At 46.6% G+C, this 237,711-nt stretch overlaps 38 protein-coding genes across 38 annotated transcripts; 14 read left to right on the top strand and 24 right to left on the bottom strand.

The window, feature by feature from the left end:
* Positions 1 to 72,187: 72,187 nt before the first annotated feature.
* Positions 72,188 to 75,654, bottom strand: HRG_00834 (ankyrin repeats (3 copies) domain-containing protein; the record flags this gene model as incomplete). The annotated part of the gene is made up of 5 exons (XM_044859305.1): positions 72,188 to 72,639; positions 72,708 to 72,866; positions 73,055 to 73,169; positions 73,237 to 74,831; positions 74,886 to 75,654. 5 exons carry the CDS (start codon positions 75,652 to 75,654, stop codon positions 72,188 to 72,190), a joined length of 3,090 nt encoding a protein of 1,029 aa, XP_044725705.1.
* A 969-nt stretch (positions 75,655 to 76,623) lies between these two features.
* HRG_00835 (uncharacterized protein) lies at positions 76,624 to 77,713 on the bottom strand (the record flags this gene model as incomplete). Its single annotated transcript, XM_044859306.1, has 2 exons — positions 76,624 to 77,506; positions 77,589 to 77,713. The coding sequence occupies 2 exons, from the start codon at positions 77,711 to 77,713 to the stop codon at positions 76,624 to 76,626; spliced, it is 1,008 nt and encodes a 335-aa protein (XP_044725706.1).
* A 942-nt stretch (positions 77,714 to 78,655) lies between these two features.
* On the top strand, positions 78,656 to 80,955 carry HRG_00836 (Hsp70 family chaperone; the record flags this gene model as incomplete). The annotated part of the gene is made up of 6 exons (XM_044859307.1): positions 78,656 to 78,770; positions 78,858 to 79,821; positions 79,886 to 79,988; positions 80,068 to 80,406; positions 80,462 to 80,603; positions 80,693 to 80,955. 6 exons carry the CDS (start codon positions 78,656 to 78,658, stop codon positions 80,953 to 80,955), a joined length of 1,926 nt encoding a protein of 641 aa, XP_044725707.1.
* Positions 80,956 to 82,139: 1,184 nt separating this feature from the next.
* On the bottom strand, positions 82,140 to 84,517 carry HRG_00837 (uncharacterized protein; the record flags this gene model as incomplete). Its single annotated transcript, XM_044859308.1, has 2 exons — positions 82,140 to 82,509; positions 84,489 to 84,517. 2 exons carry the CDS (start codon positions 84,515 to 84,517, stop codon positions 82,140 to 82,142), a joined length of 399 nt encoding a protein of 132 aa, XP_044725708.1.
* Positions 84,518 to 120,522: 36,005 nt separating this feature from the next.
* Positions 120,523 to 121,695, top strand: HRG_00838 (uncharacterized protein; the record flags this gene model as incomplete). Its single annotated transcript, XM_044859309.1, has 1 exon — positions 120,523 to 121,695. One exon carries the CDS (start codon positions 120,523 to 120,525, stop codon positions 121,693 to 121,695), a length of 1,173 nt encoding a protein of 390 aa, XP_044725709.1.
* A 2,590-nt stretch (positions 121,696 to 124,285) lies between these two features.
* Positions 124,286 to 126,911, top strand: HRG_00839 (uncharacterized protein; the record flags this gene model as incomplete). The annotated part of the gene is made up of 3 exons (XM_044859310.1): positions 124,286 to 124,567; positions 124,626 to 125,458; positions 125,501 to 126,911. The coding sequence occupies 3 exons, from the start codon at positions 124,286 to 124,288 to the stop codon at positions 126,909 to 126,911; spliced, it is 2,526 nt and encodes an 841-aa protein (XP_044725710.1).
* Positions 126,912 to 127,404: 493 nt separating this feature from the next.
* Positions 127,405 to 127,791, bottom strand: HRG_00840 (lytic transglycosylase domain-containing protein; the record flags this gene model as incomplete). The annotated part of the gene is made up of 1 exon (XM_044859311.1): positions 127,405 to 127,791. The coding sequence occupies one exon, from the start codon at positions 127,789 to 127,791 to the stop codon at positions 127,405 to 127,407; it is 387 nt and encodes a 128-aa protein (XP_044725711.1).
* Positions 127,792 to 130,173: 2,382 nt separating this feature from the next.
* HRG_00841 (uncharacterized protein) lies at positions 130,174 to 130,736 on the bottom strand (the record flags this gene model as incomplete). The annotated part of the gene is made up of 2 exons (XM_044859312.1): positions 130,174 to 130,452; positions 130,533 to 130,736. 2 exons carry the CDS (start codon positions 130,734 to 130,736, stop codon positions 130,174 to 130,176), a joined length of 483 nt encoding a protein of 160 aa, XP_044725712.1.
* An 852-nt stretch (positions 130,737 to 131,588) lies between these two features.
* On the bottom strand, positions 131,589 to 132,320 carry HRG_00842 (uncharacterized protein; the record flags this gene model as incomplete). Its single annotated transcript, XM_044859313.1, has 1 exon — positions 131,589 to 132,320. The coding sequence occupies one exon, from the start codon at positions 132,318 to 132,320 to the stop codon at positions 131,589 to 131,591; it is 732 nt and encodes a 243-aa protein (XP_044725713.1).
* A 644-nt stretch (positions 132,321 to 132,964) lies between these two features.
* Positions 132,965 to 133,885, bottom strand: HRG_00843 (tat pathway signal sequence; the record flags this gene model as incomplete). Its single annotated transcript, XM_044859314.1, has 3 exons — positions 132,965 to 133,407; positions 133,479 to 133,601; positions 133,660 to 133,885. The coding sequence occupies 3 exons, from the start codon at positions 133,883 to 133,885 to the stop codon at positions 132,965 to 132,967; spliced, it is 792 nt and encodes a 263-aa protein (XP_044725714.1).
* A 1,187-nt stretch (positions 133,886 to 135,072) lies between these two features.
* HRG_00844 (uncharacterized protein) lies at positions 135,073 to 135,327 on the top strand (the record flags this gene model as incomplete). Its single annotated transcript, XM_044859315.1, has 1 exon — positions 135,073 to 135,327. One exon carries the CDS (start codon positions 135,073 to 135,075, stop codon positions 135,325 to 135,327), a length of 255 nt encoding a protein of 84 aa, XP_044725715.1.
* Positions 135,328 to 135,960: 633 nt separating this feature from the next.
* On the bottom strand, positions 135,961 to 136,377 carry HRG_00845 (uncharacterized protein; the record flags this gene model as incomplete). The annotated part of the gene is made up of 1 exon (XM_044859316.1): positions 135,961 to 136,377. One exon carries the CDS (start codon positions 136,375 to 136,377, stop codon positions 135,961 to 135,963), a length of 417 nt encoding a protein of 138 aa, XP_044725716.1.
* A 1,733-nt stretch (positions 136,378 to 138,110) lies between these two features.
* Positions 138,111 to 139,975, top strand: HRG_00846 (major facilitator superfamily domain-containing protein; the record flags this gene model as incomplete). Its single annotated transcript, XM_044859317.1, has 6 exons — positions 138,111 to 138,386; positions 138,474 to 138,694; positions 138,765 to 138,949; positions 139,004 to 139,388; positions 139,468 to 139,642; positions 139,721 to 139,975. 6 exons carry the CDS (start codon positions 138,111 to 138,113, stop codon positions 139,973 to 139,975), a joined length of 1,497 nt encoding a protein of 498 aa, XP_044725717.1.
* Positions 139,976 to 140,356: 381 nt separating this feature from the next.
* HRG_00847 (uncharacterized protein) lies at positions 140,357 to 140,841 on the bottom strand (the record flags this gene model as incomplete). Its single annotated transcript, XM_044859318.1, has 2 exons — positions 140,357 to 140,469; positions 140,562 to 140,841. The coding sequence occupies 2 exons, from the start codon at positions 140,839 to 140,841 to the stop codon at positions 140,357 to 140,359; spliced, it is 393 nt and encodes a 130-aa protein (XP_044725718.1).
* Positions 140,842 to 142,896: 2,055 nt separating this feature from the next.
* On the bottom strand, positions 142,897 to 143,715 carry HRG_00848 (uncharacterized protein; the record flags this gene model as incomplete). Its single annotated transcript, XM_044859319.1, has 2 exons — positions 142,897 to 143,347; positions 143,486 to 143,715. The coding sequence occupies 2 exons, from the start codon at positions 143,713 to 143,715 to the stop codon at positions 142,897 to 142,899; spliced, it is 681 nt and encodes a 226-aa protein (XP_044725719.1).
* Positions 143,716 to 145,582: 1,867 nt separating this feature from the next.
* Positions 145,583 to 147,610, top strand: HRG_00849 (amino acid permease domain-containing protein; the record flags this gene model as incomplete). The annotated part of the gene is made up of 3 exons (XM_044859320.1): positions 145,583 to 147,236; positions 147,304 to 147,415; positions 147,475 to 147,610. 3 exons carry the CDS (start codon positions 145,583 to 145,585, stop codon positions 147,608 to 147,610), a joined length of 1,902 nt encoding a protein of 633 aa, XP_044725720.1.
* A 359-nt stretch (positions 147,611 to 147,969) lies between these two features.
* On the bottom strand, positions 147,970 to 151,683 carry HRG_00850 (uncharacterized protein; the record flags this gene model as incomplete). The annotated part of the gene is made up of 2 exons (XM_044859321.1): positions 147,970 to 150,539; positions 150,621 to 151,683. The coding sequence occupies 2 exons, from the start codon at positions 151,681 to 151,683 to the stop codon at positions 147,970 to 147,972; spliced, it is 3,633 nt and encodes a 1,210-aa protein (XP_044725721.1).
* Positions 151,684 to 156,046: 4,363 nt separating this feature from the next.
* HRG_00851 (uncharacterized protein) lies at positions 156,047 to 157,852 on the top strand (the record flags this gene model as incomplete). The annotated part of the gene is made up of 1 exon (XM_044859322.1): positions 156,047 to 157,852. One exon carries the CDS (start codon positions 156,047 to 156,049, stop codon positions 157,850 to 157,852), a length of 1,806 nt encoding a protein of 601 aa, XP_044725722.1.
* Positions 157,853 to 158,624: 772 nt separating this feature from the next.
* HRG_00852 (dip2/Utp12 family domain-containing protein) lies at positions 158,625 to 159,839 on the bottom strand (the record flags this gene model as incomplete). The annotated part of the gene is made up of 1 exon (XM_044859323.1): positions 158,625 to 159,839. One exon carries the CDS (start codon positions 159,837 to 159,839, stop codon positions 158,625 to 158,627), a length of 1,215 nt encoding a protein of 404 aa, XP_044725723.1.
* A 2,776-nt stretch (positions 159,840 to 162,615) lies between these two features.
* Positions 162,616 to 165,706, top strand: HRG_00853 (bromodomain-containing protein; the record flags this gene model as incomplete). The annotated part of the gene is made up of 3 exons (XM_044859324.1): positions 162,616 to 162,704; positions 162,773 to 165,281; positions 165,344 to 165,706. 3 exons carry the CDS (start codon positions 162,616 to 162,618, stop codon positions 165,704 to 165,706), a joined length of 2,961 nt encoding a protein of 986 aa, XP_044725724.1.
* Positions 165,707 to 167,603: 1,897 nt separating this feature from the next.
* On the top strand, positions 167,604 to 168,997 carry HRG_00854 (beta-lactamase domain-containing protein; the record flags this gene model as incomplete). The annotated part of the gene is made up of 4 exons (XM_044859325.1): positions 167,604 to 167,703; positions 167,765 to 168,029; positions 168,102 to 168,798; positions 168,860 to 168,997. 4 exons carry the CDS (start codon positions 167,604 to 167,606, stop codon positions 168,995 to 168,997), a joined length of 1,200 nt encoding a protein of 399 aa, XP_044725725.1.
* A 62-nt stretch (positions 168,998 to 169,059) lies between these two features.
* HRG_00855 (uncharacterized protein) lies at positions 169,060 to 170,484 on the bottom strand (the record flags this gene model as incomplete). Its single annotated transcript, XM_044859326.1, has 1 exon — positions 169,060 to 170,484. The coding sequence occupies one exon, from the start codon at positions 170,482 to 170,484 to the stop codon at positions 169,060 to 169,062; it is 1,425 nt and encodes a 474-aa protein (XP_044725726.1).
* An 858-nt stretch (positions 170,485 to 171,342) lies between these two features.
* HRG_00856 (uncharacterized protein) lies at positions 171,343 to 173,572 on the bottom strand (the record flags this gene model as incomplete). The annotated part of the gene is made up of 12 exons (XM_044859327.1): positions 171,343 to 171,704; positions 171,774 to 171,840; positions 171,902 to 171,985; positions 172,046 to 172,134; positions 172,196 to 172,256; positions 172,307 to 172,388; positions 172,453 to 172,692; positions 172,753 to 172,834; positions 172,897 to 173,029; positions 173,085 to 173,181; positions 173,238 to 173,369; positions 173,454 to 173,572. The coding sequence occupies 12 exons, from the start codon at positions 173,570 to 173,572 to the stop codon at positions 171,343 to 171,345; spliced, it is 1,548 nt and encodes a 515-aa protein (XP_044725727.1).
* A 1,094-nt stretch (positions 173,573 to 174,666) lies between these two features.
* Positions 174,667 to 175,134, top strand: HRG_00857 (aegerolysin domain-containing protein; the record flags this gene model as incomplete). The annotated part of the gene is made up of 2 exons (XM_044859328.1): positions 174,667 to 174,749; positions 174,804 to 175,134. 2 exons carry the CDS (start codon positions 174,667 to 174,669, stop codon positions 175,132 to 175,134), a joined length of 414 nt encoding a protein of 137 aa, XP_044725728.1.
* A 3,758-nt stretch (positions 175,135 to 178,892) lies between these two features.
* Positions 178,893 to 181,257, bottom strand: HRG_00858 (uncharacterized protein; the record flags this gene model as incomplete). The annotated part of the gene is made up of 7 exons (XM_044859329.1): positions 178,893 to 179,225; positions 179,303 to 179,831; positions 179,893 to 180,144; positions 180,212 to 180,386; positions 180,456 to 180,648; positions 180,727 to 180,811; positions 181,025 to 181,257. 7 exons carry the CDS (start codon positions 181,255 to 181,257, stop codon positions 178,893 to 178,895), a joined length of 1,800 nt encoding a protein of 599 aa, XP_044725729.1.
* A 1,840-nt stretch (positions 181,258 to 183,097) lies between these two features.
* Positions 183,098 to 185,498, bottom strand: HRG_00859 (kinase; the record flags this gene model as incomplete). The annotated part of the gene is made up of 3 exons (XM_044859330.1): positions 183,098 to 183,526; positions 183,593 to 185,278; positions 185,334 to 185,498. 3 exons carry the CDS (start codon positions 185,496 to 185,498, stop codon positions 183,098 to 183,100), a joined length of 2,280 nt encoding a protein of 759 aa, XP_044725730.1.
* An 8,881-nt stretch (positions 185,499 to 194,379) lies between these two features.
* Positions 194,380 to 195,729, top strand: HRG_00860 (stc1 domain-containing protein; the record flags this gene model as incomplete). The annotated part of the gene is made up of 5 exons (XM_044859331.1): positions 194,380 to 194,414; positions 194,534 to 194,560; positions 194,611 to 194,842; positions 194,896 to 195,054; positions 195,112 to 195,729. The coding sequence occupies 5 exons, from the start codon at positions 194,380 to 194,382 to the stop codon at positions 195,727 to 195,729; spliced, it is 1,071 nt and encodes a 356-aa protein (XP_044725731.1).
* A 1,182-nt stretch (positions 195,730 to 196,911) lies between these two features.
* HRG_00861 (mitochondrial branched-chain alpha-ketoacid dehydrogenase kinase) lies at positions 196,912 to 198,472 on the bottom strand (the record flags this gene model as incomplete). The annotated part of the gene is made up of 4 exons (XM_044859332.1): positions 196,912 to 196,975; positions 197,055 to 198,058; positions 198,139 to 198,287; positions 198,358 to 198,472. 4 exons carry the CDS (start codon positions 198,470 to 198,472, stop codon positions 196,912 to 196,914), a joined length of 1,332 nt encoding a protein of 443 aa, XP_044725732.1.
* Positions 198,473 to 200,328: 1,856 nt separating this feature from the next.
* Positions 200,329 to 201,574, top strand: HRG_00862 (cytochrome P450; the record flags this gene model as incomplete). Its single annotated transcript, XM_044859333.1, has 3 exons — positions 200,329 to 201,081; positions 201,162 to 201,241; positions 201,355 to 201,574. 3 exons carry the CDS (start codon positions 200,329 to 200,331, stop codon positions 201,572 to 201,574), a joined length of 1,053 nt encoding a protein of 350 aa, XP_044725733.1.
* A 953-nt stretch (positions 201,575 to 202,527) lies between these two features.
* On the bottom strand, positions 202,528 to 204,473 carry HRG_00863 (hydroxyproline-rich glycoprotein DZ-HRGP; the record flags this gene model as incomplete). Its single annotated transcript, XM_044859334.1, has 5 exons — positions 202,528 to 202,726; positions 202,772 to 203,513; positions 203,595 to 203,697; positions 203,755 to 204,296; positions 204,353 to 204,473. The coding sequence occupies 5 exons, from the start codon at positions 204,471 to 204,473 to the stop codon at positions 202,528 to 202,530; spliced, it is 1,707 nt and encodes a 568-aa protein (XP_044725734.1).
* Positions 204,474 to 207,019: 2,546 nt separating this feature from the next.
* Positions 207,020 to 208,979, bottom strand: HRG_00864 (pyridoxal-dependent decarboxylase conserved domain-containing protein; the record flags this gene model as incomplete). The annotated part of the gene is made up of 3 exons (XM_044859335.1): positions 207,020 to 208,013; positions 208,087 to 208,692; positions 208,897 to 208,979. 3 exons carry the CDS (start codon positions 208,977 to 208,979, stop codon positions 207,020 to 207,022), a joined length of 1,683 nt encoding a protein of 560 aa, XP_044725735.1.
* Positions 208,980 to 212,779: 3,800 nt separating this feature from the next.
* Positions 212,780 to 212,926, bottom strand: HRG_00865 (PT repeat domain-containing protein; the record flags this gene model as incomplete). The annotated part of the gene is made up of 1 exon (XM_044859336.1): positions 212,780 to 212,926. One exon carries the CDS (start codon positions 212,924 to 212,926, stop codon positions 212,780 to 212,782), a length of 147 nt encoding a protein of 48 aa, XP_044725736.1.
* A 1,347-nt stretch (positions 212,927 to 214,273) lies between these two features.
* Positions 214,274 to 215,328, bottom strand: HRG_00866 (galactosyl transferase GMA12/MNN10 family domain-containing protein; the record flags this gene model as incomplete). Its single annotated transcript, XM_044859337.1, has 3 exons — positions 214,274 to 214,492; positions 214,551 to 214,978; positions 215,034 to 215,328. 3 exons carry the CDS (start codon positions 215,326 to 215,328, stop codon positions 214,274 to 214,276), a joined length of 942 nt encoding a protein of 313 aa, XP_044725737.1.
* A 2,197-nt stretch (positions 215,329 to 217,525) lies between these two features.
* Positions 217,526 to 218,518, bottom strand: HRG_00867 (RING-variant domain-containing protein; the record flags this gene model as incomplete). Its single annotated transcript, XM_044859338.1, has 2 exons — positions 217,526 to 218,369; positions 218,436 to 218,518. 2 exons carry the CDS (start codon positions 218,516 to 218,518, stop codon positions 217,526 to 217,528), a joined length of 927 nt encoding a protein of 308 aa, XP_044725738.1.
* A 581-nt stretch (positions 218,519 to 219,099) lies between these two features.
* HRG_00868 (proteasome subunit domain-containing protein) lies at positions 219,100 to 220,202 on the top strand (the record flags this gene model as incomplete). Its single annotated transcript, XM_044859339.1, has 5 exons — positions 219,100 to 219,143; positions 219,202 to 219,221; positions 219,323 to 219,373; positions 219,430 to 220,026; positions 220,084 to 220,202. The coding sequence occupies 5 exons, from the start codon at positions 219,100 to 219,102 to the stop codon at positions 220,200 to 220,202; spliced, it is 831 nt and encodes a 276-aa protein (XP_044725739.1).
* A 119-nt stretch (positions 220,203 to 220,321) lies between these two features.
* Positions 220,322 to 221,430, bottom strand: HRG_00869 (regulator of chromosome condensation (RCC1) repeat domain-containing protein; the record flags this gene model as incomplete). The annotated part of the gene is made up of 3 exons (XM_044859340.1): positions 220,322 to 220,766; positions 220,827 to 221,187; positions 221,247 to 221,430. 3 exons carry the CDS (start codon positions 221,428 to 221,430, stop codon positions 220,322 to 220,324), a joined length of 990 nt encoding a protein of 329 aa, XP_044725740.1.
* Positions 221,431 to 222,414: 984 nt separating this feature from the next.
* Positions 222,415 to 226,973, top strand: HRG_00870 (ribonuclease III domain-containing protein; the record flags this gene model as incomplete). Its single annotated transcript, XM_044859341.1, has 7 exons — positions 222,415 to 222,663; positions 222,719 to 222,747; positions 222,820 to 222,868; positions 222,927 to 223,176; positions 223,231 to 223,519; positions 223,571 to 225,684; positions 225,736 to 226,973. 7 exons carry the CDS (start codon positions 222,415 to 222,417, stop codon positions 226,971 to 226,973), a joined length of 4,218 nt encoding a protein of 1,405 aa, XP_044725741.1.
* A 177-nt stretch (positions 226,974 to 227,150) lies between these two features.
* HRG_00871 (AAA domain-containing protein) lies at positions 227,151 to 228,132 on the bottom strand (the record flags this gene model as incomplete). Its single annotated transcript, XM_044859342.1, has 3 exons — positions 227,151 to 227,660; positions 227,718 to 227,823; positions 227,984 to 228,132. The coding sequence occupies 3 exons, from the start codon at positions 228,130 to 228,132 to the stop codon at positions 227,151 to 227,153; spliced, it is 765 nt and encodes a 254-aa protein (XP_044725742.1).
* Between the last annotated feature and the right edge of the window lie 9,579 nt (positions 228,133 to 237,711).

The following is a 237,711-nucleotide window of genomic DNA, read 5'->3' on the forward strand; positions in this document are numbered from 1 at the left end:
AGGTAGTCGCGTAGCGTTTATAGTTGCTTTTCGTTTAGGTTATAAATCTTATAAAACGTCGGCGTTATTCTATCCTTAAGATAAATTTCGTGGTCCTATTAGCTATATTTAGGTAACCCTATCTTAAGTTCTTCCTTAAAGAGTTTATTATATTTCCGGTATTCCTAGGGGATATTCTCTATTCTATCCTATAGGCTTTATTCTTTCTTTTAAGAGCTGGTTTCTCTTAACTTAAGCTCTTTATTAATTTATTTAAGGTCCTTTCTTAGAGTAGTAATAACTCTTTAGATCTTCGTATTATATCCTTTATTCTATTTATATCGGATGCTAGGTTATATAGCCGTATTAGTTAGTATATAGGTCTTATTAATCGATTTTATTATATCTATTAGTTCGGTTACTATTTTCGTTTATATCGCTAAAGCCTATAATAATTTACTTAAATAGTTATCCTTTTTATCCTATTTAGTAGCTAAATTATCGTAAAATTTTACTTTCTCCTAAATTTACTAGTCCTAGAAACTTATGTCTTCGTTTTAATATAGCTAGCTAGTTTTCTAGTTAATTAGTAGGTTGCTCTCCTATAGCTATAGAAGCCTTAATATAAGGTCGTGTTCTTTAATATCTATAATATCGAAGTTAACTCGTTCGTCGTAGCCTTAGATATTAATATCGAGGTAATTAATCTCTATATTAATAATTCCGTTATTATAGTTAAAGGCCTCTCCTTCGATATTCGTAAGTTTATATAGATCTTTCTTATATCTCTATATAAGTCGGTAATAATTAACGACTTTAGGTAAAACGTAATTACCTATCGCGCCGTAGTTTAAAAGTATATACGCGTAATATCCCGCGATTTAGATATCTAATACTATTTAGTTACTATAGCTTACCGTTACTATATATAGGGTCCTTAGATCTTATTATATCGTGCTAGTCTATAGCCCTTTTATAGATAGTATACCTCGTTTTTTACTTAGTCCTTATTTATTTTATTTAGGTATTCTTCTTCGATTTATTATTAATATTATTTCTTTATATTTTCGTCGCGTAGTATTATATCGGGGCTTAAGAGACTAATTTCTTATAGCTAATCGAAGATTTCTTATTTCTCGACGCTATATCGTTTATATTATACTACTTCGTAGTTAATTATATACTATGCTTCGTAATTCTATTTATTTTCGTACTAAAGGTCGAGTTTTCGTTCTATATCTTTCTATTTCGCACGTAGTATTTTTATATCGATTCTCCCTTAGTCGAATACGGCCTATAGCCTTTATATATATTACTAATAATCTTTTAGTATACCGTTATATCGTTTATACTATGCTTATGCTTTTTTATATTTATAAACTTTATAGTTTAGGTATATATATTTATTATAATCTTCCTCGTTATATTTAACTTATTACGTAAGTCTTTAGAAGATTAAAGGTTCGGATGCCTTAGAGCGAGTAGCGTTATACTATTCTTTTATTTTAGCGTATTTATAGATTTTATATATCTCTAAAAGATATCTCGTTAATAAACCGTAATTATCGCGGTATTTAAGTAGTATACTATAATCGGGTTCTAATAATATAACTTAGTCGTTTAGGTAGCGTTAATCGATTTTCTAGTAGTCTAGTTCTATACTTAGGTAGGGTTTCGAAAGTACTTATCCTTTAAACCTAACCGGGAAAGCGTCGTATTATACCTTTATCTAGAAGTATATTATATAATCTAGGTAGACGTATAATATCTATAAAATATACTTATAGTGCTTATAAGTAAGTAGTATTTATAGATCGTCTCTAAATTCTCCTTATAGTTACTATTCTCGTTATAGAGCTATAAAGGTATTAACTACGGCGATAGCTATAGCGTAGTCTCTTTTATATAGTGCCGGTTAATATCGAATTAATATAGCTTATTAGTTTTCTATAAGAATTTAAGGCGTTTATTAGGTTCTAATTTTAATTATTTCTTTAAATTCTTTAAAGTATAGAGCGTGTTCTCTAATCGTAGTATTCTCCCTTAGTAGCGAGGGTAGTAGTATAAGTTCGTTCTTATCTTCTATTTCTCTAAGTATTTCTTATTCTTTAGAGCTTATATCGTCGATACTTCGTTATTCCTCCTTAGGTTATTATCCGAGTTTTATAAGTATAAGGGCTACGTCTATATCTTCTTTATTATATTATTTATAGACTGCCTATTATTATTATTAATTTTTATTTCGTATATCTTCCTAGAATCGTTTACCGTTCTTCTTAATCTAGTCTTAGGAGACTCCTTTAAGATAGGGGTATTCCGGTTCTATAAATTTAACTTATTTCTATATTTTAAGATCCCTTCGTTATATTATTATAAGGGTTTTCTTTAATAGCTTTAGGAACTATCTAGTACCGTTCTTATTACTTAGGTATACCGTATATTCGTTATTATAGTATATAGTCTAACTAAGGAGTTTATACTTTAGTTCCTATTTATTAGTAGCGTTTAGGTGTTTCTTACCTTCTAGGGCTAGTGCTTAGTAGGTTTTCTTCTCCTTATAAGGTTATCTATATTCTTTAGAGTAATGTCTAGGTTTCCTATAGTTAAAATACTTTCCTTTACTTTTTTATATTATATCTAGATCTATCCTACCTAGGTTAGTTATATAGGCGTAGGTAATAGGAGTTTTACGCTTCTTTTTATAGTTAGCGCGTTAGTTAAAGTTATTCCTATAGGAAGGGTTCTAGTTTCCTCTTCCTTATTTCTTTTTTTAGCGTCGCGTATACTATTTATCGTCGATTTATACTATTATAGCAATATAGTCTAAGAGGTTATTAGGTCGATTTTCCTTATAAAGCTCGTCCTTAACTTCTTCTTTAAGCCCGTTATAAAATCGTAATATAAGGGGTTCGTCGTCTTAATTAAGCTTTAAGGTAACTTAACGGAACTTCGTAGTATAATCCGATACTAAGATCCTTTATTAGAGTTCTCGGAGTTTCTATTTAGCTTCTCGTTCCTCGTTAGTTATTCTAAATACTTTCGTAATAGCTTCTTCGAATCCTTAGAAACTAGCAAAGACTTCGTCTATCTCGTTATCTCGTCGCGCTAGTTAGTTATCGAGAAAGTCCCTTATAATAGGCCTAAACTAAGCGAGTGCCGTTCTAGATAAATAATTTCCTACGTAGAGTACCTATTCGACTAGGTCCGAGAGTTTAGTAGGGTAAAACCGGTAATAGGCCTTAAGTTAGGTAAGAAAGTCTCGAAGCGTGCTATAAGTACCGTCGAATAGTCCTAGCTATTTTAGTTTAACTACTTCTCTAAGGTCCCTAACTTATCTATTGCCTCCTCCGTTCCTAAGTAACTATACCTTATATTAAAGGGCGATAATTTCGCGTATTATATCCTAAGGCGATATAGTAGCTCTAGAGTTAGTTAATCTAGCTTACTATATAGGCATATTAATAGTTATAATATTACTTAGAGTAACGCGGTATTATACTAAATAAGAGCTTTTAACGTATAACGACCGGTGTTATTCTTAAGGGATAAACCTATCGAGGGGTTTATATTAGCAGATATAATAGGGCGTAGTCTAAGTAATAATAAGTATATTACGTTAGTAATAAGTCGGAGGTCGTAGACTATAAACTATAACTAAGTAATTAGAATTAAAGATAGAATCGTAATAAAGATCTATATTAAAAGCTAGAGAGCTATCTATCTAAAGGAGTAAAAGTAGGTAGCTATATATACCCGTAGAGACTGTCCTTAGATTATAGGCCTAGCTATAATCCCTAACGTTAGATCGTATAGAGCGTAGTAATCCTATTAATCCTAGATTACTTAGATCTCTGCGATCCCCTCGATCTTATATCTATTAGATAGTTATGCCGACTATTTATCCGTTAGACCGTGTTACGTACTTAACGCGGTCGACCGTTAGCGGCCTAGTAGCTATAGTCGTAATAATAGGTAGTCTAAAGAGTACGATCGTTATCTTAGTAGATAATATAAATATAAAGGTTCTATTAGCGTTAAATTATAGCCTTATAGTTCTTTAGAGCTATTATAACGGATTCTTAGCTCGCGTTATTTAGAAGGTAGATAAAAATAATACTTATAAATTTATCTTTAATAAGAAGAATAGCTCCTTTACCGTTAAATAAGGTGTTTATAGAGAAGATATCGATATAAATTCTCTAGAAGGGTTATAGTAACTTATTTTAAGAAGGTTAGCGTAAAATAACCTTCTTTCCCTTTATAAGGGAATAGGCCTTATAGTTAATAGTAACTAGGCCTTTAATTTTTAATCCTATTATATTTATAATAAGATATTCGAGAGCTTAAGCGTTAAGGTACCTAAGACGCTTACACTAAAGTATAGCGTTAGCGGTTTAAATCGGTCGTAGAGATAACGAAGTAAAGTTAGAAAAGTATATTTCTTCCTTAATAGGGTTATACTTAATAACCGGTTATTAGTATTAGCGAATAGTATAAAATACTTCCTAATCGTCCTTAGAAATATAACCGGATAATAGATTCTAGTTATATCCCTTTATAAGAAAGCGGTTAAGAGATATAATATTAGTATAGAAGTTTAGTATAAAAGTAACGTCGTTAAGTTAAAAGAGTCTATCTTTAAGTCTTATATAGACTATATTATAGCTAATAATTTAAAGTCGACTATCGCCTATAAATAGCTCTTCTAGCTCTATAAGTATAGTATAGTTAAGAAAGCGTAATCTATTATTATAGATATATATATTAGATCTAGAGTCAAGGATAAAGGAGTCCTATAAAGGGTAGATAGCCTTTCCTATATAGAAACTTATAGATAGTCTAGGAACTAATAGATACTCCGTTACTATTACGGTAACGCTAGTAAAAGTACCTCCTTTAATAAGAGAAGTATTTATATCCTTTAATAGTTATAGTTTTTCTTACTAGTTGCCTTTTTAGATAGATTCGATCTTAGTATATAACTATAAATTTAAACTTAAGGCTTCGTTAATTTTCTTCTAAACCTTTTAATTAAGAGCCTATCCGTTAGGTCGCTATGTCTTATTAAGGTAGAAGTAGTCGGAGTAGCGATAAAATCTTCTATAGATATATTTAGGGATGCCTTATTTATTTTACTTAGCTCTTAATAAGCCCTTATTTTTATCTTTTCCCTCCCTTTCTCCCTTACCTTAGAAGGAGGCTCTAAAGGCTCCCTTTATATTAGAAGTTTTAATATAGTAAGCTCGCTTAAAGATTTTACTAATCTTAATACTATTTAGGAAGTCTAGTTACTAATAGGGCTTTCTAAAGGCAGCTTTATCTTCTATCTTATTAATTTAATAGTCCGTAAATAAAGCGTTAATAGACGAAATAGCTTATAGGAAGTCTTAGGTAGGTCGTAGGTCCTAAATATTAGGAAGTCTTAGTTATCTTACCTTAGTAAGGACTTTCTGCTATTAGGTAATCTAAGCTTCGATCTTAGTTTAGTTAGGCGATTAGAGAGTTAAACGATAACGCTAAAGAACTTCCCTCTTAAGTGCCTAGTCTATAAGAGCGACTTATACTTAAAGTAAGGATAATTGCTTCGTAACGTCGTATTCTTTAGCAATAGTACTATAGTAGTTACTAATAGTCTTAATAATATATTATTAAAGGCTAGCGAGGGCCTTTACTTAGTCTCTATATCCCTATAGCTTACTACGGTACTAGGTATATAGGAATTTAAGTTATTAGAATTCTTCCGAGGAAAGATTAGCTAGATTAGATATATCTATATTAATTAGGCGAAAGGTTAGCTTAATAGGCTTTTAAAGAACCGGCTTGCCCTAGATCGTAGGGTTAAGTACGTCCTAAAGGTTATATAAGGAGGCGAATTTCTTAATAATTAAAATCTATTATTTCTAGTTAGAAGGGCCGTTAAGGACGGTGCCCTTTAAAGAGCCGTTAAGATTAATAGCTAAGCTTATTATAGAAGCTATTTATATATAGTAGAATAAACGAGAATAAGATACCTAGTTAATAGTAGACCGGGATTATAACTATTATATAGAGGATAAGTAAGTAAGTATAAAGATTAGGGACTAAAAGACTCTTAATTCTACTATCTAAAGTAAAAGAATAATACGATCTTTATAGATAAGATAAATAAATAACTAGAAACTAATAGAAGGTTCTATAAGGAATAATAGCATAGCTAATAAAGATAATATAAGTTATAAGCTAACTATATAAATATAGGGATTAAACTATTAGAGGCTAATATACCCTATATAATACTAATACTATAGAACCCTTCTTTAAGATAATCCTAAATACTAGTAAGTCTTCCCTTTTATAATATAACGCTTATATAGTTAGGTCTAACTATATCTAGATTTTCTTACCTTATAAGCTTAATAAGCTTAGTTGGTTTTTTAAATAATATTATTAAGGTTATACTAGTAACCTATCTAGAGGTATCTAGAACTTCGACGTTAAATAGGAGGGAAAAACTAGAGTGCCTAGAGGAAAACCCTCCCCTCTTTCGTAGCTAGTCCGCCCTTATACCGGGTCGCGGTTGCAATACATAGGAATCTTACGCCGGCTATCTTAGGTATCGTTATAGTTAGTCGGAATCGTATTAGCCCCGCTATAAAGTAACCTTAGAAAGTAACTCCTTTATATACACGGGGTATATAGCGTTAATCGGTAGTATAAGCGTTTTTAGTTAACGGTTAATAGTTAATTATATAATTATCTCTAACCTTATCCTATAACGATATCTTCCCGGGCTCTGCCTTATTTTTCCGCCGTAAGGCTTAGCGGGCTATTTTTATTAATGCCGGCCTTTAGCCGGGCCGGTAGTCGGGTTATCGCACCGGCTTCGCGCCGTACTTATCGAGTTACTAGTATCGGCCCTAGGTTTTTATTTTCCCGGTCGGGGGGCCCGGACCGGGGTTAGGGGGAGGTCCTAACGAATTCGTCGCTAGGTCTAGGTAGGCGAGGTCCGGGCCGGCCTACTTATAGCGGGGCTAGACTGCTAGTATATTTATAAGCGCTTCTAGAAGCGCTAATTAGCTAATTAATAAGCAGGTTAGCGTAGTCTGCTAGTCCGACTAAAAATTAATCGTGCCCCTAGCCGGATTCGAACCGACTCTAGCGTTATAGCTAGCAGGCTTCCTAGGTATATAACTACTATACTACGAGGGTTTTTAAATAATATTAAATATCTATAAGAAGAAAAGAAGCCTAGCTATAGTTATTTATCTTACCTTACTACCTATTATATAAAGAGCTAGTCGTTACTATTACTATCGATATATATAGTTATAGGCTTTCTTAGTATAGCGCTTATACTTATAAACTAAACTATTATACTCTTAGGACTTATATCGCTATAGCTATTAGTATAAGGAGCGTTAATTATAGGTATTAACTATAAAGTAATAGCTTTAATAGTTAAGCCTATAGTAAGCGGTATTTAAAGCGCGTTTACTATATAGCTACCTACTTATACTACTCTTAATATAAGAGACTATATACTAAGAAAGCAACGAACTATAACTAACTCTTTACCTATCTTACTATAATCTTTTACCTTACTCTTTATATAGTAGGCTCGGCTTAAATACTATACTAAGGAACGGATATAGCTCCTTAATATTAGCTATGCTTTAAAAGCCTTAGTATATCTTATACGATATAATATAAACCTTTAAATAGGATTTTAGGTTATTTTTTTTTAATATATACTAGTAAGTAGCCCGCTACTAAATATATATAGTATTAATCGCGGTTAGAATATAATTACTTTATATTAAATAGTACTACTATATATATAAATACTAACCTTTACTAGACTTATACTACGCTAAATATAAAGGCTTCTTACTACTTTTTATATAAGGTATAAACTCTACTTAATTTACTACCTTTATACTAGCTTAGTAAGTTATAGTTAGATTTAGCGGCGGTAGTAAGGAGTACTTATATATATATATTACTAAGTTAAAGACGTATTTATCTTTAGTATATAGGCTAGCTTTATCCGCTATTAGTAAAATTTAGTATAAGAGATAGCTAATATATTATAGTTTAGATACTTAAGCTTAGTAAAGGGCTTAGTATAGGCGCTATAAAAATATATAGCTAGGGCTAAGGAACGTTTTAGACTTTATAGTACTTAACTATTTACTATAAAGCTAAAGCCTAAGGTAACTAAAGTATTAATAGTATACTAAAGCTAAAATATACCTTAAGGAGTAATTAAGCTAAGATAGGTATACTAAATTATATTTAATAGAAATAAGTAGATATACTATACGCGCGCTTTATACTAAATACTTCTTAACCTTAATTAATTACTAGCTATAGAGCCTTATAAGCTTTTTATAAGATAATATATAAGGACTATATCTCTTAAAGTAGCTCTTCCTTTTAAACTAAGTAGTATAAGAGTCTTTAACTATTATAGGTTATAGGCTTAGGTTATAGCCTAAGCTATATAGTTATATATAAAGGGCCGGATTATTATAGGATACCTTATAGTCGATAATCTAGGTACTTATAATAATATTAGCTTCCCTTAAGGAAGTTACCCCTAACTCTTTAAGGCTCCCTATAAAAGAAGGAACTTAAAAGCTACTAAGAAAACTCTAGGAAATTACCTAGAAATCCTAGAAATAATAACTAAGTAGATTATATAGATACTTTATAGAGATTTCCCTTAGGGATATATTATATAAGGAATATACTACGATTTCCTAAGTAATAATAGCTCCTTAGGGATTATACTAATATTTCCTTAAGAAGTTACTATAAGAATATAGTAAGGAAATTATAGAGAAATACCTATACTTACCTAGGGAAAATACTAGGAAATACCGCTAATACGCTATACTATAGTCGTATAATTATAAGGTTAAGATATTACTTAGTTAAAGCCCTAAGTAAGGTCTTATACTCGCTATAGTATATATAAAAGATAGAGAACCTACTAAATCTTAATTAAGTAAAGAAAAATATAAATAGTTATTACTACTCTTACTTTAACTTATAAGACTAGTAGCTAGTCTATATTTAACGCGCGTAATAATATATAGTAGCTAGTCTATATAATAGGTTTTATTATATATAGTAGCTAGTTTATTTAATTACCTATTAAACCTATACTAAATCTAAGTAAGCGGCTAGGTTAAAGTACTAGCTTTATATTAAGGGACTAGTATATAATAAATAGTAGTAATTTTAATTCCCTTAACTATATATTCTCTTAAGGTTTATATTTAATAGAATAGAAGATAAGGAATAAGGAAAGGGATAAGTTAACCTTAACTTATAAACCTTAATATACTCTTAGGAAGAAAGCTCTTACTCGCGTACTAATAAATACTAGCTTTTTAATCTCTTTTTATAGAAGAAATACTTAGTATTAAGGGCCGGCGTATACTTAGTATAGTAGTATAAGGCTAAATAATTATTTATCTAAAGCTAAGGAGAAAGGAGGAAAACTCTATCTTAGTCGTAATAGTTATTTATCTTCCCTAGTCCTTAGCTCGACCTATATTTAAGTATTATTCGGCCTAAGTTTAGGTCGAGCTTTACCTATATATAGGTCTACTTCGGCCCGACTTTAGTACGGTCGCTATAGTATAACCTTAGCCTTTTATAGGCATAGCCCGTAATACTACCCTTGCTCTCCCCTTCTTATTAGTAGTACTCCCGTTCCTCTCTTACCGCCTTTTTATTATCGCTATCCCCTTTTTTCTCGGCGTATATAGTCGCTTCCTTCCGCTTTACGCTCGCCCTATCCCTCTATATACCGCCCTTTTATATACCTATTCCGCTTTATCCTTCCCTCCTCTATATATATACCCCTATACCTTATTAACTATATATATACCCTACTATATATAAATACCCCTCTTTTATCCCCTTTCCCTCTTCCTTTCTTTTTCCTCCTATAAGGAACGGTGTTCCTACTATAAATAAAGTAGCTATAATATACTCTCCCGATTATATAAGCTAATAAGTAGTATATTAATTATAGATAAAATCCTATATTATAAAGTAAGAATCGCTTATTATTTTATATGTTATTATATATTAAACGGGTTGCCGGTTATTATATAATCGGGAATCGAAGAAATAGAGCTAGCTTAGAATACTAGCTAAGACCTCTTAAGAATACTAGCACGACTAACCTCCTTTAAACACGAATATTAGTAGAACTAGGACACTTCTTAATATACTCGAGGTATTACTAAATTCCTTAGTCTTAGGGCTATGCGGCAGCCTAAATCTAGTCCCGAAAGGTTCTTCCGTTTAGCTATAATTATCTATATAAGATAGTATGTCTACTAGTAGATAGAAAAAGAATTATAAACTTTAATACCTCTTCTATATACTAATATACTACTAATAAATTCTATTAAAAATCCTACCTTATACTCCTTCTTTCCCTTTATTATATAGTCTTACGTAATCTCTTAATTTCCTAAAATTCCGCTTTTACTTATATACCTTAAGAGGTTATAAGCCCGGCTTACTCCTTTTAAGCCGGGAAATTAACTTATACCTTTAAAATTCCTTTTCGAAATACCCGATTAAAATTCCTTTCGAAAATCCCCCTAACGACTTCTTCTAACTTCCTACGCTCTTAAACTCCCGTCTAGACTTCTCGATCCCTATAAACGAGATAATACCGAATTTATATAAAATAGGTAGATAGAAAGAATATAAATTCTCTAGACTTAAGGGGAATTTAAATTATACTCTTTAGATAACGAGGATAAGAGCTATCCTTACTAAGGAAAAGCTTATCGCTACCTTAGAGTAAGAAAATTATATAAAGACTATAGAAGCTTTATCCTAGATTTTTCTTTAAGTCGAAGATAGCCCTTTAATATAAATTAAGCATTTAATAAATACTAAAGCTACTTAGGATAAGCTTATAAAGCTATATAATCCGTCGTATTTCTCGTTAAATTATTTGCTTATAAAGCAGCTCTTTAATCTTAGTCCCTTAGGCTTTAATTTAAAGAAATACCTTTATAAGGTAAAGGAAATCTACGAGGATTTAAAATCCTATAATATAGAAATTCTAAAAGTTATCCTTATAGTATAGATTCTTAATTGCCTTAATAAGGAATTTAGAAGCTATATTATAAATATTACGTAGAGCCTTAGGTATAATTCTATAGCGTTTACCTTCGAATCCCTAATAGCTAGTCTTTTAAACGAAGCTAGAAGAATAAAGGATATAGATAAATCTTTAAAGAAAGCCTTCTTAATATAAAGGAAGCCTTAGAAATCCTATAGAAATTCTATAGATACTCCTTATTATAAGGAATATAAAAAAACAGGGCATTTTATAGTAAATTACTATAAATTATACCTAAATAAGGCTCCTACTTATTAGGTTTTAAATAAAGGAAAAAAGTATAATAGGACTTAAATTTCTAAGAAGAGAAATTCTTCTTCTTTATCTTCTTCTTTTAAAAAGAAATCCCCTTTTAGTAGTATTTCTACTACTAATAGAAGAAGGAAAGCTTGAATTATAGAGCTAGAGTCCGATTCGGACAATAGTAATAAGGTCTTAAATATAGCTTCGTAAGAAAATATAGACCTAGATATCGACCTTATAAACCTTTCTAAGGCTCCGACCCCTATATAAACGTCTAAGGATTTAGAGGTAATTTTAACCTCTATAAATACCCTTATAGTAGAAGCTAATAAAGACTCTCTTTTAAGACCTTTAAAAGCCTCGATTCTTAGAATAAAGGAATTAGTTTTAAAAGTAAGAGAAGGAGGATTTCCTAGTTATAAGAATAAAAGGATCTTTAATTTTATTTATAATACCGGAGCTACTAGGTATATAGTATCGAATAAGAATTTCCTTATTAACTATAAAGAAATTAAGTCTAAAGTTTACTAGAGAAAAGCTTCCTTTATATTAGTAAAAGGAAAGGGGGACTTAGTATTTAAGTTCCTATATAGTAGAAAAAGGTATATCCTTCGAGACTGCTTTTATATACTTAAATTAGGGGTAAATATACTATCCTAATCTTATTTTAATAATACCTATGCCTTAATAGGAGGAAATAAAGTCCTTCTATTAGATAATAAGGCTACGGTCCTTACTAAAGGATTTCTTAGAAATAAATTATATTATATTCCTATAAAACCTTTATTAGAAAGCTAATAGATCCTTATTACGTCTTTAAAAGCAAAGGATATAGATTTTTATACTTAGTACTTACGCTTAGGGCATATAAATAGTAGGGCTATTTTAGAAATATTAAAAAGATATAATAAGGATATAAAAATGCCTTTAGAAGAGGAAAATAAAATACGGCAATGCGAAATATATATTAGAGCTAAAGCAACGAATAAGGTTAATAAATAACCTTCGTATAAGTCTTATTCTTATTTAGAAAAAATAGTATTAGATATTTAAGGGCTAATTAAAGTGCCTACTTATAATAAATATTACTAATATATTTCTTTCCTAGACGTAGGAACCCGATATCTAGAAATATACCTTCTTCGAAAAAAGGGAGAAGCTCTAGATAGGTTCCTAGAATTTAAAAATAGGGTAGAAAATAACCCTAAAAATACTAGGATTAGAGAAGCATTTTCTAATAATACTAAAGAATTTATATATAAAATAAAGCTCTATTACGAAAAGAAGGAATTACCTTTAGTTCTAGTCCTCCTAGGACGCCGGAATCTAACGGTAGAATAGAAAGAATAAATCGTACTATATTAGAAAAAGTACGAGCTCTTTTATTTACTACTAGGCTTCCTAAATATCTATAGGGAGAAGCTGTTTTAATAGCTACCTATTTATATAACAGATCACCGGATTCTACGATAGGATTTAAAAGTCCTATAGAAAAGAGGGATAATATAATACTACCCTTCGAGACCTTAAATAAAATTAAGACCTTCGGAAGCCTTATATATTATAAGAATAAAGACCCTAAAGATAAGCTAGATAATAGAGCTTTTAAGGGAATAATAGTAGGCTATTTAGAAAATATATATAAAATCTAGGATTTTACTAAGAGAAAGATTACTATCTTTAGAGATATTACTATACTAGAAAATAAATTTATAAAAAATCTAGAAATTTCTAGTAGTAATAATACCTTTAATTTTAATTTTATTCCGAATAAAGATAAGCTAGAAAGCTATATCCCTATAGAGGAATCTATTAAAGAACCTAGAGATAAAAGTCCCTCGCCTTTTATAGAAAAAGAGTCTCTAAATAACTATCCTATTCTTACTACTAGTAAAATAGTAGTAGAATTACCTAAGAAGCTAGAAGGGTTTAATTCTAACTATATTAAATACCCTAACGTTAATTTATTTTTAAACTACGATTTTATAGAGTTAATTCTATCTAGTATAGAAAATTAGGATCTAAAAATTCTAAAGACCTATAAATAGGTAATAAATAGCCCTAAAGTAGTATTTTAAAAAGAAGCTATAATTATAAGAGTCTTTAACTATTATAGGTTATAGGCTTAGGCTATAGCCTAAGCTATATAGTTACGTATAAAGGGCCGGATCTTATATATATATATATAGGCTAGCTATATATAAAAGAGCTCTATATAGCTTATTAATATTATCCTATAAATAGTACCTACGCCTACGCCTCTACTTACTCTATAATAGTATAAGCTATTAACTAATAGATCTAATAGATATCTTTTTAAAGAGGGCGCCTCCCCCTTAAGGAAGTACTCTACCCCTCCTTAGACGGATAGGAAGTATTATAGCTATCCTAGAAGCGATTAAAAGCGCGATAGCTAGCGAGAAGGATAAGGTTCTCGCTATACTAAGGGAGCTATCTATAAGACTAGCTTTAACCCCTATAACCTCCGCAACGCCGGTTATAGCGGCGATACTACTAACATAGAAGCTACTCCCTTAGCCGACTTAAGACGGTAAGCTAGAGTCTTTTTACTTTTTCCTTAGCCGGCTATAGACGAAGTTTATAACCGACGAGAAATAGGGCCTAAATAGCTATTAAGATATAGTATAGTATTCGCTCCTTTATACGCTACTAAAGCCCTAAATATAGCGGATCTCTAGATTCTAGGATAAGGGCGGCCCTAAGAGTAAACGCGACCTATAAGACTTCTTCTAATACCTTATATATACGTTCGGTAACGTATAGGAGCGGGAGAAGGCATAAGATAAGCTATAGACCCTTAAGTAGAGAGACGGATAAACCTTTAGTAAATTCCTTCCCGATTTTAAAGAGACGCTCTTATAAGTAGTAGGGACTATAGTATAGAAAGATAGCGCGAAGCTTATATAGCTATAGAATTTAATTACGCTAGCCCTATAAGAGCTACTTATCCCTATAATTATACCTACTAACTATAGCGAGTATATAAGCCGGTTAATAAAGGTAGCTTAGGGCTATAAATAAACGCTGCGTTTTTAAAAGCTCTATAAGCGTACGCTATATAGTAGCGATAGGATTACCGCCCCCTTATAAGATAAATAACTAGCTATCGATATAGATAGGGATACCTTAATATCGGCTACTTATATAGACTAAGCTAAACGCGGTAAGAAGACGCTATCGACTACCTCTTATACCGCCCTATACTTTAAGTAGTAGGCGAAGTAGGTAACGAGCGAGGAAATTAAGAAGAAGAAAGCTAATAGCCGCTACCTATATTACGGAGTATCTATATACTTTATATTAAAATACCCCTTCCTTTTAGCTAAGCGGCCTATAGTAGTTTAAGTAGCGAAGATAGAACCGCTCCTTGCCTTAAACGATAAGGAGGACTCCGCCCCCTTAGGCTTAAAGGAAAAAGAGTAGCTTTAGAGTAAAGACGGGCTCTAGAGCCTTAATTATTAATACTAGTAAGAGAGAAGGAGGAATTATCCGCCTATATAAAAAAGGAGCCTACTTTAATATAGGTTATAATTAATAACTCCTTACTTATTATTACCCTTATAGATAAGGGCTATTAGTACTATGCTATAGTTAACGAGGCGCTTATATAAGAGATATAAGTACTAGTAGAAAAGATCGCCTTAAAGTAAGTAAAGGGCGCCTTAAGCGTAATAGAGGGTATAGTAATTAAGGGTATTATATAGCTAGCTATAGAGGTCGACGGTTACTATAAGCTTATTATAGCTTATATAATCCCTTAACTAGAATTTCCCTTAATCCTTAGGAAACCCTAGTTATTATATATAAAGTTATACTTAGTTCTATATTAAAGGAAGCTATAGTTTAGGCCTATATAATAGTAGGTCCGCTATAATAATAGTTCTATAAGTATAGGACTAAGTATATAAGCTTTATACTTAGTATAAGAAGTCCTTACCTCTATCTTTATAGGAACTATATAATAAGTAAAGCGGGGGTAAGGCCGGGCAGCGGCTAATATAGCGGTCTATATAGTTAGCTTAGCGGATATTAATAAGGCCCTCTAGATAAAGAAGCTAAAGTCGCCCTCTAAGCTATAGTAGTAGATACTAGAGCGCTTTTATAACCTCCTACCGCTATTTAAGTCCTAGGAAGCGGATAAGCTTAACCTATATAAGCTAAAGGTAGACTATAAGATCATACTTTATACTAATAAAAAGGGGTAGGAACTACCTATACTATTTAGACCGCTATATAGTATATTATACGCGGAGCTATTAGTACTAAAGAAGACGCTAAGGGACCTCTTAAATAAGGGTTTTATTTAAGTAAGTAGCTTTAAAGTAAGAGCGCCGGTCTTATTTATATATAAACTAAGGGGCGGGATATAGTTTTATTACGACTATAGGGCTTTAAATATAATTATAAGGCTAGACCGCTACCCCTTACCCTTAATCTTAGATATACTTTATAACCTTTTAAAGGTAAAGTAGTTTATAAAGCTAGATATAAAATAAGCATCCTATAAAGTATAGATCTTAGAGGGTAATAAGTAGAAGATAGCGTTCTATATACGCTATAGCTTATTTAAGTAGCTTATAACGCCCTTTAGCCTCTTAAGAGCGCCCGCTACCTTTTAGCGTTATATTAATAACGTACTTTAAGACTTCCTCGATAAGTTCGCCTTTATATATATAGATAATATCCTTATCTATATAAGCGGCTCTTATAAGGACTATATATAGAAAGTATAAAGGGTCTTAGAGCGCCTCTAACTTTATAGGCTTTACCTTAACTTAGATAAGTATAAATTTAAGGTTAAGAGGGTTAAGTACCTAGGCTTTATTATCTACGTAAGTATAGGTATATAGGTAGATCCTATAAAGATCTAAGCGATCTAAGACTAAGCGGCCCTAACTACGTAGATAGGTATATAGAGCTTCCTTAGGTTCGCGAACTATTATAGGATATTTATTAAGGGCTTCTCTTATATTATAAGTCCCTTAAATAAGATTACTAGGAAATAAACCGCCTTTTATTAAGGGCCTATATAAGAAGGAGCGTTTTATACGCTTAAGGACCTATTCTCGTAGGCCTTAGTACTACTTTAATAGGACTTCGACTAGTCTACGTTAGTTAAAGCGGACTATAACGGCTAGGTACTTAAAGGAACGCTCTCTTAGGAGGTAGATAAGCGGAAGTAACTAATAGCGTTCTACTCTTATAAGCTAACCTTAGTAAAGCGGAATTACGCTATTTATAATAAGGAGATATTAGTAATTATTAGCTACCTTAAGTAATAGTAAGCGGAGCTCTAAAGCTATAAGAGCTTTAAGGTTCTTACGGACTATAGGAATCTTAAGTACTTTATAACCCGCTAGTACCTCTTAGAATAGTAAGCCCGCTAAGTAGAGTATCTCTTATACTTTAACTTCTTAATTAAGTACTAGCTAAGGTAAGACTCCGTAGTCTTAAATACGCTTTCTTAGAGGGATTAAGGCTAGCTAATAAGAGTAGATATCGAGGCCTAGGATCTATAGCTTATCCTATAAAAAGCGCTATAGACTTATATAGGAGCTTCCTTAGTAAAGGAAGGCGCAGCGCTAATAGATAAGCCTTCCCTTATACCTTTACCTTAGCTTAGCGAGGAGGGATAGCCCGGCCTAGGGGCGTATACGGCGCGGGTATTCTAAGATAAGGTCCTCTAGCGCTTATAGGATAGGATATCGTTTCTAGACTATACTTATAAGAGCGTGCGCTATACTATTAAGTTTAGCGCTTAATGCCTTAATCTAAAGCTAAAGCTAAAGGTATAAGTAGCTAACTATTATATTAACCTATAGGGGCATCTATATTAGTAGGGGAGACTATAGGTACTAGGCGCGCTATATACTATAAAAGCTAGGGAGAAGGATAGACCGCTAGAGCTAGATAAATAAAACGAGCTCTAAGGGAAGCTAGTCTAGCTTATCTATAACTCTAGTATTATAGGCTACTTAGGTAGGTAGGGTATAGTAGTAGGCCTTATAAGGGATTTCTACTAGCCCCTCCTATAGTACTATATTCGCCGCTTCCTTTATAACTACGATATCTATAGCTATACTAAGATTTAAAGGGCGTAGCTTAAAAGGCTACTTAAGTAGCTTTTAATACCTAACTAGTTCTATATATATATATAGATAGACTTTATAATAGACCTCTTACTTATAGAGGGCGGTAACCGCTATATATAGGTAATTAAAGACTAACTTAGTAAGTCTATAGTATTAAAGCTAATACTATTTATAGATATAGAGTCCTATATAAAGCGCTTCTTATAGTACTAGGCCCGCTTATATAGCTAGCTAGCCTTTATTATAAGTAATAAGGGATCGAATTAAACTAGCTACTTTTAGTAGTACCTATACTAGCTACTTTAGATTATATAGCTACTTAGCACGGTATATTACCTATAAATTAATAAAGGGCCTAAGAGGGTTAACTAAGACGTATAAGCTTACTTATAGGCTATTATAGCCTATAACTAAGTAAACTAAGACCGTTAGCTCCCCGCGGCCTAACTTACGTTAAATAGTAAACTATATACCTTTATTAAGATAGCCCCTTTCTTTATAATATATAGCTTTAAACTACCTTTACTAGTTCCTTTTACTATAGATATAGTAGTAAAGTAGTATAGTAATTCGTTACTAGAGGGCCGTGCCTCTACGTTTATACGAAAGCTATAAGAGACTATAGATTATTACTAATCTACGATAGCCGCTATAGCGTAAAATTAAGAGCGGCACGCTAATAAGACTAAGGCCCTAGTAAATAGGTTTATAGTAAGAGATAAGGTATAGCTAGACCTCTATAACTATAGGTTAGTATAGCTAAAGAAAAAGCTTAACTAGCTATACGCGAAGTTTATAGTATAAAGGGTTATTAGCCTATAGGTTATAAAGCTTAATAGTCTCTTAATAGGGGTTTATAATAAGATTAATATAGACCTTCTTTATAAAGCCTCCTTTAACTTACTACTTAGATAAGAAGTAGTAGACGCTTAACTGCCTATAATTAAGGTAAAGGGAGAGGATAAGTTTAAGGTTAAAGAGATATAAGCTATATACTAGAAAAAGGTTAGTAAGGGGAAACGCTAAGAGGTCCTTATTAAGTAGTATAGGTATCTTAACCTTATATAAGAACCTATATATAAGTTTATAGGAACTATAGCACTTAATAAGTTTAAAGCCTTATTTAAAATAATAAATAAGAATAATAAACTAATAGACTATTAATAGTAGCTTAAGCTAGGACTATAAAGTAGGTAAAGCGGAGTAGGTAGTTATAATAACGTAAGCGTAATAATATAAGTAGAGATAAAAATAGCGTTTATTTTAAGGTAGAGCCCTTAAACTACTTAGACCTACTCCTTATCCTTATCGTTATTATTATCGTTATCCTTATCGTCCTCCTCTACCTTATTAGCGGCGGCGGCGCTCTCTAAGGTACTTAAGCGGCCTTCTAGGCCCGCGAGCTAGTTAGCGGTAGCGGCGGCTCCGGGGGCTCTAAGGGTAAGGGGGGCCCAGCTAGTAGTAGCGGCGGGGGCAGCGGCGGGCACGGCTAAGGGGACCGCTAATAGGGCGATAGAGGTAGTATTCCTAGTACTAAGAGAGTTAGTAGTAAAAGTAAAAGAGCTAAAGGAGAGGAACTTACTTAAGGATAAGGCCCTAGCGCTTAAGGGCGCGGAGATTATAGTAAGCGGCGGCGGCGGCGGTAAGGCGCTTCTTAGTAGCCCCCCGTGCCTGCCTATACGCGCTAGCCTTTTAAGCTAACGCTATAGTAAGTAAGATAGGAGGCGCCGCTTTATAAGCGCGGCCGGTACGCGCGTACTAGTAATAACTACCGCTATAGCGGCGCCCGACTTAGTCGGCGTAGGGGAGCTCCTATAACGCGTACTATATATAGGGGGCCGCGTAGGCGGCTCCGGCCTATACTTAGCGTTTATACTATAAGAAGTTAGCGGAAAATAGCTACTATACTTACTAGGTAGCGAACTTATAGGGGTAGTAGAGGCGGAGGCGGGGGTAGAGGGGCTAGGCATTACGGCCGGTAGTAGGGATAGCGTCGTTATATAGAAGGGTAATATAAGGGCGGCTAGCGTAGTAAAGGTAGAGGCGGCGGCGGTAGGCGCGATCGCGGGGGCGCGGGTAGGAGCAGCGGTAGCGGCGGAGCCGTTATCGGCCGTGCCTAGTATAGCGTCGATAAATAACTCCGTACGCTCTAAGAAGGAGGAAGTAAGGGAGGGGGAGGTAGATATATCTATCGCGGAAGTTAATATTACGGATTATAGCCTCTTACTTTATAAGGCGGAGAACTTACTAGTTAAAGTTATTATTATTAGGGCTATTATTACTACTATAGTTACTACTATAGTTACTACTATAAGTATATATTAATAAAGCGGCCTATATAGCTAAGAATAAACTAACGCCCTAAGTAAAGTAAAACTTACTTATTATTACTACTATTATATTTAAAGAAAGAGGAGAAGGAAAGGAAGAAGGAAGGGGGGAATACCGCCTTATATACCCTTAGGTAGAGGAGGCTACCTAAGGCCGAGGGGATAAGCAACCTAAGGCTTACGTAGGTCTAGGCCGGCCGCCGGCTACCTAGGGGCGTATATAATAGGTCGCGCCCCTATTTAAATAGCTAGCCGGCCGATAAGTATAGAGCCCGGTTCTAGCTACCTAAGCTAACGGGCGCGGGGATAATAAGGCTAGTAGGGCTAGCACGATTAACGGGAAAGGGTAGGGTAGAGCTAGTAGTATAGGCCTAATAGTATAGAAGCTATTAATTAAGTAATACTACGCCGCGCTTAAGGGAGGGCATTATATAAAAGTCTTTAACTATTATAGGTTATAGGCTTAGGCTATAGCCTAAGCTATATAGTTATATATAGCGGGCTAGATCCTATATATATATATATAGGCTAGCTACGTATAGGAGAGCTCTATATAGCTTATTAATATTATCTTATAAACGGTACCTATACTTATACCTTTACTTACTTTATAATAATAATTAAGGAAATTATTTAGCTAATTAAATATAAAACTTAGGAATTTTCCTACCTCCTTAGGGATAGGGAGGCTATAAGAGGCCGCTAGGTCTATACTATTAAGAAAGATAGTTAAAATAATATAATAAAATATAAAGCCCGTTTTATAATATAGGGATTTAAGTAGATCTATAGCTTAGATTTCCTAGATACCTTCTTAACTATAGCTAGACTTAAGTCTATTAGAATTCTACTTATTTTAGCTATTATCTATAAATTTAAAGCTTTATAAATAGATATAATAAATGCCTTTATATATACTAATATAGATAGTAAAGTATATATCGATCTTCTTATAGGCTACGAAGAATACGCTCTTAAAAAATATTATTTAAAATATAGATTAGCTTATAGAGCTAAAGGAATTAAATTAACTAAATTCCTAGACCTATATAAAACCGGTTAAATTAAAGTAAAGCTAAAGAAAGTATTATATAGCCTAAAATAAAGCCTTAAGCTCTAGTATAATTATTTAAAAATTATATTAAATAAACTTAGATTTCTTTCTCTTTTAATAGATAAAGGAGTATTTATAAATAAGGACTATAGTATAGCCTTAGTAATTTATATCGACGACTTTCTTATAGTAGGGCTGTCTAAATCTATAATAAAAGAAAGATTATTTAAAGAATTATCTAAATTCTTAGATTTTACTATCTTAAGAGATATAAAAGACTTCTTAGGTCTAAATATTATAATAAACTAAGAAAATAAAGAGCTATATATATCCTAAGAAGATTATACCTTAAATAAATTAAAGGAATATAATAAAGAAGGTATAGGAACTTTAAATTTACTTACTATAATAAGCTTTAAGCTTATAAAAGTAAAGGAATTACCTTCTAAGAAAAATATATTATAATTTTAGAAAGAAATAGGATCTCTATTATACCTAGCCTTATTTACTAAGCTAGATATCTTATATTCTATAGTTTGTTAGCTAGATTCGCGGCTAAGCTTAACTAAACGTATTTTAAGGCTTTAAATATAATTTAGAAATATTTAAATAAACTCCCTAGCCTAAAGATTAAATATAATTATAATATCCCTTTTATATATCTATATATAAAGGGTTTTACCGACTCTAGCTAAGCGTCGGATTTATAAAATAGAAAATCCTTTTCCGGTTACTATTTTTATATATATAATAATATAATAAGCTAGGCTTACTCTAAGTAGAAAGACGTTGCCCTTTCTACCTATAAAGTAGAGTATATTAGCCTTAGGGAGGTAAATAAAGAAGCTATTTATTTAAATATACTTTTTAAAAATATTACTAAGGATCTATCTATTAAGATTCTTAATACTATACCTCCTATTTTAACGGATAATACTACTGCTATTAAATTAGTAGAAAATCCGGAATTTTATAAAAGGTCTAAGTATATAAGATTAGCCTATTACTATACTAGAACTAGTATAAGAAAAGGGGAAATTAAAGTCTTTTATATTAAATTAAAAGATAATATAGCTAATATTTTTACGAAGGAGTTAAGACCTAGATTACTTTATAAATTTAAAGATAGTCTATGCTTAATATAAGTTCCTAAGTAATTAAAAGGGGTTTTTAAATATTTCTTATACTTTCTATATCTTTCCCTTACAAGGTGTTTCCTTTTTAAGTTTCCTAGAAAAATATTTACTAGGTTTTTATCTATTAAGATTTTCCTAGTAATAATAGGTTTTACCTTATATAAGGTTATCCTATAAATAATTATTATAACTATAGATTTTTCCTACTTTAGGTTTTTCTATTAGTATATACCTAAGGATTTTTTTCCTAAGAAAGAATAGGTTTTAATATATCCTATTAAGGTATAAAAATAGTTTTCCTAAATTAGGTTTTTACCCTATATATATACTAATATAAATAAATTAGTAAAGAGTATATAAATCTACTCTTTAAGGGAGGCTATAAGGAATAGTATTCCTATTATAAATAAAGTAGCTATAATATACTCTCCTAATTATATAAGCTAATAAGTAGTATATTAATTATAGATAAAATCCTATATTATAAAGTAAGAATCGCTCGTTATTTTATATATTACTATATATTAAATAGGTTAATAGTTATTATATAATCGGGAATTAAAGAAATAAAGCTAGCTTAGAATACTAGCTAAGACCTCTTAAGAATACTAGTACGACTAACCTCCTTTAAACACGAATATTAGTATAACTAAGACACTTCTTAATATACTCGAGGTATTACTAAATTCCTTAGTCTTAGGGCTATATAGTAGCCTAAATCTAGTCCTAAAAGGTTCTTCCGTTTAGCTATAATTATCTATATAAGATAGTATATCTACTAGTAAATAGAAAAAGAATTATAAACTTTAATACCTCTTCTATATACTAATATATTACTAATAAATTCTATTAAAATTCCTACCTTATACTCCTTCTTCCCCTTTATTATATAGTCTTATATAATTCCTTAATTTCCTAAAATTCCGCTTTTACTTATATACCTTAAGACCTCTTTTAAGCTTTACTTCTTTTACGCGCGCGCTCTTACTTTACTTAACTTTTATCGCCGCGCTACGCTATATTATAACTACTATAGGCCCTCGTACGCCCGCTAGCTTCTTTACTCTATATAGCGGTACCCCGCCTCCTAGTACGCTAAGTAACTATACTCTACTACCTTTACGCTAATTAACGCGTCCGCTTATATCTCTTAGTAAGTATAGCGCGACCTATAGTATTACTATATAGTAGCTACCCTATCTCGCTTATATAGGCTAAATAACGTCGCTAAGTATTAAGATATAATATAGTACCTATTAAAATTAAGCGTTATTATATACTTATAACTACTTTACTTACGCTTATATTAAATTATACTATTATAAGAGTCTTAAACTATTATAAGTTATAGGCTTAGGCTATAGCCTAAGCTATATAGTTATATATAGAGGGCCGGATCCTATATATATATATATAGGCTAGCCGCGTATAAGAGAGCTTTATATAGCTTATTAATATTATCCTATAGACGGTACCTATATATATACCTTTACTTACTCTATAATAGTATAAGCTATTAACTAATAGATCTAATAAATATCTCTTTAAAGAGGGTACTACTACTTTAAGGAAGTACTTTACCCCTCCTTAAATAGATAGGAAATATTATAGCTATCCTAGAAGCAATTAAAAGCGCGACGGCTAGTAAGAAGGATAAGGTTCTCGCTATACTAAGGGACCCGTTTATAAGACTAGCTTTAACCCCTATAATCTTTATACCGCTAGTTATAGTAGCGATATTATTAACGCGGAAGCCGCTCCCTTAGCTAACTTAGGATAGTAAGCTAAAGTCCTTTTACTTCTTCCTTAGCTAGCTATAGATAAAGTTTATAATTAACGAGAAATAAGGCTTAAATAGCTATCGCGATATAGCGTAGTATTCGCTCCTTTATATACTACTAGAGCCCTAAATATAGTAGATCTCTAGATTCTAAGATAAGAGCGGCCCTAAGGGTAACCGCGACCTATAAGACTTCTTTTAATACCTTATATATATATTTAGTAACGTATAGGAGTAGGAGAAAGTATAAGATAAGCTATAGACCCTTAAGTAAAAAGATAGATAAACCTTTAGCGAATTCGTCCTTAATTTTAAAGAAACGCTCTTATAAGTAGTAAGGACTATAGTATAAGAAGATAGCGTAAAGCTTATATAGCTATAGAATTCGATTATACTAGCCTTATAGGAGCTACTTATCCCTATAATTATACCTACTAACTATAGCGAGTATATAAGCCGGTTAATAAAGGTAGCTTAGGGCTATAAGTAGACGCTGCGTTTTTAAAAGCTTTATAAGCGCACGCCGTATAGTAGCGATAGGATTACCGCCCCTTTATAAGATAAATAACCGGCTATTAATATAGATAGGGATACCTTAATATTAGCTACCTATATAGACTAGGCTAAACGCGGTAAGAAGGCGCCGTCGACCACCCCTTATACCGCCCTATACTTTAAGTAGCGGGTAAATTAAGTAATAAGCAAGGAAATTAAAAAGAAGAAAGCTAACGGCCGCTACCTACGTTACGGTATATCTATATACTTTATACTAAAATGCCCCTTCTTTTTAGCTAAGCGGCTTATAGCGGTTTAAGTAGCGAAGATAGAACCGCTCCTTACCTTAGATAATAAGGAGGACTCCGCCTCCCTAGGCCTAGAGGAAAAAGAGTAGCTCTAAAGTAAAGATAGGCTCTAGAGCCTTAATTACTAGTACTAATAAAAGAAAAAGAGGAATTATCCGCCTATATAAAAGAGGAGCTTACTTTAATATAGGTTATAATTAATAACTCTTTACTTATTACTACCTTTATAAATAAGGGCTATTAGTACTACGCTATAGTTAATAAGGCGCTTATATAAGAGATATAAATACTAGTAAAGAAGATTACCTTAAGGCGAGTAAAAGGCGCCTTAGGCGCGATAAAAGGTATAGTAATTAAGGGCATTATATAGCTAGCTATAGAGGTCGATAGCTACTATAAGCTTATCGTAGCCTATATAATCCTTTAACTAAAGTTTCCCTTAATCCTTAAGAAACCTTAGTTATTATATATAGAGTTATACTCGGTTTTATATTAAAAGAAGCTATAGTTTAGGCCTATATAATAGTATATCTACTACGACGACGGTTTTATAAGTATAAGACTAAGCGTGCGAGCTTTATACTCGGCCTAAGAAGTCCTTACTTCTATCTTTATAAGAACTATATAATAAGTAAAGTAAAAGGAAGGCCGGGCAGCGGCTAATATAGCGGTCTATGTAGTTAGCTTAGCGGATATCGATAAAGCCCTTTAAATAAAGAAGCTAAAGTCGACCGCTAAGCTATAGTAGTAGATATTAAAGCGCTTTTATAACCTTCTACTACTATTTAAGTCTTAAGAAGTAAATAAGCTTAACCTATATAAGCTAAAGGTAGACTATAAAATTATACTTTATACTAATAAAGGGTAAGAACTACCTATACTATTTAGACTATTATATAGTATATTATATATAGAGCTACTAGTTTTAAAGAAGACGCTAAAGGACCTCTTAAATAAGGGTTTATTTAAGCGAGTAGCTTTAAAGTAAGAGCGCTAGTCTTATTTATACGTAAACTAAGGGGCGGGATATAGTTCTACTATAACTATAGGGCTCTAAACGTAATTATAAGGCTAGACCGCTACCCCTTACCCCTTATCTTAAATATACTTTATAACCTCTTAAAGGTAAAGTAGTTTATAAAGCTAGATATAAAATAGGCATTCTATAAGGTATAGATCTTAGAGGGTAATAAGTAGAAGATAGCGTTCTATATATACTATAGCTTATTTAAGTAGCTTATAATGCCTTTTAGCCTCTTAGGAGCGCCCGCTACCTTTTAGTATTATATTAATAATATACTTTAAGACTTCCTTAATAAGTTCGCTTTTATATATATAGATAATATCCTTATTTATATAAGCGGCTCCTATAAGCACTATATATAGAAAGTATAGAGGGTCTTAGAGCGCCTCTAACTTTATAAGCTCTACCTTAACTTAGATAAGTACGAATTTAAGGTTAAGAGGGTTAAGTACCTAGGCTTTATAATTTATATAGGCGTAGGTATATAAGTAGATCTTATAAAGATCTAAGCGATTTAGGACTAAGCGGCCCTAACTATATAAATAGGCATATAGAGCTTCCTTAGGTTCGCGAACTATTATAGGATATTTATTAAGGGCTTCTCTTATATTATAATACCTTTAAATAAGATTACTAGGAAGTAAACTACCTTTTATTAAGGGCCTATATAGGAAGGAGCGTTCTATATACTTAAGGGCTTATTCTCTTAAGCCCTAGTACTACTTTAGTAGGACTTTAACTAGTTTATATTAGTTAAAGTAAACTATAGCGGCTAGGCACTTAAAAAAACGCTCTTTTAAAAAGTAGATAAGTAGAAGTAACTAATAGCATTCTACTCTATAAGCTAACCCTAGTAAAGCGGAATTATACTATTTATAATAAAGAAATACTAATAATTATTAGCTACTTTAAATAATAGTAAGTAGAGCTCTAGAGCTATAAGAGCTTTAAGGTTCTTATAGACTATAAGAACCTTAAGTACTTTATAACTTACTAGTACCTCTTAGAGCGGTAAGCCTACTATATAGAGTATTTCTTATACTTTAACTTCTCGATTAAGTACTAGTTAAAGTAAGACTCTATAGTCTTAGATACGCTTTCTTAAAGGGATTAAGACTAGCTAATAAGAGCGAATATCGAGGCCTAGGATCTATAGCTTATCCTATAAGAGGCGCTATAGACTTATATAAGAGCTTCCTTAGTAAAGAGAGGCGCGGCGCTAATAAATAAGCCTTCTTTTATACTTTTACCTTAGTTTATTAAGGAGGGATAGACTAGCCTAAGGGCGTATATAGCATAGGTATTCTAAGATAAGGTCCTTTAACGCTTATAGGATAAGATATTATCTTTAGACTATACCTATAAAAGCGTACGCTATACTGTTAAGTCTAGCGCTTAATACCTCGATCTAAAGTTAAAGCTAAAAGTATAAGTAGCTTACTATTATATTAACCTATAAAGGCATTTACGTTAGTAGGGGAGACTATAGGTACCGGGCGTGCTATATATTATAGAAGCTAAGGAGAAGGATAGACCGCTAAAGCTAGATAAATAGAACGAGCTTTAAAGGAAGCTAGTCTAGCTCGTTTATAACTCTAGTATTATAAGCTACTTAGGTTAGTAGGGTATAGTAGTAGGCCTTATAAGGGATTTTTACTAGCCCCTCCTATAGTACTACGTTTACTACTTTCTTTATAACTACGATATCTATAGCTATACTAAGATTTAAAAGGCATAGCTTAAAGGGCTACTTAAGTAGCTTTTAATACCTAACTAGTTCTATATATATATATAGATAGACTTTATAATAGACCTCTTACTTATAAAGGGCGGCAACTACTATATATAGGGATTAAGGACCGACTTAGTAAGTTTATAATATTAAAGCTAATACTATCTATAAATATAAAGTCTTATATAAAGCGCTTCCTATAGTACTAGGCCCGCTTATATAGCTAGCTAGCTTTTATTATAAGTAATAAGGGATTAAATTAAACTAGCCGCTTTTAATAGTACTTATATTAATTACTTTAGATTATATAGCTACTTAGTATAGTATATTACTTATAGACTAATAAAAGGCCTAAGAGGGTTAACTAAAAAGTATAGGCTTACTTATAGGCTATTATAGCCTATAACTAAGTAAACTAAAACTAATAGCTCCCTACGGCCTAACTTATATTAAATAGTAAACTATATACCTCTATTAAAATAGCCCTTTTCCTTATAATATATAGCTTTAAACTACCCTTATTAGTTCCCTTTACTATAAATATAGTAGCGGAGTAGTATAGTAATTTATTATTAAAGGGCCGCGCCTTTATATTTATATAAAATCTATAAAAGACTATAGATTATTACTAATCCGCGATAGCCGCTATAGTATAAAATTAAAAGCGGCACGCTAATAAGACTAAGGCTCTAATAAATAGGTTTATAGTAAGAGATAAGGTATAGCTAGACCTCTATAACTATAAGTTAGTATAGCTAAAAAAGAAGCTTAACTAGCTATATACGAAGTTTATAATATAAAGGGTTATTAGCCTATAAGTTATAGAGCTTAATAGTCTCTTAATAAGGGTCTATAATAAGATTAATATAGACCTTCTTTATAAAGCCTCTTTTAACCCGCTACTTAGATAAGAAGTAGTAGATACTTAACCGCCTATAATTAAAGTAAAGGAAGAGGATAAGTTTAAGGTTAAAGAGATATAAGCTATACGCTAAAAAAGAGTTAGTAAGGGGAAACGCTAAGAGATCCTCGTTAAGTAGTATAGGTACCTTAACCTTATATAAGAACCTATATATAAGTTTATAAAAGCTATAGCTCTTAATAAGTTTAAGGCCTTATTTAAAGTAATAGATAAAAATAATAAATTAATAGACTACTAATAGTAGTATAGGCTAGGACTATAAAGTAAGTAAATTAAAGTAAGTAGTTATAATAATATAAGCGTAATAATATAAGTAGAGATAAAAATAATATTTATTTTAAGGTAAAGCCCTTAAACTACTTAAACCTACTCCTTATCCTTATCTTTATTATCCTCCTCTACCTTATTAGCGGCGGCAGCGCTCTCTAAGGCGCTTAGGCGGCCCTCTAGGCCCGCGAGCTAGTTAGTAGTAGCGGCGGCTTTAGGGCTTTAGGGCTAAGGGGAGCCTAGCTAGTAGTAGTAGCGGGGGCAGCGGCGGGTATAGCTAAGGGGACCGCTAATAGGGCAATAAAGGTAGTATCCTTAGTACTAAGAGAGTTAATAGCGGAAGTAAAAGAGCTAAAGGAAAGGAACTTACTTAGGGATAAGGCCCTAGCGCTTAAGGGTATAGAGATTATAGTAGGCGGCGGCGGCAGCGGTAAAGTGCTTCTTAGTAGCCTCTTATACTTACCTATATACGCTAGCCCTTTAAGCTAACGCTATAATAAGTAAGACGGGAGGCGCTATCTTATAAGCGCGGCCGGTATATATATACTAGTAATAACTACTACTATAGTAGCGCCCGACTTAGTCGGTATAAGGGAGCTCTTATAATATATACTATATATAAAGGGCCGCGTAGGTGGCTTTAGCCTATACTTAGCGTTTATACTTTAAGAAGTTAGCGGAAAATAGCTACTATACTCGCTAGGTAGTAGACTTATAGAGGTAGTAGAGGTAAAGGTAGGGGTAAAGGGGCCGGGCGTTATAGCTAGCGGTAAGGATAGCGTCGTTATTTAAAAGGGCGATATAAAGGCGGCTAGCGTAGTAAAAGTAGAGGCGGCGGCGGTAAGCGCGGTTGCGGGGGCGCGGGTAAGAGTAGCGGTAGTAATAGAGCTATCGTTAGCTATACTTAGTATAGCGTTAATAAATAACTCTATATACTCTAAGAAGGAGGAGGTAAGGGAGGGGGAGGTAGATATATCTATCGCGGAAGTTAGTATTATAGATTATAGCTTCTTACTTTATAAGGTAAGGAACTTACTAGTTAAAGTTATTATTATTAGGGCTAATATTACTCCTATAGCTATTACTATAAGTATATATTAATAAAGTAGCCTATATAGCTAGGAATAAACTAATACGTTAAGTAAAGCGGAACTTACTTATTACTACTACTACTATAGTTAGAAAAAGAAGAAAAGGAAAGAAAAAAGGAAGGAAGGGGATACCGCTTTATATACCCTTAGGTAAAGAAAGCTACTTAAGGCTAAGGGGATAGGTAACTATAAGAATATACCCTTATATTCCTATTTTACTATTATAATTATAGAGGCTTTATAATATAGTCTAAGAGAATAACCTTTAAAAGATAAAGACCTCTACTAGATATCTATACCTTCCTCTAGGAAAAGCGGGTTAGGATAAGCCTATCCTTATAAATAAGAAATATATATAAAATGCATTAGTTAATTAGGAGTAGAACGGATACCCTATTGCCTATTTTAGCCTAGCGGTTCCGAAGATATCCGCGATATAAGAATAGGTAGGGCATAGAATATTCTAATTAAATCTACTACTTATACTAGAACCTATAGTCTTACGTTAACTATTACGCTATAATTAGACTACCTACTAAGTTAGGAAGATATACTATAGATAGAGCTTTTTAAGCACTATAGAATATACTAGAAAGCTAACTAATTAGTTTACTAGTAGGCGAGCAATAGTTTATAAAAGATAAAGGATTTCCCTAGGAGTAGTAGATAGAATAAGTAAGTTTATATATATCTTTTATAACGCTATTCTTTTAATATATTATTTAGCCCCTTATATACTCGTTATAAATTCCGGATAAAATCCTACCTTATACTTCTTTAACCGATCGTTCCGCTTATATTATCGATTACCCGATTCTATACTTATTGCTTATACCTTCTTATAGTAACCTAAGGCTTATATAGGCCTAAGCCGGCTACTAGCTACCTAAGGGCGTATATAATAAGTTATACCCTTATTTAAACGGCTAGCCGGCTAATAAAGTAGAGCTTAGTTCTAGCTACCTAGGCTAATAGGTATAGGGATAATAGGGCTAGTAGGGCTAGTATAATTAATAGGAAAGGGTAAGGTAAAGCTAGTAGTATAGGCTTAATAGTATAAAAGCTATTAATTAGGTAGCGCTATACTACGCTTAAGAGAGGGTATTATATAAGAGTCTTTAACTATTATAGGTTATAGGTTTAAGCTATAGCCTAATCTATATAGTTATATATAAAGGGCCGGATCCTATATATATATATATAAGCTAGCTATATATAAGAGAGCTCTATATAGCTTATTAATATTATCTTATAAATAGTACTTATATATACGCTTTTACTTACTTTATAATAGCTACCTTTTTATTTATTACTCTCCTTTAACTTTATTTAAAAAGACGCTAATATAATAATAGTATATTAAGGATATAATCGCTACTATTAACGCCCTTTAAGACTATATATCTTAAAGGACGTTTAATAATTATTAAAGTAACCCTTATATATATACTTTATTCCCCTTTTAACCTTATCTTACTATTTATTTTTAACTATTATTTTAGTATATTAAGCTTACTTACGCTACTATATTTATATACTAAGCCTAAATATACCTTAATATCTTAAAGTAATTAAGCGGTAGTTAAAGGGCGTCTATAGTTAGTTAAAATTAAGTTAGTATCTTTAATATATCTTATTATATCTATATCTTATCTTATTATATCCTACCCTTATCCTTATCTTTATCTATTCTTTATTACTATCTATCTTATATCTATCTTTTATTTATCTTTTATTATTTCCCTTTAATACTATAGTTCTTTTTTAACCTTTTTTTATTCTTTAATAAGCGTTCTTTATTTCCTACCTTCTTTTCTTTCTCCCCTTTTTATTCTTTATTTCCCCTTTTTTATCTTCTACCCTCTTCTTAGTCCTTTTCTCTTACCCCTCTTTTATTATTCTCCTTTATATTTCCCTACTATCTCTTAAATCCCTTTAAGGCTTCCGTTTCTTAAAAGTCGTTTAGCGGGTATTATAATAGGTTTATATACCCTTACTATTTTATAAGTACTTATTACTATCTACCCCTCTCCCTCTACTTTTACTATACTTACTAAATCTCTTCGACGATATACTTAGGCTTATTATCCTCTTTAATTACTAGTAGTAGTTAGTAGTTATCGACTACCTATTTAGGTAGTAGGTTCTTTACTACTTAATAAAGAAATTCTATATAAAGCTTTTTATATACCCTCCTTAGTATATTAAGCTCTACTATATATAGGCTTACTACCTTTATTATAATATACCTTTAATATAGCTAGTCGAGCTTCTTATATAGCTAGTTAGTTATATATTTAGCTATATCTACTTATACTTTATTACTTACTTTAAACCTCTTTACTAAGGCTCTTCTTTAGTTTACTATTTCCTTTTATCTTACTTACGCTATAATAATAGCGGTTTATAGGAAGTCGGTTACCTCTTTTATCCTTTAAGTAAGCTCCCTTGCCCCTCTTACTTTTAGCGCTAGCAGCCCTTCTACCCTTACTATTTAAACTAGCTTAAAATTATATTTATATATTATAAAAAATAGGCTTATACTTATTATCGACGCTATATAGTTATTTAGTATAGCTTATATATATAGTAGCTATACTCCTTAATTATCCTAGCTATAGTAAATATATACTTAAAGGTATACTTATATTTCTTAGTTTATATACTTAGTTAACCTATCTATTTATAAGTAGTATACTAAACTTAACTTCCTTTATACTCTTATTTATTTATAAAACTCTTTTTAAAAGCTTTTTATTTAGTTTATCCCTTTATTTAATATAATTAACCTTAATATCTTATAAAAGCAAAAGTAAGCTTAAAGGAACCTTATTATATATACTACTACCCTTATTATTAGTATCGCTTTAAGCGTTACTGCTTTTACTAGCTAGTCTATAATTACTTAAAGGTACTTTATACTTTCTATCTTAGTTAGCGGTAGTTTAACTATAAAGTCTATTAATAGGTATATAAATAGTTAGGATAGCGGTAGTAAGGGCTTTAAGAGTCCCTTTTAAAGTTACCTTTATATATACCCCCTCTTATATAGTTTATAGTTAGCGACGAGCCGCCTTACTATCGCCGACTAGCTAGGCTAAAAGAATTCTTAGGCTAGTATTACTAAGGTCCCCTTTCTTCTTAGGTATCCTACTACTAAGTTATATATCTATTAAGCTATCTATATATAAAAGTATATCTTATTCCTTAGCCCTCTTTCCTTTATTATACTTTAGTTTCCCTAGTACTTAATATATCTCTTAAAAGTATAACTATTTCTTAATATTAATTATATATTTACTTAGCTATACCTTTAGTTATTATTTCGGTACTAACGATCTCTCCTTTTTATATACTACTTAAAATACCGCTTAGTATTCTTTATCTTTTCCTAGCGCTTTTATTTATTTCTTTTATAGCTCTTAGTTATTAAATACTAATATAAGATTAGCTTATTCCTAGGGTATATTTCGGCCTAAGTTTAGGTTAAGTTTTAGTTAGTTATCGCCCTTATTTACCTTCTCTTTAAGTTATTTAATAGGCCCCCTCGCTCTACTAATATATACTATTACGCTTACCCTTTCTCTACCTACTTATAGCACCGCTACTACCGCCCTATCTTAAGTTAAGCGTCCTAGTAAGTTAGTATATTAGCCCTTAGTAAGGACTAGGCGGCCCTATAAGTATACGGTCTCTAGAATTATCTAGACTACCTACCCTATCTCTTTTTTATTTATTTCGCTTACTAGCCGATCTTACTTATAGCGGGATAACGTATTAAGTACCGCCGCTAGCCTCCTTAGCTAGAACTTTAGTATAAAGTTATAGGATATAAGCTCTATTACTTATTAGCTTTATCTCTTATTTAACTTTTTTTTTATTATAAAGTACCTTAGGTTATTATAGTTAGTTAGTACTATAAAGTATATTTTAAAGTTTTACTCTTTAAAAGTCTAAGTACTATATAATTATAAGTATCTCCTTATTATAGATTAAGTAGTTATACTTTACTAGGTTTAGTCTCTTTAAAAAGAATCCTACTAAGTATTATATACTATTTAGCCTTACTTATATTAGCGCCCCCTTTATTATATATCTAAATTAGTCTACTTCTAGGTATATTTCTCTTTTTAGGTTATAGAGTTATAGTACTAAGGTATTATAAAAAGCGTTCTAGATAAACTTAAACGCTACTTAGTACTTATTTATTTACTTAAAGATCGCGCCCTACTTATAAAGGCCGTTTAAGTATACTAATACCTTTATATAGAGTAATATAAAGGCTTAGTACTAGTTCGCGAAGCTAAGGAAGCTCTAGACTCCTTTTATATTCTAAGGTGCTTACTATATCTATATTACTTAGATCTTCTTTAAGTTATATTAAACCTTACCTTTTACTTATATAATAAAACCTAGGTACTTAACCTCCTTTATTATAAAGTTATACTTCCTTAAGTTTAATATTAAGCTTATATTTTATAGCTTTTAAAGTACCCTTACTACTTTTTCTTAATAGTCTTAAAGAGACCTTAATAAGTAGATTAATATATTATCTATATACGATATAATAAACTTATATAAGTATTCCCTTAGTACCTTATTAATATATTATTAGAAAGTAGCTAGTATCCTTATTAAGCTAAATAAGTATACTTACTACTTAAATAATTTAAACCTTATTTAAAAGGCTATCTTAAACTTATAGCCCTTTATTATTTAGATCTTATAAAACGCTACTATAACGTTAAGCTTTATAAACTACTTTACCTTTATAAGTATATATAGTATCTTTATAATTAAGGGTAGCGCGTACTTATCTTTTTTTATAATTACGTTTAAGGCTTAGTAGTTATAGTAAAATTATAAGTAATTATCTAACTTTTAAGTAAAGAGTACTAAGGCTATAGCTAAGGAGCTACTTAAGCGGATTAGGTTTACCTTTATTAGCTCGCTTAAGGTCTTTCTTAGTACTAAGAGTTCCTCCCTTAATTTATTATAAAAGGGTCCTTATAGTAAGGGGGGCTCTACCCTATCTTTATTTAGTATTAAGTTAATCTTATAGTTTACCCTTAGCCTATATAGGGGTATCTTTAAAGCCTTCTTTAGTATAAAGAGGTCTAGGTATATATCTAGCGCCTACTTTAGGATATAGTCTACTAGGTTTACCGTTATCTTTAGCTAAAGTGCCCTCTTTATATCCTTTATTATAATCGCTTAGATATTAACTATCTTTTACCTTCCCTTATTATCCTTTACTACCTTCTCCCTTTAATATTCCGCCGCGAATACTACCGCGCTAATAATCTTTACCCTTTAAATCTATTCTACCTTCCTTATTACTTTTAATCTCTATAAGCTTATCTAAATCTTAGCTTTACTATACTAAATCCGATCCCCCGCTATATTATATATTACTTAGTTTTCTTTATCTATAGCTTTCTTAGGAATATATTAAAGCTTAGCCTAAGGACTATATATATAAAGGTCTACTTTATATAGCCGTTAATTTCTATCTTAAATACTATAATTCCTTTTATTTAGTAAGCTAGAGTATCTTTTAAGAATAGCCTTAGTTATCTTCTTTTTTTACTAGTAAGAGGTATTTATAGCTTCTTTACTACCCTCTTACTTACTATAGTATAATAATTATAGCTAGTATTTATAAGCGTATTAAGTCCCTTTTTTTATTAATACTTACCCTTAGTATTACTAAGCTTAGTATAAGATAGTCCCTTATTAACTTTTAAGCTTCTTACTATTTCTCTTTTACCCTTAGCGCTTAACTTTATACTAGGGTTCCTTTTTTTTAAGTTATTATTATCCTTAGTATCCTTTTCTTTCTTTATTACGCCCGCCCTTTAAGGTTCCTATCTCTTCTTTTTATAATAAAGCGCGATATATCTCTTAACTCTATAATTAAAGTATATTTAATTCTCTAGCTAGCTCTACCTCTCCTTTTATCTATCTAAGGCGTTAATACTAGTTATTAAAGTATCCTTATTTTTATCTTTCCTTTCCTAAGGGTATATATCTATTAGTTTTCTTTAGTTTAAGGGAAGTTATCTTATTTTCTAGACCCTCTTTAGCTTAGCCGCTATTTACGCTACTTAATTAATATAGGTAGTAAAGCTTAATATAAGGAGGTCGACTATAGCTAATACTTTATATAGCTAGATTCCTAGAGCCCCCTCTAAAAAGATAATCTAAACGTTATATAGCTAGGACCCGCCTCTAGCCTTAAAGAGTCTCTACTTAAACTTTAAGAGGAACGCTATAAACGTTTAACTTTCCCTTTATTTTATTATTTAAACTACTACTACCGCGCGTAACTAAATATCTATATTAAGGTAGATTAAGTTAAGGTATTTTAAGAATTCCTTTTAATTATAGCCCCTCTCTACTCTTATTTTATAGTATATAGCGACTATTTATTATAGCTTAGTATTTAAGTAGTTATAAATAAAGTAAAAGATTTCCCTTAAGCTTAAAAAGAATTCTTTATCGATCTTATACTTCTCTTATATATATTATATTTATAGGGTATAGTACTATTATTATCTATCGAATTTTCCTAGGCTTAAAAGAGGCTTCTTATAGCTATTCTTCCTTACTACCTCCCTCTTAATTATAGGCGTCGCTACCCTCCCTATCGCCCTTAAGGGCGGTATTAAACTACCTACCCTACCCCTAGCCCCCTCTTATATACCTATCTATATTAGTTTATCTATCCTTAAGTATATCCTCTTAATCTAGCCGATTAGTTCCTATATCTATAGTTAACTTTATATTACTTAATACTTTATTTCTATCTCTCTTACCTATAGTAAGAGTATTACTTACTTTATTATTAGCTAGGCGTCTAGCCCTCTTATTACTACTCCTTACTATCCTTAGGCCTATTCTCCCTCCTTTAAGTTATTAGGATATTTATATTATATCCTTTTAGTTTAATCTCTCTTTAAGCTTTATAGCTTTATCTAAAAGGAGCTTTAGATATATTAAGGGCCGGCGTATACTTAATATAATAGTATAGGGCTAAATAATTATTTATTTAAAGCTAAAGAGAAAAGAGGAAAACTCGATCTTAGTCGCGATAGTTATTTATCTTCCTTAGTCCTTAGCTTAACCTATATTTAAGTACTATTTAGCCTAAGTTCGGGTTAAGCTCTACCTATATATAGGTTTACTTTAGCCCGACTTTAGTATAGTCGCTATAATATAACCTTAGCCTTTTATAAGTAGAGCCTATAATACTTAGGGAACTTTAAATAAAGGTAGAACTTTAATATATTAAAGCTTAAGTAATATAAAGCTTTTATTAGTAGTTAAAAAGATACTTATTTCTAGGATATTTCTTATTAAGTTCCTATAAAAATAAAAGATAGCTAGATTACTTACCTTAAGAATAACGCTTAAAGGAATTAAAAGTAAAACTTCTACGATATAACTTACTAGCTTACTTAGCTAATTATTAAGGCCTATAAGAACGAATTAATAACTTAAAATACATTCTAGTAATAAGGTAATATTAGCTATAAATAATAAAGCTATATAGAAATTAGTATAGTATAGCTTCCCTTACCCTACCTTAACTACCTTTATTAAAAGGATAAAGCCTTAAAAGTTTACTAAACCCTAATAACTAAAATAAGAAAGAACCTTTAAATAATACTACCCTTAGTAGTATATTCGCGATAATAACCTTAGCGAACTAGCTAATAAGCTTAATTATAAAAGAAGCCCTTATAAGACTACTAGTAAAAGCTATAGTAAGAGAAACTAAGGATAATATTACTATAAACCCTCCTTAAGTACCCTTAGTATATATTAAACTAAAAGATATATAGAAGTTTAACCTTACTAGCCCCTTTAATATAACGCTTAATATCCTTAAAGAAACTAAGAAAATAATTATATATAGAAGCGTTAATTAATTTATTAATTCCTTAAAGCAGGTAGCTATTTATAGACTAAAATACTCTAATAAACTAGTAATACTAATCCCTAGCTTACTCTACGAAACCGCTATTAAATAGTATTCCGGCGATCTAAGTAAATCCGACTAAGCTATACTTTATACCTTAGACTAAGAATATACTGCTTAGTATACTAAACTATAAAAACGCTTTACTATCTAGCTAAAAGTAGCGTTAAGATCTTTATAAATAAAACGATTTATTACCTTAGATATTATAAATAGAGCTAACTTTTATAAATAAATATTAAAGCTCCGCTAAAAAGTAAAAGTAGCGCTATACTTAAAAGAGCACCTTATTATACTAGTCTATTAATAACTAAACGTACTACTATAAGAATTATTCTACTAACCTATTAGTCTAGAATTATTTAATACTTAGATTAATAGTTATAAGTAGCTTATCCTATAGTTAGAAACTAAGCTAATAGTTAAATCGTAGGGAAAGATAAGTAATATATTAAAAGGATATATATAAGGTAGATTACGCGAAACTAAGAATAAGACTATAGTAAACTCTACTTTATTTATAGCTAAACTAACTAATTAGAAACCCTAAGAATAAGGATAATTTTAATAGAAAGGAAATATAATAACCGCGTTAAGATAGAATAATCTATACTAGGTAAATATAGGCTTAGTACTAAACTAGTTAACTAGTCCTTAAACTAGACTATAGCCTTAGGATTCGAAACTAAAAGAAGGCTCTTAGGAAAACCTAATCGTTATTAACCTCGCTTATTAGCTTTAAGCAGTACTAACTAATAACTAGGGCGGGATATATCTTTCCTAGGAAATATAAAACTAGATCCTATTTACCTAAGATAAAGGGCTAGAAGATAGGGATACTACCGCTAACGTAAAAGAAGAAACTATAGAAATAAAAGATAAGATCTAATTTATTCTTAATATAATAAAAGTAGAACTTATAGGACTAAGTAGTTTGCCTAGAATACTAAGGAACTAGCTAACTATAAGAGCGGCGCTATAAACTAAAATATTAAATCTAATAAAGCTATCCTACTTTATAAACGCTTAGATATCTATCTTTAGAACTAAAGGCCTAAACTAACTATTAAACGTATATATAGACTCTAGTATAGCCTACTTTATAATTAAGGAAGATTAGCTTAACTACTTTAATAGTATAACCCTTAATATAACTTAGTAGGTCTTACTATTTAATATAAGGAAAAGCTAAACTAAGGGTTAAGCGACCTTAATAATTAATATCTTAGGGAAATAAGAAATAGGATTTAAGGTTAAGTAATTTACTATTAGCGCCTAGGTAGTTTAGACCTTATTTATAAGATTATTACTTAGATAAGATTTCTTAGTATTAAACGAAGTTAATATCTTAAACTTTAAAAGAATAATATTATCGCGAAGCGTAGCTTAATTTTATAGTTCTCGGAGATATCTCTTAGTATAAGGGACTAAGGAAGCTAAAAACACTTAGTATAAAAGAAGGAAGAAGAAGCTAAAAAGAGGTATAGAAAGGAGGGTAGGGGTATAAGGGGAAGTAGAAGTAGCGATAGCTTCTTATAGAGGTAGCGAGAGATAAGACGGATATGCCGGCAACGGCTAGAAAGGAAGGGAAAAACTAGCAAAAAGCTCGGTAGTTAAAAGGATATTAGTAGCTTCTTTAAGTAAGATCTTCTTTATTAATTAAGATGCTAGACGGGTATAAAGAGGGGCGTTAGATAGAGGAAAGAAGAAAAATTAAGGCAATATAATAATTACTCCCCTACCTTTATTGCTGCCCCCGTAAGAATTAAATCTCTCTGCCCTGCCTATCCGACCCCTTACTTTTAATTTTACCTTCGTATATTTTTATATACTTCTCGTATCTCTCTTCGCGAGAAATATCTATTATTATATATAGTAACCTAATAATTATAGCTCGCTTAACTTAATAGGGCTACGCGATCTATTATTAAGCTATATACTAAGCCGATATTAATATCCTTATATATAAGATAGAACGCTTACTAGTATAGATTAAAGATATACTAAGGGATCGTAACTTAGTATTTTTTCTAAGAGAACTATTATTAGCTTATAACTTAATCTAAGGTATAACTCTTATTATAGCGGTTAATACTACTACTTACCGCGTTTAATTTAAGAAAGAATAGTACTTAAGAATACTAATAGACCTTAGCTACGAAATATAGTTTTTATAAATCGACCTACCTAAGGAAACCCTAGCTAAGGTGACTATAACTAAAGAGCTAGCTAAATAAAAAACTATAAAATATAGCGAACTATACTAAGATACTAACCTATTAGTAGAAACCTTAAAGGAAAGGAGCCTTAAGTCTATTAAAAGGGAACTCCCTTTATAGATATATAAATAGACTCTAAACTATAAGATTAGGATTTTATAAGACTATAGCCTCTTAAAAATAACTATTTTAAAGGACGTTAAAATCTATAATTAAGACCCTATATTTATAGAAAAGATCTAATATATAGTTACTTTTTTCCTAACCTTATAAAAGGACTAAGGTACTATTAAGGTCTACCTAAACTACTATATATATATTCTATTAATAGAAAATTAATACTTATAAAAACTAGCTTTTAAGGCTTACTTACTTAGCTAAAAAGATAAGGCGCTAATTAACTAAACTTATAAGGACCTATACCAAAAGAGGCGTATAAAATAAGCTATAAAAGTAACCCTATTTACTTACCCTATATTTATAGTCTAGAGAACTATATATAGTAATAAAAAGAGCTAAATAATAGTAGACCTACGCGATCTTAATAGTATAGCTATCTTAAATACTTACTAAATACTACTTTAAGAAGATATAATCTAAAAGCTATAAGGGAAATACTTTATTTTTACTATAAATACTTAGTCTTTCTTTTATTAGTTCCTTATTTATAAGGAGTATTAAAAGAGGTTTATAGTAATTAACTATAAAAGCTTAAAATAACTAACGGTAGCCTTAATAAGATATAAGAACTTACTTATATATATTTAATAATTTATAGACTAAATCCTCTAAGAATATATAGAATATTCCTCTAAGTATATTAGTAATATTATAATATACTTAGATATAAAAGATAACTATATTTATTACTTTTAAGCGATCTTTTTACTCTTTATAGACTATAACCTAGCCTTAGCTAAATCGAAATTATTCTTAGGTTACTATTATAAGCTATACTTATAAAAGGCTAAGGTTATACTATAGCGACTATACTAAAGTTAAGCTAAAGTAGACCTATATATAGGTAAAGCTTGACCTAAACTTAGGCTAAATAGTACTTAAATATAGGTTATAAGGAACGGTGTTCCTACTATAAATAAAGCAGCTATAATATACTCTCTTAATTATATAAGCTAATAAGTAGTATATTAATTGTAGATAAAACCCTATCCTATAGAGTAAGAATCGCTCGTTATTTTATATGTTATTATATATTAAACGGGTTGCCGGTTATCGTATAATCGGGAATCGAAGGAACAGAGCTAGCTTAGAATACTAGCTAAGACCTCTTAAGAACCCTAGCATGACTAACCTCCTTTAAACACGAATATTAGTAGAACTAAGATACTTCTAGATTTACTTAAGGTATCACGGAATTCCTTAGTCTTAGGGCTATACAGCAGCCTAAATCTAGTCCCGAAAGGTTCTTTCGTTTAGCTATAATTATCTATATAAGATAGTATGTCCGCTAGTAAATAGAAAAAGAATTATTAACTTTAACACCTCTTTTATATACTAATATATTACTAATAAATTCTATTAAAATTCCTACCTTATACTCCTTCTTCCCTTCTATTATATAGTCTTACGTAATTCCTTAATTTCTTAAAATTCCGCTTTTACTTATATACCTTAAGATAGGTTAAGCTAGGGATTAAGGAAGATAGATAACTATTATAACTAAGATAGAGTTTTCCTCCTTTCTCCTTAGCTTTAAATAAATAATTATTTAGCCCTATACTATTATATTAAGTATACGCTAGCCCTTAATATATCTAAAGCTCCTTTTAAATAAGGCTATAAAGCCTAGAAAGAGATCGGACTAAAAGGATATAATATAGATATCCTAATAACTTAAAAGAGGGAGAATAAGCTTAAGGATAGTAAGGAGTAGCGATAAGAGGGCTAGACGCCTAGCTAATAATAAAGTAAGCGATACTCTTACTATAAGTAAGAGAGGTAAAGATTAAGTATTAAGTAATATAAAGCTAACTATAGATATAGGAACTAATTAGCTAGATTAGGAGGATATACTAAAGGATAGATAAACTAATATAAACGGGTATATAGGAGGGGGCTAAGGGCGGGGTAAGTAGTTTAATACCGCCCTTAAGAGCGATAAGGGGGGCAGCGACGCCTATAACTAAAGGGGAGATAGTAAGGAAGAATAGCTATAAGAAGCCTCTCTTAAGCCTAGGAAAATTTAACGGATAACGATAGTACTATACCCTATAAGTATAATATATATAAGAGAAGTATAAGATCGATAAAGGATTTTTCTTAAGCTTAAGGGAAATCTTTTACTTTATTTATAACTACTTAAACGCTAGGCTATAATAAACGGTTGCTATATACTATAAAATAAGAGTAAAGAAGGGCTATAATTAAAAGGAATTCTTAAAGTACCTTAACTTAATTTACCTTAATATAGATATTTAGTTATATATAGCGGCGGCGATTTAGATAATAAAATAAAGGGAAAGTTTAACGTTTATAGTATTCTTCCTAAAGTTTAAGTAAAGACTCTTTAAGGCTAGAGGTAAGTCTTAGTTATATAACGTTTAGATTATCTTCCTAGAAAGGGCTCTAGGAATCTAGCTTTATAAAGCGTTAGCTATAATTAACCTCCTTATATTAAGCTTCGCCGCTTATATTAATTAGGTAGCGTAAATAGTAGCTAAGCTAGAAAAGGTCTAATAAATAAGATACCCCCCCCTTAAACTAAAGAAAACCAATAGATATATACCCTTAGAAAAGGAAGGATAAAGATAAAGATACCTTAATAACTAATATTAATACCTTAGATAGATAAAAGGAGGGGTAGAGGTAGCTAGAGAATTAGATATACTTTAACTATAAAGTTAAAGGATATATCGCGCTCTATGAAAAAAGAAGAAATAAGAACCTTAAAAGGTAAGCGTAATAAAGAAAGAAAGGGATACTAAGGATAATATTAACTTAGAAAAAAGAGAACCTTAATATAAAGTTAGGCGCTAAGGGTAAAAGAAAAATAATAAGAAGCTTAAAAGTTAATAAGGGACTATCTTATACTAAGCCTAGTAATACTAAGGGTAAGTATTAATAAAAGAAAGGGACTTAATACGCTTATAAATACTAGCTATAATTACTATACTATAGTAAGTAAGAGGGTAGTAAAGAAGCTATAAATACCTCTCGCCGATAAAAAAAGAAGATAACTAAGGCTATTTTTAAAAGATACTCTAGCTTACTAAATAAAAGGAATTATAGTATTTAAGATAGATATTAATAGCTATATAAAGTAAACCTTTATATATATAGTCCTTAAGCTAAGCTATAATATATTCCTAGGAAGGCTATAGATAAAGAAGAACTAAGTAATATATTCTTAAGGTATATAAGTAAAAGCGGAATTTTAAGATATTAAGGAATTATATAAGACTATATAATAGAGGGGAAGAAGGAGTATAAGGTAGGATTTTTAATAGATTTTATTAGTAATATATTAGTATATAAAAAAGGTATTAAAGTTTATAATTCTTTTTCTATTTACTAGTAGATATACTATCTTATATAAATAATTATAGCTAAATAGAAGAACCTTTTAAGACTAGATTTAAGCTACTATATAGCCCTAAGACTAAGGAATTTAGTAATACCTTAAGTATATTAAGAAGTATCTTAGTTCTACTAATATTTATATTTAAAGGAGGTTAGTTATACTAGTATTCTTAAGAGGTCTTAGCTAGTATTCTAAGCTAGCTCTATTTCTTCGATTCCTAATTATATAATAACCGGTAACCCGTTTAATATATAATAATATATAAAATAATAAGCGATTCTTACTCTATAATATAGGATTTTATCTATAATTAATATACTACTTATTAGCTTATATAATTAGGAGAGTATATTATAGCTACTTTATTTATAATAGGAACACCGTTCCTTATATATATAATATAGTAAGGGATCGGATTTAGTATAGTAAGGCTAAGATCTAAATAGGCTTATAAGGATTAGAAATAGTAAAAAAGGTAGAATAGATTTAAGGGGCAAAGATTATTAGCGCGGTAGTATTTATAGCGGAATATTAAAGGGAGAAGGTAGTAAGGGATAATAAAGGAAGGTAGAGGATAGTTAATATCTAAGCGATTATAATAAAAGATATAAAAAAAGTACTTTAGCTAAAGATAGTAGTAGACTTAATAGACAATATCTTAAAGTAAGCGCTAGATATATACCTAGACCTCTTTATATTAAAGAAGGCTTTAAAGATACCCTTATATAGGCTAAGGGTAAACTATAAAATTAACTTAATACTAAATAAAGATAAGGTAAAGCCCCCCTTATTATAAGGACCTCTTTACGATATATTAAGGGAGGAACTCTTAGTACTAAGGAAGACCCTAAGTAAGCTAATAAAAGTAAACCTAATCCGCCTAAGTAGCTCCTTAGCTATAGCCTTAGTACTCTTTACTTAAAGGTTAAACGGTCGCTTATAATTTTACTATAACTACTAAGCTTTAAACGTAATTATAAAGAGAAATAGGTACGCGCTACCTTTAATTATAAAGATACTATAGATACTTATAAAGGTAAAGTAGTTTATAAAGCTTAATATTATAGTAGCGTTTTATAAGATTTAGATAGTAAAGGGCTATAAGTTTAAGATAGCCTTTTAAATAAAGTTTAGATTATTTAAGTAATAGGTATACTTATTTAACTTAATAAGGACGCTAGCTACCTTTTAATAATATATTAATAAGGTACTAAGGGAATACTTATATAAGTTTATTATAGTATATATAAATAATATCTTAATCTACTTATTAAGGTCTTTTTAAGACTATTAAGAGAAGGTATTAAAGGTACTTTAGAAGCTATAAAAGGTAAGCTTAATATTAACCTAAGGAAGTATAACTTTATAATAAAGGAGGTTAAGTACCTAGGCTTTATTATATAAATAAAAGGTAAGGTTTAATATAACTTAGAGAAGATCTAAGTAATATAGATATAATAAGTACCTTAAAATATAAAAGGAGTTTAGAGATTTCTTAGCTTCGCGAACTACTACTAAGCCTTTATATTACTTTATATAAAGGTATTAGTATACTTAAATAGCCTTTATAAAAAAAGCATAATCTTTAAGTAAATAAATAAGTATTAAGTAGCGTTTAAGTTTATTTAAAACGCTTTTTATAATACCTTAGTACTATAACTCTATAACTTAGAGAGAGAAATATACCTAGAAGTAAAGTATTCTAAATATATAATAAGGGGGGCGCTAATATAAGTAGGGCTAGATAGTATATAATACTTAGTAGGACTCTTTTTAAAGAGACTAAACTTAGTAAAGTATAACTACTTAATTTATAATAAGGAGGTACTTATAATTATATAGTACTTAGACTTCTAAGGAGTAAAACTTTAAAATATACTTACTTTTATAGTACTAACTAACTATAATAACTTAAGGTACTTTATAATAAAGAAGAAGTTAAATAAAAGATAAAGCTAATAAGTAATAAAGCTTATATCTTATAACTTTATATTAAAGTTTTAGCTAAAAAGGCTAGTAGTAGTACTTAACGCGCTATCCTACTATAAGTAAGATTAGCTAGTAGGCGAAATAAATAAAAAGGAGATAGAGTAAGTAGTCTAGATAATTCTAAAGACTATATACTTATAGGGCCGCTTAGTCCCTACTAAGGGCTAATACGCTAACTTATTAAGACGCTTAACTTAAGATAGGGCGGTAGTAGCGGTACTATAAGTAAGTAAAAGAGGGGTAGGCGTAATAGTATATATTAGCGGAGTAAGGGGGCCTACTAAATAACTTAAAGAGGAGGTAAATAAGGGTAATAACTAATTAAAACTTAACTTAAACTTAGGCCGAAATATACCCTAGGAATAAGCTAATCTTATATTAGTATTTAATAACTAAGAGCTATAAAAGAAATAAATAAAGGCGCTAAGGAAAGATAAAGAATACTAAGTAGTATTTTAAGTAGTATATAAAGGGGAGAGATCGCTAGTACCGAAATAGTAATTAAAAGTTATAAGAATATACCCTTATATTCCTATTTTACTATTATAAAGAAATAATAGGCATAGGGAGGCTTTATAAAATAAGCTAGTAAAAAGAGGCTCTATAATACAGTCTAAGGGAATAACCCTTAAAAGACAAAGACCTCTACTAGATAACTATACCTTCCTCTAGGAAAAGCGGGTCAGGATAAGCCTATCCTTACAAACAAAAATATGCATAAAATGCGTAAGTCAATTACGAGCAGAACGGATACCCTATTGCCTATTTTGGCCTAGCGGTTCCGAAGATATCCGCGATACGAGAATAGGTAGGGCATAGAACATTCTAGTTAAATCCACTACTTATGCCAGAACCCATAGTCTTACGTCAACCATCACGCCACAATCAGACCACCTACTAAGTTAGGAAGATATACTATAGATAGAGCCTTTTAAGCACTATAGAATGTGCTAGAAAGCTGACTAATTGGTCTACTAGTAGGCGAGCAATAGTCTATAAAAGACGAAGGATTTCCCTAGGAGTAGTAGATAGAAAAAGCAAGTTTACAAGCATCTTTTGCAACGCTATTCTTTTAATATATTATTCAGCCCCTTATATGCTCGTTATAAATTCCAGACGAAATCCTACCCTATACTCCTTCGACCGATCTTTCCGCTTACGTTATCGATTACCCGATTCTACGCTTATTGCTTATACCTTCTTACAAAAGTATAGCTAAGTAAATATATAATCGATATTAAGAGATAGTTATACTTTTAAGAGAAGCTATAAGTACTAGGGAAACTAAAGTATAATAAAGGAAAAGGGGCTAAGGAATAAGATATACTCTAAGTATAGATAGCTTAATAGATATATAACTTAATAGCGGTAGGATATATAAAAAGAGAAGGGACCTTAGTAATACTAGCTTAAGAATTAGCGATAGTAAGGCGGCTCGTCGCTAACTATAAACTATATAAGAGGGGGTATATATAAAGGTAACTTTAAAAAGGACTCTTAAAGCCTTTACTACCGCCGTCCTAACTATTTATATACTTATTAATAGACTTTATAGTTAAACTACTACTAACTATAAAAGTCTTTAACTATTATAGGTTATAGGCTTAGGCTATAGCTTAAGCTATATAGTTATATATAAAGGGCTAGATCCTATATATATATATATAGGCTAGCCGCGAATAAGAGAGCTTTATATAGCTTATTAATATTATCTTATAAATAGTACTTATATATATACCTTTACTTACTTTATAATAATATAAGCTATTAATTAATAGGTTTAATAGATATTTCTTTAAAAAGGGTACTATCTTTTTAAGGAAGTACTCTACCCCTCCTTAAATAGATAAGAAGTATTATAGCTATCTTAAAAGCAATTAAAAGTATAATAGCTAGCGAGAAAGATAAGGTTCTTACTATACTAAGGAAGCCGTTTAATAGACTAGCTTTAATCCCTATAACCTTTATACCGCCGGTTATAGCGGCGATACTATTAACGTAAAAGCCGCTCTCTTAGCTAACTTAGGATAGTAAGCTAGAGTCCTTTTACTTCTTTCTTAGCTAGCTATAAACGAAGTTTATAACTAATAAGAAATAAAGCTTAAATAGCTATTACGATATAGCATAGTATTTACTCCTTTATATACTACTAGAGCCCTAGATATAATAGATCTTTAGATTCTAAGATAAGGGCGGCCCTAAGGGTAAACGCAACCTATAAGACTTCTTTTAATCCCTTATATATATATTCGGTAATATATAGGAGCGGGAGAAGGTATAAGATAAGCTATAGACCCTTAAGTAAAGAGATAGATAAACCTTTAGCGAATTCCTCTTTAATTTTAAAGAGACGCTCTTATAAGTAGTAAGGACTATAGTATAAAAAGATAGCGTAAAGCTTATATAGCTATAGGATTTAATTACGCTAGTCTTATAAGAGCTACTTATCCTTATAATTATACTTAATAACTATAATAAGTATATAAGCTAGTTAATAATAGTAGTATAGGGCTATAAGTAAACGCTGCGTTTTTAAAAGCGTTATAAGCGTACGCTATATAATAGCGATAGGATTACTACCCCTTTATAAGATAAATAACTAGCCGTCGATATAGATAAAGATACCTTAATATCGGCTACTTATATAGACCGGGCTAAACGTAGTAAGAAGATACCGTCGACTACCCCCTATACCGCCCTATACTCTAAGTAGTAGGCGAAGTAGGTAATAAGTAAGGAAATTAAGAAGAGGAACGCTAAAGGCCGCTACTTATATTACGGCGTATCTATATACTTTATACTAAAATGCCCCTTCCTTTTAGCTAAGCGGCTTATAGTAGTTTAAGTAGTAAAGATAAAACTACTCTTTACCTTAGATAATAAAGAGGACTCTGCTCCCTTAGGCCTAGAAGAAAATAAGTAGCTTTAGAATAAAGATAGGCTTTAGAGCCTTAATTACTAGTACTAATAAGAGAGAAAGAAGAATTATCCGCTTATATAAAAGAAAAGCTTACTTTAATATAAGTTATAATTAATAACTCCTTACTTATTACCGCTCTTATAAATAAGGGCTACTAATACTATACTATAGTTAACGAAGCGCTTATATAAGAAATATAAGTACTAGTAAAAAAGATCGCCTTAAGGTAAGTAAAGAGCGCTTTAAGCGCGATAAAAAGTATAGTAATTAAGGGTATTATATAGCTAGCTATAAAGGTCGATAGCTACTATAAGCTTATTATAGCTTATATAATCTACTAACTAAAGTTTCCTTTAATCCTTAGGAAACCTTAGTTATTATATATAGAGTTATACTTAGTTTTTATAAGGAACGGTGTTCCTACTATAAATAAAGTAGCTATAATATACTCTCCCGATTATATAAGCTAATAAGTAGTATATTAATTATAGATAAAATTCTATCCTATAGAGTAAAATTCGCTCGTTATTTTACATATTATTATACATTAAACGGGTTGCCGGTTATCGTATAATCGGGAATTAAAGGAATAGAGCTAGCTTAGAATACTAGCTAAGACCTCTTAAGAATACTAGAACGACCAACCTCCTTTAAACACGAATATTAGTAGAACTAAGATACTTCTAGATTTACTTAAGGTATCACGGAATTCCCTAGTCTTAGGGCTATACGGTAGCCTAAATCTAGTCCTAAAAGGTTCTTCCGTTTAGCTATAATTATCTATATAAGATAGTATATCCGCTAGTAAATAGATTAAGAATTATTAACTTTAACACCTCTTCTATATACTAATAAATTCCGTTGAAAGTCCTACCTTATACTCCTTCTTCCCCTCTATTACGTAGTCTTACGTAATTCCTTAATTTCCTAAAATTCCGCTTTTACTTATATACCTTAAGAGTTTTATACTAAAAGAAGCTATAGTTTAGGCCTATATAATAGTAGGTCTACTATAAGAATAGTTCTATAAGTATAGGACTAAGTAAATAAGCTTTATACTTAGCCTAAGAAGTACTTACCTTTATCTTTATAAGAACTATATAATAGGTAGAGTAGAAGGAAGGCTAGGTAGCGGCTAATATAGCGGTCTATATAGTTAGCTTAGCGGATATTAATAAAGCCCTTTAAATAAAGAAGCTAAAGTTAACTACTAAGCTATAGTAGTAAATACTAAAGCGCTTTTACGACCTCTTACTACTATTTAAGTCCTAGGAAGTAAATAAGCTTAACCTATATAAGCTAAGGGTAAACTATAAGATCGTACTTTATATTAATAAAAAGGGGTAAGAACTACCTATACTATTTAAACCGCTATATAGTATATTATATACGGAGCTATTAATACTAAAGAATATACTAAGGGACCTCTTAAATAAGGGTTTTATTTAAGTAAGTAGCTTTAAAGCGGGAGCGCTAGTCTTATTTATATATAAACTAAGGGGCAGGATATAGTTCTATTATAACTATAGGGCTCTAAATATAATTATAAGGCTAGACCGCTACCCCTTACCCTTTATCTTAAATACGCTCTATAACCTCTTAAAGAGTAGTTTATAAAGCTAGATATAAAATAAGCGTTTTATAAGGTATAAATCTTAGAGGGTAATAAGTAAAATATAGCGTTTTATATACGCTATAGCTAATTTAAGTAGCTTATAATACCTTTTAGCTTTTTAAGAGCGCCTACTACCTTTTAGCGTTATATTAATAATATACTTTAGGACTTTCTTAATAAGTTCGCTTTTATATATATAAATAATATCCTTATCTATATAAGCGGCTCTTATAAGGAGACTATATAGAAAGTATAAAGGGTCCTAAAGCGCCTTTAACTTTATAGGCTTTACCTTAACTTAAATAAGTATAAATTTAGGGTTAAGAGGGTTAAGTACCTAAGCTTTATTATTAATATAAGTATAGGTATATAAGTAGATCCTATAAAGATCTAAGTAATTTAAGACTAAGCGGCCCTAACTATATAAATAGGTATATAAAGCTTCCTTAAGTTTATAAACTATTATAGGATATTTATTAAGGGCTTTTACTATATTATAATACCTTTAAATAAGATTACTAAGAAGTAGACTACTTTTTATTAAGGGCCTATATAAGAAGGAGCGTTCTATATACTTAAGGGCTTATTCTCTTAAGCCCTAGTACTACTTTAGTAGGACTTTAACTAGTCTATATTAATTAAAGCGGACTATAGCGGCTAAGTACTTAAAGGAACGCTCTCTTAAGAAGTAGATAGGTAGAAGTAACTAATAGCGTTCTACTCTTATAAGCTAACCTTAGCGGAGTAGAATTATACTATTTATAATAAAAAGATACTAGCGATTATTAGCTACCTTAAATAATAGTAACCGGAGCTCTAAAGCTATAAGAGCTTTAAGGTTCTTATAGATTATAGGAACCTTAAGTACTTTATAACTTACTAGTACCTCTTAGAGCGGTAAGCCTACTAAGTAGAGTATCTCTTACGCTTTAACTTCTTAATTAAGTATTAGCTAAGGTAGGACTCTATAGTCTTAAATATACTTTCTTAGAAGGATTAAGACTAGCTAATAAGAGCGGATATTAAGGCCCGGGATCTATAGCTTATCTTATAAGAGGCGCTATAGACTTATATAAGAGCTTCCCTAGTAAAGGAAAGCGTAGCGCTAATAAATAAGCCTTCCCTTATACCTTTACCTTAGTTTAGTAAGGAGGGATAGACTAGCTTAAGGGCGCGTATAGCGCGGGTGTTTTAAGATAAGGTCCTTTAACGCTTATAAAATAGGATATTATCTCTAGACTATACTTATAAGAGTATACGCCGCGCTATTAAGTTTAGCGCTTAACGCTTTAATTTAAAGCTAAAGCTAAAAGTATAAGTAGCTAACTATTATATCGACCTATAAAGGCATTTATATTAGTAGGGGAGACTATAAGTACTAAGCGCGCTATATACTATAAAAGCTAAAAAGAAAGATAGACCGCTAAAGCTAGATAAATAAAATAAGCTTTAAGGGAAGCTAGTTTAACTTATTTATAACTTTAGTATTATAAGCTACCTATAAGAGTCTTTGACTATTGTGGGTGATAGGCTTAGGCCGCGGCCTAAGCCGTGTAGTCACGTGCGGAGGGCCGGATCCCGTAAGTATAGGGGCGGGCCAGCCGCGCATAGAAGAGCTCTGCATAGCTTGTTAACATTATCCTACGGACGGCACCTACGCGCACGCCTCTGCCTACTCCGTGACAGTATAAGCTATTAATTAATGGATCTAATGGATGTCTCTCCGGAGAGGGCGCCTCCCCCTCGAGGAAGCACTCCGCCCCTCCCCGGACGGACAGGAAGTATCGCAGCCATCCTAGAAGCGATTAGAAGCGCGACGGCTAGCGAGAAGGACGAGGTTCTCGCTATACTAGGGGAGCCGTCTACGAGACCGGCTTTAACCCCTACGGCCTCCGCAACGCCGGTTGCGGCGGCGACACCACCGACGAGGAAGCCGCTCCCTTAGCCGACTTAGGACGGCAAGCCGGAGTCCTTTTACTTCTTCCTTAGCCGGCTATAGACGAAGTTTATAACCGACGAGAAATAGGGCCTAAATAGCTATCGCGATATAGCGTGGTATTCGCTCCTCTATACGCTGCCGGAGCCCTAGATACGGCGGATCTCCGGATTCTAGGATAAGGGCGGCCCTAGGGGCAGACGCGACCTATAAGACTTCTTCTAACACCTTATATATACGTTCGGCAACGTGTAGGAGCGGGAGAAGGCGTAAGATAGGCTACGGACCCTTAAGCAGAGAGACGGATAAACCTTTAGCGAATTCCTTCCCGATTTCGAAGAGACGCTCTCACGGGCAGCGGGGACTACGGTATAGGAAGATAGCGCGAAGCTTATATAGCTACGGAATTCGATCACGCCGGCCCTACGGGAGCTACTTATCCCCGTGATTATGCCTACTAACTACGGCGAGTACGTAAGCCGGTTAATGAAGGTGGCTTAGGGCTACGAGCAGACGCCGCGTTTCTAGAAGCTCCGTAAGCGCACGCCGCATAGCGGCGACGGGATCACCGCCCCTCCGTAAGATAAATAACCGGCTATCGACACGGACGGGGACACCCTAATGTCGGCTACCCGCACGGACCGGGCCAGACGCGGTAAGAAGACGCCGTCGACTACCCCCTACACCGCCCCGCACTCTAAGTAGCGGGCGAAGTAGGTAACGAGCGAGGAAATCGGGAAGAGGAAGGCTGACGGCCGCTGCCTACGTTGCGGAGCATCTACGCACTTTATATTAAAATGCCCCTTCCTTTTAGCTAAGCGGCCTATGGCGGTTCGAGTAGCGAAGATAGAACCGCTCCTCGCCTTAGACGATGAGGAGGACTCCGCCCCCCTAGGCCCGGAGGAAAAAGAGTAGCTCCGGAGCAAAGACGGGCTCCGGAGCCCTAATTGCTAGCACTAGTAAAGGAGAAGGAAGAATTATCCGCCTATATAGAAGAGGAGCCTACTTTAATATAGGTTATAATTAATAACTCTTTGCCCGTTGCCGCCCTTATAGACGAGGGCTGCTAGTGCTACGCCGTAGTTAACGAGGCGCTTGCGCGAGAGATATAAGTGCCGGTAGAAAAGATCGCCCTAAGGCGAGTAAAGGGCGCCTTAGGCGCGATAGAGGGTGCGGTGATTAGGGGCATTACGTGGCTGGCTATAGAGGTCGACGGTTACTATAAGCTTATCGTGGCCTATGTGATCCCTTAACTAGAGTTTCCCCTAATCCTCGGGAAACCCTAGTTATTATATATAGAGTTATACTCGGTTCCGCACCGGAGGAAGCTATAGTTTAGGCCTACGTAACGGTGGGTCCGCCACGACGACGGTTCCGTAGGCGTAGGACTAGGCGTGCGAGCTTTATGCTCGGCATAAGAAGTCCTTGCCTCTATCTTCGTAGGAACCGTGCGACGGGTAGAGCGGGGGCAAGGCCGGGCAGCGGCTAACGTAGCGGTCTGCGTAGTTAGCCTAGCGGACATCGATAAGGCCCTCCGGACGAAGAAGCCGAAGTCGCCCTCTAAGCTACGGCAATAGATACCGGAGCGCTTTCACGACCTCCTGCCGCTATTCGAGTCCTAGGAAGCAGACAAGCTTAACCCGTATAAGCCAGGGGTAGACTATAGGATCGTACTCCGCACCGATAAGAAGGGGCAGGAACTGCCCGCACCGTTCGGACCGCTATATAGTATGTTATACGCGGAGCTGCTAGTGCTAAAGAAGACGCTAAGGGACCTCCTAGATAAGGGTTTTATTTAAGTAAGCAGCTCCGAAGTAGGAGCGCCGGTCCTATTCGTGCGTAAACTAGGGGGCGGGATACGGTTCTATTGCGACTATAGGGCCCTAAACGCAATTACGAGGCCGGACCGCTACCCCTTGCCCTTAATCTTAGATACGCTCCGTAACCTTTCGAAGGCGAAGTAGTTTACGAAGCTAGATATAAAATAGGCGTTCTATAAGGTGCGGATCTCGGAGGGTAACGAGTGGAAGACGGCGTTCCGTACACGCTACGGCTTATTCGAGTAGCTTATAACGCCCTTCGGCCTCTTAGGAGCGCCCGCTACCTTCTAGCGTTATATTAACAACGTACTTCGGGACTTCCTCGATAAGTTCGCCTCCGTATACATAGATAATATCCTTATCTATATAAGCGGCTCCTACGAGGACTATATACGGAAAGTGCGGAGGGTCCTAGAGCGCCTCTAACTTTATAGGCTCTACCTTAACCCGGATAAGTGCGAATTCGGGGTTAAGAGGGTTAAGTACCTAGGCTTTATTATCTACGCAGGCGTAGGTATATAGGCGGACCCCGTAAAGATCTAGGCGATTCGGGACTAGGCTGCCCTAACCACGTAGATAGGCGTGCGGAGCTTCCTTAGGTTCGCGAACTATTATAGGATGTTTATTAGGGGCTTCTCCCGTATTATAATGCCCCTAAACGAGATTACCGGGAAGCGGACCGCCTTTCGCTAGGGGCCCGTATAGGAAGGAGCGTTCGCACGCTTAAGACCTATTCTCTGCCCGTGCTGCTCTAGTAGGACTTCGACCGGTCTACGTTAGTTAAAGCGGACTATAGCGGCTAGGCACTCGGAGGAACGCTCTCCTAGGAGGTAGACGGGCGGAAGTAACCGGTAGCGTTCTACTCCCGTAAGCTAACCCTAGCGGAGCGGAATTACGCTATTTACGATAAGGAGATACTAGCGATTATTAGCTGCCTCGAGTAATAGCAAGCGGAGCTCCGGAGCTATAAGAGCTTCGAGGTTCTTATAGACTATAGGAACCTCGAGTACTTTATAACTCGCTAGCACCTCTCGGAGCGGCAAGCCCGCTAGGCGGAGTATCTCTTACGCTTTAACTTCTCGATTAAGTACCGCCCTAGGCGGGACTCCGCGGTCCTAGACGCGCTTTCCCGGAGGGATTAGGACCGGCCGACGGGAGCGGATATCGAGGCCCGGGATCTATAGCTTATCCCGTAGGAAGCACTACGGACTTATATAGGAGCTTCCCTAGTAGAGGAAGACGCGGTGCTAGCGAATAAGCTTCCCCCCGCGCCCTTACCTTGGTCCGGCGAGGAGGGATAGACCGGCCCGGGGGCGCGCGCGGCGAGAGTATTCTAAGATAAGGCCCTATAACGCTTATAGGATAGGATGGCGGCTCTAGACCGCACCTACGAGGGCGTGCGCCGCGCCGTTAAGTCCGGCGCTCGACGCCTAGATCCGAAGCTAAAGCTAAAGGTGTAGGTGGCCGACTGCTATATCGACCTACGGGGGCATCTACGCTAGCGGGGGAGACTATAGGTACCGGGCGCACCGTATACTATAGAAGCTAAGGAGAAGGAGGGACCGCCGGAGCTAGACGAACGGAACGAGCTCCGAGGGAGGCTAGTCTAACTTATCTATAACTCTAGCGTCGTAGGTTACCTAGGCAGACAGGGCATAGCAGCAGGCCTTACGAGGGACTTTTACTAGCCCCTCCTATAGCACTACGTTCGTCGCTTCCTCCGTAACTGCGATATCTACGGCCGCACGAAGATCTAGAGGGCGTAGCTTAAGGGGCTGCTTAAGTAGCTTCCGGTGCCCGACCGGTTCTACACGTATATATAGATAGACTTTATAACGGACCTCTTACTTATAGAGGGCGGCAACCGCTATATATAGGTAATTAAGGACCGACTTAGTAAGTCTATAGTATTAGAGCCGATGCCGTCTATAGATACGGAGTCCTACGTAGAGCGCTTCCTATAGTGCTAGGCCCGCTCGTATAGCTAGCTAGCCTCTATTATAAGCGATAGGGGATCGAATTAAACTAGCCGCTTTTAGTAGCACCTATGCTAGCTGCTTTAGATCACGCAGCTGCTTAGCACGGCATATCACCTATAGACCGACGGAGGGCCCGAGAGGGTTAACTAGGAGGCGTAGGCTTACTTACGGGCTATCGTAGCCCGCAACTAAGTAGACTAGGACCGGTGGCTCCCCGCGGCCTAACTTACGTTAAATAGTAGACTATATACCTCTATTAGGATGGCCCCTTTCTTTGCAACGCATAGCTTCGAACCACCCTTACTAGTTCCCTTTGCCGTAGACGTGGTAGCGGAGTAGTATAGCAATACGTTACTAGAGGGCCGCGCCTCCGCGTTCGTACGAAAGCTATAGGAGACTACGGATTATTGCTAATCCGCGATAGCCGCCGCGGCGTAAGATTAGGAGCGGCACGCTAATAAGACTAGGGCCCTAGTAGATAGGTTCGCGGCAGGAGATAAGGTATAGCTAGACCTCCGCAACTATAGGTCGGCACGACTAAAGAAGAAGCTTAACTAGCTATACGCGAAGTTTATAGTACGGAGGGTTATTAGCCCGTAGGTTATAGAGCTCGATAGTCTCCTAATAGGGGTCTATAATAAGATTAACGTAGACCTCCTTCGTAGAGCCTCCTCTAACCCGCTACCTAGATAAGAAGCAGCGGACGCCTAACCGCCCGCAATCGAGGTAGAGGGAGAGGATAAGTTCGAGGTCGAAGAGATACGGGCCGCGCGCTAGAAAAAGGTCGGTAGGGGGAAACGCCGGGAGGTCCTCGTTAAGTAGCGCGGGTATCTCGACCCTACGTAGGAACCCGCACGTAAGTTTACGGGAACCGTAGCCCTCGATAAGTTCGAAGCCTTATTCGGAACGGTAGACGAGAACGACGGACTAGCGGACTACCGATAGCAGCCCGGGCTAGGACCACGAAGTAGGCATAGCGGAGGGGGCAGTCACGGTAATATAGGCAATATAAGCGCAATAGTACGGGCGGAGATAAAAATAGCGTTTATTACGGGGCGGAGCCCTTAGACTACCCGGGCCTATTCCTTATCGTTATTATTATTATTATCTTTATTATCGTCGTCCTCGTCGGCCTCCTCCTTCTTATTAGCGGCGGCGGCGGTCTCTAGGGCGCTAAGGCGGCCCTCTAAGCCCGTAAGCTAGTCGGCGGCGGCGGCGGCTCCAGGGGCAGAGGGGCGGCGGCTAGCGGCGGCGGCAGGGGCAGCGGCGGTAGCAGAGGCGGGCACGGCTAAGGGGACCGCCGATAGGGCGACGGAGGCAGTGTCCCTGGCGCCGGGTGCGTTAGAGGCGGAAATAGGGGAGCGGAGGAGTAGGACTTACTTAGGTATAAGGCCCTATCGCTCGAGGGCGCGGAGGTTGCGGTAGGCGGCGGCGGCGGCGGTAAGGCGCTTCTTAGCAGCCCCCCGCGCCTGCCCGTGCGAGCCGGCCTTCTAAGCCGACGCCGCAGCGAGCAGGACGGGAGGCGCCGCCTTATAGGCGCGGCCGGCTCGCGCGCACTAGTAGCAGCTGCCGCCGCGGCGGCGCCCGGCCTGGTCGGAGCAGTCGAGCTCCTGCGACGTACAACGCATATAGGGGGCCGAGCGGGCGGCGCCGGCCTACACTTAGCGCTTATGCTATAGGAGGTTAGCGGACAACGTCTATTACGCTTGCCTAACTACGGACTTACGGGGGTGGCGGAGACGGAGGCGGGGCCGAGGGCCGGGCGTTACGGGTGGCGGCGGGGACGGCGTCGTTACCCTAAGGGGCGACGTGAGCGAACAGCGCAGCAGAGGCGGCGGCGGCGGCGGTGGAGCGGTGGCAGCGGCGCGGGCAGGAGCGGCGGCAGCGGCGGAGTCGTCGTCGGCCGCGGCCAGCACGGCGTCGACGAACGACTCCGCACGCCCGAGAAGGAGGAGGTAGGAGAGGAGAGGATATATCTATCGCGGAAGTTAGCACGACGGAATACGGCCTCCCGCTCTATAAGGCGCGGAACTTACTAGTTAGAGTTATTGTTGTTATTAGGGCTATTATTGCTGTTGCCGCTGCTACTACGAGCATACGTTAATAGAGCGGCCCGTATAGCTAGGATCGGACTAACGCCCTAGGTAGAGCGGAACTTACCTATTAATGCTGCTGCTGCGGTTAAAGAAGGGAGAGAAGGAAGGGAAGGGGGAAGGGGATGCCGCCTTATATACCCCTTAGTAGAGGATGCTGCCTAAGGCAGAGGGGACGGGCAACCTAAGGCTTACGTAGGTCCGGACTAGCCGCCGGCCACCTAGGGGCGCACACAATAGGTTACGCCCCTATTTAAACGGCTAGCCGGCCGACGAGTATAGAGCCGGGTCCCGGCTACCCGGGCTAATAGGCGCGGGGATAATAGGGCTAGTAGGGCCGGCCCTATTAACGGGAAAGGGCAGGGAAGAGCCCGCGGCACCTCGGGAGCCGTTAATAGGGCAGCACTACGCCGCGCTCGAGGGAGGGTATTATATAAGAGTCTTTGACTATTATAGGTAATGGGCTTAGGCCGCGGCCTAAGCCGTGTAGTCACGTACGGAGGGCCGGATCCCGTAAGTATAGGGGCGGGCCAGCCGCGCATAGAAGAGCTTTGCATAGCTTATTAATATTATCCTACGGACGGCACCTACGCGCACGCCTCTGCCTACTCCGTGACACTACCTAGGTTAGTAAGGTATAGTAGTAGGCCTTATAAGGGATTTTTACTAGCCCCTTTTATAGTACTATATTTACTACTTCTTCTATAACTATAATATCTATAGCTATACTAAGATTTAAAGGGTATAGCTTAAAGGGCTACTTAAGTAGCTTTTAGTACCTAACCGGTTTTATATATATATATAAATAGACTTTATAACGGACCTCCTACTTATAGAGGGCGGTAACTACTATATATAAGTAATTAAGGACTAACTTAATAAGTCTATAATATTAAAGCTAATACTATTTATAGATATAGAGTCTTATATAGAGCGCTTCCTATAGTATAAGCCCGCTTATATAGCTAGCTAGCCTTTATTATAAGCGATAAAGGATTTAATTAAACTAGCTACTTTTAATAGTACCTATACTAGCTACTTTAAATTATATAGCTACTTAGTATTATATATTACTTATAAACTAATAAAGGGCTTAAGAAGGTTAACTAAGAGGCATAGGCTTACCTATAGACCGTTATAGCCTATAACTAAGTAGACTAAGACTAGTAGCTCCCTATAGCCTAACTTATATTAAATAATAAACTATATACCTTTATTAAGATAGCCCTTTTCTTTATAACGTTTAGCTTTAAACTACCTTTATTAGTTCCCTTTACTATAGATATAATAGCGGAGTAGTATAGTAATTTATTACTAGAGGGCCGCGCTTCTATATTTATATAAAAGCTATAAGAGACTATAGATTATTACTAATCCGCGATAGCTACCGCGGTATAAGATTAAGAGCAGTATATTAATAAGACTAAGGCTCTAGTAGATAGGTTTATAGTAAGAGATAAGGTATAGCTAGACCTTTATAACTATAGGTTAGTATAGCTAAAAAAGAAGCTTAACTAGCTATATATAAAGTTTATAATATAAAAGGTTATTAGCCTATAAGTAATAAAGCTTAATAGTCTCTTACTAAGGGTCTATAATAAGATTAATATAGACTTTCTTTATAAAGCCTCCTTTAACTTACTACTTAGATAAAAAATAGTAGACGCTTAACCGCCTATAATTAAAGTAGAGGAAGAGGATAAGTTTAAGGTTAAAGAAATATAGGCCGTATACTAGAAAAAGGTTAGTAGGGGGAAACGCTAAGAGGTCCTTATTAAGTAGCGCGGGTATCTCGCCCTTATATAGGAACTTATATATAAGTTTATAGGAGCTATAGCCCTTAATAAATTTAAGGCCTTATTTAAGATAATAAATAAGAATAATAAACTAATAGACTACCAATAATAGCTTAAGCTAGGACTATAAAGTAAGTAAAGCGGAGTAGGTAGTTATAATAATATAAGCGTAATAATATAAGTAGAGATAAAAATAGTATTTATTTTAAGGCGGAGCTCTTAGATTATTTAAACCTAATCTTTATCTTTATTATTATCGTTATTCTTATCCTTATTATCCTCCTTTACCTTATTAGCGGCGGCGGCGCTTTCTAAGGTACTTAGGCGGCCCTTTAGGCCCGCGAGCTAGTTAGCGGTAGTAGTAGCTCTAAGGGCTCTAAGGGTAAGGGGGGCCTAGCTAGTAGCGGCGGCGGGAGTAGTAGCGGGCATAGCTAAGGGGACCGCTAATAAGGCGATAAAGGTAGTATCCTTAGTACTAAGAGAGTTAATAGCGGAAGTAAAAGAGCTAGAGGAGAGGAACTTACTTAAGGATAAGGCCCTAGCGCTTAAGGGCGTAGAGATTATAGTAGGCGGCGGCGGCGGCGGTAAAGCGCTTCTTAGTAGCCCCCTATACCTACCTATACGCGCTAGCCTTTTAAGCTAACGCCGTAGTAAGTAAGATAGGAAGCGCTACTTTATAAGCGCGGCTAATATATATATATTAATAATAACTACCGCTATAGTAGCGCTTAACTTAGTTAGCGTAAGAGAGCTCCTATAATATATACTATATATAGAGGGCTATATAGGTAGCTCTAGCTTATACTTAGCGTTTATACTTTAAGAAGTTAGCGGAAAAAGACTACTATACTTACTAAGTAGCGGACTTATAAGGGTAGTAAAGGTAGAGGTAGGGGTAGAGGGGCCGGGCGTTATAAGCGGCGGCGGGGATAGCGTCGTTACCTAAAAGGGCGACGTAAGGGCAGCTAGCGTAATAGAGGTAGAGGTAGTAGCGGTAGGCATAGTCGTAAGGGCGCGGGTAGGAGTAGCGGTAGCGGTAGAGCTATTATTAGCCGTGCTTAGTATAGCGTCGATAAATAACTTTATACGCTTTAAGAAAGAGGAGGTAAGGGATAAGGAGGTAAATATATCTATCGTAGAAGTTAGTATTATAAATTACGGCCTCCTACTTTATAAAGTAAGGAACTTACTATTTAAAGTTATTATTATTATTAAGGCTATTATTACTATTATAGCTATTATTATAAGTATATATTAATAGAGCGGCCTATATAGCTAATAACGAACTAATGCCTTAAGTAAAGTAGAACTTACTTATTACTACTACTACTATAGTTAAAGAAGGAAGAGAAGGAAGGGAAGGAGGAAGGGGGGGATACCGCCTTATATACCCTTAAGTAAAGGAAGCTGCTTAAGGCTAAGGGGATAGGTAACCTAAGGCTTATATTAGTCTAGGCTGGCCGCTAGCTACCTAGGGCGTATATAATAGGTTGCGCCCTTATTTAAATAGCTAGCTAGCCAATAAGTATAGAGCTAGGTTCCGGCTACTTAGGCTAATAAGCGTAGGGATAATAAGGCTAGTAGGGCTAGTATAATTAACGGGAAAGGGTAAGGTAGAGCTAGCGGTATAGGCCTAATAGTATAGAAGCTAATAATAAGGTAGCGCCGCGCTACGCTTAAGGGAGGGCATTATATAAGTGTCTTTAACTATTATAAGTTATAGGCTTAGGCTATAGCCTAAGCTATATAGTTATATATAGAGGGCCGGACCTTATATATATATATATATAAGCTAGCCGCGTATAAAAGAGCTTTATATAGCTTATTAATATTATCTTATAGATAGTACTTATATATACGCTTTTACTTACTTTATAATAGTATTTCCTAGTATTTTCCCTAGGTAAGTATAGGTATTTCTCTATAGTTTCCCTACTATATTCCTATAATATAAGGAACGGTATTTCTACTATAAATAAAGTAGTTATAATATACTCTCTTAATTATATAAGCTAATAAGTAGTATATTAATTATAGATAAAATCCTATCTTATAGAGTAAGAATCGCTTATTATTTTATTTACTATTATATATTAAACGGGTTACCGGTTATTATATAATTAGGAATCGAAGGAATAGAGCTAGCTTAGAATACTAGCTAAGACCTCTTAAGAATACTAGTATAACTAACCTCCTTTAAATATAAATATTAATAGAACTAAGATACTTTTAGATATACTTAAGGTATTATAGAATGTCTTAGTCTTAGGGCTATATAGTAGCTTAAATCTAGTCCTAAAAGGTTCTTCTATTTAGCTTTAATTATCTATATAAGATAGTATATCCGCTAGTAGATAGAGATAGAATTATTAACTTTAATACCTCTTCTATATATTAATATACTACTAATAAATTCCGTTAAAAATCCTACCTTATACTCCTTCTTCCCTTCTACTATATAGTCTTATATAATTCCTTAATTTCCTAAAATTTCGCTTTTACTTATATACCTTAAGATATAATAACTTCTTAAGGAAATATCGATATAATCCTTAAGGAGCTATTATTACTTAGGAAATCGTAGTATATTCCCTATATAATATATCCTTAAGGGAAACCTCTATAAAATATCTATATAATCCGCTTAGTTATTATTTCTAGGATTTCTAGGTAATTTCCTAGAGTTTACTTAATAGCTTTTAAGTTCTTTCTTTTATAAGAAGCCTTAAAGAGTTAAGGGTAACTTCTTTAAGGGAAGTAGATATTATTATAGGTACCTAGATTATCGACTATAAGGTATCCTATAATAAATATCTTTTTAACTACTAAGCTTTTTATTAGTTTTTCCTTTCCTTTCTAGCTATTATTAGTATATCTAACTTATCTCTCGCTACCTTTATAAGAAGCTATTACTACTTTTACTTCCCCTCTTACCCTTACCCTCTTCTCTATACCTCCTTTTAGCTCCTTCTTCCTTCTTTTATACTAAGTGTTTTTAGCTTCCTAGGTCCCTCTTATTAAGGGATATCTCTAAGAATATAAATTAAGCTATACTTCGTAATAATAATAAAAAGGGCCCGTATAATAAGACTTACTATAAAGCTTTTATATAACCTTTAAAGGGAAGTTATTAAGACCGCTTATTACCTTTAAAACTAAACCCTAAGGAACTAAACTAAGGAATAAACTAGAAATCCCCCCTTAAGCTCTTTATAAAAAAAGAAGGCCTTACGAGCTTACCTTTATGCCTATAGCTATAAGGTATACGCTATAACTACTAATATATAACTAAAAAGGAAGAAGAAAAGAAAGCTTAATCTTAGAGCTTTTATTAGTTACTTTAATAAGGGTATCTATACCCTAAGGAATATATAGCCCGCGTAGTAGAGTCTTTAGTAGGGTCCTTAGTAGGATCCTTAGTAGAGTTCCTAGCTAGCCCTCTTCTTAATTAGATAATCCCTTAGCCCTTATTCGTTTAAGGAAGAAGGAAGGAAAATTCGGTCTATAAATAAGGTCTCTTTTCCTCCTTAGCTAGTAGATACTATCTCCTTTTATTATTATCTTCTTTTATTATCTCCTTTTATTATTATCTTCTTCTTTATCTTCTTTTACTAATATACCTTTTTAGCTTTCTTTACCTTTACCTTACCTTACTTAGTACTTTCTCTTTTCTTTTATTCCCCTTAGACCCCCTCGTTCTTTAGTATCTAGCTACTACTATTACTATTAGTATAGGTATATCTTTAGGTATATACCGTAGCTACCGTTAAATTACTTTATTAGTTATAATTCTATAAATATCTTCTAGATCTAGATTCCTCTTTTATAAAAGGTTATTTCGACTTAGGATATAATTTTCTACGAATTTAGCTTAATAAAAAGAGAGATTAATAGCCCCTCTTACTCTCTTAACGTTAGCTAATTTAAAAGATCTAAGTCCCCCCTTTTTAATAGTCTTAAGAAGAGGTCCTAAATAAGGAAATAAAAGAAGAAACTAACGTTAAAGTAGTTAAGGATAACGCTAACTTTAAAGAAAAAGAAGAGGAAGCTACTAGATTAAATAATTTAGATAAAGAAGGAGACTATAGGAAAGCGGTAGAGCTAGAATACGCCTACCTTCCTATACTTCCTCTTATAAAATAAAAAGAAGATTTAAAAGTAGCTTTTTCTATTAGTCTTCCTATTTTAACCTTTAAGGGGGTAGGAAAGGTATCTCTTTCTCTCTTAAAGGATTACCTAGCTACCTTTTTATCCCTACTTCGAGAAGTAAAAGAAGGTATAGGGCCTAATATAGTTACTAAAGAAGACTAACCTCTCTTTTATTTCGATTGTTTTTCCGACTTTTATCTAACGCTTATAAAAGACAGTTCCTATAAAGCGTTTATAGTAGGCTAGCTTTTTAAGCTTCTATTAGTAAGGAAGGTATATAAAAGAGACCTCCTAGACCTACTACTAACGTAAAAGTAGCTATAAAGTTATCCCTTTAAAGACTAGTTTTTCTAAGCCTAGAAAGACTACCTAGCCTTATATAAAGAGATAAGGTCTTTTAAAGAGGTTCTTAAGGAAAAGGTAAGAGAAAAATAGGTCCTAGGCTATAAGTAGGTCTTTATCTATAAGACTAATAAATATAGCTTGCTTTAAAAGTATAAGGCCTAGCTAGTTATCTATAGGAATTAATAGGAAAAGGGGGATCTTCTTACTAAGATAACTACCCTAGTAGTTTAACGGGGGCATCTATACCCTAAGGAATATATATAGCCCGTGTAGTAGAGTCTTTAGTAGGGTCCTTAGTAGGATCCTTAGCAGAGCCTTTAGCTAGCCCTCTTTTTAATTAGATAATCCCTTAGCCCCTATTTATCTAGGTAAAAAGAAAGGAAAATTCGGTCTATAAAAGAGGTCTCTTTTCCCCCTTAGCTAGTAGATAGTATCTTCTTTTAGTATCTTCTTCTATTATCTTCTTCTATTATCTTCTTCTATTATCTTCTTCTACTATCTTCTCTAATAATTATCTTTATAATTATCCTCTTCTACCCTACCTAGTACTTTCTCTTTTCCTTCGTTCCCCTTAGATCCCCTCGTTCTTTAGTATCTAGCTACTACTATTGCCGTTAGCATAGGTATATCTTTAGGTATATACCGTAGCTATCGTTAAAACTAGTCTCTAGGGCGTAAAGCTTCTATTTCCCTTTCCCTCTATCTCTCTCTCTCTCTCTCTTAAGAAGAGGAAGAAGATATAAGAAGGGCAGAGCTAAACGAACTACGCCGGTGCTGCCGCACCTTTCCCGTCGAGATAAGCGCTAGGCAGGGAAAGATTTTACTAACTATTTCTTTTCCCCTAGCCGTTGGCCTAGCCGTTGGCCTAGACCATAGCCCCTGCCCCTGTCCCCTGCCCCTGTCCCGGCCGAAGTCCCCTGCCCTAGCCGGAGTCCCTTATACTAGACGGAGCTTTCTTTTTTCAACGAACCGAACTTTCCTCCCCGGCAGGCTCTATCTACGGCAGCTGCTTTAGTTATAGACGGGGACGTCTAGTCTTTGTTATAGAGGGAAGACACCTGCGCCAGCAGCAGCAGCGGACTTTTCTGGTTTTCTTTCTCTGCTAATACGACAACTTCTTCTACAGCCTATACGACTAGCAGCTTCCACGGGACCAGCAGCTTCTACGGGACCAATAGCTCCACGGGACCAACGGCTACTACGGGACCAACAGCTCTACGAGACTAGCAGTCTCTACAGTCCGACAGCTTCCTTGGCTATAGTCTCGACAGCTCCTTGGCTACGGTCTTTTGCAAGCTCTTTCTTGGCAGACTTCTTGGCAGTCTTCTTCTTCGGCAGTCTCTTTCTTCGGCAATCTTCGATAATTTCCTCGGCAGCGCCTCTAGCACGGTAGTCTTCTTCGTCTAGCACGGTAGTCTTCTTCGTCTAGCACGGTAGCTTCCTTTGATTTTATTCCTTCACGCACGATCAGATGGTCCCAACGGCTCCTTCGGCACCAATGGCCCGGACCAACAGCTCCCTTTAGCACCAACGGCCCGGACTAACGGCTCCCTTTGGCACCCACGAGCTTAGCACCTATTCTGACCATCCGATTACCCACCCAGAGACTGCAGGCACCTCTCTTTTGCCTTATTTCCCCCCCCTTTCTACTAGAAATCCCGGCAGACGTTCCAACCTTTCCGTCGCGGCAGACGATTTCTTCCTTGGCAGACGGTGCCGACAGACAACCTTTTCCGTCCCGGCAGGCGATTTCCTCTTCGGCAGACAAATTCCTTTACAGCAGACGGATCTTTCCCTAGCAGACCGCTTCAACGGTAGACGAATTCCTCTACGGCAGACGAATTCCTCTATGGCAGACGAATTCCTCTACGGTAGATAGCTTGTTCCTCGATGGACCTTTTTCCTTGGCAGACGACTTCCGTGATAGACGACCTTTCCGACAGCAACAATAGCATACGCAAGAGATCCTTCCTTCTGCCCTTTCCCGGCACGGTCCGCAGCAGCCGACGCGGCAGGCACCTTTAAGCAATCTTAACGAATAAGTACGAAAAGCCTGTTTAAAATACCCGAAGTTAAGTATAAAGAGAAAGACCCGTTTTCCTCCCGAATAAGTAGATTCCGGTAAAGCTAGGTATAAAATAGATGCCTAGGGGAAAAGGGGTAAGATTTGATTTAAGATTTGATTTTTCTGGGTATTTCTCTAGGGACTTTTCCCCCCTTCTTCCTTTAAGATTTCTTTCCTCTACCTTCCTCGTTAGCTTCTTCTTTCCTTTGCCTATAAGGATCTCTTTTCCTTCCTCTATTGCTATTTCTTACCGTTGGTCTTTGGTTGGCCTATTGGCCCGTTGCTTGGTCTATTCCTTGGTCTCTCGTTGGCCTATTCCTTGGCCCGTTGCTTCGTCTATTCCTTGGTCTCCCGTTGGGATGTTTCTTGCCTGCTTGGCTGCTTGGCTGCTTGGCTGCTTGTCTGTTTCTTTATTCCTTGGCTGTTGCCTGCCTGCTTGCTTACCTAGTAGACGAGGGCGTCTGTTCTTTGTTGTGGAGGAGTTTAACGGGGGCATCTATACCCCAAGGAACACACATAGCCCGCGCAGCAGAGTCTTTGGCAGGGTCCTTGGCAGGATCCTTGGCAGAGTCTCTAGCTAGCCCTCTTCTTAATTAGATGATCCCTTGGCCCCTGTTCGTCTAGGTAAAAAGAAGGGAAAATTCGGTCTATAAAAGAGGTCTCTTTTCCCCCTTAGCTAGTAGATAGTATCTTCTTTTAGTATCTTCTTCTATTATCTTCTTCTATTATCTTCTTCTATTATCTTCTTCTATTATCTTCTTCTATTATCTTCTCTAATAATTATCTTTATAATTATCCTCTTCTACCCTACCTAGTGCTTTCTCTTTTCCTTCGCTCCCCTTAGATCCCCTCATTCTTCGGTAACTAGCTGCTGCTGTTGCCGTTGGCGTGGGTGTGTCTTTAGGTGTGTGCCGCAGCTACCGTTAAAGTAGGGATTTCTTTTCGGACCCTTATAGCTATAGTAGTAGAATTTAACCTTAAACTCGATTAAATAGATACCGTTAACGCCTTTATTAACTGCCCCCTCGAGGAAGAAGAAGTTATCTATATACGACTTCCCCCTAGTTTCTAATAACTAGGAAAGGTTTTATAGCTTAGGAAAGCTCTATACGGACTAAGAAGATCGCCCCTTCTTTAGCAATAGCGTTTAATAGGTTCCCTCGAAGCCCTAGGCTTTAAGAAAGTCCCTTAGGAACCGTATATAATATAGAAGGGTAAAATCACGGTCTTCTTCTACGTCGACGATATTATCTAGGCCTACCTAAAAGAGGAAGAAGCAAGTACTAGGGAGGCTATAAAAGGCCTATAATAAAGGTATAAGATAACTAGGCTAAGGGAGCTAAAGTGGTTCCTAGGGATTCGAATCCTTTAGAATAGGTCCTAACGGACTATCTAGCTTACCTAAGACGCTTATATTAATAAGGTCGCTTATAAATTCCTCCTTAATTCCCTCGAAAAGAAGCTTCCCTCTACGCCTATATTAGATAAAGAGCTTTTACCTAATCCGTCCTTTTAAGCTAGGGAGTAAGAAAAACACCTATACTAATAGAAGGTAGGCTCCCTGCTTTTTTTAGCTATTTCTATTAGACCGGATAAATCTTTTACGGTCTCCTAGCTAGCTAGGTATAACTAGAATCCTAGCCCTAGGCACTAAGAAGTAGTAGACCGAGCTATCCTTTATCTCTATTTAACGAGATTATATAGTCTATGCCTAAGAGGGTAAGGAAGGAAAATAGCTATCGAAATCTTCCTTTATTCGAGCTATTTATCCTTTATAGATAATTCCTTAGATAGAAAGAGCTTATAGGGGTATATTATATCCCTTTTTATAGGAACTATTACTTAGAGAGCTTTAAAGTAAGCTACCGTTATAACTTTAAGTATAGAGGTAGAGCTACTAGCTCTTTTAAAAGCGTTAAAAGAAGCGATATTCCTTAGCTAGCTACTAATATCTCTATAACTATAAAGTCCGACCCTACTATCTATAGAATGCGATAATATATAGACTTTATAAATTCTAATAGAAAACGTAAATCTATTAACCTAGCTATAGTATATCGATATCTATTAGTATTAGTTACGCTAAGAGGTCTAAAGGGGACTTATTTCTATTTATTAGGTTCTAATAGTATTAATAAAAGCTAATAGTCTTATAAAGCCCTTACTAAAGTAGAAGCTAGCTATCTTTTTATAGTAAATTAAGCTAGAAGATATTTAAGAGAAGCTATCTTTAGAAGCCCGCTTTAAGAGTCTATAAGAGGAGCTAAAGGCATATATAAGAAAGAAGACGTCTATAGCTAAAGAGAGGAACTAGGACTTATCTTAAAGGAGGGCCCCTAGCTTAATTAAGACTTTTCCTTCTTAAAAAAGGAAGACCCCCTTTCTTATAGGACTTAATTCCTCCTTAGGCCCCTTTTCCTAAAGTAGGTCTAAAAGGGCCTAGGGCTAAAATCCGGATTTCTTAAGTAAGGGATAAGTATAGACTATAACCTCCTTTATACGCTTACCGGCCTAATTATTTAGCTTTACCCTTTCTATAAGGGCAGGCTATAGCTAAGGGGGTATATCGTAAAGCGTAGCCTAATTTCGTAGTTCTTAGAGATATCCCTTAGTAAGAGGGACCTAGGAAGCTAAAAAGACCGGTTTAAAATAAAGAGCTAAAAAGAGGTATAGAGAGGAGGGTAGGGGTATAAGGGAAAGTAGAAGTAGCGAAAGCTTCCTATAGAGGTAGCGAGAGATAAGACGGATATACCGGTAATAGCTAGAAAAAAAGGGAAAACTTAGTAAAAAGCTCGGTAGTTAAGAGGATATAAGTAGCTTCTTTAGGTAGGATCTTCTTTATTAATTAAGATGCTAGATAGGTATAAAGAGGGGCGTTAGATAGAGGAAAGAAGGAGAATTAAGGTAATATAATAATTACTCCCCTACCGTAAATACTGCCCCTATAAGAATTAAATATCTTTGCCCTGCCTATCCGACCCCTTACTTTTAATTTTATCTTTATATATTTTTATATATACTTCTTATATCTCTCTTCGCGAGATATAGACCTACTAGTAGCTAGTTCGTTGCCTCGTAGGCTTCCTAGTACTGCCTTTAGAGTTTTAAATAGCTCGACTAGCCGTTAATACGATAGTTATAAACTAAGGATTACTTAACGCCTTTATAAGAATATACCCTTATATTCCTATTTTACTGTTATAAAGAAATAATAGGCATAGGGAGGCTTTATAGAATAAGCTAGTAAAAAGAGGCTCTATAATATAGTCTAAGGGAATAACCCTTAAAAGACAAAGACCTCTACTAGACATCTATACCTTCCTCTAGGAAAAGCGGGTCAGGATAAGCCTATCCTTACAAACAAAAATATGCATAAAATGCATAGGTCAATTACGAGCAGAACGGATACCCTATTGCCTATTTTGGCCTAGCGGTTCCGAAGATATCCGCGATACGAGAATAGGTAGGGCATAGAACATTCTGGTTAAATCCACTACTCATGCTAGAACCCATAGTCTTACGTCAACCATCACGCCACAATCAGACCACCTACTAAGTTAGGAAGATATACTGTAGATAGAGCTTTTTAAGCACTATAGAATGTGCTAAAAAGCTAACTAATTGGTCTACTAGTGGGCGAGCAATGGTCTATAAAAGACGAAGGATTTCCCTAGGAGTAGTAGATAGGACAAGCAAGTTTGCAAGCATCCTTTGCAACGCTATTCTTTCAATATATTATTCAGCCCCTTATATGCTCGTTATAAACTCCGGACGAAATCCTACCCTATACTCCTTCGACCGATCTTTCCGCTTACGTTATCGATTACCCGATTCTGCGCTTATTGCTCATACCTTCTTACAGCCTTAAAGAGAGGTATATATACCTATATATTTAGCGCACCGGTACTAGTAGCTTTATTAGGGAGTAGTTAAGCCGCGTGTCTAACGCCGATAGATAATACTCGTTTTAGTCTATTACGTAGTAGCTAACTTACTAGACTAACTAGCCGTAGCGGAGAGTCCTCGACCTCGACTACCTTATTATATAGGCTAGGAAGTGCCGGAGTTTTAGACCTAGCCTAACGCTGCGGCCGAAAGGGGTTAGCTAAGCCGCAACCGCTATAATAGTTCCCGCTAACGTATATAGTAATAAAGAGGTTATAGAACTTCTATCCGGCTTAAACGTAGTAGATATACTTAGGGAGAATCTATAGAGGGCCTATTTCGGTTAAGGAGAAGAGGTAGGATAAAAGGAAAAGGAGGATAAATAGAATCGGACTTAGAAATAGGATTTTAATATAAAGAGAATAGTTATAGAATAATATCCCCTTACTATAGTAAATAAAGATCGCTAAGCTTAGTAAGAGACTTTAACGCTAGTCCGGTGCTAACTAGTAGCGGGATTACTATAGTAATCCTCTACTACCTTATAGCGCCGCTCCTTATCTTAATTACTCCTATAAATATTAGGATAAAAACTAAATATAGCTATAGTAGCTAGGAGAGAAAGTAGAAATATTAAAGTCTAAAGTTTTAACTTAGCACTATATAGTAAAAGACCTTAAACTCTCGTATATACTTATATTCTTTATCTATAAGGGTCCGGCTTTTATAAGTTCCTAGCGCTATCTAAGGGAGGGGACTTAGTAATATTCGCTATCTTTATCTTTAGTATTATCGCTATCTTTAGGCCGCGATAATACTAAAGTATAGTTATTTAGTAAAAATACCGCGCCGCTCGCTTGATTTTACTTAGAAAAATATTAATTAGCTTTTTAAGAACGAATTTTAGGTATAGTATTATACGTATCTATACGTATATAAGTAGTTTGCGAGCCGGATACTATTTTACGACTAGTGCGGTAAACTGGCAATTAGACTGGCAGAAGGATGACCGTGCGGGCCCGCTGCTAGTCCGCAGTATATACTCTTATGCTAACCTGAAGTATCCGGATACCTAGGGGGCTGAGCGCCTAAACCTAAAAGAAAATAACAGGGAGTTTTGCAATAGTGACCCCTATCGCCCACCGTATCTGAGTAAGCAGGGAAGACTCTTCTGTGCCTTTTAAGGGGGCGGCTTGGCCGCCTTCCGGCTGCATCTTTGCTACGCCTCGCACGGCGGGCAACAGGATGCGTGAGGCTAAGATGGGTGCTTTATAGTAGGCGGGAGAAGACGCTTTAAAAGATATAGAAACCACGTATTTTAACACGTTATTTCGAAAATTGGCTTCTTCGAAGTGATGATGGCCTAGTCCTCTATATTCTTATCCTTATGCATAAGCTTAAGAATGAATATGCCCTTAAGCATGAATATATATTCATTACTGGGATGTCTGTGGTCGAGTATGACAGATGTGCCAAGTTCTCTTCGCTTATCCCCATGCCTGTTCTCAGATGCACAAGTCGAACCTTGGACAATGCCAGGGGGCAGATTGAAAGCCTCTCCAGCGCCGGCCTGGGGCCAACGGGCGAGGGTCATATGCAGGAAACAGGTCAGCGGCAGGAACTCGAGGCATCTTCTTCACTCTGTCCGAGGGAGCTGCCCGGATGGACTGGCGCTTGCACAAAGAACTGCCTAGAAAGGCTTGACGACCTTTCTACTTAAAGGGAATCCAGCCTAGTAGCACCCTTTATAGCGCTTGTAAAAGGAAGTCAAAATACGAGAGCGTTCACCCAAATGCCACCGAGAGCGAGGAAATTAATTGTCTAAAGAATACATCTAAACAAGCACCATTTTTACGCCACTCGGGCGGGACGCCGTCTGGTCGAGACGAAGAAGTGGCTGGCGGTGGAGGGGGTGGGCGGCAGAGCCGGCGGTGTTCGAAGACGAGCAAGGCGGCGAATGAACCGCCCCCTCTTCATAGGCGTATGATGTTGGGCCGGGCGGGAGCGCTTAGGAGACGGCGTGACGGGGTCCAGAGCAGTCGGAGCCGACACCGAGGAAGACGCGGCCGACGGCGGCGCGGCAACCGAGTATAAGGCGGCACAGACAATCGAAGATGGAGGAGGCCCCAAGGGGCATAGCGAGATGGGAAGGCGGCTGAAGGACTATCGACAAAGCTTCAGCTGTCCGGGACCGCGGTTTTCTCTTCTAAAAACAGAGAGCGCTACTCGTTTACGTCTTATTGCACCAGGGCCCAGGCATCAAACATCTCGTTGCGCAACTGCTCCTCCCTCTTGCCCGAGCCGAAGAGGCTCGGCCTGCTGCCGTTGTCGGTGAACTTGACGAGGGCGCACGCCAGAGGCCGGCCGCCGCGGTGCAGGCCCGAGTCGTTGGCAAAATTCCACCAGACGTCGCAGTCGGCCCTGCAGCGGCACTGCAGCCAGGCGCCAAAGGCGCGGAGCGTCTGGCGCCGCATCGGGGGCACGCCGCCGTCGGGGTCGTCGTCGATGGGCCGGGCGTCCGAGCGGAAGCGCTCAACATGCAGCATGTAGAGCGTCGCCATGACGAGACCCTTGGGCTGTCGCGAGTCGGCGATGGCGCTCCCCTCGTCAAGCAGCCGGCTCCACGTCTTGGCCACGGTCTCGGTCGTCGGCGCGTCCCAGGGGCGGAACTGCTCGCAGAATCTCGAGTCTTGGCGCCAGGCACGCTTCCGTCAGTCGAACTGGTCAAGCTCGCTGCGAGCCCGTGCAATCACTTACAAGGGACTTGGCCTTGGCGGTCGCGGCAGCGGTCGTAGATGCGTTCATAAATCTTCCAGGCGTCCAGGGTTAGGTGGTGCCAGTACCTGGTTGCCAGAGGCACCATGTGCTGTGGACCGTCGGTCAGGCTATAGAAGGGAAAACCATCGTGGGCGAACCCTGATGCAGACAGTGTCAGGACAAGGAGCTTTGTCTAGGGTCAAGGGGGCTTTCATGTCCCACCTTCACTAGGCGCTAATGATGAAGTAGACACGCGTATCCGGAGCTTGGAACTCTGCATTCTAGATTAGCCCGGCAAAGCCTGTTGTGCAGAGAGGGACGGACGCTGGATGAAGCGATGCTCATACTATCATACATGGAGCTACGTTCTTTCAGCTTGCATTTGCTGGAAGGCGCTACCTCGTCATTCCTGACTTCTTTAGGACTGGCAGGTAGCTCAAAGACCGGGACGTCCGTGGACAACTAAGTAAGCATGTCAGCCCTCATGAGCGCTAAACCATGGTCCCGCAAGGGGGTAGATGGCACCTACTCTCGGCGGCAAAGGCGGTGGCCGTCGCGGTTCAGCTAGATTGGTGTAGCTGGCTCCCGTGCTCAGCCTCTGTCCCTTCAGCCCATCGCTCGACTGTGGAGGGCTGACTATGGCATCCGTATGGTCGCACAACAGTCTGACGACTGCCTCGTTCTTGCTCTCGACAGCCACCGTCAACGGCGTGCGGCCATCATCATCCTTTGTCCTTGGATCAGCGCCCTTGTCCAGCAGCATCGTCACCATGGCTTCGTGCCCGATCTCTGCAGCCAGCGACAGCGGCGTTCGGCCCTCGTCGTCTCTGCACTGTACGTCGACCGAGTCGTCCTCGAGCAGCAATCGGGCAATGGCCTGGTTACCGTTGGCGGCGGCCCAAGCCAGCGGTGTCTGGCTGCCCCTCGTCGGCGCCCTTGGACAGGGCCGAGGCGACGAGTCGACGTTCGTTCTGCCCGTTTCATGCGTGCTCTCAGGCCTCCAATCAGGCTGGGCTTCCGTTCCGTCGTCTTCAGGCTCCTGGAGGAGTCGACGAATCGCCGTTTTCTTGTTCGAGAGCCTGTCCTGCATCTGCCTGGCTTTCCTTAGACTGGTTGCGAGCTGCTGCAGTTTCCGACCCCCCTTGCCGGCTTCGGACGTCAGCATTTCACTTTCTTCACACAACTTCTTCATCTCTCCTTCTACTATGGCGAGGCGTTCTCGATTCAATTCCAAAGTAGTATCCAGTGTCTGCCGCTCGACGTCGAGTTTTTCGATTTCGGGGAGCAGTTCGTCTTCTTGTTGCAAGATTTCCGCCATTTGCAGCCTCAAGTCCAATTGTTGCAGCTCCGTGCTTGCGTCGAAAGTAGCCTGCGGAAGGCTGGGCACGGTGGCTAGCCGGACCATAAACCATGGCTGATTCTTGCCCACCAATTCTTCCTCGATCGTGACCCATGTCTTAAGTCTGCCATAGCTGGCCCCCTGCTTTCCGAAAGCTTCCTTCCTCATCGAGTCGAGTTTCTCGGATAAATTTCGCAAGTCGACATCTCTGCAGCATGTCATGACGTGGCACCGGGCGGATGGCCGTGGTTCCTGTGCCTCGAAGTCGAGCACCACTATAACATCTTGAGATTGTTCGTCCTTTGAACGAAATCGGGTCAGCGATCGCTGGAAGATGGTCTCGTCGGAAGCGCCAGGCGTCGCAATCATGGCGTGATCTTCGTCCCAGACAAAGCGGGGGTAAACGTCCAAGAGATCAAGATCATCATTGGAATCGTCAATATAGAACCAGTGGCGTCGATTCATGGCCGTGTCCTCCCGCCCAATCCGGACATAGACGTACGCCGGGGGCGTAGGCGACGCATGCATTCGAAGTGGGATCGAGGGGCGACCTTGCGGTCGAATGAGCTCTTTGGAATTCTCTCGAGAGTCAGTGCTGCCGAGGGGGATTCCCACAGCATCCTGTGGGCGGTCCTTAGGACCGCAGTTGAGCAGGCCGTATGTCTGGCCAGTCGGGGTCGTAAATCGAGAGAGGCGTACCCGGAGATAGTCGACAGATATCTCGAGAGTATATTCCGGCGTGTCGTCAAGCTCTCTCGATGCTATAGTTCGGCAGTTGGCGAAATCTGCGGGGGATGTGGCGAAGGCGCCCCCAGACTGGGTATCGCTTGCTTTGCTACCTGTAGGCAATGATCCCTCGGGGTTGAAGCCCCACGCAAGAATAGAATCGTCTCTCGTCTTCTTTATGATTTCCGCCTGAAGTCGGTGGAAGGCCTTATAGCCCTCGCCATAGATCATGCGCATGCCTACCTGGAAGATGCCCAAAAGGCAATATGCAATGTCCTCCCTTCTTTTTGTGCTTCTGTTGGCGGCCCAGGACATGCGTTGCGCCACGCTGGCCCGGTCTAGCTCGACGGAGCCATGTAGGAATAAACGGGGTATGCCTGTTATCCTGGAGACCGTTTTCGACAAGGTCAATTTGGTTCCCAGGATAGTCCACCTTTGGTCATAGAATGTCAGCTTCTTCGGGGCCAGGAGCTCCTGGAGGGTCCATCCTCGCCTAAACCAGCGGCTAGAGGAAAATTTCGATGCATTGGCGCAGGTATCGTCCCCGGTCGGGACATCCGAAAGGTAGGCATAGCAAACAGAGGCCTTCTCGTACCATTGAAACATGTTGTTGATGGCCTCTTCAAGTTCCCGAGAGCTGCTTTTGTCGATGCAGCAGGTATCAATCCAAGCGTAGCCAAGGTCGTCCTTCTTGGCCTGTTCACAGAGCCCTTGGACCTTGATGTAGCCTCTGCCGGGTTTCTGGATTGCTACATTCTGCATGTCGACAAAGGACACCTCCTCTTGGTCCTCACCCCACGTGTGCGACAGTATGGCGTACGGTGGGCTCTCCTCGTCAATAAAATCCTCCAGCCTCATCGTCTCCACGTTGATGAGGCGCATTGCTGGGCCGGGATGGTGTTCGTGCTCCGACGAGCCCAAATTCGGCGTCGGAGGTTAGGGAGACGAGAGGACTGGGTTGCCGCCGTGTCAGGCTGTCGCTATTTCGGCAGATTCGATGACGGAGATGGTTCGGCCGGCCGAGGGAAGTCTATGTTGCAGCTTGGATGGGGTTTATCGAGGCCGCAGCCGGCGCCGGTTGCGGGACAAGACGGCGAGCCAACAAGCTCACGTTCAGGAGCTGGAGAGTACAGTAAGGACCACTCTTTGCAAAGTACAGCTGCATAGCAAGGCACAGCACTCTGCGCGAGCCAGCAATCAGCCGCAGGAGCGAGAGGGAATAGCACGAACGATGAGAAGCAGTGTCAGAACAAAAGGGCCATTGCGACCCCTTGTTCGTGTCCTCGCCCACCCACATCCGGGAGAAAGCAACTATCAACCTGGTAAGAGGGTATACTTGCTGTGGTGCGTTTCATACTTGCCACCACTCGGTACATACCTATACGAGGAGGCCTCCATTCGATTCGAGCGATTCGAGCGCACTGGACTCTTGGCCAAGCTGGTGACAGCAAAAGGAGCTTGCTTGAGGGCTGTGCAGGCAGGCAGCAGCGGTACTCGGCGTCACACGACCGATACCAGACCCCCAAAAAAAGAAACGCACAGAACGTCCCGGCGGCTGAGCTGCGAGTGTGTGTGGTTGTCGCCTAAGAGGGGTCCACGGTCACATCATAAGGTGTATTCCTATATGGGGGGTCCGCATCAAAGGGTGCGCCTCTAGAGTCACCTGTCGACGAACGGGGGCGCCTACATGTACTTTGGAAAGGAAGGATTACTTCGTATATCCTCAGTCAGATGGCATAGCCTGTGTATGACTAGAGGTTATATCCCTTATATCTGCTTTCTACGAAGAATCCGGGGGCTCTCCCCTTAACAATAGCCAGGCAGGTGCTTGTCTTCGGTGTCGCAAGAAGGTCAGATAGATACTCGACGAACAACAGGGCGGACTACTCTCCGCGGAGGGGAATACGGCACACCATCCCGATTGCTCAACTTCATCAGCCCGGCCTCGACAACGATGCCGCCCTTCTCCCCGGGATCCTCGGTAATAAATCTCCAGTCGCTTGGGTGAGAGAAGAGCACGTAGCCAAGTTTTGCACATTCCATGACGACGGCCTCGAGATGCCTTGTCTGCTCCTGTCTACTATTCGGATCCAGACCAGTGAAGAGGCCAAGGACAGTGTTCAGCATAGCGGCCAGTGCCCGGGCCTTGGAGACGAGCGTGGCGTTGTCGGCAGGCAGAGGCGTGCGCTGGTCTCGGTCTGGGTGCAGGAGAAAGGCGGAGAGCCTGCGCCATTGGCGAAGAGCCAGAGATGATGAGTTGCTTTGATGTTGCTCAGTCTGGCCCGGCCGCTGCCGTCTACCTGGTGTGCCGCCCACCGGCTCGTTGTTAGGCAATGGCACCTCGTTCAAAAATGTAGCGACCGAGATGGGGAGCAAGGACATTTCGCTCCTTGAATGAAAGTCGAGGCTAGCAAATATGACGCGCAGGAGGACATGTTGCAGGGCGTCTTGTCGCGTCCTAGGATCGAGACACAATGCGGCCACCTCTTGAGCGTCTAGAGAGCGTCCTTTGGAAATGCCGACGTGGACGAGAGATTGCGAAAGAATGTTCGCGTCGGCGGCGACTGGGCCTCGCTGATAATGGGTCTCAACGTGCTGGCGAATGAGCTCCCCGAGCGCCTGCATTTCGAGTGAGATTTCCTCGTCGGGCGTTGCCTCGAGGAAGAACTGGTCAAGCTCAATATCGCCGTCGCCGGTGTCGGCCGTCTTGGGCGCCAAGGGGCCGATAGCCGTCCTCGGCCGCGCCCTCTTTCCAAGCTTGCGCCGTAGGAAGATGCAGGCAGCGACGAGGCCGAGAAAAAGGCCTGCCAAGGCACAGCCGACGGCGATTCCCGCGACAGGAGCGGCAGGGAAGGGCGATGGCGAGGACGGCCTGGACGGCGTTGCCGCTGGCTGTGTCGACAATGGCGGTATGGTCGCCGTGTCGCTGGAGGAGGTCCATGGCCAAGAAGAGGCGGGTTTCGGGCTATTCTGAGGTACCTGTGCTCGCGTTGGATTTGCCGCGGTGCTCTGCGCCTTTGTTGATGATCTTGTAGCCGTGCTGCCTCCCGCGGGGTCCAAAACCAGATCTATTACAACACCAGCTGGCGGTTGCGGCTCAGTGAATGGGAAGGGCATGGCTGCGAGTGGGCTTCCAAGGCGCCCCTTTTGGCTGTTTCGAGAGAAGCCACGTCCCAAGGAGCGGTGAGGGCAAAACGGCGGCAGAGTGGGCTCTGTGATGGCACGCGGGCTTTATACACTCTTGTCTCTGTACAGAGTACGCGGCGACTAGATAGTTGGCCAAGCCAGCGCAGGCCCATCAAGGGCGTTTTCAGGTAGGTGAGGCTGACCCTGTCGACGAAGTGGCCCTCCCGAGCTGTGCATGTATCAAATCACGGTTCCGCAGAGGTGGATTGGGGCCGGCGAAGCACGCAAAAGTCTAGGTGCCCTGCCTGCCGTCGTTGGTTTTGCTCCTTGTCCTGGGCCAACGATGTAATACTAGTTGAAACTCCTTGCCCAAAGCTCCACGGGGGGTGTCTCTATTTTTCTCCGGCAGCGAGGGAAACGAGCGGACGCTAACTGTACACTAGACGGGGCCATCCGTCAGGAGGCAAGGGTCCTTTCCCGTGCTGGACATGATTATTTGCAAGGCTGCCGGGGTGTGGCACAACTGTGTACTTGATGCGTCGTATGTACATACATACGAAGTACTGCCTAGGGATGAGAGGTGTATGTACTTGGGAAGAAGACGTGGGCACGCCATTTGGGGGGCTGTACGGAGTATCCATGAGATGGATGCACGTGGACGCCTTCCCACCCACGTATGCTCAAAGAAGTATCGCATCTCTTGTCAATTTGGCGGACCTACTGAGGCAACTCGCCCTATTGACAGCCCATGGCAGTCATGCAGCTCCTCACGCCAGATGGCGACGACTCGGACACCGGTTCAAGGCTCACCATGTCCGAGACGGAGAACCCAGATGTGACTGTCTCGGTCGACCTGGGCACGACCTACACCGGTATTCTCTACCTTCCCCCCCCTAGCCCACTCCGCGATGACATCAGGCGCCCGACCCCGACCGCACAAGGCTAACAGGACACTTGAGGCGTGGCCTGGAGAGCGGGACGAAAGCCAATTCAGGTCATCAACGACTGGCCCGGCAGCGGCGACCGCGGCCAACGCAAGGTCCCCTCGACGCTCGTCTACGACGCCGACGACGATAACAACCCGACGTCGTGGGGCTTCCTGTGCGACGACGATGGTGGCGGCGGCGACCGGGATGCCGGCAGGACGCGTCGTAGCCTGTTCAAGCTCCACCTCGACGACGACGCGACCGGGCCTGCTGCCCAGAACCAGGCTCCGGCCAAGGCGCCCATCAGCGCCGCCGACGCCAGGCGTTGCACCACTCACTACTTGCATAAGGTGTACGGACACGTTAAGGAGACGATCGAGCGGCAGATGGGACTGCGCCGAGCGCCGAGCGGCAGCTGGGCCCACCTGACCGTCCTCTTCCTCTTCAGCGTGCCGACGACGTGGACGCGCATGAGGACCATCAACCTCTTCAAGGAAATCGTCCGCGAGGCCGGTTTCGGCCCCGGCGGGCCCCGGCACGAGGCCCGGGTCGACCTCACCGAGGCCGAGGCTGCCGCCGTGACAACGCTCAAGACAGCCGCCGTCCACTTTACCCCCGGCAGCCTGTTCTTGACCATCGATGCCGGCGGCGGCACCACGGACCTGGCTCTGATGCGCGTCATGTCTACCAACGCTGCCGTGCCGCGGATGGAGCAGGTGGCGGCCGTCAGGGGCGACGGCATCGGCTCGACCTTGATCGACGACGCCTTTATCCGCCTCGTTTCCCAGCGCCTGGCCGCCTGGCCCGACGTTGAACGCACACTGCCGGCCGACGTTGCCGTCCGCATGGCTAGGAGCCACCACTTCATCAACCTCAAGCATAAGTTCGGCGAGAGCGTCTACATGCAGCCCGTTTGGAAGATGCCCATGGAAGGCGTCTCCCACGACTTTAGCCACCAAGACCTGGGCATCGAAAGGGGCCGCTTTCTCGTCACCAGGTAGCCGCGCCCCCGTCCTCACTCCCCTCCTCGTATGAGTCGTGCGTGGCTGACATCTATGCAGGGAACAGATACAGTCCCTCTTCGACGCCCAAGTCGATGGCATCAAGAGGCAGATCAAGTTGCAGCTCGACTGGCTTTCGCGAAACGACCGTCGAGACGAGGTGGTACGTCAAGGACCCAAGAGGCCTCAGCTTCGCTCCCAGTCTCGGCAAACTCGTCATAAGCTAAGGCCGGACTCGACAGGAGTTTGTCATGCTGTCGGGCGGACTCGGGAGCTCCGCTTACGTCCGCGACAGGATCCAGCAGCATCTCATCAGCTTTCCGTACCCCAACGCGCCTCGGGCCGACGTGATTCCATGCCAGGACCCGCAGCTCGTCGTCGTCCGCGGCCTGCTCCTCGACCAGCAAAGAAGGCCCGAAACGGGCCAACTCTCGGTGCTCGCAACGCGGGTCGCTCGCGCAAGCTACGGCGTCGTCGTCCAGGTTCCATATACGCGCGCTAGCCACCCTCACGAGGAAGTCGTAAAAGATGAGTTCAACAAGCGCTGGGCCGTTAACCAGATCCAGTGGGTGATACGAAAGGTTTGGCACGAACGGTCTTCGACACCCATCCGGTAACTATGCTGACCTGGCCTAGGGCGAAAGCATCAACCCAAGCAACCCGCTCGTCAAGACATTCGAGATTCGCCTCGCCGAGCAGGACCTGGAGAGGTCCTGGGACGCAGACATAGTTATTTCCCACAACGACAAGTGGTCTCTCCCGCACAGTATGAAGCAAGGTGCGTGCTGTCTGGGAAGCTCGCCACGCATTCTTCCCATGTATCGAGCAGAGCGCTGCTGCTGCGTCCATGGCTGACGACACAGATAGGCGGCGTTCACAATCTCTGCCACATCAAGAGCAACCTCGATGGCGTTAAGCAGCACCAGCTCGTGCTCAAGAAGAAGCATAGCCTATTTTCCCGTCGAAGCTCCAGATTTTACATCTGCCAGCTAGACGTTCACATCATCGTCGCGCCGGCGGACATCCGCTTCGAGCTGTGGCTTGGCAACGAGAGGTTCTCCGGTAAACACCAGCCTATTAGCGTAAGCTGGGACGAGGCCGGACTTGAAGCCGGAGACGAGTACGAATAGGGGACATCAGTTGATGTGCGAAGGAGTGAATGGCTTCCATAGCGGTTTGGTGGATTAAGAGGAGGTCCCGCTTCGCCTGTTGTACATACAGCACGCCTCCAACGGCAATACTTTTACCGCTGGTATCCATGACTCGCTTCTAGTAGACCGGAACACCGCCCTGGACTCGTCCTCTGACTCCTTGAGGATGCGGCAGCCACAGGGCACTGCCGTCTCATGCCGTGTCGTCTCCGCCGGCGTGACGACGAGAGGGGCTGGAGCTTTGAGCACCCCCGGGGGTGTCGATCTCGATGGCGTCCCAGCCCCCCCTGCAGACACCCTGGCGATCTGCCTCGGCGTCCATCCAATAGGTTTCTTTCTCACAAAGCTGAGTCGTTAGGCGCCGCGCTGTCTCGCATAGGGACGAGTGTCGAGAATCAATCACGTCGGGCTGTTTTGTGCGCCCAGCTATCTTTTTCAACTTCGACATGTCCGCGCTGAGTGTCTGGATACGAAGTACTTTCGTGAAATAGTTCTGGAACATGCAGGAGGGCCGCGGCCCTTCTGGTGTTGCCGCTGCGAGGTGACACATTTCGTCATCTGCGTCGATGTCTCTCGAGGTCAAGGGCCCGCTTGGAAGTTGAAGCATGGACTCCACCTGTACGACAAGCATGGCAGCAGTCGCTAGAGACGAGGACTTTACGTAAAAAAAAACCCTCTTGCCATGCGGAGTACCAAGCTGCTTGGTCGTCCCGAGATCGAAGCATCCGATAAGCTGCAACGGTATGCTATGTTTGTAGATCTACATCCCAGCACAACAAAGCGCAAATCAACAGCAACGAAAAACAGGCGCTCCTAAGTCCTGACTAATTGGACAGTCAACGTCCCCTTAGTACCGGCCGGAACCATCCGATACGATATTCCTTGCTGGGCCAGACAGTAATAGCCTCCCAATCCCGAAGCTGAGCGAAACTACGTGGATGAAACCCTGCAAGAGCCAACTGGAAGCTCCGTCCACAACCGAGGAAGGAAGCAGTCTCATCCCTCAGCTACCATTGAAGCGTTTAGCAGGCAGCCCGAGAGGGGACTCCACAAGCGGAGCCTTCCCCCTGACGAGAACTCGACCCTCATCCCTTGGAGACCTGTCCTAACTTGGCGGCAGAACAGAAGCTGAGGGCACTCATGAATCATTTATCTGATCGTGTCTACCTGACGTGCTGACTATTGACATTTATTTGCGAATCGTAGCTCTGCGGGACCATGGAGTAGGTGCTAGGATTCCGTTGTGTAACCTGAAGCACGGGGATCTCGGGGGTTGGGTTCTTGCGGCGGCGAAGAAGCAGCCAGGCCGCCACGCCCACGGCGGCGAGAGCAGCGAGCCCCCCCAAGGCTCCTCCGACGATGGCTCCGACGTTGGCCCCGCTGCCGCTTCCATTTCCATCGTCGGTCGGCGCGGGGGTCTGTGTCGTGCTTGAAGTCGTGGAGAGGGAAGTCGTAGAAGACCGTGTGGGCCTAGGAGTGGAGATGCCTGAGTCCGAGGTTTGTGAGGTGCTTGAGTCCGAGGTTTGTGAGGTTCTGGAGCAGCCAATCAGTGTGAGGGTTTTCGTCGGCGGAGAGCCATCTGTCCTGAGCCAGGTATGGCACAATGACAACTCGCCACTGTGATATGGTTAGAGGATGGTAGTGCTCATTGACTCAACGAGGAGAAGGCGAGAGCTTACCCACAGCAACGTGTGGTGGACTCGAGCGAGTCCGCCGTGCACACGTCTGATTGGGTGCAGGCTGTATAAAAAGTAGCACCGCATCCGATATAGTCGCCAGATGAGGCACATGCCCTCCCCGGGCTACATGTTAATGGAGCTTTGATTGCTTAGTTAAGGCGGCGCTCATCTTGAAAGCACTTTCCCGGCGCTGGAATCTCTCATTTGGAGGTGGCACTCACTTGTGACACCCTCCTCGAAACCGCAAGTTTCCGAACCTAGGGTTCCTTGGCGTCGCCTGAGCTCCACATGACCGGAGTTACCCAACGACACCGGCGGAGATGTCGTGCTTGGTGAGAGATCTATCTGTAACTGCTGCTGGGATATCACGTCGGTCTCTCGGGGCAGCGTCCCTGACCATGGGGAGCCCGAGCTCAGAGATATGGCCAAGGATAGAAGAAAAATGGAGCTTTGTCGCATCGTGAAGTAGACAAGCCTGGATCTGGAAAGCCAAGCGAGAGATAGTCTTCAATGGAAAGAAAGGCGCTGGGAGACGTTGGCTAACGCGACGCGCTTGAGCAGCGGGAGCTGCGGTCTTAAGAGGACCGGAAACTACATAGAAAGAGCCCAACGGCGGCCTCCAATGAAGACCCGGAGGGTCGAGCGAGAAGCCACTCGCTCGTTGGGCCGCCCCCGGTCTCCAGAAAGACATGGCGGCGGTACTACTGAGGAGCTGGCCTACTAGTCGAGGACCCCCGGCCTCGGCGCTGCAAAAGAACGTCCGGTGCCGAAGGAGAGTATATATGTGTACTTGTCGGACCTGGTAGCAATGTTGCCGCGACACCTTTAAGGACAGGCTCGTAAAGAGCTGTGGCATAAACAGCGGGTAATTTTGACCTCCTGCACGAGTAGCTTTTAACACTTTCGAGGAATGGTTTGTCCAGGAACGCGGGCAGTAGCCTGGCTCTCTTTTGCAGCATAAAGGGCGGCGCGTGAAGAACTACCTCGTACTACAACTATACCTGGGTAGGGACAAAATGACGCAAAAAGACATGTGCAATGCCGCGCGCCTGCTCGTTCAGTACTTGTTGTTTAGGCAACACTTACGGATACTATTTGCCCGGCGAGACATGCGGCTCTGCGGGCTGAGCTCGGGCGGGTGATTGCTAGTGTGTCTTGGCTTTTTATGCTTCCGTTACGGAGTATGTACTTTGTACGAATACATACTTCGTATGTAGCATCTGATCACAGCTAGACACTCAAAAATGCTACGTTGCATTCGTATTACGCATCCCTTTGAAGGCTGCATCCAAGTGACGAGCCCTATAGGATGTGACTACATGTCAGATACGAATTCAGGGGCCGTCATCATCAAAACCTGCAGACAATTGCAGCTCCTTATAATAGCGAGCATTGTCGAGACACCTATCATAGTGATAGTTGCCAGTCAAATAAAGGACTACTAGCAGCTTGGCGTATCATTGGCTGACATCCCTGTTCGTACTTGTGCGCCGAACGCTGCCTCGACGAGATAGCACTTGATCGTAAGTCCCACGATGTGAAGGCTTGTCGTATAGAGCTCGAAGACATACACGCCGCGCCATGGCAATGCATAGACGGTCGAGCTGAGAGTTCCTGATACTTGCGCAGAATGCGTACGCGTGATCTATCTAAAAATAATAACTCACCTGTGCGGAGTACTTTATATCGACATACAAAGTACATATCTAGGTGAGCTGAATCCCCTGCTTCATGACTGCCTTGCCGCAGTCACATTCATAGATACAAGGGGGCACTGCCTGTTGACTAACGCAGCCGGGGTGCGAATTGCGAACCAAGCACAAAGCGGTGTACCCCGAAGTCACTGGTAGTTCCTCGTCCATAGTAACTACTTGCTATTATATATGCGATGTAAAGGGTCCGCCGCCAAGTGCAGTGAGTGTATTGCCTGGTATTTGTGTACTCATCGTACAAAAGCCCTAGGGTGGCAGATCATGTGGTGTTGCGGATAGGCAGACTCGCTCGCACACATGGCAAGCTCACATCGCTGCGACCCTTTTTGCATGACCTTTAGGCCTAGCTAGGCCTTGTCAACGAGAACCTCGTGTCCCGAAAGCAAGCAATCGCACGGGGCGATAGAGGGGTAGACGCATCTACATTTCTTTTTCTTTTTGATCCGACCTATTTCGGAGGCCGTGGCTGCCTCCCACCCATTTTCCTTGCAACCAGGTATGCGGATGCCTATGGGCTATGACTGATTGGCGAAGCGATGTGCAAAGACGCAGCTGCATGGCCAGAAAATAGCCTGGACTAACCAATGGCTGCCCAGACTGAGCTGCAGTACCTTGAAAGGCTGTGTGATGAAATAGTGCTGATCAACAGGCATGCTCCCTTTTACTCAAGGCTTACTGGACAGTGCATCCACTACTGTCCATACTCCGTATATTGTTTGTCACACGCATCGTGGATCATGGCGTCCGCACCATAACGCCGTGGGGTTAATGCAGTCAGATCCCACACACACCAAGGGGTATTGAGGATAACGAGCGACCGGAGGACCAAGCGTTGTTAGGAAAGCGTGCCAAGTGGGTCGACCAGGCCGAGATGGACGCCCGTTACCGTGAAGAGCGTTGCCTTCGTTGCGGAAGAGATAACTGCAGAATCGAGCGCTGCCTATTGGCTGCGCCTATCCGGCCCGCAAACACAACCCGACGCACCCAGGTTAATGCCGTGGCCCCGTCACGACCTGCGATCACTAAAGCCGAGATCGCTAAAGACGATGCTTCTTTTAATAACGATAAAGATTTAGACTAGGGATACGCGGCGGCTATAAGAGAATAGGATACGAGCGGAAAGGCAAAAATAGATAGAGAACTATTTATAGTAGACGTTAGGGTAAACGGTATAGACTTTATACTATCTCTTATTAATTATAGCTACCTTTACTATAGTATAGTTAGTAAGCGTATATTTTATACTCTCTAGTTACTATATATATATATTTAGCCGCGTATCTTAGAGAATATAGTAGGAGACGGTAAAGAGATTAAAATCGATAAGATTATATATATATTAATTAACCTCGATAGATATTAGTAATATCGTACTTTTATATATATTATCGACGACCTTAACTAGGATATAATCCTAGGTAAATAATAAATAGAAGACTAGGATATTTATATCTAAGCGAAGGAAGGATATCTTAAGATCAGGCCTAATAGAGTATAAGTATAAGACCGACGACGTTACTAGCCTCCTTAGTTAGACGTCTTAAGTATTATAGCCGTAACCTTTTTAGTAGAAGCACGCCGTAATAAACGTAAAAGCGGTATTAAAGTTTACTTAGTTATAATAGCGGATATTAATAAGGCCCTAAGACCGAAACCGAAGACTAATATAATAAAGAAACTACTACCGTAATACTATAAGTAGTCTTAAGCTTTCCTATAGTAACTAGCTAACTAGCTACCCCCTTATCGGCTAGGTATAGATCTAAAGATCGAAGTGCTAAAAGATAAATATAGTAGAGAAAAGCCCCTACCCTAGGGACCGCTTTATAGTATATCCTATAAGGAGCTATTAGTACTATAGAAGACTCTTATAAAACTACTAGATAAGGGATTTATTAAAGTTAGTAGCTCGCTAGCCGCGGTACTAGTCCTTATAGTAAAAAAGCTTAGCGGAGGCATCCGCTTTTATATAGATTATAAAGGTTTAAATAATATAATAAATAAAGACTACTATCCCTTACCTTTACTAAGTAAGACCCCGTAAACGATAGCTAAGGTAAGGTAGTTTACTAAGGTTAGTATTATAGGTCCTAGGGCTAGCTAACTAGTTATCTAGTAATTAGATTACCGCCCTACCTATAAGGGCTTTTACTTTATATAGGCCTAGACTAAGGTCTAGGCTAAGTATTACGGGACACCCTATAGTCGATAATCTAGGTACCTAGAACGATATCTACTTCCCCTAAGGAAGTTACCCCTAACTCCCTAAGGCTCCCCGTAGAAGAAGGAACCTAGAAGCTACCGGGTAAACTCTAGGAAATTACCTAGAATTCCCGGAAACGATAACTAAGCGGATTATACGGATATTTTACGGAGATTTCCCCTAGGGATATATTGCACGGGGAATATACTATAATTTCCTAAGTAATAATAGTTCCTTAGGGACTATACCGATATTTCCCTAAGAAGTTACTATAAGAATATAGCAGGGAAATTATAGAGAAATACCTATGCTTACCTAGGGAAAATACCGGGAAATACCGCTAATATACTATACTACTATCGCACGATTATAAGGTTAAGATATTACTTAGTTAAAGCCCTAAGTAAGGTCTTACGCTCGCTATAGTATATATAAAGGATAAAGAACCCGCTAGATCTTAAGCGGGTAGAGAAGAATATAGATAGTTATTACTACTCTTACTTTAACTTATAAGACCGGTAGCTAGTCTATATTTAACGCGCGTAATAACGTATAATAGCTAGTCTATATAATACGTTTAATTATATATAGTAGCTAGTCCGTTTAATTACCCGTTAGACCTATACCGGATCTAGGTAGACGGTAAGGTTAATATACTAGCCCTATACCGAGGGACTAGTATATAATAAATAGTAGTAATTCTAATTCCCTTAAATATCTATTCTCTTAAAGTCTATATCTAATAAAATAGAAGATAAAAAATAGGGAAAGGAATAAGTTAACCTTAACTTATAAACCCTAATATCTTCTTAGGAAGAAAGCTCCTACTCGCGTACTAATAAATACTAGCTTCCTAATCTCTTTTTATAAAAGAAATACTTAGGGAACTCTAGATAAAGGTAGAACTTCGACGTATTAAAGCTTAAGTATTATAAAGCTTCTATTAGCGGTTAGAAAGATACTTATTTCTAGGATATTTCCTATTAAGTGCCTACGGAAATAAAAGATAGCTAGATCGCCTACCTTAGCGGTAGGAACGACGCCCGGAGGAATTAAGAGCGGAACTTCTATAATACGACTTACTAGCCTACCTATTTAATCGTTAAAGCCTATAGGAACGAATTAATAACCTAGAATACGTTCTAGTAATAAGGTAATATTAGCTATAAGTAACGGAGCCGTATAGAAATCGGTATAGTATAGCTTCCCCTGCCCCGCCCTAACTACCTCTATTAAAAGGATAAAGCCTTAGAAGTTCGCTAAGAAGCTCGCTAAACTATAATAAATAAAATAAGGAAGAACCTCTAAATAATACTACCCTTAGCGGTACGTTCGCGATAATAACCTTAGCGAACTAGCTAGTAAGTCTAATTATAGAAGAAGCTCTTATAAGACTACTAGTAAAAGCTATAGTAAGAGAAACTAAGGATAATACTACTATAAACCCTCCTTAAGTACCTATAGTATATATTAAACTAAAAGATATAGGGAAGTTTAACCTTACTAGCCCCTTCGATATAACGTTTAACGTCCTTAAAGAAACTAAGAAAACGATTATATATAAAAGCATCGATCGATTTATTAATTCCCTAAAATAGGTAGCTATCCGCGGACCGGAATACGCTAATAAACTAGTAATACTAATCCTTAGCTTACTCCGCGGAACCGCTATCGAATAGTATTCTAGCGATCTTAGCGAGTCTAACTAAGCTATACTTTATACCCTAGACTAAGGATATACCGCCTAGTATACTAAACTATAAAAACGCTTTACTATTTAGCCGGAAGTAGCTTTAAGATCGTTATAAATAGAACGATTTATTACCTTAGATATTATAAACGGAGCTAACTTTTATAAATAGATATTAAAGCTCCGCTAAAAAGCAAAGGTAGTACTATACTTAGAAGAGCACCTTACTATACTAGTCTATTAATAACTAGACGTATTACTACGAGAATTATTCCGCCGACCTATTAGTCTAGAATTATTCGATACCTAGATTAATAACTATAAGTAACTTATCTTATAGTTAGAAACTAAGCTAACGGTTAGGTTATAGGGGAAGATAAGTAACGTAGTAAAAGGACGCGTATAAGACGGGTTACGCGAAACTAAGAATAAGACTATAGTAAACTCTACCCTATCTATAGCTAAACTAACTAGCTAGAAACCCTAGGAACGAGGATAATTTTAATAGAAAGGAAATATAATAACTACGTTAGGATAGAATAATCTACGCTAGATAGATAAGGGCCTAGTACTAAACTAGTTAACTAGTCCCTAAACTAGACTATAGCCTTAGGATTCGAAACTAAAGGAGGGCTCTTAGGAAAACCTAATCGTTATTAACCTCGCCTATTAGCTTTAAGCGGCACTAACTAACGACTAGGGTAAGATCTATCTTTCCTAGGAAATATAATACTAGATCCTATTTACCTAGGATAAAGGGCTAGAAGATAGTAATACTACCGCTAACGTAGGAGAAGAAACTAAAGAAGTAAAAGATAAGATTCTATTTATTCCCGATATAATAGAACTAGAACCTATAGGACCGAGCTATTTACCTAGAATACTAAGGAACTAGCTAACTATAAGAGCGGCGCTATAAACCGAAATATTAAATCTATCGAAGCCGTCCTAGTTTACGTACGCTTAGATATCTATCTTTAAAACTAAAGGCCTAGACTAGCTATTAAACGTATATATAGACTCCGGCGTAGCCCGCTTTATAATTAAGAAAGACTAGCTTAACTACTTTAACGATATAACCCTCGATATAACCTAGTAGGTCCTACTATCTAGTATAAGGAAAAGCTAAACTAAGGGTTAAGCGACCTTAATAATAAATATCCTAGGGAAATAAGGAATAGGATTTAAGGTTAGATAGTTTACTATCGGCGCCTAGGTAGTTTAGACCCTATCTATAGGATTATTACTTAAATAAGATTTCTTAGTACTAAACGAAGTCGATATCCTAAATTCTAAGGGAATAATATCTATTAGCTTATATAGTAACCTAATAGTTATAGCTCGCTTAACCTAATAGGGCTACGCGATCTATCGTTAGGTTACGTACTAAGCTAACGTCGACGTCCCTATATATAGGATAGAACGCTTACTAGTATAGATTAAGGACGTACTAAGGGATCGTAACCTAGTATTCTTTTTAAGAGACCTATTATTAGCCTATAACCTAATCTAAGGTATAAGTCTAGTTACGGCGGTTAATATTACCGCTCGCTACGTTAGATTTAAAAAAGGATAGTACTTAGGGACGCTAGTAGACCTTAGCGACGAAATATAGTTCTTATAGATCGACCTACCTAAGGAAACCCTAGCTAGGGTAACTCTAACTAAAGAGCTAGCTATATATAAAATTATAGAATATAGCGACCTATACTAAGTTACTAACCTATTGGTAGAAACCCTAGAGGAAGGGAGCCTTAAGTCCGCTAAAGGGGAACTCCCTTTATAGATATATAGATAGACTCCGAACTATAAGATTAGGATTTTACGAGACTATAGCCTCTTAGAAATAACTACTTTAAAGGACGTTAAAATCTATAATTAGAACCCTATATTTATAGAAAAGATCTAACGTATAGTCGCCTTCTTCCTAACCTTATAGAAGGACTAAGGTACTATTAAGGTCTACCTAGACTACTATATATATATTCCGCTAATAGAAAATTAATACCTACGTAAACTAGCGTTTAGGGCTTACCCGCTTAGCTAGAAGGATAAGGTACTAATCGACTAAACCTATAAGGACCTATACTAAAAGGGGTATATAGAATAGGCTATAGAGGTAACCCCGTTCGCTTACCTTATATTTATAGTCTAGAGAACTATATATAGCAACGAAAAAGGCTAAATAGTAGTAGACTTATACGCTCTTAATAGTATAGCTATCTTAGACGCCTACTTAATACTACTTTAGGGAGATATAATCTAGAAGCTATAAGGGAAACGCTTTATTTCTACTATAGACGCTTAGTCTTTCTTTTATTAGTTCTTTATCTATAAGGAGTATCGGGAAAGGTTTATAGTAATTAGCTATAGAGGATTAAAACGACTAATAGTAGCCCTAAAAAGATATAAGAACTTACTTATATACGTTTAAAGATTTATAGACTAAATCCTCTAGGAATACGTAGAATATTCTTCTAAGTATATCGATAATATCGTAATATACTTAGATATAGAAAATAACTATATTCGTTACTTTTAAGCTATCTTCTAACTCTTTATAGACTATAACCTAGCCTTAGCTAGATCGAAATTATTCCTAGGCTACCTATTTATAAAACTATTAGGATTTTAAGTTAATAGTATTAGCTTAATAAATACTAAAGAATAAGTATAGGTATTATAGGATATAGAGTTTCTAAATACCCTATAAGTACTAGAAAAGTAGCTCGGCTTAGTTAACTAGCTATAGTACTTAGTAGCTTACTTCTCTTAAAAGGTAGAGGCGCTCTAGGTTCGGAAAACAGCGATACTTAAGGAAGTATAGGATAGTTAAGCGCTGCTTAAAGGATTAGTAAGGAATAAATATACCTCTAAGGCAATATACTTACCTTCCTTAGTAAAGGAATAGGCCTTCTAAGATATTATAAACGCTTTTATAAAACTAACGCGGCTATACTATTTCGACCTATAACGGCTATTATTCCTATAAATTAACGCTAGCTATAAGCTAAGCTTTATAGTAGTAGCTTTCTACCTTATACTAAGGGTAGACTAGAACCTAAGAAGGACCCTGCCCTAAACGAGTATCTAGCTAATCCTTTACCTTAGTAAACGCCTAACTAGTAAAGAACCTAGATACTAGCTTACTAAACTTAAAGTCGCTTATCTTTCCTAGGTATATTAGAAGCTCTAGTTATATATTATCTCTACCTTACTACTAAAGGTCGTTATACTAACTAACTATACTACTATAAGCGTAATCTTAAAGTAAATATCGCTATTTACTACTAATATAAAGATTAATAATTAGCTCGTGCTTACTTTATAGTACCTTAGCTAGTTTCCCTTAAAGGTCTACTATATTCCTAGAACTATAAATATCCTTACTAATATACTATCTTAACTACTATCTATAATACCTAGGAAATATAAACCTAGGGAATTAGACCGCGTCTAGGAAGATAAAGCGCTAGTCGAATACGCGTATATAGTTATAGAATCCTTTATCCGACCTAACCTATACTAGAAGATCTAGGGAGTATACGTAAAAGAGCTTAGGTAGGCCGGTATACTAAAGTAGCTTAGAAATAATAAGTCCTAGGTCGGTCTCTTATTCGTTTAGCGGGATAGGTTACTCTACCTAGTTAAGTCTAAAGGTCGTTATCGGCTTTATATCCTTACTATCTACGCTAAGGAAATTATCGCTAATAACTATACGCGTAAATTTTACCTTAGATAGCGAAGGATATAAAAGGAATTATCCTCTATATTCGCTATTACTAGCCTTAAGAAACTTATCGATAGCTTTATCGATAAGTACGACGCTTACTATAGGAACTAAACCGACCGGTTAAAGGCCCTTAGCGAGTTAGTCCCGATTACGTCCCTAGCCTTACCTTTTTATACGATTACTATAGATTTCGTTATAGGACTCTTAGACGTTCCCGTAAACCGAACTCTATAGATACTACCTATTAGGGTCTACTATAATATACTATTAATAGTAACCGATAAGTTCTCGAAAATAAAGCTCCTTATCTTAGGCTATAACTAGTTTACTATAAAAGACTAGGCTAAGGTACTATTTACTAAGTTAATACGCTATAACTAAGGGATTCCTACTTAGATTATCTCTAACTAAGACCCTAAGTTCCTTTTAGCGTTCTAAAAAGGACTATAGATAGCGTATAGGTTTAAGTTACTAGTATCTATAGCTTAGTATCCTTAGACCGACGGCTTATTAGAACGATATAACTAAGTAGTTAAAACCGCGCTTTAGTTCTTTATAACTAACTTCCTATCCTATTAATAGGTCGACGCGTTATTACTACTTTAATTTACCCTTAATAACTCTTACTCCTTAGTAATCGGTACCTTTCTAAGTAAGCTATTAACTAGGATATAGATAGACGATAGTAGGCGATACCTTAGAGAAGGCCCCTTATAGATAGATAGGGAGATACTCTAGGACTAAGCTAGGATCTCGATCGCTCTAGCCTAGGTAGGAATAAAAAAGCGGTATAACGCAAAATACTAAGTACTAGAGTTTAAGCCTAGAGACTAGGTATAGCTTTAGCTAGGGAAAGGATATAGCGTAGCCGATAAACGGGTAGTAAAGTTAAAGGAACGCTATATAGGACCGTTTAAAGTCCTTAAGTAGATCGGCTATTTTAATAGGGACGAGGGTATATACTTAAAGCACGCGTAGTATATAGCTAAGGATTAGCAGAGCAATTAACTATATAATTATCTAATTATCGGTCCTATATATAGCTCTAAGGGCCTTAGGTTATAGATATAAGTCTTAGAGATTTCTTTACTCTATGCCTCTTTATCTCTACTAGAGTCGCGTAACTAGCGGCCGTTACTTTAAAGGGGAAAAATAAAAATTTAAATTAACTATAATTAAGGAAGATACTTAATTAAATAATTAAGGTCTTTATAAAGCCTTTAAGTATACTTCGAAGTAAGTTAAAAGGGGGGTGCTAGGGGTCTTATCCCTTTAATAGGCTAATATCTATAGGGGTACGATCTTACCCGTTAAACTCCTCCTTAGCGACTTTCTAACTTAAGATACTAATAGAAAGGGCGCGATAATAACGGGTAAGGCTCTCTTCCTAAGCACGTAAGTAAGTAAATAAACCGTCGACGGAACTTTTCTCTTTTACTATAATCCCTTCCCTTCGCGTTATTTATTCCTCCCTTTACCTACGAGCTACTTATTTAGCTCTTTCCTATCTTTACTTACGTACTTCCTTCTTTAGATAATTATCTACTACCTTTTATATACGCTCCTAAGTATTCGCGCTTATTATTCTTAGGGGCGTTAAGGAAATAAAGTAGTTAGTATCTTTACTAGTCTATAGCTTTAAGTATAGCTAGATTAAATAAGCTATAGAGTCTTATAGACTAGTTATTATCGTATCGCTAATAGTCTTACGTAAATATATAGAATTATAGTTATTAATATCCTAGCGGTAGTTTTAATATATTCCTAGGTTTTTAACTCCTTTAACCTAGGAGGGTTTAAAGCTTAGTATAAACCTTATAAGGACTATAGCTAGAGAGGCTATTACTATACTTTATTTCTAGGGAATAACGGGGCGCGCTATAAGCGTTATTAGAGTCTTTAGCCTTAAGGTAATTAACCGAGCGCCTAGTAATTTCAGAGTCCTAGGGCGAGTTAGTAGCCGCGCTATCTACCTTTCTTCCCTACTAGCTTCTTATCGGGCTATTAGCGGGGGTATAGTTATAAGTCTTTTACTCCTCTATATATTTAAAGGGATCGTTAGTAGCGGGCGAGAAGTAGGCCTAATTAGCTATATATCTAAGGGGGAAAATAAAGGCGTTGTTTCTATATAGATAAAGGGACTAGTAAGGGCGCTTAGCTCTCTTTTTTATAAATTCTAGGGTAGGGATCCTATCTCGAGGTTACTTAGGGAAAGGCTACTTAGTTTAGATAAGGAGCTTAATTTAGTTAACGCTTAAGGTAATAAAGGTCTAGGCCTATTTTCGATTCCTATCGGCGCGATTAAATAGTTAAGGGTCTTTTTAAGGAGGAGTCTTATAAAGAAACCGCGTATAGCTTAAGCGATCGGGTTAAGTTACTCTATAAGGGTAGCTAGCGTAGTTAGCTCTTTTCTCGCTCTCCTTACTATATAAGCTAGTTTTATGTCTCTTTAAAGCGGTGGTTTCTATCCGCTAGGCCTATCTTAAAGGTTAACTACCTCTAGGACTTCCTAGAAGTCTTATTCTTTTTAATCTCTTAGAATAATATAGTTATATTAGTAAATCCGTTTATACCTAGGAATCCTTATAGGAAAGACTCCGCCGAAAGTTATTAAACCTTAATTAAATAGTATCCTTTATATTTATCTAACCCCGCTATTAAACTACTAAGAAACTCCGCTACCCTATAATATCGCTTATATATAGTTAAGTTCGTTCGCCGCGATAGCTTAGATTCTATATATTAGCCTATCGACGTAGCCTTTTATACTTATCCTCTTATTTAGTTTAAAGAAATACTAGTCTTAGTATAAGATTTTATTTATCTATAGGGCTTCTTATATTACCCTATACCTTTACTTTAAAATTACTTTAACCTTTAGGCATTACTACTTAATTATCTTAAGGTATAGCCCGACTATACCTTTAACCTAGTATTAGATTATTATTAAGGCTAAGTAGCTATATTCCTACCCTTCTTACTAAGCGGTATAAGGGACTAGTATATAGGTAAAGTTATAAGGAACTTAGAGGATATAAAGAAACTACCGCTATACTTATAGGAATATATAGAGTTTAGCGTGCCGTCCCTTTTTCTAAGTATTAAAAATAACTAAGTTTCCTTCCCTATAGTCCTAGAGGAACGCTCCTTAGTAGAGTCCCCTTTTATTTAGTCCTATTAAAAAGTTAATAACTCTAGTCGTATACCTTTATTTATACGTAAAGCGACTAAGGTTAAAGGTAAGAGCGGTAAACTTAATTAAATACTCCCTATCGTTTAAGTATTTATAGTACTTTATATATCTATCTTTTATATCTTTAATAGGTTCCCCTTAGTAGTTAGTATAAACCGATAGTAGGTAAGGTAAGGGGTATACCGCGTTCTCGATACCTCTTATTAAGATCTTAATTATCGCGCTAAGGCCGAAGCTCGTAGCCTATCGTTTATCGATAGCTCTATAGAGAAAGTTATATATATTAACGATATACTCTTCCTAGTAGGCCTTATTCCTAGTAAATCCGTTTATCTTTTAACGCCCTTATATATTATCTAAGCGTCTTTAAGGGTAATATCCCGCTATTTAATAGGGCCTATTAGTATTAAGTGCTAACGATCTCTATAAATATACTGAGGAGGTTACTTCTACCTATAAACGTCTCGTTAGTCTTAGTCTACGAACTTTTCCTTATCTTTAGCGTAAAAGCGCCCTTCGCCGCCTTCTACTTTAACTTCGCTATAGTAAGTAGGTAAAATAGAGCTCCTACTCTTAAATAGTAATACGCTAAAGAAGATAGCGGCATTCTTAGGGAGGTCTATAGCCGGGCCTAGGATGCTATTTAGGTTCGCCGCTATATCTTAGGAAAGGGTAGAGTAAGCGAAAGAGAGGAAGAAGATAAGATTAGATAGTTAGGGTAAGTAGTTCTAAGTTATAACGCTAAGAAGCTAAGAGGGTATTATATATATATATAAGAGTTATATTAGTAGAGGGGATCGTTATAAGTAAGGAAGCGTACGGAGTATATATATATATATATATATAGAAGGAAGAAGAAGGAAGGAAGAAGGAGGGTATAGTAAAAGGAATAAATAGTTATTAAAGCGCGCGGTTATTAGTTACTTTAGCCGGCCTCTATAGTAGTAAGGTCTTAGGCGTATTTAGGGGTTATACTTAAATAGCTTCTTTTACTAGTTATCGATTAATAAGCTATTTAATCTCTACCCTTTTCTTCTCCTTTTTACTCTTTCTATTCCTTTTCTTTCTCTTCTCTCCTCTATCTTCTTTATTTCTCTAGACCGCTACCTCTTATCTTCTCCTTTTACGACTACCTCTTCTTCCTTATTATATCTTATAAGACTACTAAACTCGAAACTAAAGAGCTACTAAATATCGTTAACCTCTCTTTAACTACTCTTTTATAACCTTCCCTCGTTACTACTACTTTTCTTACTTAGAATTATCGTACTAAGGTCTTTCTTCTTTATATAGAGTACTTTTAAGTAATAACTATCTAACTTATCTAATCTCGCTTAGCTTATTTTAACCGTCTTCTTTTATAGATCTATAGTTACTTCGAGACCTAGGTCTATAGTAGAAATAATATTGGTTACTAAGGGTTTTTAATTTATATAGAAATTGCCTTTTAGTTATAGGTTCTATTAAAAGCTCCCGATATTATTAAGATTAAAGCGCGCGGTTACTCTCCTCTCTCTTACTTTCTCGAGAGTATACTAGGTCGGTATAATTAAATTATCTTTTATACCTTTTATTATAAACGTCGGCTAGTAACCTATATCCCTATAGAAATCGCTTATCTATATAGATACTTCTTTTCTTAGCTTAGTTTAGGGCGGTAAGAATACTCTTAAGTAGTCTTAATTACTTTATATAGAACTTATAATCCTCGCCTTTATTAAGGGTATATTTAAACTTATTAAATAACTATAACTTCCGCTTATAAGTACGTTATATTTCCTTTTTATAAGTATATCTCTCTTTTAGGCACTACTAGCGGTTCTTATACTAACTATATCTAGGATTCGACTAAAGCGCTTATTTATAAATAGTAGTACTTCCTTAGATACCGTAGGGCTACTTATAACCCTAATAGATTTACTAACTATATATATAGTTATAATTTCTATACTAACCTTAAGACTAATAAATTTTACGATAAGTATATTAGTAATAAGACCGCCCTTTATCTTCTTTATAATATCCCTAATCCCTTTAGTCCTACTAAGGATTTAGAGGAAAGGGAGGAAATTAACCTTACGCCCGTTTTACCTAGAAAGAGATTATATAGGTTTAACGAGCTCTCTCTTAAATAATAATTAAATAGTCTTTAAGTTTGCTTTATAGTAGTTTATAGTAGGTTTACTAGGAGTAGGTAGCTTTATTTAGTCGCTATCTTTAACGGTAAAAGTTTTTCTCTTAAGGTTATATATATTTAATCTAGTAAGTTAAAAATATATTAAAATTTATCTTATAGGCGCGTTTATTTTCGCTATAGCGGGTCTCCCCCTTTATAATAAAGAATAAACGTCCCTATCTATAAAGTAAAAAATCCTATTTTTAAGGGAGGTAAGTAGTAAGAATATTCGTTTTCTTACTTTATTATTTAATTATATCTCTATTTATCTTCTTTAAGGTAATAGAGGGTAGGTTATTATTAAGGAAAGGTAGGAAATATTATCTTTATCTACTCAAGGAGCTTTAAGTAGAAAATTTAAAATAGTAAGGTAGTAGGTAGGGCGCTTATAAATATCTTAGCTACTATAGTCATCCTTCGATTAAATAGTTAGACGGTGCCTTAGTTATAGGTTAGGTTCTAGCGTGCTTCTTACGATAGTTATAGATTTTTATCTTTACTACCTTTTCCTCCCTAGCTCCTTTTTACCTCCTCCTTTTCTTATTAAATTAGCGTCTTTAGGGCTCTTATATAGAGATCCTTTTTTACTTTACTAAGTTACGGTAGCTAAACCTTAATCGTATACCTTAGGCCTTTCTTAGGTATCTATAATCGCTCTTCTTCCTCTTCCTAGCTTTAATCCTTCTAAGGTTCGTTAAGGAGTTATTACGACTATAGTACTATTTAATCTAAGGCTTCTCTACTTAGTAGGAGTAGTAAATTATCTACTTTATCTATTATTTCTTCCTTCCTTCTCTTATTAAGAGTAATCTTATCCTAGAGCAACTAGTCGTCCTTAGTAGAGTACTACTAACCTTCCTTATCCTTTTTAAACTTCTTTAAATACTCTTCTAGGATTATCTTATTAAGCACGATTCTATCTAGAGTCTTAATCCTATACGCCCTAGACTACTCTAAGCGTAATACTACTTAAAAGGGACCGTTCTACCTTATTTAATACTTAGCTTACCTCCCTAAGTTATTTAATCGTCTTACGTTAAATAGTAAGATAAGGTCTTTAGGTTATAAGCTTTCTTTCCTTATCGTATACTTATTAGCTTTATCCGTCCTCTCTATTAATCGATTCCGATATCTTATTACTCTTTTCTTAGCTTCTTCTACGTTTTTTTCTTTCCTTTTTAAAACTTATACTTATACTTTAAATAATTCTTCTCTTATCTTTACTTTATCTTAGTCGATTAGTCGCTAAGTTAAGTATTTTACCTTAAGAGGTAATACCGGTTCCTATCTATATAGTAGGTAGAAAGCTAATATTCTATAAGACTCTCTAACTACTATTCGGTTTATAAGGATTACTTAGTTAAGGTATCTAATCTACTTACCCTTTTTCTCCGCTATTTTTATAAGTACTATTATTAACCTCTAGTACCCTTATTCTACTACTACGTTTGCCTTTAAATATACCGAAGTTTAAATAACTTTAACGCCTATATCCTCTAGGATATACTTAAAGTCTTTCTTTATTTTAAGCCCTCTATTAATTATAGCGTATAGTATTACGCTATACTTATAAATAATAAAGAGTATAAATTTAATTATAGCTCCCGCGGTAATTTCCTTAACTAGGGTTACTTCTACCTATTTAGTAAGGTCGTCTTATACTTCTATAAGGTACGAATACCTATAATTAAATAGTATATACTAGCTATTAAAGTAAATCTTACTTATAAGGTAGCTAGGCGCGGTCGCGGTTATAACTTCCTAGGGTCTCTTAGTCGTAAAGTATTAGTATTCTTTATAGGAAGAGATTACGCTATAAATATCGTTCTAAAGGCTAGCCTACTAATACCTATTCTTTATAAATATATATATAACTTATCGTTCTTTATATCCTATTTACGCGTAGTACTTTACGATAATCCTTTTCTATTTTTTTAGGTCGTCTACGACTAGTATAGGTCCCCTTTCTTTCTTTTTAGGGAGTCGCTAAAGCTTTTAATCTTTAACGTAGAAATTTAGACTCTTTAAACGTAGCTTCCTATAGTCTTATTTAAAAAGGCCCTCCGGCCGTTTTAACGTTTAAAGGAAGTCTATAATTATCCTTAATTCCTTTATTTAAGTAAAAGTCTATAAATTCTTTAATATCGCCTTCTATTTCCCTATTTAATACGTTAGAAGGTCCTTTAGGCTTTCTTAAGAGTCTATCGGCTATACTATTCTTCTTACCTTCGATATATCGTATAGTAAAGTTAAAGAGGAAAATATAGCTTATCTAGCGAGTTACTATAGCTCTAAGGACGTCTTTAAGGGCACCTTTTAGTTAATTAACTAGGACCTATACGTTAGTTTCTAGGATAAAATATACGCTATATAGGTATATTCTTAGTCTCCTAAGCGCACTTAATATAGCCTTATACTCCCTCTTTATCGTATTATATTTAGTTTCTACTAGTAACTACGTTTTACTTTCGAACCTTATAGGGCGCCTCTTTCTATCGACGATTTATATTAAGACTACCCCCTAGCTAAGTAGACTAGTATTATATATTAGAATAATATCCCCTCTTCCTAGGCTAATATCGAGGGATACTAGAAAGACTAGATTAGTAATAGCTTCTTTAAGGGTAGCTATCGCTTTTACTTATTTATCTCCCTATTCCTAATAGACTTCTTTCTTTAGTAGGTCTATAAAGGGTTTTACTAAGATAGTAAACTATCTAATCTAGATTTAATAGTATCCTATAATACTAAGGAAAGCTCTAATATACGTTATATTAAAGCATCTTATTTATTCCTTAATTTTAATAACTTTAGCTTTTATAAGGAACCTTTTATTTATTTTATAAATATAACCGATAACTTTAGTTACTTACTAGTAGAATTTCGATTTAGCCCCCGTAATCGTATAATTAAAGAGTTCGACGTTAACTAGGACTTTATCGAGGTTAATAAGGTATTTAAAAATAAATCTCCTTACTCTTAGCGCTACCTCTTTATTATTATACGTTATATCGGGCCCCTTAATACCTATATTATCGAGGAAATTCTTATAGATATTCGGTATAAGGTTTTATAGGATTCTTTATATTATCCTTATAAATTAACCGACTAAGTTTATAGCCCCTTAAGGGAGTATATATATATATAAGAGGCTAATAGGTATCGCGAATATCGTTAAGTTACGGCTTTTAATATTAAGAGGGATTTAATTATAGCCTAAAAAAAGGTCTAGGAGGGAAAGGATCTTATATATTAAGAAGTAGTCGCTAAACTTATCTATATTTAGCAGTAGGTTTATATCTCTTATTATAACGGTATTTATATATATAGCGGAATTAATTAGGCGTAGTCCTCTATCTTTCTTTACTACTAAAAAAAAGGGTTCTTATAAGGCCCGTGCCCTTCTTTAAGGACTCTTATTTTTAGTTTAATTTTAAGGATATTAATAACTTTCTACTCTATCGCTTTTAGGATTAGGATTAAAGCTACTTACTACGCCTTATATTCTATTATCCTAATAACCTATAAGGGGGCTATAGCTAGGTCGACTTTACCTCTTTCTATAAAGTCCTAGGATAACGCTGCTTCCTTATTAAATAGAATACTATTAAAGATCTGGATTTCTACCTTTATAAGAAAGCCCTTAAATTATTCGTAAATTACTTTAAGTCTTTCTTATATTAGCCGCTTTCCTTTCTATATACTTAAGAATTCTCCTATTAAGTGTTTTAGGTAGGGTCCAGGCTATATCTTATCTTTAATAGTATTTTATTTAGTCTTCTTTTAGTTAAGGTCCCCTTTTAGCGTCGAGCCGTTTAATAGAGTATCGTTAATAGGGTTAATCTTATTTACTTTTCTTTTAAAGAGAGTATTAACTCTTAGATTATATAATCTAATAAATCGTTTCCTCCCTATCTTAACTTTAACCTTCTAGATCTTTCTAAACTTCTTTCTAGCTCTAATAATATTTTTCTTAAATTCTCCTATAGCCTCTATAACTATAACTTTAATAATCTCTTTTACTATCTTAGATCTAATAGCTAGAATCGCTTTATCTCCTTCGTCTATAATTAATTACTATTATACTAGTACTATTAAGGGCTCGTTTACGCTAGCGTAGGCTAGGTTAGGGACTTAGTTAGCGCCCCCTCTATAACTAAGGATATTGCCTCCTAGTAAGAGAATCTCGGCCGTCGGGGTATCTATAAGGGGTTCTCTCTATAATTATTAAGTAGCTCTTAGGTTATCTTCTTTAACTTCTATTACCGAAGCCTAAAAAAAATTTCTTAGGAGCTAAGTAGCTATTTCCTATATAGTCTCCTTAAGCTTTAGTCTTTTATATATATCTTTATTAACTATTAAGGTTATAGTCTAAAAGGATTTTACTATATCGACCTTATCTAAAAGCTCCTATCTAATAGCTCCTACCGCTAGCATAACTACCTAAATAGTACCGATCTAATATTTAACCTATATATCGCTATTCCTTAGGGAATAATTAAATAATATATACGCGGCTCTAATAAATAGTATACCTAGGATAAAGGAGACTAAGACTCTATCTAGCGTAATATAAAGACGGATTAGTATCTAGGCCGTGCTTAGATAGAGATTAGTCTCTACCTCCCTAACTATATTTATAGGGGACTTAGTATACGCCGTTATTAATACTCTTATTAGTAGGATTTTAAGCCTATATATATTTATATATCTTTTAGTAATAAGGTTTCTTTTAGACCTAGTATCGATTAAGGCGCTTAGAACTTTAGCTTTCTAGCTACCGAGCTATACTTAAATATAGGGTAGGTCTTATATATACTTAAGCGAGTAGAAAGGTATAAGGACCGTATTTATATATATTATAGGAATCGCTATAAGGTCCTTTAAAGTTATCTCCTAGTATCTTATTAAGAGTACTACTTCTTATATAATAAATTTATCTTTCTCTAGTCTTATTACCTCTAAAGTTTATTAATTAGATAGTCCTTAAGCTAGTTATATTACGCTAATTATATTAATTATAAACCTAACTTCCTTTAGTACTTATTAGACTTTAAGGTACTTATAATCCGATTCTTTATAAGTAGGGTAAGTAAGCTTAATCGGTTTAACCTAGTATTCTTTATCCTATTCTTTAACTTATACTAAAGCTACCGCGAGTTTTCCTTATAGATATTTAAGGAGGAGTAAACTACTCTCTATATTATCTTTAGCTACTTTTATAACCGTTATCGTAGCTCTATAAGGTCTTATATTACTCTCTACTTTCTCTAGGGTCTAGAATTTAGTATTTTCTATACCTTAGGCTATATCTACGTATCTCGTACTAAGTCTCTTACTTAGTTAGGGAATAAAGTTAATTAAGTAATTTAAAGGGATTAGGATTCTTTTATATATAATTTCTCCGACGATTTTATTTATAAGTCTATCGAACTTCTTATCTAGATCTACTCTATATCTATAGTATATAGGGATAATCTTTAAGCTAGTTTTTACTATTCTTATTATCTCGATTTCCTTTACGTTCTCTTTAACTCTTTATCTTTTCCCCTTATAGGCATTAATCCCTATTATAGTTATATAGATTATTTAATTATATATATCGCTTTATTATATATTATCTATAATTATAATAACCGATATCCTTCTTACTTCTTTTCTTATATCGCTTACTTCTAGATTCCTTAGCTTCTACTTATATAAGCTTCTATATCTCTAGAACTAGTCTAAGAAACTAGATTCTCTTTTACTAGTAGCTTAATTTAGGTAAGATAGTATAACTATAGCTTTAACCTATTTTATAAGTAGTAATATAAAGGAGTCTAGCTATATATCTACCTAGTATATAATAAGCCTTTAAATATATATACTTATTTAAGAAAACCTATTAGTAAGTACTAAGGGAATTACGCTTCTATTATCTTTTCTTCTAAGGTAAAGAGTCCTATTTACTACTTTATATATTATAAATCCGATCTTATAGTCCTAAGAGTATACCTCGTACTTATTAGGGTAGTATCCTTCTTTACTATAATAAAAGTATCTCTTAAGCTAGTTAAAAGTATTAACCTAAAACTATATATATTAATTAGATAGGTAGTAAAATCCGATAGTATTTACGCTACCTCCTTATCTATAACTTAAAGAGTAGTCTTTACTACTAACGCGTCTTTATTCCCTATTAAGCTAGTTAAATATCTACTCTTACTAGCGAGTAAGGTTAATCTTTATATCTTTAAAGGCTTTTATTAGGTCTAAGATCTCCTTTATAGGCTATCTAGGTTTCTTATTTATTTTCTTTAACTCTTTAAGAAGTTTTTCTTTGCCCTTATTAGATTTAGCTTCCTCTATTACTTTATTAATTTCCCTAAAGAGCTAGTCTTTCTTTAGGTTCTTAAGCTTTTAATTATAGACTTTAGATACTATATCTCGTCGCTTAATATCCTAGCGAGGTACTAAGTAGTTATTAATTATATAGATAAGGCTTTTATATAGAAGTTTTAAGATAACTTTAAATATCTTCCTATTTCTCTCTATAACGTTAATAATAAGCTCCTTTAGTATTATATAGTAGATAAAGTATAACTAGACTATAGATTCTTCCTAGCCGTGAGGTTATACCTTATACTATAGGTATAAGTAAAGACTAAGCTATTCTATAACTTCCGTAATAGTCTTAGGCTTTTTAGTATTATAATAGTCTAAGCGGTCGTTAGTAGTTTCTAGTTATTTAATATTATATATATAGTAGTATTAAAGGAGTCTTTTCTTTACTTCTTCTTAGGTAAGTCCGTCTATAAGAATTTTAATAGTAGGGGCTTATATAAAGGAGATATAGACTTCGAGCTAGTTTATTTTATCCTTATTATAGATATAGTTAACGCGTATCTCTTATTCGAACTTCTTAAGGAATTTAGTTACGTTTTTACTATTAAATTTACTAATAGGTAGGAGTCGTAGTTAGTAGAGTCTTCCTATAAGGTTATCTTAGCTTTTAGTAAGTATATCTCTAAGTCTATTAGTAATCTTATTAATATCTACCTTAATTTTCTTTATATCGCTAGTAGTAGGATTAGATAATCCCTCTTAACGGCTAGCGTTTCTAGATATAGTATACCTATAAATTACGAGGTTACGAAATTTAAAGTTAGAGTTTTCGGAGTTAAAGGATATCTTATTATAATTATCTTATTACTTACTTTTTTATTTATTAGCGGGAGGTAGGCGTTCTCTATAAGCTACCGCATAGAGGAGAGCTAAGGTTAAGGTTATTAAGGTGTCCCTCGTTAGTACCTATATTAGTATTATTAGTACGTATATAAGTAAGAGGTCTCGGTAGGGTTTTAGAACGGTCTAGATTACGCTTTCGTTATTATTTATATCTTTTAAAGCATTATATAAAGATCGTAGTTTCTTAACTAAGTCGCTAGTATTAGGGGTCGTAGGGCTAATAATAGGAGCTTAGGGTTTTTTAGTATTAGCTTATTACTTTTCCTTTACTACTAGCGAAGTTATTATCTAATTATTTATTTCCTAGTAAGTCTATCGCCTTATTAGGTCCTTAACTTTAGCTATTAAGGTAGTTGCTACTTTAATTATTAAATCCCTAGATTTTATTTTTTTTAAATAATACCGTCGTCCTCTAGGTATTCTTAGCTTCGTAAAGCTACTCGTCGCCGTATAAATAAAACGGAATAACGAGTTTACGCCCTAGAGACTAGTTTTAATAGGGACGAGGGCATATACCTAAAGCACGCGTAGTATATAGCTAAGGATTAGGAGAGCAATTAACTATATAATTATCTAATTATCGGTCCTATATATAGCTCTAAGGGCCTTAGGTTATAGATATAAGTCTTAGAGATTTCTTTACTCTATGCCTCTTTATCTCTACTAGAGTCGCGTAACTAGCGGCCTTTACTTTAAAGGGGAAAAACAAAAATTTAAATTAACTATAATTAAGGAAGATACCTAATTAGATAATTAAGGTCTTTATAAAGCCTTTAAGTATACTTCGAAGTAAGTTAGAAGGGGGGTGCTAAGGGTCTTATCTCTTTAATAGGCTAATATCTATAGGGGTACGATCTTACCCGTTAAACTATAAAAGAAGCTTAAGGAATATTAAAGAAAGGCTATTAAATCGTAAGCGAAATACTACGATTTAAGGCACTAACCGCTTATACTAAAAGTAAGAGACCTTATAGTATTATCGATAAAGAATTTACGCCTTAAGGATAAAAATAAAAACTCTTACCTAAGTATATTAAACCGTTTTAGGTCTTATAAGCTATTAGAAAGTAAGTATATCGTCTTATACTCCCTAAGAAGTACTTACGCCTTTATAACGTTTTTTATATTAGTCTCTTAGAGCTATAAAAGGAGCGAAAAGGCACTTATAAAGATAGTAAAACCCTATTAATACTAAACTTAGAGGACGATAAAGGTAAATAAAAAGTCTAAGAAATTAAAGACTAAAAGAGATTTAAGGGCGATACCTTTTTCCTTATTAAATAAAAAGGATAGCTAGCTAAGTATAACTAATAGGTCGATACTAAAGATATAGCGAATAGCTAAGACCTTATTAAAGAATATATTACTCGCTTAACTAAGAAAAAGAAGCGTAAGACTAAGTAAGGTAAGGAAACCTATTAGCGTAGGGAGACGTTACCGAATTAGTAACGAATCCCTACTAAATCGCTACCGACTTATTAATATATTAGTACGCTTAAACGTCTTATAACTACATATAAAATAGTAAAATAGGAGAATAAGGGAAAACTATTTATACTACCTATTAAATATTATTAAGGAAAATAAAACTAAACTATAACTTTACTAAGGCCTTAATAATAAAGGAAAGAAGGATAGTTATAGCTAAATAAAAGAAAGATAAGACCTATCTATTACTTCCGACTACCCCTCTTCTTTGCTAGTATAGCGGGAACTAACTAAGGCGCCCTCTTTACTATACTAAATACCTTTAGAAATACTAGAACTACCCTATCCTCCGCTCCTTTTTTATCCTTTATATTAAGACCTATCTTTATTAGTATAGTACTTACCTTAGTCTTAGTAAATAATAAAGTATATTACTACGAAGTATAGCTTATATCGCTATCGATAAAGTAGAGTTTTAACTAAGATTCCTAGGCTTAGTACTCTAGGCTTATATAAGCGATATTAAATAAGGGCGCGGGGTTAAGGCGAATAATAAGCTTATAGCGCTTATTAATTAGTATATAGTAGTCGGCACGCTTAACCTAGTATATTATTAGGCGGTCGCTAATAAAAGGGTCGGATAAAACTTATAATAGTAGACTTCTATATACTTATAGTCTTAAAGGACTTATAATAAGCTATCTTAGCGGCGTTAAAAGCCTTAGCTAAATACTATACTATAATAGCGAGATAGCGCCGATTAGCCTCCTTAAAAACGAGCACGCTTACGTTTAAGCTATCGTCCTCGGTATCCTTATTACTAGTCTTTAGCTTATTAAGCTCGCGTAGGTGCTTAATAATAGCGATTATATTAGCCCGGTTACTAGATATAAAAGTAGCGGCCTTAAGAAGGATTAGCTTATAGATCGTAATATTTAAAGTTAAGGGGAAACTTACCTAGTTATAGGTCGCGGTATATTTATAGTACTACTTATAGCGCGTTAAGGAAACCCCTAAGAAAATATAGCTAATTAAGAGCACCTTAATAAGCTTAGGCTTAGTTATACTATACTCCTTAATAACTATCTTAAAATAATATATATACTAAAGCTTATAAGGGATAACCCTATAAGCTTTAACTAAGCGGGCTTTAGCCTTAGATTAGGTACGCTTCTTTATAAGAGCGCGACCGCCTTATACCGCCGCCTAGGTACCCTCGTTTCTAGCGCCGCCGTTCTTAGGTTTATTAGTAAGAGGAGTCGGATCGCGGCCGTCTTTATTATTACCGTTATCGTTATCTTAGCCCTTATTCGGCTAGGTATTAAGATAATCTTAGCCTTTATTTAGCTAGGCCTTATCGTTAATATCGGCCTACTTATTTTAAGGAGCGGCCTAGGCAATAATCTCTTATTAGCTAGAGCCGCCCTATTAAGATAAAGTAGCCGGGTTATCGGTACTTACCTAGGAGCGCCTAGGCACGATCTCCTCGCTAGTATTAGTATCGCTAATAAAGGTAATAGACTTATAAGTTTCTTAGCTTATAGAGGTAGGCTTATTAATAGCTAGAGTCGGGGTATTTAGTAGGATAACGGGGGCACGACCCTCGCTAATATTAGGTCTTAGACTAAAAGTCTCTTAAGGCTAGGATTCCCTTATACCTTTCTTAGCTTTCTTTACTAAGGGGGAACTAGCGTTACTATAAGACTTTTAGGCTAATCGCTTATACTTTAAGGGCGAACCTACCGCTACTTACTTCTATATATAGCGTAAGAAATCGGCGTTAAAGTTCTTTATCTTCTTTAGCGTAGAAGGTATTATCGTTAATAAATCGTTAATAAAAAGTAATATAAAAAGGTATAAGGGATTAATAAAAAAAAGTATAATACTCTATAGTAATCGTAAGCGGAAGAGTTAAAGAAGAAAAGAAAATAAAAGAAGTAAGAGATATATACGCACGCTTTTTATATTATAGTTACGCGGCTAATATATAAGCAATACTATAATAGTCACTTAGCGGTAACCGCTAGTATAATAACTATTAACGTTATAAAGTATAGACTAATATATACTTATATAGGTATATATACGCGATATATAACCGAAACTACCTCTCTTCTTAACCGAATATATATAGTATAGCGAAAGTAATATATATTAAAGACATAGCTAAGACGTCTATATAAGAGGGGAGATAATTATAAGAGCGCTACTAAGAGGTATAGGCTAATAAAGTACTTAGGTATATAGTATTAATATATTAGTAGGGTATTAGTAGGGAATTATACCTACCCCGCTTATATATTATAGACCTCCCGCTACTCCGACTAAAGAGGAAAAAATCCCTCTTCCTATAAGCTTTAGTTTTACTATAAGGAGAATATAATATATATAGCGTAGTACCTCTAGCTATCTCTACTACCTAACTAATCGTACCGTAATATATATTCCCTTATATTTATATTCTTTTATTTATTTTAGGATCTTTTAGTATATTAAGTTATTAAGTTATACTTTAAATATTATATTTAGCTATTATTACTAGTAGTTTCCGTTTTTATTAATTTCTAAGAGCTATTCTTTTACTATAGGTATTCTTATATTATAATCGCTTTATTAACTAAGGGTATTAGCTTAACTATTTTCTATTCCTTTTCTATAGATTATTTTATAGTTAAATTCTAATAAATATTCGGCCTATTAAATCTATTATCCGTTTAACTATTACGTTATTATAAAATATAAGATATTCTTATAATCTATATAGACCTTAACTTTATATTTACTTTTAAGAAGGTAGTATTAAAATTCCTTAAAAGCTTAAATAATTATAAAGAATTCTTTATTATAGATAAGGTAATTAAGTTCTATGCTATATAGCTTTTTCGAGTAAAATATAATTAGTTATAGTCTTCCTTTATTATCTTTTTATCCGATTTATACTCTTAAAGTAAAGTTTAATATATTAGTTTTAAGTTCGATTTATCGTTTTAGATTAAAGGTAGTTAAGACTAGTTCTTATATAATTATAGTCTTAATATAATCGAAAGCTTTATTAGCTTTATCGTCCTATATAAATTCTTTTTCTTTCTTTATTAAGTTATATAGTAGTATATTAATCTTTTTAAAATCTTTAATAAATCATTAGTAGTAATTTATAAATCCTAGGAAACTTTATATATCCTTAACGTTCTTTAGCGTTAGCTATTCTTTAACTAAGTTAATCTTATCTTATTATATTTATATCTCTCTTAGTAAGGTTATATATCTAAGGAAGTCTACTTCCTATATATAAAACTTACTTTTCTTTAGTTTAACTAGTAACTTTATATTCTAAAGTACGCGGAGTACCTTATAGATATATTCCTTATATTCTTCTAAGGTATCTAAGAAAATTAAGATATTATCTAGGTATACTACTATAAAGATATCTAAGTATTTATATAGGATATTATTAATTATTTATTAAAAGGTAGCTAGTATATTTATAAGTCTAAATAGTATTACTAAATATTTAAATAGTTTAAATTTCGCTTTAAAGGCTATTATCTATTTATATTCCTTTTTTATATATATTAAGTTATAGGCGCCTTTAAGGTTAAGGGCTATAAACTATTTTTTACTATATAGTCGATCTTATAGTTCCGATATAAGCGGTAATAGTATTCGGTCTTTTATTATAATATCGTTTAAGCGTCTATAGTTAATAATTAATTATAGCTTACCGTTTTTCTTTAAAATAAATATAACTAAGTAGCTTACTTTAGATATTAACGTTTATATATATCCCTTTTATAGATTCTCGTTAAGGTAGTCGTATAGCGTTTATAGTTACTTTTCGTTTAAGTTATAGATCTTATAGAACGTTAGCGTTATTTTATCCTTAAGATAAATTTCGTAGTCCTATTAACTATACTTAGGTAACCCTATCTTAAGTTCTTTCTTAAAAAGTTTATTATATTTTTAGTATTTCTAAGGGATATTCTTTATTCTATCTTATAAGCTTTATTCTTTCTTTTAAGAGCTAGTTTCTCTTAACTTAAGCTCTTTATTAATTTATTTAAGGTCTTTCCTTAAAGTAGTAATAACTCTTTAGATCTTTATATTATATCCTTTATTCTATTTATATCGGATACTAAGTTATATAGCTATATTAGCTAGTACGTAGGTCTTATTAGTCGATTTTATTATATCCGCTAGTTTAGTTACTATTTTCGTTTATATCGCTAAAGCCTATAATAATTTACTTAAACGGTTATCCCTTTTATTTTATTTAATAGCTAAATTATCGTAAAATTTTACTTTCTTCTAAATCTACTAGTCTTAGAAACTTATATTTTCGCTTTAATATAGCTAGCTAGTTTTCTAGTTAATTAGTAGGTTGCTCTCCTATAGCTATAGAAGCTTTAATATAAGGTTATATTCTTTAATATTTATAATATTAAAGTTAACTTATTTATTATAGCCTTAAATACTAATATCGAGGTAATTAATCTCTATATTAATAATTCTATTATTATAGTTAAATGCCTCTCCTTTAATATTTATAAGTTTATATAGATCTTTCTTATATCTCTATATAAGTTAGTAACGATTAATAACTCTAAGTAAAACGTAATTACCTATCGCGCTATAATTTAAAAGTATATATATATAATATCCCGCGATTTAAATATCTAATACTATTTAGTTACTATAGCTTACTATTACTATATATAGGGTCCTTAGATTTTATTATATTATACTAGTCTATAGCCCTTTTATAAATAGTATACCTTATTTTTTACTTAGTCCTTATTTATTTTATCTATATATTCTTCTTCGATTTATTACTAGTATTATTTCTTTATTCTTTTATTATATTAAGTTATTATTTAACTTAAAAGGCTAACTTCTTATAACTAGTTAAAGATTTCTTATTTCTTAACGCTATATCGTTTATACTAAGTCGCTTTATAGTTAATTATATAGTTTATATTATAATTCTATTTATTTTTATACTAAAGATTAAGTTTTTATTCTATATCTTTTTATTTTATATATAGTTCGTCTATATTAATTTTTCCTTAGTTAAATATAGCCTATAGCCTTTATATATATTACTAGTAATCTTTTAATATACCGTTATATCGTTTATACTATACTTATACTTTTTTATATTTATAAACTCTATAGTTTAAGTATATATATTTATTATAATCTTCTTTATTATATTTAATTTATTATATAAGTCTTTAAAAGATTAATAATTTAAATACCTTAAAGTAAGTAGCGCTATACTATTCCTTTATTTTAGCGTATTTATAGATTTTATATATCTTTAAAAGATATCTTATTAATAAACTATAATTATCGCGGTATTTAAGTAGTATACTATAATTAGGTTTTAATAATATAACTTAGTCGTTTAGGTAGTATTAATCGATTTTCTAGTAGTTTAGTTTTATACTTAAGTAAGGTTTTAAAAGTACTTATCCCTTAAACCTAACTAAAAAGGCATCGTATTATACTTTTATCTAAAAGTATATTATATAATCTAGGTAGACGTATAATATCTATAAAATATACTTATAGTACTTATAAGTAAGTAGTATTTATAGATCGTCTTTAAATTCTCCTTATAGTTACTATTCTTATTATAGAGCTATAAAGGTATTAACTATAGCGATAGCTATAGTATAGTCTCCTTTATATAGTACTAGTTAATATTAAATTAGTATAGCTTATTAGTTTTCTATAAGAATTTAAGGTATTTATTAGGTTTTAATTTTAAGTATTTCTTTAAATTCTTTAAAGTATAGAGTATATTCTTTAATTATAGTATTTTCCCTTAATAGTAAGGGTAATAGTATAAGTTCGTTCTTATCTTCCGTTTCTCTAAGTATTTCTTATTCTTTAGAGCTTATATCGTCGATACTTTATTATTCCTTTTTAAGTTACTATCTAAGTTTCGTAAGTATAAGGGCTATATCTATATCTTTTTTATTATATTATTTATAGACTACCTATCGTTATTAACGATTTTTATTTTATATATCTTCCTAAAATCGTTTACTATTTTTCTTAATTTAGTCTTAAGAGACTCTTTTAAGATAAGAGTATTTTAGTTTTATAAATTTAACTTATTTCTATATTTTAAGATCCCTTTATTATATTATTATAAAGGTCTTCTTTAATAGCTTTAAGAACTATCTAATACTATTCTTATCGCTTAAGTATACTATATATTTATCGTCGTAGTATATAGTCTAACTAAGGAGTTTATACTTTAGTTCCTATCTATTAATAGCGTTTAAGTATTTCTTACCTTTTAAAGCTAGTACTTAGTAGGTTTTCTTCTCCTTATAAGGTTATCTATATTCTTTAGAGTAATATCTAAGTTTCTTATAATTAAAATACTTTCTTTTACTTTTTTATATTATATTTAGGTCTATCTTACCTAGGTTAGTTATATAGGTATAGGTAATAAGAGTTTCGCGCTTCTTTTTATAGTTAGCGCGTTAGTTAAAGTTATTCTTATAAAAAGGGTTCTAGTTTCCTCTTCCTTATTTCTTTTCTTAGTATTATATATACTATCTATTATCGATTTATACTACTATAGTAATATAGTTTAAGAGGTTATTAGGTCGATTTTCCTTATAGAGCTTATCCTTAACTTCTTCTTTAAGCTTATCGTAGAATCGTAATATAAAAGGTTCGTCGTCTTAATTAAGCTTTAAGGTAACTTAATAGAACTTTATAGTATAATTTAATACTAAGATCCTTTATTAAAGTTTTTAAAGTTTTTATTTAGCTTCTCGTTCCTTATTAGTTATTCTAAATACCTTTATAATAGCTTCTTCGAATCCTTAGAAACTAGTAAAGACTTTATCTATCTTATTATCTTAATATACTAGTTAGTTATCGAGAAAGTCCCTTATAATAGGTCTAAACTAAGCGAGTACTATTTTAGATAAATAATTTCCTATATAAAGTACTTTTTCGACTAGGTCTAAGAGTTTAGTAAGGTAAAACTAATAGTAGGCCTTAAGTTAAGTAAGAAAGTCTTAAAGCGTACTATAAGTACTATTAAATAGTCCTAGCTATTTTAGTTTAACTACTTCTCTAAGGTCCTTAACTTATCTATTACCTCCTTTATTCTTAAGTAACTATACCTTATATTAAAGGGTAATAATCTCGCGTATTATATCCTAAGGCGATATAGTAGCTCTAGAGTTAGTTAATCTAGCTTACTATATAGGTATATTAATAGTTACGATATTACTTAAAGTAACGCGGTATTATACTAAATAAGAGCTTTTAAAGTATAATAACTAGTATTATTCTTAAGGGATAAACCTATTAAGGGGTTTATATTAATAGATATAATAGGGCGTAGTCTAAGTAATAATAAGTATATTATATTAGTAATAAGTTAGAGGTTATAGACCATAGACTATAACTAGGTAATTAAAATTAAAGATAGAATTATAATAAAGATCTATATTAAAAGCTAGAGAGCTATCTATCTAAAAGAGTAAAAGTAGGTAGCTATATATACCTATAGAGACTATCCTTAGATTATAGGCCTAGCTATAATCCCTAACGTTAGATCGTATAAAGCGTAGTAATCCTATTAATCCTAGATTATTTAGATCTCTACGATCCCCTTAATCCTATATCTATTAGATAGTTATGCCGACTATTTATCCGTTAGACTATATTACGTGCTTAACGCGGTCGACCGTTAGCGGCCTAGTAGCCGTGGTCGTAATATAATTGCTGCCCCCGTAAGAATTAAATATCTCTGCCCTACTTATCCGACCCCTTACTTCTACTTTTACCTTTATATATTTTATATGCACTTCTTATATCTCTCTTTACGAGAAAAGTAGTCTTAGTTAGTCTCCTATACCTTAGGAGACTCTTATAACTACCCTTTTATCGAGATAATAGCCTACGCTAAGTATAAAAAGGAGCTTATTATAAATTACTTCTTTAATATCGCCTAAGTATATAATAACGGCCTACGACCTAGTATTATTATAGTATAACTAAGGGTATACTCTTATAAAGAACTTAACCTTACTAATATTACCTTTTAATAGGTCTATAATACTCTAGCCTAGTATCGTTAAGATAAGCTCGCTAGGCGCATACTACTATAATTCCTCTATAATTAACTCTATAACTTAGACGACTTCTTAGGGTAGAAATTACGGTATAAATAGCTTTACTTTACGATATATACGTTAAAGAGTAATATATATATTAAAGAGTCTACTATATAGGCGCGGGGAATATATATACCTAATTATATAGTATCGGCGCTGCGCCTTAATAAGCTATACTACCCTACTTATTTTATATACTCCCTATCTATACGTGTATGCTCTCTAGTTAGGGCTAAGAAAGTAAGAGAGAAAGGGAGAGTTAAGCTAAAGGGGGAAGAAGTATAGGTGTTCTTATAACAATCCCGTATATAGCGACGGGCTAAAAGGGGAAGGGCTTGCCTAAAGCGGAAGGCGGTGGGGGGTGGCGGGGAATTTACAACGACCGACTTTACTTTCTAAACTTTATTATAACGCATTTCATCGCCTACGTCGTTATATCCTCGCCATTCTATCGGTGTAATTAAAAGTCATCCTCCGTGGGTATACTATGCGTTCCCAGAATCTTAGTTTTAGCGCATGATATTTAACTCAGCTCTATATATTTTAACTACGACATGACTCGAAATTGACCCCTAGCCGGTCTTTTATTTTCCTAGTGCCGATTTCAAAGCCATTTCGGTGGGCAGCTAGCTGGTCTTTAAAATACAATATTTCGGTGGGTATACGAATAACGTCAAGGGCATGGCGAAGCATCTCTGATTCGTGTGTTGAGCCAATTGTCTGACGGGCGCGGTATTTGTCGGTGTTAAAAGACCGGGAGGCATGGCAGCGCATGGAGCCGTGGCAAGGTTCCAAGTTGTCAGTATTGGCTTTCTTATCACTGTCAGAAAATGCAGGAGGCCCGGGTAAGATGGAAGTCATCCTGGCTTTGTCTAGGAGACCGCCTGGGCAAAGGCCGAAGCCCGCCGAATTCACGGACGAGTCCCAGGCATTAAGCAGGAGCATAAGGCGCTCCCAGTTATTTGTAAAGTGGCAGAACTGACAGACAATACATCATCACGGAGCTCAATTGCAACTCAATATCCACGAGGTCGCTTGATACGAGCATAATTGCTCATCCCGCATTGGATTGAGGACGACGCTTTCGTGATTGAAATGCGTTGCACGAAGTCGTGCGCTGCTATGAACCACATTAGTGCTTTTGCACGACATAGGTAAAGCCGAGAGACCTGGTAAAGACCTAGGATGTCCCCGTTGTTACTCTAAATTAATGCAAGGCGACGTTTCCGGCTTTACGCCCGCGGCTCCCTGAAGCCGACTGCTCTTTGAGGAGAGGGGCATTCCTTTCTTTAAGTCTGTCTACAATGCTGCATTTGGCCTGATTGACAACAAGAAATAAGAAGAGTTACATATATATATATATACGCGCCTATGCCCGATGACTACCACGGCGTCCTTAAGGCGTAGAAGTATATAACCTTTACGTAAACCAAGAAAGATTATAAGGAGGCATAAGTGCACCTACATAAGGAGTTTAAAGACTAGCAGGCTATTTTAAATATATTTTTATAAAATCTATTTGCCTATAAGCGCACAGTAATCTTACCACTCTATCAAGAAATATTATATTTCGGGGCTTAGGTGCCCTCTGGCACCAAGGATGACAATAATAATGTCAAAAAGCTATCTGTTTAAGAGAATAAGCCATTGGTATGGACTCATTGAGGCGATTAAGGGCATGCTGGTCGATTAGAAGCAAGACTTCATTAATCATTACTTGCAAGATAAAATACTAACGGTATAGATGTACTCTGGCATTAGATTAAAGTACCTAGGAAAGCTTACTGATGTCCCGGCCAGGACTTAACCTGCTTGCCGAGGAATACCATTACGCTTGAAGATTAATACCAAGCAGTTTTTGTCCCAATCGGAGACTGCAATGAAGACTGTTTTGACTCCTGGCAGCTAGGGATACCCTGCCGTCATATAACTCATAACAAATTGTAAGCAGGGACATTTTTGAAGAAATGGGACTCCTATTCTCGGTGGCACCTAAGAGAACATACTTCACGTAACCCCTACCGCCGAATTCTCGACCATAAAATCGCATAAACCCTTAGAGGACGTCCGAAGAATGCTATACAGCCTTGTTCCTCAATCAACTAGGCCGTAACTTGTGAGTGTTGGGGAGGTCGAGCGGTGACTGACAAGAGCAACACAACAAGAATATCCAAAAGCAAGACTATCAACCTTTGCCAGGGCAAACGGACAGGCGTGCGGCAAGCCGAGCACAGGCAACCTAGCGTACTGAGGCGGCGGTCAGAATGGGAGACCATTCCTGATGATGAGGAGCCGGGGCCTCCGCCGAAACGCAGACGCCGAAGCTACCAGAAGCGGCGTACCACTTCAGCACGCTCAGCCGTGTCAGATTTGGCACCAAGGGGAATCGTGGAGGCTGCAAAGCAAAAGTGTTCCGAAAGGCCTTAAGGGAAATGTCACGTGTCACGCTATTGCATTCCAGAACAACTGTTTTGAACAAGCAATAATACACTTACGGAGTGTCAGAAAGTAACGCAATTGTACCCAGTTGGAGTATAAACCAAGCCACGTGGGGTGCCCAGTAGGCGCTCTAGAATCATTGGAGAAGGTCTTATCGAAAATGGCTACCCTGTCTTCCAGAGTTACCCACGCAATAGGGACAATCCGCTTTTTTATGCGAACTTGACAACCTGTCTTACTACATGTATTTATGATGGGGACCTAATCTCATTGTGGTTTAACTTGCCGACATTAATGCTCTGGTCTATCCACAAGCCGCCGATCAATGCTTTCGTCTATTTATAAGCCAAGACCGCTCCAAAGGCTTCTGGACGTCCAGGGTGGAGACGCGATGGGCGCCGTATTAGAACTCGAAGGGGTGGTAGAGCCGTGGGGCTCAAGTTTATGCTTAACCAAGACTAATGGGACGGGGAAGGCGAAAATAAGCTTAGTAACGTACCCGTTGATCTTGGTGTGGGGCCACAGCAGCCCAACTAAGTGTCTTCGCCACTTAGTTGGCCCAAAAAATCCGGCACAGCCCAAAAAATCCGGCACAGCAGCCCACCTCCAAAACGTCAACCCTATGCATCTCAACCGCGTTTTCGCGCAACTTGACTTTATTTACGTATCTTTTGCCGGAATACATTATGACAGATAACATGGCTACCCTGGAGGCAGCAAAAGCCGTTCTGGCGTCTCGTCGCGACCCCAGAGCCGATGTTCGTCGCTCAACAACACCAAAAGAACGCCTCTTTCCGTGCGAGATGCGGCCATCCGTTACAATGTGAAGAGCTCATCCGTACAGAGAGCCATTAATTTCATAAGAAACCCTTTCCCGTGCTCCAGGGCGTCCATTGGCGCTGACGGAGGACGAAGACGACGCCCTGGTTGCGTATGTACAGTGGATGGAACGCACCGGCATGCCCGCCACGAGAGAGCAACTTGAAGCTGTTGCAAATGCAATAAGAATGCGTCGAGATCCCAATGCCCGCCCGGTCTCGTCAAGTTGGCTTGACAATTGGCGTGGAAGTCATCCTGCGATCGCGAAGACGTATCTCAAAGCAGTTGAACGAGCCCGGAAGTCCTTTGAAGCCCACGGGGTAGAAGAAGTCGAATTTTTCTACTCAAAGCTTCGAGAAATCATCACCAGCTACCGTATTGGCAGTTCAGAGATCTGGAATGAAGACGAGGCCGGAATACGCATTGGGTGCCTGCGAGAACGCATCCAAGTTCTCATCACGCGCACCACTAGAGTCAAGAGCACCCGGCCCCGAGTTTTAGACCCAGCAAACCGAGAATCCTGCACGGTAATTGCCTCAGTTAACGCAGTGGGGGACTCTCTTCCACCCTGGCTTGTTTTCCAACATTACCCTACCACCAACTGGGCCGGCATCGACATCATGACAGGCGTACGGTTTGCCCAGTCGCCAACTGGCTTTTCCAACGCAGAGATACACCTTGAGTGGGCAAGGCATTTCAACTGCTGGTCTTGGGCATCGTCAGCGCAAGCAAAACAGTCAGGAAATTCGCTGGAAGAGTGGTTCGGCTGTGACGAGCATCTTCGGCGCCCCAACATGGGGATGAGTCGCGTGAGGCGCCGCCAAACCAACGGCCTGACGACGAGAAGATCTACCGATTGCTTGTTGTGGATGGCTTTACAGGGCATACCACCCTTGACTTTGCTGAGTATTGTATCAAGTTTGATATCATCATTGCTATTTTCCTCCACATTCCACCCACCTCATGCAGCCGCTTGATGTTGGGGTATTCCAGCCACTAAAGTCAGCACATCAGAAAGCGCTTCGGAAGTCGCTCGCAGAAGGCAACATATCATTTTCGCGGGTCAACTTCCTCACAGCTTTTCAGGACGTATATGAGGCTGGCTTCACGCGGCATAACATTATGGCGGCATTTGAAAAACAGGCCTCTTTCCTGTCGACCCAGCGCCGGTGATCACCAAGATCCTCCACGAGCAGCTACGACAACAGCAGCCGATCAATCCTGCATACGCCTCGCTCCTACCCTCGGAGACGCGTTTCCAAGTCGCCGCGGATGCCCTCAATGATATCCGGCAACGGTATGGGCCCTCATGAGCTCGCCATCACGAGAAAACTTGCGGGTTCTTGCGAAAGTGAACACCGAGTCTATCGCGATGGCGTCACATTCCCAGGGCATAGTCAGCGATAAGAATAGCCGAACCCAGGCGTATGCGAATCGAATGAAGAGAGGCAAGATTGTCAGGCCGCGCGGAGAGTTTATCACGAGCTCCAGCATGGCCGACATCACCCGGGAGTATGAGGAGCCCAGGCAAAGCAAACCCGGCTTCAAACGCGCCAGGAGATAAGGATGCATCTTAAACGAGTTCGTGGAGAGATGCAGAAGATCCGAGAAGACTATAAAGTCGGGAAGAAGCAGTTAGTCAATGGCAGAGTCAAGACATTGAACTTTAAGCCCTGGCTAGAGTTTACGGGACGAGACGTTGAGTTCTACACTCTGGAGCAAAGTTGCGATACCCTCATGCGGGAGCTCAAAGAGCCATCCAAGGAATCCTTTTCTATGATACCACGAAGAGAAATAACTCCGCCAGAGATGTCAGGGCGCGCAGCGACCCGACCTCGCCCACTTACAGATATGTCGTCGTTGCCCGGCAGTGACGATACCGTCTATTTCACAGGCCTCGATCTTGACAAACATAGTGAGGATGGCGCCGACGATGAAGACGAGGACAATTTACTCGACACGCAAGAGAATATACCCTCATCGCCGCCGTTAGCAGCGGTTGAAGCGGTAGTCGATACACCATGCCCTCGACCGCGCACCCGATCGTCCAACAAGATACAGCAGACGCTCCAGGAACACAGGTATGGATAAAATAGCTCTCAGAGACGCACAACAGGCGAAATTACTACATAATACGTCTATTTGGACTCACAAACGCGGTCTTCCTATCTCTTCGACTGGAAGGCGGCAGCTCTAAATAGGCCCAAAGACGTGATTTTTCACTTTTCGTTGTTACTTGCGTCTTTAGGTGATCCGCAGCTATTGATCACATGTATATTTTAGCTATTTGAAGTCGCATTGACGGCACCATGAAGCGAAGCGTAGAATTTCCTTGATTTTGCACCCCAAATTGAGGACCCTGCTGTGCCGGATTTTTTGGGCTGTGCCGGATTTTTTGGGCCAACTAAGTGGCGAAGACACTTAGTTGGGCTGCTGTGGCCCCACACCAAGATCAACGGGTAAGCCTTTACTATACAACTACGAATACTCCGCGTCACTGTTCACGATCGGCTTACCCGGGTTGCTCAAGTCTAGGCCACGGCGATGACAAGTACTGTTCAGTCGTATCTTGGTGGGGGGGAAGGGAGATGCCGTAGGCTTGGGGTGGCACGAGATTGTATCTCTTTCAAGGCCCGAAGGCTGTAATGGGGCATCTCTCAGTGACCTTGGCCACTCAGAGGCCGCACGCTGACCTGCATATTAATTGCCACCCACACAAAAGTCCTTCGATCTTCACAGCCTACATAGCAGTACTTTACTTACGCGCAGTTATACATGGCAGATCAAGTCACTAAGGGTATAGCAGCAGATGCAGGGGACGGTAAGAGGAGTACATGCTTGCAGCCTTCGGGCCTCGTAAGGGATACGAATAGTGATTTTGGCGTACAGCAACGCGTCATCATTGTTATGAGAACTCCTCCGGATAGACGGCAATCCGAGGCTGAATACCTTGCATTCGCCGGCCCATTGTACATATAACAGGGCAAGACCAGCGACGCAACGTTGCTTGAGATGCATGTCTTTATCGCTTTGAGTGTTTGCTTCTTATCCCCTTTGACTCTATTAGACGTTATCCCCTCAAGCCAACTCAATAATGCTTCCGACGTTCAGTACATGCCGGCCGTTGGCAACTTACCTGCTCTATGTCTTGCTCCTTTTCTTCGCCGGCACAGTCACGTCATTGACAGATCCAGAATCGAAAGCGCCCCACCAAACCCCCCAAATCATTACAGGGTTCTACGGGACCGTGCCGAAGATAGCGATACATGATGGTCAGGGCAAAGTTTCCTGGACCTGGGACGTGAACACGGGGCTAGGCCTCCTCCCAGCTAGCCTCCAGCGCTGCGTCCAGGGCGGCCAGTCTGCGACTGAAGTCAAGTTTGCTCATCAGGGGGAGAAGATTGTGGCAATCATGGGCGGTGCTGCTGTTTTGATCAACCACGCGCCGGGAAAGCATGACGATAAAGCGGTTCAGTTTGCTGTCTGTCTCGAGGGCGAATTGGGAAACGCGCACACTCTCGAGTTGCTACCAGGAAACCTCTTGGCAGTGGCTACTACTGGCCAAGGACCCGACGCCGGGGTTTGGGTGTATGATGCAAGCAAGATGGCTGCTAGTCCGGCCCCCGTCCAGAAGCTGCCGGGTGTGAGGGCTATTCATGGGATGGTCTGGGAACAGCAGAGCCAGACGCTATGGGCAGCGGGCAACACGGACGCAGCGGATGGAAGCGGCGGCACTTCGTACGGCGTCATCCAAGGGTACAAGTTGAACGAGTTTCCCCGGCTTGGCAAATCTACCACCTACACTATGTCGGTTGCCAAACAGCTAGGCTCCGAATGGGACGGAAGCTTTGCCAAGTGGTGGAATGGTCCGCACGATCTTGTCCGCGTCCCGTCGGAGCGCCTACTCCTCTTCCCGATGGACCGCGGCATGCACGCCATCAATCTTTCGACTGGGGAGTTTAACCATTCCGGGGAGCAGTTGGTGAAGGACCACTTGAAGGGCTTTCAGGCACTGGGCAACCGGATGGGATATGACGGGGAAGTCTTGTCTCGGTCTGACATAAAAAGCGTCAGTTTGCTTCCAGAGGGCGGTGCGCTCTATGTCCAGGCCCCATGGAGGTCGTTGAGCGTGATCGCGAGGCAAGTCAACCTGTTAAGCCCAACGGGGGTATATTCGACTCTCTTTAATGGCGAGGCACTTTATCGGTCACGCTGGTTTGCCGAGATTCCCGGATGGCCCACGGCTGCCGAGACTGGTCGCAAATAGCGGGGATTTTCAGCGGTACATAATGTTATGATGGGGGAAGATGGCCTAGAATTACGAATAGAGAGTAATTAATGACTGAGCCAAGTGCACGATTCAACATCGGGTATTCCCTTCATCGACCATGTTCATGAGCCGAGCTTCAAACTCCATCCATTTGACGAGGCGCAGCTGCTCAACTGCCTGCGGCGGATCACTGACGGACCTAAGACTCGCCTCAGCCCCCAAGCCGTCGGCAAAGGAGGCTCGAGCCGGTGGAGGAGGATGGGGCGAAGATGGGAGGGGACCAAGCTCACAGTACCAGTGGGCTCATCCGAAGGGGCTGGCTCGATTTGGCGCCATCAGGGGCCGGCCTAGCGGACCGGGACGAGCAAAAGTTTGGCGGGCGCTGCGAGGATGCATGCCGTAGCTGCGCCAATGTCCACCCTGCATGTGTGTGTGTATGTACGTCCGTAGGGACGCCCACAGGAGAGGGTACAGACAGTACAGTGCATGATGGAAGGGAGAAGATGGGGCTGTGGGATGTGGGCTGTTTTCTTGGCACGATTTGGGATGTACCCATACCAAGCTTTTGACGAGATTGGCTCGGAAGAAGGAGGGGAGAGGCATTTCGCCTTCGCTGGCATCGACGGGACCGATCCATAGAGGTCTGGAGTAAACGCTTGGACAGCATTCGACCCCCCAACACTCGCCCGTGCTCCAAAGACTCGAGCGCTATCGCTACAAGACACAGGCGAGTACTCAGGCCTTTACAGTGTTGAGACACCAGCCCCCGTACGGTACCGTCGCCGTTGGCCTGTCTCGACCGGGGCACAGGCGGAAGGCGGAGCCGGGGCCGGGGACCCCCTGTGACCGCCGGCACGGAGAGGCGCCTGGTTGGCCTGTTGGTGCGCTCAGCTCGCACGGTGCGGGCTTGACTGCTGAGCGGTGAATCGTCCGGGGAAGCCGTTTCATCAGTGCACGTAAAAAATGGGAAAGAGCAAAGACGAAGGAGAAGAGCAGCCAGCCAACAGGCGGACACGCAGAAGACGAGGCAGCCCTTGAGCCCTTTTGTCGCGCTGCGACTTTGGCTGTGGGCGGACATGGGCGCTGCTGCATGTGTCGCGCTGCACATGCGAGAAGATGCGCTTTCTTTTTCCATCCCCTTGGCTCAGAGGGCTGCCGGGCCTTGCATGTATGTACCGTAGTCTGCACACCACCAGAGCTTGAATGACGGCGTCGGCGATAGCTGAACAGGCGCTTGTCAGCCGGCCACGGAAAGATTGGCTTGCATCGACGACCCCTAAAAGTGACGGGGGGCTGCATTTCATGTCGGCGCCCTTAATTAATGTCCAATCCCAGGTGTCATTCCAATTGGACTTGGGAAAGGGCATGTAAATTGACCATTACCACCCTGCCATCTTAATGCTGGAGGGCCGGAGGGTAAACAATGAATCCTGTTCAACAATGCTAGTGCTCTATCAGCAGTACGTACCTTTCTGGTGGATGCACGGGCCTTCCCGCCGTGCTGATGCCTGCCTTTGGTAGAAGGTGGTGCAGGTCGCTCCTCCCCACCCACCCTAAAAATGTCCCCGTTGGTGGCACAGTCCCAACCGCACAGTACCGTCTGCTTGGCCGCGCAAGGTACCGGGTACCCACCGGCAGCTCTCTCTCTGCCCAGCCTCGTCGACACCTCTTCTGCTCTCTCCTCTGTTAACTCCTCCTCCTTCAATCAACCTCGACATCTCCTCCTCTGACCTATGATCTCGTCGGCATTCCTCCACCCGCTCGTGCGCATCATGTCGATTGTCTAAGCCACTCGACTGCCCAGCAACCCGCTCCCCCCAATCGTCTTCGATCCATCTGAGACACCACAAGTCCTCGCTTCTGGAGCAACCAGCTCTTCCGCAACTCGTCACGTCACCCGCCACGGCCTCGCCCTCTTCAATCCCTCCAAAGCTCCAAGCAACATAGCCGCCGCTCGCTCGCCAAATAAGAAACAACCCGCCCCAGCGTCGTCGTCACACCGCAGCCCCCCATCTCGCAGCCGAGCACATGGTGTGCTTTGAGACATTCATGCACACGAATAGCAACACTGTCGCAGAGTGAAGCCTGCCAGTGTGTCAGCGAGGGAGCTCGTATCAGCCATTACGTCCAACGAATGCCGACCACCGGCGAGCACCATCCCCATTGACGCTCGCCATTCACGGTCAGTTTCTTTTCCCCTCCCACCTCCAAACCTCCTCCCCCCCCCCCTTATTTTTCCTATTTTCGAGCCATCCCTGCTCCCGGCCTCGATGACTGAACGACTTTGCAGTCTCGAACCTAAAGGCTCACTCGAACCGCTCGTCCGCGCCTTGGCTGGTTCCATCGGCTCTTCGAAATGGATGCGTCTCAGCCCCAGCCTCGACGCCAGTCCCGAGCTCCATATCCTCGAGCTCCATCCCGCTCGTCCGGCGCCAGCAGCTCATGGACAACGCCTCCCACCGCAAATAGCTCCGCTTCCCAAGTTGCGGGCTCGCCACAGCCTGCAGCCGCCCATTCGGCTGCCCCTCGGCATCCCCATAGCCCACTCACAAAGTCCCCTGGTTCACCACGACCTGCTTCGCGAGCCATGGCCCATCCCTCCCGGCAGGGTAGCCCTGAGATGGTGCGGCAGCCTGCGCTCTCTTCCTTCTTGCAGGAAAAGTTGCAACGGGAACGCAAGGCCGAGAGCGACAAGCTGGCTTTCTCGGCCTCGCTGTCCCGGGCCGACATGAGCGCCTCGGTCGACATTGGCCGCATTGTCCAGACCTCGCTCTTCAAAGCCCCCGACCCTCTCGGCGGCCGGCCCCGATCGAGCGCTGGGATGGAGCCGCCTAAGAAAAGGGGTCTGGGCCTGAAGGAAATGGAACAGGTGCGTGTCCCTCATGCCGCTGGCTCAGTAGCAGCTTGTCCAACCTCGAATCACACAGGTCGTCTCCAGCCTGCATAAACAAAACTTCGACCTCAAGCTCGAGCTCTTCCACCGGCGCGAGAGACAGACGGCGCTGGAAGAGCGCATCGAGGCTCTCGACGCTAACCGGAAAAAGACACACGACGTAACCGATAGGCTTGTCGAGGAGCTCGAGAAACGCGACAAGGCTGTCGAGGAAGCCGTTGCCATGATTGTCATGCTCGAGGCCAAGGTTGACCAACTCGTCACGGAGCGCTGCATGGTGCAGCGGGTGGAGAGCGCGGGCTTGTTCAGCACCCGGGACTTCGGCTCAAGTTACGGAACTGCCACACCCCAGGCGGCGGGACCGCGCGTCACCAAGCTAGACGACGATGTCAAGGTCGTCAACCGCATGCCGAGTTTCCTGTCGGAACGAAGCGAGAACACCGAACACCTCCGGACCGTGTACCTCGGCGTCCGCGGCGGTAGCACCCTAAGCCTGCCTCGAGTCGCCGAGGGCTCCGTGGAGCCGGACGGCACACCCGCCCAACCCCTGGCCAGTCCAACTCTAAGTGTCCTAAGCGAAAGTTCCTTTGTGAGCGTCTACGGACAAAAGGATCAAGGCAAGGAGCTGGGGCAGATGCCGCCTGCATTCGTTGACGAGCCTCTGACACTGGATGGGCTCGACGTCGGCCTCAACAGGCCCTGCCCAGATGATGCTCCAGCGTCCAGGAGACGAGCGGCATCGGTGGGTCGGGTGGCGGGCATTGGCAAACCACCGCCTCGGTCCAGCACCGCGGTGCCATTACAGTCTATCACGGGCGTCATTGGCTACGAGTCCCCTCTTCAGCGCATCATGCGCCTCGACCCCGCGTATGCGAACTGGAGAGAGGCTGTCGGGTCTCAGGGCCAAAGCATAGGCCTGGATGATTCTCCAGTCATACCCGCACACACGGCACCATCACGCAGACCTACCAAGGAAGAGAAGCGAGAAGCCCTGCGAAGGGTCTTGACCGACGGGCCAGGCGGCGCTCGCCTGCACGACCAAGGAATGCCCCCGACGCCCGACACGATATCGACATCCACGCTCCACCGCTTCAAAAACTCGAATGAGACCTTATTGCAGGAGCAGGAGCTCAACGGTGCCCTGCTCCAGACCGGCCCCCAGGACGCCAAAACGTCGGAACCCGCGTCTGGGGTTCCCCTGAGCGGACATCTCTCATCTAGACACGGGTCGGGCGATACGGGCGATGGCACGAGCAGCACGCACACTGATCATCGGCAGGCAACTGCGTTGCGCACGCAGACTGCGCGCGAGCCCGCCGTGTTCCGCAAGGGGGGCAATGACTGGGATAGTGATAGCGATGACACGGACACGCGCTCGCTCGAGTCGAGCCTCGATATTTGGCTGCGGGAGAGCGCCAAGCCTGACAACCAGGTCTCTCCAGACCTTTTCAGCTTCCCCACAAACACTGCCGAGGGTGGCTGGGCCGCGCAACCCATGTATGGCGGCGCAAACAGCGGCCAGACGGAGGGTGCAAGCATCGCGCCCAGTCAGAGCCACATGCATGGCCTCCTCTCGCTCCGTCATCAACTGTTCCCCTGGACCTCTGGCCCTCAACCGCCCGACCGGCGATCCAGCCTTCACGCGCATACAGGCTCGACATTTGACGGGTTTGCGGCTGCTGCCAGTAATGACGGAGGCAGTAACTCGGCCAGCACGCGGGCCCGTCACGGCAAGAAACAGAGCGAGGATACGCAGAAGAGGGCAGACCTGCGAACTCCCGTGCAGCAGCCACAGGCGCCCCCTCCCCAGCCCGGCAGCGATCAGAAGCGCTACCCGCCCATTTCGGGGCAACAGGGGGCTCGCGCCGGACTTAACAGACTACTGAGGCGATCGATTGGCGCGGGTTCGTCGTCGAATGCCCCGGCCGAAGACGCCCCGGCCAGCACCACTGCCGAGACGGGGGTCGCTGCCGAAGCCTCCAAGAATTACCACCCCATGGGCGTTCCCTCGTGGGTGCTCCGAAACGGTCCTGCAGAGGATGAGCGTTCCGGGGCAACTCCTCCGCCAATTGTGTTGAACCCACGCCAAGCACGCCGAAACACGTGCGAGGCGGAGAGGCCGGCTTCGCCTCTGTTGCCGGCCGAAGCCACGCCGGCCACGAATGCGCCGCAGGACGTTAACGAAGATGCGAAGATGGCGCCTGCACAGCAGTCCGAAGGCAGTGGGACGGGCGCGGGTGCAAGCACTGGCCCGGGGAGTCGGAGAAAGTGGCTGCCTGCTTTTGGGCGGCCCAACACTTCCAAGAACAAGACTAGTTAGAGGCTTTGTACATGACGGGGAGCAGGCGCAAATGGAGAGAGCGGTGTCGCTGGGGAGTGCCTGAATTGGTGCCATTGATCAAGGATGGGACATGAGAGCAAACTTCCAATAGCGTTTCGAGCAGGCTCCTTTTGGATACGAGTGCAATGAACCGGGGGCATGGCGTTTGTTGGGTTTTGGCTTGGGCACTTGACCAAAGACTAGAAAAGCAACACTGAATGCTTCAAAAGAAACCAATCGAAATTGATATGGACACGGCAGAGCCTTCAATAGTCAAGAGTGGGGTGCAAGTCGGGCACGTATCCGCACGAGAGTCTACTATGGCAGGTGAAAGTCAACACAGCCTTTGGAGACTGCCTTTATCGTTCTTTCTCGTGAGTTTCTATGCTTTCGAGCTCCAAGTCCCCCTGCTTGCTCCCGAGTCATCGCCACTCGAAGTTCTTGAATCGTTGCCCATGCCGAACGTAACCCGAGCCACCCGGTCAGCCCATCCTCAAGCCCACTCCCAAGAGGCCTGAACGCGGCCCAGGCCAAGGTCGCCAATGACCTGCTGGAAGGCCGATGGGGAGAGGTCGACGTCGTTGCCGACGCAGGCTTGGCAGCGGTCAACGACACGGACCGTCATGCTCCGACCCTCGTACGAGACGCGGATGTTGCGATTGCAAGGGCGCTCGGCGTCGAACAGGGACGCCGCGAGGGCGGCAACAGCGTCCCCATCACCGTTGGTCTCGCCGCACGCACCGAGGGCTGGGTTGAAATAGGTAATTTCACCGGTGGCTCGGGTGGTGAGCTTGGCCGTGGACTCGGTGCTAGCAGGAACAGCCACAGCGGATGCGAGGGTCATGGCGAGGGTGAGGAGTGTGCTGGTGATGGCGACCATTTTGGTGAGAATGGAGCTCTAAGGGACTGGGGTAGGGAAGAGTTGGCCAGTCTTCAAGGAGCGAGTCGAGTCGGGATACCGAGGCAAGCTGGAAGGGATGATTACCTAGAGAGAAGTGTCTTGATGGAGGTGGGTTTCTACGGGCAAAGAGGGCAAAGAGAGCAAAGATAGAGGCAGATAAGAGTAGTATTGACGAGCGGTGCTTAAAAATGGAGTGCGAGTTGATGCAAACCGAAAATAAAGGCCAGGGAAGCGGCGCTCTTTATATTCGCAACGACGTGACTGTTCGTCGGATATTGAAAACAAGGCAACCGACTATCAGGGCAAGACAGTAAGTGGAGGAAGGGTTTGTGCGTCACGGAGCGATGGGTGAGGCGGTATGTAGGCGAGAGTGGGAGGATAAAGGGACCGAAACCTCAGCCGCGGTGTACGGCCAGGAGGCTGGGTTGTCAGTCGGCGATGGAGAGACGAATGGCTCCGTAATATCACGGTGCTGTTGGCTCCTACACCCATATCCCTGAAAGATTGTATGTCAATTTGTATCACCAGTAGGCCCCATACAATTGTTACACAAAAGCTAACAATCTTTCAGGGATATGACTGTACGAGCAGCCTAGGGGGCCCCAAAGGCACTGACAGGTTTGCAGACGAGATGACTTCTTGAAGCTTGCACCGACAGACTAGGCAAAGGCAGCTGCTCTAGGCGGAAGCGAGATTGTTCCTGTTCCTGACGAGGACGGAGACGGTTCGGCGAAGAGGTTCCGTCTCGTATTGGCAAGGCAGAGCAGCCTCGGCTCTTTGCCAAGGAGAGACCCGGGTTTGCCCGGTTACCTGAACCGAGAATCAAGACGTGATGAGAGGGGATGAAGCAATTAGGCGACCCTTGGACATTTTCAAGCTTAGACAAGTGCAGACATGAATGTTGTTCTTGCACAGACGAGACTGGTATTGATGCCAGAGGCGGGAGGTAGGTCTGACCAGAAGCTGCGATGCACTGCCACATCTGGGGAGGTCCCGTCATTCGCGAGGGGCAGACATTAGCACTTACGTGAGGGCATTCGTCAATTTTCTCGAGTAACATCTCGTCTGCTATTGTCCATCATGGCTTTCCGAATATCCGTGGTCAAGCCCTCAAGACCTCGGAGTATCCGGCCCCTACTTCGCACACCATTAGGCGCGACTCCTTTCTCTTGTTATCATGAGCAAAATAGCGGTAATGTGTACAGTGGGTGGTCAAGTAGGTAGGCGAGATGCTCGCAGGTGTTTCAGCTCCTAGCAAGACCCGAGAGGCCCGGTACTGGATCCGGTCTGGCTCCGGCGTGCGGCTATCGGTCCGGGATTAGCGGCTGTCGCTAAGGCGTCTCATTGGTTCAGATGGTGACGGGCTTCCTACTTGGGCAGGTTGGTTATTGGTGGGGATTTGCCTTGGTTGAAAGGGGCTGAAAGTATTATTGGCATGCGAGGAAGAGCGGGTCTGCACCACGCATCACCGAGGATGCGGTGCTACCGTGATACTATCAGGTTCATGCATAGTGATGGCTCTGCAGACGACCAAGTGGTTTTCTTGCCCGGCGTCCATGTCCCCCGGCTTGGCTTGATGTGACGGGCCTGACCGCAGCGAGTCTCGACGAGCCTTGTTGTTGAAGCCAGCCCGCAGCGGCCTCGATGCATTGGTGATACATGCTGGAGATGACCCGTTTCTGCATGGCAGGACATCTTGGACTTGGAACGGCAATGGGTGCAAGTTATGCACCTAGATCACGCCAAGAATGGGGAAGGAAAAAGACTGATGGTGACATGGCAGCCAGCTTTTTCTTGCAAGACCAGTTGATAGTACCAAGAGAGGGAGAATCTCGAAGACATGCTAATAAAGCGTGTGCCCTGGTCATCTCATGAGGCATATCAAAGCAATGCAAATCAATATTGAACCGCCATCGCTTTGCATGTGATGTGCAGACGGCAGCGAGGGCATATCGGTCTGGCATTTTCAGCCATGGGAAATGTCCCAAATCACATGCTTTCCTGTCGGAAAAGCAACTCCCTCCTCCTTCTCATCTCATCCGGGTTTATGCAGTTTCACGTTGCGGGTTGTTGGCCACTGATGCAGTCCAGCTTCAGAGCGGACTGGTCGAACCGTTCCAAGGACGGACATTCCGTCTCTCAAGTACTGGAAGCTCGCGTTGGCTCACAAGCCCGCAGTGGCATTTTAAAGCTGAATGAGAACCCATTTCCACGCCGATGCGGGAGTCAGAAGTACATGATATGCTTCATACCTCTGCACACAGCACATACGAGCCGGACAAGACTGATTGTGGATTGTGAACCGTCGACACGCTCGGGTAGCAGTAGTCTCATAAATTCCAACATTCGGTGCTCTTTTTTTTATCGTATTGCGTGATTGTGCGTCGCCTTGGTGCCTTTGGCTTTCAACCACTCGGGAAACTCGACCCAGCGATGGCGATGGACCCAATCGACCAGTGCCCCATAATCTCTGCATGAATGACTTTGGTCCAAAACAAACTCTTCCAGGTCGTTTGTATGCACGAGTGTGAGGTCTGGATGGCATAGTAGCTGGTGTCTCACGTAGTCAAGGCAGTGCAGCATGTGCTTCTCGTCCCAGGGAGGGGGCGTTTTGGACATGAGGTTCTGCCGTATCGAATTCTAGATGCACATGGGTGTCAGGCAACAAAATACAGACAGATGAAAAAGAAGTGGATTACTGAATCACACCACAAACCTACCAAGCAGTGGAGCGCGTGGAAAACGTCGATCTGGTAGATGCTCTGGGACGCATCCGTCGGCGACTGCGCTGACGGCCGCAAGCCCTGGCCGAGCGCCCACTCCGTGTCAAGGGAGACGACTCCGCCGCTCTTGAGAAGGAGTCTCCAGTAGTCGTCGGCTTGGCGGGAATCGGCGAGGAGATGCGAGTTGTTCTCGAACCTCATGCTGGTGTTGTACGATGCGAGGTGAGACAGTCCGTCCAGAAGCTTCCCACTGGAAACCCGCAAGACGACGAAGCCCACGATCAGAAGAATGCAAGCTACAAGCTCAAAGCAGATTATTCCTCCGTGAATAGTCCTAGACGACCTGGAGCGTCGTCTCTCATGATACTGCGCCCTGGGTTTGAGCGTATCCGTGACCGACTCCGCCTCGGCAAGAGGAGTGTATCCGGCTTCAGGCTTGGGCGGCTTCAACATGATGATTTCGTTGACTTCTGGCTCCTCCAGTACATTCGAGGCCTTGAACAGGCGAGGGCGGTCATGTTAGACGGACAAGAGGGACTTTGGCGTCGGTGGACGCGGCGGAGCAGGCAAAGCATGGTACGCTCCGGCAGGCAATGATACCGGCGGCATCTCACGTCACTGTGAAGAGCAACGTTTCCATCCCACAATGTAATAAAAGGGTCAGATGTACCAGTACTTGCCTCTTTGCTCGCCCCCTCGGAGGCGCATCTCCAGGCTAGGCGCTTGCGGACGCAGAGGCACGACGCGGAGGCATCACAAGGGCTCGTTGGGGCGGCATGTGCAGCGGGCATCCGGACTTAGCTTCAATACTCGTGCTGACATGCATGCGGCTCTTTAAGCTATGGTCGTCTCCGCAGATTGACTTCGCCGGAGGGTACAGGCGTTTGCCTCCCGTAACCACTGGGCAGCATACGGGACTATAGATAGGCGCGGACGATTTTACGCTGCTTGAGTGGCCAAATACCACTGTGAGCCTTACATGTATTCGTATGTACGTATGGACTGAACAGATCCTGCTCCTACTTGGACGTCAAGGTTTGTGTTTACGCTTCACTAAGCACATACCGGATATTTCACAAAAATCTTGGTCCCCGAGTTCTTCATCCCTTGATGCCCCGATCCCCCCCCAATCATCTTGACACAGTGACCGGTATGATGGAAATTCGCCGTATAAGAATCCAGCTTCTGGGTCGCGTCCAGCATCACCCTGTGCAGCCGCTTCCACACATACATGCAATGAGTGACGTGCCAGTCAAAGGTGGTGGTGAAGTGATGATAGCGGCCGCCTCGCAGCTCGTCCATGGTGAGGTTCTTGCCGTCGGTCTCGTAGGGCCAGTCCCGCCCTCGGTACATGAGGCCTTCGTCTGCCAGGTCGTCGTCCGTGAGGCAGTCCCGAGGGAGCCATGCGTGAAGCACGATGCTGTAGCGGCACCCCAGCGTTTGGGCATCGGCCGGCGAGTTTCCGCAGTCGCCGTGGGACCAGCTCAGCGGGAGGCCCGTTTTCGCGTCTGTTCCTTGCCGAATCTGTGGGATTTTGCGATTCGCTGCTGCTGATTTGCGCAGCGAGGTCAAGTCCCAGGCCACGGACACGACTGCCATGATGAAGACTCCGAGCAGAAACGAGGTCGTCAGAGGGAGCCACCGCCGTTGGGGGCCCTTGTTCTGGATTTCCTGGTGCTCGTATTCCAGCTCGTCGTCCCCGTCGCTTTTGGCGATCATCGAGTATTCGCGGGAACTCGTCGCCTTGGCCTTGACAAAGCCAACGCCTGCTTTGATCCGATCCATCATGCCCTCTTAGCTGACTCTGAACTGTGTGTCAGTAGCTCGGTTAAACAGCAACGTTCTTGAGGAAGAGCCTGAGCAGCAAGGCCACACTTGTGGGAATGATCCTGAAAAATTGCCTGCCGTGAGAGGCGCCTGGCTTCACCTACAGTCACTCCGGTGAGCATCAAGCATTGTGAGGCCAAGTTGCGCTCATGTTCCAATGCCACGGAGACTTGCCGATCTCTCGGATATTCTTTACGCGCCTCACCCTTTGCATCCTGCGCGTGGGCCCGCACAGGGTCCGGATCAAAAGCAGGTAGTGCTGACTTGCAGCATCGTGGCGTTTGTCTGCCTGACGCTAAATCAATGAATCCATGACCAGGCGACGTTACATGGCATGAGGCTACCGGCTTGATGTTTGTGGTCGCTCTGCTAAGCAGCCCGGTGCCTTCCAAGACCTTGACATGGCATGATGCCCAGCGCTGCATTTCCGTACCTTGATTCTGGCACAAAACCGTCCACCCAATCTTAGTCGAGAAACTGCTGCTCTGGGAGACACACTTTCCCGAGTTCTGATGCCAAGTCCGTTCTACTTCGTAGCTCGATCTATGAGGATACAAGACCAAATAGTGAATTCATGTTGTGGCCATTCAGTTGCCGTCTGTCTACTCAGAGTGTCTAATCGGGGCTCCTCGAACCTTCTTGAACCAGTCAAACTCCTCCCTGAGTCTATGTTCCACGGCCCATTCCCGGATCTTGGCAAAGTTCTTGCACGTATGTGTCGTGCGCAGGTTCCCGAACATCTTGCTCTTCTTCGGGCTCCACTCCCAATAGATGGTACTGATGTCAGACGAGCATTGTAGCGACTGTCGCAACTGATCATAGCAGTGCTCCATGTGATAGATGTTGTCCTGAGCCTCTTCCGAGCCCGGCGTCAGGTCTAGAGGGAAAACATCGGGGTATGCAAGTTTGCGCAAGAGGTTTAGACAGTGCAGCTGGTGAAAGACGTCGAGCTCGACCATGTACTGTGTCGGGTCGCTTGCGATTGGTGTCGTAGCGTTGGGGAGGCGAGCAGCTGAGTCCGCGGGAATCTGTGAAATGCCGATATCTAGGAAGAGGCCGTTTAACAAAAGTCCCGATATGGTAGACGACAATAAATGAGAATGGAGGCCATCATACCGTTGTACAATGCCTCCCATCGCGCGTTCACTTCGTCGGACCACCCTTGATACTCTGATTTATCGCCATGCAAGCCTCCGGTGAAGACGACCGTCTCGTATTCGACAGCAGAGTACGCAGGAGCTGTAACGAGAATCATTGAGCCTCCATATATGTGTATGAGGACCAAACGTTAACGTACAATAAATTTCATTGGGAATATAGGGTCCCCAAGCTTTTCGAATCGAAAAGACCCATATGGACGTGCCGTAAATGCACAAAACGATATTCAAGGCAATGGAAAGCACGAAACATTGAGATTTTGAGGAGCGCCTGCGAGCCTGCCGCGATTGGTCGTGTCTTTTTTCTCTCGCGACGGGTAGCAGGTGTTCTTCGTCGAGAGATTCGTCCGACCTTCTTGGAAACATCTCGGATTGCCCGAGAGAGTCTCAGACATGAATGAAATCGAGCCTGGGACCCGAATCAGGATGAACAGCGACGAGCTCGGAGGATCGAGGAAGCCACGGGACGGAGCCAGAGGATCGAATTGTGTAAGCCTCGATTGTCTTGGCGAATGCAGGCCCGACCGGCACGGAGAGGCAATGGGAATCACGGTGGGAAAGTGGATCTCACATCAATTCTGCCTGCTTAGAGACTGGGGATAAGCGCCGGCCATGGTAGTATGATGATCATGTTGTGCCATGAAGTGGGTGCTGTACTTGCAAGAGTAAGCACTATCTCAACGGGATTGGTGCTTGAAAACATGATATTACGCGGGTGTATCAACTGCTTCTACATCAAATCAAGGCTTAAGTTGCCCCGGACCTGAGCTCTTTGTTGCCCCACGCCGTGAGATTATAGCCGCTGGTTATGCGAGGCTCCGCCCTCACAACGTTGGCTTGGACACGATTATTCGATTAAGTGAGAGACTCCCATCGGCACACTTTTTGGTTAAATACGGTGTTTCGGTACGATCAAATGTTGGAGGAGACCTCCCCTGGCAACTCCATTCTTCTATCAACAAGAGCAAGCACCAGGAGTACTGCCAACCTTTCAAGAGCACCGGAACTGATATGGTTCAACGCGTGACGGTTCCCGTTAAAGATCATGCAACGTGCCCTTGGCACGTGCGCCTTTCACACACAAAGTTGGCATACAAGGATCAGCGTTTCTCTGGGTCAGGAATCCTGATCCAGGGTCTTGGATGTTTCCAGTCTGCCTATATTATGAGGCGAGACTCGGATATCCCGTGCCAAATCTGACGGCTAGTGCCCATCGGTCGTAGCCCTTGGCTTGATTCCATGGCTCTCCTCACCGCCGAACCTACCTACGTTGCAACGCGTCTTACATGCCGCAGGCGCAGGGAGTGATATGGGTGGCCAGATGCTGTTCTGGTGTGCGGCTGACCCTGGTCAAAGGTATCGATACATCCAGCCATCCAGCATCCTCTCCTACCGGTCCAGAAGGACAGCAAGATACATCACACGCACGGGCAAGCAATAAAGTCCTGGCAAGCGCTGGCTGCAGTCGGGTTGGCGAGGCATACATACCATTATCATTCATCCTAATACATTTGACTATCACGTCTCAAAGACCATTGACATCAGACGGGAAAATGAAGGCCACCCAGATTCTTCCCGTTGCCTCTCTCCTTTTCGGATTCGTGAACGCTGCTCCCACCAAAGCTGTTGAAGCGATCAACAACCAGGCCGGCTGGGGAAAGCGAGACACGGCCGTTGAAGCCATCAACAATCAGGCCGGCTGGGGAAAGCGAGATACCGCCGTCGAGGCGATCAACAACCAAGCAGGATGGGGAAAGCGTGACACGGCTGTTGAAGCGATCAACAACCAAGCCGGTTGGGGCAAATAGACCCACCAGATGACGAACCCAATTCCACCTGGCAAAAAGGCCCAGATTTCCGCCAAAGTCTTACATTTAGCTGTCAGAACAGAAGATATAACTATGTTTACAATGTACACCTATTAAAATACGCATATCTCTCTCTTTAACATCTACGGCTATATTGTCGGGGGAAATTCATTGCGTCACGAATGTCTTGTGCCAAATGTCGGCCCCTGGTGGCAGACCAACCAGCCGAGCCGCCCCAAAGGCCGCAAGTCAAGGGAGCAAGCGCTTTGCAGTGACCCTGGCAAATGCCTCGAATAGTGCCTCTCCCAGGTTACAGAATGCACTTTCCAGGCAAGCAAGGATAGGAGCGAGGGCAAAGACGAGGACGCCACTTGGGAAGCCGTTGAGGAGTGTGTTTAAAGGAGTCTTGGCCTCTAAGGTGAGCCACTGCTCATGTTGGTCAAGGTACTCCGTTTGTTGGACGTACACACAGCAGCACCACCGTCTTCGACTGTCAAAACATCAGATTGGGGACGAGGAGGGATAGAAGGCAAGGCATTGTGGCCTAAAGCGAGCATGGTATGCTCGGGCTAAGAAGTAGGGTCCTATATAACACGATTTCTCGTGCACTGTCTCGCCCCCATCGAATTCTTTTCAGGTGGCTTGTTCTCCCTCTTGCTTCCAGATGCCATTCACCATTTCGTCAGCCACGTCGCCGAATCCATCCACAGTCAGCTCATGCGAGAGAACGACGCGAATGGCATACTGCGTCGCAATGAGCGAATCAAGCTCCAGCTTCCCATCGTGGATAACGCGCATGATATGGTACAGGAGTGCCTCGACAGGGAATGGGCGAGCTGCGCGGGTACTGCAGCCGACAGTGTCTTGATGAATACTCGAGACGATGATGTCGACCGCGGGCGGGCCCCCGTACTCGGCGGCGTCGGCAACGCGCACCTCGCCTGTGGCGCGGTCGTAGTACTTGCCGTCGACGACGGGCGTTTTGGCATCTTCATGCCATCCGGGGGCATAGAACTGCTGCGGATGCTCAGGCCTCCACGTCGAGGACATGGCTGGCGATGTCTGGTGCGAAGTATCGAACAGGGTGCAGATTTTCGATGGCGTGGGTTGATGGCGACGGCAAGTCCAGCTAATAATTCAAACAAAGATGGAATTCATACCGAGGACGTACTGGGTACCTCGGGGCATACGTGTCGGAGATGCCTGGGAGCGTTGTTGATGGCTGCCCAACACCGGGGAGTAACCAACAGCCTACATTACATTACATGTGGGTTGGCTACTTGCGGTTACACGGACATGTCATTGCACCGTGCCTTCTGTGAGCTGCTTGCAAGCGCTCCTCGAGCTGCCCCTGGAGAGTTTCATGGTCCTGGAGGATACCCGGGTATCCCTTGAGTCTTGACTACCCTTATGGACGATAAACTATATGGCTCACACAATGGCTGGACGCAAGACGAAAGTCTTCTTTGACCGCCAATCGCAAACGAGTGTACATTTCTGCCCTGATCCCATCACTTGCTTTGGGTCAAAGATGTTGAGGAGTCGATATTGGTGTCTGTTCGTCGTAGGAGATACCGACATCGAGCGTGCCCTTCCTCATACTTATACCCGGGTCTGGGTATGGGATACGGCCATGTAGATGAGGTGGACGTTGCACCGAACAAGACTTGTTCTTGGCACCGCGGGTGTCAGGACTTGAGGCACAAGGGATATCGCTCTCCCGAGACATGTCGGATGCGAAGTCATTGCCGTAGCCTTGTGCCGATGCTTCATGACCAACGGCATCAACACGGGAACCAAAGATGAAGAGCGCCATGGAGCCCATGCTGTTCTATTGACCTAGTTTGCTCACCCGTCGCACATCAGCCAAAGGGCAGATAGATTCTCGTGTCTGCAGCTAGACAAACATCAAGCCGTATCATGCAACTCTTATGCAGCCTGACTTCGACCCAACAATACGGTGCAAAGAATTGAGTGTGCAGTCTGCAGGGGTTTCAAGCAAGTCTTTTCTTTTATACAGAGGGTGTCTAATAAAACTTCACGTACGAAGTAACAATCAATTCAAGTTGCCCACGACTTCTGTAGAACAGACTTTCAGATCATCTTTTGGGGAGCTTCGAAGGATCAATCTGTCACCCGGGGACTTTTCGGTAAGGACATCGGTTGGCAGCAGAATGTTTTTGCCAAGAGCCAGTTGGACTCGTGGCGTTTAGACCTGAGACACGTTGGTGGCTACGGCAATCTCGGATCAAGGGTAAGCTTCAGTTCTCTTCAATACACGAGGTGAGCGGAGATGAGCCATCTGCCAAGGCGTACATGCTCGGTGATTTGATTTTTGTCTATGCATACGTATACCCATATATGTACTTCAGACTTCGTACCCTGCTCACCGAGTCGGGAGCCCCACGAGTCTGTAAGAGGCTGGACAGTAGGAGTTGCTTTTGCTTCACTACGACTACTCCGAATATCAAGTATACGCGGGCGTCGGGAAGCCATCGCCGTGGAGATTGAAGGAGGATCGACAGCCCTGTTTCTCCACTGCAAACCTGAATCTATTGATCCCTAGGGCGTGAACATGCGTCCCATCCGGATGGATATAGCCTCCAAGCTCGATCAGCCTCTGGGCGCAGCGAGGTGGTTGATCATGATTCTCTTCCATTTTCGGCTTGGTTTGCAACTGTCGCCGCGCAGGAATCGAGCACTTGCTGCCAAAACATGAGAGCATCCCTCGCCAGCCCTACTAGCGCTCTTCAATGCCATCCCTCCGTTTCCTGCTCGGCATCATGAAGTCGAGCAAGCCACCCAGTCACAGCCGCGAACATGCGCCGCCCAGGGAGAACAGTGGCCGCGCGATTGAGATGGCCGTCGATGAAGATGTGGAGAGCCGTCATCGAACGAGGCGAGAGACCAGGAAGCTTCTCAACAAGATCGACCGTCACCTCTTGCCGCTCATCTGTGTTCTATATCTGCTTTCGTGCCTCGATCGTTCCAACTTGGGCAACGCCAGGAGAAGTGGGCTGGGAGAGGACTTAAAGTTTACGAGCAAATATGACTACAATGTAAGCCTCACGGACCTTGTATCTCCTCGGTTATAGCTTCTCGTCACTGATGGGCACGATATCGTGGCTAATCGTGGGTACGTGTAGACGGCAATATCAATATTCTTCCCCTTTTACCTAGCCGTGCAAATACCGTCCAACCTGGCCCTGCACCGGCTCCGGCCCTCTCTCTGGATACCCTCACTGATGGTGGCTTGGTCCCTCGTAACCGTGCTTCTAGGCTTCGTCAGGAACTTTGCCGGCCTCCTCGCCATGCGGTGCTTACTGGGCGTTGTCGAGGGCGGCGTGTTTCCCGGCCTCGTGTTTTAGTGAGGTCCCTTGGCATTGATGCTTCTGTCCTTGTCTTGATGTTGAAACCTCGACTGATGGCCGCGGCAGCTTAACACGGTGGTACAGCCGCTATGAATACGGGCTTCGGATCTCCATCTTCTTCGCGGTCGCCGTGGCCGGCGGCTCTATGAACGGCTTCCTCGGGGACGCCATCGTGGGCATGCGTGGCGTCGGCGGCCTCAACAGCTGGTCCTGGATCTTCATCATCGAAGGCCTTGTCACTCTCTGCGTCTGTATGGTCTCCCCTTGCCTCCATGTTTCTCCACCCCGTCATCTAACGAGGATAGCCGGAATCGCCTTTGCCATGATGCACGACTATCCGGACCGGGCCAGGTTTCTAACGCACTCGGAGAGGCGCGCTGTGATGAGCCGCTTGGAGGAAGACGCCAACTGTCTTTCGGACCGGTTCGAGCTCGTATACGTCAAGCACGCGCTCCTGGACTGGAAGATTTGGGTGCACATGGTCATGACCGTCGGCATCTGCGTCCCCGTCTATTCCATTGGCGAGTTCCTCCCCGTCATCATCCAAGACCTCGGCTACTCTGGCGACGGCGCCCTCTTGATGGCCCTGCCGCCTCACGCTGCCTCGGCCCTGCTCACCCTCGGTGCCGGGCTCGCGGCTGATCGATTCCGGCAACGCGGCGTCTTCATCATCGGACTCTGCGTCTTGGCGTATGTACATGCGACCCCGTCTCTTCCTCTCGGCCTCCTCTTTCCAGGCCCAAGATTCAGTGGCTGACGGCGGGAAAAGCATGATTGGATTCGCCATCCTGAGTTCCGCTCAGAGCCATGCCGTCAAGTACATGGCCTGCTTTCTCGTCGTCATGGGAATCCACCCCATTGTCCCCCAAGACGTGGCGTGGAACGCCAACAACATTGGGGGGTCGACCAAGCGCGCCGTGGGGATCGCAATGCATATCGGCTTCGTGAGTTGATGTTCTCCTCCTTTTGACTGGCCGAGGGCGAGGTCACGCACCTGGCGCTGAAACCCAGATGTCGCGTAGGGAAACCTGGGCGGTGCTCTTGCTGGCTTCATCATTCGACAAGACGATGCTCGGCGGTTGGTTTCCGGCCATGGTATTTTGCTCCTCATCACGGCCGCCAGCTGTATGCTCGCCGCCTTCATGACATGGTATCTCCGACGGGAGAACTCGAGGCGGGACCGCTTGTGCAAGAGGCAGGACTCGTATACTCGAGAGGAGAAGATGGCCGGGGCGGAAAAGGGTGACAGGGCCCCGTTCTTCAGATACACTGTGTAACTGCGAGGCTTCTCTGCTGGCAGAGAAGCATTCATGTGTTTGCGGAGTACGTGTACACAAGAATGTCTTTCTCGATTTTTACATGGACGCCTCATGGCATGCCGAACTCATACGTCGAGCCAAGTCGTGCGAGGCAGCTTTATTTGACTAGATGTTTTCTATAAACTTGAACAAAGGCGAAACACTGTCATAGTGCTCGCGGTATGCTCCAAATCAGCCATGATAGGACGGGTTGGCGCGCAGTAACGTAGACAGCGCGCAAGTCGCCAGACAACCAGACCCCCTCTGCATTCGAATCATGCACAGATGTGTCCCCTCGGAGGGTCCGCACTGGCCCCTCGTGTGCGCGGCAGCCGGCCCATTGTTCCAGAACTCTCCGTCTTAGTTCGTCCCAGAGCATCCAACAAATTGATTCCCACTGGCGCCTGTATGTGTGAGTTGACCAGCCTGCGAGCAGTCCTGGGTGATGATGACGCGGTCCGGACCAGGGCGACCTAAATATGCACAACGAGTCAGGAGAAGATCAAAGCTGGATGAAGGGGGACGTCCAAGGCATCCAAAGGGTGTGTCAAGTAGGATCACGTACCACCGCCATAGACCCTCTTGGAGGAGAGGATGGGAAACTCGTAAAAGGGAGGTTCCAAGCCCTGGAACTCAAAGCCTTCAAAGTTGCGGTATTCGTGGGGATAGGTGGAGCTGCCAGCACGGCCGCCGTCTCGGACGTAGTTGCAGGCCGCGGTAGAGGCCCTGTTGACGTCGGTGGCCGAGTACTCGGTGTTGCCGCATCTTGTGCCAGCTCGGGCCTGGGCATCTGCCAGGGCGGCGTAGACAAGGGCAGCGAGAGAGACACCGAGAGGGAGCTGCATCTTGCTGGTCGGACTGGACTGGACGCACCAAGAAGATTGACTGGGCTGGCTTGGGGGCGGCGGTGATGGTGTGCAGTGGTCGGACGAGACCCGGGATGTAAGGTTGGACAGAGAAGCCACAAGCAGACAGAGTGAGCAGAGGGAGGGCCGGCCAGTCTAACAATATATACTCGCCGGAGCCCGTACTACGAGGATCGGCGAGGATTGGGTGTCATGATCGTCAGCCAGTTTCCTCGAATAATAAGCAGCCCTCCAAGGACCTGTAGCAGACAAGACAGGAAGCTCTCGGATGCAACAGGGCGGGTACATACCTGTCAATCAATTCAGCAAACCTGCCTCGGCACCAATAAGCGCAGCAGGCCTTACACGGCTGTCCGTTGCATGTCTCTCGCCGTCGGTGCGGCGGAGGCGCCCAGCAGGCCTCCGGGAGCCTCACGGCCAGCACCGGCACGACAAGGGACGGGCCATGGCCAAGTCCGGAGGCCTGCTTTGCCGCTCCTCAGTGGTCGGCGTCGCCGAGGCTCGAACAAGGGCGGCAGGCAGCTCGTCGTGGCGCTCGCGCGGTGCCAACGACTAGGCTGGCTGACAGCGTCTTTCTCGGGCCAATGCTCGAACCCATGCTCGCATCAGCCGCCCCTGGGGCCTCCGCTCCGGTTCTAGAGCCCGGTGGGATGGAGCAGGGGCACTAGTGAGTTTGTGAGGGAGCGTATCAACGCTCGACGCTGGGGTTGTGTCCTTGGCCGATGTGGCTGCATATGCGTCTTGGGGGCGCCCTCGGCATTTGATTGCAGGATTCAAGAACGCCGTGTAAGTGGCCAGAGATTGCACGGACTCTGATCGGTTCAGTCGTTGAGAATCTCTCGCCTTCAAAGCCCCTGATGCCATTGTACATCCATCCATCCATCCATCCATCCATCCATTCATCCATTCATCCATCCACGCACGAGCGTTATCACATATCTCCTTTCCCCTCTCCTCGGCATCCCGGGCCCAGCTCGCACAGGTATCCGGTCCAGGTCGGCGCTGGATGCTTTGCTTCGCTTGCTGGCTGACCATGATCCGTCGCAGTGAGACGTTATCTCGTCTACCTTCCGCTTCCGGCCTCGTGCCCCGTCATTCGCAGCCCTCGTGGCCGTCGAGTCGTGCATACGTGTGGCACCGGGAGGGGACGAGCCAGAGTGTGGAGAGAGAGAGATGCCTGCGCAACCTGGCGAGGCCTGGGGAGCCTGGTGCGCAAATGCGACTCTGACGAGGCCGTGACAAGCGTGCCTGGAGGGGATTTGTTTCTTTTAATAGCTCTCCGGCCTACCGGTGCAATGGGAGCTCAGCTGATCCGGAGCTCGAGCCTATTCGGTGGTGCGTTTAGTCAAGAATAAGCGCATAACATGTCCACTGTCCGCCAATGCTGGCGATCTGCTGCTCTTCCATTCAGCTGGTTCTTTTCTCCCAAAACGAATGTCAGCCGACGCCGTCGTTAACTGACCGCTGGCTGAGGCCGGCTACTGCTTCCTGCCGCAATGGTCGGCCTCTCGGCTCGATTCCAAGCTGCTACTACATCAAAGCATGACTCTGTCCTCAGCCATTAAAGATTGATATATAATATATGTTTATGTATATCGAGCGACACGAGCATGTGCTTTCTTCTTGAGCGCCACCAAGAGCACTGCTGATGGAGAAGCATGGTTCGTACCCGATCCCAAGCATCGCGGCGCCTGCATATGCATACTTATCTTCTCATCTATTCAGATATAGTAAACGAGGTCACCGGCAGGGTAGACTCATGCTCGAATCAGCCGCAACACCAGCCCCGCCCTTTGCCAGCGCACAAAGGCATCAAGCTGAGACCCTCGTCCCGTCTAAGCGAGCTCCCATGTCCCTGGCCAGTCCTTTGATGCTCGGGCTGCCGTGGTATCGCGTGCCTCTGCCGTATCACTCCAAGGAAAGCTCCCTTTACGATATATTACATTGAACCAAGTGGTAAACACTTCTCAGTCGCTCCTTGATATACCATGCGGACCGCCATGAAGGGATAGGCCACAATGCCGGAGACATCTCTCAGAAGAGATACTTGTTCGCCGTCATCCACAAGACAAGCACAATGGCGGCGGGCCCCAGAGCCCGGGAGGGCACCACCCAGCAGGCGGCCTTGAAGGTGAAGAGGAAATAGCTGAGGCCCATTGCTTCCAGGGCTCGCGCGTCGTTGACCCTCGGGAACTCCAGGTCCGGCACCGGCTTTCCCAGGAACCTGCACAGTGGCTCCCAGCCGTCCCCCAGGCTGTAGAAGAGCAGCCGCTCCGGGGGCACCATTTCTCGGATGACGCGGTGGTGTCGGTCGTAGGCCATTTGCGCATTTTTCGGCACGTCCTGTACCGTGTCCGCTTCGAAGAATGCAAGCGTCATTTTCCTCATGGTCGTGATGGTGGTCAGGCCGAGGACTGGCTCGACGAAGCGCACGAATATGCCGCCGCATGTACTCCACAGCCGCCGGAGGACCATCTGGTCCACGCTGCGAAACCATCGATCAAAGTCTCGGACGACGACGACGACCTTGGCGTCCGGGTACGCCTCGATGAGCTGCGGCGCCAGCAGGGCGGCGAGCTCTGTGACGGCCTCGCAGGCGCCGAAGGCCTCGTAGCAGTCCTACCGCGTCAACGGCTGCCCCGCGTACGTCGGCAGCCTGGGGAAGATGGCATCGGCCGCGCGGCTGTAGAATTTGGGGAAGTCCTCGTCTTGGTAGAAAGTCGACTTGAGCGTATGGTAGACGTTCTCGTATCCGAGCGTGGTGAGCGCCTCGGCCATGGAGAGAGTGCCGGTTCGAGGCAGACCGAGAGCGAGAACCTTCATCTCGCGGGGCGTTTTTTCCGGAGGGCCCATGGTGGCGGATGGGTTCAGATCAGAATCGGGCGTCGATGTCTCGCCCCTGAATGCCCATCAAAACGAGCGTCGCGAACCAGGTTGATCCGAAGTCATCGTGGAGAAAGGGGAGGAGAGCGGCTGGCGACTGCTCTCTCTCGTCTACGGAGTCCTTGGCCAGTTCCGGCAAGGACTCGCAACAAAGATCTATCGGCACAGTCCGGCATGCCCCTTTGGCAGTGCGGGAGCAGCCCTCACGTCACTTACACTATAGCCAGTCGGACGCCGAGTAGGAGGAGATACCTCAGCTTGCTAGCATGCCACGCTATAATAGAAGTCCCTGCGCAGTCCTAGCCGGTACCATATGCCTACGTCGGTCGGACTTATCCCAAGGCACGAGTCTTGGTAGGCTCTCTCTGCTGCGTGATGTGACCGACTTGTCTCTCTCTACGTATTGTAGCTGCTTCCGCACTGCCAAAGGGATGTGGGCAGCATCTTCTCAGTGTCCAGCTACGGAGACCAAGCCCTCGTCCATGGCCGGCGAGAAAGGCGGGCATGTTGCCGGACAGCCTTGCACCCAGCACGGCATCGGGCTGCCGGGGGGGAGTAGATAGCAAAAGCCGCAAACCATAGACAGGGTGAGCTGCCGCCGGAATAGGCTGCCAGAATTCTTGACCATCTGCCTAACCTCGTCCGGGAAAGTGGATGACCAGTCCCGCTTGAGGAGTAGCTCCGGGCACAAACTCCGGCCGCCGAAACGGAACGGGATAGCTCGCCGGCGCCGGCAGGCACGGCACTCTCGGCCTTGGCCTATACAGGCGCAATTGAAAGAGCCCGTAGGCCATGCCTAAGTGATTTGACAGCCAGTGCCTCTCCGGTACGAAGCTCGCATGGTTGGCTACAAAACGGCAAAAGAGACGAGAGCAGGAGCCTCGATGCGGATGTCTCCGACGATTCCGAACCGCGCCGCCGCCGCGACCGCAGATCCGAGGAATCTTGTGCATGGGCTGTGTATAAACAGCAGCTCTTTGTAACACCTCGAGGCTGAAAAAAAGGAGGTAATGCACAGCCAGAGTCTCTTCAGACTTGACATGGTCGGTCCCAAGTGCCGACCGAGCACAACAGACGCGTTTCCTTTACCCGTCGCCATCGCAAAGCACGTCATCGAGCAGGTGAATGTGCCAAAACAGCCGCCGGGACACGCAGAAAGCATGACAGAGCCATGTATGCCCTGCTCTGTGACTCTTGAGTAGCACGTATCGGTAGATATGGCTGCAGTCCTCGGTCCAACCCCCTCGTCACACGGTCTGGGACTCTGTTGAAGAGACCACAAACAAGAATATCCAAGAGTGCTTCATCATGGCAGCAGCGGGACTCACCTATAAACAAGCCCGGACCCTGAGCCTGACTAGATATTACCAATAAGAGAGCCCCCCTCGATTCTGCCAAGTCCGATGGCGCCATCCCAAGTGGGCTCGTTTCCCATGCCCAAAACATGTGCCCGCAAAGTGCGATAACACGCGTCCAGGCCCTTGAAGAGATTTTTTTTTCCCTCGAGACGATTGACTCTCGTTGTACATACATCCGCATCCATAACATGCCCTGCCTCCTCTCCAGCTCGTTTGACATGGGCGCCGCGTCGGCTTCCCGCCTGGACATGTAATGCAGGTGGATATTGGACATAGGGCATGTTTTATCATCAACCGGCGAAATCTTCCTTGCGTCCTTGTTCGGCTGAATGACCTGTCGAAACGGATATTACACCCCGAGGCGTTGCGTGTAACAGTCCAATCCGGTTGGAGCTTCGTCACAAAATCGTGGGTAAACAATAAGACGGAGTGAAACAGGCGGCAGCACCAGCCACTCACGACTCACTACCAGGGTAGCAATGGGCTTCTTCTCGCTCAGCCGCAACCTCAACCTCGACCTTCCCCCCTTCTTCCGGACCGGCGACAAGAAACCACGCGCGTCCGAACAAGAGGCGGAGGAGGCGGGGCCCCGGAAGCACGAGAAAGCACCGGCTCGGATCATGGCGTCATCGCCGACGGCCTCTTCGCCGGCCGCCGACGGCGACGACCCCAAACGACTTTTCCACGTCTCCGGCAGCGGCGGCAGCGACGACGACATTGAACAGCAGCGGCGGCGGCGGCGACACGGCCATTCCTCCCTCTCCGATGCCGGGGCCCGTTCCGGCCCGCTCCTCGGCAGCCCCCGTGGCTCCGGCTCCGGCCCCGGCCACGGCCCCGACGACGGCGACGACGGCGACGGCGATCTCGACGGCGACCTCGTCACTGCCGCCGAGGGCCGCCATCTCCGCCGCGGCCTGGCCGAGCGCCACCTCTCCATGCTCGGCATCGCCGGCGCCATCGGCACAGGCCTCTTCCTCGGGCTCGGCGGCGCGGTCCAGAGGGGCGGCCCGCTCGGCGCCCTGCTCGGCTACGCAACCATCGGCCTGCTCGTCTGCGCCGTGCAGTTCGCCCTCGGCGAGGTCGCCGCCCTGCTCCCCGTCACGGGCGCCTTTGTGCGCCACGCCGAGCTCCTCGTCGACCCGGCCTGGGGCTTCGCCGTCGGCTGGAACCTCGTCTACGGCAACATCCTGTCCATCCCCTCGGAAATCACCGCCATCTGCGTCCTCTTCCAGCTCTGGACCGACGTCAACCCCTCCGTCTTCATCGTCAGCTTCGTCGTCCTCACCGTCGCCGTCGGCTTCGCCTACGTCCGTGTCTTTGGCGAGGTCGAGTACGCCTTTGCCCTGCTCAAGATCCTCCTCGTCGTCTTCCTCATCGTCCTCGGCCTCGTCATCGACCTCGGCGGCATCCCCGGCACCCCCGCCCTCTACTTCCGCCACTGGCGCGACCCGGGCCCCTTCGTCGAATACATTGCCCAGGGCCCCTGGGGCCGCTTCCTCGGCTACTGGAGCGTCATGACCGGCGCCGTCTTCTCCTTTGCCGGCGTCGAGTCCATTGCCATGGCCGGCGCCGAGACCAGGAACCCGCGCAAGGCCATCCCCGCCGCCTGCAAGAACGTCTTTATCCGCATCGTCCTCTTCTACATGCTCGCCATCCTCGTCGTCGGCATGCTCGTCTCGAGCAACGACGAGCGCCTCAACAACGGCACCGACAACGCCGCCCAGAGCCCCTTTGTCATTGCCGCCTCGGCCGCCGGCATCCCCGCCATCCCCTCCGTCGTCAACGCCGTCGTCATCACCTCGGCCTGGTCCGCCTCCAACCAGAGCCTGCTGGCCGGCACCCGTGTCCTCTACGGCCTCGCCCTCAAGCGCCAAGCGCCCCGCGTCTTTCTGCGCACCACCTCGTGGGGCGTGCCCTACATGTGCGTCCTGCTCTTCACCGTCTTCATGTTCCTCAGCTTCATGAGCCTGTCGACCAGCGCCTTGAGCGTCTTCTGGTGGCTGGTCAACCTGACAGCCGCCGGTGTCCTGGTCTCGTGGATTTCCATACTGCTGAACCACATCCGCTTGAGACTTGCTCTGAAGAAGCAGGGTATCCCGGCCACGAGGCTTCCATGGTACAATTCGTGGACACGTATGTTCACTTTTCATCCGTCATCACCAGTGATGCGTCTGAGCCCAGCTGACAACCGCGTCGCCAGTGTATAGCTCGTATGCCGGCCTCTTTCTGTGCGTCATCATCCTCCTCACGAGTGGCTTCGCCGTCTTTACAGAGGGAAACTGGAACGCCACCAACTTTGTTTCCGCCTACCTGTGAGTCTCACTCATCGAACCCCCTAGGCGCCGCCACTCCAACGCTGACACGCGCGTAGCGATATACCCCTTGTGCTGGGGGCTTACTTGATCTGGAAGTACATCAAAGGCACAAAGATCGTGAACCTCTCCGAAATACCCCTTCGAAGCGTCCTGGAACGGGCAGACCAAAAGCACGCGGTGCTGGATTCATAGCACCACGTGTCGAGAGGTGCCTCTGCCTCTTTTCATAAGTCACCCAGGTTCGGAATAGAAAGCTCCAGCATGGGGATAGTTTCATGTGCGTTTATTTCCAAAGGGAATATCTTCCCGTACGGGCCAATACAACAATGTGTCCCGTGTCCCCTGACCAGCGGCCGCATACCGCATCAGCTGTTCCCTGCGCAGTAATGATAATATGCGTGTATATGTGCAAACTTTACCGGCGCCGCGCCATGCGAATCAACCTCCGCTAAAATAGACATGGTACTGTAGCGCCCCAGGGCCGGCGTGTTCGCTGGGCGATGACCCACCGCCGCAATAATGAATCGAAAAGGTCAATCCCTTGACCACTCTCAAGGGTGCACTCCGCGTCGCCACCGCTCGACACGGTCCATGGAGCCGCCATTCACTGCCACGGGCGGCATCAATCCGCCGCCGTACATGCTCATCGCCGTATTGCCGTTGAAGAGTCCAGTCGCGTTGATGCCATCATACGCGCCAACGTGGTTCGACGGGCTCATGGCGCCGTACATTGGCTGCTGCGCTGGTCCCTTGTAGTTGTTGAGCAGAACACTGGACCTGTTGTAGTTCCCGTACCCGTAGGGCCCTTGGGTGAGGCCCTGGGGAGCAAAGGCAACGCTGTTTCGGGAAATCTGGGGGCCGCAGCCTCCGTTTCCGTCGTTGTACGCCCCGCCGCGGAAGCCTCCAGAGCGTTCCACGTTGGGCTGTATCAGGCTCTGGGGCATCTGCTTCCTCATGGCCGCCATCTTGGCCTCTCGCTCCATGACGGCACGATTCTCGTCGACTCGGCGAACCTCATCCTCCTTTTCCCGGACGTCAGAGTCCTTCTTGGGGTGCGCGGCCAAAACATCCGCCATGCTTATTCTCCGGCTGATCCTTTGCGCTGACCCAGCCGTCATATTGCCGTGGCTCATCTCCTGCTCTCGGGCCTCCTTCTCGGCTTGTAGTCGGCGGCGCCGTTGGCCGAGTGTCTCTTCTCCGGTGGTCTCCTGTGGCGCGTCTGCCTTGTCGCCGACGGGCTTCCCCTCTGCTTTGTCAAGGTCGCCGAACTGGCTCAGCAACTCGGCCGAGAACGAGATGCTGAGGGGCCGGGATTGAGGAAGCTTGGCATCGACACTTTCTGTGGCGGCCAGTCGTCGCCGCCTCGCGCCCAGCGTCTCAGCTTCGCCGTCCTCCTCCTCGGGACCTGAGGCAGGGCTAAAGACCGGGCCTGAAGCAGGACTCAAGACCGGGCCTGAAGCAGGGCTCAAGACCGGGCCCATGACCGGCAGCGGAGACCGGTTTTCCACTGCCCCGAGAGCGGGGAAAGACATGACGCTCTGGCGCTTTTGCAAAGCGACCGGCAGGGTGTCGAGGCCCTGCAGGCGTGCGCGGCGACGGCTGAGCGGCTCGTTGTCCTCGAGCGCACGGCGCTCCATGAGCCCCATGGGGCGTTCGAGGTCCGCCCTGTTCTTGGCGCCGTGGTGCATGGCAGCGAGGATGGCCAAAGGAACATCCTCGTCCTCGGAGCCGTTTTGGTCCAGATGTGCGCCGGGCTCTTCCCACGCGAGATTGACACGCTTCGTCTGCCGATGCCTGCGTTGCGTTTCTGCGACAGTGTCCATTTCCAGGAGCGTCGCATGGATCCCGTTGGGGAACCCGCTACCCATGTTCTTCTTTCGCAGCTGCTGTTCCTGCTTACGGAGCTGAAGCTCGGCGAGAAGTGTGCTCGGCGGGCCGTGGTACGCCTCTTCCTCTTCCTCGGATTCCTTGTCGCTCTCCGACTCTGCCTCGGTCGCCTCGTCATGCACCGACTTGTCGTCACCGCTTCCATCGGCCGATTTCCGGTCCTCGGTCACTCCAGCTCCAGCATCGGCGCCGAGTACAGGGGCGCTGGCCATGCTACGCGGTCGCTTCTTCTCGTCGATGTTGTTGTTGCTGGTGCGTCTCCTAAGCCACATGAGCGACGACCTCTTCTTGGGACGCGGCTCGGGCTCGGGCTCGGGCTCGGGCTCGGGCGCGGCAGAAAGTGCGCCGAGGGTGGCCGTAGACTTCCGTGACTTGTGCTTCTTCTTTTTCCCGTACACTTCCGGCCCCAGCTTCCCGACAAAGGCGTGGTCCGTAAAGACGCTGACGGGCGCGGTCGCAGAGGCATCGAGGATGCTGTCAAGTGTGGCCATGGCCGATCCATCCTTGATTTCGACATCGGCCGTGACCGAGGGGAGGTCGAAGAAGGCACTGGCACGAAGCTGAGGGGGCAGTTTGGTCAGGAACGAGGCTCTGGACTTTCGCTTCTCCGAATCGAGCGCCGACAGTCGTTGAGGGCGGCGCAGGGTGTCTGCAAGCCCCTCCGATTCGGCCCCGGCGGTGGTTGGTGGTCCCTCGTCGCCGTTGTTGGACCTGGCGCCCCGACTCTTTCGGGGACTCGGGGGCGACAGCATGGCAAACGAATCCCGTTGACCGGCGATGGGGTCAGGAAGCCAGGATGGGTGCGCGGCTTCTGGTATGGCCGATTGGCTGTTCGGTTCAGATTGCCAAGGGGCCTCGGGCAAGGCGGGCTGTCCGTTGGTGTCCATCATGACACTCAGGACCTTGGACTGTCTCTGGTTCCTTTCGACCGTCTTGATCTTGTTGGACAGCTTGGGCGGCACGTTGAGCATGGCGGGAACACGGGCCGGATAATACTGCATCTCCTGGCCGGACTCGGGATCGAGGTAGGATTGCGGTGTCGTCTGATCAGTCGAGGGTCCGCGGGGTGTGGGCAAGTCTTGTTCGATTTCCAGCGGGGCGAGCAAGTCATGTTCAGGCTCAGGCTCCCAGTGGACGCCGTCAAAGTCGATAAAGGCATCGCGACACTGCTGGAAGGTATTGTTTGAGTGAGAGCTCGTGCATCTCGTGTCGTCGTCTTGGCGCGGAGTGTCGCCTGCCACGGGTTGCCCCCGGATCCTAAGGGGCAAAGGCACCTCGGCGTGCGCATCATCGTCATGCACATGGTAGAAAGCACCAGGATTGGACAAGTGCTGGCCATGATGACGCGACAGCATGAGCGTGCCTTCGCCCACCAGCTCCTCGATGGGCGGGGCGACGTCGGCTTCGTCGAGGGCCGCCTGGGTAAGGGAGACTGGCTCGGACTCTGAGATTTCGGCCAGGGACATCTTGGCTGAGCGGGCGCTCCTGTCAGACGCCTTGCCAGGGCCGTGCCGGGATAGCAAGGGATCGAAATCAAGGTCAGGGCGCCCCGCGGTGCTCTTGGAACCGGAGCGGAGACGGCCAGAGAGAGAGTGGGTGGGCGACATGACAAAGGCAGCGGGCGAGTAGCCGCCCTGGCGAGCAGCCGTGTTTGTCGAGACGATGGACGAGGATGCGGATAGGTGTTGCCGCAGCTGCTCGACGGCCGCGGTAGCCTCGTCGTTGTTGTGAGTGTAGTGGTCGTTGCTGGGTGCGTCAGCCGAAGAGGCGCGCAGGCTGGCGGCGAGGAGCGAGGAACGGCGGCTGTCGCTTCGCTTCAGCTCCCCGTGCAGGTCGCGGATGGCGTCGTCGATGGAGCTGGTCATGGACAGCCTCTCGGCGGTGGCTTCGAGCTGGGCGATGTTTCCCCGGGGAGAGCCCGGCCGCATCTTCAGGTCGGACCCCGGCTGGCTGGTACTTGGCATGGGCGTTGGTTGGGCGAGCCTAGTGTCGGCGCGTACGCTGGCGGTGCGCAGTGGGCGAAGGTCGGAGAGGGGAGAGTGAGAGTCGGCGCTGCTGTCAGGGGGCGACATGGTGTTTGTCATTCGCGCGACAGGGTCCAGCGATGGGGGCTCGTATTGACGGGCGGCCCTGGCGCGGGCGTCGGGGCCCTGGGCTGTGGGACCGACGGCGAGCGGCGGCTGGCGAGCGGGCTCTGGTGTCTCGGCGAGCGACATTGCGGCAAAGGGGTCCTCCCTCGAGACGGCGGGCACCCTGCGCGTCGAGGACGAGTCGAAGAACAGGCTCAAGGGCGTGGCGACGCGGTCGACGACGGATCGGGGCGGCGACAAGGACGGCGAGGAGTCGTGGTCTTGGGGGGAAGAATGTGCGGCGGCCATGGCCCTGGCTGCTGAGAAAGGTCGCGGGAAAGAGGAAAAAGCTGCAATCCAGTCCGGGTACCTGTAAGCACGGGCAGGGTAGTGACGATGCGTGTCAACACATACCTCTTGGTCTAGTGGCCTCGCAACAAGTAAACATGGGGCGGGGGGCAGTTGTTTCTCAGCAGTCTGGCCGAAACATAATAGGGGCCAAAGGGTTAAGCGGCCGGCTAGAAGATGCGCTAGCAAGAGATGTGAAGCGCGGGCCGGCGAGACAGCCAAAAGCGAGTGATTCGCGACAAGGTTTAAAAAAGGGGTGATTTTCCTTTGTTTTGTTTTTTTGCTCTTGCCGTGCGTGCCTTTTGGGTTGGGAATCCGAGGCGGCAAAAGGGAGAGGAGAGAGAGGATGGTGGACGCGGCGGCGAAGCCAAAGCTTAAGCGAGCGCGCGATGATGGCGACGGCAGAAGAAGACGTTGGCTCGCAAAACTGGCTGGACGGATGCGGCGTTGGCAAACGATGGTAAGAGCCGCAGAAGCAAAAACAGAAACGGCCCGTGGGGGGGTCACCCGGTTCCTTGTTCTGCCGCCGATTTTGTCGTCCTTCAGCTAGCAAGGCCCGTTGGCGATGGGTCCGAGGGCCAACAACCAAAAGTCTAACTGAGAGGAAGCCCGCCCCACGAACATTTTTTTCTCTCTCTTTTACTCCGTACCCTCTCCGGTGCCAAGATAATTACTGTCTCGCTGCGTCGGGTGAGATGAGAAGGGCGGCGCAGTTGCACTCGGTGCTGGATGCAGACAACAGCATGCTTCGTGCATGCATACAGACATACTCCGTCCATGTATGAGTACAGTACAGTATGTACAGTATGTCGACGGCAAGCCTGATGCTGCTGAGGCCGCCCAGGCGCACCCCGACCGGACATGGGCGCGGACGGATGTGGGCGCAAACAGGCGACTTTGAATGCCGGCCGGCCGGCGTCGACATGTCAAGTAAAGGCCCAACTTAGTGCTCGGATACCCGGCGGTCGCCTGACTCGACGTAGCAACGCGCCGGTTCAACGTGGCTCTTTTGCCCCCTTCTTCTGCTATGCCCTTGTCAGTTAATGCATGGCATGAACGAGTCGAAGTCAGTCGAGAGAGCAAAGGGCTCGAGAGCAAAAATGCCGGAACTGGAGCCTGGAGCACCCGCTAGCGGCCAATGGTAGCGACTCCCAGGCCCCCTTCCTACAGGCTGTCACTCGGCCTTTTGCCGCCCAAGCCTGTGTGCTCCGCCCCAGCGCCACGGCGCCCATAATGCAGCGCCATCTGGCAAGCCACAGAAAGCCTCGCAGAAGCCAAAGAGGGCGCCGATGGCATGACCACAGCCGGCTTCCTCGTCCAGGCTACTAGTACATTGCTAGGTAGGTACCTAACGCGCGGGAGCCAGTCAGTCAGTACCTGCCTAGTACTAATTACCTAGGCATCTTAAGTAGGTTACATAGATAGGTAGGTACCTAGGTAGGTAGGTACCTGTTTATAGTTCATACAGTAATTCCTCGTCAAGCTCCAGTCCCGTCGCGAGCTGAGCCCTTGTTGTCTCGGCGCAAGGGCCCTTTTGCTTCACGCCGTCGCTGTCTCACGGAGGGCAAGGCCGATGCTGGGGAGCCGAGGCCTCTCTCTCTCTCTACCCTCTCTACCTTAGTCGTCGTTCGTGTTCGCTGATGCCCATCGTCCCCACCTCTTCTTGCCCACCATGCCCACCTATCTATCTCTCTTGCGTGATACCGCTTGGTGCATGTAATCTCGGCATGACCACCTTGGCAGCAGCTTGTCGTTTTCCACATACAAGTACCTAGGTAGTAGCTCTCTGCACATGCGTCCAAGATACGTACCCACCTCTCGTCCATCGAGATGGGCTCCTCTGCTTAACACACTTACGGAACCATCTCCTGGCAACTTGGCCCCTCCAGTCTGCACCGACCTCTCCCGGCTCGTCCCAAGTCGTGCTGCCGCTCGTCGAGTTTCACGGCAGCCAGCCACATGAAGAAAGTAGGGAAAAGCAGCCAGACGGAAGACACAGCACCCGACCTGCAGCATGGGGCCTGGTCTCCTTCATCAAAGCAAGCCGTCACACAATCAAGGGGCCGGCCCCTGAAGCCCCCTGCATGTCTTTCGATGCCAGCAGCCGTGCATATGCGCCGATGTGCCTCGGCGGCTGTTGCTGCGAGCTCCGTATAAGTTATAATATGTTATGTATGTACAGTATATATATATACAGGATCAGGTCTGCCTGGTAGATAGTCAAGGAAAAAGAGAGCGGCATCAACCGACGACGCCCACTTCGTGTCTCGTACATCCATGTGCAATCCTGTGCAGCTCCAGCCCCATCATATCACAGATATGCACTGGACCGTCCCGGCATCTTCAGCTACTCCAAAATACTGAGTGCTACCCGGATTTCATCTCGGCAAAGTGCAAGACAAAGCTCGGCCGTCCATGTCTTGCGCAGATGCATCAGGGGCCCGGCAAACGTGGTGTCTCTATCCTCGTCCGTCAGGTGCCACGAGTTGCCGACCCCTGGAGCACAGAGGTGTGAGATAGGGATCCAACCTGAGCCAGCCATCCATCAGAAGGGCGTTGCTCCACGGCGCAGACGCCGAGTCTGGTTCAGCTTTTCCCTTCCACCACTCGCGCGCGCATCCAGAAACTGTATTTTCCTTTTCCTCGGCAATGCTTCGATGCCAAGCTTGTCAGGCTTACGGAGGTATTAGGAGCCGAGTCAAATGCGCGCCTCGGTCGTCTCTGCACTTGTGCCGCGAGCAGCTACGGCGACACCTGCAACTACTTACCAAGTCAATACTGGAACTGATGCCGGGCTGCGCTGTAGGGATCCGTCATCGACGGGTACAGCAGCAGTAGCAGCAGCAGTAGCAGCAGCACGGCGCTATCCAACGGTCAGAGCTGCCCGTGTGTGTGCATTTGTGTGTGCATTCGAGGCAACGACGGGGCGGCCTTGGATGTCTGGTGGGTGATACGTCACCATCTGCAGACACCGGTAGCTTGACGTCGGCTGCTATTACCTGTCTTGTTGGGCCGGCCAAGGAGCCGAGGGCTGGACTTGGTGGCGGGTTGACATTCAATCAAGTGCTGCCCACTCTGAGATGATGATTATTATTATCTATGGCAATTTGCCGGCCCTGGCCCTTATCTAATTCCTTCATTAGATGAGCAGGGATGACGAGCCGTTCAATTTCGCATCCTGATCACAGGCTTGGCCGTTTGGAGAAGTACGTACTGTAATTAATTACTGTACTACTCTGTATAGCTTCGACGCCGAGTATCGGAGCTCGTCACATGATCCAGGGCATTGACCGGCATCAACGGCAGATGAGGTCATTGCGAGGCAGCGTGGCGCGGCTGAATCCGGGTCAAGCTCCTACCTGTACGCCTGGGGAGCTAAGGGGATAGCCGTGCAGCACGATGACGCCGTTGGAGCCATGGACTCCCATCAGTGGATGAATGGTCGTTCTCTTTATCAATCCTGGTGAAGCCTCGAGTGAGTGACTTGACTGTTGGGCCGTTGCTCAACGTCCGAAAGCGGCACCCGCTCGTTTTCTTAACCGGCCAGTTCTGAGGGCACAGGCGCGGGCACTGACATGTGCTTTGGCACCTGCCGTCAATGGAATTGCCGGCACTCGGCCAGCAGAATGGAGCCTGAGGATTCCGAAGTGCTCGTGTCTGAGACTCCCCGGCAGAACAATAACAGTCCAAGGCTGTTGGCAACGCATGGACGGGGCAAAGAGGCGCACAGCTGGGGATGCCGTTGCAGTAGCTGCACAGTGTATATGGCAAACCCCGTTGCGTTAGCACGTGACTTTGCCGACGCTCAGTCCACCGTCAACGGTGTGTTTTTCGCTGCATAAACGCCAGCAATACAGTGCATTATAGACAGCCAGCACTGTCTCAATACACGCTGAATTGGTTGTTTGGCGTAACTAACCCCCACCACGATAGGGGCCCACCCCTCGTCCGGGCAGAACACGACCAGAAACACACATTCATTTGTTGAGCGTTTAATATCATCGTGAGGCGACCACCCAGTGATCTTTTCCACAATCCCGTATCACCGCTGCCATCATCATCATTATCCCTCCTCCTCTCGCACCGCTGCGCAGGCGCCCTTGAGCCCGTCCATCATCGCCAACCCGAGCCGAGCCTCTCGTCTCCTCCGCACCGCTTAATTCTCGACTCCCAACTGCTCCTTCATGTCCGTCGTCTTGCGCCGGGGCCACGATTGCTTCCGCGACTCCCGCGGCATGACCCGCGTCTAGCAGCGCTCCTCTCGTCACTCGCCTCTCCCACCTTGTTTCAGCCTTCTCGACCAATCCCTTGCATCTGCAACGCCATGGCACACCCCGACGAACCAAGGCGACGACGCTTCACCCCCGTCCCCATCGAGACAACCTTTCAGTCGGTTCGCAAGCCGCCTGCCTGCCTAAGCCCGCATCCCGAGCTGACCCCAGATCCCTCCCCTCCATCTACTTCGCCGACTATTTCCGAGCCGCAGCGGAATGGACGCTTCCACCCCCAGTTGATCGAGACATCGAGGAGGACGCGCAGGGCCGCCGATCCCGGCCCCGCAACCAAGCCGACGGACAAGACTGACATCACCCCCTACACAAACCACATCTACGTGTCCAAGCCCAAGCACCGCCGGAAACGCGGCGACTCGCTCGATGACGGGCCCATCCGTCATATGCCGCCCACTCGGCGAGAGACGGAAGACGAGGGGGTCAAAGAATATCTACTCGAGCTGGCCGCCAAGGAGGCTGCCCGGCAGATGGAAGAGGCCGCCCTGGCCGCCTTCCCCAACAGCCGGGCCCGTGAAGGTGGTGTGGCGCACTTTTACTTTCGCGAGAGCTCTGGCAGCGATAACTCTGCCGAGGACGCACACCACCATGCTCAGCCTCGTGCGCGCCGCAAGTCGTCCAACCTGGGTCTGAACTGGTGGCATAAACACATGCAAGAGCATGCCGAGCATCTCGCTCACGACCGCCGCGACGATGCCCCGGCACCCCACGACCAAGACACGCTCATGACGACCGACTCTGACCTCGACGACATGGATCTATGCGTTCCCCCGAACCCGCTCTGGACAACGAACCAACGGTCCACCCCCGAGGATGGACGCGACTCGCTCGCCGACTTCCGGCCGATGAAGGAAAACATGGCGCCCGCCGCCCACCTCGACCTCTCACCTTTCAAGCAGATGGATCTTGGGGCGGGGCAGGCCCCGGCCTTTCATCTGGCTCCCGACGAGTTTCATCGCGGCCGCGACGTCGAGCGTGGCCGGCCGTTTGGCGCCTTTGGCCTGAAGCCCGAGGACCCCACGCTCCATCTCATGAGACAGGCCGCCTCGCCGCCCATGCTCGGCAAAGACCTGACGTTTCGCAAGTGCCCGTCACCCAAGCAGACCAAGCTCGAGACGGACCACCCCTTTGTCGACCAGGGCGGCTCGCGAGAGTGCAACCGGGATGTGTCGGGCCAGGGCGGCCTGTGGAAAGGCTACTGCTGCAGGTCGGAATCCAACGGCGACTGCGTCGTGTCGGCAGACCTGCGGCGTGCAGACATGATTGTTACACCGCAGCCCCCAGAGTCGCCCCGCGAACCCCTCACGTGCGGGCGCCTGGGCGAGAAGCCGAGCCCGGCAGCCTCTTCGAGGGGTTCGTTGGACAACAACACAGCCTGCGGCATGTGGACCGCCGAGCCCGGGCCCAGGACGAACGGGGCGGGCGGGCAGGCCAAGAAGTTGCTGCAGGTCCCCCAGGGCCTGGGCGAGCGCCTCGAGCGGGAAAAGGCGCGCGCCGAGCGCGACGAAAAGATCCTGCAAGAGTTTGGCGACGAGTTCGTCACGCAGGTCTACAACTACCTGTCGCTCGGCTACCCGGCCACGGCGCGCTCCTTTGACGAGGAACTGTCCAAAATTAGCCGCGTCAGCACCGCGGAGCTCGGCCGCGACGACGACCGGCAGATGGCCAAGGGCCACATGCTCGAGATGCGCCTCGACGACACCCCCGAGGACGCCCGGTGCCCGCGGTGGTGCGCGCTCAAGGTGTACATTCTGCAGTGGGCGAGGTCGCATCCCGACCTGGATAATCTCGATCCGCTCGCCTGGGGCGTCAGGGAGCGGAGGGGCAGCTGGGCCATCTAATGACCACCCCCCGCCGTCGTTGCAGGTAGGCGGTTTCCTTCTGTTTCTCTCTCTTGCTCTATCTACTTTACACTTTATTCATGGGACAGCGGGCGTTTTTCTCTTACCTCGAGTTGGCAGCATCTCTATCTTGGCACACTGGGCGGCATATCAAACGGTTGGGTTTGCAGACGAGCTGGGTGGATTGCGGCTTGCCACTCTTCCTGGCTGGCACTGTTCGAGTTTCTTCTGTCTATCCTGGGCGGTAAGCCGCGAGTACCAGATGGTGACGGATGCATTGCTGCGAGCGTCTTTTTGGTCACCTCAACAATATTGGGTTTTGTCATTTCATCTGCGTGGGTGCGCGTGTTGTCGGGACCCGAAATTATGTGAGAGCTGCACATCTAGACAATCTATATAATGGGGCGACTGGGGGAAGAATGGCGGGTTCGAGACCCGGCTCGAGGGGATCAAGGGGCGAATCGGTAGACGGGATCGCCAAGTTGCGCGGGTCACCGGCAACTTCAAGATGGGGTCGGGCCGTCAAGGGCCAACTTGCGGGCTATGCATAGAAGATACATTGACGGACGTCTACGTCGAGGTACTGCCTGTCCCTAGACATCAAAATCGTTGTATTGCAAAGACTCAACGCCATTGACGAATGATCCTCTATGAGGCGAATATGGTAGATAGGTCGGGGGTGTGAAATGGAAGACACAACAAGAACCAAAAAAAGGAAGGGGTAGTGGACACGGGTCTAGCAGCGCAGCCCCGAGGCTGTCGTCGAGGGCGGTCACTTTCTCCTCGGCAGAGACGACCGGGACACCTTTTGGGCCTTTGACGGCGGCGCGCCCGTCTCAACATCGCTCTCCTCCTCCTCGCCCATCGACTCGTCTACGTCCTCGTGGTTGACCTCGTCCTCGTCGACGGCCTCCGCGGCCCCGTCGCTATCGTCGTCTTCGTCCTCGTCGGCCCCACCGCCTTGCTCGTCGTCCTCCGAGTCGCCCACGAAGCCATTCGTCGCCGGCACGTCGTCGTCGTCGTCATCGTCGCCTTCGTCTTCATCGTCCACGCCTCCCCTCCTTCGCAGGCCTTTCCCGCCGGCGGCATCCGTCTCGCCCTCGACCCACACGACGTCTTCCTCGTTGCCGTCGCCCTCTCCGTTCTGCAGCAGGCCCGAGCGACTCATCTTCCTCCGCAAGACCATCTGACCTTCGAGCAGATCCAGCTTGCCCTTGAGCGCCAGGAGGCTGTTAAGCCCCTTTGCTCTCTCGGCCAGAACTTTCTGCAGGCTGTTGAGGCTCTGCACCACCTGGGGCTGCGAGGCCAAGGCGCCGCCGTGAGCCACGAGGGACCATTGCACCCACGTCATTAGGTTGCCGGCTCGCCCAGGCCGCCTATACAGCCGCGCGGCCAACTTGGACAGGAGGCTGCCGACTAGAGAGCTGTCGAGGCGCTCGATGGTGTTTTGGATGGTGCTGAGGTCAGTCGTGTGAAGACAGGACTCGAGGAGGTCGGTGTCGTCGGTTCGCAGGGCTTGGCTGAGGACGGTGGTGAGGGATTGGTGAGAGGGCGGGACGATCGCCGTCCGCGGGCGCTGGGCCGGCGCAGCGCTCGTCGTGCCGGCCTGCTGCAGAAGGGCAGGCACGTCGATGGCCTCGTTGTCGCGCAGGAGCTCACCAAAGGAGGGCGATGTGGGCTCTCCGTCGGACTCTTCAGCATCTGGTTTGTTGCGGCCGCCGTTGACGCGGGCCGGGGCGCCCTCGGGCTTAGCAGCGTCCTGGGCACCGTTGACCTGGACCGCCTCGTCCTCATCCGAGACGTCCTCATCGCTGTCTTCGTCGGACGAGATCTCTATCGTCTCCATCTGCGAGCTCTGCAGGGCGTCGGTGCCGGAGACGCAGGTCCTCGACTCGTCAATGGTGCTCTTGAGGGGAAGCTTGGCCGCCGACCTGGCCACAGGGGGGGCCAGCCTCGTCGGCGCTTTCCGCTTTGTCGACATGGGCATGAGGGATACCGGCGCCGAGGCCAGTGAGCAAAGAGTCGGGACTTGCAAAAGGCGAGGCGGGTATTAAGCTCCGGGTCCTGTCCTGGATGACGAGGCAGCCGATTTTTTTCCGTGTCCTGGAAACAAAACAATGCGGAGCAGGGAAGCGAAAGAAAAAAATAACTTGGCAGCCAGAGAATGGCCCTTCGCAATAAGACGAGGCGTCAGGCCAGCGAGTACCTGCACCCGGACCTTGTTTTGCCTTGGGGTGGGAAATTTTCACGCCGCTTTTCACGATGATGGATTTCAGTCTAACTTTTTTTTTTCGAACCAGGCCCGGTCGAGTCCGAGGAGGGGGATGGGTGATGATGACATAATCGAAGAAAAAGCGGTGCGAGTTGAGTGAGTTGCTGCTGGATGTGCTACTGCACGTGCCTTTACCAGGACAATACCTAGGTAGGTACCTAAGTATCCGTACCTCGGTACCTAAAGGATAGAAGCCGATCAGCGCAGCTTATGTAGCGGCAATCAGTGGTGTCAGTGACTTGGTCGATCCTCGTCCAGGCCAATGGGCCATTGGTGGGTTCACTCAAGCGTGTACTGTATGCTGGATGGAACAGATTAGAGGAGCTTATTGTTCGTCGGGCCGGATGCACGACATACACGGAACGGTGACGAGCTGCGGTGCGAGTTCTGGACAATGTCGCAACCTAAAAACTCGCGACCCGTAGACCCATCGAGCTCGAGCGCCTCTTGGTTCTTCGTAGGCGCAATCAAGGCAGCAAGGCACTCTGCTGGCGGAAATTGCTCGAGGCAGCATCGAGGTCAGGTGACGGACGAAGTCCATGCCGGGTTGGACATCGGTGGCGACCGGTGGGCTTCCGTGCGCCACAGCCCAAACCCCCGAGGCTGCATAGACCCCGTTTTAGCGATCCGTTCCCTTCCCGGGCCTATCTTGCGCAACCGCAGTTCGCTCCGACTCCGCGTCCCCACTGTGACCTACCCTAGACTCCCCTCCCCACCCGCAGGCCGGTTTCGTCGGATGTCTTCTAGAACCATCCATCCATCATCCAGGCACACCGTCTTCCAGTGGACGCGTCTCTCCGAGGCTTAGGATCAACGACGGTGTTGCTTTCTGAATTCTCCGCCATTGTCGTCGCCCAGCTTTGGCCAGCGGAAGAGGCGAGACAGCACGCGTATCGCCGGGGTTCATCCTCCATCATGACGATGATGACGGCACCATCGTCCAATGACTTCAACAGGGTCAGATTTCGACATGAAGCCGTCCACCTTGAAACGCCGAGAGACTCAGGTCGAACGTCGCGGAAGACGGCGGCCTTCCAAGGACAACAAATCTCGAGCAATCTCCGACGCGGCATCTGGTCCGGACATTTGCTCGCGAGTGCTTGTCATTGAAGACGAGGCTGGAAAGCTCTGCCGCCAACGATAGCGCAAGCCCGAATCCTGTACCTACGTACGCCCCCTCGTCGTCTAATCAAGCCGCGTTATGTAAGTGTCACAAACGGCGTTGATTGATTGATTGATGATGATGATGGAGCCGTCGCAACAAGGGACCTCTTCGGCCCCGTGGCCTGGCAAGGCAGGCCGAGTGAGGCAGTGTTGGTGCCGAACAGAGCTTGCACCTTGGCAAACTCGATGCTTGGTGAAGCGGGATGGACGCTTGATTGAACTTTCCCGCTCGCGTCACCAGGCCGGCCGCAGCCACAGCCACAGGCACGGCGCCACAAACCCCCTTAAAGCGGTGACCCCCCACGGGCGCGGCTGCCCCACCCCGGCCATGTAAATTTTTCTACCTGGCCCCAGCCTTTTCTCGGGGCGCCCCGATAGAGAACACGTCAGGACTTTGCCTTTCTCTCTCATAAATACCTTCGCGCCTCCGACCGGCGACTTTCTACTGACGTGCACGCGCTTTCCCTCGCAGACCCTCCACCCCTCCCGGAAATACCTCGCCCGGTACCCGACCGAGCCACGCCCGCCGCAAACGTAATCAGGTAGCTGCCAAGTACCCTGCCTCTCTACAGTTGGTACCTCCACCCTTTGCTCTTTTCGGGCGCAGTCGCATCTCCTGCTCTCCTTCCCTCTCTTCCACATTCCTCCCTGGCGCGAGCAGCCATTCGAAGCCCCTTCATAATCCCCGAATATTTTTAACGCCCTAAAGAATAGTCCCTCCCCCTTCTGCACCCGGCGCATCGCATCGCAAACCTGCGCCGCCCGACCTTCATTCTCCCCTCCTCCCCCCACGGTCCAACAACGATCGCGCGCGCGCAACGAGGAGAAGCTCCACCAAAGCTTCCTGCACGCACAGCAACAGCAAAGCAACGACAGCTGGCCGCAACTGCGCGTCGCAATTGCATCGCAACGCGCGAGCTCCATCCTTCGACTGCGCCTCACGCCTCGCCGGCCGTCGCCTCGTCGCTTCCCAATACTTCCTGTCCCTCTGATTTGCGTTGCCGCGTGCGCAGGTCCGTCCTCGCGTTGCGCCCAGTTCATACTCTCCCGCGCCCCAACTCGGTGCGCGCATCCGACTTTGTGTCTCTTCTACCCGCCGGGCGCCTCTGCCTCTGATCCGCCCAACTCCATCATCTGCAACGCACCTGCCCCTCTCCGAGCGCGCACACAACTGCCACCCACCACCTCACTTCCTCGCACCACGCCTGCTCCCCCCCTTTGACTTCTACCTCGTCGCGCGCTTTCACCAGCCGCTCGACTTCCATGTCGTGCTGCGTTGCTTGAGCGCCATCACCGCATCTGCGCCCTCATTGCCACTTGGGCCATCATGGCTTCCCCAGGCCCCGACGCGGGAGCGTCGGATCCTCAGCCGCACAAGCCCGTGCCTGAACTGGTGTCGCAGTCTCACATCAACGGGTGAGTGCCCCACGGGCTCTGCGCCTTCGAGCTGAGCTGCCCACGCTAACGCTGTCGATTTTACGTAGCCATACATCCTCTGCCAACGAAACCGAGGCCCAGTCGAAATCCGACAACGCGGTAGAGCCCAAAGCCGAACGTACCACGCCCGAAGACACCCAAGCCAAACCCGCCACCGACGAACCCAAGACGGAAGCCGACAAGCCCACAGTCAACGGGAACTGGGCGAGCGCCGACCACGCTGCCTCGGGCGGTGACGCGACCGACGCCGACACTGCAGACAAAACTCCCAAGGCTGAACCCGATGCGAAGAGCCCCACCGCCAACACCGAACAAGAGTCTGCGCCTGCTGCCACAGAGACGGTTGCCCCGGCTACAGAGGAGAAAGAGCCAGAACCAGAGCCTCAGGCCGCTGTTGTCAAGAAGGTAGAGCTTGCCAAGGAACCCGAAAAGTCACCTTCCAAGGTGCCTGAAAAGTCGTTCCCCAAGGCATCCGAGCGCTCGCCCGCCGCAAAAGCCGAGGAAGCGCAAATGACGGACTTGCACCCTGAAGAGGAATGCGCCAAATCAGAGGGTCCATCTACGAGCGAGCCACAGCCTGGTCAGCCCACTGACCCCGCCGCGCCCGACACGGAAATGACCGACCCGCCGGCTGAGGAATCAGCCAAGACGCCCAAGCCTGATGTTGACATGCCCTCTGTAGGAGACACGGCCAACTTGCCAGCGTCAGAGGTCGACCTCGGCCCCGCAAGCATGTCGCAGCTCGCAATCGACTCCACCGAGAAGGAGTCGTCTCCTGTCCGCGCATCCGCCGACGTGCCCATGACAGACGCGCCGCCCAGCGTCAAGATCGCCCGCCAGCGCGACGAGGATGCCGCCGAGGAGCCAGCGCCCAAGCGAGCAAAGACAGAGCCCATGGAGGACGTCGAGGCCGCCGCCGAGTCCGCGTCCGCGTCCGCCGAGGCCACCCCGGCCCAAGCATCGACTGTGGTCGCGGCGCCGGCGGCGGGGCAAGAGGCTGCCGGCCTCGACGAGACGGCGCTCACGAGCTTGAGCAACTGGCGCGACCAGGAGACCAACTCGCGGTCGCTGACACAATTCCAGCGCCGCGAGATTCGCAAGGTCATTGACCGGGTCAAGAAGACCAAGTCGGGCGGCCACTTCCGCGACTCGGTGCAGAAGCTGTGGCCCGGGCTTTGGGACGGCTACATGGAGAGGATCGAAAAGCCCATGGACCTGGGCGAGCTCGGCCGGAGCGTCAAGGACCCCGTCGACAGCCCCATCGCGACCCTGGGCGACTTTCGGACGAACCTCGCCCTCATCTTCGAAAACGCTCTCACCTTTAACGGCCCCGCCCACGGCGTCACCGCCGCCGCGGCGCACGCCGTCAAGACGGTCTGGGAGGACGTGCTTCTGATCCCCGCAGACGAGCCCGCGCGCCCAAAGGCCGTTCCCAAGCCCAAGCCCGTCCGCGAGTCGCGCGCCGTCTCCAGCGTCCCGGCCCCGCGGCGCCAGTCTGCCGAGGCTCCCGCGGCGGCCGCAGCACCCGCAGCGGCCGCCAGTACCGCCAATCCGCCCGCCAACCCGCAGGAGCCGGCCGGCGATCGTCGTAGCTCGACGGCGACGGACGGCGACAGGCCCAAGCGCACCGTGCGCGCGCCTAAGCCAAAGGACATTGACTACACCACCAAGCCGTCGCGCAAGAAGCTCAAGCCGGAGCTGCAGTTCTGCGACGAGGTCCTGACGGAGCTCATGCACCCCAGGAACCATGACGTAAATCATTGGTTCCTCGAGCCCGTCGACGCAGAGGGGCTTAACATCCCCACCTACTACTCGCAGATTAAGAAACCAATGGACCTGGGCAAGGTGCAGCGCATGCTGGGCAGTGGGGAGATTGCCAGCCTCAAGGACTTCGACAAGAACGTGCGGCTCATCTTCGACAATTGCTACAAGTTCAACGGCCCCCCCGCGGAGGGTAATGTGGCTGGCAACTCTGGCAAGCTTCTCGAGGACCACTACGTGGCACTGATGAAGAACAAGGACGCGTGGCTCAGCAAGCACGCTGCCAAGGCCAAGGCCCCCCGGGCTTCCGTCTCCAACGCTAGTGACGACGACGACGACGACGAAGACGACGACGAGGGCGACGACGCGGCGGACGCCGCCGTCGACAGCAAGGAGCTCCAGGAGCTCCAGGCCAAGCTGGAAGAGGAGACGAAGAAGCTCAACGGCATGCTTCTCGGAGGTAACCAGAGCTTGATCGACATTCAGAAGGGCATTGTGCACGTGGTCCAAGACGCACTGATCAAGGCGGCCCAGAACGCTCAGGTCCGCGCCAGGAACGAAAAGTCCAAGAAGTCGGGCAAGGGCGCAAAGGCCAAAGCCTCGGGGGGCTCCGGTGGCCGCAAGTCGACGGGCGGAGCCTCGCAATCCAAGAAGTCGGGCGGGTCCAAGAAGGCTGCGCCAAAGAAGACCTTGACGGCCGCGGACAAGGACCAGATCGCGACGGCCATCAATGATCTCGAGTACCCACATCTAGAACGAGCAATCGAGCTTATTAAGAAGGATACGGGCCAACTTGTAAGTCGCCGCCCCGACGCCCTCAGCTGACGCGCGGCACCGTTGACTAATGGCCATGGCAGGAGAACCCCGACGGCGAGCTCGAGCTCGACATCGACCAGCTCAGCAACGACGCGTTGTTCAAGCTATGGGATCTCTGCAAGAAGGCCCTCCCAGGCTTTGGTAAAGACTCGACCGCAGCTCCTAATTCGTCAGCCGAAGTTAACCGGGGTGCCCCCGCCAAGCAGGCCCCTAAGACGGCATCAAAGTCGAAGAAGAACAAGCCCATGAGCGCTCAGGAGCAGGAGTCTCGGATCGCGCAGCTGACGGCCCTTCGTGAGATGTACCACAAGCCTGGCCAGGAGCCATCCGATGCACCGAATGTCACGCAGGCGCCGACGCCAATGGCCGAATCCAGTGATGACTCGGATTCGGAAGAGGAGTAGCCGCCTTCTGGATGGCTCCGCATGTGTATGAGTAGACGACATGAGCAGAGAGTTTGGCGTTGGGCTTTGATGACTTTCGGCAAATCGGAACAGGCGGTTTGGCAGCACTGCTGATGCGCTGCCGAACCGGACTGGATTTACGAAGGGGGGCGCAAGCCTCACCGGAGCAAATGGGCTGTCGCACGGCATCCCCTGGCGTCAGTCCCTGCCCAATTCGTACCTTGAATTTTCACGCGCCGCAGATGGTAGCCTGGCATCCCTGATCTTTGGAACACGGCCTCGAACAGGTAATGGGGCCCAGATCAAGTCGGGGGCTTTTCGCACGGAGAGGTTTGGGCGTGAGGAGTTTGTTTGGTCTTGAGTGCCACAAGCCATTGGAACTCGCGTGGTCGGCTTGCTCCTTTTCATGCCTCATACCTGAAAAAACCGGAAGAGGTTCGCAGTGGGCGCCTCGCCGTCTGGTTAGCAGTGCAAACTAAATGTGACGTATACGCAACTGTCCGACGCAGTGACTAAATGGTGTGTTTTGGATCGAGACGGTGACTAGAGGATCAACTTGGCAGGAGAGAAGTATTGCCGGCGGCCGACAACGTGACGGGCTTGCTGTCCCGGGCGCCAAGACGGCACGGATCGTGGATATCGTAGAACGAGACACCGACCCTCGCAGGGAGGGCGAGTCGGTGGCGCCCGATGATCGGTAGATGGGCCATTCACCCAGAGGGCAAACAGCCAGGGAGCACATCATGCTTGCTCAGCTAGCCCGAAGCTTTGGCACATCGACGCGGCGACGAGCCAAGGTCGAATGGAACAAGCAAGGCGGCGGCCATGGCGGAGCCGGTGGAACAATGGCGGCCGGCTTGGAGGTGCTCCGAAGAAGAGGTGCGGGTTGGACGGAGCAGGGGAGGAGAGCAGTCGTCGTAGAATCCCGCAAGGGGGAGACAGGGAAAGACGGTGCGAGGTGTCGAGATGGCGCGGCTGTGGGCGGCAAACGCGGAGAGACGAATGTGAAGGAGGCCGAGGGCTAGATTGAGTAGGGTTAGAGCCGCAACGAGTAGCATGGGCGGCGGAGGACGAACATGATGGTGATAAGAGTGATGATTATGGATGAGGCTCGATGGTGAGTTGGTCAAGGAGGAGGATGGTGAAGAGGGCAGTGGGTGGGGGGAAGGAGGATAAGCGGCACCGCATTGCGTAAAGCTTCGACTGTACTTTGCTTGAGATAAGGGGGACCAGTTGAAGTTGTAACAGTACTCGAAGACATGGTAGCTCTGGGCTCGCCCATCAGGTAGTTGGCGTGTACCTTTCCATCTACAGACGGTAGGCCTCGCCCGGGACATTTGCAAGTCTACAAGCCTTGACAGTCCGTCGCCAACAGCACAGCAAAGCACTCTTGTCAGCCTGGAAAGCCTTGTTGAGCAGCATGTAGGTTACCGAGGCCAACGCCAGCTTTGCCCGGTAAGTAACTTTGCGGGCCATCTACCTAGTAGCGGAAGCACCCCCTGCGCCTTGCAATCCCTCTCGTACGCGCCGAACTTGCGAGCCCTTGGGCATGAGCCTCCACTCCTACCAATGGCGGAGGAGGGACTGTCCCTCTGGTGAAGTGGTGGAGAGTGAAGCTGGCCAGCTCTCCGTGGTGCGTTGGTGCCAGGGATCAAGGTCATCGCGCTGAGACGAGTCGCCAGCAGCGGCAACCTCCAAGTATTGCTCGCCGTCATCGCCCAAATTCCCGCCGTACCTGAGTCGACAACGCAGGCATGGGTGAGGCGAGGTGAGATGGCTGCGGGGACGGCAATAGAGTCATCATGTGACTCTCGGCTATCCGTCCAACAGTGTAACCAGCTCGGCTGTCCTTTGCTGCTCCTTCGACCTTGGTCTCCGCCATCATCACGCCCGTAACATGGACGGTCTCGACGCCATTCTGCAAGCGCACGTCGCCGAGGGCCACGACACGACCGGCAAGCTCCTGGGCGCCGCCTTTGCAGTAGTCAACAAGCATGGTGCGCATCCACGTCATGACGAGGCAAACACACGGCTGGCTAAACCGCGCATCCACCATAGGCATCGTCTACTCGGGCGCCGCGGGACGCATCGACTTCGACCCTGCCGCCCGCATCTTCGCCGGCGACTCCTTCACCTGGGTCGCCTCCCTGACCAAGCTCGTCACCACGACCTGCCTCATGCAGCTCGTCGAGCGCGGCGCCATCGGCCTCGATGACGACGTGCGTCCGCGTGTGCCCGAGCTGGCCAAGTTGCAGATTCTGCGCGGGTTTGATGCCGACGATGCGCCGATTCTCGAGGACAACGTCAAGCCTGTCACCCTGCGGCAAGTCTGCGTGACAACTGTCTAGGTGCGTCGTCGGGTTCGAGGGCTAACGTCTTCATCTTGCCCACACAGCATGCTTCTTACCCATACGCTTGGCCTCGGCTACGATCTTGCCGACCCGGACCTCGTCAAGTGGTCCAAAAAGGTCGGCCGCGCTGCGAACAACCTCGAGTGGAGCAGGCAAGGCTTCTTCACGCCGCTCAAATTCGAGCCTGGGGACGGCTGGTACTACGGCACCGCGCTCGACTGGGCCGGTTTTGTCCTTGAGCAAGTCACCGGTCAAGGCCTGGGGCAGTACATGCAGCAACATGTCTTGGATCCCTTGGGACTCCACGACACTGGCTTCTGGCCGGAAAGGCTCCCCCAGACCAAGCCGCGAACCGTTGCCTTCTCGTACCGCGATCTCGCCACCTCGACCCTCCGGCCAGGGAAGCAGCTGCCACCCGTGGAGCATCAAGTGGAAAGCGGCGGCGCCGGCCTCTTCACCACGGCCGATGACTATGCGCGCTTTCTCCACGGCCTGCTCCAAGGCAAGCTCTTGAGCGAGGCGACGATGAGGGAAATGTTCACCCCGCAGCTCAACGAGAAGCAAAGCAACATGTTGGAGTTTGTTTGCTACCACCTGGGCGTCCAGGACGGGTTTGCGCCCGAGTTCCCCGCCGGGCTTGCCCTCAACCACGGCATCGGAGGCGTCATCAACACGGAAGACGTGCCGGGCAAGAGGCGCAAGGGCAGCATGATGTGGAGCGGCATGTGCAACAGCCACTGGGTTTGTTTGCCCCGCCGAATGCGTCGCATAGCATCTCATGCAACGTTAACCTCCAGCACAGTGGATTGATGGCGAGACCGGTATTGCGGCAGTTCTGGTGGTGAATGTTCTGGACCACGGCGATGCAGTCGTTGTGAGCTTGTTCGACGAGCTGGAGAGGGCCGTATACGCTCCATCAGGGCTCCAGGGAATGCCATGAAGGATGAGGGACGGCAGGCCGGATCGGGCAGTGAAGGAGGACGGCTGTAGGATGAAGGTACATCATTGGTCCTCGCCCGAGTCGATGAGAATTTCATCCTGGCTTATCGCTTCGAGCGTACTCTCCAGGACCCGCCTGCATCTTTCACGATAGTCCAGCGCCAGTTTCTGGTTGCGCGTGAGGAGGTCGACATGGCCCCCGGCCACCTCGACGTCTGTTTCGTTGAGTCGCTCCAGCTCTTGCAAGACCTTGTGTTGAATCAGGGCAATGGTCTGTTCCAGATACACGCGACCCTCTCCTTCCACTTGGCCAGAGAAGAAGCTGTCTCGCCGGTGGCGCTCGGCATCGTCTCCCGCTTTGCCCGGAGCCGGGATGAGGTGGTGGCGCTGGCCGGGGCGCGTGAGGGTGCAGAAGATGTCCCAGACCATGTCGGGCTGCACATGCTGAAAGGCGCCCAGGACCCTTGTGGAAGGATCAAGGCGCAGCGTCTGCTTTGAGCGACCGAGCAGAGAGCTTGGGTGGGAGAGGGGCCGCAGCGAGATGAGGTACTCGTCAGAAGCGACGGGGGCGGCGGCGGTGCGCTTGCGGACGTGGGTGTAGTCGTTGTGCAGGTGGTCGGTGGCGGGGATCATGAAGCCGTAGCCGAGGAGCAGCTCGGCGTTTGTCTTCAAGCTGTAGTTGTTGAAGATTTGCTGGCCCGGGCCGTGGGGCTTGCCGACCTGGAGCTCGCAACTCGAGGCGGCCTCGTCGAGATGCCACCTGATGTCCGTCGTCATGTCATGGTTGCCAATGTCGAAGAGGGGCAGCAGCACGGAGAAGTCGTCGATGGAGACGCCGGGCGGGAGGCTCGCCTGCTGCGTCTCGGCCAGGACGAGGGCAGGGCGGAAGCTGCGGGTGGAGAAGATGCAGTAGGCCCAGCGGTACAGCGCCGGGGTCAGAGACTCGGCCAGGGCGTGGCCGGGGCCGTCGCAGGCGCCGAGGAGACGGCGGGCCTGGGTGAACTCGCGCGCGACGTCGTCCTTGATCTTGTCCATGCCGACCTCGACATTGGTGCCCTCGAGCAGCTCGGCCTCCTCGGGGGGCCAGAAGGGGGCCAATGCCCACGTCTCGGGCTCCGGCGGCTGAGGCAGCGCCTGGATGTAGGGCCACCAAAAGGAATCCCGGCGACGGAGGTACTCGTTGACGAGAAAGACGCGGCCGACGACGTGAGGCGGCGCGGCAGCCAGGAAGGCCGCGGGCAGGGGCCGGGGATGGGCGAGGGCATTGAGGTAGGAGAGGGCGAGGGCCGTCGGCAGGCGGACGACGGGCTCGTAGGGCCGCAGCGGTGCGAGGGCACGGAACGAGAGGCCGGTGCGGGCGTCGTGGTAGACGTCGACGGACGGGTGGAGGGTAGCGCCGTGCGACGTGGCCCAGTCGACGAGAGTGTGGATGCGTGCCGCCGCCGCCGCCGCCGCCCTGTCGCCGCTGGTAGGAAGCTGGCCGCCCATTGCGAGAGAGAGAGGGGGTAGAGAGTGAGAGAGAGGGCCAGAGAGAGAGGGGGGGGCCAGAGAGAGAGGAGGAGGGAAGCACGAGGACGAGGACGAGGACGAGAGGAAAGCCGAAATTTCTAGCGGGCTCGAGATGCAGGGTTCGGGCGGGCTTTTAGCGGATTTGCAGGGGCCCCGCCGGGCTCTCGCCAGCGAGCCTCCTGGCTATCCCTCTCTATATCTACAGGTGCGCACAGCCAATCAAGACGATACCCGTCCCCTGTTGTGGTGGGAAAAGGAGGCATCCGTCGGTCCCGGTTACCGGGGCCAGTTGCTGATAATAATAACACTGCATGTAAGTAATTGGCTTTTATATACCTGTTGTTACACGGCATGGCCTCTGGTTCCTTGGCACTCGGACACGGTTCACCGTCAGTCTGTCCTGGACATGAGATTCCACGCTGCTTCAGACCTCGGCAGATGCTTCTCTAGTCCCCCCCTGTTGTGCCTCTCTGGGTGTATATTTATATATGTGAGTGTGTATATATGTGAGTGTATATATATGTGAGTGTATATACATGTGAGTGTATATACATGTGAGTGTGTATATATGTGAGTGTATATACATGTGAGTGTATATACATGTGAGTGTATATACATGTGAGTGTATATACATGTGAGTGTGTGTGTCCCGTCCGAGTCCCACTGGACCTGAACGGCTCCGAATGCCTGGCTGGACCATGTCGATACTCATAGCAGACGAGAATAAAAGGCCCCTTCCAAAGATAAAGATGAACCAACCGGTACAAGAGCGAAATCGACTTGATTCAACGACGCTCGGGGCTCAATGGCGAATAGCGTCACACTCCAGTTGCTGGCCTAGCCGGCCATGACGTAGAAGCGGAAGAGGTCCAGTGCCTGGCGTCTCAGGAACCTCGTCGCCCGCCGGTCGGGGGCGTTCGGCACCTCGGGGCTCGGCCGGAGCTCGATGCTCGCCAGCTGAGGTATCGCCACGACCTGGATCGTCTCGTTGACGACGCCCCGGACGGGCTCTTTGAAAACCCACAGCTGGCTCACCACGTCGTAGCCCGGCGGCGCCGACCGCCCAGCCAGGCATATGTACTTGTCCTCGCCCCATTTCTTGGCGAAGACGAGCTTCGTCGTGCCGGGAACGCCGTCGAGGTCGTACGCCTTGACGCCGAACAGCTTCCTGGCCCCGGGGTGCAGCTTCTTGTCGATGACTGGGTTGCGGATCAGCACCGGCTTATAGACGATAGAGACGCAAGGACGGGAGACGAGCTTCTTCTTACAATCGGTGCTGCCGCCATCCGCCAGCCGCAAGCGCTGAGCAATGTAGGGCGTCGTCTGGACTGCAAGCTGAAGAGTCCCAAGTCAGTACCAACCCCCAGTGCTGGACAAGTGTCGAGACGTGGCTGACCAGGACTTGCCCACGGAACACGGACGGATCGGCGTATGGCGGCCCTTGCCTGGCCTTGTCAGGATGTGCGCTGACGTTGGCAACCTGTCGCCGTCAGTAGAGCCCCTTGTGTCTGACGATGCCCGTGGGCTTGCATCCCCTTACCCAGCTTCTATATCCTGCAAGAATGTCGCTTGAACGATCGTCCAGCTTGTCTCTTTGCCCCCTTCCGCCGATATAACGCGATGGAGCGACTGCGACAAGGTTAGGGCCCATGCATGGCGCCGCTTTGGGGACGAGAGCAGGGCGCCATACTCTTACGAATGATGTTCTGGATTCCGAGATGTTTGGAGAAGTCGTTCAGGAAAGCCCAGCTCTAGATTGCCGTGTTGGTTATGGATTGCTGCTTGAGACGCGCGTGCTTACCCTGTCTGTTGCCTCGGAGTAATCCAGCGGCGTAAACTGACCGTTGAACCCAGGAACGTTCGCATATCTCTCGAGGATCGCACTTGGACCGGGTCTCACTGTCAAATCTCTATCCGACGCTCATCGACGGCAAGCTCACAACTCACAATCGCATCCACTCGTGCCTCTGCGCCTCGGCGAGGAACCTATCCGCCGCGTCCTTGAGCTGGAGCAGCTCGTCGTCGTACGAATTGTCCGACCCGTTTGTGGCCTGATACTCGGGAGGCGCGCCGACGTAGTGGAGGTAGATGCGTATCTCCGAGTGTTTCTTCATGGACTCGATGCTCGTCTTGATCGAGCTCGTGACCTTGGTGTCGGCGCCGAAGACGGTGAAGGCAACCGAGGCTCTGCGGGTGGAAACCTGTCGTTAGCAGAAGAGACGTGGTGCATATTTAGGAGAGACCTACGATTGCTCAACCTCCTGATGCTTGGTGGCGTCTTTGGTGATGATGGACACGCGAGCAAAGAGGGCGCCGCCCCTTACAAAGTCTGAAGCCCTGCCGTCAGCGGCCAGGTCTGCCTACGTTTAGAGAAAAGCCGCGGAGCATTACCACTGATGAAACGGTTGCCATACGTCTCCCGGGCGTCTTGAGGAGCGGCCCAGTTAAAGGCATACTTCAGCTTGGCGCTCGGCTGCCGTCGAACGTCGACCTTGACCAGGTACGTCAAGAAGCTGGACTCGAACTAGGAGCAAGGTTAGTATCAAGGCATCAATAAAGCGGCGTGGGAAAACACGTGCCTCCTCCCGGTCGAAGAACCGGGCGTTGACGCTCGCCTCGGTGCCGAGCTTGGAAATGGTTGCACCAGCAGTGACGTCGAGGGACTGGACGAGATCCCTAGACGGGGCAGAGTCAGCATCCACTGCAGTGGCAGTCAACAAGGAGATGTTCACTTGTAGTCGGTGATTTTGACGGCCGTGTACGTCACCTCGGCCTGGTTGGCCGAAGGGTCCGCTTCCCGATCATCATGCGTCGTGATGCCCACGGCGTTGTGCAAGCGGCCCGTCTGGAGATAGGTGTTGAAACTGCATGGTACCAAAGAGCGTCAGAAACCATGAAACTGCAATCGGCGAGCGCGTTCACGAGATATCCAAGGAGTTGCTAATTACCCTTGTCCTTGGCCAAGGCCGTCCGTGTACGGAACCTGCTCCACGGCTGCTGCGAGCCGACCAAGGATAACCGGTGCCAGGCCCTTGAACAACGCAAATGGCCCACGATTACGCTTCATCGTGCGGGCCACGTTGGATGGTAGCCTTGTGGTGGCAGTCTGAATGGGCTTGTTACTAGGAACTCGGGAGAGCATAAAGTATAAAGATGGCAGCGTTGGGTATTGTGTGCGGCAAAGAGAGAGTTGATTGAAACTGTTTAAGCTAATGAGGGCGTCTTTCTGGATACTTATCGTAGAGCTGGAGCTCAGCTCTTGCTCTCGCCATACTCACAGCTATATGGCCGTCCAACTATCCCCCGTCTTGGGGCAAGGGCCGGTTACGAGTTGCGGGGAAGACTCCGGTTTCCGGCGTAGCGAGAGTTGGCAGACGGATCCAGGTGCTGGTCGCGTAGGCGTTTGTGGTTGACGGCAACCGAACATGGTGAGAGGAGACATCTATCCAGCACTCGGGTTTGAGCGTGGGTGCCGGCCGGGGAGGTGCCGCGTATCCGGCCGACACATTCTCCTGAGGCAAATAAAAGAGACAACTATTGTCATCTGCGGAGCACTCGGTACTCGGAACCAGATAGGGGAGGCGGAATCGTCGAGTGGGCGCATTCCCCCTTGGACTCCCCACGCAAGCCTGATTGGGCGACTGCTCCTCTCGACCCCGTGTGAAGCCCGGCACGCCGTTGCCCTTTCCCCTCCCTATATGTGCGCGGAAAGGAACGACTATAAGTAATTGCGGCTTGCACATACGGAGTACTCCGTGATCACGCGGCATAACTCATATTTACGTATGTGGAAAGCGGAGCCGGGTCCGGTGGCGCAGTCGGTGCCGGTGCCGGTGCCGGTGCCGAACCCCCGGGCCCCCGGGCGGCCGGTGGGTACGGCCATGCACACATGCTCGTGTGCCGTCTTCACCGGATCAGTGATGGCTGCGTGTGCTTTATGGCTAAATTTTGTCATTACGATACTTGATTTCCCAAGAGAGTTGAAAACACATATAAATCTACCAGTCCACCTCCTTGTGTTGAAAGAATTCGCCGCCACCGATCCTGACTTGAAACAATTCCCCATCTGCAGAGGCCTTCTTGAACCGTTGCCAAAGCTCATCATACTTTCCCCCCCCCCCTTCCTCTACCAGAAAACACCAGCAACTCAAATCATCGGCCATGGCCTACGCACAATGGATCATCGTTGCCATCATCAACGTCCTCAACACCGAAATCCGCGTCCAAAACTCGTCACTCAACTGGCAAGTCACCATCTACACGTCTCTTGTTTGAGCGCACTCTAACATTGTCTCCAGGGGGAAATTCTATAGAGGGGACAACATGGACGCTGATATGTCGTCGGCAGAGGTCAACCAAATCGGCATCCCCTTTGGAAGCGAGAGCTACGTTCACTCGTGCGGAAGGTCGGACTCGGCCTCGGGCACCGAGGGTGGCTTCGACCTCTACGATGGCGAAACCAAAATCTGCCGCATCTACTGGAGCTGTCCTTGGGGGTCGAAATCCAACGAGTTCAGCATCCAACAGTATGACCAGTACACGTCTCCGTATCTTGTCAAAACGGGACCCATGAGCTTGCAGAGCGGCGCCATCGGTACGGTTACTGTTACCATCAAGTTGAAGAATTGAGATGCGTGATGGAGGCGGACTTTTCCTTGATTCTTGAGATGCCAAGAGAATGGCCCCGGGCGTGGTTTGTGTATAAGTATATAGCATGGCACATGATGTGCGTACACACTGTACTCAAGCCCGTCCGTCTCGGTTTGGTGGATGCAATTTGAGGTGCCAGCCAGGTCATTTCCCTTCTTGTAGTCGGGCAATTTAGCCGCAGGCAAGATTGCACGACGCGGGCATCGTTCGTGATTGCGGGACACTTTCAATTACATACCGCAGGCTGCGAATAAAGGCATGTCTGGTTCAACCAAGGGGCAAAACCATATCCGGCATCGAAATGACATGACGGACACGGAAACATAGAGCTCCTGCGCCGTAGTGGACACCGGTCGCGACGGGCGATGGACTCGGCCGCGCGTGACCCCAACTGCTGGCAGTGTCCAAAGTCCAAACCGATGCATCAAACGAAGAGGCGCCAAGCCTGGGCCAGGACGACGCTCATGGAAGCTATGCTCTAATAGCTGTCAGACGAAAACGGCTGCGCTAAACAAGACTTGCCGGGATCCCCCTGGCTGTGCCTGGTGGGCTGCCGGCTTCGATGAGCCATCCGAGTTGCCATACCTTCCGACGAGATGAATGGCGATTCTTTACAAAGACAGGACATAAACCTAAAACTTACTATCACGCCATGGGCTTCACATACACCCACTGTAATGGTCCCAGCCATTCACGCATCTCAGCCCCCACACGTATAACAGCCCCATTATGGCATGGGAAAGGGGCACACACCTCTACGACGGTGTACGGAAAGTATAGAGACTACTGTAAGACGAACGTAATATGGGAAGCGGCGGATCCTGCCAGCCCCAGTTCTGCGCGTCATGGTCTCGGTGATCAACATTCATTCCCTTGTGCTTTGTGGAGGAGTGTGCAGTGCTCTCCATGCAACAAGACGGCAAGACGAACTCAGCCCCTGCGCTGCCTCGTCCCCGCGATGGAACAGGAGATAGAGACATGCTGGATATATGCTTATGTGTCTAATTCCGACGTGGAATACGTCTGGAGAGGCCGCATGTTTAGCCCAATACGTAGTGGCAAATGGCAACGGGGGGGGGCATGACTCGCATCGACTAGGGTCTTGCATGTGAGCCGCGAATGCCCATCAGGGTGCAGTCATCCTGTCCAGAACAGAACAGACTTGACAAGTGCGGCAACAGCTAAGGTTACTGCACAATCCCAGTGAGCTACCAGCCCGAGGGCGTAGTCGCTCCGGCCGAGAAGGGCACTCTTTTCCTCTCTCACTCTCTTTATCCCGTCATCATCTTTGATGCCGGTCCTTGAAGCCGGACTGCGCCGACATACTATAGCTCTATAGCAAGAATACCCGGGTCCAGGCTTGGATAGATTCAGGGTTGCCTCGAACGAAGCCCCTTGCTTGCCTTTGCCTCGTTTACCAAGGCAAAAAATTGCATCCCTTTTTATCCCAATGTGGGTTGCGTGATGCCACTGGCCGGCGTGTCTCGAGCCCAAGGCCATCGATTGTGCTGTAATTGTAGGCTGTGGCTTTTGTGTGAGGCTGCGTTTGGAAGCCCCCCTTTGCGTGGTCGGCGTTTGGAAGCTTCCCGTTTGTGTGGTTCGGCGTTTGGAAGCTTCCCTTTTGGGTGGTTCGGCGTTTGGAAGACCCGGCGGCTGTATCCGTCTGCAGCAACAAGCGCGCGGCAGCTCGTCGACCTGGCTGGCCAATCAGCGGCCAGCAGTGACATGGCGTCGGCAACCTCCACCACCTTGCCGCTTCGTCCTCATAAAAGATCGACGATCTCCTCCTGCAACCAGACAAACCGGCCATGGCCCCGCGCCCAAGCATGTCTCCCCCCCAGGGCTCCGAAGACCCACGGCCAGCTCCTGGCCCGCGCAAACGCCGCATCATGTCTCTCATGATGTCTCTGGTAGACGACCACAGCCCGTCCAAGAGGCGCAGAGTCCATCACCCAGCCTTCCCACCTGCGCGCTTCTGGGACAACCTGTCACATGATGATTATTTCTCTTACGCGCAATGCGCTGCAAGAGCTCGCGAGACAGGAGAACCCCCCAGGCCACTCGCCATCAGCCGCACCCTCGAAGCCGGGCGCGAAGACAGATCTCTGTCCATAAGAGCAGCTGGATCCACGGATTCGCAAAGCCTTGGGCGGTCAAGTCTTGCCGTCCACTCAGCGGGATTTGCCTGTTCTGCCCAACTTCTTCCTTGAAGTAAAGGGACCCAATAGAACGATCGCTGTGGCCAACCGGCAGCTGTCTTACGGCATGGCCTTGGGGGCAAGAGGCATAGACTCCCTGTTAGCGCTCAACAGCTCTGTTACTTGCCATGACAATCGAGCTTATACCCTCGGTTGCCTCTATTATGGCGGCCATCTTGAAACGTATGCGAGTCCCCCGATCCCGCCTACGACTCCAGGAGGACGATCCGGATTTGCCATGACTCATGTGAAGTCTTGGAGTCTGACTGGCAGTGCCAATGACTTCCGCCAAGGGGAGCGCCGATGACTTTCGCCAAGGGGCAGCGGCGTACCGAAATGGCAGCGACTGGGCTCAGCGACAGAGATGACGCGATTCAACAAGCAAACCAACGAGTGGCCGACGATGAAGGCGCTCTATCCCTAGCCACTGGCGCGGGGGTGAACCTGACTAGCGATACCTCCGCCGACGAGACAGTCGTCACCAGCCACGCAACGGCGACCAACGGCGCTTCTCACGAGTCCGAGACATCCGCAGACGAGCTGTCTCTAGACTTACCCCCGTCAAACATACAGGGTTGGCCCAGAAGAAGCTTTAGGAGGCTCCAGCTGATGGTTCATCGGCCGACGATTTCTCCCTTTTCCCCCTCGCCTTTGCCATCAAGCGCACGGCTCCGTCTATGACGCCGCTCCCGCCGCCAGCGTTGACAACCGCCCAAGAGTTTGCCGCTACGGTGACTCGACGAGGGCTACGATACCTTCAGCAACGCGGCGATACGTATGACCCGGGCACACGCATGCAACGGGCACGCCAACAAAGATATACCCGCACGCCACTCTCTGATGATGAGCTTGCCGGTGACCCTCAGCCTGCCCGTGCCTCATCAGGTGACGAGGCTGCGGGCAGGGCTGGCAGGCCATAACACCAGCCTGAGCCTGTTGACCTCACACAAGACGAATTCGTCGTCGCGATGCCCTCAAAACAGCTCTCGCAAGAGCTCTCGCAAAATGCCGAGCCCGAGTCGCTTGTGCTGGCCGAGTGGGAGAAGATGACTGTAAATTGAGATAAGGCGGAGGCAGAAGTCCTAGAAGGACAGGTACAGCGAGATTTATATGGCGAGGGCCTTCTCCAAGGACACACACACGTCTCAACGCCCCCAGGGCATACAAGAAACTGTATCTCATGTCATGATAACCTCCCTTTTTTGTATGCATTGGTGCGGGCGGCCCTACTTCCTACAGTCTGCAGATCACCAGCATCCGAGACAAGGCAAACATACTCAAGGCCAGGCGCCACGTGAGACGGAAACATAACGTAACCCTGCACAGAGGGGGCTAGTAGAGATAGAACAACGAACCTCGTATGCTCCCACATTCAACCCAGTCTTCATCCGCATGATATCTCAAAGTCGTAGTGCCCCGGCTTCCTTCATTCACCCTCGACACGCTTCCCATCTCCTTTAATGCACAGAACCTGCTGCCGCACCCTGAAACGTGGCCTCGGCCGCGGCTGGTGACACGACGGCAAGGCGTCCGTCTCCATCAGTGAAAGTCGGCCTCGACCCGGCCGTAGCGCACCCCGTCCACCTTGAGCTCGAACCCCAGCCCCGCGCTGTCGACAATCATCTCGAGGGTAAAGTCGAGGTTGTCAAACTCGACGCCGCGCGTCGTCGTCAGGCGCGTAAACAGGCTCCGCGGCACGGCGCTGAGATCCGTCGTCAGCGTGCAGACGCTGATGAGGCCGCGCGACCACGCCGCCGGCGGCTCGTCGGCGTCGCACGCGATCAGGTCGTCGGTCACAATGAGCGACTGGCCCGGCCGGAAGTTGCGCGTGTAATGAAAGGCAATGGGTGCCAGCGGAGAGAGGGCCTCGGCCTGGCCAAGTTAACATCGCAACGTCAGAAGGGCGCTGCGTACGGAGACACAGAAGCGCACAAGCATGAAAAACGTACCTTGGCAATGTGCCACTGCATCCGGTCCGAAACCATCCACCGCTCCCACAGCGGCGACCAGTACCGCTCGCTGACCGAGTGCTTGTCCTCGTCGTACACGGTGGCGTACGACGTGCCGTAGTGCATCCTCGACTTACGCGAGATGACCATGCTGCCCTCGAGCCCGCGCAGCACCGCCCCGCGCACCACGGCCGTCCACGCGTATACGGGCTGCATCACCTCGATGGACCCGTTCTCCTCCGTCGCGCTCGCGTTGGCGTGCGTCGGCCGCTCGCTGTAAGGGGGCGGCGCGGCGCTGGTAAAGTGCGACTTGAGCCGCCGGTAGAGAAAGTCACTCTGGCCGAAGCCCCCGACCAGGACGATGCCCGAGACGATGCCGCCCTTGACCCGGATGCCCTCGACCTGCCCGAGGACCAGGTCGCACACCTCCTTTACCACGGGCTCAAAGATTTCCTTGATTTGCTCCGCGCTCATGACGAGGAACCCCGAGTCGAGACCGGCATGCTCGTCGTCTGGCAGGCCGGGGAAGCTGTTGACAGTCAGGGGGTCAAGGCCCGCAAGATGAATGGTGTTGTAGGGGGTTGACGTACGGCACGTTGACCTCCTGATGTTCGTCCTCGTTAAAGTTCCTCTTGACAAACTCTTCAAAGTACTTGAGGCCCATCTGCCACGTCTTGCCCTTTCTCAGCTTCATCTCGTCAAAGCGGGCGGCGCCCAGTCTGTTCCGGACATGCTCTTCGAAGCGATAGTTAAGAAAGGCGCTCCCGCACAGCCCCCCGGTGCCAACGGCGGATTCCTCGACGCGCAGGGGCTTCAGAGACATGATCTTGTAGGCGATGAGGCTGTCGCGTTATCAGTATCCTGCTCTGCTTTCGGCCGGGGTCCCTGTACAGAGGGAGAGAAACTCACTCGACAGTGCCTCCGCCGGCGTCGCACACGATAAAGTTGTCGCCCACGTTGAGATGATTGGGCTGAATGGCCTTGAGCGTGTACACGGCAGCCGCCTCGGGCTCGCTGATCATCTGGATATCGTCGTGATCACCCATGCCGGCCCGCTCGGCGGCCAGCAGCGTCGTGTTCTTGGCTGCGTCGCTCCAGACGGCCGGACAGGTCAGGACGAACTCGACCTTTGTGGAAGCCATAAATGACTCGCCATAGCGGCGCGTCAGCGTGTCCATGGTGTGCTTGTATATCTGGGTCAAATAGTCGCCGACGGCGTCGACGACGTTTTTGTTGAAGCGCTTCAGCTGGGCAGCCGTGTCGTGATGGCTGACGTAGAAGGGCAACTTCTGCGATCGGTCGAGGAACAGCTTGATGCAGCGGAGGCGCGACTCCTCGGGTTTGAACTGGAACCCCCATTTGGTAATGGTATCAGACCCCGGAGACGCATTGGGTGGACTGTCATAAGAGATCTCCGTCGGGACCTTGTCCGAGGTGATGCCGTTGCCTCCGGGCCAGGTCTTGATGATTTCAACATCGTCCGGGGTGGACGTGTAGACGGCAGCGACACTGCGAGTCGTCAGCTGTGTGGTTCATTATGATGCAAAGTCTTGGTCTCATGGAAGAAGTGTGTTCACATGACAGCTCACGCGGAGGCGTAGAGAAAGGGGCATGGTGTGCTTCACCGTCTGCCACCACTGCATCAAAGGATGAGCTCATTCGCCTCCTTTTGCTTGAGCGTTTTCTACCGACAGCCATAGTCAAAGCTCACGCAAAACTCACCCAGAAAAGGTGGTGCCAAAGTCGACGCCCACGATCAAACGATCGGGCGGCTGCTCGCGGGCCGGCTCCCGGACGGGCTCATTGATGGCCTCGGTCGAGCTGGGCGGCGTGTAGCTGGTAAAGTAGTTGCGGCTCTCCTGGTTGCGCCGGCCGCCGGAGCTGCTGGTGCTGGTGCGCAGCGGCAAGTTGAGGCTCATGGCGCCGTCGCCGCCGCCGTTTTTGCTAGCCTGCATAGCGCGCAAAGGCCCCCCCTCGCGGCAAACGGCCCTTGTTTCCCTGAACCTCCCTCCCGCCTCCCCCTTTTCACCGGTCTCGCCTGTCTGTGCCTTTGTGCGCGCGCGCGGCCCTCAGTTGCCGGAGCTTGGTGAGCGGTCGTCGTCCTGAGTCATGCCCAGTCCCGAGGCTGTCGGCATGCTTTCCTCCCCCCGGAGAGTACCGTTTCTCATGCGCGTGACAACGGGCCAGAGGAGCGGGCAACGGGGACGGTCAGGGGGGCGTGTGCAATTCGCCGTCGGCGAGCGAATGAAAAGACGCTTCTCTCCGGAGCTGCGTGGGCACCGGGTCAAAAGAAGCTCGCAGGCCGCACGGGCGGGCGGGCGGCTCAGACAAGGGTTGAGCGTTGCCGTGTGTGGATCGGATGCGATGATGACGGGAAGGTAAATTGGCAACAGTTTCTAATCTCCCTCTTTTTCGCTGGGCACCAAGAGAGGGAGCGAGGGAGGTGGGAGAAAAAGGTGAGAGCGCGAGAGGCAGCTGCCTTGATCAATCTTACCCCGCCGCCGTCACACTCTTCGTTGACGAGCCACACGCCAGAGAGGGGGAAGAAGCATGTAAGAAAGGGCCAAACGGGGGGGGGGGTGGGCATGGACAAGGCCCTCCAAGGAAGCGAAGAAGCGGGTGGAAGTAGGAAGGTTAAGTTAACTAATGGTTAGGTAGTAAACAGGTGCACGCACAAGAAGCATGTTCCTGCTGCCTGCCAGATGCTATCGCCCCGGTTAACGCTCTCTCTCTCGTTAGGTGTACAGTAACTTATGTACAGTACATACGAGTTCTGGGTGCTACAGGGTGCTACAGGGTGCTACAGGGTCCGGATCGACACCAAGTATTCGATACACGGGTCCGTGCGTGCATCGACGCCTCCCTCCCGGTACGGCCTACCCGAGCCCGAGACCCTTCCATCAACAGGGTAGCAAAAGCCCTGTCGAGGTCATGTGATGCCTGTCCGATGGGAGCGCAAAGCACATCATGCCTGCCTCGACCCTGGTCCGTCCGTATTGCAGATTATCCCTAATATCGCAAAGTCAATCACGAAGCCCCGACATGAGCTGCCCGTGGCCGTCTCGAAGCGGAAGCTCGCCCGGGCACCATGGGCACTGCATCCCACTGTTGGCCGGGAATCAATGTAATGTATATAGATAGGAATTTTACATCAGATGCGTAAATCAGACGTCCGATTGTTGCGCCCAACCCGGTTCCACCGTCTCCATCTAAACAACTGGGTCTCGCCATTGAAGGTATATTGCTGCGGGCAACTCATGTCCGGCTGCCCAGCCACCCGCGGCAACGCCCCATACGCCGCTCCCGCCTCTTTCTCTCTCAAGGGTTTTCTGTTTGGTTGGACAAAGGAAAAACACGTTGCCGGCCTTTCTGCTTCAAGCAAGCCGAAACAGTAGCAGGGGGGGCTAGAGTCAGGCTCGCCCTTTCTCAGTCTATGTGGTAGGGGTATTTGTGCTCTGGTTGTTTAACGTCTCGAGCAGAGACAAAGATCCAATACACAATATCATGTGTCGAGCTAAAACGTGCCGAGGCCAAGTGAAGAAAACAGACCGCGCACAAGCGGCGCCGTAGAATCGAAGGGGGAATAAAACAAAAGATCGTATAGCGGAGCAGAAAAGTCGGGGAAATCAAGCCGCCACTTTGTGTTAATATAATGAGAGCAATGTGATGCCCTCCGACACCGAAAAAAAACGCCGTTTATATGCGAAACGAACAGCCGACAGGGTCTCATGTAGCCCCTGTTCTCGATTGGGGTCATATCCCCAGTTCTGCGCCCGGGACCCGGGCAATCTTCACCTAGAATCTGTTGCTAGCGGCCCAGATGCTCGCGGACGCTGAAGCACCCCACTCGCTTCCCTCGTACGGCGGCGTCGGCCACTTGTACTGGCGGTCCGACTTCTTGCCGAGATCGAGCGGTTTCGGCGTCAGTGCCTCTTGGCCGTCTCCGTACAGCACCTGGGTGCCGCTCGTCGATGGCGACGGGCTGGGGTAAGGATGAGAGCTGGTCAGACCCAGGTTACTCGTCGATTGCCGCAGCGGCTTGCTGGTCCCATCCATCCGATTCATGGTTCGTTGCGTCGTCGACAAGGCCTCGTCCAGAAACTCGTCTTCTTCCGCCGGGGCTTCGTACTGCTGCACGCCTTGAGCGGCCTGGGCGCGTCGTGTGCGGCTCGAGATGGGCCCCCCTCGAGCAACTCCAATGAGGTTGTCGACCGACCGGGCCTGCTGTTGGGGCAACGAGTGGTGCCGCTTCAGCTTGCTGCTAGACGTGGACTGATGCGTTGGGGGTACGGGAGATCGTGGATCCACGGGATGCTGGACATCGCGGAGGGCCCTGTCCAGAGATTCATAGGCCTCGGGCTTGGGGGCAGGGCTCTGCTGCTGGTCAACCACCATCGAAGACCGATTGCTAGCCCAAGGCCCGCAGCCGATCTGGGCTTCCATGTCTTCGTACGAGGGTGAGGCGGGTGTTTGGTGGCGACCCGAAAAGCGTCTGGCCCGCTTGCGTAAGTGGGAAAAGAAGCTCTCCTTGTGGCCGTTGGGCGGTGACGCGAGCCCCGTGTTGCCGTTGAGAGCGCGCTCGGCCTGCTGGCGATGAATCTCGGCGTAGTTGTTGGTGCTCGAGGCCACGGACAGCTGCCTGCCAATCTTCTTCGACTTTTCCTGATGACGGCCATTAGCGCTAGCTTCGGGTTGTCCATTGTTGGCACGGGCAGTTACAGCATCCGATAGCGGCGAGATGGGCCGAATCGTGGGCAGGATGGGCATTGGGGCCACGTTGGACAGTCCGTTGGTCCATGTGCTCCGCTTGCCGGCGCCGGCGCGCAGCTTCCCAGAGACGAGGTCGGGGGTCCCCGTGGCGTGCATCGCGGGCGGCCGCGGGGCTGCGTTGTCCTTGGCGTGTGTGTGGGCCGCGGCCAGCTCGGGCGGCTCGCCACGGCCAATAAGGGACTTGCGGAACCATGATGGCTTTGAAGAGCCCTGCGTAGCGCCGTGCGTGTCCTTGCTGGAGCGGCTCAAGTCTGACTGCTTGCGTCCAAGCATCTTGGAGGTTGAAGACCTGGGCGTCAGCGGATCCATGGCGTCCAGGAAATAGTCGTGATCGAGGGCCTGGGACGAGGTAGGTCGATTCTTGGGGTCCCACATCAGACACCAGGTGACGAAGCTGCTGAGGGCAGGGGGCCACTGGGGAGTCTGCAGGATGGTGTCCATGGCATGAGGCGCCATCTTGGGAAACGAGAAACCAAGCTTCCCAGCCAGCCGAGTGCCTTCTCTCCAGTCTCCGCCCCCGACGCGGACTCCGGCCTTGTTGTACCAGTTTCCGGGGCTGCCCATGATTTCGCAGACGCGCCAAACCTGGTCCACCTCGTTTCCCCCAGGGAACAACGGCTTCAGGGTGGCTACCTCCACGGCCATAGCGCCGACGGCCCAGATGTCGACAGGCGCCGAGTACTCGCCGGCCCGCAGTAGCACCTCGGGCGCGCGGTACCATCTCGTCGAGACATAAGTCGTGTAGGGCAGCTTGGAATGGGTTTCGCGGGCGAGGCCAAAGTCGGCTAGCTTGATGGTGTAGGTCGGGGGTGTCGACGGCGGGGTGACGAGGGAGGAGTAGCGGCGAAAGGAGTTTGAGGCTTCATGAAGCGCCGAGGTCGAGACGAGGATGTTTTCTGGTTTGATGTCACGGTGGAAGAAATGGTGCGAGTGGATGTGCTCAAGGCCCTGCATAATCTGAAAGAGGATGCTCTTGACGCTGGAGTTGTCGAGGCACTTGTGATCCCTAGCCTTCATCAACTGGTAAAGGTTGCCCTCCATGTACTCCATACAGATGTGCAGCTTTTTGCTGTACGGGTCCAGGAAGATGTCCAGGGCGGGGACGAGGTGAGGGTGCTGGGGCAATGTGCGCAGGAAGACGACTTCGCGCAGCTCCAGGCACGGCGCAAGGGAGTCAAACGTCTTCTTCATCGACTTGATAGCGACCTGAGGTTTCCGAGGTTACAAGACGTCAGGAGATGCAGGAGCAGGAACAACTCACCACCGAGCCTCGGCGGGCGACATTGGCACCAGCCGTCCTTACTCTGGCAAGCACGACGCTGCCAAAGCTCCCGTCGCCAATCTCCTTGAGCACTTCGAAGCGGTCCTCGAGAGCCATGTGTCCGTGGGGCTGCCCGCGCGGCGTCAAATCACCGGCGACTGTCATGTTGCCGACGGGCGACGCCGACAGCTCGTTCTCCTGACGGGGGCCGTGGGACTGAATTCGCCGTCAGGACTCGGCCCTGTCGGGCAGAGGCAGAGGCTGGGGCGCGCAGTGCCTGCTGAGGAAGCCGGGAAAACGAGCGAGCTCCGTGCAAGAAGCTGCAGGCGAGTTACTGGTGCATCTAGGCCGGTCAGGTGCGTCGGGGCGAGGGACGAGATTGGTCGGGATGAAAGGAGAGGGGCGTTGCGCAACTGGCGCCGAGAAGGACAGGTCGGGAAGGCCGAGGTCGAAGTTTACACAGAGAGAGGGAGCAGTGAGAGGGGAGAAGGAGTGACTGGAGTGAGCGTGATGACGAGAGAGGATCGAGTTGATATTGCGACAGGAGGAAAAGTGAAATGGAAAAGGGGAGGAGGGCGAGAGAGCTCTTGGCTGGCGACCAGGGGTGCAGGCGGCGGCGGTGGTGGTGGTAGCTCGAGCCCGCTGATCAGGTACCTCGTCTCCGTCGGTCGGTCGGTACCGGGATGTGTAATGGAATAGGGGAGACGACAAATAACGCTTGCCGCAGTGGATGTTGCCGGTCTGTCGTCAACGAATGAGCCGGGGCTGACGTCGTCGGAGATGGCAGACGACAGAAGCAGCAAGTCGCGAGGGTCACGCGTGGATAAAGGCGAAAGGAAAAGGAAAGGAGGCGAGACCCAAATCGGAGGGAATCGAGGGCGGTTGGATGGGGGGGGAGAGGAGAGGGGGGGGGGATGGGGAATGAGAGGGAGAGCGATACAGGGTCGGCCAGGGACGTGGGGAATGCCCCAGAAGTCCAGTCGACGGCAGAGTTGCTGGTGGTGGTGGTGCGAGTCACCGGAGGAGGGTGCTGAGTTGCTCTCTGGCGGAGAGGGGGGAGCGTGTGTCGCAGGTAGCGGAGAGAGAGAAATGCACGCCACTCGTACCGCGCCTGTTGGTCATGTACCGGAGGTACCGTGCGAGAAAGCACCGACGGGCGGACTTGTACAAAATGGCACACAGGCCGGGAGCGATCAGAAGGGTGTACTTACGGTGGATTCGACAGGGCCTTGGGAGGAGGAAAAGAGACCCGGCCCCCTGTAAAGTAGTAGCATGAATTGCTGGTTGCCGGAGGAGACGATGAGCTAGGGGAAGATTTGGGGGGGTCCCGTTCGGGGGGCGGAAGATTTCGGTGGTGTGCCGCCCCTCCCCCTTGCCAGGCCTGTACCAGCCAAGGGCATCGGGTCGGTACCAGCACCGCCCAGCTGGACGGTTTCGGGCATGTACTCCGTACTGTATGTACACCGCATTGTGCCTGCTCTGTGCAAAGCCGTCCGTCCATGCATGTGCTCAACGGAACCGATAGCTGGGACCTGGTAGCGGCACTCACCCACTCCACTGGCAATGCTGCCACGAGTGGTAGCGGGACTTGTCGCGGCGGCGCGGCTGAGACCCGCGACACCTCGGACCTGGCCAGGGCGGTACCGGGGCTCGTCGTACTGGGTACAGGCAGCCATGCCGAAGGCGACCCAAAAGACAGGTAATCCGTGCCTGTCAGCGCAGAGGGTAGCAGTGCTCTACCAAGCACCAAGGTAGCGGGAGCCTAGCAGGGCAAGCACTAGTACTTTGGCTGCCTTTGGTACCGTGCACAACTCGCCGTCGGCCAGACAGGTTGCGAGGCAATGCGAGATACAGGCCCCCACCGGGAATTGCCTGCAAGCTTGCGGGCCCTGCCAAGTACCCGGCTCGAGGCAGGTACTCGCACCTGGAGTCTCAACCAGGCGAGGCACAAGGCACCGCTGACACTCCGCCGCCAAGAAAAGGAGGCCCGGCCTACTCCGTACCAGGAACTTGCATGCCAAAGCTTCCTCCAAATCTCGCAAGTGGAGACTCCGGCGGTCCCCAGTAAACTGGAGCCCTGCAGGCCCCTTGGCAGGTTGCTTTTGTCACTGCTTCAAATTGGGCAATTTGCGCGGACGACCAAGGGGCCGATTTCATCAGCAGTGAAAATGTCCTGCGTCCGCTCTCACTTGTCCAAGAGGATGATTGCAGCATGTGGGCGAGAACTCGAACTCGTATCAACAGCCGCGAGGTACCTGTATCTTTCTTGATGGCGTGGACGGTGACCAACCTCGGCACCCAGAAGGCGCGAATTCATGTACAGTACACCAGTACTTACAGGATTTACAGGGGCACGTCTTTTCGATCCAGGCGAGACGGAGGCGTCATGCCCAAAAGGGTGCGAGGGGCTGGCTAGGTACCGTCTAGTACTGTACAGGACAGTACAGAGTAGATGGGAGGGAAGATCGGTACTATACGCTCAAGAATCTTTATCCAAGTCGTCGTCTCGCCGTCTTTGTCCTCTGTTGGTGCACTGCTGGTGCAGACGTCTTGCCTACACATGTGCAGGTACGATGGATGTACATACGTATGTATGTGCGATGCTTGCAGCAAGAAAGCGAGGCGAGCGCGAACGCTGCTGCAGCAACCACTCGGAGCCTGAAAAAGACAATCGGGCTCGCATCGAAGGGCCGTTGCCAGAACGGGATGAAGCGCCATGCAGGACGCGGACGACAGCACACCACCCGTTGACCAGTGACGAGCGTGGGGTCGGGATACTCCCAGTTCGCCCAGGCCATTTCATCGGGTTAACACAGATGACAAGAGTCAGCCGCGCGTCATTCCCTAGGCATGGAAAGCTGGTCCCTGGGGGAGTCCCTGGGGGGGGAATGCAAGCGTCAATCTGTACGTACCGCACACAATAGCACAGGCAAAGAGCAGCATGGCATCCACGAGGTGGGGAAACGCCTTTTGGAGGGAGGCGAAAAGGAACCCGGCTTGCCGCTGGGATGACGACGGCGCAGGGAGCTCGGCCTCCCCCGACCAGCTCCTTGCGCGTATCGTACAGTAGTACTTGCTTGCCCATGACGAGATGAGCGGCTGCTAGGATTGACAGAATGGCCTGGTCGTTGGACGCCGCAAATGGCGCTGCTGGCACCGACCGGCCAAGGACAGTCAAAGGTCATCAACGGTCATTTTCAGCCGTGCCTCTTCCCAAGTACAAAAGTACGTGCGCACGAGAGAGAGTGAAAAGTCGGCTGAACTTTGCGGTACAGTAAGCGATGTCGCTATAGGTGAAAAACGCACTGTGCACAAGTGGGATTGCGTGCCTCGGATTTTCTTCGGCCGTGTCCGTTGCCTCAAGCGGCACACTGTGCCTAGGACAGGCTCTTGCCCCCTGCGAGAGCCAACAAGAGCATTAGCGAAGGGGGCGGGGGGAAGGTGATGACACATCCGAGGTTCTCCGAGTCGGGCACGTCGTTGCCATTGTCAGCGCGTGCGCATGCCGGCCGGCCTCGGTGCATCCCGTGCCCAAGTGCATCTTTGTGTTGGAGGGATGCATTCGGCACTTGACGCGACGACGCGACAGACATGCGTCGATGCCTCGTAATGCCAGCAGCGTTTGTGAAGCGAGTCTTAGTAATGCACATAGGACAGTGTACAGAAACAGTCTTCGTACGGTACGTATTTTACATTCAGTACAGTAACAAAGTCGCAGCCGGAGGCCCCGCCAAAAAGCATCAGGCTGCGCCCTCTTTCTCTCTCTCTTGTTGAGAGTTTGCTGTCTCCAAACTCAAGCTCACCAGCATTGTAATTATGGCAACAGCCACAATCATACGCGCCATGCTTTTTTCTTGCCCTTTTTCTTTTTCCATCCAGCCCTCTATCGCCTGCCCAATGCCATGCACGGTCGCTGCCACGGGGCTCGAGCGGCGCGTCTCGACACTGACGGCGGCCGTCTCTGCCTACAGTACCCGGCACGGAGCCCAATGTCTTTGTTGGTTGCCATTGCCGTCCTCGGACTCGACGACTCGGTTGTCTCTGCAACGGCTCGCGTGCGAGACAAAGGACGGGACGGTGCAGACAGTAATTTGATGGGTCAAAACGTCAATCAATCACGCCGACCCGCGGCTCGTCTCGTCTCGTCTGCCTGGACCTGATTGCTCGACCTGATTGCGCGACATGCCGGCCCGGGCGTGTAACACAGTCGGCGCACTCGTATTCCGCGAAGAAGGAAACAGAGGGCTGAAGGCTCATGCTCTGTAGTGATGAAACGGGGCGGGTCGGGTGGCCATGCGTCCGTCATGCCATCTGTCTGTCTGTTTCTTCTTTTTCACTTCGCCCGCCACGCTGCGGCAGAGGCGGTTTTGTGTGTCTCTTTCTCGCCGCCCATTATGCTGCTTGCTTGGCGTGCTTGGACAAGGATCCAAATGTTGCATGACCCGCTCGCGTGGCATCTCATGCGTGTTCTTCGTCGTTGTCTTGCCGCCCGTCCTTTGCCGCCTGGGTCCCCATTGATGCTTTATCCTGGCGCATGTATTTTTGTTCCATGCTTTCTGCGAAATACGGGGCTCCTTATCATGTCATGTTTCCTCGTGTGGCAAGTTGCCTTTGTTGATGCGTGCGTGTTTGCATGGACGACGACGATGCGCCCGTGTCATGACGGCATCCTAACACGAGCCCGCCGAGTACACATCAAAGTGCAGTAAGCGTGTACGCATGCAAACGCGCATTCCTCGGGCGGACCAGCTGCACGGCACAGCACACGGCATCTCTGCCCGGGAGGAAGAGGGAGGGGAGCAGTCGATGCCGCTGCCCGTCCGCCCGCCTGTCGGATCGCTCCCCTTGCCCTTGGGTGCTGCACTCTCTCCTCGGCTGATTACTTCGTACAGTACAGTACGGATAGCCTTCCTCAGCAAACGACAGACCACCATGGCGGAAAGAGTGAGACATGAAGGCAAACAAAGTTGTTCGTTCGTGCGCCGGTAGCGGCACAGACTATTCGGGTGGTGGCAACTTGCCCTGCGCCCCTTGCACTCACTCTCACCATCTCCCCCCTGGCCTTGTCCCTTGTTCTACTTCAAGAGATCGTCGTCGTCGGTGTGGAGCAAAAAGGAAAGCGTCGTCCCTCTGCTCGTGTCACAGTCTGGTCATGGCTCTCTCTCTGTCGATATCGACCAGCCAACCAACCGTCCTATCTCTTCCAAAGCCAGCAAGAGGGTAGGAGAGAAAACAACCCCCCTTTTGCCCCCGGCTGCTTTCAGTGTCAACCGAAACCACCTAGTCAGACCAGATCCAAAAGGGAGAGGCAAGAGGACGAGATGCTTCTCCTCCTTCTCCGTTTGCCGGCCCGTGCTCGCTCTTCTCTTTGCTTTGTGTCCCCGCCTCTTCTCTCCCTCCCAGATGGTCCCAACGCAAGGGCAACGAACAAACGGGCGGATGGGGCCGACTGCTGCCATTCGACGGCATCTGGCACGGACGCTCGACTCAGCACCAGCGCCCCGTGCCCTCTCCGTGTCTCTCTGACTCTCGTCTGTGCCGCTGCGCTAATGATCGTCCAAGTGTCACAAGTCATCCCCCCTCCCCCAAGCTTAGCGCGGCACTTGTCTCTCTATAACGCGCCCTAGGCTAGCTCTAGAGAACCAGACCGGGCACTTGGCTCGTCGAAACCGTGCCAAAGTATTGCAAGGGGGCCGGCCGCGCCAGGATCGGTGCCGCCCTGGCCCTGCCCGCGCCAAGCGGCGGCATCTCGTCGCGACGGCGCGGGCGGGATCAGATCGGCTACAGAGCTGGTGCCCGGGCTACCATCCTGTGCCCTGCAGAACGGTGAAGAGACCTCTCGCCCTGGCTGGATGAGCGAGTGGTGCCTTGATGCGGACAATGAGCAGGATAAGACAACGGGTTCGGTAGCGCGTCCAGTTCGGTGCTGCAATTTGACGCGCTACAGAGTATGGACGCCGGATTCCTCTCCTCCAGAAATAAGCCGCCGAAACCAAAGTCCTGGTTTGAGGCAGCCAAGGAGGAAGACAAGAATGCTCTGTGCTGGGTTCACTCGCCTCAGACCATGCGCCTCTCTTTTTCACCCAACTGGACGCGTCCGCCTTGCGGCCCGACTAAACAAGTGAGGCCCTTTCTCACGCGTGCGTGCGCGCCATGGAAGGGGGGCGTGAAGGGGGCAAAGACGATCGGCGCTACAGGCTTACCCGGTTCTTCGTATCCCGGAGTAAAATCTGCGAGGGGAGTCGAGATTGCTTGCGGGCGGTCAAGTTGTCTTGGATTTGCTGCGGGAACCGGAGGCCTGGGTAGTCAGGTAATAGTCTGCAGAGCTGTCAAGGCTGTCCCTGCGCGCGGGAAGAGACACCATCGCCTTTCAGCCCTGTAGTCAGCCGCCTGAGCACCAACTCCACGCCGGGAGGCCACCAGTCTTGGTTGATGCCGTAGGCGCAAGGCAGAGGTTACAACTGCGCAGAGGCGCTTGGATTGGAGGGACGGATAGTTATGTTACGGACACGTTTGGGAACGCGCTGCAAGAGCCGCGTGTGCATCTGCTCCGTTACTGTGAGGCGTGGTAGTCGTTGACTCCCAACTGGCCGCCCGCCTTGGGCCGCTGTGCAGCGAGAGCTGAGTCGGGTCAGAAGACAGTTCAGGGCCAGTGAGAGGGGTTAGCGAAGGAATAGGAGCGTCGCCCTGTCCCCGTCTCCCAACGGGCCCCTTCACGTTGTTCCTCAGCACGCTGTCCATAGCAGCACAAGGCGTGGGTGAGTCCCCTGCGTCAGAGTCTCGTCAAGCTGAAATCAAATAGTCGGTCAAGCCTCCCACGGCTTTGAGGCGCCTGCCGTGTCTTGTTCTTGTTTCTATTGACGATGCTCCTCGCTGGGCCGAAATGACCAGATGGCAGGCGAACCCGTGTTTCGTCGAAATCTCCCAGCCGGTTATGGGTCCAAAGTCCTGCAGGGTAGTAACAGTGATGTCAACGGGTTGTTTGACTTCTCTCTGGTGCTCAGCCGAAGAGCCTGGTCATAGGGCATCGGCCAGTTGATAAAGAATGAATAATGGGAATCCTTGACCCTTTTGAATTCACTTGACGATGAAGGAAATGCACTGCCTCCCGACCAGGCCGAGGGGGTTGTCGCACCAAGTCGGTCAAGCTGCTCGAGATAACTCCCAGCAGGCCATGATCATCTTTGTGGTCGACCGCAGTCTGTCTTCGCTTCCCTTCGTATTTCGATCATCATGCTAATTCTGCGGATACAGAGTAGATGGGCTCCCCTACAGCTTTGCAGGCCGGTTTGAAACCAGTCAGTTGAGAAACTACTATCAACCACCCTTTCTGGCGATGACGACCCTTTTATACATTCAGTCCAAAACGTACCCTGAGATATTCCGACGAACTCCTGCGATGAATGCCAATGTATCGCAAGCTCCTCCGGCTCCCCACCAGCCACTTCGCCAGGCCGCAACGGCGTCTGCATCCTCTGTCCAGCCATGTGTGGTGAAAACGACGGCACCCGCAAACAGGACACGGGCTCAAGCAGCCTGAATTCCCCCTTGCCTGAGGCGTATGGAGCCCCTAGAGCGGGTTGGAGTTCCCGCGGTCTGGTCAATACGAGTAGCTCCATGTGAATCTTACCGCGGCACATCTCGATGGTTTTCAAACTCTTTGCAAGATGAATATAAATGTTGGAACGATCCGGCGATTGATTGCCAGTCTTCTTTGACCTCGGTTCTGTTGGATGTGTAAGGGTTAGTTTCTCCAACCCCTGAGCTCTCGGCAAGCCGCATCGACGGAATCTGGAGCTTGATTCTGACACCGGAACCTGTCATGGTCAGTATTACAACGCTTGAATATGGCAAACGAATCAACGCGCTCACCTAGATTTGCTGGCAGTGATGTGTTACCCTGGTGCAATCGAACAAGGCAGGAGCTGCCTTCAAGCTCGTTGGTAAGGGGTAACCGCCGTCCCTTGCAGGGGCTTTGAAAGCCACCATGGTGAGCCTGGCGTTTGAGGCGCTGACACTCGGGCTGGCCTGGCCTGGCGCATGGCAAACAGCAAATGATGCCTCCCTAGGCACTGTCCCGCACATGTCCTTGTCGGATCCCAATGTCTTTGAAATAGCTCATGCGGCTGGCGTGCGTAGATGCTCAAGAAGGTTGTGGGCGCTGCTCTGCTTGAGTAGACCCAAGGGCGGTCAAGGCCGTGCTGGCGACGAATGCGCAGAGTTTGCGAGATGCTCCTACCTAACGTGTTAAGACACAGGAGAGAGCACAAGGCGCGTCGAAGCGAAAGTCTCGGCCCCGGAGCCGCTCGAGATGCGTCTGCTGTTTGGTGAGGAAGCGAGGCGGGCAGTTGCCTTGGACGCCCCCAGACTGCCAATGCAGCCTGGCGATGCCAGTACGGGTCTTCAAGACGATGTCGAGGGCTCGACAGGCATTTGGGACTTGGAGATGCAGACCTTTGGCTGGTCTTCAGTCTCGCTCTGGTCTTGAAGAACATTCGCCTGGCTGGCACGCCTTTCTCCCGAGGACGCCGTTTTCTCTGTCCAACGAGCGGCACCAGCGAAGCATTGGCCTTGCAGCAAGCAGCAAGCAGCAAGCAGCAGACCAGCCCATCTGCCTAGTCGAGTAATGCAGTGAGTGGTGGTAACGTCTCGTGGAGAGCTGGGCCTAGACATCAACATTGACGACGAGCCGTACAAGGCTCTTTCCCCTTTCGTCTGCCTGCCAGCTGTTGCCGGGTCTGCCTCTGCCTCAATCCTCAGGCTGCTCCCCTTTCTTTATCGGTCCCTCGCACGTGTCTGGCGTTATCGGCAGATATTTCAAGCCCTTTCACCCTTTTCTCTATTCCTCCTCTTCACCCTCCCTCTCATCCTCTTCTTCACCCTCTCATCCCCTTCTTCACTCTCTTCCTCTCCATCCACCTCTCTTCCTGTGCTCGTTCACCGCCTCCTGTCTTGCACGTCTTGCCTTCGCGCGCTGCACATACGAGCAACAATCTCTGCACGCACATGCTGTTTCCTCTCACTTCCCGTCAGCCCTAGAAGCAGCATGGCAGGAAGCAAGAACAACGTCCCGGCCAACCTGTGAGTCAACGTTTCTCTTCGTCATCCCAACCTCTTTGCAACCTCTCCTCCAGCTCTCTTGTTCCTGTTCTAGGCAGTCAAGCCATCTCAACAGGACACCTCAGCTAACGTTGACGCAGCGCCAGGAAGTCGGCCGTTCCAACTCGGTATGTCCAGCTTGCAACCCTCATCCACGCCCACGACTTACCCTTGGCAGGTTCCGATGCAAAGTGGGCGGCGAATGGAAGCCGCTGAGCTCCTTTTCCAACAAGCAACAAAGTCTCATCCAGGGTCACGTCGACCGCCAAGCACCAATAAATGCCGCGAACACGGGAATGACATGCCGTGACCATTCTGGGGTGCCTCGCACAGAAATTCGCTGCGAGCTCTGCGCCCTCATAAAGCCGCTGGCCGAATTTAGCCAGAACAGTAGAAAGAGCGGAGACTACGTGAGTAGCCCCAGCTGTGCTTCCGCGATCGATTCGGCTTACTTTGTCTGCAGATTTGCAAGCGTTGCTGCGCTTGGAGTGAGACCCAAGAGCCTGAAGTTACTCCCTCTCCCCTGGAAACGGGTCACATTTCCGTCGAGGAGGACGAAAACGAAGTCTGGGAGAAGAACTACATGGAAAGTGTCGACTTCTTCCCCGACGACATGCCCCAGGTGCGTATATATTGGACGTACCTTGATGATACCTTTCTGTACTGACCGACCCTCGAGGCCCCGATCACGGAACTGTCCTCCCTGGGCATCGAAGGCAAGAAAGTGTTGAGCCAGCTCAAGGCTGCGTCGGTCAGTGGGAGTAGTCGTGCCTCCTCGGTCGTGTCCGTTGGAAGCTCTCTGCCCCCTCATCTCCGCGCTCGGGAGTTACAAGCAGGCTCCTCAGCGAGCAAGGCTGCCTTGGACGACACCGGGGACTCTTCTTCGGCCCTCGGTTCAGCACTCATGTCGATGAGCATGTCGACGGCGACCACCATGCGCGAGGCCGCAGTCAAGGGACGAGCCTCTGAGAACGTCGCCTTCAACGCCTGGGGCCCTGATGGTAAGCACCACAAGGGCGTCAAGTCCCCCACGGTGCCTTCCAGCACCGACGAAGGGTCGGCTGCCAGCCGCGGCCAAGGTCGCGACCTGGGCAAGTCCAGTAACCAGAGCCAGGCGGCCGCCCAGGAAACCCCAAAGTCTCGGGGCAAGGGCAACTGGTACAAGGCCCCACGCCTGTCGCGGGCCGAGCTCCAGGCACAGCCCGCTATTCCGCACGTCTCAGCACGTCACCACGATGCGAACCTGGACCGCCAACTCCGCATGAACTATTGCGAGTCGGAAGACTCGGACTTTTGATTGGCAACATTGCACATGGGAGATGGCGATCGACAGCGACTCGGTTTCCGCAGTCGAGCCACCCGGCGGCTGGTCGTTTGGGCTTTCGTGTTTGATGGCATTTCAAGGCGCATGGTTGCGAGATAGAAGTCTATCGATGCCCAAGGCGTATCAAACACTAGCATGGGCAGAATCGCAGCGATGGAATCAGGGTAATGAGAAAAAGGGCGTAGATACAGAACGGGGAATCTTGCGGTCAGATCACGAGAGAGAAGCAAAGGCGAAACGAAGCAGCAAGTGGTGTGAGAAAATCTCGGTTGGTCTCATATCGCTGTCGACCTGTATAAATCGTAGATGCTCGTAGAGCGCCCTCAGTACATGTAGGGGCTGGGTCGTCCCGTCTTGGAGACGACCGGAGGGAGTCCCTCAGCCAGATGAATTCCATTCGCCATTCGCCTTGTACACGGATCATGCTACACGCCCACTTCCGTGTCCCGAGGCCCATCCCTGTGCTTTTCTGTTGGCGGAGGACGAGAAGAAAAGCTGAGGGAGTCGAGTCCAATGGACGGAGCGGATGAGTGCCTGCCGCGCCCGCCGCTACCCGGGCCAAATCTCGACCCTGTCGTCGATGCAAACATCTTCTCGGCCACTATACCGTGAGCCTATTACCTACACTAATTATGTCTCCCAAGCCGGCGACGGTGGTCGGAGAGAGTGGTGGACGAAAAGGGGGCGAGGGAGAGATGATGAAAGCTTGCCATCCACAAGCATCCATCCCGTGGACAAGAACGCGAGAAAAAAGAGAGACGAAAAAAGGGTAGTCCGACCGGACGTCGTGGCGTGCGTAGAGTGTCCATGGGGCCAGCCCGGCTCGGTCCTCGCTAGTAGTAGAGACGAGAGGCAGGAAGGGCTTGGTGCCGTTGCTGTGTGTGATCTTCGCTTTCATCGCGAGTCTTTTCTTTTTCCTCCTTTTCTCCGTTTCCTTTTCCCTCACAGCCATTACTTCATCCTCGGAGCAGCCGCAAGCGCCGCAAGCGCCGCTCAGAGCTCACGGTCCTGGTTGCTGTCCGACGGCTGCGTCGGGGGCGCGTGGACCACCGCCTCGGCATCGCCGACCTGCCTGCGCTCCGTCACCTCGCGGGGTAGCCGGAGACGCTTGCGCAGGATCAGGGAGGGGAAGGCGGCGCCGGCGGAGTGTAATTGCTATTGGAGAGGCTCCGACGACGACGACAGGCGGTTGAGGTGGAGATAGACGTCCGTGCCGTAGCTGCGCGACGAGTGAGTGGTTTAGCGTGCGTTTCTTGGGAGAGAGTGAGAGAGAGGAGGGGGGGAGGGAGGGAGCTCACCCTTCCATGCTTATCAGCTTCAAGTCGCCGCCAAAGTACCTCGCATAGAGGCGCGAAATCGGCAGGCCGTAGCCGAAGCCGGCCATGGGCGCCTTGAAGTCGCTCTTATCAAAGTCCGGGTCGAGGTTGGGGGTGCGGTCGACAGTGGTGTACATGTAGGTCCAGACGAGGGGGATGGCGCTGCGGGGGATGCCGCCGCCCTCGTCGGATATCTTGATGGTGATGTCCTCCTTGCCCTCTGCGACAATGACCTTTGTGACGGGGAACTCTTGCTTGTCCATGCCGTGGGCCTCGACGACGGCGCGCAGCGAGTTCTTGAGCGTCTCAAAGAGCATGTGCGACAGGTGACCGGGGACGTACATGAAGTCGAGGCCCGGGTTGCAGACGAGCTGGATGCGGGGCGCCTCGAAGAGGCCATAGTGGTCCTCGCAGACGAAGCGGGCGTTTTCAATGGCCTCTTGGGCGAGGTCCTTTACGTTTGTCTTTGTGCAGATGACGCCGACGTAGATGGGGTCGCGGTGGTGGCTCTGGTCCGTCAGGGCAATGTGCTGGCCGATGAGCATACGGATACCTATGCGCGACATGTAGAAGCGGTCGAGGAAGGACTGGATGGTGCCGTTGATTTGCATGCGCTGGCGGCGACGCTTGTACTCGAGGATGCCCTGGGCCATTGTGGTGACGACGCCGTCATGGCGGCGCTTGATCTTGTGAAGCGTCTTGGCGAAGCGCTGGTTGTACATTTGCAGCTCGGCGGGCCAGTCGCCCGTGTCGTCGACGGTGGCAAAGTAGCGCCTCGAGACGGACCTGGCCTTTGTGGTTGCGCCGTTGTTGGCCGAGGAAGGCTGCAGGCCGCCCCAGCCGGAGCCGTCGCCCTCGTCAATGGAGGGGTTGGGGGTGGCCTCTGACAGCTGCTGGAGGATGGGGCGGCCCGAGTTCTTTGCGGGCTTTGTGAGGCGATCGCGTATGTCCTTGCTGAGCTGTGGCCGTGGCAGCTGCGTGATTTCCTGTCGAGGGGGGGAGTGAAGGGGCCCGGATCAGTCTGGTTGCATGTGATGGCGGACCGAGGTTGGATGGATGGCCTTACCTCGAAGGACTGGGCATACCAGTCCTTGACGCGCTGGACCGAGGGCATCTCATTGAGGCCGTCGGGCAGGTCGTCGAGCTCCTTGACGCGGTGGGCCAGGCGGATGGGAAGCTCCTCGGCCAGGAACTGCGAGGCGCGGAAGAGGGTGCCTGCAGCAAGAGGGAGAAGCCGAGGGTCAGCAAGCGAGGGAAGGGTCGGTGCAAGAAGGCGGCACCGCACCGGTCGAGGGCTTGTCGCCAAACTGCACCATCTGGCGCAAGCTCACGCCCGTGGCGGGGAACTTGGCATAGTGCCGGATGGTGTCCATCAGCCTCTCCGACGACTTCCACGACATGTCGGGCGGACGGACGGACGGAGGCCGAGTCTGCGTGTCGCCGGGGGTGTGGCTTGGTGGTTTGGCGTGTCCAAGAGGAGAGAGAGAGCCGGCCGGCGAAGAGGAGGAAGAAAACAAGAGACAAGAAAGGGTATCGGGGGGGGCCAATCGGGGTCGCCGTCGTGGTAGAAAGTGCGAAAGTGCGAGAGTCGGTTCCAAGTCGTCGGAGTTGGCGAGAGACCCGCGGCTTCGGAGGATGGCGGGGCGGGTCTGAGTCAAAGGGCTGCAGCGAATGGGGCCCCGCGCGAAGCTCACAGCTGGCGACGATAGCCGAGGCCCATTTAACGGGAGACTGTGGAGGAGGACCGCAGCGACGACGAGGCAAAAGGACGCAGAGAGTGCAATGGGCCGGGGATGAAGCGGACGAAGGAGAGGGAGAGGCAGCTGGCGAGGGAGAGACGGAAGATGGAGACAGTCCGTGGGGGGGAGGGGTGATGAAGAGGGAAGAAGCAGTAGCGGAAAAGGGCGGCGGTGTGTAATGATGCATCATCACCATGAGGGCGGTAGTTTCTGGCGCACGGTACATGTGCGGCACATGCGGACCCAGACTTGGGGGCGGCTCATGTACTTCATGTCCTTGGACTCTTCAACAGCCAGTCCGCGCGTAGGTACTCTGCCGTACCCCCCCAACGCAGGGTACTCGCCCCAGTCAGTGCCCTACTACCTCTGTAGAAGAGCGGCATCTGAACCAAGACGTCTCCGAGGCAAAAGATGCGGGAGAAAAGAAGTCTTGCTATCATTAGTGCCCCAGGAGCGAAAGGCAAAACCGCCAGCAAAGAGTTGTGAGCACGGACAGGGATGCAAGACTTGGATGCGGTTTGTCGGTTTCATGCATGGGCCTCGGCAGTTGTTCTGCTGTTGGCCATCGCGAATCTTTCTTCAGCAGTCACTTATTATTTGCGGCCGCCAGCCAAGGGGATTTGACCACCAGCCAGCCGTGTTTCGTGGCTCGAGGCGTCCATTCGCTTGATGCTCGCGAACCCTCGGATCATGCATGCCGACGATTGCCTAGCAGAGCATCTACTGTACCTAATTAACTGCCTTACTACTACGGAGCACTACTAACGTACGTACTGCAATCCCTCTCGGCGCGAAAAGAGGGCGGTCAGCTCTTGGCCTGCATTCAGGGTCCGAGGATCGCCTGCAAGCCGCCTGTAACTGAGCCATCGGGCGCTAGACGGCCTCACTATAAATCCTCTTCAATACCGTGCACCGCACCCTCGTCCGGTGCACCCAATCAGCCCCCCTCGTCCCGGCCCATGCTTGTTTTCCACATTTTCCTCCTTGTCACCGCGCATCTCGACCAACAAGGCCCTCGACGCGCGCCCCCAGCGCCCCATCGCGCCATCTCGTCTTTCACAAGGGTCCCTCGAGCGCCGTCCCATCCGTCACGCCGCCCTCTCTCTCGGCCGCCCTGTCGCGAACCCCGCCGCAGCATCTACTACATACATGCGCCGCCCACACCCGCCATCCGTTGATCACGACAGCAACAGAGACATGCGACGTCCAGACCGATGCCAGCTTCCTAGCTAAACACGTTACCCGCTATAAAGCTGCCGGCGCAGATCCGCCCGGCCCCTGAACCGTGGTAAGCTACCCAGGGCGCATGCATAAGGCCATGGTCCGCTAGTCCCGAGCCGGAAGACTTGTCGGTCAACGCACGCCGACCTCAGCTTGCTTGGACTCGCAAAAACCTAAAACCAAGCCCTTTTTTCCCCTTCGTCTCGGCTGTGTGCCATCAAGCCTTGGATGCGACGCTCATCCCCTCGGCGACAGACATCGCATTCCTAGGGGGCCATCATCACGCCGCGCCCGCCATGGTCCAGCCAGGAGGAGCCCGAGGCGACGAGAGGCAGCTCCCAGCCCATCACCGCACCCGCCCCCAGCTCGACGACGACGTGCGGGATCGCCGCAGCGTCCAGAGCTGCAGCAGGAGCCACAGCAGAAACGGCTCCTTCACCCACAGCAAGAGCAGCTACAGCGACAGGGCCGACTCGGCCCACGGCGTCTACGCGCCCTCGCCCCTCGGCTCCAGCCCCAGCCCCAGCCCTGCCTCGAGCCTCGTCTTGACCAACCCGGCGCCGAGCTACCGGCCCCTGAGGCGCCAGCTCTCGCACTCGACCGACGGCGACCATGGCGACAGCCCGGCCTCGTCGCCCACCTCGAGGCACGAGCTCGCCCGCCGCCTCAGCCAGCTCGCCCACCAGCTCTCCTACGGCGATGACGCCGACGAGCCCGCCCTCGGCGCACACTTCGGCAGCCTGCAGCACGCCGTCGCCAGCGGCACCCCGAGCCCGCCCTCGCGCCGCTCCACGAGCCTCGAGATGCCCAGCCGCAGCGATATGGGCTCCATCCTTGGCTCGCCCGTCTCCTCCATGTTCCGCTCGCGCTTCTCCGACCTGTCCGCTTCGCTGCACCGCGAGCGTGAGGCGGAGCGCGAGCACGAGCCGCCGCAAAAGGTGGGCATGACGGTCGACCAGGCCAACAAGGTCATTGCAGAGATGGGCAAGCTCAACGACGAGCTGTCCGCCGTCGTCAGCAACCTCAAGGCTCGCCAGGAAGAGTCGGATGTGAGTTTTTGGTTTTTGGTCCCCTTGGCCTTCATCACGCCTAGTGCTTCACCCCATACTGACACGCGACGTTGCCGCAGCACATCCACGGCCTCCTCGTCGAGCGCGCCGAGCGGGCAGCCCAACGAATCATGTTTCTCCAAAACCGCATCACATATCTGTACGTTCACCCCCCCCTCCTCAACGGATGCGTGGTCCAATCCCCCATCCACCACATCTCCCCGTCAAACCATGGCAGAGAAGCCCCGTTGCTGATCAAGCTCTGTCCTTCAGGGAGCAAGAGCTCGAGGAAAACGACGACGAGCTGCAGCACCTGCGCATCTGCCTCAAGGCCGTCGAGATCCAGATGCCCCCGCACCCCGACCGCGAGCTCCAGCGCTGCATCGCCACCTTCAAGCACGATTACCAGGCGCTCAAGACGAAGCGCGCCGGCCGCGCCGGCCTCGGCAGCTTCGACTCGTCGACGGCCAACTCTCCGACGCGGACGCGATGATGCGTCGTCGACCCCTCCTCCTCTTTCTCCTGTCCCCGCCGCAAAGGACCGAAATGTTGATGAGCGTCTTTTTTTCTTCCGGCCCTTTATATTCTCTAATGCATGGCGCTGCAAACAAGGTTTGGATAACGACGAAACGTCTTGCTTCATGACACATGTTTTGCTTTTCGTTTTGATTCTCGCGCTTTCTACCCTTTCTCTTGCTTTCTTCCGTCTTATACCCTTTCGCCCTTGTTGAACAGAACGAGCAGCAGCAACGTTGGAATTGTAATGAGGCGACGCAGAGTCTGACCACCGCCCGGCATGACTGTTTTCGACGTCTAAGAATAATATAAGCCGGGAAAGGTCTACTCGGGGGATCTGAAGGGCATAGCAGGCAGTCAACAGCTGGCAAAGCCAAGCCAGGCATCGCGAACTGGCAAGAAAGACTATTTGATAAAATCTGTCGCGGGGACTGTGTCCTCCCTCGTCTCTTCTTCTCCGTCCCCGTCCTCTCTCCCCCTTTGCACGATTATGCATTGCGTACATGGTCATGGCGTTGGAGGGCCCGACTCCCCCTTTTTTTTCTCTCTCGTCATTAGAGGCCATGCTCTCGTCGCCGCCCCGTGCCGCAAGTTCAATCTCTCCCCCCTTTCCCGTGTCCTTTCTCTCGTTCGTCCTTTTAAACTCGTACAGGCCAAGGATTAGTACACCCGCCTCGCCTCGCCTCCACGCCGCACCGGCTTGCCGCGCGAGCACGGGATGATGATTACAAACAATAACATAAGAAATGAAAAGAAGGAAAGAAGGACAGAAGGAAAGGCGCTCCTGAAGTGGAAAGTCGAGCCTGAATCAGTCTTTTGGACGCCAATGATGCAAGGTCATTCTGCCCCAATATCCAACATCCAAACTGGACATGGCACGCACACTCAGGCAGGCCACCAAGCTCGGCCACCTCGCCCAAGAGCACGGCTTCAGGCTCGGTGACGCGATGCGCGCTGAGTGCGTCTCGTCGTCGGCGTCTCCCGCAGAATCCCCTCGTATGTCGGCCCGGACTCGCGGCCCTGGAAAAAGGCATAGTTCTCTGCCCGGTTGGCCGACGCCTTAGGGCTTCCCTCACGCGACGACGGAGGTGTCGTCCGCGGCAGCGAGGACGCGTATCCAGATGCCGCGCTGCGATGGCTGTCCCGAGGCTCGACGCGTCGGTTCCCGTCGTACCCAGAATGTCGATGCTTGCTGGGGCGAGGGCTGCCTTCGCGACGGTGGTGGCGGTGGTGGCGGCGTCTCGGAGACGCGTCTCGGCTGTGTCTGGAGGCCTCCTCGACCAAGACCTTGCCCGAAGACCGCGAAGATCGGGAAGATCGGGTCGAGTACTCGTCCCAGTCTCTGGTCCGGGGGTATGGTCCCGAAGACCTCTGAGAGTCAGACGAGTGGCCAGGCGGAACTTCGATGACTTCAATGAATGTCTCCCGGTCATCGCGCGCGGACCCCTGGCCTCTGTCTTCGCGACGGTCTCTGTCACGGGGCCTGGGGCTCAGGCTTCGGGCGAAAAGGTTACGGAAAGCGTCCAGGTACGATGGCGGGCGCGAATTCGACAGGCCCTGGGCATCGTACCAGACCTTGAGGGCATTGCTGACGTACTGGCAAGTTCTCTCATGCGGCCTTGAAGGGAACAGGTGTCTGGAAAGCTGCTTTGGTAGCCTCTCGGGTTTCTCGTTTGGCGCTTCGCTGTCCGCCTCGATGGGAAGGGCCGCCATGATGCCGTCTAGCCGCTTTGCCTCCGCGTCGGGGCTGGCCTGGATGAAGGCAGACATCCAGTTGACGAACCCGTCCGATGTCAGAGCTGGGATGTAGGGCCTGTCTCTGCTCTCGCCCTGTACGAGATGGTACTCGCACCTGAGGTCCTGGTAGAATAACTCGAGGCATCGCATCGGCTTCCGGGAGGAGCAGTCAAAGATGACTGGAATTCGTGTCAGACTCGAATTGCAGCAGCGGGCAAGGTGGTCGTGGGTGAGGAGAATTGGGGAGGAAGCATGCTTACCCTGAAATGGGTAGAGCTCCACGTCAAGTTGGCATCTCTTGTAGAACGTATAGAGCTTTCCCGGCGTGATGACAACGGAGTTTTTTGGCTCGTACTCGGCATTCTACTCTTGTCAGCCTGTTGTCGTCTAGATCAATTGGACACACGACACTGGACGCACAATGTAGTTGGCCAGGCCGCGCAGGACCTGGCGGAGCCTCGTGGTGGGCTCACCGCACCCGGTGAACAGTCGTCCCCATTGGAGGTCTACTACGGACAGCTCTGGAACCGAGTTTGTCTTTGCCGCCGAGTCGGAGCGAGCGAGCACCCGGCTGTTCAGCCTGGGCGGTGGACGTTCCGAGAAATGAACGGTGGGCCGGAGCTTTGGGCTGCTGGGGGCGGACGGGGCAAACGGAGGATTGGATGATTTGGTTTTTTCAAGGGGCGCGTCCTTCAAGCAAGTGGGCGGCCGCATGCTGGTGTTAGACGAGTCCAGTTTTGGAGGTCGCCGGCGAGATGTGTTTGAGCTTGGCCTTTGGCTTGCCATGGACCCGGGGCTGCGCTCCTTTGCTGTGGAGCAGTCCTCGTCCTCGACCGTGGCCTGGAACGGCTTGGACCCGGGAAACCAGTCTGGGGGCTCGCTGAGTTCGGAGCTTGGTGTAGACGGCACGTCACTGGGGGTCGATGGTTCAGACGCATCGGTAGAGTCACAGCTCGAACTGACTGTATGCCGTGTTAGCATGGCGAACCGATTGAGGTGATGAAGCGTGGAAACTTACGCTTGCTTTGCACCAAGCCAACAAGGTCGTCGATCCAGGCCGGGCCCAGGTCACCAAGGTTTGTGCCCCTGACGACGTCTTCGACCTGTTTCTTGGTTGGAGCCACTCCGCCGGAAGCCATGCTGTTGATATGCTAAAGCCTGCCCTGTGTGGACTCTTGAACGAGATGCCAAGTGGACAGAGTTTATCAAGGGCGGGTGTAGGGCAGAGCGGACGATATATACTGGTCAGGCCCCTGCCGGTGCTGGACAATCACAGTTCATGGCCGGGGGCCCCTGGGAGCTGATTCGCCATGATTGCGGAGATGCAGAGACAGCAGCACAGACGGCGGTGTGTTTAGCTCGAGGAAATGGACGATTGGCCCAAGAAGGTCTCATCTCGCAGCCGCCAGGGGGGGCGGTGGCTTGAAGACGGGAATCGAAAGGCCGAGGAGGGCGTAACAAAGCAGGCAGCTGCGAGGCAGACCATACTCAGGAAGCACTGCTTGACGTGGGGTGCCAGAAATGTTCCGACTTCTTGCACTACGCAGCGCTGCACGACATTTTCTCCTCGGCCACATGGCGCACCACATCGGGACGAGCAGTCGTCGCCAAGGACGAGCCATGGCGCCCAAACGCTGCACGACGCTGGATCCGCAGGTACTGTACGGCAGCTGGGGCGACGGCGCATAGACGAACGAGCATGTATCAGCTGTCCCGACCCTTGTTGCGCCGCGATTGGTATTGTGGGCGTCCGCCTCGGTCAAGGCGAAGGGGGAAAGCCGCCGAGGGAGGGAGCCTCGACAGCTCACAGGTTTGCACGACGCCAGCACGCCCGGGCGACGCGCCATCTGTACCGGCGTCCATCCATGCGTCCAGGCCTGTGCCACATTGCAGTTACCGTCTCGCACGCACGCGTGCATGCAGGCGGGCGGGCTGCGGGACGAGCTTCTCTCAGCGCCTTGGAGACATGGCTGTATCTATGGGTGAGCGGGTGGCGAAAACAGCTGAGCTGTACGCACGTACAGACAGAGCTATCCAGTAGAGAGTTCGATGCGCACCAAGACAGCGCATGCCATGCACGCGCAGTAGATTGACGGCCGGCGAGTCGGGGCCGATGGGAGCCATGATGGATGCATCCTAGGTGGTGGGAAGAAGAGGAGTTGTGAGCCGGGTTGTCCTCGTCGTCGCCAAGGCATATGGAAGGCATATAATTAGTATTAATCCGGCTCCGCCGGGCCCGGCCGTGGTACCTGCTGGCTCACCACCACCTACCTACTTATGCCCGGCTAGTAATTACCCTTTTGCTGGGTAAGGTATGGGGCAATTAGAAGCACTGCTGTAGACAGGTTGTCTACAAACAGGTACCTTACATACATGAGTACATACCTAGGTAGGTAGGTATTAACTCACATACTGTGTGTATGTAAATGTGTGTGTGCGTGCGTGCGTGCGTGCGTGCGTGTGCGTGCCGGCGCATATATATCGCATGCAAAGTGGCTGCGTACATGGCCCGTCGCCCGGTAATGCCACAGAAACGCACACTCCATGCGCCCGGCATACGTCAGACGCGTGTCAGGTGGCCCAAGGCCTTCTCGTCCACTCTCGACAACCCGAAAGGCAGACGAAAACGACCGATGGCGCCTCTTGCTCGACTCCCCCATCACGACGTCGCCCTCATGCCTCCTGTTCTCGTCCTCGAGAGGCGTCTCCGTACGACCTGAAGCCTCTCTCCCCATCCGTCTCTCTGCCTCGGACTTGGGCATCAACATCACCCACCGGCCATCCCAGTCCAACCCCCTTCTGAATCCGCCCGCATGCATACGCCCATCCATACACGCATACACGTACCAGGTATCATACATGCCGCGTTCCTCATCGCCAGAGGGTCGTGGGCGCATCCATGCATGCCCATACCGCACAGCATCTCCCGGAGCCCGTCCGGCCCCCCCTTCCCCTGGCCGTCCCACACGGTTGCACCGCGTCGGCCCGGGCGCCCACTCGAGAGTCTGGAGGGAGCCTCACTCCCCCCTCTGCCGGGCGACCGTCCTGCAAGTCATATCTTGGACTAATGGTATCTGCCATGCGCGACGCAGTGGCGTTTGCCGCCCGTCAATCTCCCCAGGCGTGGACGCTCCTGGCTGGCCGACTGTGCGGGTCGTACGAGGTAGTGGTTCGTGACCTGCACCCTCGAAAGCGACGCTGCCCAACCGACGACGGCGAGGCAAATTATGGACGCCTCGTCTTGGCCAGAGCCGCATGGTGGAGGGACGACGACATGGCAACAGGGGGCCCTGCCAAACCCTTCTTGCCGTTCTTTGATCGATCAAAACAAACTTATCGTGGATAGAGTTCTGATATCATCTTGAATGACGATGCCGAGGTGATAGATCGTGTTGCTGGAGCAGATGGCTGCTCGTACAGTACAGCGCACACACGGTCATCCCTGTCTACCGCTAGCGCCCACTGCGTCCCTAACCTCCGTCTAGAACCGCGGGGCGTTGGAGCAGAATGCGAAACAAAACGCTGGCCGTCTCCAACCAGTCAGCTGCTGTTATACATATGCATGCATAGGCCTGCGTGTATGCATGCGGCGGCTTGGAGCAAAGCTGAGTCGCCGTCTCGGCCCCCCCTTGCCCCTGGGCCAAGCTTCGTAAATCGTAACATGATCCGTCTCCCATGTGTTAGTTCATGCCTTGTACAGCAGGTCCAGGAATCCCGTCGCCAGGTCCACCACGACGCTTTTGTTTGGCAGCGATCCGGCCACGCCATACAGCGCAGCCGAATCGCCCACCGCCTTTCCCTTGGCCCCTTTGCCCTCCACCAGTCGCACCCTCTCCTTCTCCCGCTCCTCCTCCACAACCGCCTCGAGGTCGCTCACCAGCCGCTCCCAGACCTTGACAATGGGCAATGTCACGGCCACGTGTATCGCCGGCGGGCTCTGCAACGCGTTGAGGTGCCAGCCCTTGCTGGACATGCCGTCGGCAATGTCGTAGATGTTGAGGTTGCGCGCCGAAAAGGCCACCACAGAGACCAGTGGCTTGCCCAGCACCTCGAGCTCGCCGCCCAGCGCGGGCCCGTCGCGGATGGCGTCGGCAATCTTCTTGGCCGTGCCGACAATCTTGGCGCACGCGTCCACGTAGCCGGACTCGCCCACGGACATGAGGCTCGCCCAGCAGCCGGCAATGAGGGCGCCGGGCCGCGACCCGGCGATGCCTGGCGAGGCGTAGACACCGCCCGACCAGTCCGGGCACACAAAGTACTGGAAAGTCCGGAGCGCCGCCGTGCGGTACAGCACCGTCGAGTTCCCCTTTGGCGCAAAGCCGTACTTGTGCGTGTCGCAGCTGATGCTGGTGACGCCCCTGAGACGAAAGTCAAACGGCTGCGTCTCGAAGCCGGCCCTCTCCAGGCACGGAACCAGGAACGAGCCCAAGCAGCAGTCGACGTGCAGGCACAGCTTCTTGCGCAGCGCGAGCTTGGACAGCGCCGCGATGTCGTCCATGATGCCATGCGGGAAGTTGGGCGCGGAGCCGACGAGCAGCACCGTGTTGGCGTTGACGAGACGTGACATGGCGCGGATGTCGACCTGGTAGTCGGGAGCGGGACAGGCGACCATGTGGATCTTGATGTTGAAGTAGTCTCCAGCCTTGTGAAAAGCCGTGTGTGCAGTGTCCGGAATGATCCTTTTCAGGGGGTTAACAGACGACCTCGTCACCGTTGTCGCCGATTCACTCATCAGGGAGGTCGGCGACTCACATCTCGGGTTCGGTTATGCCACGCTCGGCGTATGCCTTCTGGCGAGCGGCCAAGCAGGCCATGAGAATGCTCTCGGTGCCGCCGGCCGTCGAGACACCGGCAGCGCCAGGAGGTGCGTGGAACATGTTGAGCACCATGCTCACCACCTCGGCCTCCATCTTGCGGACGCCGGGAAAGACGTCCGGGTGGATGGGGTTGGCGACGGTGAACTTGCCAAAGGCCTCGGTCTGCAGCTGGATCAGGCCGTCCTCGCCGTGGTAGACGGCGCCGGAGACGTATCCGTCCTCCCAGCGGGTGTGATCCATGTTGGCCAGCGCGTCGAGCTCGGCGCGGACGGCGTCGGCGGGCAGCCCCTCCTTGGGCAGCGTCAGGTAGCGCGTCTCAGTCTGGGGCACGAGCTTGGCCGACATGCTGGCGAGCGACTCCTGAACCTGCCTCTGGACCTTGCCGCGGACGCCCGGGGCGCGTAGGAAGTAGCCATAGAGAGTGCGCCGAATGTCGCGGTAGAGCTCGAGGATGGCGCCGATGAGGCCACGGCCCTTGAGCTTCCAGAAGAGGCGGCGTGTCCACCGTAGGACAAAGTAGAAGAAGACGATGTTGCGCAGCCTGTCGAGCAACGCCCACGACGCCAGTCCGTCAGCCCACTCCTGTCTCCGAGCATGCCACTTTCGACCCGTGCCATGGACCGCCACCGGAGCGAGTGGCTGCCGTGTAGCAACGGCGCGGCTCGGAAGGGCCCAGAGCCAGCCGTGCATGCGAATGGGGCGCAACGGCTCGAGCAGCACGACCGAGGGGGGGTCGCCGACTCACAGGTCCAGGCTGATCATGCTCAGCGAGAGCGCAGGCCGGCGTCGCTTGACGGATCCGAAACTTCCGCGCAGGCTGACGGGCATTCTCGAGCTTCCAGGCATCGTATCGTGTCGCACAGGGCGTGCCCGATGCGCCTAGATGCTTTTGTGCGGAGAGGGGAAGGGCAAAGGGGTGTGCGAAGAGGAGTAGGATGACGAGGAGGAGAATATGGAGCGGTTGAGGAACTGGCGAGTACCTACCTAGTACGGATACTACCCGGTGTGTAAGTGCCACACATGGCTGGGCTGCCCGCCGAGGCTTAAGCCACCGCGGGTACGTACCTACTGTAAGGTGGCCGGCCTCCCCGCTACAGAAGTGTCTGCATCTGCCAAAAGACGTGGGCGACGGCCATTACTTGGACATTTTGGCCGTGGGGCCACCTAGGTACTACCTGCCTTCCATTGCTGTGGGTGCGCCTCCATCGACTCTGGCACCCATGGCGTTATCACATGCAACGCTACGGATAATGTACTTACTACATGTAGCTCAAGCTGGCCTGGTGGGCTTTTTTGCCGAAGCTTGTACTGTAATTGCTGTACGTACGGATAATTAATTATGAGTATTACTATTTGCACAGACAAAAGTCTCTATTTGCACAGACGATCCACTTTTTCTGCGCGTACCCCGCCCGCCCAGCCCCCGCCACCCAATTTAGCTGCACTAACGTGGCAAAGGAGGGAGCCGCGCCAGCATAAAGATCATATATACCTATAAGCCTAGGGCACCTTAATTCGTTTAAATAACGCATCTTCGCGATTATCGCGAGATATGCGTATATTACGTCGTATATTACGGCCCGGCTAATAGTCCGGCCTAGGCTACGTGGGCGTGGGCTGCGTAGCTGGGATAACCTCCTCTACTGACGAGGCCGGCGTAGCCCTTGCACCTCTGCCCCGTCTCCCTCGAGATCCCCTTCCCCGTGTATTTGCGCGCGCTCGCGATCTTCCTAATAACGGCCGGGTAGAGCCCTAACTGCCTCCTTCATCGATCTCGGCTTATGTGCGCGTGCGGCGTATGCTAGCGTTGAGGCGGCGGGTGCTTGCCTGACTAGACCGCGGCAGCCGTCTCTGCGTGCCTCTAACTAACTATAAGGCCGGCTGCGAAGCTAGCTACGCGGCATCGTCGTCTTCGTCTCGATATGGCCTTAGGTCTTAAGGCATAGGTAGGCTAGTATTCTTAGCAACGCGAGGTCGGCCACGGAGGCTTTAAACGATATTAGGGTCTCGGATTCGAAGAAGTAGCTCGTCGAGATCCTAATAGTAAGGATTAGCGTAATTCGTATATAAAAGGGGGGGCTTCTCTACTAGAGGCTTCTTAAGCTACTACTAAGGGTAAATATCGTACTTTATAAGCGGAACGTTAGCTTAAAGGCGTTAGAAGATCGTATATATATAAGGAAGCCCTTACTATTATATAAATTAACCCGTATAATACGGTAGCGGCTATAACTCCCGCTCTTACCTAGGCTCTAAGGGCATCGCGGCTAAGGTAAGCCGGTATTGCTTAGTAAGGAGGTTAACCGCTTAATAGGTAAGTTTAATATTTAGCTTGCCTAGCTATTTTTAGCTAAGATAAAGAAGCCGCTGCCTTAACTTTTAGCGGGCCGCCTCTTAGATATAGGAGCGTTCTTTATTCGCGATTATTTACTCTAACGTAGTATATAGATAGAAGAGATCGCCGGTGCCTATAAGTAAATACGACTTTATATCTTTATATATAGTCTTAACTAAGCTATTAACCCTCTAGCCGAAGTTACGATAGCGGCTAATATAGTAATAAGCTTACTACTCTTACTATAGTATATATTCCTTAGAAATATATCTTACGATATAGCCTTAGTATTATCTATACTTATAATTAAGCGCCCGCTAAGCCGACTAAAAGCCTACCTTAGTTAGGGCGTAGATAACGGCCTTCTAAGCAGTAAATATCCCCTCGCGGCTATAGTCTTTAAGTTATACGGGTTATACGCTCGAGATCTTATCTTTAGCTTCTTCTTACGTAGCGACTCTACTAAGGAAGATATTAATAGGATCGTTAGCGCCGTTAACGCTATTAGCTTCGTTATCGTTATTATTATTATTATTATTAACGCCGCTAAGCTCCTTTTAACGTAATTTAATTTTCGTATTAATATTAACGTTAATATAGTAAATATAAAGTTATTATTATAATAAAGGGAAAACGCATAAGAGTATATTTTTAAGGGCTTTTTCCTTATCTTTAATAACTATAGAAGGTATTAAGTACTAGTCCCTCGGTATAGGGCTAGTACGTTAACCTTGCCGTCTACCTAGATCCGGTGCGGGTCTAACGGGTAATTAAACGGACTAGCTACCGTACGTAATTAAACGTATTATACGGACTAGCTACCGTATATTATTACGCGCATTAAATATAGACTAGCTACCGGTCTTACGAGTTAAAGTAAGAGTAGTAATAACTATTTATATTCTTCTCCGCCCGCCTAAGATCTAGCGGGTCCTCTATCTTCTATATATACTATAGCGAGCGTAAGACCTTACTTAGGGTTTTAACCGAGTAATATCTTAACCTTATAATCGTACGACGGTAGTACGGCGTATTAGCGGTATTTCCTAGTATTTTCCCCGGGTAGGCATAGGTATTTCTCTATAATTTCCCCGCTATATTCTCGTAGTAACTTCTTAAAGAAGTATCGGTATAATCCCTAAGGAGCTATTATTACTCGGGAAATCGTAGTGCCTTCCCTATATAATATATCCCTAGGGGAAATCTCTATAAAACGTCCGTGTAATCCGCTCGGTTATCGTTTCTAGGATTTCCGGGTAATTTCCTAGAGTTTACCCGGTGGCTTCTAGGTTCCTTCTTCCGCGGGGAGCCTTAGGGAGTTAGGGGTAACTTCCCTAGGAAAGGCCGATATCGTTATAGGTACCTAGATTATCGACCGTAGGGTGTCCCGTAATAGAAGGCGCCGGGACCCTAACTTTAAGGCGAAGCTCGTTAAAGCGTTTATAAAGCTACTAGAACCCTTCCTCCTTCTCTATATTAATAAGGCTAAAAGCGAAGTTAGCTATAGACCGTTAATTAGTAACTCTAGTAGCCTAGAAGAGATATCTTAAACTAGTTTATTTTATATATATTATTAAGTCCTAAGACTTCGGAAAGCGCTTCTATATCTGCTCGCACTAGGGTATATCTAAAGATAGCTTCGACCTTCTACTTATCGTTATCGTCGCTAAATTTAACTATATACTTAAGGCCGCCGCGTTAGAGGTAATCGATAAAGGCCTAGGTTATAGTCTTACTACTAAGGGCCGCGGCACGGATCTTCTAGCGGTCGTTATATATATCTCGCTAGCGGAAGAAGCTCTCTTTAGTAGAGTCCCTAATAATCGAGGCTATCTCGCGAGCTAGAAGGGCACGATACTTAGAAAGGCTTCTCGAGCTCTTACTATGCTTAGGTTCGGCGGCGATAGACGTTATAAGCTAAATAGTCGATTAATTCCCCGTAGTTATATTAACTATCGTTAACGCAAAAAGTCTACTTCTAGTAGGATCTCTTTATTACGGATGCGATAATCTTAATAGGGCAGTTAAGCTTCTATAAGGAAGCTTTACGAAGGCCGCTACTTAACGAAGCTCGTTAGAGGCTACGATTATAAATAAATATAATATATATAGGTAAGACCTACCCATTAATCTTACGCTTACGTAAGCTAGAGCTCTTAACGATAGCGGCACTATAACTGCGATAGAAGCTCTGGAGGAAGTCGTAGAGCTCGTTAAAGGAGTCAAAGGTTAGCGAGGGCGGCAGAGGTGGAATTGGCAGCCCGACGAGCTCTTCGGCAGGCTGTTCGGCAGGCTATTCGGTAGGCTGTTCGGCAGGCTGTTCGGCAGGCTGTTCGGCAGGCTGTTCGGCAGGCTCTTCGGCAGGCTGTTCGGCAGGCTGTTCGGCAGGCTCTTCGGCAGGCTCTTCGGCAGGCTCGTTGAGGATAAATCGTAGGTCCATCGCGAATAGCTTCACTTTGCGATGTAGGTGGGAAGGGCAGATTTCTCCCTTAGCGGGGCTTTACGCTACGCTTAGCGCGGCTCCCTCCTTTGCCACGTTGGTGCAGCTAAATTGGGTGGCGGGGGCTGGGCGGGCGGGGTACGCGCAGAAAAAGTGGATCGTCTGTGCAAATAGAGACTTTTGTCTGTGCAAATAGTAATACTCTTAATTATACCACTGTCAAATACGTAGTGCTTAAGCCCCGGCCGGGTCTCGGCGCGCTACAGTAAACGGCCGCCTCTTGTTGATCTCCATTGACATGTGTACTGTCCCCTGTACGGACTGCACCAAGTTACCTACCTACCTACCTATAGACAACATCGGTCAGCTCTTCGGTCAATGTATAGGGCAGGCAATGGGCAGCTGCATGAGCACAAATGCATGTTCGGGTGCCCGCGGGATCCCTGGACTCGGGCTGAAGAGACGGACAGATCGGAGACGATCCGATCACCCTCGCCGTTGCAAAGCCAAGTTGCCTTGCCCGGGAAGTGTGAGAGGCGTCTTAGGCCGTGCAACGCTCGCACATACATACACGACTGCCTTGCCGTGATGCCGGGCGAGGTGGGACGCCTGCTCCAAGGCATCCCTTGCACAGCCATCTAGAGTATATTTTCGGGTGCCGAGGCCCGCAAGTGAGGGGAAACATCGCCTTCTTCCTTGAACCGTGTCCTCGACGAGAGGCTGTAACGCCGTAAAAGCCGTCCCCGAGACGCGTCTCGAACACAAGCTTGTCTCTACTCGAGCGCCGCGAGACTCTTGTTTCGACCTTGGCCCACAGCATATTGTTCCCCGGTGCCAATCGGCCAAGGCGGCTGGTATTGTGTTCCAACATCAAACCATGCTGTCCACCACGGCACGACACTTGGTCCAACCACACGAGAGAAAAGGGGGTTGCCTTTCCGTGTTGAAGTGCGTCGCCACAGACGGATGCCTCCCATCTTTACACGAGTTACGTACGTCTCTTCAAGGCTACATCACACAAAGCTCCTCAGCCTGGTCCATCTGCGTTAACTTCGTGTTTGCATCAGCCGCGTATCCCTCCACTTGTCCAGAAATGTCCCATATCTCCAGGGCTGAAAGGAATACCCGCACAAAAAAGTCTGTCCCCTTTCCGTGCCGTGCCTTCGTGCATACACGTACATGGCTGTCTCGCTCGCAGTCTCTGCCTCGCCTTGCTCCCTGAATGCTCCACCCGCCCGGGCAACGCCGCAGAACGAAAAAAAAAAGGACGAGCTCGACACCGACTATACTCCGACAAACGCCATCAACGCACGCGAGCCCAACGTCTGCTTTTTCCCTCCAGAGCGCTCAGCGCAGGCCTAAAGCGCCTCTCCAGTCGGACAAGTACCGCTTCGACTCCGCTTCGCAGCTATGGGGCCCCGTCTGCTTGCAGTCGGGGAATATGATAACAAAGTCGCCTTTCTGGTAGGCGTCGCCGAGCTCTGCCTTGGAGTACGCAGCAAATGTCCTTTGTGGAACGAGGGCAAGCTTTGAAAGAATCGTCGGGTGCCATTGTACAATGTGTTCCTGTGTCTCTATTAGCCACTCTCGTGCCCTGTCGCGCGGAATCATCGGATGGACGTGCCAGTGCATGCCGCTCGGCCTTTTGAAAGTTGTAACTTCTGTAAAGCGGATCGTACCACGTCTCGAGGAAGAACTTGGACCACTCCCCGTTCCTCAGAATCACGCTCGAGTGCACCAGGCTATCCTTGTCCTGGCTGACGATGAAATCGGCGTCTTGCCCACGGAGATGCGAGAAGGTCTTGATGATGCTGTCGGGGGGCACGACTGGATAGTCCTTGATCATGAGGCCTTCCAGCGTCTTGGTTTCAAGCACCAAGGCCTCGAGGCTCTTGTTTGGGTCCATGATGAAGGCGTTCTGATCTAGATACCATATGAACTTGCAGTCAGGATACTTGGAAAGCGCGTGGCGCATCGCCACGATCTTGGTCCAGGACGGAGGCGCGCCGTGAGAGTCGTAGTCGAACGCCTTGACAACCATTGCCTCGTATCCTGGAATGCCCTTGTTAGCAGCTCTCTGTGGCCGTCGCGGGAGGCAAACGCGGACCGTGTTTTGCCGCATACGTCTCGCGGTTCTCCCTGACAGTCTTGAGGTAGGCATTGTCCCACGTGGTTGGATTAATTACTGTCACCAGCACCACAGGCGGAGAGCCGGACGGCACGCGTTCGTGGTAAGAGCTTGGCTTGCTGGGTCCGAAGAGGAAGTATGCTGCCGCCACACAGGCCAGACACACCAGAGCAATCATTCTCAACCGGCTCCTCCGTAGTAGCGGAAGCCTCGCCGACCTGGGCCGGAAGGGCGGCGGGTTGGAGTTTTTGCGAGGCGGATACGCGAAATGCATCTTGGGTGGCCGGCGCGCGCCCGAACAGACAGGGCTTCAATGGGGCTTGAAGGGAGCGGTCTGCTCGGCGCTGCGGGCACGGGTTTTCGCAGCGTCCTAGCTCATCCGTTTGGGGCCGCGTTGAATCGCGTTTTGGCTGTTGTTGTCGTTGTCGTTTCTGGCGATGTGTTGGCCGACTGCGTTCCGATGGGGAGACGCGGAGCATCAACGGTCGAAGCTTGAGCGCCCGGATCAGCGGCAAAGTCGGACGCAATCGTCGCGAGGCACCGGAGCGACTGCAATCGATCGGAGACGGATCGCGGCAAGGGTTCGGGGGGGGGGGGGGTTTGCAATGGAAGTTTTTATCGCAGCTCGAAAGCGAAGCGTGGCGCAATCCACGCCCATACAACGCTCCCCACTGAGCCAAACTAAGATGTGGCACTTTCGGCACCGGGCCCACTTAACACCGACTCCAACGTGCAATACGGAGTATTAAGCCAACTCTCCCCTGTAAAAATTCTTCTCTTCTGCGGGCTGTTAGCAGCCTGTTAGTGGATAATTATTTTCAGGTCACCCGACCATGCTTCTGCCTCTCTAGCCCTAACGGGGCTCTAGCAAGCACCAAAGGCAGACTTTGGAGAGTTCGTCTCCTCTTGGGAAGCTGGTCTCGAATAACGGCATGCCTCGCGCTGCCTCGCCTTCTGCCGCCTCGCGGCATCGCCTTCTTCTGCCGCCTTTACTGGCTGGCCTCGACTTCTGCCGCCTCGCGGCCCCGACCTCTTCTGCCGCCTCGCGGCCCGACTTCTTCTCGCCCTTCCTGGCACGCCTCGCGCTGCCTCGCACCCTCTGCCGCCTTTACTGGCTGGCCTCGCCTTCTGCCGCCTTGCGGCTCTGCCTCCTTCTGCCGTCTCGCGGCTCCGAACTTTGCCGCCTTGCGGCCCTTTCTGCCGCCCAGCGGCCCGACTTCCTCCTGGACTGGGGGCCGCCGGGGCCCCGAGGAGCTACAAGAGCCTAGAGCTCAAGGCCTCACCCGGTGTCCCCGGAGCTGCACACCAATCGACAACACCTCCACCACCTGCTTGCTACGAGGAGCAGGCACGGGGACTTCGCCGAATGTCATAACCACGAAGTGGCCCGGATCGAACGCTCCTGCGGAGAAGACAATCGCCATCGGGGCGAATCCCCGACTAACATTGCTACACTCTCTGCTTCCTTTTTCTTTTCTTTTCTTTCTGCCCCGTAGGCCCTCCTCGAGGGCTTGCGGCCGGCCCATGACTTCGTGGGCTTTCTCAGTCACCCGGCCTCGGCCAAAGACTGACTACTATTAGCTTCACTGCCGTGCCTGGAACCCGCTGACGGGGAAGGGCCCGAATTTCCGACCGGCCTCAGAGCCTCAGAATTGCTAGATGGAGTGGTTAGGTGCTACACACGGTCCTTAGTCCAGGTACTCGGGATATTCTATGTATCTAGTCTTCTCTAGCCTAGCACGTCTTTTGCCCTTATAGGGATGTCCCAGACGGTAATCAATACTACTACTACTACTACTACTACGGAGTATTAAGCCCACAGTTGTGCCCCGGCCCCGTCTATAAACAGACTCAAAGCCCGAATCGCTAGCGCGTTCATTCGAAGAAGCGTTTAATGCCAATGTAGGTAATGAGGTAATGCAGCATAGAGCAGCTGTTCAGCACTCAATGGATGAAAATTCACTCCATCTCCGTTGTTCTTGGCAATCCGGGCTGGGCAGTTGAGACGGGGCGTGAAGCAGAACACGAGATGGCGCTCGTGTGACGACAGCTTGCACGCCACAAAAACACCCGCATCGCTCCACGTGCACGGAAGGGTACGAACGCGCTCTTGTCATTTTGTCTCAAAGTATGTACAGTATGTACATCGAACATGTGATAGAATGTATCAGCTGTTACAAAGCGATCTACTCATTGCGGTGTGCGGAATGCACCCAGTAGACGCTCGCGGAAGGCGTCAAGACGCCAGTCCGCTTGTCGCTGATCACAACTCCAGCCTTGGCCAATGAGCAAGGAACCAAAACGGTCCATGCTCGAGGCGCCCGGCGGAGGTCCATTTTTGCACACAGACTAGTTGGCTTGACAAGGAGGAGCTTGGTCGAGACAACTTAAGAGTGTGCAGAGTAGTCATTGGGCCGGGCAGACGACGCGTCCGCCTCTCTACCTATCGGATCGGGAGCAAGAAACAGTCATCACTGATCCTTTTTCGTGCCCGGGCCTGCTTCGTCCCCGACCTCGTCATCGTCATCATCCTCACTTACATCGAGCACCTTGTCGCTCACATTGTTGAGCACCCGCGTGCTTATCGCCCGAACGGCCTTCCATATCGCCATGAGGAACGTAAAGGCACCAATGAGGACAAACACGAGGTTGAAGTTGTCCATTCTCGCTCTTCCGGTCCCGCGCCGACGACCTGAGCCCAACAGGCCGCTGGTCCGGAGATTCAACCACTGCCAGGGGCCCATTGCAACCAACGACTTGACAAAGCCAACAAAGCCGAGGGAAAAAAAGCCCTTGGCAAAATGATCTGTCCACGAGGCAGGCTCTTCATGCCGCGAGGGCTTCAGGGCTTCGACGTCTGCCACAACGCTCGAGACCGTGTCGCTGATTGTGCCCACTGGATCAAACCATAGATCCAGTATGGGGTCTGCGATGAAGCCCAGCAAGAATATTCCAATGACAACGACAGTAAGAGTCAAGGCCACTTGCGCCCACTTGCTGCTCAGCATGGAAGCCCAGTGCAGTCGCGCCAGCCGGTAGTTGAACTTGCACGTTGGGCACTGCCAGTAGTTCCTTGCGGCCATGGGATTGGTCAGTCGCCAGGAGTTGAGGCACCCTTCGTGAACATATTTTTGCGAGCCCTTGCATTTGCAGGGCGACAGCAATCGGCCCAGCTCGGGGTCGTCGGAAACATAGGACGGGCGGGAAGACGCTGAGGAGAAGCCCAAAGTAGACGTCACGTTCGATGGATATTTGGGCTGCTCAGTGTCGAGGCATATGCGGCATGTTCTCGGTCCGTAGTGTCCTCTTCTGGTGCTTTGAGCATGGCATGCTTCCGGTTCCCCGGCACTATCATCACCTGCCGGTTGCTGCCCGAGAGACTCAGTTCCGGGATTGCCCGGGCCATCCGGCGCCGAGTCGCTCTCGACTGGAAGGTCCCAGTTCCAGGTCGGCTGTGTGCTCATCATGAGCAGGGCTGTGTGATCCAAAAAAAAAAGTGTACGCTGATTCTGCAAGCAGTCGAGGGAGGGTCATTAGATAGCGGGAGAAAAGGGTTTCGACCAGGCTGAGTAGAGGCGCGTGCTGCACCGAGACAATTTCATCAGCGAGAATGGCCAGCTCATCGAGGAGAAAAAGAAAAATGACTGTCAATGATTTAATGATAGCTTGGTGCTCACCCACGGACGAGGCGAAGCAGTCGCCACATTATGCAGAACGCAAACGTGGGCCACTACAGTATCGTGGCGGGTTTGAAGGCTCGGCAAGCATTGAAAGGGAGACGTCGTCGGTTGGGCGGTGCGAAGATTCGGCCACGCTTCGTCTTCGGTGCCAAGCCGGAGACCGGCAAAACTAAAAGCCCGGGCTCAGCGCCACCAAGGCCGGTTAAGCTTGGACGCGCAGCTCCGCCGTGCCTAGCAATGACCACACGCAGCCGAGTTCATCACAGCTCGCTGCAGCTGTTCCCCGAGCCACCAATTTGTCACCTCTTCCATCCTCCTCGCACAGAGACATTGAGCTGAGCCTATCCTCGACAGCCGCTGCAGCCATGGCGGACCGATACTCCTTCTCCCTCACCACCTTCTCGCCCAGGTATGCGTGCCCGCCTCTTGCTCCCTGCGTGCCGAATCTTTGCTCACAGTCGACACAGTGGAAAGCTGGTACAGATCGGTACGAGCTCGCCTCTGCCTTGCCTCTCGGCTTTTGATGCCGCAGTTCCACAGCTGTTCTCGAGGTCCTTCATCGGGCAAGCTGACCCTCAATGCGTGCAGAGTATGCCCTCAATGCGGTGAACCAGGGCATCACAGCTCTGGGCATCAAAGGTGCGCAGCCCCCACACGTCACCGCGACAGACGCCCTGGAGCCTAACAGGTCGCAGCCACAAATGGCATCGTCCTCGCCACGGAGAAGAAGTCGTCCTCGCCTCTCGCGGACCAGAGCACCGTGGCCAAGATCAGCAACATCACCCCCAACATCGGCACCGTCTACTCCGGCATGGGGCCCGACTACAGGGTCTTGGTCGATCGCGCGCGCAAGGTCTCGCACACGGGCTACAAGAGAATCTACAACGAGTACCCTCCCACGCGGATACTGGTGCAGGACGTGGCACGGGTCATGCAGGAGGCCACCCAGTCTGCCGGCGTGCGGCCATACGGCGTCAGCATGCTTGTAGCCGGATGGGATGACGGCATCGAGCCCGAGGGCGAAGAGGAGATGCCCGCCGAGGGGGAGAAGAAGCCGAGCAAGAAGACCGGCGGCATCCACAAGGGCGGCCCGATGCTGTACCAGGTCGACCCCACAGGGAGCTACTTTCCGTGGAAGGCTACGGCCATTGGCAAGAGCGCCACCAAGGCCAAGACGTTCCTGGAGAAGAGATACTCGGAGGAGCTGGAGCTCGAGGATGCGATACACATTGCCCTGCTGACTCTCAAGGACAACATCGAGGGCGAGATGAACGGAGACTCGATTGAGATTGGTTCGTTTCTTCCCACTTGACATCTGCTGCAATAGGTCGAGTGCTAATTGTTGGCAGGCATTGTCGGACCTCCCGCCCATCACTTGCTGGGGATTGAGGGCGTCGAGGGAGCGACCGGGCCGCGATTCAGGAAGCTGACTCCACAGGAGATTGAGGACTACCTGACGAGTCTATAATGGAGTTGCCGGGCTGGGTAATGCGAGCAGGTCTTTGTACAATAGAGGATCATAAATGCTCATGGAGCAGCACCTCTGTGTTTTGATGTCACTTCCATCTGTCTTAATGAGTCGAATGTTCAGGCCGGCACGGGAGCTGTCAAGATAAAGGACGACCGGGGTCCTGCTGCAACAGCGATCGCCTTTTGTCCACTAGGCACATGGAAATCGACTTTTGTCCAATCTTGGACTCCGTGCCCAGCAGACTTTCCCAGTCCAGTTTGTCCATTCCTATTGTCGCCAAGGGCGTATATGGACCCGTCCGTGGTCAAGGCTAGCACGTGCAAGTCACCAACTGCCATATCCTTGACATCCTTGCCGTCATCTACCTCGATATAGTTGGGGACTCGGCTGAGGGCTAGAAAGGGTCTCTTGCGAGACTCTGCTCGATGCGGTGACATGCCCCAGAGATAGATGCCGCCGCTCTCCGTCAACGCAGCAATGGTGTAGCCTCCAGCTGACACATGCTTGATTGGTTCCTCGAGGTCAGCGAGGTCGAGTACTATGCCGGGCTGGTCTGCAGGCCTGGAAGACGGTCAGTCCGTGTATCCTGTCTTTTTCGGTCTTATCCAGGATTGGCCATACGCCTCGTCGGACACGTCGCGCCCTAGGCAGTCCTGGAAGCGCGCATCGCCCATTGTGGCGACGGTGCCGTCCTGGTAGAGGATGGCGAAACCAGCAGCAAAAGCTGCAATAGTACTGACGGCAGCGCCCTTCAACGGCCACGATTTAAGAGGGTCGCAAGCTCTCACTCTCTCCATGCAAGAGTACTTGACAAGAAGCTTCCCGGGTTGACGACGGCCTTGTCCATCACAGACGGAGACGTCGTCGTCTTGGACCATGAGGACCTCGCCGTTGGCCGCCTCAGCAAAAAAGTGAGCAAGACTATGGATCCGACTGTCTCGCGGGCCGATGCCGGCAATGCACAGCCGGCCATCTATCCGCACTGCACGGAGTGGTAAGAAAGTCAGTAGGCGCTGGGCCGTCGAGGACAAGAACGCGCACCTTGGGTGTAGGAGAGTCGGGCCACGGGGCGTTCGATGCGCTCGGCCTCAAGTACTTTTGCAAAGCAGAACAAGTCATCTGGCTCGTGCCGATCCGAGTTGGAGTCAAAGGAGAGTTGGCCACAGGCGTTGAAGCCGGCTGCGAAAAGAAGCATGTGCGTCGGATTGGGCGGTGCGTCAACCATGTTTACCTGACAATCAATCGATGGATCTTGACCTTGCCACTTCTTAGCCCCAAAGCACGCTCATGGCGAGATGCCCTCAGCCAGGTGGATCAGAAGTCAGAGTGAGGTCGTTGTTGTCGTACGTAAGCAGCCAGCGGTTCAATTGACTGCGAACTCGATTTATATCAACACACCGAAGCTATCATCGACAGCAGCTGCCGACGACAGCAGACAAACGTAAAATCCCTGACAAATTTACCATCAAATGTAAGAGAGCTTTCTGTCGGTGACAGTCGGCGACTTTAAGCCCATTCACTTGAAGTTCAAGCTGCATCGTTTTGCATACGTTCAGCAGGATCCAAGGACTGACCACCGTCCCCAATAAGTCTTATCAAAGTAATATTACAGGCCTGGCCTGAGAAATTGAGTTGAGCTCTGGCAGTAGAAAAAAGGGATGCGTACATAAAGTGGGACCTGCCCGATAAAACAGATTGCCCCTTTAGTTATATACGCGGGGCCTTCGGTAACTGTTGGCCTCCATCCAGTCGATCCAGAGGCCGTTTGAACTTCTTCCGCACTCTGTACGGTACGTCGACCAAGTACGCTGCCTCAGAGGATTGCCAAACGACGTTGACCCTTTCTTGTACAATCGTTGTCGCGCGCCGAATGCAACGAGCGATGCGATGCTCCCAAAGAGTGTCAATTAACCAGAGACTCACCGTCATCGAGAGCACGTACGCTGGTCCAATCGGCCGAGCCTGACGAAAGTCTGCATTTGCTGTTTGTTTGGTGCCTGAAACGACCGCCCTGCCGAACTCCGGCTTGGTTGTTTTCCCGACAATCATGTTTGCTCTCCTGTGGCATTGGAACGGCTGAGAGCCCGACGATGCTGATACTTTGGGCATCGCCGATGACTAGTTCTGCGACTGTTGCCTCCGCCCCAGCTCTACGAATAGGTCACGCCTGCGCGCAAGCGGCCTTGACAACCACATGGCGTCTGTGGCTATGCCTGGCGTCGACTCTAGTGAAGACGAGTCCGAACCCTTTGGTCGACTCTATCGTACGCAGACGCAAGCAGCTATCGAACGAGCTTCTACCCCTGAGCCAAAGATCAGGGAGCACATCTCTGCGGCCGCCCAAGATGCCCCGCTGGCTCCCGAGGCCGGGCAGGCCCAAGTCCCTGGCGAGATAACCTCGAGAGCTTATCAGCTCGAGATGCTCGAACAGAGCCTGAAGCAAAGCGTCATCGTTGTGGTGCGTTTGAGAAAACCGCCGCCTACTGCTCGATCCACTGACTGGGTCATGGTAGATGGACACCGGTAGCGGCAAAACGCAAATGTGAGTTGCCTCTTTGCATTCCTATGACTTCCATACCTTGCTGCCTGCGAGTCGAGCTGACACTGGCTCCAGCGCCGTGCTTCGGATCAAGGCTGAGCTGGAGAGGGCGAGCCCGGACAAAGTAAGCCGCTGCCTTTGCCCTCGAACGGCAGGCCCAAATGCTGATCAAAGGCACAAAGATAATCTGGTTTCTCGCTCCGACAGTGTCGCTCTGCGGTCAACAGTTCAACGCTATCGGCCTCCAGATCACCTCGACGCGCATCAAGCTGTTGACCGGCAATGAGAACGTTGACACGTGGAACGCAGACACTTGGGACTTGGCCATGGAGGATGTTCGCATCGTCGTCTCGACCTACCAGATACTGCTCGACGCTCTCAGCAATGCCTTCCTCAGTATAAACCGCTTAGCTCTCATCATCTTCGACGAGGGTACGTCAAAGAATTGTCCGGTTCCCCGTGCGTCTTCAATCTAACGCGCTACAGCCCACAATTGCGTCGACAGGCACCCGGGAAGTAAAGTCATGGCCAACTTCTACCACAGGCGCAGAGATCGCGGCGGCGATATGCCTTGCATCTTAGGCCTGACGGCAACCCCGAGCATGAGATCCAATTTCAAAGGCGTTGAGACCCTTGAGGCGATTCTCCACGCCAAGTGCGTGTCACCAACTGTTCATCGTGAAACACTCCTCGAATTCGTCAAGAAGCCAGAAATACTTTGCGCTTGGTACACCCCCCAAGCCTCTGATCTTCTCACCAAGACCATGCAGTCGCTGTGGGATGCTCGTTGCAATCTTGACATTGCGCAAGACCCTTACATTATTAGCCTGCAAGCCGAGCCAAATGACAGGAACCTTCGGTCCCTGGCGAAAGCCATTGAGAGACACGAGACATACTCGCAGAATCAGATCAAAGGTCTCTGGAACCGTTGTGTCGAAGTCCACAAGCAACTTGGCCCCTGGGCGGCCGACCTCTATCTCTGGAACGCTTGCAAATCCTACCTAGACCGCCTGGAGAGAACTGATGACTTTTTTGATCAATGGTCGAACGCGGAGAAGCGATACGTTGCCGATTTCCTCCGCCGCGTTTCGCCCGAACGCCCATCTCCGAGGCCGCAGAACAGTTCCGACTTGTCTGACAAGGTCACTGTCCTCTTGCAGGAACTGCTGTCGATTGAACAAGATGTTGTTGGCATAATATTTATCAAGGAACGGTCCACGGTCACGATGCTCTGCGAAGTGCTTGCGTCGTGCCCGAGAATCGTGGAAAGATACCGCATCGGCTGCATGGTTGGCGGCTCTACGCACTCGGCCAGGAAGCGGACCTTATACGAGTTCTGGGGCGAGACGAACCAGACGGGTCTGCAAGACTTTCGGTCGGGAGCAATCAACTTGCTCGTGGGAACGTCTGTGCTAGAGGAGGGAATCGACATTCCGGCTTGCAACCTAATTGTGTGTTTTGACAAGCCCCATACCCCCAAGGCCTTTGTGCAGCGGCGTGGGAGGGCGCGAATGGGAGACTCAAGGCTGGTTTGGCTCACGGAGCAATCGCCCGACGTCATCCAACAATGGGAAGCACTCGAGGAGGAGCTGAAGCACATGTATGAGGATGAGGAAAGGGAAATTCGCAAGCTGGAAATGCTGCAAGATTCCGAGCCCGGGGGCACCATCAACTTCGAGGTGGAGTCCACCGGGGCGCTGCTCGATCTCGACAATGCGAAGCAGCACTTGCAGCATTTTTGCAGTACCGTGTCAAAGGGCGAGTTCATCGATAGCCGGCCCGACTATGTTCTGCAACGTCATTGGGACTCGTCGCCGCCCAGGTTGAGCGCGGCCGTCTTGCTCCCCCCGTTTGTTCCGGGAAAACTGCGCCGCGTCGAGGGTAAGTCCACGTGGCTGTCGGAGAAGAGTGCTACCAAGGATGCGGCATTTCAGGCCTACGTGGCGCTCTACAGGGCCGGCCTCGTCAGCGAGCACTTGCTGCCCCTGAAGTTCGACGCAGCGCCGTCCGTGGAGACGAGGGCACCGGAGATTGATGTCGAGCCGCCATTCGATCCCTGGTATCAGGTGGCGAGGGATTGGAACAAGGATGGGCGCAGATGGCTCTATGCCCTGAGCTACCAGGATGAGAATCAGGTGCAGACTGAGTATGAGGTTCTGCTTCCTGTCCGGCTGGACCAGATTCGCCCTATTGAGCTTTTCCTGGATGTTGGGAGAGTCTGCCAGCTACAATTCGGCCTTCCGAGGGCCGTCTCTACGCAAGAAGCTGCGGCTTGGCCTGACCAAACGTCGGCCTTGCTCGCAGTCCCGTTTGCTCACCGATGGCACGTCGAGGACAGCCCCCAGGTTGTCAAGTTCACTGCCAAGGGGGTTGACGTTTCAAGGGAGCAGATTGGCTCAGCACTGTTCGATCCTCATGACGAAGGCCACAGCGGCGGACAATTCCTCGTTCGGGATCAATACGGGACTCCGTTCCTGTGCAACGGCCAGATTGCAGAAAAGCCGCCCATCGAAAGAGTGCAACATCCTTTTACCGATTATGACCTTGCACCGAGCGATGAGCCGTACCTGATCCTTAGAAGGTGGACCAAGCGGTTTGATTTCCTGCACCGCCTTCAGCCGGATGCTGGCTCCGTGGTCACGGCCACGGAGCGCTATCCCTGGGTGCTTCCCCAGTCGTGGGCCCTCCTCGACGAGGTCCCGGCGAGGCACGCCAAATTTGGCATGATGATTCCGTCAATCGCACATGAGCTGCAAGTGATGCTGACGGCAAAGGAATTGGCAACGACCATCCTGCAACGTGTTGCCATTGCTGACCTAGGCCTTGTCCGAGAAGCAATAAGCGCCCGCAGTGCCTCGGAGCCTGTCCATTACGAAAGGCTGGAGTTTCTAGGCGATTCGATTCTCAAATACTGCACCTCGGTCCAAGCCGCTGCCGACCGTAAGCCATAGCCCATCCCTACCAAGGACCTCCACTGACGTTGGCGAGTAGATCCTGAGTGGCCCGAAGGCTACCTTTCAGGCTTCCGAGATGGTCTCATCTCTAATTCAAGGCTTTGCCGAGCCGCAATCGACAGCGGCCTTGCCAAGTTCATCCTCACCAAGCGCTTCACCGGCAAGAAATGGCGGCCGCTGTATGTGGACGGGTATCTACAGCAGACTCGAGGACACGAAAAGGGCATCCTGATGTCGACCAAAACACTTGCCGACGTGGTTGAGGCCTTGATCGGGGCATCGTACATTGACGGGGGTGTCTCCAAGGCTGTGGTGTGCATGTCGACCTTTTTGCGCGAATGTGAGTGGCGGGATGTTAGAAGAGGCCGAGAACGACTCTTCCACCTCACCCGAAGTGTCGATACCCTGCCACCCGTGTTGGAGCCGCTCGAGAAATTGGTCGGGTACTCTTTCCAGAAGAAAGAGCTTCTCATCGAGGCCGTGACGCATGCTTCGTATGTACTGGACGCCGGCAGGCGATCATATGAGCGACTCGAGTTCCTCGGCGATGCAGTTCTCGACCACATTGTTGTCACGAAGCTGTTTGGCGTCAGGCCTCCCCTACCGCACTATGACATGCACACACTCAAGACAGCCATGGTCAACGCAGATTTTCTCGCCTTGGTCGTCATGGAAAATGGTCTGCGCCAGAGTGATGGCGCGGCCGCGGAAGAGGCCGGGAGTGGTGAGCGGGATGGAGGCTTGGCGTTGTGGAATTTCATGCGCCATGCCTCCCCTGCCATCGGGGCCGAACAAGGACGGATGCGGAAGCGACATGGCGCCATGAGGACAGCAATCCTAGAGACCATGGAACGCGGAACGCATTACCCGTGGGCGTTGCTCGCGCGGATGCAGGCGAAAAAGTTCTTTTCGGACTTGTTCGAGGCACTCCTGGGGGCCGTCTGGATCGACTCGGGCTCCAAGGAAACGTGCGAGGCCGTGGTGGCGCGGTTCGGCATCCTGTCTTACCTAGAGCGACTGCTGGGGGACAAGGTCGAGGTCCAGCATCCCAAGCAGTTGCTCGGCAAGCTGGCCGTCGCGGACACGGTCACGTATGACATCGATGCCAAGGAGGGCAACGACGGCGAGAAGAGGTATCTGTGCACAGTCCTAGTGGGGGACAGGGTTGTTGCCGAGGTGGACGACGGCGTGAGCAGGGAGGAGGTGCAGACGAAGGCAGCGCACGAGGCTGTCGGGCTGCTCAAGAGGGAGCAAGAGTCGTCGCATGTCGGCTGACGCTGGTTACGACGATGTAATGATGTGATGTGACGAGTTGACGATTCATGTTGGACGAGTCTGTGGCTTGGTTGGATGATTGACGATGCGAGCATTACCGTGCAGAGGCGAGGCAGGCGTGGCCAGATTATCGTGTACGGACCGAGATGAGGTCTGGGGTTGACGAGAATGAGGTTGCTATGCATGCTTTTGCAGCTCGGCCAGAATCGCGTCGACCATCCAGCCAAGCAGGACCTCCATGTCGGCATCGACCGGGGCCTCCTTCAACACCCGGATGCCCGCCTCGTCGAGCGCACGGCCCCTGAAGCGGCCCTCGACGTCGCCGTCGTCGAACATCCAGGCGTGGTCGGCCACGTAGTTGGGCCAGACGACGGAGTCGACGTAGCCCGGCGGGTCCTGCCAGAAGCCCTCGATGGTAACGTAGCCAAGCCGGGCCTCGCGACGGGCCTTGGTCCTGGCGTACGAGGCCCGAACAAAGAGCTTGAGATCCAGGCAGGGGTTCAGCAGGGCCGCCATGGACGGACAGTAGAGCAGGAAGCCGTCGAGGAGGCAGAGGCGGAGGGAGCCGTGCAGCGGGTGCGACGCGCCCAGAGCCGAGGCGACCTTGGCCTTGACGGCGGCGACAGCGGCGTCGTTGACGGGACACTGGCCGACAGCGTTCTGGTCCTCCTTGGATTCGAGCGTGGGCTTTGGGGTCGAGGTCAACGGCCAGGGCTCAGGCGTAGGAGCAAAAGGCGTGCTTACCGGAAAGGAGGCGTGTTGGCGGATATAGCAGAGGGCGTCGGCCATGGCGGCGACGTCGATGGCCTCGGCGCAGTCCCAGTCGCGCAGGCCATTCTTGTACGGCAACCTGCACGTTTGATGAGGTTGTGTAAGTAAGGAACTCTAAGCCAACGATGCCATACAAATCACCGCATGCATCTAAACACACACACACACTGGCATATGTAGGTTGTAGACAAGGCCAAGGACAGAGGGAGGACAGAGGGTTGTAGGCATCTTTGACTCACTCCGTCTCGGGCTTATAGAAGTCATCCTCGTGGAGGATAAAGGAGCCGGGGAAAATGTCCCGCAGCAGCCGGGCGAGGGTGGTTTTTCCGCTCGAGGAGCAGCCCGAGATGCTGACGACGAGGGCCTGTTGGTTGCTGGCGGTGGCCATTTTTCTGGACGCGGGTTCTGGAGTGATGAATGGGAAGAGAGAATGGGTGGTACGGCGGCCAATAGGTGAGTTAGAGTTAAAAGGCATTTTTAGATTTTTCTCGTCTATATATATACCTAGGTCTATAGCTATATTATACTTCGTTATATTTATTATAGATATATACCTTAATAGATAAGTATATAAGCGTATAGTTATATTAGTAATATATATAAAAGAGAAAAATAATAATTACTTTATATATATATTCCTTATTATTATAGAGTAGGTAGAGGCGTAGGTATAGGTACGGTCTATAAGAAGAAGGCTAATAATCTATAAGGGGGAAAAGGAAGAGAAGTACGGGCTTAGCTTATATAGGCATATAGGCCGCTTATATATAGACTTAGCCTAGACCCTAGTCTAGGCTTATATAGGGTAAAAGCCCTTATACTTATTAGCTATAAAAAAGCGTATATAAGAAAGAATTTAAAGAATAAGTATTACTATTTACTTAAGACTAAATCTCTATTTAGCTAATACTAGTAAATGCGGGGTACCTTAATATCTTATACTAATATCTTATAAGTACTATCTTTTTACTATTCCTTTAGCGAAAAATTCCTAAAAACCCTTAGATAGCTTTAACTATAAAGTAGCGTACTTAAGCGTTTAAGCTAGTAAGGGAGGGGTCCCCCTTAAGTAGGGGCCCTACTATAAGGGTTTACCCCTACGTAAGGTAAGCGCGATATATAAAATAAGTACTTTAAGATACTTTATATTTTCCTTTAATAACTAAAATATAATATAGCTAATTAAAAAAGGGGATTTTAAGAGACTCTTAGCTAAATAAAGATTTAGTCTTAAGTAAATAATAATACTTTAAAGAATTACCTTATATATATTTATAGCTAATTATATATTAATTAATATAAAAAAGAAAAATATAGTTACTTTATATATACTCTTTATTACTCCTTTTCTTTTTTTCTCTTTCTTATTATTATTATATTATAAGTTCTCCTTATTATTTTATCTTAAATACTTTAGAATAATAATATATATAAGAGTCTTTAACTATTATAAGTTATAGGCTTAAGCTATAGCCTAAGCTATATAGTTATATATAAAGGGCCGGATCTTATATATATATATATAGGCTAGCTATATATAAAAGAGCTCTATATAGCTTATTAATATTATCTTATAAATAGTACTTATATATATACCTTTACTTACTTTATAATAATATAAGCTATTAACTAATAAATCTAATAGATATCTCTTTAAAGAGGGTATTACTTCCTTAAAGGAGTACTCTACTCTTTTTTAGATAGATAGGAAGTATTATAGCTATCTTAAAAGTAATTAAAAGCGCGATAGCTAGCGAGAAAGATAAGGTTCTCGCTATACTAAGGGAGCTATCTATAAGACTAGCTTTAACCTATATAACCTCTATAACGCTAGTTATAGCGGCGATACTACTAACGTAGAAGCTACTCTTTTAGCTAACTTAGGATAGTAAGCTAGAGTCCTTTTACTTCTTCCTTAGCTAGCTATAGATAAAGTTTATAACTAATAAGAAATAAGGCTTAAATAGCTATTGCGATATAGCGTAGTATTTACTCTTTTATACGCTATTAGAGCTTTAAATATAGTAGATCTTTAGATTCTAAGATAAGGGCGGCCTTAAAGGTAAATACGACTTATAGGACTTCTTTTAATACCTTATATATACGTTTAGTAACGTATAGGAGTAGGAGAAGGTATAAGATAGGCTATAAACTCTTAAGTAAAAAGATAGATAAACCTTTAGTAAATTCCTCTTTAATTTTAAAGAGACGCTCTTATTAGTAGTAAGGACTATAGTATAGGAAAATAGTATAAAGCTTATATAGCTATAGAATTTAATTATACTAGCCTTATAAAAGCTACTTATTCTTATAATAATACCTATTAACTATAGTAAGTATATAAGCTAGTTAATAAAGATAGTATAAGGCTATAAATAAACGCTAAGTTTTTAAAAGCTTTATAAGTATATACTATATAGTAGCGATAGGATTACCGCCTTATTATAAAATAAATAGCTAGCTATTAATATAGATAAGGATACCTTAATATTAGCTACTTATATAGACCGGGCTAAACGCGGTAAGAAGATACTATTAACTACCCTTTATACCGCCCTATACTTTAAGTAGCGGGCTAAGTAAGTAATAAGTAAGGAAATTAAGAAAAGAAAGATTAACGGCTACTACTTATATTATAGCGCGTTTCTATACTTTATATTAAAATACCTCTTTTTTTAGTTAAGTAGCTTATAGCGGTTTAAGTAGTAAAGATAAAACCGCTCCTTACCTTAGATAATAAGAAGGACTCCGCTCTTTTAGGCCTAAAAGAAAAAGAGTAACCTTAGAGTAAAAATAAGCTTTAAAGCTTTAATTACTAATACTAATAAAAGAGAAAAAAGAGTTATTTACTTATATAAAAAAGGAGCTTACTTTAATATAAGTTATAATTAATAACTCCTTATTAATCGCCGCTCTTATAAATAAGGGCTATTAATACTATACTATAGTTAATAAGGCACTTATATAAGAGATATAAGTACTAATAAAAATAATTACCTTAAGGTAAGTAAAGGGCGCTTTAAGTATAATAGAAGGTATAGAGATTAAAGGTATTATATAGCTAGCTATAAAGGTCGATAGCTATTATAAGCTTATTATAGCCTATATAATCCCTTAACTAAAGTTTCTCTTAATTCTTAGGAAACCTTAGTTATTATATATAAAGTTATACTTAATTATATATTAAAAGAAGCTATAGTTTAAGCTTATATAATAATAGGTCTACTATAATAATAGCTTTATAAGTATAGGACTAAGTATATAAGCTTTATACTTAATATAAAAGGTCTTTACTTCTATCTTTATACGAACTATATAATAATTAAAGTAAGAAGAAGGTCGTATAGTAGCTAATATAGCGGTCTATATAGTTAGCTTAGCGGATATTAATAAGGCCCTTTAAATAAAAAAGCTAAAGTCGCTTACTAAGCTATAGTAATAAATACTAAAGCGCTTCTATAATCTTTTATTACTATTTAAGTCCTAGGAAGTAAATAAGCTTAACCTATATAAGCTAAGGGTAAACTATAAGGTTATACTTTATACTAATAAAAAAGGGTAGGAACTACTTATACTATTTAAGCCGCTATATAGTATATTATATATAAAGCTACTAGTATTAAAAAAGATACTAAGGGACCTCTTAAATAAGGGTTTTATTTAAGTAAGTAGCTTTAAAGTATAAGCGCTAGTCCTATTTATATATAAGCTAAAAAGCGGGATATAGTTTTATTATAACTATAAGGCTTTAAATATAATTATAAGGCTAGACCGCTACCTTTTACCTTTAATCTTAGATATACTTTATAACTTTTTAAAGGTAAAATAGTTTATAAAGCTAAATATAAAATAGGTATTTTATAAGGTATAGATCTTAAAGGGTAATAAGTAAAAGACAGCGTTCTATATATACTATAGCTTATTTAAGTAGCTTATAATACTTTTTAGCTTCTTAAAAGTACCCGCTACCTTTTAGTATTTTATTAATAATATACTTTAAGACTTCCTTAATAAGTTCGCCTCTATATATATAGATAATATCCTTATTTATATAAGCGGATCTTATAAAGACTATATATAAAAAGTATAAAAGGTCTTAAAGCGCCTTTAACTTTATAGGCTTTACTTTAACTTAGATAAGTATAAATTTAAGGATAAAAAAGTTAAGTACCTTAGCTTTATTATCTATATAAGTATAAGTATATAAGCGGACCTTATAACGATCTAGGTAATATAAGACTAAGCGGCCCTAACTATATAAATAGGTATATAAAGCTTCCTTAAGTTTATAAACTATTATAAGATATTTATTAAGAGCTTCTTTTATATTATAATACCCTTAAATAAGATTACTAAAAAAAGGACTGCTTTTTATTAAGGGCTTATATAAGATAGAGCGTTCTATATACTTAAGGACTTATTCTTATAAGCCTTAGTACTACTTTAGTAAGACTTTAACTAGTTTATAATAATTAAAGTAACCTATAATAGCTAGGTACTTAAAAGGACGCTTTCTTAAAAGGTAAATTAATAAAAGTAATTAATAGCGTTATACTCTTATAAGCTTACCTTAGTAAAGTAAAATTATACTATTTATAATAAAGAGATACTAGTAATTATTAGCTACCTTAAGTAATAATAAGTAAAGTATTAAAGTTATAAGAGCTTTAAGGTTCTTATAAACTATAAGAACCTTAAGTACTTTATAACCTATTAGTACCTCTTAGAGCTATAAGCTTACTAAGTAAAGTACCTTTTATACTTTAACTTTTTAATTAAGTATTAGCTAAGGTAGGACTCTATAGTCTTAAATATACTTTCTTAAAAGGATTAAGACCGGCTAATAAGAGCGGATATTATAAGAGTCTTTAACTATTATAGGTAATAGGCTTAGGCCACGGCCTAAGCTATATAGTTACGTATAAAGGGCCGGATCCTATAAGTATAAGGGCGGGCTAGCCGCGTATAGAAGAGCTCTATATAGCTTATTAATATTATCCTATAGATAGCACCTACGTATATACCTCTACCTACTCTATAATAGTATAAGCTATTAACTAATAGATCTAATAGATATCTCCTTAGAAAGGGTGCCGCTTCTTTAAAGGAGTACCCCGCTACCCCCTAAGCGGATAGGAAGTATTATAGCTATCTTAGAAGCGATTAGAAGCGCGACGGCTAGCGAGAAGAACGAGGTTCTCGCTATACTAAGGGAGCTATCTACGAGACTAGCGTTAACCCCTACGACCTTAGTAATACCGGTTACGGCGGCGGTACTATTAATATAGAAGCCGCTTCCTTAGCCGACTTAGGATAGTAAGCTTAAGTCCTTTTACTTCTTCCTTAGCTAGCTATAAACGAAGTTTATAATAGATAAGAAATAGGGCCTAAACGGCTATTATAATATAGCGTGGTATTTACTCCTCTATACGCTACCGGAGCCTTAAATACGGCGGATCTCTAGATTCTAGGATAAGGGCGGCCCTAGAGGTAGACGCGACCTATAGGACTTCTTCTAATACCTTATATATACGTTCGGCAACGTATAGGAGCGGGAGAAGGCATAGGATAGGCTATAGACCCTTAAGTAAAAGGATAGGCAGACCTTTAGTAAATTCCTCCCTAACTTTAAAGAGACGCTCTTATAAGCGGCGGGAACTATAGTATAGGAAGATAGCGCGAAGCTTATATAGTTATAGAACTTAATTACGCTAGCCTTATAGGAGCTACTTATCCTTATAATTATACTTACTAACTATAGCGAGTATATAAGCCGGTTAATAAAGGTAGTATAGGGCTATAAGTAGACGCTATGTTTCTAGAAGCTTTATAAGCGTACGCTATATAGCGGTAATAGGATTACTACCCCTCTATAAGAGGAATAGCTAACTATCGATACTAACGGAGATACCTTAATATTAGGTCCCTATATAGACCGAGCTAAACGCGGTAGGAAGTCGTCTTTAAATATCCCTTATACTATCCCGCTCTCTAAATAATAAGCGAAGTAAGTAATAAGCGAGGAAATTAGGAAAAGGAAGGCTAATAGCCGCTGCTTATATTACGGCGCGTCTATATACTTTATATTAAAATGCCCCTTCCTTTTAGCTAAGCGGCCTATAGTAGTTTAAGTAGCGAAGATAGAACCGCTCCTTACCTTAAACGATAAAGAGGACTCCGCTCCCTTAGGCCTAGAGGAAAAAGAGTAGCTCTATAGTAAAAATAGGCTCCGGAGCCCTAATTACTAGCACTAGTAAAAGAGAAAAAGGAATTATCCGCCTATATAAAAAAGGAGCTTACTTTAATATAAGTTATAGTTAATAACTCCTTGCCTATCGCCGCCCTTATATACGAGGGCTACTAGTGCTACGCCGTAGTTAATAAGGCGCTTATACGAGAGATATAAGTGCCGGTAAAAAAGATCGCTTTAAGGTAAGTAAAGGGCGCCTTAAGCGTAATAGAGGGTATAGTAATTAAGGGCATTATATAGCTAGCTATAGAGGTCGATAGTTACTATAAGCTTATCGTAGCCTATATAATCTCTTAACTAGAGTTTCCCTTAATCCTTAGGAAACCCTAGTTATTATATATAGAGTTATACTCGGTTCTATACTAAAAGAAGCTATAGTTTAGGCCTATATAACGGTAGGTCTACTATAATAACGGTTCTATAAGCGTAGGACTAGGCGTGCGAGCTTTATACTTAGTATAAAAAGTCCTTACCTCTATCTTTATAAGAACTATATAATAGTTAAAGCGGGAGGAAGGCTAGGTAGCGGCTAATATAGCGGTCTACGTAGTTAGCCTAGCGGATATCGATAAGGCCCTCTAAGTAAAGAAGCTAAAGTCGCCCTCTAAGCTATAGTAGTAGATATTAAAGCGCTTTTATAACCTCCTACTACTATTTAAGTCCTAGGAAGTAGATAAGCTTAACCTATATAAGCTAAAGGTAAACTATAAGATCGTACTCTATACTAATAAAAAGGGGTAGGAACTACCTATACTATTTAGACCGCTATATAGTATATTATACGCGGAGCTACTAGTACTAAAGAAGACGCTAAGGGACCTCTTAAATAAGGGTTTTATTTAAGTAAGTAGCTCTAAAGTAAGAGCACCGGTCTTATTTATACGTAAACTAAGGGGCAGGATATAGTTCTATTATAACTATAGGGCTCTAAACGTAATTATAAGGCCGGACCGCTACCCCTTACCCTTAATCTTAGATACGCTTTATAACCTTTTAAAGGTAAAGTAGTTTATAAAGCTAGATATAAAATAAGCGTTTTATAAGGTATAGATCTTAGAGGGTAATAAGTAAAAGACAGCGTTCTATATATACTATAGCTTATTTAAGTAGCTTATAACGCTTTTTAGCCTCTTAAGAGCGCCCGCTACCTTTTAATATTATATTAATAATATACTTTAAGACTTTCTTAATAAGTTCGCCTCTATATATATAGATAATATCCTTATTTATATAAGCGGCTCTTATAAGGACTATATATAAAAAGAATAGAGGGTCTTAGAGCGCCTCTAACTTTATAGGCTTTACCTTAACCTAGATAAGTATAAATTTAAGGTTAAGAGGGTTAAGTACCTAAGCTTTATTATTTATATAGGTATAGGTATATAGGCGGATCCTATAAAGATCTAGGCGATTTAAGACTAAGCTGCCCTAACTATATAAATAGGTATATAGAGCTTCCTTAAGTTCGTAAACTATTATAGGATGTTTATTAAGGGCTTCTCTTATATTATAATGCCCTTAAACGAGATTACTAGGAAGTAGACTGTCTTTTACTAAGGGCCTATATAGGAAGGAGCGTTCTATACGCTTAAGGACCTATTCTCTTAAGCCCTAGTACTACTTTAGTAAGACTTTAACTAGTCTACGTTAGTTAAAGTAGACTATAGTAGCTAGGCACTTAGAGGAATACTCTCTTAGGAGGTAGATAGGTAGAAGTAACCGGTAGCGTTCTACTCCTATAAGCTAACCTTAGCGGAGCAGAATTACGCTATTTATAATAAAGAGATACTAGCGATTATTAGCTACCTTAAGTAATAGTAAGCGGAGCTCTAGAGCTATAAGAGCTTCGAGGTTCTTATAGACTATAGGAACCTCGAGTACTTTATAACTCGCTAGTACCTCTTAGAGCGGTAAGCCCGCTAGGTAGAGTATCTCTTATACTTTAACTTCTCGATTAAATACCGGCTAAGGCGGGACTCTATAGTCCTAGATACGCTTTCTTAAAGGGATTAGGACCGGCTAATAGGAGCGGATATCGAGGCCTAGGATCTATAGCTTATCCTATAAGAAGCGCTACGGACTTATATAAGAGCTTCCTTAGTAAAGGAAGGCGCAGCGCTAATAAATAAGCCTTCCCCTATACCTTTACCTCGGCCCGGCGAGGAGGGATAGACCGGCCTAAGGGCGCGTATAGCGCGGGTATTCTAAGATAAGGTCCTCTAGCGCTTATAGGATAGGATATTATCTCTAGACTATACCTACGAGAGTATACGCCGCGCTATTAAGTCTAGCGCTTAACGCCTCGATTTAAAGCTAAAGCTAAAAGTATAAGTAGCTAACTATTATATCGACCTATAAGGGCACCTATATTAGCGGGGGAGACTATAGGTACCGGGCGCGCTATATACTATAGAAGCTAGGGAGAAAGATAGACTGCTAGAGCTAGATAAACGGAACGAGCTCTAAGGGAAGCTAGTCTAGCTTATTTATAACTCTAGTATCGTAGGCTACTTAGGTAGGTAGGGTATAGTAGTAGGCCTCGCGAGGGATTTCTACTAGCCCCTCCTATAGTACTACGTTCGCTACTTCCTCTATAACTACGATATCTACGGCCGTACTAAGATTTAAAGGGCATAGCTTAAGGGGCTACTTAAGTAGCTTTTAGTACCTAACTAGTTTTATATATATATATAGATAGACTTTTATAAGAAGGTATAAGTAATAAGCGTAGAATCGGGTAATCGATAATATAAGCGGAAAGATCGGTCGAAGGAGTATAGGGTAGGATTTCGTCCGGAATTTATAACGAGTATATAAGGGGCAAAATAATATATTAAAAGAATAGCGTTATAAAAGATACTTGCGAACTTACTTATTCTATCTACTACTCCTAGGGAAATCCTTCGTCTTTTATAGACTATTGCTCGCCTACTAGTAGACTAATTAGTTAGCTTTCTAGTATATTCTATAGTGCTTAAAAAGCTCTATCTATAGTATATCTTCCTAACTTAGTAGGTGGTCTAATTATAGCGTGATAGTTAACGTAAGACTATGGGTTCTGGTATAAGTAGTAGATTTAACTAGAATGTTCTATGCCCTACCTATTCTCGTATCGCGGATATCTTCGGAACCGCTAGGCCAAAATAGGTAATAGGGTATCCGTTCTGCTCGTAATTGACTTATGCATTTTATGCATATTTTTATTTATAAGGATAGGCTTATCCTAACCCCTTTCCCTAGAGGAAGGTATAGTTATCTAGTAGAGGTCTTTGTCTTTTAAGGGTTATTCCCTTAGACTATATTATAGAGCCTCTTTTTACTAGCTTATTCTATAAAGCCTCCCTATGCCTATTATTTCTTTATAACAGTAAAATAGGAATATAAGGGTATATTCTTATAACTTTATAACGGACCTCTTACTTATAGAGGGCGGTAACTACTATATATAGGTAATTAAGGACCGACTTAGTAAGTCTATAGTATTAAAGCTAATACTATCTATAAATATAGAGTCCTACGTAGAGCGCTTCTTATAGTACTAGGCCCGCTTATATAGCTAGCTAGCTTTTATTATAAGTGATAAAGGATCGAATTAAACTAGCCGCTTTTAATAGTACCTATACTAGCTACTTTAGATTACGTAGCTACTTAGTATAGTATATTACCTATAAACCGACGGAGGGCCTAAGAAGGTTAACTAAGAGGCGTAGGCTTACT

The sequence above is a fragment of the Hirsutella rhossiliensis genome (assembly GCF_020360975.1).
Source record: "Hirsutella rhossiliensis strain HR02 chromosome Unknown scaffold00001, whole genome shotgun sequence".
NCBI classification, from domain to species: domain Eukaryota; kingdom Fungi; phylum Ascomycota; class Sordariomycetes; order Hypocreales; family Ophiocordycipitaceae; genus Hirsutella; species Hirsutella rhossiliensis.